The sequence below is a fragment of the Saccoglossus kowalevskii genome, chromosome 11 (genome assembly GCF_978046115.1).
Source record: "Saccoglossus kowalevskii chromosome 11, keSacKowa6.1, whole genome shotgun sequence".
NCBI lineage: Eukaryota > Metazoa > Hemichordata > Enteropneusta > Harrimaniidae > Saccoglossus > Saccoglossus kowalevskii.
In genome coordinates, this window is record NC_140651.1 from 26,379,128 (window position 1) to 26,610,809 (window position 231,682).

The 231,682-nt window shown below is 35.4% G+C and overlaps 6 protein-coding genes and 4 long non-coding RNA genes across 13 annotated transcripts; 4 read left to right on the forward strand and 6 right to left on the reverse strand.

Annotated features, from left to right (window-relative positions):
• Positions 1-27,165: 27,165 nt before the first annotated feature.
• On the reverse strand, positions 27,166-73,733 carry LOC100372845 (protein FAM228B-like). Of its 2 annotated transcripts, XM_085505075.1 has the most exons (8): positions 73,647-73,733; positions 54,303-54,461; positions 50,804-50,986; positions 36,790-36,867; positions 35,709-35,903; positions 32,524-32,689; positions 31,577-31,721; positions 27,166-30,037 (listed from the first exon to the last, which is right to left on the reverse strand). In XM_085505075.1, exons 2-8 carry the CDS (start codon positions 54,396-54,398, stop codon positions 29,887-29,889), a joined length of 1,014 nt encoding a protein of 337 aa, XP_085361201.1. In that variant the 5' UTR covers positions 54,399-54,461; positions 73,647-73,733; the 3' UTR covers positions 27,166-29,886. The 2 variants fall into 2 exon arrangements, with proteins under 2 accessions (XP_085361201.1, XP_085361202.1); XM_085505076.1 differs by lacking the exons at positions 54,303-54,461; positions 73,647-73,733 and adding an exon at positions 54,114-54,163.
• On the forward strand, positions 62,914-88,997 carry LOC100372995 (profilin-4-like). 3 transcript variants are annotated; one of them, XM_085505078.1, is made up of 5 exons: positions 62,914-63,091; positions 86,427-86,555; positions 87,175-87,309; positions 87,935-88,040; positions 88,617-88,997. In XM_085505078.1, exons 1-5 carry the CDS (start codon positions 63,041-63,043, stop codon positions 88,643-88,645), a joined length of 450 nt encoding a protein of 149 aa, XP_085361204.1. In that variant the 5' UTR covers positions 62,914-63,040; the 3' UTR covers positions 88,646-88,997. The 3 variants fall into 3 exon arrangements, with proteins under 3 accessions (XP_085361204.1, XP_077869681.1, XP_085361203.1); XM_078013555.2 differs by lacking the exon at positions 62,914-63,091 and adding an exon at positions 73,944-74,442; XM_085505077.1 differs by lacking the exon at positions 62,914-63,091 and adding an exon at positions 80,743-81,026.
• Positions 88,998-90,476: 1,479 nt separating this feature from the next.
• On the reverse strand, positions 90,477-113,589 carry LOC100373139 (chloride intracellular channel protein 5-like). Its single transcript, XM_006822894.3, has 5 exons — positions 113,396-113,589; positions 98,070-98,214; positions 95,414-95,567; positions 95,010-95,205; positions 90,477-94,466 (listed from the first exon to the last, which is right to left on the reverse strand). The coding sequence occupies exons 1-5, from the start codon at positions 113,441-113,443 to the stop codon at positions 94,329-94,331; spliced, it is 681 nt and encodes a 226-aa protein (XP_006822957.1). The 5' UTR covers positions 113,444-113,589; the 3' UTR covers positions 90,477-94,328.
• A 9,555-nt stretch (positions 113,590-123,144) lies between these two features.
• Positions 123,145-125,894, reverse strand: LOC146736580 (uncharacterized). Its single transcript, XR_014930952.1, has 2 exons — positions 125,838-125,894; positions 123,145-123,421 (listed from the first exon to the last, which is right to left on the reverse strand). It is a non-coding gene; the product is annotated as an uncharacterized LOC146736580 (long non-coding RNA).
• A 12,707-nt stretch (positions 125,895-138,601) lies between these two features.
• On the reverse strand, positions 138,602-146,068 carry LOC146736581 (uncharacterized). Its single transcript, XR_014930953.1, has 3 exons — positions 145,997-146,068; positions 143,242-143,294; positions 138,602-138,780 (listed from the first exon to the last, which is right to left on the reverse strand). It is a non-coding gene; the product is annotated as an uncharacterized LOC146736581 (long non-coding RNA).
• Positions 146,069-148,940: 2,872 nt separating this feature from the next.
• LOC146736582 (uncharacterized) lies at positions 148,941-154,655 on the forward strand. The gene has a single exon (XM_085505320.1). The coding sequence runs from the start codon at positions 148,941-148,943 to the stop codon at positions 154,653-154,655; it is 5,715 nt and encodes a 1,904-aa protein (XP_085361446.1).
• Positions 154,656-189,413: 34,758 nt separating this feature from the next.
• LOC146736583 (cyclin-dependent kinase 2-like) lies at positions 189,414-191,712 on the forward strand. Its single transcript, XM_085505321.1, has 5 exons — positions 189,414-189,591; positions 189,815-190,013; positions 190,357-190,477; positions 190,698-190,805; positions 191,284-191,712. The coding sequence occupies exons 1-5, from the start codon at positions 189,414-189,416 to the stop codon at positions 191,710-191,712; spliced, it is 1,035 nt and encodes a 344-aa protein (XP_085361447.1).
• A 4,370-nt stretch (positions 191,713-196,082) lies between these two features.
• LOC146736584 (uncharacterized) lies at positions 196,083-199,363 on the reverse strand. Its single transcript, XR_014930954.1, has 3 exons — positions 199,324-199,363; positions 198,655-198,707; positions 196,083-196,236 (listed from the first exon to the last, which is right to left on the reverse strand). It is a non-coding gene; the product is annotated as an uncharacterized LOC146736584 (long non-coding RNA).
• A 12,652-nt stretch (positions 199,364-212,015) lies between these two features.
• On the forward strand, positions 212,016-218,156 carry LOC146736585 (uncharacterized). The gene has a single exon (XM_085505322.1). It carries the CDS (start codon positions 212,016-212,018, stop codon positions 218,154-218,156), a length of 6,141 nt encoding a protein of 2,046 aa, XP_085361448.1.
• Positions 218,157-219,420: 1,264 nt separating this feature from the next.
• Positions 219,421-224,310, reverse strand: LOC146736586 (uncharacterized). Its single transcript, XR_014930855.1, has 4 exons — positions 224,115-224,310; positions 222,739-222,939; positions 222,076-222,128; positions 219,421-219,697 (listed from the first exon to the last, which is right to left on the reverse strand). It is a non-coding gene; the product is annotated as an uncharacterized LOC146736586 (long non-coding RNA).
• Positions 224,311-231,682: the final 7,372 nt, after the last annotated feature.

The window sequence follows — 231,682 nt, forward strand, 5'->3', positions numbered from 1 at the left end:
GGTCCAACATCATGTGACTTTGATTGACAGTAGTAATTATTCAAGATTAGTCGCGCATCCCTTTCCCTGGTTCATGTTTTTTACTTTTATCTGCCACAATCTCAGCTCGTACACAATTTATTGTCATAAATATTACACACAGTCACTGCTGTGATATTCATAGTCACATGCATCCACTTTGGCACGACATAATCGACCTGTAAGTTCGAGAAAACACGTTTTTACCGGAGCTTGGCTGGAGCTGTTTACTACAGCGTGACAAGCAAGGAAATAATCCCTATTGTTTAGGAGCGTATTTATAGTATACCTTGGCCTTTAAAATAGTTCCGGGACAAGGAAGCATACTTAGTGCGTAGTAATTGCCAGTAGCACAAAACATATCTTGTATCATCATTTGTCAAATTATGGCTATCATTGTCGACACTGTCCGTAATATATCGAAACAATACCAATGTCTTATTTGTGCAATAACGATAATAGTTGCTATAGCGATCGTAGCAGCCACCACCGTTGCTGCCTTAGTTGTGTCATCCTCAAAAGCGGAGCATTCCAATTCAGTTGGTAAGTCAAAAAATAATGTCAGTTGTTCATTCCACAGAACTCATGCTAGCCATTATTATCTGAATATGGCAATACATTACTGGAAACATGAGTTTCACATTGTCCTGGAGAGAGTCGCAGCACTAGAAGCACAAAATACAAAAAAGAATTCTGTAGCGTAATATTCAGCCATGGCATTGTTTCCCATTCTGGGATATCTTAACAGTACGACGACAGATGAAACTGCTTTATACAAATACGTAGTCGAGAGTTGTAGTGAGAATCATTTACCTTCACTTTATTCACTTAGTTGTGAAGGCAGTTTGAAGATAATATAAGTTGCAATGAGGACTGTTCCGTGTATGTTGTAAAGCGTTTTTTTCGCTAAAACCAAACCGAATCTTTAACAATTTTTTTTTTTAGTTTAGCGCGCAAGTTGAGCCTCTTTCCATCCTGCTATATAATATAATTCCATGAAATAATATCGATTCAAATACTATCTGCCTGTCACACTGATCAACTCATTTTTAATTTTTGCCAAAATACTGAGTATCCTTTGAATTTAGACATTTGGCAATTTAGGGGTTAGTCCTTATAAACTCTAGCCGGAGATATATTAAAACAACTTTATACCTGAAGTTATTGTCACGCTGTATTGTTGTTGTTTTGTTTTTGTTTTTTTTTTGTTTTTTTTTGTGTGTGTTTTTTTTCTCGATGATGCTGCTGTAAATTTATTTTTTGTTTTCGTACAGTACAGCTATTTGACAAGGCATCCCGGGGTACCGTAACGTGGTGAAGGTGATTCGATTCGGTTTGTTGGTACCACTAAAATGACTAAGTCTTCTGAACTAGGATTCGATCCAATTTATTTAACTTGGTTTTTGTATTGGATTCACTTAGCTCATCCTGCGGAGTCACAGTTCATATGTGACGCGTTGTGCAACACTGCACAATATTTATATAAATGCAATATTCTGCTATGCTCGACGTACTTACAAACATAACGATCATATCATTATTATAAAATGGTATTTACATAAATTGTGTGAATGTTTATTATAATTTTACTTTGTGTACTGGCCAGTATTGACTTGTGATACACTAACCTAATCATGTGTTTGTGAAACACTTTGTTTTGCTCTATAATCTGGAGAATATAACTCGTTCAAATACATGTAAATTCTACTAGGTATTCATACGTTACGAGTTGAACAATACCTACATATTGTCGTTGTTGTTGTTGCTGTTGTTGTTGTTACTAATTACTCTTCAGAACAGCGTCCCGTTCCATGGTTTTGGTACTTACACAACAGTACTGTTTTGAACACTACCGTTGTGTTACGAACACTGGCTTTTGTGTTTGGGAGAGGGAACTTCTCGCTTGTCTGATACCGCTTACACTTTGTAGATGATACCATGAAGTCGCTGCCATAATACACTGTTTGTCTTTCTAGAGTTCAGTAAATGGACGGAATGGGGCCCGTGTACTAAGAGTTGTGGTGAAGGAATTAAAACTAGGTCACGTGCCTGCCTCAGTGTGTGTGATGAGCCACATAAGTACGAGACTGTGCACTGTAATACCAACTGCTGTCCATTTGCAGGTAAGCTAAAATTGATATATGTTGTTTAAAGCGGGAGGGTCATCACCTGCGCACGCGCGGGAATTGAGTCCCAGCGACGATAACAACACACGCTAAAAACGCAAAGGCTCGTGGGTAGACGCTTGTTTGTAAACTATGACACGCTATGGCTATCTGACGCATGCGCAGGTATCGACCCTCCCGCTTTAAGCCGCTATATAATGTATTATGGACAGGGATTTGTGTGTTCGATCGTATGATATGCCTTTGTTGTTAATTTCAGATTGGACTCCCTGGGGCCAATGGTCGCGATGTAGTGCTACGTGCGGGGATCACTCCACCAGACACAGAAACCGTACATGTGGGTCTTTCTGTGGGGGTGTCTGTATTGGTGAACGCAGTGACGTCGCCAGGTGTTCAGCGGTACCACCATGTTCTCTAGGAGGTGATAATCAAACAATAGTTAGAATTCCAACGCCCCTCGTTAATTTCAAAAAGTTCCAGCAGTAAACATTTATGATTGTGTTTTAAAATATGAATAGTGTCATTCACGACACTGTATAAGTAAGGAATAGTGAACACTTTCAAATAAACTTCCTTGACGACACTTTTTAGGTTTCAACTGATTTCAATTTTCGAGGTTGTAGCTACAATAGAAACAGTTGTATGAGTATTGATTTAACGTTAAATGTTTTGTTTTTTTATTCTCTACAATTATCGAAGAACGTGTCATTTATGAATATACTGCATACTAATGTACCAAATAAAATTATACGCGTATCTTGAAATCTTTTATGTGACTTTTATGAAGGGTGTGCAGTTTGGGACACCTGGTCACCGTGCACTGTCAGCTGTGGGGGAGGCACAAGGAAAAGACATGGCATCGGATGTCCTGAGAAACAGGAAGAGAGTTGTAACAACCAGTGTTGTCCAGAAGCAGGTATTCCTAATAATTAAGTGAATTATTATAATACGCGTTTTATTTATGTAAAATCAGCATAGCACTAAAAATACGACATTATCGAAAAAGAGTATGATGATTGGTACGGTCATAATTGTCACGTGATCTGAATCGATAAAAACGTACATAATCACGTGACAGGTGACGTAATTACCATTATCAGCCATATATAATTATGAAGCAATACAAACCACCTTATCGTATTCTGAGTGGCGATCGACATTTAATGTCATACTACTTTATGCTAACATATCGCATAATAATTTGTATTAGTTAGTTATTATGTCTTGATTATATTCATGAAACATTCTTTTATTTCTGTCAATGTAATTTTCTTTGTTGGTTGCTTATCGATTGTTCTGATGTTTATCATCAAAAATTACATTATTTATCATCAAAAATTACATATGTTTATCATCAAAAATCAATAAAAAATACACATATTTATCTTCAATTACATAAAAATTATTAATTCTGTAAAAAATATTTTCCTGAAATAAGGGTGGTCCGAATGGGAATCCTGGTCTCTGTGTAGTACAACGTGTCCCGGAAATGGAGAAACACAAAGACAACGTAGCTGTGATTCAGGATGTGGTGGTGTGTGTCCAGGGAATGCAACAGAGGTCCAGGCATGTTCAGGGAGTCAAACATGCCCAGGTATAATGAATAATACTGGTTTCTTGGGCTTTAACAATTGGGATCATTTGGTTTCTGGGCTGGGTGAAGAAAAGTTTGCCCCTTATTAGTCTCATGTCTCTGAAGCCTAACTGTAAGATTGATTTGTAGGACGAACGTTCTGGACATGAACTGTTTTAGAATTGTAATGTCTCTGCCCCCCCCCCCCCCTCTGCCCCCCCCTCTGCCCCCCCCCCCCCGTGAGATATAGCTACTCTCAATGCACCATAATGCAAAGAAAGATGGTTCAGTTAAATTTACGAACCCCGTGACTTACAAGTGGCACTCTCCAACTTACTGATACGCCATCAAACCGCGTAAGTAGAGAGCTAAATCATACTGTTTTACTGCCTAATAAAAGTGCACGCATACCAGAACACGACGTAACAATGGGCCACATGTCACTTGACAATTTCATTGTACATCGTGATCACGGGATTGTTGACAAGTAGGCTAAAAAGAACACTCACAAATACTAAGACGTAGTTTAGTAGTTACTATAAATGACATATATGTCCCTAGCGCTGCGTACAGTGCTGTGTGTACGGGGACGCGTTCGGTTGATAGATGTCCCTACCACAGCCCTGCGTACCTCCATAGACAAAGTCCGAGACTTTAAAAAATATAAATTTTTTAATGAAATAACATGCCCAGGTACCAAACATGATGATCGATCACCAGATATATCCAGAACTCCCAGTTCGGAGTCCAATTGTGGATGAAATCAGCTACTTTGCCCTAAAAACAAACACATTCTCTTGTGTGAATGAAATTAAAAATGGCGGCGTTTGGTAGATAATTCCTCCGGTACCAACGCGTTTACATTTTGTCCGTCTTTACTAGTCGCTTTTTAAAGACAGTTCAGTTTCAGATAACTTTGTAATGTTTGTTACGGATAACTATCGTCATTTCAGCCGATTTCGGCTGGGAAACTACTTATTTTTAACTTGCGCACCAATTACGGTGCGCTCCCGGACTTTGTCTATGGAGGTACGCAGGGCTGTGGTAGGGACATCTATCAACCGAACGCGTCCCCGTACACACAGCACTGTACGCAGTGCTAATATGTCCCACATCCTTTGCTGTTGCCTAACACCAATGTGAAAACAAAACGATCCCAAACTATGTATTCAGATCGTACATGAAACAGTCTTGCAAAACGTTCTCTGGTTTCATAATATAAGTGTATCCACAGAGACGAACGGTATAAAGAACGAACTGGAGCTATTATACTAAAGTGGAAGGTGGCGTTACATCTTTAATTAGACGAATGATCAATTCAGAATATTATTTTCTCTTAGAAGTTTTCTAATTCGTTTTCACAAAAATATGTTGATTATCGGTAGAAAATTGTCGAGCTTTTGATTATTTTCAATGATTCGGATCAAATTAAAATATGTTAACTTAGAAGTAGCCACTCTATTGTTTAATTTGTTTTTGATGACTCACTGTTGTTTTTTAAAAAGGTGGCTGTCATCGCATTTTCGTGATGGAGAAAATGATTTGAACCCCCCCCCCCTGTTAGGCAACGTCGCTGTACTAGAATGCATTATATCAATGCTGCATCATGTTGATCTTTGTTTCTCCATTACTCGTCTGATATGCATTATGCAATAATATTACGTGTAATTTGTAACCTCTATCTGGGTTACTCCAACACGTGTCAGGAGGGGAAATTCTCGTCTGTATCTATATCTCGTCTGCTTGAGGTACCGGACCGGGAAAGTCACTTAAGCTTTACAGTCGTACGCACACAACGAAATACGTTTCAATAGCTAGTCATTAATCACATCGAGAAATCCTCGAGACAAACTGCCTTCTCTGCCCCGCACTCCCCAAGACTCTTTCGCCTCGTCGAGCTCTCTCTCTCTCTGTCTCTCTCTCTCTCTCTCTCTCTCTGTCTCTCTCTCTCTCTCTCTCTCTCTCTCTCTCTCTCTCTCTCTCTCTCTCTCTCTCTCTCTCTCTCTCTCTCTCTCTCTCTCTCTCTCTCTCTCTCTGAACAAGGACTTCGACTGTTTATTAGTATCAAAACTTAACCAATTACAGAAAAGTTAAAAAACTCTAAGGCGTGGCCTTCACACATACAACTTGCACATAGCCAATCAAACTGAGTACTGAACACGTCATATATTTTGATTAATCGTTCACTATATTACTAACTGCGAATACCAACTGTCAGAAATAGAGGTCCGGATGGCAACGGTTATATCGTAATTAGTTCCAAATCACTGAGTCAAGTTCCGTCCAGGACCTCGCATGCGCCTAAATGATGACAGCCATTCACTAGTAATCAGCTAAATAAGTCGGTCAACAGATACGTTAAAACTAATTCATGAAACCTCACCCAACTACTGATCAGCTCTTAGATTGATTTGTATTAGTTGTTCTTCAAAACTTGACTATGTTTTGTTTTGTTTTGTTTTGTTTTGTTTTTATTTAATTTAAGTTTGGTCAGCATGGGGTAGCTGGTCATCTTGTTCATTCACGTGTGGCGCTGGAAGCAAATCAAGGCAGCGTACTTGCAGCGTATGTCCTGGTGTAGAAGCGGAACGAGTATCTGCAAATTGTAACGAAAGGTGTTGTCCATCAGCAGGTAATTACTACGTAGTAAAAATAAACTATGATGCCTCATTCAAACTAATGTACAATAATCATCTTGGTTTATCTATATTCCGACATGTTCGTAATTTTCATACTTGAATATGGTAAATACTTCTTTTGATAGCAGAGCTTACAGAAATTGCCAAACACTATTTTATTTCAATATTTTGCATGGCTGGCAATACCTAGTTGTCAAGGTTATTTTTTTTTCAATAATAAAACATTCTAAAGTCTAAATGCACGGAACCCAAAATAGATGCACAGAGGTTTGTATTTTAACGAGACGGGGATATCATGGTGTAGGTGGCACATTTCAATCAATATTCCCCTCCAAAACCTGTGTCAATAACCTCAAATATCAATCACTTTAATGATAATTTATTAATATCTCCCAGTAATACTAACCTTCTTTACTTTCAGCATGGAGTTATTGGAGTTCTTGGTCACAGTGTAGTGAAACATGCGGAGGTCAGGGGTATAAGCATCGTACACGTGCTTGTCAGTCTGGTTGTGGTGGACATTGTTCAGGAAGTAACTACGATTCACGATCATGTTCCTTCTCATCAAGTTGTACAAGTAAGAAACATATACTCATCAGAACATTTAAAACATGTTTTGTTTATTATTTTTTATGTTTTTCTTTAAATAACCTGATGAGTTCAACAACAGTGATGATTTTTTGTTTTGTTTTTGGCTTGCTGCATTTTTACAGTATTTTAACTGAAAATCAGAAAAAAAGTCATTGGTGAAAATATGTTTAGCTTTAAAGAGCGATGGTCGTCCCGTCGCGCATGTTCTCCCACAATCCAGTGCGCGCTTTTACTGAAATCACGAGTACGAGTTTTAACCTGGGTGCAAAGTGCACTAATTACAGCCGGCGACTCCTTCGATACTCTCCAATCACCAAAGAAATGACCTAGTTAAAGCTTTGTAACGTCTCAGTTTGTACTCGTTGATCTGCGTAACAGTCAAAGTCGTCATCTTTGTTTATTTGAGACCCATATCTCACGTATGCGTGGCGCGACGACCACCGCCCGTTAAGGTAGATTACCAGTGAGAGATAATTTTTGTTTTATAGATGTCAGAACGTTTTTTTATTGTCACGTGTCAATTTCACATTTTCAACTATTCTCATCTGTTTGATATTTCATTATGTGAAAACTTTGAATGGTTGTCATGCGCTCCATCGTCAGACTTGCCACGGTGGCGAGCACTAACCTGACAAGGTCGCGTAAGTTGCGCTTTTCGCGAGGCGTTATCATGGCCACCAAAATGAATATGTAAGGGAATGAAATCATGACATTAGTATGAAATATTTAAAGGAGTCGTCGCGCCGCGTCCTGTTCGATATGGGACTCATAGTGACGTGCACAACGCGTGTAAAATACTTACCCATTCAATATTAACCTATTAAGGTCTAGTTGTTGGCTGACGTACAAATGTGATACAAAAGCTCCCGAAACGTTCTACTTACAAACGCAGTAAAACAGAATGGGCCCTTGCACTGGTGATTATAGATACGGCGAGCATTATCGCATCCGTATTTTAGCGATGCGGGGTATCGAGTAGTTTCGGGTAGCTGAAACGTTGATATATAAATATAAAATCGACAGTCGTCGCGCTGCGCATGTGCGACATTTGTTTTGATAAACATTGGGTTCACGAGTGAGCCGCTGCATAGAGCAAAACTAAGGTCAGATTGTTCTTCATTACGTTCCAAGCCCGTTGCGCAGAAAAGGAAAATGCGTTTTGCCCATTTCAGCAGATTCACATGCATAATTAAAACACGCTCTCGACCAATGAGAACGGCGTATTCGGGCACCTGAGATGCTGGTCTAATATAATTGTATTTTAAGTTCACAAGATCTCTTTCAGCTGGAAATGTTAGATTTTGTTTTCCCACTATGATATGGAAATAATAAATTAGATTAAATGAATGAGTAGAAATCGGATATACTAATCTATCTCCATAGTTCCTACACGTGCAGCCCAAAATAGTAAAACAATTCTTCAAAACATTCTTCCCAGTGAAATTAATGGAAAGTCCAACAATATAACTATAACATTTGAAAAAAATAACGTGTTGCTCGAGAACAGGAGTAGTTTACAGTTTTACATACAGGACTGTATGGGAAAAGATTTTTAATTTTTTATCCCACAATCCTTTGCAAAACCCAACACATTTCTTCCCTATAATAAGTTGTATTAGAGTGTTTTAAAATAAAACACGTGGTGTCTTTGACAATGTAAAATGCACTTACTATCGGTCAAATTGTTATACTATTCCTATATTTTATGTTTTATGCTTTGATTGGCTGGTAAATTGAGAATCCATAGAAGGTCACAGATGCCATAATGTGATATTATGCATGCTTATTATCATTGTTGAAGTATAATAAAAGAGACAAGGACATTAATTGTAGGGATTTAATTGTAGGTTGGCGTTCATGGGGAGCATGGTCATCTTGTTCAAAAACTTGTGGAAGCGGCACCAAGACTAGAACCCGTTCGTGTGTTTCATGTCCACGGACGGACACAGACTCAAGATCTTGCAATACCCAGAGTTGTTGTTCTGGTGGAAGTTAGTATTATTTTACTTTGCTTCGTTTTATTGTACGTGTTATGTCGTACCGCGCTTTGGGCACTGTACTGTGTTTTACGTAGTGTGTGTCAATTTCTGGTTGTAATTTACTCTGTGAGACTTGTGCGTCTTCCTATTTAAACTATTGGTTACAGGTAATCGTATCACAGAAATACAAAGACTGGTTCAGAACCCTGATTTATTTTTTCCAAAAGCAGTGTCTCATTTAATTATCATATTTAATGCAGTGCGTTAGCTGTAATCTATAGATTATCCATTTGAAAACTGGGGGCTGGGGAATAGGAAGAAATATTGTTGTGGGTGGAGAGAGAGAAACGACGACTGTTTGAATTATACGGTAGTATATTTCTCCGAAATTGTAATGCCCCCCCCCCTAAACATGCTTATAATTATAAACAAGGACCACGGGCGTTCAAAGGCGCCGTCATAGATTTTTACCTCCGCCAAAGAGACTCAATTTGGTCTTCTTTCTTTTTAAAAATAAATTAAAAGCATATGTTTGGGTATGAAAAATGTATTCATTAGAGCATTGGGTTATTAGTGAGGATATATAATTTGCATCTGTGGCGGAGTTTTTGTTTTAGTGTTTGTATGATTTTACCCATATGCGCATCTCTGATATTCAGTTGAAATTATTTTATGTCCACGTAGATCTAGTGCACAGGGAACAGGGCTCAATTCTGCTGTACATGGCATTTGAAACTCCCCCAATGAGCATGACAAAGAATAGTCCCAAATCTTTACGCTGGGATTTATCGCAGTTTACTGCCTTCTATCAAAAGGGCATGGCCTCATTTCAAAGAGACTTACATGTAAAAGTTTAATTAAATTAAATTGATCCTGCTTCATCCTTCAGGTTGGAGTTCTTGGAGCCCAGTGTGTCCGGATGATTTATGTAACCCGATGTCTATTCGTCAAAGGCGCACATGTTCTACATGTGGATGCATTGGTGATAGCACCCGAACCAAAAGATGTATGTGCAGTAAGTATAGTAAATATGCAGGTTTTATCGATGTTGTGTTGGTTTTCGGTTGGCTGATTGATTGAGTTGGTTTCTGTGGGATAGTGTGTGTGTATGGTTGATTATGAAGCCATTGCACCTGGTACACATCAACATTGCGAAGTCACCCAGAATTATGAAGCCATTTACCCTGGCTTCACAATGTTTCATAATTTATATTAATATTTAATCTATTTAAGTCAAGTTTGCGAAGCTTAGGTTTAGTATCGGGCGAAGGTATGGTACAATTATATTAATATTAATATAAATTGAACCATACCTCCCCCCTTTACTAAACCTAAGCTTCGCAAACTTGACTTAAATTAGTTTAAATCGCATGTGTAGCCACAGGATATTCAAGTTTTCTATGTTGTATTGCATTGTAACTGAGTTTAATTAAACTCCAGTTAAAACGCAATCCTATATAGAAACGCGTTTTAATCGAGTTCATATCGCAACTATTTTAAAAGTTAATTCAACCATATTAAACGTTAATTCAATGTGTGGCGTCACACCTAAAGTTACACGAGTATGGGTGTGTGGAGGGAGTGTTTTACTATATTGTTTTAATTGATTGATTTTTTTCTTTTAACAGGATGGTGTCCTCCAACACTATGTCCTTTCAAATAAGCTGTGTTTCATAGAGGTGTCAGAAGAATTGTTACCTGAAAATGGCAAACAATTTACATCATGTTCTAATGTTTCAGTTAATTCAATATATCGTACCATTAAAGCGCAGAGCTATTTCTGGTTCTTACTATGTACCTCGTATTGCCCGCCCTCGTAATGCTGTAGAAAGTGCGCCTTCACATAAAGGCAATAATTTCGCATATAACGCCCGACCCAGCGTGATGTTTGCCATACACGTTTTAGACACATACCATATGACATTTGCCATACACGTTTTAGACACATACCATATGACATTTGCCATACACGTTTTAGACACATACCGTATGACATTTGCCATACACGTTTTAGACACATACCGTATGACATTTGCCATACACGTTTTAGACACATACCGTATGACATTTGCCATACAAGTTTTAGACACATACCATATGACATTTGCCATACACGTTGTATACACATACCATATGACATTTGCCATACACGTTTTAGACACATACCGTATGACATTTGCCATACACGTTTTAGACACATACCGTATGACATTTGCCATACACGTTTTAGACACATACCGTATGACATTTGCCATACACGTTTTAGACACATACCGTATGACATTTGCCATACACGTTTTATACACATACCATATGACATTTGCCATACACGTTTTAGACACATACCGCATGACATTTGCCATACACGTTTTAGACACATACCATATGACATTTGCCATACACGTTTTAGACACATAACATATGACATTTGCCATACACGTTTTAGACACATACCGTATGACATTTGCCATACACGTTTTAGACACATACCGTATGACATTTGCCATACACGTTTTGTACACATACCATATGACATTTGCCATACACGTTTTATACACATAACATATGACATTTACCATACACGTTTTAGACACACACCGTATGACATTTGCCATACACGTTTTAGACACATACCGCATGACATTTGCCATACACGTTTTATACACATACCATATGACATTTGTCATACACGTTTTAGACACATACCGTATGACATTTGCCATACACGTTTTAGACACATACCGTATGACATTTGCCATACACGTTTTATACACATACCATATGACATTTGCCATACACGTTTTAGACACATACCGCATGACATTTGCCATACACGTTTTAGACACATACCGTATGACATTTGCCATACACGTTTTAGACACATACCGTATGACATTTGCCATACACGTTTTAACACATACCATATGACATTTGCCATACACGTTTTATACACATACCATATGACATTTGCCATACACGTTTTATACACATAACATATGACATTTGCCATACACGTTTTAGACACATACCGTATGACATTTGCCATACACGTTTTAGACACATACCGCATGACATTTGCCATACACGTTTTATACACATACCATATGACATTTGCCATACACGTTTTAGACACATACCGTATGACATTTGCCATACACGTTTTAGACACATACCGTATGACATTTGCCATACACGTTTTATACACATACCATATGACATTTGCCATACACGTTTTAGACACATACCGCATGACATTTGCCATACACGTTTTAGACACATACCATATGACATTTTCCATACACGTTTTAGACACATAACATATGACATTTGCCATACACGTTTTAGACATATACCATATGACATTTGCCATACACGTTTTAGACACATACCATATGACAATTGCCATACACGATTTAGACACATACCACATGACATTTGCCATACACGTTTTAGACACATACCATATGACATTTGCCATTCACGATTTAGACACATACCATACGACATTTGCCATACTCGTTTTAGGCACATACCGTATGATGTTTGCCATACACGTTTTAGACACATACCATATGACATTTGCCATACATGTTTTAGACATATACCATATGACATTTGTCATACACAATTTAGACACATACCTTATGACATTTGCCATACTCGTTTTAGAAACATACCGTATGATGTTTGCCATACACGATTTAGACACATACCATATGACATTTGCCATACACGTTTTAGACATATACCATATGACATTTGTCATACACAATTTAGACACATACATTATGACATTTGCCATACTCGTTTTAGAAACATACCGTATGATGTTTGCCATACACGATTTAGACACATACCATATGACATTTGCCATACACGTTTTAGACATATACCATATGACATTTGTCATACACAATTTAGACACATACCTTATGACATTTGCCATACTCGTTTTAGAAACATACCGTATGATGTTTGCCATACACGATTTAGACACATACCATATGACATTTGCCATACACGTTTTAGACACATACCATATGACATTTGTCATACACGATTTAGACACATACCATATGACATTTGTTATACACGATTTAGACACATACCATATGACATTTGCCATACACGTTTTAGACACATACCATATGACATTTGCCATACACGTTTTAGACACATACCATATGACATTTGCCATACACGTTTAGACACATACCATATGATATTTGCCATACACGATTTAGACACATACCATATGACATTTGCCATACTCGTTTTAGACACATGCCGTATGATGTCTGCCATACACGTTTTATACACATAACATATGACATTTGCCATACACGTTTTAGACACATACCATATGACATTTGTCATACACGATTTAGACACATACCATATGACATTTGCCATACACGTTTTAGACACATACCGTACGACATTTTCCATACACGTTTTAGACACATACCGTATGATGTTTGCCATACACGATTTATACACATACCATATGACATTTGCCATACACGTTTTAGACACATACCGTATGACATTTGCCATACACCTTTTACACACATACCGTATGATGTTTGCCATACACGATTTAGACACATACCCTATGACATTTGCCATACACGTTTTAGACACATACCGCACGACATTTGCCATACACGTTTTAGAAACATACCGTATGACATTTGCCATACACGTTTTAGACACATACCGTATGACATTTGCCATACACGTTTTAGACACATACCGTATGACATTTGCCATACACGTTTTAGACAGATACCATGACATTTGCCATACATGTTTTAGACACATACCATATGACATTTGCCATACACGATTTAGACATATACTGTATGACATTTGCCATACACGTTTTAGACACATACCATATGACATTTGCCATACACGTTTTACACACATACCATATGACATTTCCCATACACGTTATAGACAATACCATATGACATTTGCCATACACGTTTTACACACATACCATATGACATTTGCCATACACGTTTTAGACACATACCATATGACATTTGCCATACACGATTTAGACATATACTGTATGACATTTGCCGTACACGTTTTAGACACATACCATATGACATTTGCCATACACGTTTTAGACACATACCATATGACATTTGCCATTCACGATTTAGACACATACCATACGACATTTGCCATACTCGTTTTAGGCACATACCGTATGATGTTTGCCATACACGATTTAGACACATACCATATGACATTTGCCATACACAATTTAGACACATACCTTATGACATTTGCCATACTCGTTTTAGAAACATACCGTATGATGTTTGCCATACACGATTTAGACACATACCATATGACATTTGCCATACACGTTTTAGACATATACTATATGACATTTGTCATACACAATTTAGACACATACCTTATGATATTTGCCATACTCGTTTTAGAAACATACCGTATGATGTTTGCCATACACGATTTAGACACATACCATATGACATTTGCCATACACGTTTTAGACATATACCATATGACATTTGTCATACACAATTTAGACACATACCTTATTACATTTGCCATACTCGTTTTAGAAACATACCGTATGATGTTTGCCATACACGATTTAGACACATACCATATGACATTTGCCATACACGTTTTAGACACATACCATATGACATTTGTCATACACGATTTAGACACATACCATATGACATTTGTTATACACGATTTAGACACATACCATATGACATTTGCCATACACGTTTTAGACACATACCATATGACATTTGCCATACACGTTTTAGACACATACCATATGACATTTGCCATACACGTTTAGACACATACCATATGATATTTGCCATACACGATTTAGACACATACCATATGACATTTGCCATACTCGTTTTAGACACATGCCGTATGATGTCTGCCATACACGTTTTATACACATCACATATGACATTTGCCATACACGTTTTAGACACATACCATATGACATTTGTCATACACGATTTAGACACATATCATATGACATTTGCCATACACGTTTTAGACACATACCGTACGACATTTTCCATACACGTTTTAGACACATACCGTATGATGTTTGCCATACACGATTTATACACATACCATATGACATTTGCCATACACGTTTTAGACACATACCGTATGACATTTGCCATACACGTTTTACACACATACCGTATGATGTTTGCCATACACGATTTAGACACATACCCTATGACATTTGCCATACACGTTTTAGACACATACCGCACGACATTTGCCATACACGTTTTAGAAACATACCGTATGACATTTGCCATACACGTTTTAGACACATACCGTATGACATTTGCCATACACGTTTTGGACACATACCGTATGACATTTGCCATACACGTTTTAGACAGATACCATGACATTTGCCATACATGTTTTAGACACATACCATATGACATTTGCCATACACGATTTAGACATATACTGTATGACATTTGCCATACACGTTTTAGACACATACCATATGACATTTGCCATACTCGTTTTAGACACATGCCGTATGATGTCTGCCATACACGTTATAGACAATACCATATGACATTTGCCATACATGTTTTAGACATATACCATATGACATTTGTCATACACAATTTAGACACATACCTTATGACATTTGCCATACTCGTTTTAGAAACATACCGTATGATGTTTGCCATACACGATTTAGACACATACCATATGACATTTGCCATACACGTTTTAGACACATACCGTATGACATTTGCCATACACGTTTTACACACATACCGTATGATGTTTGCCATACACGATTTAGACACATACCCTATGACATTTGCCATACACGTTTTAGACACATACCGCACGACATTTGCCATACACGTTTTAGAAACATACCGTATGACATTTGCCATACACGTTTTAGACACATACCGTATGACATTTGCCATACACGTTTTAGACACATACCGTATGACATTTGCCATACACGTTTTAGACAGATACCATGACATTTGCCATACATGTTTTAGACACATACCATATGACATTTGCCATACACGATTTAGACATATACTGTATGACATTTGCCATACACGTTTTAGACACATACCATATGACATTTGCCATACACGTTTTACACACATACCATATGACATTTCCCATACACGTTATAGACAATACCATATGACATTTGCCATACACGTTTTACACACATACCATATGACATTTGCCATACACGTTTTAGACACATACCATATGACATTTGCCATACACGATTTAGACATATACTGTATGACATTTGCCGTACACGTTTTAGACACATACCATATGACATTTGCCATACACGTTTTACACACATACCATATGACATTTCCCATACACGTTATAGACAATACCATATGACATTTGCCATACACGTTTTACACACATACCATATGACATTTGCCATACACGTTTTAGACACATACCATATGACATTTGCCATACACGATTTAGACATATGCCATATGACATTTGCCATACACGTTTTAGACACATACCATATGACATTTGCCATACACGTTTCAGACTCACGCCATACAACATTTGCCATACGCATTTTAGACACATGCCATAAAAAATTGCCATACACGTTGTAGACACATTCCTTATAGAAACATATCATATCTATGCATGCCTTAACACGTTAGTGACATATATCGTATATAAACAATGGCGGTGGTCGTCGCGCAACGCGTGTTCCAATTTTACGTAAACAAACGATGTATTACGTTGTTTACGTCGTATGGGACCCACATCCAGCATACCGTATGACATTTGCCATACACGTTTTAGACAGATACCATGACATTTGCCATACACGTTTTAGACACATACCGTATGACATTTGCCATACACGATTTAGACACATACTGTATGACATTTGCCATAACGCGGCGCGTTGACTGCCGCTAGTTAAACATACTGTAGATACTAGATTAATTCATTATTATGGCATCTTTAACATTAACATTTTTTAAATACTTAACTTACATATGCATGCTATATCACGTTATACAAATAAGCCTCATATATAAATTCCTCAACGCTTTTTATAGACACAACATACATACAGGGATGTGTTCCTTGTGAGCACATGCGTTACCACCTTACATGTAAATATATTTACACACAACTGTCCTTTCGCCTTATAGTCACGTGCTTTGTGTACACGTTTTACAACTTTATAATCACATGATATACACACATGATATCTTGACATATATATTTCTTGTAAATATATTCCTTAAAGGCACTTACCTTAACTAATTTGTACGTACATTGTAAACGCACGCCGAAAAGCCTTACAGACACATATGGAATTCATACTTGTCTTAACACATTATGCATACATTCGTTATAGATGTATTCACATGCCTTTAACACCTTATAGATATGTATCATATAGACACATGCCATAACGCTTTATATACACAGGCTTTATATTAAGTTTTACAACCTTATAAATACACAGCTTATAGCAAGCGCGACAGAGCAGTCGGTAGTATTAATATATCTGCATTAAGAGGTTGATGGTGTACTTGATCTATGGGCCATGCCATTTTGTTTGTTGTTTCGCAAATGTTATGCGTAGTTCCGTCTAGAATCCCTTCAATGCGGCACTTCACGCTTCGAAGTTCTATACTTCAGTTAAATTGATTTCTAATTTGGGTAAATAAACTGCTCGGCCGTGCTCGCCTGCCATGCTTTGCCTGCTACATAGTATAGACATTTCCCAACACGTGGATTGACTGGTGGTTTTTAATCGGATAAATAATTTTTCTTACTCATATTCGTATCTTGACGATTACATTTTTGACTTGTTAACTGTAAATCAAAATTGATAGAAATATGTATTATATTTTATATCGAGGGTAGAATCGAGTACTGGAACTGAAACAAATCATCGTTTTTCTTCGCCATGAAGGTATATGTTTTTATATATTATATACATCTACGTGATTTGGGTCATGTAGATAGTTATACTAGTGTAAGTGAAAGGGGTACTACTTTTACAACTGATAAATAGGGTCAATGAGTTAAATTACGGACAGTTTGATAACATAATCAGAATCAATGAAGATGGAATGTCTTCTTTGATTTCATTTCATTTCAAAGCAATATTACATATATGAGAAATCTCATGTCAAATACAAATATAAATTACTATACAGATATACAGATTTGTTTTCGTTTTTCCTATCCCGAATGACTCTCGGTATAAATAAAAAAATGAAAATTACTCAATATAATACGATATGTTTATACGATGACAGCAGTCTTCTTTTTTATTTTTTATTTTATTTGTTATTATTTTATTTTTTTATTTTTTTACTTTTTTTTTTTTATTATTTTTTTTTTTATTTGTTGTTGTTGTTGTTGTTGTTCTGGGTTCTAGGCTATCTTTTTAAAATGTATTAACAGGATAAATAAATTTTTACATTATCAGTATCAGTAACACCAGATATGGCTAATAATCAAGCTAAATTTCAAGTGAGATTGATCAAGTTTAATATTTCACTATATATCCATGTAAAAAATGTTTCAAATGGTTATGAGCCATTATTTAGAAAGAATAAACTGAAGTGAATATTTAAGTTTTATATCTTAAGGAGTAATTGTTTGGGGTCACGATGGGGGCATTGCTAAGTCGGTTGGTTATTATATTAAGAACATTATGGGTTTCATTAAGTTATTATAATAACTGATGATACGTCTAGCTAGTGTTGTGTTTAGATACTATCAGAACAAGTGACAGCTAGTAAATGCAGTTAATCATAAAAGGAAAGACAATGCCGATAAATCTTAGTTTCCCGTTAGCCTTTCTTAATGTATTTACAATTTGACAATTCCATGGTGTACACTTTACACTGTTTATGATTGTTATTTTCACAATTAAACATGCTAGGGGAAATACGTCTAGTGACACACTAATGTAGCGAGAGGAGTATAACTCTCTAGTAATCTCTACTAATATTAGTATTACTAGAATATAATTATCATATTATTATACATCTGTCAGAAATTTAGAATTTCTTCTGACAACAGATTCTATGATGTCATACTTTACCCATAATCATTTGCTTGAGAATCAAAATGGCTGACTACATAATACTGATGAAAAGTTGAATATCTGGAGAATGAAAAGTGATATAAAAAAAACTGTCAATTGTATTCTCCTACATTTGTGGAGCTTTTTTGAGGGTCATTATGTTGTTTGGCTTGACTTTTCCTTTACGTTTATTGAACAAGCTTCAGTGATTCATGTAATTGAATTGATTTTTTTTTATCTTTTATAAAAGTTCCATAGATTGCTACTATATAGTATGCATCATATTGTATCTTAGTTAAGCAGAATATGGTAAAGCATGTGCCGTACTTATGTATGTTCAAGAGACTACTATTGTGGACAATTGCATCTCGCTTCTTATCTGTCTTTGACTTCTAGCTACGATGAAATAACTACATACATGCTATGACAATTTATTGGACAGTTTTAACAAGCTTTCACAAAATTATCTTGTACAATGTCCAGATACACTAATAAAAACACTTCATTATGAAATTGATGCAGAAAACATCGCAAAGCGTAGATTTCTATGATCTACGAAAATGACCGCTGTCTAGTAATCTCTTAGACAAACATTAGTACGACACTTACTGTATACATACTACTATATCTAAGCTTTCAGATGATATACAGGTTGCATAAATATGATTAATCATTTTTCTGAACCATTTTCAAAGATGTCATTTAATTAATTTATGACATTTTCTGTTGTAGTAATCATATCTGTTTTCATTTTTATTGAAATTTGATTTATAGTGTTCTTTTTATTTGTTCACTTTCAGTAAATATCATGGTATTAATTAAAAATAGTACAGATGGACGCAGTAATTTTGTAACAATGCTATTTTGTGAGCGACATCTTCCTTCAAATAAATGGAAAATAAAACTTTATTTTATGGTAACAGTGATTATCACATTCCTCCTAAGCGTTATCCTATTCTGGTGGTCAGTGTGAATTGAAAATGGGTTATTATACAAAGACTAGTTGTGATACGTAGGTGTTTCCTAAAGGTAAATCGTCCATGACGATTTCAACGTTTCCGTACTCGATAAAAAAAAACAATACAGCCCACTGGTGGATCCAGAAATTCGGTAAGGGGGCGCTCCTATTGACGTGGCTGAAGTCACTGATACCTCCAATGGGCTGGGATTGTCAATTGATTTGTCATTTTTTTTGCAGGCTGAAGTGAGGGCGCGCCTCCCCTAAATCCGCGCGTGAAGCCTGTCCAATAACCGCAGGAAGAAATGATTTCCCAGTGAATAGAAACTGACCATTTATGACGACCGGTGAAATGGACGATAGGTTGATTTAACGGCGATCGAGCTCAATAACTTTCGTATTTATAGATAGATGACGAAAAACTTGATGAAAAATGTAAGCGATGACAAATCTAAGAATAATAGTACTGATCGGTTTCCAGCTTTCAGGTGTATGGTTGGGTGGTACAGTACGTGAATGTGATTGTATTCAGGTGTATGGTTGGGTGGTACTGTACGTGAATGTGATTGTATTCAGGTGTATGGTTGGGTGGTACTGTACGTGAATGTGATTGTATTCAGGTGTATGGTTGGGTGGTACTGTACGTGAATGTGATTGTATCCAGGTGTATGGTTGGGTGGTACTGTACGTGAATGTGATTGTATTCAGGTGTATGGTTGGGTGGTACTGTACGTGGATGTGATTGTATTCAGGTGTATGGTTGGGTGGTACTGTACGTGAATGTGATTGTATTCAGGTGTATGGTTGGGTGGTACTGTACGTGAATGTGATTGTATTCAGGTGTATGGTTGGGTGGTACTGTACGTGAATGTGATTGTATTCAGGTGTATGGTTGGGTGGAACTGTACGTGAATGTGATTGTATTCAGGTGTATGGTTGGGTGGTACTGTACGTGAATGTGATTGTATTCAGGTGTATGGTTGGGTGGTACTGTACGTGAATGTGATTCTATTCAGGTGTATGGTTGGGTGGTACTGTACGTGAATGTGATTGTATTCAGGTGTATGGTTGGGTGGTACTGTACGTGAATGTGATTGTATTCAGGTGTATGATTGGGTGGTACTGTACGTGAATGTGATTGTATTAAAATACGTGAATGGAAACATTTATCTCGCCATTAACATTAATGAGACAAACATATCACGAGTACCAATTATCATTTTAATATCATTTATTAAAATTAAAATACATATAACATGTTTAGAAAGTTATTCAGCCATTTATAAATGTTCTATGAAATACGAGTATATCAGCAGGAGTTGATCGGACTACATCACCATTGCCATTCGTATCGCTCCGCCATCGTACTAGCGGTCTACATCAGTAATGTACCGCATATCGGTTGCATTAATAATATGCGCAGGAATTGTATGACGTCACAACTACGTCACTACTGGACCTGTAAATAATAAAATAAAATAAAATAAAAGATAAGTTACATTGTGATTTATGATTCGGTGAGGGTAGAGTCTACACATCCGTTTGCTTTTTCGATGGCAACAAGGATCCTAAAATACAAAATAAGGAAAACGGACAATAAAAAGAACGTTATATGTATGTATTTATTTATAACACACGATGCCTACATTCTGTGTTATGATTGGTCAATACGTGGTCACATGGGGGTTATATACGCTATCATCCGAAGACGATGAACTATTCCCAAAATGACGTCACTTTGGGAATAGTTCAGCAGACTATTTTTTGTAATTATGAATTGAACTGTGTTGATACGACATTGGAAAGATCATAGTACGCAGGACGCGGAATATAAGCGACGTGTTCGTTGTGGATATTTGTGGATACAGCGTATCAGTTACCAACTTAGAAGGGATACAAGTTATAATTTGTTTAACACTCCTCCATTACCAAGTGTGCCACCCCTGCACTATTTCGCATTTTAATTATTTCTTATCACATTTGTTATTCTCAAAACAAGGTGTATTCAACACACCATCAGTATATAAAAATGTCTCATAAGAGGTGGACTATTAAAAACTCTGGTAGCGAACAATTATGGAAAACAATCCTATAGGGATGAATAACAGGACAACAATCCTGCACGTCTATTTCTAAAGAGAAATAGATATTCGAACAATTTTAAAATTGAAAAAAAAAAATTGCATAGTTTTTCTACCATCGCCCAGAGTATCTAATGGTCCAGCTCTAAACAAGACAAAAAGAGGTAATATAATTTCAACTTACTTGTAACACAGCGCCACCACATGTTCTAACCTATTCTTATTCTCTTTGATTTCGTTTTGATCGCTACATCACTTTCATCGGCCCTGTTGAAGAAAAAAATGGAATTATTTGTTTTTAACACTTGCTGATAAGCTGTGTGCAGCAATAAGTAATACACTTTAGTTTTTGAATAACATAATCCTCATACCCAATGCATTGATTTGCAATACTACATTATACCGCAATGTGTACTTACTCTCTTGGCCTTTTAACTGGTGTCACGGGATGATTCGTTGTCAACGTCGTGTTCGTCACTTCCACTTTCTGAGGAACTGTTGAGCCCATTAATTTGGCTCGCATTTTCGCAAACGCCGTCATTGGTTTCGTCTTTTTCTCTTCCGGTGGTGTTTCTTTTTTGGATGTAGTGTTTACAGTACATGTGTTATCAAATCGCCTTGGAATAGAGATTACTTCGCGGGGTTGATTAGTTGAAATGTTCTTCTGATAACTGCCAGTTTTCAGTTTCATGTGATATGACGCTAGGCTGTCACTCTTGCTCTTAGCAGCAGCATGGCTTGAAGATAGTTTGCAAATTCTCTCAAACGCCGCCATTGCTTTCCTATTTTTTTCTTCTAATATTTCCTTTTTCGGCGCAATCTTTACGTTATTTGAAAGCCATGGAACTGAAATTGCTTCAGCGTCAATGTGTGGATTCGATGATTTGTTTTCAGGGTGTTTTTCACTCGTATGTTTCGCCGCATGGTGCGGTCCTGCAAGCGGCGTGACGTCGCGACTTCTGTCGTTAGCGGGAGTATGGCTCAGTGCCTCAGTGTTGTCTTGATGTAATCCGTGCATTTCTGGTTTACTATCCTGACTCTTAGCAACCATTCTCCGGAAACAGTCACGGGAATCCATTTTGTCAGCGTATCGCTCTCTTTCTAATAATAGCTGCTGGCGTACGCTGGCAATTTGTTGCCGACTCAAAGTATGGAAACTATCAAATAAAGGCAAGATACTTGTATTATGATTTTGTCATTTTAAAATAGGTTAAACTCGAGAGTTATATAAGAATCAAAAACAGTGGCGTGTACCAGAAGGAGTACTTTCCATCATATCGACACAATCTCGGTATAATCACACATAATCGCTGTACTTACCATAAATATCGTGGCTTACCAGACATGGTGGGAAAGGAGACTGGTTCCAGATTCCACCTATTTGGCGAACATGTCGGCGGGTTTGCCCATGGATAGACTGGAGACAAATCAAATTAAGTTATATTTCAATATTGGAAATAACGCAGTATTAATACCGTAACATTTGTACTTTCCTAACTGTGTTCTATCGACGTTGACAAAGCGTGTTTCAATTCCTGCGCATAATGAATAAGTTAGCTTCAATCTCGCAAACACGTGAAAAAACACGTTAAAAACACTTACATGTTGCAAGCACGTTGAATGATCTTTCATATGATAACATTTTGTCTTGAAGTTGTGTGCAGTACGGTTAGTTTGCAGAGGTTTTTGTAGATCTGAGCGAAGCGATGCGGTAGTACCGAAAGTGAGACAAACAATGCGTAACGTTCTGCGCGCCTAGTAACGCGCATAACTCTTGTAGCGTAAGCGCGGAACAATCGAACGAATAGCGCCGCCTGTGGTCGCATGTGGTAATATCAATTCTCCAAGAATCGTTCTCCTCTCTCCCTCTTCTCGACCGTGACTTTTCAACTTGGCTATGAAAGTTTATGAGGCTTTCACAAGCTAAGGAGAACGTGATGAAACTCACGAGAGAAATCACTAAAATTCCGTTGCTTTATAGTTGTACGACGCTCGGATGTCCAGCGGTCGAGAATTGTACTCAATCCTGGGCCCGGGGGTAGCCTTGCGTACAGTGCTGTGTGTAAGGGGACGCGTTTGGTTGATAGATGTCCCCACCACAGCCCTGCGTACCTCCATAGACAAAGTCCGGGAGCGCACCGTAATTGGTGCGCAAGTTAAAAATAAGTAGTTTCCCAGCCGAAATCGGTTGAAATGGCGATAGTTATCCGTAACAAGCATTACAAAGTTATCTGAAACTGAAATGTCTTTAAATAACAACTAGTAAAGACGGACAAATTGTAAACCGGAGGAATTATCCACCAAACGCCGCCATTTTTAATTTCATTCACGCGAGAGAATGCGTTTGTTTTTAGAGCAAAGTAGCCGATTTCATCCACAACTGGACTCCGAACTGGGAGTTCTAGATATATCTGGTAATCGATCATCATTTTTGGTACCTGGGCATGTTATTTCATTAAAAAGGTTATATTTTTCAAAGTCCCGGACTTTGTCTATGGAGGTACGCAGGGCTGTGGTGGGGACATCTATCAACCGAACGCGTCCCCGTACACACAGCACTGTACGCAGGGCTAGGCCCGGGGGCAGTTGATACCTGGGTAGGGAGGTGCCCCTGAGTGCTCAAAAGTGTGAACATTTTTATACCTCGATAGTGGCAAAGTCTATACCCATATTTATACCAAAGTACCATTTCTGTCATCACTGTTTATTCCAAATAAACCAGTTACCGTATTTGCTCTATTAGAAGAGCATCTCCAATAGAAGCACATGTAAGCCAACAGTTGCATTATATATTGATTTCTTAAAATATGTATTTTGACCATAAAAACACCTCTGTCACTTACATAAGAGCATATTATTAACACAATGTTCAAGTTATTTAGATTGTTAAATGAGAAACAACAGTTCGCTTTCTCTTTGATCTCCTTAGGGGTCCGCTATCAGAAACTCAAGGTTGAACAAGTATACCAAATCGGAAAAATATTACCGATATTTATACCTATCTTGACCAGAAATAAGACCGATACTTATACCTAAAATCCACAAAAATGAGACCCATTTCAGGGGCACGTCCCCATTAGGCAAGTTCTATGTATCCCCGGGATCCTGGGAAATATTAAATAGTTGAATTATTCGCAATGAAAGTTGTACTTTTACGGTGTGCATTCGCTGTAGATCAATAAGCAAAATAGTTCCAATGTCGGGTTTCGGCATAATGTGTGTTTGTCGGTTTCGGGTCGACGAGTGTTAGTGTGTTAGAAGTAAATAATTAGATTTGCCGGGTTATTAGATTGTTTTTATCAGATGCCAACTCTCAACTACAATTATATTTAAGCATTTTTAATTAAAATTTGCAGTTTGTACTTTTCCCAGCCTGTATACAGTTGTCTTTATTGTGTAAGATTTGTGATATCCAGACTCATGGAACACATGTAAAAATGGGTCCAAATAAGGTAATATTTTTAATGACCTCATGTACGTATTTGCATACAAATTGTATATCATTAAGGTCATTCAGCAAATGTACACATACGTTGTGTAATACCCAACATTAGTTTGTACATATGACTATTTTCAAAACATAAATTCACTAATTCGTTTGTTTTTATTGCCATTGCAACACAATGTATGTAGTGAATGACGTAACAAACATTGGTTGTAAATTAGAATCTTTATGATCTCCAGTAATTAAGAAAATTCAAGATATTATCAAAAGTCTGCATTGCATTAATCGATTTCTCTGAATTTGTGCATGCTTCTTATACAAATTCATTAATATAATGAGTCTCGGATATTGAATGTCATTTTTTTAGAAATCACGATTTTAAGTGACGTAAATACAAATCTGAAAATGATACTTTGAATTAGTGATAAATGCAGGCAAATATTCTAAGATAAGTATTTTTTTTCAATAAACATTACTCGTATTCTTTTAAGTAAAACAATCCAAATGAAAATTTTTAGGAGAAACCAACAAAACATGGTATTATTTAAAAAAAAAGATATTTCTTTCCGGAATTTTAATCATAGAAACGCTGTAGAAAACACATAGCGGGATGGTCGTCACCTGCGCACGCGCGGGAATTGAGTCCCAACCGACGATAACAACATACGCTAAGAACCCAAAGGCTCATGGGTACACGCTTGTTTGTAAACAATGACACGCTATAGCCATCTGACGCATACGCAGGTGACGACTCCCCCGCTTTAATTAACTTGCGTTACAACCCGTTTGTATATCGGTTACTAATTCTGTTTTCAATTTTATGCTCGAAAACAAAGCACATCTGCTGAATTGTTTGGTAATGACTTAATGTGATCTCGTGTGAGGATTATTTTAACGATGAACGGACAACTCATTTCGTTATTATTATTACTTCATATTATGGACACTGGTGGCGCTAACACTGTTTGCCATGCTATTGGATGTTACCGCTCTCTGCTTTTCTACAGTAAGTTACAGCGCCACCTATGTTTTCAGTGCAAAGGTAACCATTTGTGTAAACAAGCGATCAAAGGATACAGAGGCAAACCTGCAAACCGCAATATAAATGAGTATTGATAGTATATTTAAAAATTGGTATTACTATACATTTTCAGAATATTAAATGTGACTTTATTTAATAAGCAATAGTGTTGTAGTTTGAAAGTTTATAAACCTCCTGGAGACCTCCTTGAGCAGACCACTCAAGTACCCAAGGTTCAAAATTCACCTGTTTAAATAATAACAATTCCATACCCATTTTCGCATACGCTGTTGAGCTATAAAATATATAATTTCTTCAATTTGTACATTGAGATTCTTGAATTAAGTCCTCCAGACATGTTTCTTGGATGCCTTAAAAAGATACTCCAGGGGCTTTTGGATGTTTGTATTGAGTCATGATCACTGGAAAACAAATATTTTATACGCCTAAATGCATTTATGAATTTCAAATTGGGGAACATGCTTGGCCAAAATATTTACTCCTAATTACATTTTTTTTAAATATTGCGGACACGACTGTTTCCAGAATACCACCCCCGGTCCAAGTATGAGATTAAAAAAATAACACAAATATTTTACTTGAAAAAAAAAAATATTTATTTACATTTGGTGTTGGCACACCATGTATTGGCACCTCTCCCTGCACCCATAGTGAAGTTAAAAGAATAAAACTAAACATGGAAGAAAACAACATTTGGTATTTTGTCTCAATTATATACATAAGATTTAAAATAATCACAATATGTTCATTTAGCGCTCAGTCTCATCCAATCAACAAGCTAGAATAAGACAACTCAATATATCTCAGATTTAAGGTTGAGAAGTGACAGCCCAGGGTAGAAAAACGATGTACAAGTCTGTTTGTTGCTAGGTTCACAGCCAGAAAATGTTAAGAAAATCTATCAATGTTCATAAAAAGTCGTTTATTATACAGGTATTTGTGCAACTTTCATTGGTACATTAAGGTGGAGGATAACAAAGTCTCAAATTGGTTGCTGACAACAAAAAAATACAAAATATTTAGTAACATTTTTCAGCAGTGAGTTTGAGATGCATACTCTTATGAACCATATAAACCAATTATTAATATATAATATTATAAATAATTTAATAAAATTATTTTTGTGAACATCAAATGTCTTTTCAAAATTAGTCATAGTGCATATTGTACATTAAGCAAAACTGCAGATTTGTCGATAACAACATGTACAACTTGCATTTCTCACTATTAAAAGCACATGTGTTTTTAATATCGGTAGTTAAAGGTGTGATCATTGCATAATATACAGAATTCACAAATTCATGATTCTAACATGGTGTTTGATGTTTCAGTTTTAAAAAAAAAACAGTTTACAGTTTAATGACCTTATTTTCTAAATCCATAATTGGGCATTTTAACAAATTTACAGTAGTCAGTGACGCAATTTCCACTAAGTAAAGTAAATACTTACAAAAAACCAAAGCAGACTTTATAAGCAAAGATATTTGAAAAAACACAGGTATACACAAATATTAAAGATATAACACACTATATAACATATTTCTACTACATTATTCTTACACCTGTATATATTGCACACAAAGTACAGTCCCCCCCCCACCCGTTAGTGTAAAAAATAACGTGGAATGATTTGCCAGTATCATACCCCAAACCCTCAGTGAAAAAAACAAAAAAACTGTGAGTAGCCAGTAACACCAGCTGAAAATATAAAATTGCTTTTTAAACTTTTCATCTTATAATTTTTTTTTTTTTACATGATTACATCATAATTGCATTAATGCAGAAGTGGATTTATAATCAACAATAATAACATGGATCTGGAGTAGTTATCATAGATTAGCAGTTGTCATGACGACACCCATTGTGACAATGTACCAATAAATCTAAAACTTCATTTCATGATGACAACTTTTAATACACAATCATTCTTCGGCAGACCAGTTCTTCACACTATTTACAGATATTACAGATATTACTTTTAAAATACAAACTTTTGGTCTCATACAAAATATATATAAAAGCAATGTATTGAGAATTTATACATCTGTTTACAAAACACTAATAGTCATTTAAAGACAATTATGAGCAAGATATAAAAAGTATTTAAAAAATAGAAACCAATTTTAATTTTTTTTAATAATATTCAAAATTATGTACTCAGTTTAATAATTTCAATAAAGTACTATTTCTGTAAATAGAAGGAAGATCAAATTGGTGCTTTCACCCAGTGTTTTCATGAGTGGGAGGGGTGGAAGGATACATCATAAAAGGTGAGAGTAAATAACCCTCATGTCAAAAAGACATGACAGAAAAACAAATAGATCAACTGGACTGCCAGTCATTCCAAGCAATTAAACTCTCTTGTATTACAATTCAATATAACAAAACACAAACATATTTGTACTTCATTTTGAAAAAATTGTCATAACTGTAACATCTCGGAAATACTTAACACATCCTAGCTGAAAGCTTCCAGAGATAGCTGATGGTATACAAGAGTGTCAGTAGACGATGCATCAAAATGACTCAAAGTTAAACATAAAATTGTATGTTTGCGAGGGAATGATTATCATGAGAGCATTACATGGTATAGATGTGGTTTGGTGAAGCATGAATCTTTGGCAGAATGCAGACAACATGAAGAAAGGTGCAGAAAATATTTTTCAAATATTGTTTCTTCTTGACCAGTCTTGTAACTGTACTCAGTATGGTTGTTGTGGCGTCTGTGGTTGTCATGGTAATGATGCAAACGTGTCCGATGGCTCAGAATGGTTGAGAGAAATGCAATGAGAAGACGGCTCATGTGGGGATGAATTTATAACATCAGTAGTAACAACAGTATGGACAGATTTACAAAACAATATGCCTAACCATATTTTAACATGTAAAATATATTTTAATCCCTGCAATAGTTTGTAAAATAAAACTCATAACTAACCCTAACCCTCAATCTTCGCATGCCAAAATGTTGGTAACATTATTCATATTTTAATACATTTTCCAACAACTCCTTTGTTAATTTTGAACAAAATGGGAATAATTTTCTATTGCCTGCAGGCTTTGATCAAAATTATTCCAAAAAAAAAAACAGAAAAATTTGTTTATTTTGAAAAAAGTGAAAAACACTGACTGAAATGCACTTTTTTCTACAACCACATTTCTTTCTTAAACTTTCCTGTCTTGTCTTATGTATGTGATTGTCATTTGTTGCCAGAAGTAATTTCAGAGCATACAATAATGTTCTATATATTTAGTACTAAGTTTATTTTTTGAAAAATTGAAATTATTTAATACTACGTAAAAACAATCGGGTGCTGCCCACTGCTGTACATGCGCTTCTTCTGGCATTGCATTTCTTCGTCAACTATCTTGGGGTCAAAGGGCATGTTGCTCCATTCCTCAGAGTCGTACTGCGAGTCGTTGAAGTTGCTTTTCATTCTCCGCCTACGTGTTAGAAAGTAGACAAATTGTTAGTGCATTGTATGTACAAAGTCTCTAGTTGGTGATGGCACATAGCTCTTTCATGTCAGCTTCAGTTATTTAAAGGTTTACTCTGAGACGCCGATACTTATTTGCTCTATTAGTGAATCTTTAATATTGTGTGCTGGATCATTGAAATGTGACCTATTTTTGCCATAGACACACCTGTGTCATTTATGTAAGCGTTGCACTACTAATAGAGCAAATACAGTGTAAAGTTAATTGCGATAGTGACGTATTTAATGTTGAGAATATGTACTATTGCAGGAAATATACACTACGTGTGTTTTAATTTGAAGGATTTTCAGCATGTCCGAATAATCGTGGTATTTTTTTGTTTGATTTTCTTTTCCGTAATTCATGTTCGTTCCAAACTACAGCAGTCTTCAGTAATTCAGAACCAGGGTGACTTTATTTACAAATTTCCGCCACAAGACTTGTTTTGCCCCCAAATAGCGTTCCATTTTTTTCTGGCATTTTGTCCACTGTTCCGAACACCAAGGTCACATAGGTCAAGATACCAGTAGAGAATAAAACACTATTTTTGCGAGGCCAAAACAAATCTTCTCGCAACAACAAGATCTTAGCAAAATAAGGTCATTCATATTCAGGTATCAATATTCCATATTGTGAACTATTCAGTGCATGTGTATTTCCCTTAAATTCTGTGAAACAATAGTGTCATCAGTATTTTCACTAAAAGAGACAGGGGATAATTTAGCCTGCAATTCATATCCTAAATGAAATGTTTATCCATCTACATGTACATTTCTTGAATTCGTTTGGTACACCATGAAATAACTAATAACTCCATTCTTCACAGCATCAGTTTATGACATTTCAGTCATAATATTACTTAGATAAACTATTTGTTCATAGGTGACATTAACCTTTTCACCAGCAATTCTCTGTTTTCATCACAAATTCACAAAATAGTCCCATTTATAGTTGGCACTTTCCTTCAGAAAATTGGGACGAAAATAGCCACATACTTGAGTAAAAACTGAAAATGGATTCAAATTTTGTCTGTTGGCTTCAAAATTAAGGTTCATTTCCAGAAATATTGAAGAATACAAGAAAAAAGTGCAGACAAATTAGGGCGAGAATGTCTGGTGGTCAAAAGGTTAAACACAATTTTTCTTGAACTTTTGAAGCAATGAATCGGACCAAATTTGAAAATGTCAAAAGGTTCATTAATTTTTATCAAGATTGTCTGAAGAAATCAAGCATGTAAATATAGACTGCCTTTTTGCAAAGTGACAAAACTTGAGAATGTTGATGAATCGGTTAATAAAAGAAACATCACTTGGTTCCATGTTACTAGGCAACAACCGCTGATGCTGACATGTTACAACTACAGAAGCAACATACAGGTTTCTTTTTAGGTATGGTCGCAAGCTCAAAAAGATATTATCTCCAAAAATATCTCAAGATAATCACTCAATCTCAGTAATCTTAAAATAATCATTGACATTCTAATTGATTATCATCTAATTATCTCACCTGCTTTGTACTCTGCTGTCGCTATCAATATCGTGCAGCTTCATAGCTAGCCACGAACTGCATTCTGTGCCGTGCCGTCCCAGGGGAACTAACGGAAGTGGCGGTAGACGGTATTGTTCTATTTCTTTATCTGATAAAGATTTACCTGTACATAAATAACAAATACAAACATTCCATTTGTAAGCATTCCATTTGTAAGCATTCCATTTGTAAGCATTCCATTTGTAAGCATTCCATTTGTAAGCATTTCATTTGTAAGCATTCCATTTGGAAGCATTCCATTTGTAAGCATTTCATTTGTAAGCATTCCATTTGGAAGCATTCCATTTGTAAGCATTTCATTTGTAAGCATTTCATTTGTAAGCATTCCATTTGTAAGCACATGTGAAATTACAATATTAGCATTCAGGTTACTGATCTTGGCTAATGCCAATATTTGCTGCCTAAATGTGCGACACCAAAATCACGTCCTATGCAGTGAATTTAAAAGAGTATATACTGTCTGATATGACATGGCAGTGGAGCGAAGTGAAGCTAGCTTGTCTAGATAGATATGGTCAGATCACAATTTCTCTAGAGGATCTGTGGTTCTGTGGTGTTAACGTGGCTAATGACATTAGGCATTATTACAGCCCTCGATCATGGCATGGCCATACGCCCCCTTACCCTGGGGAGCAGAACCATAAAATTCTGAATGACCAGGGATCACATGTGGCCACAGTCTTCAACTGTGACCTGTCTGATAGTAATTTTGGCCTCAAGGAAGCCATAGAATACTCCATTTTAAGTTAGAATAATCAAAACCCTATCAGAACCCTATCTCCCCCACTTGGTGGCGCCGCTAAATTGCAGTGCTCCCTCTTGCAGTTTTTTTCTAGAAAAACCCCTGCACACATAGTATATATGTGATGTGTGCACACCAAGTATATACATATATTTGACCATACCTGTCATACACCTCACCACAGCTTTGTCTTCTTCATTTCGTACTTTCTCTTGTGCTATAAGTGGGTCTTCTAATTCCTCTGTTGTGGCTATTATGGGGGCTGGTCTGGGATTTTGTAATTCTAAGGGATTGTAATCATTCTTGGACATGGTATCTAAAAACACAGGCTGTAAGAAGGGAAACATTAAAGATGTTAACAACGACAAACACGACAACCACTAAACATGGTGGAGTTCAGCTATGTATCCCCTCAAAACTGTGAGATTTCTGCAAAAAGTTAGTTGTATAAATCAGTTTCTTTTAATTTTTTACCACCAGTTTTCTCTTTTCATCACAAATTTACAAAATAGTCACATTTATAGTCTGCACTTTTCTTTAGAAGATTTGGACAAAAATAGCCAAATTTTTTGAGTAAAAATAGAAAATTGACTCAAATTTTGTCTGTTTCCAGAAATTGCAAAATTTAAGAAAAAATTAGGCCGAGAAAGTGGTGTAAAGGTTAATATACAATTTTTGCAACTGATGGAATTTGGATGTAGGCAACGAATATCTGAACAACAACAAATTAAGACAAACAAATCTGATGACAGAATCTCTCAAATGTATAGCATTTTTTATTTCTTTATACTTTTCACTATAGAATTATAGATTACAGGTTGGCTATTACAATGATCATGTTTCCTGCACAAAAGCCACAATTTAATCCAGGTTCTCTAAGAACACACAAGTTTATTGACGCTTCATATTCTCTCCAGAAAAATAGAGTAGGGGGCTCTCCCTAATCTATAATGCTCTGGGAAAACCCTGATATATGTGATCACTTCAACAGTCTGACAAAGCATAAAAACTGCATGCAATAAAAAACAAATCAACTGTGATGACAATACGTGAAGGGGTGGTGATTAAAAGACGGAATAGCAACACAGTGTAGAGTGGATGTGGGTAAAGACTGCATGCAGTATGTGAAATGTCATGTACATTTAAAGCTGAATTGAAGCTGTTTTAATAAAAACAGTTTAGGTAAGATAGTGACATGTACAGAGATTGTTGTTCACCCCAATTCTGCTTTCCAGACCAACAATATTACGAAGGGACCTCCATTTGAAAATAAAGATGCACAGAATATATAGTGGTTTTCATTAGAACTCTGCACATACATTCTCTGCAGTGCAGGTACACACAAGTCACCCTCAAGGGGTGAATACAACATTTTATTTCACTCGTAAAGTAAAAATAAAAATAACCCAGAAAAAACAAGCAAAATTACACGATTCCCAAGATTTTAGATGGTTTATACAAACCCAATAATACCCTTCCATACCCGAAAAAAGTTGTAGTCTGTTCCATTTAGCTCCTGCATACAGGGATGTCTGTGTATATTTGGCGGGGGCATGTTGAATTTTGATTACATGCAACATTAAAGAAATAGCTCTTTTGTGACTGAATGGTATTACCTGTATGGTCCAACAAGATTTTAGGATAGGGGGGATTATAGGATACAATTCAGAATAATAAGCAAACTACAAGAACAGAAAACTTATACACCACTACAAATAAAAACATCAGCACTACAGTGAAATTAAAAAACAAAACACCAAACACAAAAAAAAACTGGTGAATCAGGAATGAGATGGGGGTGGGGGGTGGGTGTGGTGGTAAAATGAGAAAATGCTACATGCAAGTGTGGACATCTAACGTTACACGTAGTCATCATAAATGCGTCAGAACTTACAAGAACGTGAGTAAAGTAGCTGAAAAGTTAAGAAGTGTGCAGTCGACTATGAGAGGTACATGTGGTATGCGGTCGGTTAGAAGTCGGCTATTTAGAAAAATACAAAGAAAGTTATACAGGAAAAATAAAAATATAAAAAAGAAAATTAAAAAGAAATATGTTATTGATTGTTAAATTAAATATAATAATATATAGGTAGTACAAATATGGACATCAGATATTGTAAGGGACAGTATCTGGAACATTTTTAAATTTGATTAATACAATGTTGTACAAAATAAATAAGTTAAAACCAATAGAAATATATCTTCTACTTAATTTAAAATATGGAACAGAGTTCTAGCAATCACATTAAACAGAATTAGATTTCAAAAGGAAAGTTAAATTATGCAAATGTTACACAAATAAGTAGGTAAGCATGTGCGTTTGTAATAAGAAAAACACAGCAATACACATAATTGTCAAATATAACATGTAGCCACCGTTTAGTTATGTTGTATTTTTATTGTACTTTCGCCTTTTTGTATTTACGCCCTCTAGTGGCTATACTATTTCACACTCCAATACACGTTCTTTTTCTGGAACATTTAGACAGAAAAGTCAGTTCACCGTTTTTATCTACGTTAAGACGGATGGAAGCTGGAAAACTTGTCATTGAGGACAGTTACTCCCTAGACAGTTAGTAATAATTGTTTGATGTAGCAAAGTAGCAACTATTGTAATTCAGTTTAAAAGTATTTGCAGATTATATTTGTATTGTTGAGGTGAGATCGCCTTCGTGTGTCAATGCATTTCCTACTTCAAGATACTGGTGGTCAAGCTACGTGAGGGACGAGTAACAACGATTAATATCTAATTAGAAAGCTATACACGTACAAGGGTTCGCATATATAACATGTAGCTGTGACATAATTATTATTGAGGGTTGTTGTATTGATATAAGATTGTTAACGAGAGCACCTGCTATACATGTATGTACTATGATATGCAAGTAGCAAAGCAGCATATATGGAGTAGAATCAAACAATGTTTTCCCAGAGGTCATGTTACAGAACCATGTCGTCTTTTACTCACTGCCTAAGCTTTTTTTTTTCTATAATACTTTGCCCCTTTCTCCCTCCCTAGTCCTAACACACATTCAACTGTACCATTACAGCTAGGCCTGAATTCAGTTAGAATATGGTTATAAATGTGAATTTTGAAAAAAGAATGAAGCATAGATCACCATTTTAGTATATTTAACTAAAAACAGTAAACTGTAAAAACATAAATGTGTTAATTTTCATTGTTCCTTATATATTGCATGTCACAACACATTAAACTTCAAACAAGAATTCAGCAATAATTTGATGTATGAGCGATAAAATAACACACAAAGTAACCCAGTAGAAGACATGTCTTGATGGATTTTTGACAAGACTCTGACTATTATACACAAAAACTTGATAACTCACCCGCCTATTGCAATAATCAACATAGTTATCATGTAAATTTCGTTTTCTGCTTTCTACCCCCGGATACTGCACTTTCATCTCTCGGTATATCTGTTTTTGTAACGGCTCATAAACTCTCTCACTCCATTTTTTATGAAGCATCTCCTTTTTACGTAAATCTAAGTAATCTTTGTTTGTAACAAACTCGTCAATATCCTGAAATATAAATAAACATCATTCAAAGATCAAAGGGTAATTAATTTGTATAATTAGTGTGGACTAAATAAAGGAAAACGTCAACAAATTTTGGGGGTGAGAAAAAAATGAAAATTTACTAAAATTTTGTTCATTGGCACTAAAATAAGGTCAATTTCCAAAAATATTGAGGAATAAAAGAAAAAAGTGCATACAAATTTAGGTCAAAGTCTGGTGGTGAAAAAGTTAAATATTTAGTATCGATAGTCAACATAATTTAAACATAACACCTGTACATGTAGTAGTAATAAATTATGTACTGCAAGATTTCTTGGGATACTGTACTTGTTATTCAAATAGGGCATGAATTCATTTATATAATTTTCACAGAAGTACAATTTTTGACAAACATGGTACATATACATGTACAAGAAGAAGATTGTATTTAACCAATTAAACAATCTGCATGTTTTTCTGCAGTTTTTTCATAAATATTTGATCAAAACATGCAGATGGGAAAATTATGCACCTTGGGTCCACCTTCGATTAACAAAGAAATAAAAATAAAAATATGTAAACATGTGCAAATTGTTGATAATTAATATTATAATTAATCAGTTGAGAAACACAACGGGTCATATCAACCGATTTTTTCATTATCTTTATTTTTAGTGACCAGGATTTCTACATGTAAATGCCATAAAACTGATTCTACCTAGCAGTTAGTCGCTACAAGAGGAATAGTGATACAATGTCCCAGTTGAAGTGGAAAATAACACACTTCACAATAGCCTTTTTAAAGTCACTGTTTCATTTTTTTTTTGCTATAAAACAATACAAGTTGAACAAAACTGCTAACTGAGGGGCGCGTACGTGACTATCAATGAACCAAGAAATAAAAGCATACCTTGACAAAGCCATCTTCTTCATCGAGTAATGACATGTACAGCTTCTTGGTTTCAAGCCGTTCTGGATCAGCTTTTTCCTGACGAGACAGAAAAATCAATAAAGTTACACAGGGTAATGTTTTATAAAGAAAATATTTCATTCATCTGTAAACACTTCGGAACATAACAGAATCATCCTTGGCTCAACCTCAACTCCCTACTTGACTATCTCGATGCCCTTAAATTTTCAATACACACTTTCAATAAGACAAAGGCATTTTCAACATCTTTAGCCTCCAAAATGGGGGCCCTTAAAATTCAGAAGTTCAAGTCCCGAACCGGACACAACCAAATGACATTGTCACATAGTAACATAATCCTAACAGGTTTACGCTGACCTACCATGGTAATGATGAAATTTCATAAATCAACTATACAATCATAAACAGAAATGGCTATGAACTGTTGCAGCTATAGTTTAAGCTCCTCTCCACATAAGCGACCAGCGTTGAAATAACCTGCGGGCTGATCGCTATCAGTGTTTTATGTGACATTTCTATGGCGACAGCGTACTTAATAACTAACAAAGGCTGGGTGTATCAAACACGCATCAATCACGCTTCATGTACTTTATTAAATCAAGTGACAACACAGAACACAGAACATAGCCAGCTTGTGAAATTATCGACAGGTATTATTTCCTACGATTCTTGAAACCAAAATATGCAAACAAAGGTAAAATGATAAGTTCTCCTCGTCCCTCTGATCTGTACCCCATCTGATAAAATTCTAGGTACCAGTGCTTTATGCAAATGTTACACAACACAAATTACGACATTTTCTCATGGCGTATTGATGAACATTCTTCCTATTGCTGCAGGCGTTTTCCTTCCATTAAATATTACACAATAGTTGAAATATCCGCTGATTTTTTTTACGATAACTGTGTCATATTGGTAATAAAAACATGTGACATTTTTTTAGGCATTTACATCTAAATCAAGCATGTGAGGGAAAAAAAACTGAAATAATTGTGAAATACACACATATATATTTACTTAGCATTTGTAATATGATACAGAGTATTCATCAGTTGCCTAGCAGCAAAGAATGTAAACAACGGATACTACACAAGTTATGTATGCTATCATTTCCATAATCAATACATCCTTGCAAGTTGCAATTTTTTCATCCCTTGGAAATTTGACATAATTTAAGAAATCTATTAACTTATTTCTGTGGAGGAAATTAAATAATAATTACCATTGTGTAATAATGCTTTTTCTCAGATTTTTTTTTTCTGAATGAACCTACTACACTGTGACTACATATTATTTTTATAAGCTGAACTGCAGAATAACAGGTAAAAATGTTTTTGTAGTGTTCCATGGAGTGGAAATGTCATTTATTTTGAAGTGCAACTTATTTCTTAAGAATAATGACATTACGGATTCTTTTTACACTGGAAAACCACTTCATTTAACCGCAGAAAAACCATCATTAGCAGATGTTAGCATACATTATTTTCCCATCTAATTCTAATTATATCTTGCATTTATACATCAATTATAAACCAACAAAACACAATGCTAAAAATATTCACGATTTGATGATTTTATGGCATTCCTGAAAACAAAATTTTATAATTTTTACTGAAAGTTCAGTTTGTACCCAAGATACATTTTCCTGCCTTATGAAATTTCAAGAATTTATCTTTTTGCAAAATTTAAGTGGTTTACATTACGGTATATCTGAAAAATGTTAATAAATCAGAGTATCAGCTAATTTGCATAACAAAACAATATGTTAATTACCCACTGTATTAATTTTCACGCTAAATTAGCATGGTGCAATTCCTGAGATTGCGGAGCCGCGCTTTAACCTAAAATTGTTAAACCAAAATTATAAACTCCTACTCAATAATGCCTGGGGAGAACCCTGGAATTTTGCTTGAAATTACTTGGCATAATCATGGAGCTAGAAAGGGAAGGAGAGAGGACACTATTGTTTCTGTCTGTTCAATGATAGTTATAGTTTATTTGCTCATTAGATATTGACCACTTCATTATAACAAGATTAACAGGGTTTAATCTTTTGTTGGTTGACTTCATGAATATCCGTATACTGTAAAATGACTAATTTTCACTGATTTTCCATTTCAGACATATATTCACTGGGTTTTAATTTAGCGTGAAATAGGTAAAATTAAAACTCAGTGAATAATTAGCTCTTTACAGTAAGTTCAAGAACTTTATCAAGTACATCAAATTGTTATATGAATTAGGAATTTTTCTTTTTATGTTATACTTTAGAAACAAAGTAAAGTAGCTATCATCAAATATATAATTACTGTGAAATGAAATATTTAATTGTGAAAACTTCTCATCACATAAATGTTACGGATAAGCAACAACTTGTGTTTAAAAAATAAACGATTTACAGTAAGTTGCTAGAATATTGTCATGAATTGTATATATCTGAAAAATAGTCCATCTACACCCACCAATCATAATTAAAAACCACCTATTTTACCTCCGAATAAAAACGAAATCTTTTAGCCAAGTTTGACATCATCTAGACAAACAATGGAAACGTAAAAAAAGGTAACGCTATCGTGACTTCAAACTTGATTTTCACGAACGCACATCGGTGCACAATAAAAAGAAATATCTCACTATAACTGCCTGTTTTCAAGCAACCCGTACAAACTTTAAAATCTTTTAGAGGAATCGTCGGGAGAAAAATATTTAGCTTTGACTATTGAGTTCTTTTCCGCATACACGACAGGTACACCGCCATGACTTCGCTGAGAATGTATCCAGGACTGTGTTGTTTCTGGTGCCAAAGGTCACTGAATGACGTCTGACGTCACTTGGAAGAAAATACATACATGTATTGTTGTTATTTCTTCTGCATATTCGTTTTTATGGACAACAAATATTTCCCCATTCAGCAATATCTTGAAACGCAGCAATTAGCATAAGTAAATATGCGGCCTCAATCATGGTGTAAAAGGCTTATTTTAAATGGATTAATTATGCCTAAAACAAAGCTATGTCAACAGCTTAAAACAGGCTTAAATAGTGTCCTCTCTCCTTGGTACAACTATTGTACAGGTCAACATACTTGTACATAAATGTAAACTGGCAGATGTTGACAAATGTAAACTATTTTGATTACAAATTCAAGAGTATGATTTCTGACAACAGACACTGTGCAGTGAAAGCAGTGAAAGCACTACATTGACACATGAACCAAAAAGCACACACACAGCAATGACAAACACCTATTGTGTTTTACACACAAGCAAACCACAAATACAGACACATCCATCAAATCTAAATATTTGTTAGTACTTTCATTTGTGCATCATACACTCCAGAAAACATGTGATTCATTTCTATTCATATCGATGTCAATGTCTCTGACAATTTTATCAGCTAGCTGGTAAACAGAATTCACATTTAATTAGCATATAGGACCTTATAGGTTAAAAAAGTTAATTTTATAAATAACAAAAAGGTGAAATAGCTATTCACTTATCAGACTGATACTGTAAATGCATTAATTATTCACTGGGTTTTATTTTAACTATTTTCGCTGATAAGTGAAATCTGCTGAATTAAAATCTATGTAACATGTAAGATTACAATAGAACCCACTGTTTCCTTGAAAAAAATTTGAAATTAAAACACAATGAATATACTTAAAATAGTGAAATTAAAGGTCAGTGAAAATAAATGGTTGTACAGTACTGTACTTTATTTCCGCGTGAAATTTATTTTCGCTATAATGATGCTTCAGTGAAAATAAAATTCAGTGAATACACGTTTTTTCTTATATTTCACATTCTGCTTATCAAAAATCAGTGAAAATAAATTCCATACAAAAACACCCAATAAGGCTTCTCAACGAAAATTAATTCCAGCTTAAATAAAGTATTTCACAGTAGTTGATTGGCTGTTACAGGTAATTACAGTGAGAGAATATTATTAACCACTATCAACCATTTTATTAACCACTATCAACCCTATCATTAACCACCTGTAATAATTATTATAGCAAAGCTAGATCATAAATTCTTCAAAATTATGTACTGAGACTTTTACAGTTGCCATGTACATGCTTCTATTAAAAGGTTATAAAAGTCATTACTGCTTTTCAATAGGGTGGGTGTGGGTCTACTTGTTATTATTATTGCATCTGCCATTCCCCCTAAGAATAGATCATAGTGACAAGGCAAATTAGCATAACAACAGAATATGCTAATTATCTTTGTTGCATCTATTTTTAATTGTTCTCAATTGTAACAATGTATGGAGTAGTAGGCCCCACTTTATAACACTTCAGAGAAAACCCTGGTACCTTTGAGACAGGTGTGTTCCCATAACGACAAGACAACAATGTCTGCAAAGTTCGCAGTGCATCCCGTGGAGCTCTGTTAATAAAGAACTGAAAAGTATACGTACAATGTGGAATGACGGTCTAATTACATGGCTTTACAGTCAAACAGTAAACTTCCTTTCAATTATAGTTAATCAACCTGTCTTTGTGAGGGACCTTTTACTAGATGGAAAGCCAGCAACAAAGCAGTCTCGTCATGTGGAAAGACGTGCATATGACATTATGTGGCCTCGATGTAGCCATGAAAGCAAACATAGTACGTGAATGAGCAAGACAATTCACAGATTTGCTGCATTATGCCTCATTATCACGTAGTAATAACATCAAACACAAGTGAAATCCTAAAAGCCAGAAAGTTTCCTGTTTATAAGTCACCATGGTAACGAACAGATTGATTTTATATTAAAACGTTGCTGCTTTAATTTGTATGTAAGCCAGCGATGCATTGAGAAGCAAGAAGCAATTTACAGTTCAATTTTGAAACGCATGTAATGTTCATAGAACCACGTCACAGAAAAAGTATATATAGAAAATCAGCTAATTTGTACCATGAATACGTAGACAGCCAAATTGTAAATTTCATCATAGAATAATTGTTTTTTCCTAATACAATCGATAGCGGCAATAAAATATATAGTTTAATTTTGAGAGCAGTGGTACCGAATAAATTTATAATGTTTTCTTGATTTACAGTTTACAGATGGCTTCAGATCTGAGGAAAAAAGATGGGGGCAGCAAAAACGGACTTTACTGAGTACACAGTCTGTGGTGTGCTCCAAAAAGGTGACCACTTTAGAAAGCACTAGGTAAAGCTTACGAGTTTTAGAGAGGCTTTAGTTTTAAAGGCTGGGTGAATGGATAATTTTGTTGATAACAGCATGGGATAACAGCATATGACAGAAATGGCTTGTTCTACTTTTGTTTTCATTAGTACCCTTCATTAAGGTAGCGAGAAGGGAAATTTTCACTTTTTTCTTGATTTTTCAAAAATTGATAAAACGGTTACTTTAGACCTTGATACATCACCCCAGGTTTACAAAAGATCGAAATTGCGAAATAACGTTGCTCAAATTAGTGTTTTAAAACACTAGAAGAAAAGACTACAACTGCCGTTTCGTGGATATTTGCATAGTGTTTATCTTTGGAAGGAATTAAATGATAACATCTTATCTGTGTACTCTGTTGTTGACGATTCTGATATAACGGGTGATAAGCTTCCAGTTGCAAACAATGCGTGTTTATCTAACGTCCATTGTCAGCATTATTGTCAGTCGAGACTTCGTCAGGAGAAACATGGTCATACAGTACTCATTTCGCCCAACCTTCTGCTTTTACATCGACCGCTTATCGCTTAATTTCCGACCATGCGGTCTTGTCCGACCGGAAACCGACCGCATTTTAATCGCGTTTTTTTTTCGCTCGCTCGCTCATTGAAAACATTGACCGCTCGCCCAAACACTGAAAACTGGCACATGGGTGGTCGAAATGGTGGTTTTGATAGTAAAGTGTGAACATACAACTAGTATTAACTATTATTACATTCTGAACGATACTTCATATCTAATAGCTGTATTACACTTGTATCGTGAAAGCAACTGAACTGGGACTTCTTGTTACGTGTTTTGGGTGCTTGTTCTAGATGTAATATTTTTATTTTTATTTTAATGAGATAGTTACGTGAAAAAAGCCTAGGTAACTCCTTTTGACAGAGCAGAGAAACGAGGAAATGTTAGTGATTAATTCCAAAAATAACGATATCGAATCCACATCGGTCCACGTCTGGTAAAATTTGACATTCAATTTTTAAAATTAAGTCACGATCATTGAATGAGCTCGGTCTATACCGTATACGTACCGCAAAAGTGTTCCCACAAAAAATATTTTTGACTAAAAACGGCCACATGCCCTGAAAAAATCGAACAGAGCTTGACATGTATGAATAATTTATTGGGCTTAAAAGAAAAACGTGTCAAATTTAGTTATAGCCATAACTATTTGGTGGCCAGTCTATGAACAATTCAAAGTCCTTCAAGGCTGAAAATCATCGACGCTACTCTGGTTTACTTTATTTCACAACTTGCAGAGAAAACTGATTCGCGTGTATCTTAGCCTAGTATTTTCTTTTTGAACTAAGGTCATATTCCATCAGTTTGTCAAAATATATGTTTTTCAGCGAATAATTTTGAAGCCTGTCACAGCACAGACAACTATGTGAATCGACGCCGGTGATTGGATTGTACGACGACCCTTTAATTAGCGTCAAATATGCTTTGTTACAACATCATTGATTGGTTGAGAGTCACCTGATCGGAGCACGAACTGGGTCACAGAACCATATTTGTCCGTATTATCAACAGGACTTTGCAAAATAACCACACCCACATTTTCAATCATTTTTAGCGCGGAAGTTGCCAACAAATGTAAAAAAAATCGTGAATTTCATGGATTCGAATAAAATAAAGCAAGCGATTGATAAGGATGATCATTAATATTTTCCCCGATGCTCTTCGAATTTTTATTTTGTTTATTTCAAGGTAAGAAATGGCTAGCTGAAGTTGCATCGTCTTCAATGCGGTTGTTTCACCGCGAACAACTCTAGCTCTGTTTTGGGCATGGTTTAGTTTTGCGATGTAAAATAAAATATATATTAAAATAATAATACTTGATTAATTATTTGGGGTTTCAGCCCACAAATTACGGACATGATCTCCATGAATTACGGTAAATGTTCGTCTTCTCTCGGCTGATTGTCACGGTGTTGATCGACGCCCTTCCTAAACTCAGTATGGAGAAACCAACGGGGATCGACATTCCAAACAAACAATCGAAATTAAAAACGAAAGACGAGATTTTTCTAGATATTTACAAACATACTGTCATGACAAACATATGTAAAATTAACAAATACACAAAGAGGTGTAATATTAGGTTTTATTTTAGGCTTAGAAATATTTTCTTTCACTCAGCCCATGCATGTAACTGCCATTTAGCTTTACGGTCCTTCAGCATCGGGGGAAAACAACAATAATTATACAAAACACATTGCGAAGACTCAACAATCAGGAAAGAAACCCCAGACAACCCTGTCGTACTTGTGTTGAAATACATTTTGTATTTCACGTCAGAATATTGTTTAAAATAAAATATTCAGTCCAAGCCAAATCGAGGTCAAAGGGTCAGGTTGCGTGCATATAATTATATATAGTTAAAACAAAAAGTATTTGAACTTTTGTCAGCTGTTCAACATCTATAAAAACCAGAAAGACAATTATAAGACAATGTGAACCTCGGAAATTATTCTGTTAGTCCGAATTTTAAATGCGCGCGAGCGAGCAGGTGGGCGGTGATATTTCGGGGTTTGCGCGGTCGAAAATAAAGCGGAAATTGTCCGGTCGAATTCAACAAGCGGTCGCAAAAGCGAGAGAAAAAGGTGATTGGAAAGCGGAAGCGGGCGGGAGGTTGTGCGAAAGGAGTACTGTAACTTTGCACAACTTTCTTTTAAATCGTTTTATTTTCCAAGTCAATATTCTATTTTACTAATACATTTTTTTCTAACGCAATGGCGAAGAAAAGAAAGAAAGCGTTGACAGACGAGGCAAAGAAAAATCTGCCACTCAGTGTCGCACCTGACACAGCAATTTTTTTTCAAACATCGGCCATTTTGTTTCACCATGAAAACCGTTTTATTAGATGTCTCATCTGAGACTCTTGAAGGATTAGCTTGTTTGTAAACTGTCAGCATGTACAGTGGGACAGTAATGTTTGTCAGAGGATTATCCCTCGTTGTTCGTTTGCATAACAATGGAAAACCCGAACGTTCCTGGAGTACGGACTCAAATGCCAGCAGTTTTCTTCATTTTTCGCGCTCGAGCTTGAAATTATTCATTATCTGACACTCTTTATGAGTTCTATGATATCAGTGGTTAATATGTTTGGCCATTTTTAGTGTATATTTATAATAATGCAGCAAATCTACAGTGTTTTATTAACCAAAACTGTTTTTCGCGTTTTTCTCGAGTTGAAGTTTTGATCGAGAACGACTCATTGGGACCGCCGCCAAATCAAGTGCGTTCGGACTAGGACATTCAAACTCGCAGTTATCGTTCAAAAGATAATGATGGTGCGAAATATGTCTGGGTTTTTAAAGAAAATGCTTTGTCACAGAATAATAGTCTGTTAAAGGTGCCAAGTATGAAATAATTTGGGGACAAAAAAACAAACCTGCATAGAAATCGGAATAATAGGTCTTTTGATTATCGGAGACGCATTTCAATGGACTTGATTACGGACAATGCATAACTCAAATTTCACCAGGAAATTCCACAGTGTGCTCTCGCAATCGCGTACTTAGTCATTTTTACAAGGTTCGCCATTTTTGATGTCACGTGATAATTATGTAAACAATGTCTGTCCAGTTTGTGCGAACTTGCACCTCTATACTTAGTCTTTTGATATATATAACCTAAATTACTGTTCTGAACGAGACAACAGACAGAGAATGTTTTATATAAAAACGTCACAAAACCTTCTCGCTACCTTAATAATCAAATGTAACAATGAAGTGAACTGGCTTTGTGGTGGAGGGGACTAGCTGGCATTGTAAAACAATTGCAACAGAAAGCATTGTAACTCCCTGCCATTAGGTACATGTAAATGTAGTAAGGAGATTTTTTCATTCAAGGAGGTAACAGAAAACCTGTTGTTCTTGAAGAAATTATTCCCCTTTTAGCGGTTTCCAGATACATGTAAAAAGAATGGTCTTGAGCTCCACTGTGCTTTATACTTCACTGTCAATAAGATTATTATTAGTGTTCACAGAGAAAGAATTTTCCATATACCCTAAGAATATATTCAATTTTCTTTGTTAGAAATATATTACCGGTAGTTTTCAGTATTTTATGGCATTCAAGCTGACAAAATTTGTGAAAGTCAATGACAGAGATATGTTCAATCACTGCTACAAAATGTCATGGTTTTACTTGTGTTTTGAAATTTGTTCGATTACAGTAAAGCAACTGCAGTTTTTGAACAAAAACCGGTAGTACTTGCAAGCATTCACAAGTTATCACTGACTAATCCCCTTGCTTTTAGGCTTAACAGTAGGTAGTGACTAGAATGGTTGGTACTCAAGATATTATTGAACACCCTTTCATCAACAAATGTTTTTTTCCCACCAACATTTGAGTGACATAATTCTTTTACTAATTTTAAAGCGCAACAGTCAATGCATTGAATAAAAGGCATTTCTTGTTTAAACCAATTATTCCCTGACTGACTGTGTTGATTTAAACATGGTTCAAAAGAAGCAGATTTTGCTTCTACAATTTAATCAACAATCAAGGTACATGTAAGGCTAAAAAAATGTGTCTGGCCAATTTGTTTTCAAAAATCAATGCAGCACGGCAGTTTATGATATTAATGATTATTAATTTCATTCTGAAATTGTCTGAAATTAAAATTATGATTTTTTCATTTATTTTATTCTAATAAACATTAATATTTGATGGGCGGGGCAAAGCTTGTTGTAAAGTATACAGTAACTATAACTGCCTCATAAATTGTTACAATAACTTACATGTATTGTCTTATTTCCTCAATGCTATTATTTTTAAGATTTTTACAGAATTTTCTGAAATAATACTTAACTGACATAAATCATATTTGGAGAATTTTCACTCAACGAAAACATAAACGATTTACTACTGTAAAATACTTTATTTTCGTTTGGAATTAATTTTCGCTATTTTCGCTGCGAGAATGATTCAGTGAAAATAAAAACAAGCGAACATACCTTTTTTCCTATATTTTGCATTCAACTGGTCAGAAATCAGTGAAAATAAATTCCATACAAAACACCCAAAAATTATTTTCTATGAAAATGATTTCTAGCTAAAATAAAGTATTTCTCAGTACTGTAAAATCTGTATCAGAAGCTGCGACTTCTATTAAAATGGTACAATGCAACAGAGGGGATGCGGCTTCTATTAGAGCATCTACGCATAAGTGAAACAATGAATTTTTTGGTTCTCAATTGTTTAAAAAGAGTAGGTGCGACTTCTATTAGGGATGCGGCTTCTAATACAGATTTTACAGTAAAATCTAGAATAAGGCAGGTACTATGTGTATACATTGTATCCATAACACACAGGGAATAACACCTTAAGGACAATACAATCATTGTGACAAAGGTATACAATAAAACCACTAAGATTGTGAAAACAAATACAACATGCCAGCAATACAACAAAATGATGGATCAGTTTTCAGGGAAAAGGTCATATAGGGTTATCCCTTTTAATTTCCTGCTATTACAACATTAGAAGTTGTATTTCCAGCATAATGGTATTAAATTGGCCGTTACTTTATTTTCACAAACTTTTTACAGTTAATTAACTTTTTTAATCTCAAACTTCAAGAATGTGTCCAGGGATCTTGCCTCAATTTATGCCAGAAGAGTTAGCCTTGACACGTTTTAAAAAAATACAGATTTTCTCCGTACTACAGTACATACACATACATTCCTATATGCTAAGGGAATCAATTTTGCCTTGAAAATATATGGCCTTTCAACTGTGAATTGCATGGAACAATATAAATTAAATTTCTTTAAAGATGACAATATGGGGGCGCTATAACACTATATGGGGGGAGCAATGTGCTGATGCACATGTGATGTGCATATTTACAAATTTGCATATTTACAAATGCTACTGTAAAAGCATTAATTATTCACTGAAATTTGATTCTGATTCTCTGTATTTAACATAACAAGTTTTATTTCTATACATGCAGTACCACTGTGGGAATCCGAGCTACCGGATATTACGTGTGAATTTATATATACTGGTACTGTAAAATATTTTATTTTCGCTATTTTTGCTGATGGAATGATCCAGTGAAAATATTTTTTTTCCAATATTTTACATTCAACTTGTTGAAAATTAGTTAAAATAAATTCCATACAAAACACCCAACAAGCAGCCTATCGGCTGAGATAGCTCCGCTGTTAGCAATGCACATTTCAATTAAAGAACTGAAGACATCATTAGAAAATGAACAATATGTATAGTATCAAAGCAATCGGACTTACAGTTTACCAAAAATGACAAAAATATTCACCAAAATTAGAGAATTGAAGATATCATCACGAAATGAACAAATCTGAGAGAGGTCCACATGTAGTATCTATATATGTAATATCAAAGCAATTGAACTTTTGGTTTTTAACAAGAAGTCGAAAATATCACTTTTTACCAAAAATTACAAAAATATTCACCAAAATTAGAGAATTGAAGATATCATTACAAAATGAACAAATCTGAGAGAGGTCCACATGTAGTACCTATATATGTAATATCAAAGCAATCGGACTTACAGTTTTTAACAAGAAGTCGAAAATATCACTTTTTACCAAAAATGACAAAAATATTCACCAAAATTAAAGAATCAAAGATATCATCACGAAATGAACAAATCTGAGAAAGGTCTACATGTAGTATCTATATATGTAATATCAAAGCAATTGAACTATTGGTTTTTAACAAGAAGTCGAAAATATCACTTTTTACCAAAAATGACAAAAATATTCACCAAAATTAGAGAATTGAAGACATCATCACAAAATGAACAAATCTGAGAGAGGTCCACATGTAGTACCTATATATGTAATATCAAAGCAATTGGACTTGCGGTTTTTAACAAGAAGTCGAAAATATCACTTTTTACCAAAAATTACAAAAATATTCACCAAAATTAGAGAATTGAAGATATCATCACGAAATGAACAAATCTGAGAGAGGTCCACATGTAGTACCTATATATGTAGTATCAAAGCAATTGGACTTGCGGTTTTTAACAAGAAGTCGAAAATATCACTTTTTACCAAAAATTACAAAAATATTCACCAAAATTAGAGAATTAAAGATATCATTACAAAATGAACAAATCTGAGAGAGGTCCACATGTAGTATCTATATATGTAATATCAAAGCAATTGAACTATTGGTTTTTAACAAGAAGTCGAAAATATCACTTTTTACCAAAAATTACAAAAATATTCACCAAAATTAGAGAATTGAAGACATCATCACAAACTGAACAAATCTGAGAGAGGTCCACATGTAGTACCTATATATGTAATATCAAAGCAATTGGACTTGCGGTTTTTAACAAGAAGTCGAAAATATCACTTTTTACCAAAAATTACAAAAATTTTCACCAAAATTAGAGAATTGAAGATATCATCACGAAATGAACAAATCTGAGAGAGGTCCACATGTAGTACCTATATATGTAGTATCAAAGCAATTGGACTTGCGGTTTTTAACAAGAAGTCGAAAATATCACTTTTTACCAAAAATGACAAAAATATTCACCAAAATTAGAGAATTAAAGATATCATTACAAAATGAACAAATCTGAGAGAGGTCCACATGTAGTACCTATATATGTAATATCAAAGCAATTGGACTTGCGGTTATTAACAAGAAGTCGAAAATATCACTTTTTACCAAAAATGACAAAAATATTCACCAAAATTAAAGAATCAAAGATATCATCACGAAATGAACAAATCTGAGAAAGGTCTACATGTAGTATCTATATATGTAATATCAAAGCAATTGAACTATTGGTTTTTAACAAGAAGTCGAAAATATCACTTTTTACCAAAAATTACAAAAATATTCACCAAAATTAGAGAATTGAAGACATCATCACAAAATGAACAAATCTGAGAGAGGTCCACATGTAGTACCTATATATGTAATATCAAAGCAATTGGACTTGCGGTTTTTAACAAGAAGTCGAAAACATCACTTTTTACCAAAAATTACAAAAATATTCACCAAAATTAGAGAATTGAAGATATCATCACGAAATGAACAAATCTGAGAGAGGTCCACATGTAGTACCTATATATGTAGTATCAAAGCAATTGGACTTGCGGTTTTTAACAAGAAGTCGAAAATATCACTTTTTACCAAAAATGACAAAAATATTCACCAAAATTAGAGAATTAAAGATATCATTACAAAATGAACAAATCTGAGAGAGGTCCACATGTAGTACCTATATATGTAATATCAAAGCAATTGGACTTGCGGTTTTTAACAAGAAGTCGAAAATATCACTTTTTACCAAAAATGACAAAAATATTCACCAAAATTAGAGAATTGAAGATATCAACATGAAATGAACAAACCTAAGAGAGGTCTACCCAAGGTACATATACACCAAGTATCAAAGCATTCAGGCTTGTAGTTTTCAAGAAGAAGTCAAAAAAGTAAAACATTGACACGAACGACGACGACGACGGACAATCACTCATATGATAAGCTCCGCTCGACAAAGTCGACAGCGGAGCTAAAAAGTCTTTTCAGCGAAAATTTATTCTAGCTAAAATAAAGTATTTTACAGTATGCATGAAAAGCTACACAGTGATAATCAACACTGCTATGTTGTCAGCATTTTAAATCAATGAATCAGTTTTTCGTTCATTGACTAAAACTAGACATTTACTGACCTCCGATATCAAACGTTATACGGAGACCCTTAGAAAACGACAAGTTCCAGGCAAGAATAAATATGATATAAATTTAGTAAAATAAGATTATCTGCAGTGTTACTTACCTGTATGTGTCTGACAGACTTCTCACTAATCCAGTTTTGTATCTTAGTCATCTGATCTGTTGATCTAACTGATGATCCACTAGTCGACACCCTTGATGAAATTGACGTCAATGAGCGACTTGGAATTGGTGTGGACCATGGTCGCTTTGCAAGCAACCGTTGCTTACTTCCCTTCTTGACCATCTGTGGAAAATATGTATGAGACAGAAATAAGAACTAATGAAATATTTCACTTATTGTTGTAATGGCACCATGAAAATTATTAAGATGTTAAACATTTATAGTACAAAAATGTAGATTAAATTAAATTTATACATCTCATTTATTGATGTTTTGTGACAACTATTATGTACATGCTGTATTTGATTATATGAATTCAAGCAAGCTGATGAATAAATTCACAAAACAGTCCCGTTTATAGTCTGCACTTTGCTTTAAAAAAATTGGACAAAAATAGAAAACATTTTTGGGTAAAAATTGAAAATTTACTCAAATTCTGCTTGTTGGCTCTAAAATTAGGGTTTATTTCCAGGAATTTTGAAGAATGTAAGAAAAAAGTACAGAAAAATTTGGGCGAGAAAGTCTGGTGGTGAAAAAGTTTAGCCATATTTTAATGATTTATGCATAATGCAATTTGGGCTAAATGCACTTCTAATAGAGAAAATAATACGATATATCAAATGTAATTATGCATGTCACATAACGGACTATCAGGACTAGGATTGTCAGTCCCAAAACATGTATAAACCCAAGTACAAGTACAAAGTTACACCCTATTCTGTGTAAATTTTAACAACATACAATTTTAGCAACATACACGTACATGTAAAGTGAGTGGAGGAATTACATATACTGTAAAGGGGGTAATTATTCACTGGGTTTTAATTTAGCTTATTTCGCTGACTGGAAAAATGCGCTAAATTAAAACACAGTGAATATGTAAAATTTAGCATAGAACACATTATCTAAATGACGAAACCGTGAATTTAAAACCCACTGAATATGCCTGAAATGGTAAATCAGTGAAATTTAAACCCAGTGAAAATTAGTCATTTTACAGTACATGTAAAGACAAAGATCCGTGACAGAAGCAGTTATAAAACATTTGACATTTACAATTAAATACAATTTAATAGCATGGTATCCCTATACAAAATGATATGGTCCTGCCTCCATACATGTAGTTGTGGAGATTTTAAAACAGACTAGTACTGTATGTTGTTCAGCACTGTGAATATTTTAAGTGTCAGAATGCCAATAATTTTACTAATACCGGTACATGTTAAACCTGTATTAGAAGCTACACCCATTATTTTTGTACAATTGAGAACTAATAGAAGCTGCATCCTTTCTGTTGCATTGTATCAATTTAATAGAAGCCGCATTTTCTGATACAGATTTTACAATTACCGGTATTTACACTCCTTTCAGGACGAGGTTTACCAAATACCCATGGATGTGGTTAACATTAATTTATAAATATTTAAAGACCAATGACAACACCAGTGAATTTGATGTCAATAATGCGAATAAATATAATTTTGAAATAATCTGATCTAATTGTCTAATCAGCAACTAGTTTCACACAGAGAGAATAGTACAAAAGTCTCTCAATAGTGAATTGGAACCTCATCTTTCAAATTTAAATATTATTACAACATCCATCGTTATTCGAAGCGAGTGTAAAAGATTGCGAAGTTAATATTTAATTGTACAAGATAACACCAAATATGACACTTAATTAAAATCTAAACCTGTAGAGATTAGCTTCTATTGATTACATTTTATGACAGCAAAGTACATGTAAGTATAGTTGTTGGCCTTTGTATACCCATGATTGAAGATAAATATCTTTCAAAAAACAAATGACTTAAATTTGCATAATGAGATTTCTCGATTCTAATATGACAGTAAGTGTTTTCAGACAAATCACAGGTAAACATCAACCACTTAATCAAGACACATATTTGAACATGTCCTATACTGCATACGAACAATACACAGCTAAGGAAGAACTCAAGACAATAACCTAGCCAACCAGACACTGGCAAAAGAATTTTGGTGATATATGGGTTTTAGGTTCACCCCTCATGACCTTTGAGGAAACCCCGAAGGATTGTGGGGGCTTGTAATAATTACAGTACACTCTGAGAACAGGTCCATAAATTCGGAAACACCTCGTCTGATACTACGCATAAAATTTGGCAAACTGGTTGTATGGTCAGAAATATGGACAAGCCTGTCACCTCTCTACAGGTATGGTGTAAATGTAAAACTTTTGCGTAAACCACTTTCCATGGTTAAATGTAAAATGTTTGTGAGTTGGAGGAAATCACACATTTTTGTAACAGTGAATATTTCACTACCGGTAGGTTACGTACTTTAGGTAGGGTGTAGCCATCGTAAACAACCTTGAATGATCTGATCATACAATATTCAAAAGGCAAAACTTTTATCCACATCAAATGATGTTAGTTTAATCAATTTGTGGTTTTCAGTTTCCTTTCTAATCATTCCAACAGGATAGTCACAGTCACCATTAACAAAGTGCTGGATGTACTGTAAAAGGGTTAATTATTCACTGGGTTTTAATTTTGCTTATATCGCTGACTGGAAAATGCGCTTAATTAAAACCCAGTGAATATGTAAAATTTATCATAGAACACATTATCTAAATGATAAAACTGTGAATTTAAAACCCGCTGAATATGCCTGAAATGGTAAATCAGCGAGATTTAAACCACTGCAAATTTATCATTTTACAGTAATCAAATGTGTATACTCATGAACCATGGTTTACTGTAAACTGCTTTATTTTTGTGAGATAATTTTTTGCAAAGTGATTCAGCGAAAATTTTGTAGCACTGAATTTTGTCGTCACTAATGCAATGAAATGATCAAATAACAAACATTTATAAAATTAAGCGTTTCACAGTACATTCAGCACTTCAACTTCATTCATGTATTTATTTATTTATTCACCAGCGTCTAATAATGTGAAAGGATATTATGTTAATGGACAGGTGATACTGTAACAATTGAACCTTTTCTCAAAATACAATTGAACTTGCTTCCGGTGCTTGGCCACCGACTGTGTTCGTTCTCTGGGTAGGACTAGTTGCCTGGCTGGTTTGTCTTTAATTTTCTTGTGACGGTGCCCTGCCAATTAATCCGCCAAAGTTACCGTTTTCAATCTAAGAGCCAGGGAGTGCTTAGAATAAAGTTGTATGTGAAATGACACTACTATAGTACATACAATGATCAGCGACAATAGGGAAAAGATGGTGTTAAAAACGAGTGTCACACTTACATACAAATTTGTTGACCATCTTGATCAGTGTGCGTTCAACCACACAAAATATCTGTTTTTCACAATGCGCGGACGCAAGTAGCGGCTGTCTTAATCCTGGTTTTATAGAAAAACAGTTCTTGTCAACAGATCGTACTACCAGATCAATAATGGCGCTGAAATTCGCTAATTGGTGACCTCGCTACTTACCGTCGTGTAAATGTGATCGTCGCGATCGATTCGAAGGGTCTCCACCAAGTTCGGGGAGTGTACGGTGATCATTCCCCGTGTGTCTTGAAGAGCCATTGCTAGCGCGGGGCCATCAGATCGAATATATCGTAGTATCAACAGCGGTGGTTCCGTCAACTCCTAATTAATATAAATTCAACAGGAAGAAAAAGTAACATTAGGCGGAATCAGTTATAAACGGGCAGTTCAAAGTCCCCAAGAAGATCACGTTACAATGTCTAGACGGATTACACTGCTTTTCTCAAAAAATCATTACGCGTAAAATGGATTGTAACTATTTCCAGAAATAAAGTCTTCTGAATATAATTATCCCAATTAATGTCTTTATTCGTGTACTACAATAAAAAATATTACTGCTCAAGCTATTTGTAACATAAACTTTCAAAATTAATATAGGCACTATTTCTTTATTTGGCGTACGGCCATTTCCACATCGGAGGTACTGCGTAGTTATGGTAAACATTTTCCGCGAAGCGCGTTACTGTTATCACTGTTACGATGACAACAACGCTCAGCAATCCAATATCCGGGTAATTTTATCCGCCATCTTGTTGACCTATGACCTATTTATCGATTGCGCCGAGTTTCTAGTCTCAGGTGGGTGATTTTAAACAGTTTTGTGCTTTATTCATTCCTAAGGCGGAAAGAAGAATGTCTTTTTTTTGCTCTGATAAACGAGAACATTTTTCTTATTTTGTTAATTGCCACTTTACAGTTAAGTGCCACGACGCTTTTTACGCAATTTATCAAAACGTTCTGCAAACTTATGTTAGCAATGTTTTGATTTCCCACGTTCAATGTGTTGTCAATACACAAAGGTAAGACCCTGACCATGAGATCGCGTTTCATGATTGGCAGTTTGTCTGTGTTGGTAGCAGTATGCTCAATAGTTTGGCAATTAACCCCCGAAACGTGTGAAGTGGATTATTAGGAATACAAAAAAACAAAAACAATGAACCATGCAATTTGTTTTTCAACATGCCATTAAAATTCTACAAGATACATTGCCTACCCCTGGTTAACTTATTTAAGTAGATGGTTGCACCCTGAAAATATTATTTTTGAAAATTGAAAAATGATTGACAACTTATTGTCAGAATGATTATTCAATTTTAATTTTGATTCTGCAATGATTTCCTCATGTATGAGCTAATGCACTGGTCATTTGCACAGATACCCACACCCACCAACCAGCCCAAAATTTGTCTTTAATCATGCCAGAGTGTAATTGGAAATCTTTAAGTGTGGTGGTCTCCATACCACGCATGTACTGAATTTGTGCTATCATATTATCAATGATTTTCTCACAATCCATTGCGCTTTCCCAGTGGCAAGGCCCAAACACAATGATGTGCTCAAAATACTGACTTTGAATTGTATTACAATATTAGTATTCAACGATAATTCTAATATTCCCAGCAATATCCCAAATTTTTTTTTTGTACTTGTTGATCTGTGTAACATTAAGTCCTCATTATCTCTGGATTACCACAGATAAGTGTATCATCTCACACATATTTCACTAAATATTGTGACACTATGTGAGTTTTATTTTATTTATGGTATGGAGTATGAAAATGATCTAAAATAATATTTTATCTTGATTCCAATAATAAAAATAGGAGTCACTGAAACTCAAACATAATAGAAGCCCAAATAGACAAAGATACACAAGACTTGTCACAGGCTGCAATTTTTTAGAATTAGTTTGGCTGAACGAGAAACTTACAAAATATCCTTAACTTATGTACAATGAGTTTATCTTCAAAAGTTAAGACTTTCAAATTGTGCATTTTACATTTATTTTTTATCAGTATTTATTTTTGAAATTTTGTATATAGCTACAAGTATCAATAAAAACTAATGGCCAAATATTGCCATGACACAACCAGCTATGCAAAATGCTAGTCCAGCTAGACTTGTGTACATCTCTACAAGTACCATTAAAACCTGGTGGCATCGCTCAATATTACCATGTCACAACCAGATCTACGAAATGTACAAGCAAAAATCATGGTAAAAAATCCTGCACAGCTATTACTTAGGGAAAAAATATTACACGCAGTAAAAATAAAATTATTATAGCAAATTCAACATTGAAAAACAAATTAGCGCTAAACTAAGTGAAGGAAAAATATTTTATATAGTTCTGTCAACTATCCCTACGAGTTTCTAATAGTCCACATGTTAGTGTTTATTCATTCAAGCACCACCAAGATATCAGAGTTATAGAAGGGTATGACACAAATATACGTTGTATCTTTTTTACATTTTTCCAATTTGTTACTGTGAAATTGCCATATTTAAGTGTTTTATCAGGACCCCCAACTTTCTGGGAGGTCGGTAATGCTCTGGAGAATAAGTATGTTTTTTTGTTTTTAATTTTGGCCAGTGTCAGACCCTGACAGTTTGTCACTGAATACCCTGATTGCCCTGTACTTTATATATAGTGCATGTATATTTCCTTATTATCCCAAGACAATGATGCATACCCATCGGTATATTCATTCACAGTTTAGTGTAAAATACTCTCACGCTCCCTCCATTTATAATTCAAACTAAATTCAAACTGGAATGAGAGGTTTCTATTTGCTGATTGAGTAACATTGCAAATTTTTCAAATGATGTTGCACACTCTGCTCTTTGATTGGCTGGTTTGATTGAACTGTCACTGAAATTTATAAATAAATGCATTTATTGCACTAAGAATATCATATGGTAAGGTAACACCAAATTATCCTTTTTACATGGTTTTATGTGAAGAAAGAGAATTTGTGCAACAGTACAGTTTCCATCATGCCTATATGACATTTTCAGACTAGATAATAACAATTATCGGTACTTGCATTGGTGCAATAACACATTGAAACTGAAACTTTATTTTGAAAAGATACTACTCCAGGTACTGGGTTAATATTTCAGACAATATTAAAAAAACACTGACCCTAACTACACCATGTGCTTAGACATCATAACTAATTAGCATAGATTAGCATACAAGTCCTACCTAATTAGCATAAATTAGCATATAAGTTGTTACATGTATAGTTTTGTTTGTATCAACTGTTTATATTAGTAAATGATGTCAGGTGATAATCTCATAATATCATGTGATGTAAATCCATGTGTTGTAACTGTGTAACTTGTTATCAAGCTTACCATACCCAACTTGCTATAGGTTACAAAATAGAAAATATGTCACCAATCCACCCCACCCCATCCTACACCACCCATACTGAAGTTGGTTGTCGGGTGGGTGTAAACAGACTTTACACTCGGACCAAACCATTTTCTCGTCTTGGATGTGTTTTTTTTCATTTTCTGTTATTTTTGTCCATGACTGGATAGAGAAAAAAACGAATTACAAATACTCCAAGATTTTGTTGACTTCATTAAAAAATAAAATCGTTTTTGTAGGATAGAAACTTTTTGAGGTCAACATCCGACATCGATCTCTTGACGTCGTCCCTTATTGAACAAGGTTTCATGTTTGCTTGCTATAAAACTAGCCATCTGAATTATATTGTATTTAACATAGCAGCAATAAAATATTGGATTAACAATTAAAGTTACTAAGCATGCTACTATAGAGTAAATGCAAGTCATTTTTCTGCCTGTCACTACAAACTATAAGAATAAGAACAGTGCTGCTATCTATTTGTCAAATTGGCATGGAATTGTCAGGCTTAGCTTGCATTGATTACATAATTTAGGCTGGAAACTATGTTTAAACTCATATCAAAGAATGCTTGATGCTTGACTTCTCATACAAATGTTCTGAGTTTGAATCCAATTACGTCTGTTGCTTTTTAGCACTACTGAAGTTGATCATGGTGGTTTTGTCAAGACAAAATATTCAAAGTTTGTCTCCATATTAAACAGATCACAACATGCTGACTTTGTTTAAATCTGCGTTACAAATTGAAATGTACGTGATTTCAATGTTGTACAAAGTCATTGATTGAATATATCACTTCGGAATCCACTCACTCTGATTGAATTTTCTGAATTTTTACTGTTTTTTAACTGATCAATTACAGATTCCATCTTCAATTCAAACTTAGCATTTCTTTGAAAAGTAAATCTCAAGCACCAAGGTGTCACGCTGAGTACTGTCGTTGAATGATAAATAATTTACCACTTTTTCTGTGGTTTAAGTTATTGAAGTGCGCCCTCTGTGTCTGACACATATAATTCCTTCATTTAGCTTTCAGATCCATGTTGTATTTCCGAAGCCAAAAAAATAAATATTATATTATCTACAGCACAGACTCAAAAGTTTTGTAATAACATTGTAATTTGCTTTCATCTTGCTCAGTCACTAAAAATATATCATAGGTTATGTTAAAGTAATTTATGGGTCCAGGAAATAACTATTTATGTATTTATGCAAATAAAATTTTGTTTGCATTGACAAGATGTGCACAGCATCACATTGACATGTACCCTAATAGCATGTGTAGTTTCTAATTTATGTTGTGTAAAATCAGAATTGTGACTGACGAGAGCATGGAGGAAACTTTGAACAGCAAAATGGCTTACTGGGGGCCACACAAGATAAAAATAAAATGAACTCTAGGGGGCAACCTGCTCTATGAACAAAGCTATATTAAACAAAATTACAGATAATTTTTTTTTTTAGAATGCATTCATACACATCACGTGCACATGGGAAATATCTGCATCATATCATTGATCTGTTTCATACTAAGAGTCAACTTATGAATGGCCTTTCATGTGTCACTGCTTTTAGTTTTGGACACATGAAAAAACAATCAAAATCTGGCAAGGAACACTCCATACCGGGGTACTAACAAAATTGTTTTGTATTTAAGTATTTAAATTTAACATAAATATAAAAAAGACTAATGATATAAAAAGGCCAAGGTGTAGCTAAGGAACAAGTGGTCTTTATGTTTGAAATCCTGTATGGATATTCAACCTATTAAATTCAAACCATTGTTTGCATTTCAAATTTAGTGAATATTATTTGCGCATAAGTGATAATTTTTTATTGAATCTGAAATATTATTTTTTATAGAAAAACTGTTCCAAAATGGAAACCTTTGGAACAATTTCCTATATTGTAAATAATCAAAATTCCCTAATAACTCATGACAATCTTAAGTCTGTGCTTATCTTATGGTTGCCCATGATTTTTTACTATATGTTATAAAACAAATTATTGAAATATGATAAGACTTTTTTACTATAGAAAACATCAGTAAATGGTTCAGAAAAGTTTTGTGTAAGGCCAGGAAAAAAAAGTTCTCTGTTTCTCGTTTCATGGAAATTTTGAAATGGGCGAGGCGTTTTTTTTTTTTTTTTGAATACTGATCTAAAATGGGAAAAATTTGAGACAAGTGCGAGTACAAGTGCATTTTGGAATGCTTTAGAAAGAAAAAAAAAAACGTTTGAGGCGCATAGTTCAAAATGATGCACGCGAGAACGAGAAACAGAAATATTTTTTTTCTCAGCCTAACACTTGAATTATTTTGTACCACAGCATAAAATAAAACAACACTGGAAATCTGGGCATGCCAGGCATACTGTGATTAATATTATTTTTATCTGCAGTAGTGAATTTCAATCCTGGGCAGGATTTGTCTCAATGTTCTCAGAGAATTCAAATGAGAAATTGGTTCAATAGTTTCACAGCATTATATGAGTTCAATCAAAAGTTTAGTATGTCAAGATTTGAATAATGTTTGCCAAAGTTAATCTCACTTAAAGTCTGATAAGATTTATATATATTCACCAGATTAAGGTGAACATGTCTGTTTGGCTGTCATAAAGTATCATGATTATTCGCGGGGTAGTTCAGCTGAGCGGTTTAATCTCATTTGCACCCATTGTGTCTTGTTCACAGGTCTGTGTTAATACATAGACACATACTTACATACTGTAAACTACTTTATTTTCAATTGGTTCAGTGAAGGAATGATTCAATGAAAATAAAATACAGCCTCTATACCTTTTTTCCTATATTTTACATTCAACTTGTCAAAAATCAGTGTAAATAAATTCCCTACAAAACACCCAAAAAGTCTTTTCAGCACAAAATTAATTCAAGCGAAAATAAAGTATTTTACAGTAGTTTAGGAGTATTGGAATGACAGGGTTGGTAATGACTATTGGAAGTATTATTTGATGGCTGTTAAAAACTAGTGTGCGTAAATACATCATGGACACCATAATGTCAAAAAACAATATTAAAACCCATTACAGCAAATATTTTCATTTATTTCATTATCAGGTTAATTTTAATTTGCAGCCTTCAATCAAAATGTTGTAATACTTCATTAATTTAATAATGAATTGCCCAAAACGCCATATTTGGAGGAGTTGAAGTGCATGTAAGCACTGAGGCAGCAAAGAATCACATCCACCAATACCGGTACTGTACTGATTATGTGCATAATGTGTGGTAATCTTGTGAAAACCTTTCTGGAATTTTTCTCAAAAAGTTTTTCAAATATACTTACTTGACTTGTCTTTTTCAGAATCTTATAGATTACAGTGTTTTTCATGGAAATACATTTCTTTCCCACATAAATCATTGTTGAAAGAAATCATTGTTGAATCAGAGTGGGCACAGAATTTTATTTTACCCAGTTTATTTCTTTGTAAGAATATATTCAAGGAAAACACAAAATTAATAAAAATCTTCAGGTTTCAGGGGGTTCATGCTATCCAATTTAACCCCTCTAGATGTGCCCCAGTAAATATACAGAAATGTGTAAAATATTGTTTCAAAATTGAGGCTGGAAAAAATTTATGGCTTTCACATATGATAAAATAAAGTAGTAAGTCAATTCTCAAACTAAAATAAATACCAGTATTCTGCATTTTTTTTTGGGATCTCATTCCTATAAAGCAATACAAGTTAGTTGATGAAGGTATCCATGGTGACTGTATAGAAGTTAATTGATGGCAAAATAAAAAAGCATTCCTGCTATTACAACTATACACAATAGTACAAAGTACGTCTGTCTCGATCTAAGCATAGACAGGAAATCTGACATGACTACCATATACATGTGTAGAGTCACTGTATACATGTGTACCAGTAAAATTAACCCCCCATGGCGCTGTGTTCAAAGTTCATAACATATATACTGAGTCGTTGCCTTGGTATCCACTTACTACTATAGTGATATTGATTTTCCGTGTAAACATCTATAGCCTTATTTTCTCATTAGATTCACAGACTTGAAACTTTATTTTTTATTCCAAGTTATTGGTTTTATTTATTTTTTTATCTGCAAGCTTACAGATTTAAGCCTTCGAATCCCATTGTCAATTTTAATATACCGTAAAAACTCGAAAATTTCACTTACTCCAAAAATTCAACCACCTAATTATTTGGCGAATTTTTGTAATTTATTTTGACCTCACCAGAAATTGCTCACTTATTTTTACTCAAAAAATTTGTTTAAAGACATGACTTTCTATAACTATTCAATTTCTGCAACTGTTTATAACCCAACTTTTATATTTGTTGATATTTTACTCTAAAAATTGTTGACTGGCCGAAAATTTGATGTTATTTTGTATTCTAAAAACCCGTTCGTTTTTAAAAAACAATTATTTAAAAGTGGTTGAAATTTTATGATTTTTACGGTAATGTACATGCACCTTTTTTACTTATAATTTTAAAATTGTTGATCAAGTTCTGTAGACCAAAATTATGTTCACTTGATCCAAAATTATGAGAGAAAAAAAATTCTGAATGCTGCAGTAACAGAAAAAAATTAGTATGCAGAGTATGCAGTATGTGACGCATAGTTTTATCTTCTAGTAATCTGTGAGTTCAATCTGCCAAGAAACTTTCTGTTTCATGAATACTGTGAAATACTTTATTTTAGCTGGAATTAATTTTCGCTGAAAAAAACATTTTGGGTTATTTTTTTTGAAGTTTTTTATGACTTTTGATGAGTTGAATGTAAAATGTAGGAAAAAAAGGTGTTTTCACTAATTAATTTTTCAGCAAAAAAGCAAAAATAAATTTGAAATGAAAATAATGTAATTTATAATATGCTATAAAACGTTTATTCTAGCTTCCCAGTAAATTCAAAATGTTTTTTTTCTCATAATGGCACTGCTAATTTTATAAAATTAAATTTAAAATGAATTCAATCAATTCACTAAATGTGAATCTACATTGTAGCTATTCATACTGCTTAAACTTACTCAATTACCCAGTTCAACCTGTACTCTATTTTTATGTTTACCTGATACCTTGTCTTGTATTACTATGTATAGGAGGCAAACAAAAGTGCTGCCCATCATTTTCAATCCATCCCACCTACCCTTCAGGCAGAATATGGTAATAACTCCACAACCTTTAATAGATTTCAAATCGGGGCTCATTGATGAGAAGTTTTCAATCAAAGTATTATTGTATTTGACAACGAGTGTGTGACCGCTTTGCTAGGGGCCTTACGTGCACTGGAGTGTCTCAGGAAATTACCATATCATATTCACTGAATATTAATGAAGGCATTGTAATTTTAAGGGCGATGACTGATCTGAGTACGCTGATCTAGTTACTTTGTTTTTGTCTTAAACACGATATGCGTTAGTTGAGCCTCCTGGGGCTGTGTTGCTCAGTACCATCTTGGGTTAGGCGGTGATCACACCAACGCAGCTTGCACAGTGGTGTCTGGATATTTGTGAATGTTATCATTGTGAATTCCATGGATAAAATCAGAGGGGAGCGATATCAAATGCTGCTGGGCACATTGCCGGTAATTTCTAAAAATTTTTACTCATTCATGTTTTTGTAGCAAAGAATTTTCTGTTTTTGTGATAACTACCGATAGATCGCGTCATGATATATATGAATCGCTTGAGTTGATTTTAACTGATTTAATTATTTCTACTTGCCTCATGTTGTTAAGCATTTTATGGGTTACATTAGCTGTTGTATAAATGTCTTAATTTGGTTGTCATATACACAGACAGGTATTCAGCAGTGTTTCATGCCGTGACTTGAATTCTGAGCCCCACATTAAAATCAAATACTTATGGGTTTTTTTTCCCAATTCCTTTTTTCCTGTTGTTTGTTTTAAATGTTACATGTATAATAAGCAAATTTTAATTAATGAAGGAATGTCACATAAAATGCACACTCTGAATCAAGACTTGAACACAACTTGGGGTCGGTAAATCTGTTTTTTATTTGAGCACTTCACTGATATCTTAGAACTAATATATGATTAAGATCAAGATATGTGCATTGTTTAGACGCCATGACTACTGTATCTATGACAACCTAATCTCTCCTCCACAACTTTAATGTTCCTATCTACTCATCCACACATTTGTAAAATCTGATTCATCAATTTGACAGAATTTTTTTTTTTATTTCATATGTTGACATTTTTTTAATTACACACTTGTGACCAATAGGGGAATTGACCTATGGTTGGATTGGCTGATGACCAATAGCTAAAATGACCAATGGTTGATATGGCTGATGACAACAGCTAAAATGACTAATGGTTGAATTGGCTGATGCCCAAAAGCTAAAATGACCAATGGTTGAATTGGCTGATGACCAATGGTTGAATTGGCTGATGACCAATGGTTGAATTGGCTGATGACCAATAGCTAAAATGACCAATGGTTGAATTGACTGATGACCAATAGCTGAAATGACCAATGCTTGAATTGGCTGATGACCAATAGCTAAAATGACCAATGGTTGAATTGGCTGATGACCAGTAGCTGAAATGACCTATGGTTGAACTGGCTGATGACCAATAGCTGAAATGACCTATGGTTGAATTGGCTGATGACCAATAGCTGAAATGACCCAATGCTTGAATTGGCTGATGACCAATAGCTAAAATGACCAATGGTTGAATTGGCTGATGATCAATAGCTAACATTACCAATGGCTGAATTGACTGATGACCTATGGTTGAATTGGCTGACGACCAATGGCTAAAATGACCTATGGTTGAATTGGCTGATGACCAATAGCTAAAATGACCAATGGTTAAATTGGCTGATGATTAATAGCTGAAATGACCAATGGTTGAATTGGCTGATGACCAATAGCTAAAATGACCAATGGTTGAATTGGTTGATGACCAATAGCTGAAATGACCAATGGTTGAATTGGCTGATGACCTATGGTTGAATCGGATGATGTCCAGTAGCTGAAATGACCAATGGTTGAATTGGCTGATGACCTATGGTTGAATTGGCTGATGACCTATGGTTGAATTGGCTGATGACCTATGGTTGAATTGGCTGATGACCTATGATTGAATTGGCTGATGACCTATGGTTGAATTGGCTGATGACCTATGATTGAATTGGCTGATGACCTATGATTGAATTGGCTGATGACCTATGGTTGAATTGGCTGATGACCTATGGTTGAATTGGCTGATGACCTATGGTTGAATTGGCTGATGACCTATGGTTGAATTGGCTGATGACCTATGGTTGAATTGGCTGATGACCTATGGTTGAATTGGCTGATGATCTATGATTGAATTGGCTGATGACCTATGGTTGAATTGGCTGATGACCTATGGTTGAACTGGCTGATGACCTATGGTTCAATTGGCTGATGACCTATGATTGAATTGGCTGATGACCTATGGTTGAATTGGCTGATGACCTATGGTTGAACTGGCTGATGACCTATGGTTGAACTGGCTGATGACCTATGGTTGAATTGGCTGATGACCAAAGGCTAAAATGACCAATGGTTGAATTGGCTGATGACCAATAGCTAAAATGACCAATGGTTGAATTGACTGATGACCAATAGCTGAAATGACCAATGGTTGAATTGGCTGATGACCAATAGCTAAAATGACCAATGGTTGAATTGGCTGATGACCAATAGCTGAAATGACCAATGGTTGAATTGGCTGATGACCAGTAGCTGAAATGACCTATGGTTGAACTGGCTGATGACCAATAGCTGAAATGACCTATGGTTGAACTGGCTGATGACCTATGGTTCAATTGGCTGATGACCTATGATTGAATTGGCTGATGACCTATGGTTGAACTGGCTGATGACCTATGGTTGAACTGGCTGATGACCTATGGTTGAATTGGCTGATGACCAAAGGCTAAAATGACCAATGGTTGAATTGGCTGATGACCAATAGCTAAAATGACCAATGGTTGAATTGACTGATGACCAATAGCTGAAATGACCAATGGTTGAATTGGCTGATGACCAATAGCTAAAATGACCAATGGTTGAATTGGCTGATGACCAATAGCTGAAATGACCAATGGTTGAATTGGCTGATGACCAGTAGCTGAAATGACCTATGGTTGAATTGGCTGATGACCAATAGCTGAAATGACCAATGGTTGAATTGGCTGATGACCAATAGCTAAAATGACCAATGGTTGAACTGGCTGATGACCTATGGTTGAATTGGCTGATGACCAAAGGCTAAAATGACCAATGGTTGAATTGGCTGATGACCAATAGCTAAAATGACCAATAGTTGAATTGACTGATGACCAATAGCTGAAATGACCAATGGTTGAATTGGCTGATGACCAATAGCTAAAATGACCAATGGTTGAATTGGCTGATGACCAATAGCTGAAATGACCAATGGTTGAATTGGCTGATGACCAATAGCTAAAATGACCAATGGTTGAATTGGCTGATGACCAATAGCTGAAATGACCAATGGTTGAATTGGCTGATGACCAGTAGCTGAAATGACCCATGGTTGAATTGGCTGATGACCTATGGTTGAATTGGCTGATGACCTATGGTTGAATTGGCTGATGACCTATGATTGAATTGGCTGATCACCTATGATTGAATTGGCTGATGACCTATGATTGAATTGGCTGATGACCTATGATTGAATTGGCTGATGACCTATGGTTGAATTGGCTGATGACCTATGGTTGAATTGGCTGATGACCTATGATTGAATTGGCTGATGACCTATGGTTGAATTGGCTGATGACCTATGGTTGAATTGGCTGATGACCTGTGATTGAATTGGCTGATGACCTATGATTGAATTGGCTGATGACCTATGGTTGAATTGGCTGATGACCTATGGTTGAATTGGCTGATGACCTATGGTTGAATTGGCTGATGACCTATGATTGAATTGGCTGATGACCTATGATTGAATTGGCTGATGACCTATGGTTGAATTGGCTGATGACCTATGGTTGAACTGGCTGATGACCTATGATTGAATTGGATGATGACCTATGGTTGAATTGGCTGATGACCTATGGTTGAATTGGCTGATGACCTATGGTTGAATTGGCTGATGACCTATGGTTGAATTGGCTGATGACCTATGGTTGAATTGGCTGATGACCTATGGTTGAATTGGCTGATGACCTATGGTTGAATTGGCTGATGACCTATGGTTGAATTGGCTGATGACCTATGGTTGAATTGGCTGATGACCTATGGTTGAATTGGCTGATGACCTATGGTTGAACTGGCTGATGACCTATGATTGAATTGGCTGATGACCTATGGTTGAATTGGCTGATGACCTATGGTTGAATTGGCTGATGACCTATGGTTGAATTGGCTGATGACCTATGGTTGAATTGGCTGATGACCTATGGTTGAATTGGCTGATGACCTATGGTTGAATTGGCTGATGACCTATGGTTGAATTGGCTGATGACCTATGGTTGAATTGGCTGATGACCTATGGTTGAATTGGCTGATGACCTATGGTTGAATTGGCTGATCAGTGATGACCTATGGTTGAATTGGCTGATGACCTATGGTTGAATTGGCTGATGACCTATGGTTGAACTGGCTGATGACCTATGATTGAATTGGCTGATGACCTATGGTTGAATTGGCTGATGACCTATGGTTGAATTGGCTGATGACCTATGGTTGAATTGGCTGATGACCTATGGTTGAATTGGCTGATGACCTATGGTTTAATTGGCTGATGACCTATGGTTGAATTGGCTGATGACCTATGGTTGAATTGGCTGATGACCTATGATTGAATTGGCTGATGACCTATGGTTGAATTGGCTGATGACCTATGGTTGAATTGGCTGATGACCTATGGTTGAATTGGCTGATAACCTATGGTTGAATTGGCTGATGACCTATAGTTGAATTGGCTGATGACCTATGGTTGAATTGGCTGATGACCTATGGTTGAATTGGCTGATGACCTATGGTTGAATTGGCTGATGACCAATTGGTGAATTGTCACAAGTATATGCCATGCTTAAGAACTGGTTCATTTAAATAAAATTTTAATTAGAAGAAATTTATTGTTGCCATAAAACCAGTGACTTGATTGCGGCATTACCCACCTGTCAGGATCAGATAAATGTTACTGATATCGTTAGATGCAGAAACTGACAGTACCAATAAATGCACAGGTGAACAAAGATGTACATTCTGATCATGTTTCACATGTTTAGTGGAAAGGACGGTAACAGTGTGAAATTTGCAAAATTGTTGGCTCCCATACTCTAGTATACCAAGCTGATTGAATGAAATGAATCACAAAATAGCACTCAGTTTATGCAAACCATGCCAGCATTCCACTCTAATGGCATCTCCGTGTAGAAAAACCATGTAAACACACTGTTCATAGTGCCAAATTTGGACGTGGAAATGCAAAATGTCGGAAGTGCAAATACAGGTCTGGCAAACTCAATCACTGTGACAATCAAAACAATATTGTCAATACAGATGCAGAAAATAACAATATTTCAATTGTGTCGCATAATCAGCTGACGAGATTACGTCCACTCGAATCGGTAACATATAAACAAATAAAAGCACAATTTAAATATGCAAACAAAACACGTAACTAGGTCTGCAGTGGGTTTGTCAGAAGACTATATGACATTGAAAATGTTCAATAAACCATGGGCAATAAAGACATTGAAAAATAAGATGATTATATCTCTGTACTGTTGTCCCAGATCTGTTGAGCCGTGGTTGTTGTACGCCACGGGCTGTGCTACAGTGCTTGTCGCTGAGACTATGGGCATTCAAATCACCACATGATTTTGACAGGTAAACTCCTGAATTTGAGATGACAAAACAATTATTAACTGTAGGCTTCTGGGAATATGAAGATTTATCAGTGCTTTGATCAATAATTGTCACATCAGGAAGAAAAATCTCCATATAAAATCTCTCATTTACTGTTAATAATTGTATAATATTGGACTGGTGAGCAGTGCATTGTGGGTAATGTGTCATTGTAAACAGTATAGTGGAAGAACACACAGGAAACTGACAATTATTTGAAATATTTTAGTAAAATGTAATTGTTATTTTAAGACATCATCTGAATGTCAAGGTACATGTATATGTCAACAAGGTTTGATCTCACACCAAGAGGGTTTTTACCAGCAACTCCTCTTTCTTTTAGTTTCATCATCCCTACAATTGTAGGTAACATATTTTCATTGCATTCTGTCAGCTCAAAATGAAATATCAAGTGGTTGATTTTTCTTGTCTGGTGACATATTCCAATTTGCAAACTTGAATTTTGCCACCAGAAAAAAAAAATATTTTTCACCAGACGATCATTGTAGAATGTAACTGTTGTTTGTTTTGGCATCGGTCAATCAGGCATGGTTACTCCCAGATCTTATAGTTAAGATTTCTCCATTGATGAAGATCAAGTCAACCCATTTTTGGTGTTCAATGGCAGGTAGGATTTGAATTTAGGACCAGATTATGAGTAATGTTATCAGTGATCAGAAATAGTACCATATGTTGTAGCCTGTGTGACAGGGCTTCATGATAATCTCCCTATTGAAATGACAATTTAATGTCCTAGCCTGTTGTAAACCAGTCGCACTCTGACATCGACTTCTGCAAACTTTAAACTTGTAAATGATAATTTGTGTGTATATCACCAAAACAGTATCTTTGCTAGCCAGGGTTTGTTTGTTCATGCAGCCTTCCTGGGACAAATAAATCAAGGTCACAAAAACCATGGGACGTAGACAATGTCAAATCAGCTGATTTCATTCATCCTCGATACATATCCAAAATAGAGTACCGGTAGATGCTGTTAAATACAGTTGACAGATAAGACTTTTGCATTCAGTCATATACGTCAATTAACATTAAAATCCCTGTAACCTAAATTTCTATTAAGCCTCTCATAGTATAAATATAAACTGAATCTACCAGTAGTGTGAAAATAAAAACTAATGAGATTATAGTGGATCCCAGCTGTCACTGACTACTTCCCACAGACATAAGGTAGATACCATCTACTGTAGTCATTTCATTTATTGCACCATGAACAAATAAGATTATTTGAAATTATACATTTTGATTGGTTGAAATTTTCAATTGCCATACATATATGAATATTAAAACAGAAAATATTGTGAACAGTAGAAACAGAAACATTGTATACGGTATGTTAAATAAATGGAAGCGGCATATTAGATTGACAGTGTCTGAATATAGCTAGTTAAAAAAATAACAAGTTATTGTACTGGGGTACATTATACTATAAAACACAGATGGTCTAACTAAAAAGATAATTACTGTAAAAATTAGTAAAATTCACAGCATTTATAATGTAACTCAGTTTAAATTTCTGGTTTAAATGACCAAAAATTATATTCAAGACAAATTTCTTTTGACTGTAATCTGGAAACTAACAAAATTATTAAAATGAGTGACAATACTTAAACTAGATGCTGTCTATGATAGAATGACTTTGGAAAATCTATGAATAATAGACAAGTGAATCGATCTGAGTATGCAGGGCTTGCATATGGCTCAGCCTATGCATGTAAGTTCCCATGGTAATGTACTGAATTCATGGTGACAGCCAATCAGTGATGACACAGAAATCTATGCCGACTACATAGTTATATAGTGATTCATCAGACCATTCTTGAGTCTACTCGGAATGCCTGTATTCCAAGCTAGACAATACTAGGATTCAATACTAATTACACAACAGCTTTTTCATTACATATGATTGAACAATGAATACAGATATGACATAATAATTTTACCATGGAAACCAAAAAGGAAATGATTATTTTGCTATTTTCCTAAAAGGTTCTGACTCTTATTGTTCAATATTATTTGAATTTTGTCTCAACCATCTTCACCTGAATATTAGTAAAATCAGTAATGGTGTGTGTGTGTGTGTGTGTGTAGTGGGGAGGAGTAATGGTATAAGAGTGAGATATTGTACCCAGATAACTACAGGATATACAGGTACAGCGAGTATAAACTTTGTATTTTCTAATTTTTCTGAACAAATGTTAAGTTATTCTTGCTGATAGAAATGCTATGTGGTTTTGTCAGGTTTTCGTTTGACATAGACAAATATGCATGGTAATGTTAACTGAAGAAGGAAAGATTAAAGTGTATTCGTGATAGAGGGCAGTATATCACTAAATGAAACATGTTTTATTTTGCAGCTGATTCTGGAAAAGACCCCCTAGGCTTGAAGAAACATGAAATGTATACATTTCTGTGTTGTGATCAAAAAATTTATATATATATAAATAATAAATTTAATTCCTCTATTAACGTATTTATCCGCTCTACATATACTTTGTATTGAGCGCTTTTGTTTTGGAAGAATCAACTCTCACATCTAGACTAAATAATAAATTTATATACTGGTGTATTTTTTGAATTTAGATATAATTTGTTTAAAACTGGACCCTGTTGTAGTGTAGAAGTCTGCTACGGTCGATTTGTCATAGTTAAATGTCAGTGACTGTTTGAGTGGATTTGTCATCATCAGTCAGTTTTAAAATTACTTTGTTTATTGATCATAAAAATCTGTCAATGGAAGAAAATCAAACTTATTTTTGACAACTTCTTGATGGTTGAAATTCATTAATAACTATATTCATGACTAAATACTATTATTTTTTTAATATCCTTGTTTCAAATTTTTTGATAATTCTTCTTCTGTGTCAGTAACGTAGAGAAAATAATCAAATTTGGTGGTTACGATAGATTGTAAATTTCAAAGATATAGAAAAAACTTTTTGTCAGATATTTTTAGCATGTGTAGAGCATTATTTATTATGGTAAGATTTTTAAAAGAATGGTTACGATGAATGTGGGATTTCACTAAATCAACAATAAACAAAATGACCAAATTGATCAGCCAGGAATGCTGTTGGAAAGAGTTTTTGTGTTTCAAGGCGTGGTTTTTGGAGCTGATTATTCTTGTTTACTGGCTGTCAATAATTCAATGTATACAGGGAGTAAACATTATTAATAATATTCAGCTTACTAGTTTACAAACAAATACTGTGTATTGTTTTGATTATGATGATATTTGTTTTAATAATAAACATTCAAAAACTGTGTTGTTTGAATTTGTTACTCTCCCAGCACTTAACTGACTTCAGTGTAAAAACATGTACAGTTCTTCTTGAAAGACTATGGTAGGAACAAGTCAAAGCAGCAGAGTTAAATTTGTTATTATCAAACTTACTACCCATTTAAAGATCCCTATGTATTAATGTATTACACACATCACTAAATATATTAAATGATTTTTTGGTTTAGTAGAGTTTTTATTGAGCAGTACTGACTTAGGTGAGTGAAGTGTTAATTAACATAAGCCACTCCTCTTAGTGTAATTCCTTGTAATGTATTTATCTAAATCCCACAGTGAGACTTCAAACAAACTTCTTGAGTTTTGTTACAAATACTGTTAAATCAACAGGTGGTCTGTAAGAAAGTTGGTGAGATAGGTATTCTCAAACCAGCATGAAGTGAGTACTAGTACTTTAGCATCAGCGCAAAGTTATGTAAGATAAGAGTACTGTAAATTTAAATGGGACACATCATTAATAATGACATTTAAAGCGCCGTGGTCGCCGCGCAGCGCGTGTTCAAATTTCATGTAAATAAACAATGTATTTTACATGCGTTGTATACATCGCTACGTGTCCCATATCGAACAGGACGCAGCATGACGACTGCCGCCCTTTAACAAACATTTTCAGAAATGTCAAATATATGCAAATCAGATGGGTCTAATTTGCCATAAGGTACAGGTCTAACGTATTTTCTTGGAAAAAAATATGAAAAGAAAAATATGTAGATTAAAATTGACCTTGGCATTCAAAGAGTTGATCTTCAACAAGTTACTGTTTAGGGAGAGATATTCAGTGGGTTTAATTATAGCAGATTTGATGTTACAGAGATATTAACTAGATTTTAAATTCAAGTTGGTTTATGAAGGAAATAATACTAGATATAATATATTCTAAAATTTCAATATTCCCTGAATTTTAATGAAGTTCGGTTTATTTTAGGTATCAGTGAAATAATTGAAAATAAAACACTGCGAATAATTAAGCCCCATACAGTACAATTATACAAATACTGTAATATTCTTTGATTGCCAAATTTTGTCAGAAAATGCTGATATAGCAAATGTCTTGTTACCTGGCAACTAATGAAACACCTGACCTACCTGTGACCTCTATAGCTGATTGTCAAAACTTAAGGTTCATTTGAGGTACAAAAGTGCTTAATGTTACGAAGAAATAAAGTTGAGTCGGCTGCACCCTTTGCTTGTCATGCTTATGTCCCCAATGCCTTTACAAAAAAACTATTGTGATCGTGCCAAACTTCTGTGATAATTAACGCTACATGAAAATGGTGACAACTTGAATATTTAATGTGATGACAATTAATCCATGGTATTGCTGCAATATACTCGTATTGTCTAATGTGTCAACACTACTGTATTTACTATACAAAAACTGAACTCCCTAATATAACAGACAACAACTACAGGGGAAAAAAAACATCTATTGTGTATAATTGAATTTGTCAAGGCACTGCATTGTGCACAGTGATTTGTTCATTACAATATGAAATCCCTTTACGTGATGTTGTGTTGTAAGAGTATGTTTCGTAACTATGCACACAAACAATGCACTAGCATCTAAAGAGCTGGAACTGATTCACCTCTAGAGCCCAATTCTCCGTGTCAGTCAATTGGTGTCGACTTTTTAAAAGTTGTCCACTGATGCGTAATTGTTACCTAGGTATTGTACGCTAACTTGGCGGGATTCCTCGGTTCGGTCACTCGGTTCAACATACAATCACAACTGAATTCCATGTTGTTGCATTCCGATATTGTCATGGCAACTTTCCCTACGGGGAATGTAAATTCTTGTGAAATTAAAATTGGTGTATTTGCTATGATGCACACGTTCACATATCCATTCTTGACTCAGTAATTCAATGGTACACGTCCATGTTGACGTATGGTACATAAACCCATTCATTGAGAAAACTGTGAAATTGATCCTTACCGTGTTGGGTATCTATAGGTTCAACACATCCATGCTTGTCAGTGTAAGCAACACATATGTTTTAATCAGCAGCCTGGTGATCCACAGTTTAACAATTATTATGTTCGGTAATTATTTTGTTGTCACGGTTGCATGAACCACTGTATTTTGAGTATTCATCTTTTTGACCCCAAGAATGGTTGGTAGGTCGCACACACAAACACGTCTCAGTGTTTTGTTTATGCTCAGTTGACTGGGAACCATTCATTGTTATATCACTTTAAGAAAAGCCACTGCAATTGTCATGGAGTGTGTTTACGGGTAGGCATGTGTGTGTGTTCACGGTACATCCCTCAGGAATTAGGTTTATTTGCATAGTCCCTGCGGCAGTGACATCATTCACATAAAGTCTTGTGCATTTCATGGTGCATTGGATTTGAAGCTTGCACAACGATAACATGTACTTGAAGTTGGTCAGTCTGTAAATTCAACAGTAGCCCCTGGGTCTACATTGTAAAAAGCCAGCAGGAATTTTCCCTCTCGGACAAATCGGTGTGCTCAAATTTATTAACATTGCTACATCGCCAGTGATTGGTTGCAGACTTGGAGATTATTTTAATTGGAAATGACGGCCTAAGGGTGTAAAACACTGTAGACTGTTCTTTCTGTGTGTGTCTGTATGCGTCTGTGTTTACATGAGTTTGGAAACTAAGTCACAATGTCTGACACCTTGGAAAGAATAGATAAAATGAAAGTGATGGTCAACAGTGTGGCACATCTTGTTGACATGGACAATGAAGAGAACAAGAAATACATGGTGAGAAAATTTAATCATAAGATTTTTTTATTATTATTTTATAGCATTTTGAATTTTGGTTGTCCAGCTACGTTTTTTGGGGGCGAGGGATATTATATCGTTGTCATCGTGCAACATGCTTTCAAATTTCAAGTAAACAAACAACATCACTTGCAAGCAATGTGTAAGTTGCATGGGACCCATATGAAACATTAAATGCCATGACGATGTAGAGCTTCAAAGTTTATAGTTGTTCAAATAAGTCACACACACTTTGAAGACATCTATTTCTAACTGAAAACTTTTATGTATTATAGTCACTAGTGTAAACTCTTGATGCAGTAGACTTTCACCGTGCATGCTTTTGGCCTTAAAGGCATACCATGCCCTCACCTTTGAATTCTTGACAAATGACTGAACAAAAGATAATGACAATAGATGTATGTAAATTAGTTTCATTGTATTGTTCTATTTAACCCAGGGTCATGTACTAGTACAGTATATTGATTTCACATTGTACTCGTGTGATCTACCGATATTCTGTATAAGTATAGTCACCAGTAATTATTAAAAGTACTGAGCATTCTGTTGAACTTAAATATGGCCTTGCTGCCTGGTTTTATGGTAATTTTGAAGGGTGGTAGTCATCGCGCAGCGCGTGCTCGAATTTTATGTAAGCAAACAATGTATTCTACACGCATTGTGTACGTCGCTATGAGTCCTATATCAAACAGGAAAGGACGCAACGACCACCGCCCTTTAAGATGGTGCTGCCACTTAGTTCATTTCTTCCCTGTAGAAAATTTAATTAGTTATTTAAATATAAATTATACATAAAAAATGTTATATTTCATTTATTTATAAGTACATAACATTAATGAATATTTGTTGCATGCTAAAACTAGTTTGTTATTAAAGCTGTGTGCTAATAAATTAATTCAAGACAAAATTTCAGACTAAATACACTTTTACATTGGATTACAGTTTTTGTACAAATTTGCCATTCTCTAATGGAAACTGGCATAAGAGGGAAATCTCTGTTTAGAAATTGTTTCTGAGTAGATTGAACAGTTCAGTAGAATGTTTCATGATGTCATGTGACCAAAACAGACTTGTCTATTACAAGAGCTATGGGTTTCATTTTTATGATTGAATTGTATTACTCTGTCTCGTTTTCGAGTGTAAATTTGATACAAAAACTGAACTGACCATAAGAATATTTAAAGGGCTGTGCTAGTACCGCAGCATGTGTTCGAATTTCAGGTTAACAAACAATGTATCTTTACACACCTTGTGTACATCGCTATGAGTCCCATATCAAACAGGACGCGGCGCGACGACCACCGCCCTTTAAACCTTTTGCTGTACAGCAACTCTTATAGATTGTAAGAATGATTTCATATACACCACCATATCAGTGACGATGACGCCATATCAGTGATGATGACGCCATATCAGTGACGATGATGCAATATCAGTGACGATGATGCCATATCCGTGACGATGATGCCATATCAGTGACGATGACGCCATATCAGTGACGATGATGCCATATCCGTGACGATGATGCCATATCAGTGACGATGACGCCATATCAGTGACGATGACGCCATATCAGTGACGATGACGCCATATCAGTGACAATGACGCCATATCAGTGACGATGACGCCATATCAGTGACGATGACGTCATATCAGTGACGATGATGCCATATCAGTTACGATGATGCCATATCAGTGATGATGATGCCATATCAGTAATGATGAACAGCAATATATCACACATTTTTACCTTTTTACCACCACTTCCGCCTTTTCTTCACAAATTCACAAAATAGTCTCATTTATAGTCTGCACTTTCCTTCAGAAGATTGGGACAAAAATTAGGCTTTATTTACCAGAAATATTGAAGAATGTGAGAAAAAAATTCTGAATAATTAGGGCAAATAAGAAATCGGTTAATGCAGTGTAAATAATTTCTGAAAGTTATAATAATTATATAAAGCATAACATAGACAAATGTTTGTACTTGTTGTGGGTTGTTTATTATCCTTGATGTCATGAGATAGAATGATTTATTTTCTTTGCATCACATGCTACGCTCTTTTAAGTTTCATGCTATTTACTGTGTTCAGTCATGCATAACAGCTTGTCTGAGAGTATTGCTGTCAAATATACATGTCAGCTTAGAGGTCTTCTACATTACGTCACTCAAGGTTTTGAGACATATGTGTAATTTCTATGTGAAATCTTGAGTTTGGCTTTCACAATATGTGTAAATATATACTTTATATCTGATTTGTACTTAAAGGCCGGTGGCCTATGTACTTGAATAAACTATTTATTTATTTATTTATTTATTTATTTATTTATTTATTTATTTATTTATTTTAGAAAACTGCATCCTACATGTTTAGTTCCATACATGTATATTGCAATATGGAAATACAGCCAAAGCACAGTCAGCAAGGACCTTCTCTTGCGAGATATGAAAAAATAATTGCAGCCAGTGATACATTTTGAGGATAAAAAAAGGTACGAGTGAGGGGCAAGCAAGACTTTGTGTCACAACGTGCTATTTATTTCAGACATGTTTGTTCAGCGATTTTGATTGTGTTTATTTTATTCTCAAAATGTATAACTGGCTGAGTTTATTTTGTTGTGTCTTGCAACTGAAGGTCCACATTTACTTGGTTTTGGTTGTAATAATTTGAAAAGATTATGAGAATGCCACAAAGTATAGAGCGAGAGTATTGATGTGACTGCATTCTTGTCTCATTTTTTCATAATAACATTATTATCATTATACATCTTCCCTATTTGTCAGCTTGATGTGTGATGCCTAGAACTGCTATATGTGCTAGATGTATAATAAAATAATGTAAATAAAAGTTTAGTAAGTTGTATCCCAACATGACATGTGCAGTAGACAAGTATAATATGGCATAGAGGGTCAGCAAGGGGTATTCTTGTAAGCTGTAATCAATTGTTTTTATTTTCATAATAATGTAATGTAAATAGATAAAAAAACGTAAATTCGTAGACATGGGCAAGGTGTAAAATGTAATCAGCTATCTTCAGTAATTTGTACAAAGATCTTATTTTTTTGTGAGAGTATGAAGCATTTACCACGTTAAATGTCACAATTCGTACGTCACAATTTCCAATTTTGATTCTTAAACACAAATTATCAAATATATCTAAAGTGTAAAATGTAATTAGGAATTTGCTAAAAACCTATTTTTTAATGTAAATTTCCTGTAAAAACTTAAAATGCCTTTTTTTATTTCCTATTATCTGTACCAGCTACCCTCCTTGCCCCCCTTCGGTATACGTACACTAAAAAAGTTTAAAGTTAATTTAATTAAAAAATTAGAACTCTTTAAACTGTATTTATAAACACTTGATTTGATTTTTAACCCACTTAAATTAACCTGATCCTGGATGCACCTTTACACTTCATTACAGACCAATGTTTGATTGCCCTCTATGTTGAACTACTGAAAAACCTACCAGTGAATTACTCAACCAAATAGTGCCCTCTAACATCATTTTGAATACATCTTTTGTTTTTTTCAATATACTAGTAATTAGTTCAGTATCCTCAAACCATAGTATATACACATTGTTTTGTTGTATTGTCTCTTGCTTTGTCTTCTCTTTAGTATGACTCCTACAATTTGTTACAAAAGACAGTCACATTTTTGCAGGCAAATACTTTGATATTTAATTTGCAATTAATTTTGAAAAATGCCTTAATTCTTTCTGCTAAAATGTTGTATATTTGTAATCAACATTTTTGAAAGAATGTGTAAACAGTTATGCAGTTTTATTTCAGCTAATGGTGACCTTGGTGTTCAAGGGCAAAAATACTGATAAGTGTAGACTAGTATGTTGAGAGGTGCAGATAAGCCACCAAAGGAAGTTAGCATATATATGAAAATAGCATATATATGAATTTTAGGCCACCCAGCAAGGGAATTGACTACAAAAACTACTTTACACTAAAGATTTTGAATACCACTGATGTTCCTGTATGTGGGGTAATTTAACAGCACCCACTAGCTTTAAATTACATGCCACCACTACTAGGAGGTATTTGACAAACATTCACATACCATTGGGGTGGATAATTTGTAACAACAAAAATGTCAACCAGCCCCCCACACCCCCCCCCCACACACACACACACACACCCACCACCACCACCACCATGTTAATAGCATTGATAAGAGCATTGTTTTACTTTTTTTTAACTACATGAGTGTGGTCAATCTGATTATAAAATAAGATCCTAGTTTTGGCTTTTTTTTATAGTTTTGTTAATTGTAAAAGCCAACAAGAAAATAGTTTTAAAAAAATAGTAAAAGTAAAATAAATATATAAAATAAAATAAAATAAAATACACTAAAACATGTGCACTATTTATTGCTCGTGTTTGAAATCATTCTACAACATATATGAGATGTTTTAATATTCATAATCCTGAAAGAGGCACTTGAATTTGAAATCACAAAAATGCAGTGTGTATTATGCATGGTTTTCAAACAGATAGTCATATCTATGCACATATGATGTTCAGTGTTATCAAAAATAAAATAATAAAAAAATATTGGTTTATTGTTTCTAAAATATTAAAAGATTAATGCAAAAATGGTGATTTTATGATTTCTATGTCTTAATTTATTTTGTGAATCTTCCTGGTTTACCCACCGCACAATGAACGGGGTGAATCGTCTTTCAATACTATTCTGTTCTCAGGGGGATATTATGTGTATGATTTTATCCTTATCAGTGCAATACCCAGATATTGCAGCCTGACGAGTCATCTAGCTACAAAATCATGAATTTTTTAAATGACAGCAGGGCCACTGATTGGGTTTGAACTTGCAACTCAATGCTCAAAAACAAACACTTTGTTCTTTGGTCTAGCAGGAACTCAATGTCATTTGCACATGTATGTTCACATTTAGAGGTTTTTTAAAAAGCCATGTTTGAGCATCGCTACCCATGCTCCGAATTCAATTTGATTACCCTCACTGTGACAGGCTATCATCTATGAACAGGTGGTTATAAAGCGCCCTCACTCAATGTATAAACAAATCTTTTGTTTTTAATACATGTACCAGTGTCTCACAGCTTCATTTATGTTCCATCATTTTTGAAATTACAGTTATTAATATTTTCTTGTAATACAGGATGTATATAACAAACATGGGAATTGAGAAGTAGGATTGTTCTGTTAATATTGAATAGTTTTGTTTGTCATTGTATTCTTCATTAGTACTTGAAGGGCTGTTATGCTTGGTATTTGGAATGTCTCCTAGTTGCTTCAATGGCATACAGTTCTTAAGTGGACACAAGATGTGATGGGTTGTCTTGAGGCAGATTAAGTTTCAAAATTACATTGTGAACTAATTGCATCATGAAAGCACACACAATTTTTTAGAGATGCCATCGACCCTCAAATAAAAGAACTAATAATTATCACACCCATTCATTGCACAGAAGGATTTACGGCCGCCCCTTTATCTTGTTCTGAACAAAAGAAATTTCACCTTGTTCAATTGAATACACCAAACCATTGTCACTACTTGTCAGTTTGTTCACTGTTTACAAGGACAACCTAGGGCAATTTTTTTTTAAATCAGGATATTTAAATGATCATCATGACTTGGGAGATCAGCATGGCATTTCTATTTAACTGTATCCTACCTACCTTTTTATAATGGTTGTAGCCCACCTGTGCCTATTGTCACCCACAATGGTTGTGAAGAACAAACCATTTTTTTTTCGGAGGGTAGTCATCTTGTAAATAATACAAAGACTTGTCGATTGCCATAACATTTACTAAGACTCTTCAAATATTTTTCATCCAACTCATTCACTTGGTGATGAGAGTGCCGTTTTTTAATCTCAAACTTCCTTTCTCGTAAAACCAATTTAATAAAAGAAATTTGACTAGGCAATAAAACAGAACCAACTGCACAATAACGGCACATACAAGTTTATCCTATGTACAGTCTACTCATTGAAACGTTGACGCTGGTAATATTGTCTACTAGAGACTATTAAGGTCAATAGGTCAGGTTTTAGGTGCCTCATTACTCACTAGCCTGATACTGGAAATCTATGTGCATGATCTTTATTGATGTCGTCTTTTTGAATTGTCTTACCCTATTGTGTACATGATAGGTATCCTACAAAATGATTGGTTCTAATCTGCATAGTTAATGTAGCTGAATTGTTCTCTATACAACCTATTACGCACACCTGTTATTGTTCCCATCAGAGTCAAGCAAACAAACAGAAAGATATATAATTGAGTTGTGGCTATGCTAAGCCGTGATAGTAACCCAATAGAAAGCTATCTTGTTTATTGAGCTGGATGCGTAGTAACCTCCGATACGGCTGACTGGAAAGTCAGGGTGTCAGTTTGTACTCTGTAGCACGTCAGTTACGAGTCTCCACATTCGTTTTTGAGGGTTTCTTGAACACGTGTGGATTTTGTATTCTAATTCGCAATGATGATGATGATGAATATGATGGAGGAAGATGACGAACCAGTGATTGATCGCAAGCGATACGTGAAAGGTTCTTACACGGTAACACCACTTTCAATGTATAGATGAGCTATTCCACTATACTTGTAATCTAAAAGGAATTGGATTCAATGTATTATTTCTTCATTGAAATGTACATTAAAAATATAACATATCTATCATGTGTTCCGTAGAAATGTACATCCTATAATACATATATATATAACATAGTTAGTTTTGTTCAGTATTTTTTTTTTAAATTAATTTATGTTGTAAGAGCTTTTTCTCATTTTTTATGATTGAACTTTTTATTTTAAAATCATTTTTTCAGCTTATTGGCAAGTATGTGTCACTGTGACTTCTTTGTCACAGTGAAAGCTACGTGTTGATGCCCTATAGAACTCCACTCTATAGAAAAAAAAACGTGATTCATCTTTATATTTCATATTTAGGTCATGTTGCAATGAATGATGGGTATTTAGCTATAAACAGCAAAAGCTGAATGGATAATAGAATACAGCTTCAAATTCATCGCTATGGATACTGATTACATTGCTATGCAATTATCAGATTACCTTCTACGCTAGTAACGAGTTATTACATTTATTGTCATATTTTACGTCTGTTTTTCTGCATGTCAACAAAACACTCAAACTATTATTGTTAGCATGTCTGATAATGAATTACTGTAAAATACTTTATTTTAGCTGGAATTAATTTTTACTGGTTGTTTTGTATGGAGTGTATTTTCACTGATTTTTGGTGAGTTGAATGTAAAATAGGAAAACAGAATAGCGAAAATTAATTCCAAGCAAAAAATAAAGTATTCTACAGTAACATAAAATATGCTCTTTATTTTATGTTCATTCAATGCTATATACAAAGCATTACTGCTGCTTAGATTGTCACAAGCAAGCATTATAAAGATAGTCAAATTACACTACACCATAATGTGTTTATTGAAACCAAATTCATATTCTACTGAGTAGATCTGCAATGGAGTCTGTTAGAGACCTCTATGTTATAGTAAAATTGCAGGGTTTTCACTAAGATTTGAAATAGAAGGAGAATTTTGAAAAATAACAGGGGAACAAATGTAGGCCACAGGCCTATCACAGGGAGAAAGCCCGCAGAGGGAGAATACTCGCCGGTAATTGTTTTTGGGTTTTCGAGTGCTTTGAGGGGCATTCTGATGCACTTTCTCAAGCAAAATGTGATTCTCAAATATTTCCAGGAAAGTAAACATTTTAATCAGACTTTTTTAAATAAAAACAATGTCTTCCTTTTACTATGTCAATTAAAACTGTTTTGGATGTCAAGTATATCATTTAATGGTTCATTTAGTCAAGTTTATTTTATTAAAACAGCCGGAGAAATGACAGCGACAGACGGAGATTTCGCTGGTTGCCGGCTTCTAATGAAAACTCTGAATTGAATGATATACTCTATGATATTTATAGAATGTCACATTATTTGTTATTTAATGAAAATTATTAGAATTGAGATTAATAACAATATATGACTTTTTCACCAAGCAAAATTTCAAGAAAATATTTTCGTCAAAGTAACTTAGGCCAAAGCAAAGAAAAATGCTAATTTTTTGCCATTTTCTATGTATTATCAAAAGATTGTGGTGACCTCATTTTGTTTGTTGGTTTGTTCTCTATTTTACAGCGAGTGCAAACAAGATTCATACAGGAAATTAGCAAACTCCCTATGAACATTGCAATATAGAGAGGGACTCTCTTATTGGTGCTATTAAATGATCTAATATTATGAAAATGATTTACTGCATTTTGTAACAATCTCACTTCCCCTGATGGAATGAAATAGGTCAACCCTCAGACAGCCGGCTGTCAATTTTGTTTTGATTATTAGGGATATTGCAACATACAAAGGAAGTTGTAAATTATCCATACGAATCTTATTAGCGGTCACTTCAACCGTGTGGGAAAGTTGGTGTGGTTATTGGAACATTGATAGGGACTTTCCAAGGGAAGTTGATGATTATGCATATGAATCTCATTTATGGCTGCTGTAATTGTAAACAGATTAATTAATCACTGGTTTTTAATTTCACTATTTTTGTTGATAATTAAAATTGGCTAAATTAAATTCACATATAGAATAACAATAGAACTCATTGTTTTTCCTGCAAAGTTTGTGAACTTAAAAACCAGTGTCCTTAACAATCCAATTATTCTGTCTCTTCTCAAAAATGTTATATAGTTATATTTCTCACACTTACTACATTATATTTCTCACATTTACTACATTATATTTCTCACATTTACTACATTATATTTCTCACACATATTACATTATATATCTCACACATACTACATTATATATCTCACATTTACTACACTATATTTCTCACACTTACTACCTGCATTATATTTCTCACACATACTACATTATATATCTCACATTTACTACACTATATTTCTCACACATACTACCTACATTATATTTCTCACACATACTACCCACATTATATTTCTCACACTTACTACATTTCTCACACATACTACATTATATATCTCACATTTACTACACTATATTTCTCACACTTACTACACTATATTTCTCACACTTACTACATTATATTTCTCACACTTACTACATTATATTTCTCACACTTACTACACTATATTTCTCACACTTACTACATTATATTTCTCACACTTACTACCTACATTATATTTCTCACACTTACTACATTATATTTCTCACACATACTACATTATATATCTCACATTTACTACACTATATTTCTCACACTTACTACACTATATTTCTCACACTTACTACCTACATTATATTTCTCATACTTACTACCTACATTATATTTTTCACACATACATTATTTTTTTTCCACATTTACTACATTATATTTCTCACACATACTACATTATATTTCTCACACATACTACATTATATATCTCACATTTACTACACTATATTTCTCACACTTACTACACTATATTTCTCACACTTACTACCTACATTATATTTCTCACACTTACTACCTACATTATTTTTTTTCACATTTACTACATTATATTTCTCACACATACTACATTATATTTCTCACACATACTACATTATATATCTCACACATACTACATTATATATCTCACACATACTACCTACATTATATATCTCACACTTACTACATTATATATCTCACATTTACTACATTATATTTCTCACACATACTACATTATATTTCTCACACTTACATTACATTTTTGCTCCAATCTCGCACTTTGTACCAATAGTACATGTATAATTTTCCAGCTTACTGCCTCAACCGTGCAATCAGACGATGCTAATTATTTAAACAAACATTCTCATCCAAAACCTGTTATCACACAACAATATACAATGCAGTCTTTTATTTCTATTATGAAAAAGTGGAATACATGTGAACTGATAATTGCTTGATAAGCAAGAAATCAAAATGTTTTGTTAGTGCATTTCAAAGACACTTGTATTTTCATTATGAATGTTCACATACAAAAACATATTTATTGATTTGATTTGATTTGATTTGAATATAATCCATACACATAAAAAAACATAAATATATTTTTAATTCATTAACCTCATGATAACTGGGTTCAGGCCATGTGGTATTAATCAACCAATGAGAATACACCATTTGAATAATTAACTAGTGTGTGTAATATTTATTAATCAGTTTTGACCAAAGACACTATGGTTTGACATAGTAAATTTATTTTTGTTATTTATTTCAAAAGCGTTTTCAGCAACATGTCTATTCTCCCACTGAGATTCATAACTCGTCGGTTATGTTTGTAGATTTTTCGAACTCGAGCGAAGAGTTAAATTTGGTAGGAAAATGCCATGCAGCTATTTAAAAGTGTTTCCATGGCTTCCACTGAAATCACCGCTAATGTGTTCAGTGACTTGACTCATAGAGATAAATAAATAGAACTTTGCATTGACCCTTAATGAACTCTCCACCCTTTTTATATAGTACCTCTTTACAAAGGACTGGTGTTGTTTATTAGATGGTGAGAGGAAATGAAAAGACCTGTCTCCATATAGGTATCTGACTTGGATTCAGTAGACCAGAAGTAATACGTCTTTTTTTCATACCCAGTACCCGTTGTATGCTAAGACTAATTGCTACTGTCGTAACCATGGCAATACTGTGTTCGAAGCAGGCAATGTTTTGGGGTCGCAATCATGTGCTTGTAATACAAATGTTATTCTTAATTGCATTTTTTGGCACATCGCGAATGAAAAGATTCTTTGCATTGAAGAATTACTTTATTTCTTATAACAAACTTTCATTATCATGAGAGATGAATTCTGGGACTCACAAGAGGTCTCAAGATTTGCTAGGATTGAATGTTTCTGTGGGAGTCAGTGTAAACCCACAAAATGTCATCCTCATGACTACTCTTTAATAATCACATAGGTTTCTACTATACAAACTCAAACTTTCTCTTAGTAGAAAGCTACTGCTAATTCTAATTCGTAACAATTTGTAACAAAACATTTTGATGTCATCAAAGATGCTATTGTATTAAACTAACAACATGTACCCATTTGCCTTACAACTTTCTCTCATAGGAGATTCGGTTGGCAAGACCTGGTCGTTCACATTCTCAGATAAAATAATTGCATTGTTAACCGATTTCATTAAATACATGTTGAATGTTTTCTTGTTTTATTTATTAAGTCATCTGTAACAGTGTTTTATCTTCTTTTCTTTTTTAGCCATAAATTTATCAATTTCTTACCGTTATTTTGAGTGAAATGAAATATTCTATTCTATCTGTATGTGTTTCTGTTAAAAAAAAAAAAATATTAATAAAATAAAAGGATGTCACATGAACCAGTGCTAATCAATGAGCAGCTGTTTGTTAATAAATATTAACTACAAGCTGGTTGACATAAATATAACCAAATGACTTCACTAAACTTAAATTTTAATAGGTCATTTAGGTATATTTATTGTAGATACAAACAGCATGCAAGTTTCATAAACGTCCAATAAAAATTGTGAATTCCAAATATAATAAATACCTTCAGGTTTTTAGATCATGTGAAAAAACAACATTGTGGGCCATATCTCATTAATTTTGCATGCAAAACACTCCAGAAACAAATTTTCAGGTAACCATCGGTATTAATATATGCGAGTTTGCTATATATCCAATTACAAGGTGTTTTACAGTAAATTATTTATATGATTAGCTATGCCTAAAAATATGGAAAAAAAATTCTATGAAGAATTTAATAAGATTGGAAAACAAATAAACAACTGGGGAATTGAATGATGGGTAGTATCACAGTATACACTTACAACTAAGGTTAATCTAAGGACAGTGCCCAGTGATAAAACCCCTATTCAAAGGCTAGGACATGGTGCTTTATGTGAATTGAATGTTGTATTTATATTCACATATTTTCTATTGTTTTCAGGATCGTGTAAAAATGAACCAATTACAGAACTTGTTGCATGATGCATTGATATCAACTGAACACGTTAAGCAGTGTGCTATTATACGGAGGAAAGACTCAAGTCTGAGAGCTAGTTCTGTTGGGTTCAATGTAAGTCTATAGATTCTTTGATCATTTATTAAGCAAAGTACAGTGCTTGAATGCAGGTGAATCTACTAATAGAAATGTTTACAAACAATTTAGAAACAATGTATAATTACATTCCATGTCAATTTCAAATGATAAGTAACGATTAGCTAAAAAGCAAAAAAAAATATTTCTAGCCAATGATACGTTGAGCAGAATTAAAAAAAAAATGTTTTCCTTTTATTTTGTTAAACTTTTTGTATGACTTAATATGCAAAACAAGTGACCAAACAGTCCATTGTCGCACAAGATTGTTGTGTCAGCCAAGTCAAGCAACACACACCCATAGGACAAAATGTGGTTAACCCACACAAAAAACAGTTTGGGACAGGCTGTTGAGATCATGCGTGATGTCAGAGTGATGTTAGAGTGATGTCAGAGTGATGTCAGAGTGATGTCAGAGTGATGTCAGAGTGATGTCAGTGTGACTTCATCAAACAAAATGTTCAAAAAAATTATGCTAACCTCAAGTATCAAAGCAATTTTCAAGAAGAAATTGAAAATATCATTTTTCACTAAAATGAACACATTAAAGCGCTTGAGTAGATTCCAAGACTAAGTCGAAATATTTTTTTTTTTTCAGTTGAATTCTGAGCAGATTCAAAAGTTTATTGATGCTTTCAAAGATCCACCAAGGACCAGAGAAGAAGGAATCTATTTTGATAACAATAATTATAAATGTGTCAGAGCTGATAAAAATTCCATATATGCCAAATGTGTAAGTAATTATCAGTTTATAACATTTCTCAACCAGTGATCCTTCCAAGTTTTCATATTTCTCATTGATTTTTTTTTACTTTCAAATTGATACAATCTTCAAATATGAATTTCTTTTGTTATCGTTGGACCAATTACACATAATTTTCGAAAGGAAAAATATTTTGAGGGTTTTTTGAAATATATATATATAAAATACTTTATTTTTGCTGAAGGATTGATTCAGTGAAATTAAAATACATGTACAGCGAACAACCTTTTTTGCTATGTTTTACATTTGACTCATCAAAATCAGTGAAAATAAACTTCATACAAAACACCAAAAATTAATTCCAGCAAAAATAAGTATTTAACAGTACAGTAAAATCTGTATTAGAAGCCGCAACCATTCTTTTTAAATAATTGAGAACCAAAAATTCACCATTTCTCATATGTTTAGATCCCCTCCGCAGCTTTTAATACAGATTATTTATCAAATTACAGTCACAGTTTTGCAAGTCATACAGTATTTCCACTTCCGTCAACACAAAGTCGAAATACAAACCAAGTTTTCCAAAATCACTGCATATATCAGTCTGAATGCTCTTCTTAATTGTACTGCATTTTCATGTTTTTATTTTTCTCAGGATAAAATTGGTGTTGTCATGGTGAAAACAATAACATTACTCATAATGGGAACTTATAATGAGAACATGTATCCTAGTGTTTGTGTGGAAGCAGTAGAAAAGTTAGGTAAGGAATGATTAATTATGATAATAATATGCACCAATAGAAAAAAATAATTACGGTGATAGTACGCGAAATTGGGCAAGAAATAATTGTAATAATATGCAGAAATTAGTAATAATGATTAATTATGGACAATTATGCAAAATTGGGTATTGTAAAATACTTTATTTTCGCTTGGAATTAATTTTCACTGAAGGAATGATTCAGCGAAAATAAAATCCAGCGAATATACCTTTTTTCCTATATTTTACATTCAACTGGTCAGAAATCAGTGAAAATAAATTCCCTACAAAACATCCAAAAAGGTTTTTCAGTGAAAATTAAATCCAGCTAAAATAAAGTATTTTACAGTAAGTGGTAATAGTGATATGCAAAATATGGTAAAAACAATAAATTATGGTATTATGCAAAATTGGGTTAGCAATGAGGTAATATATCTTTACATACTTTTCATTCTGAGTCTATAGTATGCGACCTGCCGTGAGGCTATTTTGGAAAGTGTGTATTGATACACATTTATACATCAATTCTCATGTATGACATTATTCATGTTATAATACTATATATACTTCATTTCAGCTGATTATTTCAAGGAGAAAGGCAAGTAACCTGGGTATAACGCTAAGGACTGTAATCTTACTACAAGTGTGCTCTTTTTGGATATATACGAGTGATGGACAGCCCTACCCCCCCTGAATGCAAATACAGTAGCCTCTGTTTTATGGATTGTTAATTTCATTCAGTGAAAGTAACTACTGCAGTGTGCCATCTTCAGCTGCAATTCTGTATCTTATTACCAAGAAGACATTAATGTGAGGTACTTTTATTGGATTCACCGAGTGATCAGTGGTTTAAATAGTGAAGCAAAGTTCATTGACCTTGAGTGATTGATGGAGTAGTTCTTCTACAAAATTCTTTGTATAATTTGTAAATTTGACTAAGAATATCACATTAAGACTATCCCACTCTGTATCGATTGTTACAGATACCTTTTGATCACATCCTTCTTCGAGATACAGGTACTAGTATCCTTCGGGCGATGCTACGTCACAAGACGTTCCGCGTTGCTAAGACGTGCACCACTGTACTTATTTTTATGGGCTCTGCATGCGTTGCTGAGGAACGCAGAACGCCGAGCCGGTGAAAATTTTAAAAAACAACAGGAACTCAACTTTGAAGTAATCCTGAACAATCAAATTTTATATGCGTTACACATGCAGGGGTAATCTTGTTACACTGTTGAAGGGAGTCTCAACAACCATCCCAAAGTACAGTTTTCTGCCTTTGTTTTCACCGTGATGGTTGCCATGTGGTGAAAATACCCGGATGTCCGCCCCCGAGAATACTCAGCAAAATGAATCAACACTAGAGGGCGCTTTTGCCATGGAAGTAGAAAATTGTTAATACTCATTACAGATTTAAATTTGCCGTTCATATTTTCACCAGATTTAGGATTTACATTTTTCGTAATGTAATTTATTTGTATATATTATTTTTGTATATCACCTTATAAATCAGAAATATCAAAAAATGTTATTAGTGTTGACGCTTCTATAGAGAAAGTGTTCTTGCATACATAGTGTCATTGGTTACATAATGGTATTTATATACATCCTATATTCATTGCTCAAGAACTCGCTTAGACAACAAACAAGGGAGTTGCTTTTCAGCAAAAAGTCTTTATAGTTCTAGAATGATACAACATATTTCACACAAAGTATTATTTCATAATTTTTGACCAAATTAACAGTCTTCACATTTGCGTAAAAACTATGTAGAACAAGTATGGTTTTCCAGTTTTTGGCTATTTCTTATCACCCGTTTAATGTTAGCTGTTTTGTACAATGGCGACCTCGAACTTCAATGTATGTAAATGAATATGAGTGGAATGCAACAGACAATTTTTCTTTCAGTGCAAGATTCCGCCCGAAATTAAATCAAAATATTATGCAAGATTTGAGTCATTCAATGGTAGATTGATCAGGGCCTTTCAGTATCTCCCAGTGAACAAAAAAAACACCTATTCGTATGCTATGTTGGCCATCCATTTCCATCTAGTTTTACTTGCTAAATAATACATAAAATTTGAGCCATTATTATAATGAAGTTTCAATTTGCATGCAATCCCAGTATATTAGTAAATTGAAGCTACCGGTAATACCAGCTAATTGACTTCGACATTTAAAAGGAGAACAAGGACTAGATGCTGTCGATGATAGTAATATTTTGAATACGGTGAGAGTTGTGGTTGACCTTGCGCTCGAGACAGCCAATCAGTGATGGCACAAAATTCTGTGCCAATTCACCAGACCATTCTCGAGTGTACTCTGAATGTCTAGATTATAGGCCAAGAAAAAACAGGTCACCAGTATCTTTGGTAATCTGGACATAATAAATGCAGTCTTGTTTAGGGAGAGGTGGCAAGTAATTACACACGCATGAAATTATGAACTCTTTATTGAACTATCTACATTAACAAATATCTAAAACTCAATACATTATTCTTCGATTTTCTTACAGGAAAATTTGTTTTTCCCTAACTATCTAAATTGAGTATTTTTAAAATAATTTGTGACGGATATGATATATATTAATTAAAATATCAACATAAATACAGGATTTTTTTTTTTTGGCAGATTATGAAAAACAAACACCAGGTTTCAATACAAAAAATCCAATTCTGGGTACCGGTACTTCAAGACATTGGCGAGTAATGCATCAATATTCCATAGATCAAAGTATATACGCAATACATTGGCTATGTGGTTCCCAGCTATAACTATTTGTCCATATCAAGTGTTGACCATTAAAAACTCTTTTTAGGCCAATCTCAGGATAATTAATACTGTTCCTTTGGTAAGAATCTTGTGTTGAAGCATTAGAAAAACAAACATTAAACTCAACAAAAGTTATTTTCTAACGTTAGATAGTGTGAAAGAAATAGACACACGCAGTTGTATAGTCTACAATATTTGTCATGTATGAAGACTGTTACGTAAAGATGTTTTATAACACATGTGCATTAGAAATCTACAACAAAGGAATCATAAGAAACTGCAGCGGGCATTGCATTTTGTATGTGCAGTAGTATACATATCCGATTAGTCAGACTTCGAGACTGGTCACAGGCTTATCACATTGCCCGCTGAAAGCCTCCTCGAATAGTTAAAAAAAACGAGAAGGAAACTGCCCCAAGAGGTGATGTTTTTGTTTCGCTGAAAAATGGATGTAGCGATAACCAACAAAGATGCTTGCCCAATCAACGCTGCAAAACAAGGTAGAATCAAAACAGTATTTACTGACAATATTGCACATGGTAGAAAAGTAACTGGCACAAAACGAATATTTCTTTCACACACTAAAAAGTAAATTTATAATACAAACATAAACTGGCATGCTAATCTAAACTAAAAACAAAGGAACATTTACCAGTATACAGATAAAAACAGCATTACACGTTGGTGGCGCTCTTCACTTTAATTTTGTGAAAGCACTCAAGTAGTTACATTTCAGCAGATTTGTAAATCAACGAAGCCCTATGATTTGACATAAAAACATATGAATTATAAGGTTACTACTATGGTGGCACGCACGCACTAAATACAATCAATTGACTATTGCTCTGAAATTCTTATTCAAGTAATGACATATATCAAGCAATGACAAGTGCAGCAAAGCTTGGAGTACACGGTAGTAAATACACATATACTGATAGAAATATCAATTGAAAGCGCAAGACCAGTCCTTTGGGTCATGACATCTGTTCAGCTGATATATTAGGTTATATAACATTTCTTTACACGAATTGCAAATCAACAAAATGCATGTATACAGGTACTATAGAATTCTATTTCAGTTGAATATATACTATTTAAATAAAACTCAATTTTATGGGAATAAAAAGCATTAAATCCATGGTCCTCAATGAACTTGTGGGCTGTGGATAGATGGGCACGCACGCGACATATTTTCCTTGATTATTAAAGCTATGCTTTATCAATATTCAAAAGTAGATACAATTGATAAGATATATGATTGCCATTTCAAGGTGATTTTCTACTCACTGCAATTAATGCGTAATGCATAAAAAGTTTAGGCCGAATGTCTGCCACAAAATTCGAACGATATGATTTTGAATAGCTCAATGTCAAAGCTAGTTTTGACATTGAATGGTATATGATATCAGGATAGCATTACTTCATCAAAACTGATCTTCAAATGTGTATAGCACATAATTAAGCATGGAAATACCCTATAAATATTTTTGCATTTGTCAAATCCCACAACACCGTTGTTTGTTCTGTCTTTACATTCCATTTCATGCATGTGGCATCTTGCAGTGGGCAGTAAATAGTCAATACATATTTGCTAAATTGGCAATGGGTTGATTTCATAGATTCTCAGTGTTGCCATATGATACATTCTGAAGTTGGAAACTGCCAAAACAAATATATAAGAAGAGTGTATAAACTGTGCAATTTGAACAAACTAATTTTTAAACATGTTAGTAGCAGAAAGATGATATAAAATAGGTTTGCTGGGAGTATGCTTTGATTACCAAGGTAACCATTGTCACCATTACTGCATCTTCAGAGTGATGATTATTATGGGTTATTATAAAATATTTTCAAAGGACAAACAAAATATCATCACATGGGGTTACTGGCCCAAAAAACTTACTTTAGTTGTAGATTTTCCTACAAGTACATTAAATTTTGAAGAATTATGAATATTATAAACTATTTTTAGAATGATAAATTAATTAAGAGACTATTTTGCTTTGTCAATAACAAAGCATATACATTGATTATATATTGGGTTCATTACAAAGTCAAGGACAAAGGTGGGTAGTCAATGTATTGCTGGCAGTCTTTGAATAAAACAAGAACATTTTCAGAATGATAAGGGGTGATTTACTCTTTCTGGTAGGTGTGATGTCCACATTCAACATACATTTGTACATTATAACTACATAAGGCTGCCAAATATGTTTTAATTGGTTATTACAAAATCTGTAAATCTAATGGATGGTACCAACTAATTCTCTTGCTGTGAATCCAAGTAACATTCAAGGGCAAATAAATATAAGGGCAGACAAACCACACAGTTGGTAATCAGATCCTATCAGGTGAACTGAAAACTTGAAATGCACTTAGCATCCATGTTTTGACATCAAACTTAACTCTGCGATAGTAAACACACGAGATACGCTATCGAGTGAACCACAGTGCTTAGTCGTGAAATCATTACCAGGATCATTACACATCACTTCGTTCTTGAATATTTATCAGCATTATACACACCATACAGGTTACATGTACACTTGATTATGCCTCCACTACGAACAAATTTGAAACTAAACTCATTTGCATAATAAAAATTTCAATCATATGACAACATAAACTAATGACCACTAAACCAACACATTTAAACTCTATGTTAACAGTTACATACAGCTAACCTAGTATGACATGAAATTTAACTTGTAACATACAAAGAATCAATACATTATCAGTCTTTAAATATACATGTAATTTACATAAAGCACACAGATTGTCATATTTTTGATTAAATACTCAAAATTAAATGTAAAATAGTTGATAGTTCCTTGGAAAGTACCGGTCATACATAAAGACTGCTGTTACACTATACTTGATATCAGCAAGAAGTACTGTCCTAAAAACATGTTAAATGTTTTATTTCTGCTTCGAATTTATTTTCACTGAAGGGATGATTGTTAAAATAAAATTCAGCACATATCTTTTTTTTGCTATAAATTACATTCAACTCATCAAAAAATCAGTGAAAATAAACTCCATATATAACACCCAAAAAGTCTTTTCCGCAAAAATTAAATCCAGCTAAAAAAAATAAAGTATTTTACAGTAAACAATGCTATGAATCAGTGGATGGCTTCTATAAGTATATCTGAGAAAAAAAAACTGAATAGAATCAGTAGATGGTTGGATGCAGGCTGGGAGGAAGATATTGACAAGGCATTTCAATTAATCAAGATATCCCATTCTGTACATCACTAACATGGAGGTGGATTCAAAGTTCACAGGTAAAAATGATGTGATGCAACTTTTTTGTTTATCACGCTATATAGGGGCGATTCACAACACATCCTGGCCTGGATCAACCCTCAGCACTGATTCCAATTTCATTAACATAAAGCTGTCAACAATACTGTCAATCAAAGGTAATAATCAAAATAATGTATATTGCGATACATATTTACAAGGAATATCTCAAACACTGTCGATGCTCACTCGTATTTTTTAAGATGTCTTACACTCTGCCAAGATGTTTGTTCCACCCGTGGACGACCTCGTCATCAGGGTAGAGTGTGTCTTTGAATTCCTCTGTTGCGTATGCCGCATTAAGATATGTCCTCAAACCTTCAAAGTCTTCTGGGATATCAAACTCCTACAGATGCAATAATGGGATGGAATTTGAATGCAATGGGTAAATTTCCAATATAACTTAGATGCAGTATGTATACTAGGATTAAAAGAAACAACATTGGTTGAGATAATATGCTGACTGACCACGATTGACAAAAAATGAATAATTAAGAAAATCCCCCGGCACCGTTTTTACAAGCATTGTAGAGTTCAAGGGATGTATATATAAACACAGAGGTTGCGCAAGTGAGACGCTTTCTTAGCCAACATCTTAGTACAACAACAGATTATACCATAAAGATCATGCTAAACGTAACAAACAAAAGAGCATCGGCATCAGGGGGTTTTCTAGGAAAGAGGGAGCACACACAGGCGATAGTTTTGCTGGGAAGTTTTCACAGAGAAAAATATATTTGAGAAAGGTTTTATGTTTTACAGCAGCACGGAAGTGCCCGGCGCAAGAAATATATTTATGACTTGAAAGGGCACCAGCAGTGCACTTATAAGTATTGTGCATTTTACAAAGACCTACACACATAGCTATCCCTAAATGTACACCACATACCTTGAAACGTTTTGATGCAACTCTAATGTGATGTAACTTTGGTAACATGTTACAATCTAACTGTGTCATCGTGTCACCGTCCAGGAAACAACCTGGCGAATTATCACTCTTCAAAAAAGAATCTAGAGACAGCAATTCTTTTATCAGTCCTTTTCGAAGTATTTCGTCTTTTTGTGGATCTTCATTTTTAATAAACCTGAATTTGAAAAAAAATGTAATGCATTTTTGAATTGATAAATTTCAAAACGAAAAACTGCCCACCAATGTTAAACATAAAAATAGGTTTTGAATCGATTTGATACACCATGTTTTTGAAATCACAAACCGGTTGGAATGCACAATCCATGCATTTGAAAGTCAGTCTGCAATTATTTGAAGGTAATTAACGATTAGTAAGTGCTCACCTTGAAAATTTCTGAAATACGTCAATGCCTGCTAACATAGCTTTCTTATTGGTTGACCTAAGACTGGGTTCAGGAATCGTCTGTTCTAGATAATCTGCCATTTCTGAGACATCAGTTAACACTCTGTCACCATCAACTAAAACTGGTATCTTACCTAAAGTGTAAGTGATTGTACAAAAAGAATAGCAAGGCAGATTTTATTGAATAGCACCTTCTAGAGGTATTATTGAGTTATACCGGTAATAAGAAAGAAACAATGCCAGAGATTTAAATAAGGGAACAGAGGCGCAGCGCCCTCATGCCACGGCTATGCGCCCTTTTACCCAGCAGAGCAGATTCTCTGGCAACCATAAAAGTCTGACCTGTTTGATAGTAATTTTGGCCCCAAGGAAGCCATAGAATGCTCCACTTTAACTTAGAATTATCAAAACCCCCACACCCTGGTAGGGTGAACCCTATCTCCCCCACTTGGTGGCGTCGCTGAATTGCAGTGCTCCCTCTCGCAGTTTTTTTTCTAGAAGAACCCCTGAGCGCCCTGCCCTGTATTAGGATTGGAAAAGATTAACAATTTTGTGAGTTTTTCATGGCTTGAACTGTTATTCTAAAGGCACCAAATTTCCAAGTGTAAAAAAAAAATTAGAAAACGCTTTGGACTGAAGGGTATAAAGTCATTCAGGTTGGATATTTATACAATCACCTTTGTAAATTTCACACCCTGTTTATTTATTGTCAATACATTACAATGCTTTGAACTCAGTAATGGTTTATGTATAATTACATATACAGTTACCACATTGTCTGAATAATTCAATGCTGCCAAAAACTGAACTGATTCACACTGCGCAGGATAGTTTGTGAATATTCTCTGTTATTACTACTTGTGAGACCCACAATATTTTATCCTAAAGTTCTCAAAAATCCTCCAATGTAGACACAGCCTACAATGCTGACTGTTTCTTGTCAATTATCAATTATCCATTGATGTCAGATCACTAAAAATCTTTATTTTTGTTTTAACAGTCAGCTCCATAGCCAAAGCGTAGTTTAATAGAGGTGGCTATGGTTGCTTTTTGGCTGCATACAGTCAACTACTCACAAAGAAAATCCTTTCAAATGAATGTTTACTGATAACAGAGCAGAAGGAAATCTTTTATAGGATCTATGCTAACAAACACAAAGCATTATAAGGGGTGAAATTTAAAATTAATGTTGCCTGTCCATTGGACAGATTGGCAAATAAAAGTGTGTGTCCTAATTGATGATGTATCTATTCCTAGCAAGATAAAATCTCAGAAAATCTGAAAAAGCAATTTTTTTGGACATTAGCAACTTGGGACTACACTGTTTGGTCAGTTAGTAAAAATTTGATATCTATTCGCCAGTTTACAGGGATAGGCAATTCATTCATTTACCTGACCCAGCCTGTTATGGACAGGTGGACAGGCCTAAATTTGGACCCCTGATCATAGTACACAGTCATCATATCTTGTCCGATTGTACTACAATGCACTGTAGTATCACAGACTTCCATCACATGTTTCATAACATGACACACGACTACACACAGGAAGAATTTTACTTCTTCACTGAAACATTAAGCTTATATCTCTGAGGGATTTGAGGTGTCTAACAAGTTAGTGGAGCATGCTAAAGGTTTTGAAACTTGTATTATCATATTCCATGTTAACACATTATGCCATACAAAAATGCTTATTTATAATGTACACTGTATATACATATAATTAGTTTATAAGCTTTGTGGGTAGGGTTCTCTTCAGGGCATTATAGCATAGAAACTGCCCTAAATTACAATTTCAGGCATATTCAGTGGGTTTTGAATTCACGATTTTATCATTTAATAGATAATGTGTTCTATGCTCAATTTTACATATTCACTGTGTTTTAATTAATTTAGCGCATTTTCCAGTCAGCGAAATAAGCAAAATTAAAACCCACTGAATAATTAACCCCTTAAATAAAGGGTGGTGGTCGTCTTGCCGTGTTCTGTTTGATATAGGACTCATAGCGAGGTACACAACGCGTGTAGAATACATTGTTTATTTACATGAAATTTGAACATGCACTGCGCGATGACCACCGCTTTTTAACATACTACATTGATTAGCCATACATGTAACACCACTGAGATGAACGTTGCCTGACGGGAAATGTGCTATTCACATACATTTTCACATGAACCACTTTAGTTTAGTCTTTTCATAAATGCCAAATAATTCTGAAATCGTGAAATTCCCAGTAGTGAAAATTAAATGGTATACCAGGGTTTTTTTTAAAAAAAAAACTGCAAGTGGAAGCACTCCAATTCAGCAGCGCCACCAAGTGGGAGATGTGGGGTTCTCCCTGACAGGGTGTGGAGTTTTTGATACCGCTAATTCTAAGTTAAAATGGAGCATTCTATGGCTTCCTTGGGGCCAAGATTACTATCAGACAGGTCACAGTTGAAGACTGTGGCCACATGTGATCCCTGGTCATTCAGAATTTTATGGTTGCCAGAGGATCTGCTCCCCAGGGTAAGGGGGCGCATGACCATGGCATGAGGGCGCTGCGCCTGTGTTCCCTTGTTTAAAAAAATCCCTGGTATACAACATGTTATAGGTAGCATTTGCCATGCAATTGTATTTATATAGTTACTCACCTCCTGGTGATATGTCCATGAATCTTTTAGGCTTTTTATTCATATCAACAGTAGTGATATTAAAACTGACTTTCTTTAAGCACAATATTAAGAAGATCCTTTGTGAAAATGGACAATCACCGAGTGACTTGCCATCTCTGCCAGCCTGCAATACATGAACACAGATATTACAACAAGGTTAATACAAGAAATAAACAGATATACACAGTAAAGAGCAGTATCAAGTGACGAGTGCATCTATAACTATGTATACAATATTAGAATGATCAAAACCACTAGAGAAATGCAAGTGATAACTCATCGAGTGGAAACCCATGTTAGCCACTGGGTAAAAACCCATGTTAGCCACTGGGTAAAAACCCATGTTAGCCACTGGGTAAAAACCCATGTTAGCCATTGGGTAAAAACCCATGTTAGCCATTGGGTGAAAACCCATGTTAGCCATTGGGTGAAAACCCATGTTAGCCATTGGGTGAAAACCCCATGTTAGCCATTGGGTGAAAACCCATGTTAGCCATTGGTGAAAACCCATGTTAGCCATTGGGTAAAAACCCACGTTAGCTATTGGGTGAAACCCCACGTTAGCCATTGGGTGAAACCCCATGTTAGCCATTGGGTAAAAACCCATGTTAGCAATTGGGTAAAAACCCATGTTAGCCATTGGGTAAAAACCCACGTTAGCCATTGGATAAAAACCCATGTTAGCCATTGGGTAAAAACCCCACGTTAGCCATTGGGTGAAACCCCACGTTAGCCATTGGGTAAAAACCCATGTTAGCCATTGGGTAAAAACCCATGTTAGCCATTGGGTAAAAACCCATGTTAGCCATTGGGTAAAAACCCATGTTAGCCATTGGGTAAAAACCCATGTTAGCCATTGGGTAAAAACCCATGTTAGCCATTGGGTAAAAACCCATGTTAGCCATTGGGTAAAAACCCATGTTAGCCATTGGGTGAAAACCCATGTTAGCTATTGGGTGAAAACCCATGTTAGCTATTGGGTGAAAACCCATGTTAGCCATTGGGTAAAAACCCATGTTAGCTATTGGGTGAAACCCCACGTTAGCCATTGGGTAAAAACCCATGTTAGCTATTGGGTGAAACCCCACGTTAGCCATTGGGTAAAAACCCATGTTAGCCATTGGGTAAAAACCCACATTAGCCATTGGGTAAAAACCCATGTTAGCCATTGGGTGAAAACCCACGTTAGCCATTGGGTGAAAACCCATGTTAGCCATTGGATAAAAACCCATGTTAGCTATTGGGTAAAAACCCATGTTAGCTATTGGGTGAAACCCCACGTTAGCCATTGGGTAAAAACCCATGTTAGCCATTGGGTAAAAACCCATGTTAGCCATTGGGTGAAAACCCATGTTAGCTATTGGGTGAAAACCCCATGTTAGCCATTGGGTAAAAACCCATGTTAGCCATTGGGTAAAAACCCATGTTAGCCATTGGGTAAAAACCCATGTTAGCCATTGGGTAAAAACCCATGTTAGCCATTGGGTAAAAACCCATGTTAGCCATGGGTGAAACCCCATGTTAGCCATCGGGTAAAAACCCATGTTAGCCATTGGGTAAAAACCCATGTTAGCCATTGGGTAAAAACCCATGTTAGCCATGGGTGAAACCCCATGTTAGCCATCGGGTAAAAACCCATGTTAGCCATTGGGTAAAAACCCATGTTAGCCATTGGGTAAAAACCCATGTTAGCCATTGGGTGAAACCCCATGTTAGCCATTGGGTGAAAACCCATGTTAGCTATTGGGTGAAAACCCCATGTTAGCCATTGGGTAAAAACCCATGTTAGCCATTGGGTAAAAACCCATGTTAGCCATTGGGTGAAACCCCATGTTAGCCATTGGGTAAAAACCCATGTTAGCCATTGGGTGAAACCCCATGTTAGCCATCGGGTAAAAACCCATGTTAGCCATTGGGTAAAAACCCATGTTAGCCATTGGGTAAAAACCCATGTTAGCCATTGGGTGAAACCCCATGTTAGCCATTGGGTGAAAACCCATGTTAGCTATTGGGTGAAAACCCCATGTTAGCCATTGGGTAAAAACCCATGTTAGCCATTGGGTAAAAACCCATGTTAGCCATTGGGTGAAACCCCATGTTAGCCATTGGGTAAAAACCCATGTTAGCCATTGGGTGAAACCGCATGTTAGCCATCGGGTAAAAACCCATGTTAGCCATTGGGTGAAACCCCATGTTAGCCATCGGGTAAAAACCCATGTTAGCCATCGGGTAAAAACCCATGTTAGCCATTGGGTGAAAACCCATGTTAGCCATTGGGTGAAAACCGATGTTAGCCATTGGGTGAAAACCCACGTTAGCTATTGATAACAGGAAAAAAAATCTGCATAGGGACCGGAACACAGTGAATACAAAACAAACACATTGCACAGCAACACTACACAAATATCTACTTTGCAGGTGTGTAAAAGTTGTCATTAAAACGAGCACTTGTAAGTAACTGGGGCTCAGCAACCTGAGGAAACCAGAAATTCAAAAAATAGTCAGTTTTATAGTTTCCTTCAGCAGATTGGTAAAAAAAGACCAAATTTTTTGAGTAAGAAACTGCAAGTTGACCAAAATTTTGTCTGTTGGCTCCAAAATTAGAGTTAAATTTTAAGAAATAGTGAAGAATATAAGAAAAAAGTGCAGAAAAATTTGGACGAGAAAGTCTGATGTTGAAACAGTTAAAATGCAACATATTTTGACGATAGACATTCTGCTATTTACTGTAAGCAGGTACAAGTGCTACTAATAAAGCACATACTGTAAACCACAGTCATCATGTGAGAGTCAAATTCTAATTGATTTTGTAAAGACCGCAGAATTTTGTAGCATTGAACATTTTTGGGGGGGACAACTGACACGACTCGTCAGTGACTTCCGTGAAATTTTATCTTCCCAAATGCCATGAAATCATGAAATTGCCTAAAATTTCTAGCAGTGGAAATTTAACAGTTACCAGTAAATTGATGATAATAAATACAGTAAGTATATGTACTTCTAATATACTATACAATATAAACGTCACACCCAGCAAATACATACATGTACCAACACAAGTATTTTGCCTACCATGTTTAACGTTTTATTACGACGAAAAATTTAACCTTAATAAAGGACTTTTAGTAGTTTACAGAAACTCATTAAATATTTTCCTGATAAGGCATGTAGCTAAACATTCTGCGTGTTATCACACGATGAAACATGTTTTTAAATCATGACAATTTTTACAAACAAATCTATGGTTGAAAAGTTATATTTTTTGGCCCCCAAATACTTATTTTCCCATGAAGCCCTGTTTTCACACCTACACGTATAGTAAACCTTACACAGACTACCATAACACAGTGTGATAACATTCAGACAATTTAAAACATTGGGGATGTTTATAAATTATCCTGCCAATTTATTTTCACAAAAGGAATAAAATTTCGCTAGTCATAAAAAATGAAAACGTTTCGTAGCAGCAGACAGCGACTTCATGGAGTAGTCAGGGTATACCGTTTACTGAGGTAACTTGTGAAATGCCGAAACAAAATTTCAAAACTTTGTCAAATTATCAGACTATTAACAAAATATGTATTCAAATTAATTTCACTATTATGAACATCAAACCCAGTACCATATGTCAGTATAATAAAATATTTAGTAGAGATGGTTTGATGACAGCCTTTCACTGTATGCTTCAGTAAGTGTTGCCAGTCACATGACTAATAAATATTTCAATATAAACAGGTCAGTTACATCGACTGACTTTTCTAAATAGCATTAGCAAACACACACACATTGTTCACTCCCTGGCTGGTCAGGTGGAAACAAGTCAGAATGTGATCAACATGAAAGTTGACTTCAAGAGAAAATCAATGGATCTATCTGTCTGTCTGTCTGTCTGTCTTTCTTTCTTTTTTTTTTTTTTTTCTTTTCTTTATTCTTTCTTTCTCTTCAGGGATTTGGAATTGAATCTCACAATGTTCTTGCAATTCTTTGTACATATTTTTAAATATTTAACTCTTGACTAATCACAAAACGTGTTTCAAAAAACAGGCAATTTGTAACACATGCTGTGATTGGTTAATGACAAAAAAGATCAAGCATGGTAGTGGCTAAAATACTCTAGAACAGAAATTTTCTGAAACTTATAAATTATTTTTTGGGAGTAGATATTTTGAATTAGGGTCCTACTACTTAACACGCGGACACGCGTGGGAGTGTCCGGGCACGCGCAGAAGCGAACAGGGGGGAATACCTAACGTCGATCATAAAAAGTGTGGATAGCTGCTCAAATTTGCCACTCTGTTTCAAATTTTGAGCATAAACTAATATTATACAGTACAAGGATTGCTGCCCGGACACTCCCACGAGTAGTAGGACCGTTGAATTCCAAAGAAAAAACTTAGGGTACATAAATGTAGAACCTCAATTATATGCATTTTGCTGATATTCCAGGAAAGCCACCAAAGTAGGATTCAATTGTAAAGGAAAATTACAAGGTCATTGTTTCCAAGAGAACATGTTCAGATACCTCTCATTTGTATTTGTCATTTCTTTGATGGGACATTCCATTTTGTAAAATATTAAAAAACGTGGAGTAATTTTTTTAAAATGTTCAATTATTTTCTAGTTAGTTTCGAGACATCCATACAATTGCATTCATTCATCAGTCAGCCAGATTAAAAATGCTAAACATAAACAATTAGAACAAGCCAGGGGATTACCACTGAGCAACAAAATACAAATCAACTGTTTATAATAGGATCAGTTATGCCTCGATTAAATTTTTCCAGTTCATCAAACACTTCAAACAGAGTTAGTTGCCATAGAGACATCGATGTGCATCCTAATTTTACAGAGAATAGATCTAAACTAGTCGTTAATATCGGTAATTATTGCTGGTCAATGAATCTACTCATAATCCATCAATAGGGAATTGGACATTCAACAATGTGAACCTGTTCCTCAATTTACAAATTTGTCAACTGTTAATAGATGACAAATGTTTGAAAATTGTCTGCAGATTCACATAAAACAATTAAATTTCAAGAAAGGTTACTCATTTGCATATCACTGCCAAAAAAAATTTTCAAAAAGTAAAAAAATTTATATGTTTTAAAACCAACCTCAAATGCACTGTATTAATATATTTTATTGATGTTCTTGGATTAACTTTATGAATAAATTATTTTAAACCAGTTTGTGTAAAAATAAACTTTATTGATTATTTTGTAGGAAGAAAAATAACATGAAATTAACACGAAGATGTTTTTTTTGTATTGAAGTGTAAAGAGGAGAGGTTGAAGCAGGGGAGTCGTCACCTGCGCATGCGTCTACCCATGAGCCTTTGCATTTTTAGCGATATAATATTCTATATAATCTGGGCCTCAATACGGGTCTTTTTACTGGCGCGGATTTATACGAGGGACTCTAAACGACACAGACGCATCAACAAGGCTCACAATACACAAACGAATGTCGGCAAATATATCCACAAATTACGTTTTAATGAAACAGCAAATGAACGTAAATTTATTACAATATTTTAACTGTAATAAATATGAACCCATTATAAAATTTCTTTCTTAAGAATGAACACTACAGTCCAGCTAAGTTAGTCATTTACTGACTGTCCGAAAAATACATAACAAATGGACGTTTTCATGGAGCTGATGTTGCAGCGGCAGGTAGAGGCACGTTAGTTTCACAGTTGTTAAAAACTGTAGTCGGTGAACGAGAAACAATTGTTTGACAAAAATCGGTTTGGTTCACAGTTTAAGATTTGGGCGTAGCGCCGCGGAGACGGTATTGTAGTACTGTAAACTTGACACGTTTTTGTGACCAGTTATCTTTATGGTTGGTTGTGGTGGAATGCCGGCTTTTGTCAGGGTAATAATGAGTCCAACTGGTCTTTCGGTATATTTCCCCTGTATATTTCCTATCCACTGAATAATATCATCAGCGATTATCGAAGCGCAGGCGATAATCTCAAATTACGCGCGTTGTTTGTAAACAGAAAGTAGTTCCAGGAAATAGACACGTTTACTAAAAATGGTAAACGAGGCCCGGGCGTGATATGGAAAATTATTGCACGGCTCGCGCATCGGGATTCCCACTAGCGTTACGAGGTCGGGCAATACAAGGTATGTAATAATGTCTATTATTAACTAACAATAATAAACTAAATATAAATTAAAATAAATATAAAACACATGCAGGATATTGAACAGAAACTACTAACTACTTGGTACAAATGTATGTAGATACCTTGAGTAGACCTGTCTTTAATAGATTTGTTCATTTAGTGTTGAATATTTGTCATTTTAGGTAAAAAATAATATTCCTGACTTCTTGTCAAAAACCGCAAGTCTGTTTGCTTTGATATTACATATATAGGTACTACAGGTGGACCTTTCAGATTTGTTCATTTTGTGATGATATGTTCAATTCTTTAATTGAAATGTGCACTGCTAACGGCGGAGCTATCTCAGCCTAGAAGACGTTTGTTTGAATTATCGATCTTTTTTACACAAATGCTCTGTTCAGTATGAATATTCTGTTTAAAGGGTGGTGGTCGTCGCGCCGCGTCCTGTTCGATATGAGACTCATAGCGACGTACACAACGCGGTAAAATACATTGTTTACATGAAATAGGAACATGCGCTGCGCAACGACCAACGACCACCGCCCTTTAAGTATGTTGGACATTTTATAAAATCTCATAAGGGCATCTACTAGAGATACGCATCGATGGAGCAAATAGAGTACTTGTAACTAAACTCTATTAACATATATAAACTATTAACAGTAAAACACTGTAGAGTATAATTACACAAGGCAAGCATTGTTCTCCACATGATATTTTAGAGACTCTATTATAATCATTTCCCACCTATGAACATTTGGTCTGCCCCTTTATTTATACTTAAACCATTTAAGTGCCAGATATTTTTCCCGCCTAAAATTCTGCACAAATATTTCAACATTTTATAAAATTATGAAAGTTTTAGATATAGCTTTTATTTTTTGATCTAAAGATATGTCAATTCTTATGAACTTGCCTGTTCATAAAAACTTTCAAAAGAATCAATAATTTCAACCCATCTTTGTAGCACTTACTTACCATACATGTACATTACTAATACGAGACATATACATGTATAGGCAGAATACTCTGCACAACTTAGATATGTAGCACTTTTTTCTTATATTCTTCAATATTTCTGGAAATGAACCTTAATTTTGGAGCCAACAGACAAAATTTCAGTCAGTTTTTACTCAAAATATTTGGCCATTTTTGTCTAAATTTTCTGAAGGAAAAGTACAGACAATAAACAGGACTATTTTGTGAATTTGAGATGAAAAGTGGGAACTGGTGGTGAAAAGGTTAATTAAAGCTAGCTAAAAGTTATGCTTAGGCTATAATGTATGTACACACACAGCTTGGTATAAATTAGCACTTCACAGACATATCAGTGCACTTTGTACTCATTACTAAAGCCTTGTACATGTACCAATTAATACAGCCTGTATCTGTAAAGTACACACCCATTGTGTCAATATAAGGTGCAGAATAAAACGATTGTATAAAATACAGCATATTTGAAACGTCCTAGTGACTAGAGCTGATATATTATGGGATAGGACTGGATGTGGTTCAGGTTTGACCTATGACCTCTTGAACCAGAGCCTAAAGCACAAGATGTACAAGTTTATACTGAGAACAATTTGGTGGTAATACATGTGTATGCTAGCCTTATTTTGTTCTGTGATGTATCAAATAAAAAATACTGTGAAATTTTAACATTGTGATTTTGACATGTAATTTTATGAAATGCAATGAAACTCTTGTGATGTGCATGTGAAGCGTATAAAGAAATTAAAGAAATTAAAGAACTTTAGTGTAAGTTCATCTCAGCTTATGGTAGAAAGCTCATATTTGATTTTACTTATTACTGTATAAAACTTTATTTTAGCTAGAATTAATTTTCGCTGGAAAGATTTTCCAGGTGTTTTGTATGGAATTTATTTTCACTGATTTTTGATGAGTTGAATGTAAAATACAGAATGAAAAAAATAAAGTATCCGAGCAAAAAGGTTTAAATTTAGCTTTGCTAAGTTTACAACATGTTAACTGTGTTAAGTGTAGGCACAGTATGGTGTTCAAGTTGTATTACAGTAGAATGAGTTATAGTACTTATCAACAGTCAACAACTATTGGACAATTCAACTTTATATATACTGGTACTGGTAATTACTTTGTTGAATTTCAATCTGTTCCATACTTGACACAATTTCCCTTGTTAGTATGTCTGGGTCATATGAAGCTTTAATCCAGTAATTCACATTAAAAGATGGCAATGAGAGCTAGGCAAAGATTTCATGCATGTGTACTTGGTGTTAGTAACAGTTTTCTTTACAAGTCTTATAGTTGACAAAAATCCATACTCGTTAACACTTGGGAGGAGGGATACAAATTAAAATAGCACATTGTCATTGCGGGTACCATTTTCATAACTGTCATCATAAATATTTGCTTTGAACGAGGTCAAGGTCACCAAGGTCACATGATGAAAACTGGTTTATTACCCACAGTAATGTGAATGTATTGTAGTAAGCATTTTACAAATTTTACTTTCTGGCAAAAACTTTTTAATATTTGATTAAGAAAAACATTATACTTTTAGTCACAGTGGCTCAAACCATTTTATCAGACCTCATCAAATGTGAAAATGTAAGGCTCTTTGAATGAAAATAATGTGAAATTACAGACATACAAAACCCTTCTACAAATACATCATTTAAATATAGCAAGAACAGGACAAATTAGATTTAATCAACCATGTGGAGAAATTTGACTTTTAACAATAAACCCAGTATAATTGATAACATAATTGCGTCCAGTTACCAACTAGCTAATCAAATCTTAATTCAGTCTGACTACTGACCTCACCATCACAATTAAAATAGTTTGGGTTGTCTGTATTTTATAATTTCAGTACTACATATATGTATTGAACCTACTGGAATACTACTAGCAAAGAAATATTAATATGTCCCACTTTAGTTATAAAACTAGACTACCGGTACTCATACAGGAAGTGAAAACTCTTAAGAGTATGCACTGGATGCAAGCGTGGTACATGTATACAGGAAATTAGCTGAGAGCAATCAACATGTGGTCATACAGTCACAGGATGGATATGAGTATCAGTTTTTTTTATGTTCAAATGTTAATTAAAATTAGGATAATGTATTTTAATACAGTCTCAGTAGTCTGCCCTCCATACTGTGCATTCAATTTTTATTAGGTGTCAACAAGCTGACTCAACTTCATTTTTGAGGATTTCATTTATCAAATTTCATTTTTAGAGGGCAAGTGTCTAAGCCATAATTTGTTGTGGCCAAATATGAAAGAAGTTAACCTTTGATGATTGGTCAAAGGTTGGCAGAAGCCCTATCAGAACGACACCATTTTGAATTCTCTTCAAAACAGAAACTCAAGAGATACACAAAACTTTTGCGACAGTCCACCAATTAATGAAAAAGAGGGTAAACAAATTCATTCAATAACTTGAATATGATGCCAGTCTCTCAGTGAGAGAAAGTAACAGACACAGAAACTCCTATGATAATGTGATAAAACAAATTTGCCGTAGGAGGTAGTAAATGTTTATGTTTTAACAGAAAAAAAAGATCCATTTGATGATCTCTTAAAAAGTTATGTTGATAGCAATGTGCATTGTCAGCCATGACATTTAATGACAGGTTTGTGATGTACACAAATTTATTACTTAGACCCTGACATTGCCTCAACAGAAAATAATACATTGAAAAAAAGTTAAATATATATAAATATCTTACAAGAGTTGAGGAATTTTCAATTTCTTGAAGACCTTTCTCGTCAACAGTCAACCCAACTTGATTTGGGGGGATTCCATTTTGACTCTAAGATTCCTACAGAATCAGTACACAATGCCAATGGGACATATTCTACAATTTAATTAAAGATATAAATGTACACAAATGGATGAATGCTAGGACATGCATTATCAATAATTTACAATACATACTATGTGCATTAACCACTTTATATCAACTATAACAGCCAGACGAGAATAGATAACTACACAATGGGTTTTTTCAGACATTCAATTTAGGTAAAACGGGTGTTGAAATGAAAATTATAGGAAAATGCAACAAACAACTCAAGATGGGGAGGGGGACTCAAAATAGAACACATTATTTTATAAACTGGTATTAAAGCTTGAATGAACAATTATTTTATTTATTTAATGCAATATGCTGTATATTTCTAAGCAGACATTGAATACATATATTATATATATATATACATATATATTAATAATTAATGGCTAAACATAATATCAATATGCTCATATCTATTATGTACATTATTTTTGCACATGTTATAATAAATTCATTATTTAATTATTTTTTTTCATTATACATGTATAAGATTTTAATACAAGCTTGGAATCTCAATAATTCAAAAACAATTTTAATTTTGTTCATGATCTATATAAAAATAACAATAGATAGCAATATTTTTTTATTACACTATCACTTTCAATTGAATGGCATACTAAATTTTCATCTTAATTACTGTAAAAGCGTTAATTATTCACTGGGTTTTAATTTTGCGTATTTTTCTGACTGGAAAATGTGCTAAATTAAAACCCAGTGAATATGTAAAATTTAGCATAGAACACATTATCTAAATGATAAAGCGGTGAATTTAAAACCGACTGTATATGCCTGAAATGGTAAATCAGTGTAATTTAAACCCAGTGAAAATTAGTCATTTACAGTATTAGAAGTGCACATGAACCAAAACTATGACTTATAACAGAAATAGACACAGCTATGGTCATTTACGTGAATACATTCATTACTAACAGAGCGGATACAATACAGAGTTTTGGATAGGAACACACAAGTATTTGAGGTCCAGTGAAACTGGATTTCTGATGACTGTATACAACATACAAAAATGACATCCTATCAACCAGTCTTATTAGAATGTTAAATCAATTTCGAGCAGAAACTTTATTTTAATATATAATCTAGTATGGATATTCTATTACATGTACATGTAATGCTAAAAAATACATAATCGCGAAATTTTGACTTTATAGTTTCAAAAAAACAATTTTGTCTTACAACTTCAACTTACCAATTCAAAATTACTTATAACTATATACATATTTGTAGCATGGCTTTAATAAGACCTGAAAGCCGTAGTGGTTAATCAGGCGACCTTAAAATCAACACATTCATATACTCTGAGGTAAGGCTTTAATGCCAGGAGTGCCTCATTAGCATATGAACACATGATGGAGTGGATAATCTCAGATACTTTATCGGAAACAATGGTTCAAAGGTCGTTACCCTCAAGACATGAGAAAATGAATACATAGATGGAATGCATAGAGGCTAAGCTAACCTGAACACTGACCTGAGCTTTCGAATCAATATCCATTTATGGTCCTTTCAATGAATGAACTGCTTACTGATAGACGTAATGGACGCCATTATACAATAAGCGCGTGTCACTCGTGGGGTAGTGGGTAAACAAAGAGTTGGTTAACTTTCAAGTGTCTTAAAATACTGACAAACTAAGTAATCAAAAGGTCACCAGTTCAATGAAACTTCAATACCATATGTAGACATTGAGTACAACAGACTGACAGTTATTTACGGGACAACCGATTTATAATGATAGTTATAAAGCTGCAGGCTAAAATGTCATTTTGAAATGAACATTCTACAAAGAAAAGCAACACAGAAATACAGATTCTAAATAGGGCACGCCTATATCGACGACAACCCATAAATAATACATTTAGTTCTGTGTAAGTGACCTTCTCTATTGAAAGACCACCTGCCTATAGTGATAACTTTCAGGCAGTCCGAAGGCTTAATGTATTAACAACCTATGTGTAAAGACTACCCTTTCAGCAATATTTTTCATGCAATTTGAATTTATTAATAAAGCATAATTGGATATATATTTATAGTGTTCATACTACATGAAGTAGGGCTAAGATTTAGGCTAATCTCATATGTTTGCATATTGGATATACCCAATTGCGTTCACGCACAGGGGGAAACAGTGGTAACACGGGAAGGTCTAAACTTTTTAAGAACATACAAAAATATTTGGTAATTTCAAATATGATTACTCAGTACAGTAACTAGGAAGGTATACATGTTAGTTCTAGGGTTATAAAACAATACTAAAGCAAATTCAGAAAGCGTAGATTGCAGAATAAAAGGAATACCTTCAGTTCAATGATTTTTAGCCCGAGTTAAGCATACACTTTGTTAGCGCGTGCTATGTATCTGTATTGGGTCTCAAAAATAGGCCAATGATTCTTAGCCTGTGCTAAGCGTTCACACATGTTTTCTTAGCACGGGCTAAGGAATTTGACTACTTGGCCCGTGCTAAAGAGCTATGTGTGAACACAAGTAATAATGTTTGTTTTTGTGTTTTTTTACAATGTATAACCAAATATTAGAATTTAATACTATAGTAATATCAAGTAACATCCTAAGCTGAAGACAACTCATTACAAATCAGGACTAACATTCAGACTTAATTACATACACTGGTAAATTCGCCTCATTGAAAAAGTTACATAAAATGGCTCTAATGTAACACTAGACACTCTACAACAAAGAATCTGGCAGAAATCTTACAAGTTTCAGTTTACAAAGAAACTAGTCATGGAGGGAGCAGGCATTATCCAGCGACTTAAGTACGCATTCTTGACATACACAGACATGCTACAAGTGGTTTGCATTTTTTAAAACTCTAAACACTGATTCACAACTATTTTTAGATGTTTAGTATGGTAGCATGAAATGATGTAACTAAAATATGGAACAATGTGTTGTATGTGTCAAAACAGGACAATGACTTTGTGCATCCAGCCATGACCTGCCTGCCAAATCAGTTACATTAAAGGTTTACTCCATGAATAATTATTCATATTACATTTCATGTTATCATTTCACAATTTACAATGAACAGGCTGACATATCAATGTTTCAAGTACCGGAGTACCATCATTGTCTCATTCAAGATTTTGATGCAATATTTTGTTTGTTTGTTTGTATGTATTTTTCTATTTATTTATTTAATATTTTTGTTTGTACCAATATGTACACTTCTGAATCCCATATGAACAAAAAAAAGTAATTGAATGTGACACCAATAACCTGAAAGTCATTAAATGCTGGCGATAGGGTTTACCCCATATCTGGGAAAATTCAGACAATGCAATGAATACCGATAAGTTACATATTATTTAGTTCACAAGGACAAGTAATTAAGGTTTGAGCTGGGGGAAAGGTGAAGGGGTCCACATAGTACCAAATTTTAATCAAGTTTCTGCTTCATAGTATGAATCATTGTCAGAAAACAGTAGCTAAGAAACAATGAATGCATTGATCAAAAACTAGACAGCCTTATTCAACACCAATGTCATAGTCTACATTCATGTATAGTAGGAATACAAAGTGAATCCTGATTATCTGTGATAATGTTTTATCTAGCAAAGATCTCTTGGTACTGGTACACTCTGTACATACAATGTAAATATAATAATTTTTTCAATTCAACTGTTACTATGTTTCAAACTTTAATTTCATCTTCATTTTATGAATTATTAATTATAGAAAATTGAATAAAAAGATTTTGGAGGCACAAACTGATAATAAAAATTGAAAAAAAAAGTGTATTATTCAATTGGATGACAAAGCAGCATAAAAATGTACTAGCAAAGTTGTTAATTAACTACATGTGAATTAAACTTCGAATTTTGTGATTAATTATTGAAAACTAAGAGACAAAGTCAAAAGATTGACATCAGATAAAAAAACTTTATCACTTAGTTAAGGGATGGGGGTGACCCTAAACATTTTCTATTAGACAAAATTAACTTTTTTTTGGTGGTCCTCGTTCAAAATGAACTTTTTTTTGATGTTTTTAGTTGTTTATATTCTAAAATATTGTTTATGTTATACAACCATACTGATTAAAACGACAAATAATTAAATCTCTTAATTATAATAAAAAACATTGTCTTGCTACATTCATCTATATTATTAATAAGTTTTGTTTTTCTATTATTGATTAGTGTTTTGATATTGTCCTTAAGAGTAGGTCAAGTCAATAAAAAAAAGACATTACAAAACTAGAACAGTACTCGACAACTCCCAACTCAAGCTAACTATAGAACATGAACATGCAGCCTAAGGGCAAAACAAATTCAGTTTCATAAGGCTTGACACCCCCCCCCCCACACCTCCCAACTATCAATTGTAGCACAGTGCACAAGTGTTAAGACAATTCTATCACAAAGTAATAGATGTGTTAAAACATTACTGTTCAACATTAACTCTAACCCACACGTTAAACATTCATTGGACTGGTAGCATGCAATGGGCATTGTTACCGGACCAAACCCCTTTGACCCAGTCACATTTAGAACTAATCACCTGATTACAGCACTGTATCAAGTATGGGAACAGAACCATACTTTCCTGTACTAGAAAATAATTGTTATCTACTTGGCAGGATATTACAGCAGAGCTGTCCGTGACTATATGATTTCCTATTGTACACACCAACTGTGTATTTACTACATTATGACACAGTTTATTTAGATGATTGACGTACGGTTATGGCCTATCATTCATCGACTAACGACAAGAAATCACTGCCATTATACGACTAGAAAGTGATGTGACATCCCCTAAATAAATTTTTCTGTCGTCGACAGGAGATAAATACGTGATGGTTGGAATATTTTGAGCTATCAGTAAAGTCATGCGAAAACAAAAATACATTCCGTCATTTGTATTTCGACGATTCAAAAAGTTGGAAACATTAAAATAAAAAGGCGGCCTTTACATCAACATCTACGAAAACAGCACAATACGAAGTCAAATTAACGTTTGAACTAATAATGATGAGATAAAAATAAACCTAAACATGATTGCCACCGTAAATTAGAGCAAAGATTTCGGTCGGAAAGAAAATAGCGGCCATTTTGAAATTTGACACCACCCCGAAAAAGGTCCCCGTCGTACGACACTCGCGACACTAAAATATGAACGCCATAAATCATACTACGCGGGTAGATTTTTATAACCACATCCATGGACTACCTGTAATAACTGCTGCATAGTATAGTATTGGCACGTCAATAACATCGTACAGTTTGGAGGGGATCTCAAGACATTCCAGGCATACTTCGGACTGTGAGGTTTCTATTTTTACTTACCCTCACGAACAGCTCGATCGATTCATTGGAATTATTCATATCACCCATTTTCGCTGGTTATAGTCCTCAATATTGTCAGTGAACGTCGAAATATCCAGAAGCAAATCAGCAAAATGTTACAAATACCCAAACCATGTGTAGATATATCGCGCATGCGTATGCTCGGGTGTAAAGTACGCCACCTGAAGACCAACTTCGGAAATATTTTCTTTTTACAACACTCAACCGCTCCGAGATACGAGGGCAGGTGGCTTTCACCTTTTTCTAAGATATCAGAATCGTTATCGGGATCAAGCAGCCCAAAAGCGAATTTTATGAACGTCGACACTTATTTACTTTTTAGTATCAAGATATTGCCACGATGTAAAACAATTTAGCCTATGCATTTATGTTATTCGCATTTAATTGTTGTAATGTAATTCTACGCACAAGTCAGTGGCGGCGGCTCGGAGGGGGGAGGCAGGGGGGGCGGTCGCCCCTCGAAAAAAATGTTGGGGTGGATTCGCCCCTCCAAAATCAAAGTGAAACCCTTTATATCAACAAAATGTGCCTCCCCCAAATGCAGGAAATAGCGTTTCAGAGGGTCCATATTTCAAAATGTTTAAGGGAGAGCATACCCCGGACCCCATAGTAAGGGTTCGCCTTCGGCGCAAGGTTGGTCAACAGCCCCCTCCCCCCACTCAACATTTCGTACCGCCGCCTCTGCAAGCATTGAAAACCTAGTGAACATCGAGGGCAGCTCGTAACTTGCACTCAAGTATCGGAGAGCGCTTTAGATTCTGGGGAAAATCATTGTATCAACACAAATGTCCAAAATGTGTGACGCTACGAAGACCTGGTCTAACATGTCATTGAATTGGGCAACTTTAATTTCTTCTATTATCACGATTGTAAATGTTACCACAGGGGGTACCAACAGGTGTACTTGTTACATAACTATGCCAAGTGACTCAAAACTTGCTATATTTTATTGTACACAACCATAGGCAGCAAGCAAGCCAGGCAGACTGTTAGATCACGCGCGCGTCTTTGGAACTCACGTGAGGACGCGCGATATTTTGCGAGACTACGTTATGTTTATTACGTCACGGTTGCTATGATTGACGTTTCATTTGTATCACAAACCTTACTGTTACTCTGTCGCCGAACACTTCATTTGAACTTTCTCCGTCACGATTTAACGTTTAAAATGGGCAGATTGAAAAAAGCGTTTAGAAAACTTCTGTGTTGTAGTACTTTTCAGGATGAAGGTAAGTCAGCAAACATATATTGTTGTACAGTTGTTTCCAAATGTGACTTTTTGGAGACGGTTCTTAGCAGATGAAGTTGAAACAGACCGTGTAATCAATGTAATGTATTTATTATGTTTTCTAACGTAAGAGTTTATTCGTATATACTGTAACAATGGTAGGCTTTAGTGGAATACATCAACGATACAACTTTCCGTTATCAACATTTGATTTGTTTTTGACAAATGAATTCGGAATTATATAACAATATTCATATGTAGAGAAATATATTCCATACGGACACAATAATAATTACCGATTACACTTAAATATTGAAAGCAAAACACAATTTCTCATATTTTTTAAATTTTATAGTGTCTTTATCGTAGTAATTTTTCGTGTCATTGTGTGTATTATTCTGTATTTTTTATTTTCTACGTATAAATACGCTAGCAGATTAAATCGTAAATAACACGTCTACATTTACCGCGGAATGCTAAAAGTTTCAATACCAAATACGTCAAGGTTGGGGATAGGATAATATGTTTTGCGTTTCATTGTCTTTACAGATCCCGGCATTACGACTGGTACAGTCGAAGCATGTACATTGAAGAGATTAGTACCCGCTATTGTGGTAACGCCCCCACCCCAACCCACAACATCACTCTTGGACACTGGCAATGTCTCAGTCAACATCATACCATCAATAATGGTAACGCCCGCATCAAAACCCACAACATCAAAGTCAGATATTGACTTTGTCACTGGAAGGATCATACCATTAATTGTGGTAACGCCTCCACCAAAACCCACAACATCAAAGTCAGATATTGACTTTGTCTCTAGAAAGAACATACGATCAATTGTGGTAACGCCTCCACCAAAACCAACAACATCAAAGTCAGATATTGACTTTGTCTCCAAAAGGACCATACCATCAATTGTGGTAACGCCACCACCAAAACCAACAACATCAAAGTCAGATATTGACTTTGTCTCTGGAAGGACCATACCATCAATAGTGGTAACGCCTCCACCAAAACCCACAACATCAAAGTCAGATATTGACTTTGTCTCTGGAAGGATCATACCATCGATTGTGGTAACGCCTCCACCAAAACCCACAACATCAAAGTCAGACATTGACTTTGTCTCTGGAAGCACCATACCATCAATTGTGGTAACGCCTCCACCAAAACCCACATCAAAGTCAGATATTGACTTTGTTACTCGAAGGATCATACCATCAATTGTGGTAACGCCTCCATCTCACAACACAATATCAATGTCACCAATGCTCGTAACTCTTCCTCTTGCTGTTCAGCGACGTGTTACAAGTAAGTTATACATTTATGTGAAACCTTTTTTGTTTGTCGCACTCGTGAATATATGTCCCTTGTTACCAAAAATACACCTAAACATTCTCATATTGCTTTGCAGAACCGTCTCACAGAGATATTTTAGATCAAAAGAAGAAGAGGTTGCAGGAATTGCGCATAAAGAGAGGTGCGTAATTATAATAGTCATTATTTGGAAGTTTGGGAAATATGTGTTCATGCGACACTAATATATAGGCATGTCATTGTTGTAAACATTTAATTATATATGTGTATTATATTTTACAAAATACTACTTTGTCTCATCATGTTATTTGTTCTCCGTCTTATATAGAGCCAGTCAAGACCAGCACTTCAAGTGTTGCCGTTAGTACAAACACTTGTAATTCAAGTTTCACAATGGAACCTCTTCCTCCGGCAAGCAAGGCCCCTGCTGGAAGTATGTAAAAATTGAGTCTATTGTTTTATGGTGTTTCATATTCTCAGTCAAGATGTCCATTCTTACTGAGTTACGCTTGATATTTGGATTAATTTTTATGCCACGTGACTTTAGATAAGACATCATAGATATATATCGCCGTTCGATTTTCGATAGTCATACACTAGTCATACACATTCAGTACATACTTGCCTGACGTACTTCTAGACATATTAGACTGATTCTGGTCGTTTGTATCTTGCAGTATTATCCGCCAGGGATGCCTTGAAGGAAAAGAGGAAGAGGCTGGAAGAGCTGAAGAAAAAAAGAAGTGAGTATTGTCCATCTCCTGGTTAACACAACATATGTATCTAATGAATAAGTGAAAGCTCTGACTAATAATTAAAATGACTAATGTAGATTCGTTGTAGTGTTACACAGTTTAAAGTATTTACGTATAGGATGGTTTTCTGTTATCAGTTGATATTTAAAGTAATAATTTCTGTTCGACATTTTGCAGATTTATCGTTGACTGGACCTCCATCTAAAGGTGACTCTGTAAAAACAAAGAAGACGCCCACAAAAACTGCTATGATAATAGTAGAATCACCAAACATAATTGAGCATCTTCCTGTGCCAGGTAAATTCATTATATTTTATTTTATAGCAACAAAATAAAGTCGCCATTAATATCCAGACAATAATCATATCTTGTGGTGGCCTTTTCACAGCTTATGCACACGTAAAGTGCGCCACCACACGACATGGCAATCCACATATCAAACTTAGCGATTACGTCATTATTAACAACAAGATAAACTACAATAACTGACAAAGTACTGTCATTTTCTTTTTCTTTTCAGCTGCCATTCGGCCAGTGGTTAATTTTGACCTTGACCGAATCCAGATGGATAAGAAGATTGGCGAAGGTAATTTCGCCAATATCCATCTGGCCAAGGTCAAAGGTGAATTGGTGGCAATAAAACACCATAAGCCACCAACCACTGAGTCGGAGAAAGTAAGCGCAAGGAAGATGTTCAAAAATGAAATCAATATAATGACGTAAGTCTAATTATATGTTAATTCCCAATAATATGTAAATAATATAGTTTATGCAAGTGTCGAACCACGTCACGAAGTGTCGGCAAAGCGATTGCAGCTGGGAATAGTAACCCACATGTATTATATGGCTTAACAAACATATATTAGAAAAATATACACACGTTTGTGACAAGTATTCTATTTTGCTTGGCCAACAATAATCGTGCTAAAGTTCCCGTATAAAACAATTAACTCTCAGTGATTTTATTTATCAGAATCGTGAATGTAAATATAATGATATCATGTTTAGCTCCATGCACGAATTATCGACACATTACTCAAACATGTACCCATAATTGTTTTTTTTTCTTACAGTCTACTTCGTACTTCAAGAAGTTCCTGTATACAACTAATAGGTGTTGATGACGTACACAATGCATACGCAATGGACTACTTTCCAGGTCATGATCTCGAAAAACTGGTGTATGCTAATATGGTATGTACTATTTGACTTGAAACTTGTCATCCATATCTAACCATGGTAACAACTTGATTATCGTCAAGCCTCTTTATCATCTTAGTCGTATTTTATATCCATATTAACGGCGGATTTATTGGTTTTGATATTTATAATTTCATAGACGATAATTAATTGCGATCTTTCATCAAACAACGGTAAAGTTAATATTTCACATTTTTTGTTTTCATTTCACTAGCTAACTAGCCACCAGTTAAAGTTGGCATTATTGGCGACCCTCTCTGGTTTACAAAGATTGCATGATCTGGGAGTAGTCCACAACGACTTCAAGCCATCCAATGTTCTTGTAAGTATATATGTAGTAGTAGATGGACAAATAGTAAATAGACAATTATAGAGTATGCACAATGTTGGGTAGAGGCTGTCAGAAATATACTAATAAATTTTCAATATTTATTACGTTTTTGTACCAAATAACGACCAGTGAATTGAATATAATTTTGATGAGTTCGGGTGGAGTGTTTATTCAAACAATGGCCTCGTTGGATTAGTAGATTTGTTCTGCTTGATGTTTGTAAATAGTATCTCGCACATACAATATGGTTTACATTTGAAACATTATAAATAATATATGCAGACTGGTAGTGGGTAATCGTAGCCCTTGGAAATTATTCCATACAATTAGATGTTTCAGGTAATGGCCCTTTCTCGGAGTAATATCTTATTATAATCTGTGGTTCAAATTTGGTTCCTTTGTTTGATTCACTATATAATGTTCATAACACTCAGTGGGGTAACACTGATTTTTGATTATTTTTTTGTAGGTGAAAATCGAAAATGACGGGAAACCAAGCTGCCGCATAGCTGACTTTGGCGTCAGTGTCACCATCGGAAGCAGTGACTTCTCAGGTGCGGGCACGGTGGTGTACATGGCACCAGAGGTTATTTGCAAAAAACCTCCACCGTGTCCTGCCAAAGACATTTGGGCACTTGGGTGTTCCATGGCTGAGGTGGTGACACTGCAGCTTCCACATCTATGCGGTACGTTAGTTGGTTTCATTAAACGTATAAGAACAGATGTCGCGGCCGGTAAGGTCATCACGCCCATCAACATTAGGCATCTAGGAAGAGGAGTATATAAGGACTTGTGTATGGCTTGTTGTGCTATGGAGCCATCGTCGCGACCAACAGCTGGGGACCTTATTGATGTCATCAGGAACATCTCTCCTGATGACATCATTCAAAAACTGTAATAAATTATGTTAAAACTATAACATTGGTGCAGTGTCTTATATTTTAGTTAATGGTATCCCAGAATACATTGTGATATTTCTCCAAGTAATAAGACTATATAACGAATTATTTATGATATATACACACGACTTTTACGTAATAATGATTTTAATAATGATATAATCGTTATTCGTTTCTAATGGTGAAAACCATAAATTCCTTTTTGTTTTCTATATTTCGTAATCTTCTTAGTTACTCAGGAATAGGTCTCGCATGTGTTCGAGGGATTATCCGGGTATTTTCACCGCCTGGCAACAAACACCTGTGAACTGGAAAACAACCGTCGAAAACCTTCATAACATTTTACTTAGGGCTAGTTGTTGAGAGTCTTTGACTCTTTACATGTGAAACATATATCAATTTGATTATTAGGGATTGTTTAAAAGTTGGAGTGGTGATATTTTCACTGGCTCTTCGGCGGTCGAATAATAAATAAGTTCTTAGACTATATATAATTTTAAATCGTTAAGGGACGAATGTACCATGATATACACAAAAACCAACGAACATTGTCGTGCGATGTATTTACAACTTTATGAAAAAAAAACACATATAGGTAGGGTTCTCCCTTAAGAAGAAATGGGAGTCAAAAGCTGCATGAAAAACCGCACCGCAAGCCATACACAAATGCTGTATGATTACGTAGTGATAGTCGTGATCTGCATTGGAAAATATTTAAGTTATAACAATACATCACCAAATAATAACTTTACCATGTAAAAAATATGACAAGCATGCCAAATCAATTTCTCAAAGATATGTATGTCTTCTAGCTCAGTGATTTTTGACCGTGACCGTAATTTTCATTTTTCTCATCATGATGTTTCTTTTATTCGCCCTCCTGGCTCGTTCTGTCTTTATCTAGGTTTTCAGCAGGGCTGTAAGCAGCATCACAAAATATCGGGAATATAAATTTGCTGCAGTTGACGAAATAACTGACATAATATACATATACGAAGATACACTTTATGATGACGGCCATACACTGTATTAGCAAATCATTCTGATAATTCCCGACGTTGAGGGCGGTGATACAATTGTGGCGAAGTACTGAGACTGGGATGTGGGATTTTTATCAGGCTGTCTTAGGTGATGCCACCTCGTTCTCGCGAAATTCGCTACACAAGCGGGACGGGATTAAATTTGAAATGAAGTAAGATTGACTATGGAAGCAGCACTCGAATTTTGTATTAAAATAATGAATAAGAACAGTTTTGTTCATCTATATATCTTCATTTTTATTCGTAGCAAAATCAACTTTCTCCAAAGTAATTTGAAAAATTAGATACTTTAGAACACACAGTATGTGGTTGTTGTCACATCACAAACAGGGAATCACAGACTGAGGAGTCTGAAATCAGACCGTGAAATTTACTCCCCCAAATTAAATCCAAATCATTCGTTGCGTAAATCTATTATAAAGAACGCCATCACAGGCGAATTATTTACGTTATTTCAAGAAGGGCGTCATCTCAGTTGGACTACATATTAATGTGTCTCTAGAAAATATAGTTATTAATCGCCATAAACCTCACTAAAAATATCAGTATTAAATCTTATAGTTAAAAACTAGTGAATTTAGTGACAAACTATGTCTAACCTGTCACTAATTGCAATGAAAATCGGATCACAGTAACATGTCACAAAATAGGCAAGTCGGAGGGAGGTCATCAAATAAAATCCCGTAATTTTCTAATATTTGCTCCAATGAATGAGAAAAAGTGAGTTGTCGGCCCGTGGTAATAATATCTGTCCAACCAATGGTGAGAAAGTGCACTTGTTTGGTTATAAATGTTACCATGGCAGCCATGCATAACAAATGTATCAGGTCCCTCCTTATTCAAGTCATGCTGGTGTAGAGCAGATTTTCCAAGTTTTTATTTTCACTGTATTTCTCATCGCATGTTACTTTATTTGGTACTTTATATCTTTAAAAAATAAGCATGGCTATTTACGCTAAAAATTTACTATTTTTTTGATTTATTTATTTAATATTTATCACATAGCTTCTACATAAAAAGAAGACTAGATAACCATAACTAGTCAACAGAGATTATCAAAATGAGAGCAACATGCAAGCCAGACAGAGGAATCATTTCCCTAGACCACCCTCCCTTAAGATAACTACAAGAAGTTATAAGGATTGATCACACCACATATTTGAAGTATTCTAATTTACAAAGCATTGCTGACTGGTGGGAATAATGGTCTACATACAAGTATAATCACAAGAGTCTCTCACCAGTCACAATTCAGAATTAAACATATACGAATAATTAAAACATTAACTACACTTCAATCCTTTTCATGCCATGGTATATTTATTTACAATAAAACCTTCCTATTAATCATAAATAAATATTTTATAAATCATACTGTAATTGTACAATTTTACCCCCCCCCTTTTTAAAAACAAGACAAAAACCTTCGAATCACCAAAATATCAACTAGAAATGTTACAATATATTGTTTTGATTGGGCAGATGTTTCTCTGTCAATCAGGTACTGTGTTAAAGAACAAAGTGGGAATAACATGCATGTTGATTGGTTAATGTAATGAAATTCTAATACTTTGTGTGAATATTGACAAGTAACAGAAAACCTGATACGAATAAATACTGACATTCTGAGACCACATAACCCCCTAAAGAATTGTTGACCATATAAAAGCTTATCACAGTTGTTTAGCTGTGCTTTTGTCTGTCTGAAAACCATCATTAATCCTTCCTTCATACATTCAGCATAACACTACATCTTCTACATGGAGGTGTGTATATTTGCAATATTTGTGACCATGTTGGAAGCTTGTCAAAAGTTTACTATTGAAACAATATGTAGAATATGATACCCTCAATACGCAACAAGTAAAAGGTCTATTTCACATTAATGTTGATTTAAGCATCAAGCCTCATGCAAGAACTCTTCTCTCCCGCCTCCCCTAATCATCAAATATCCTGGTATTTTGGCTCCCTAAAGGTCAAACATCCTGGTATTTTGGCTCCTTAAAGGTCAAACAACCTGGTATTTTGGCTCCCTAAAGGTCAAACATCCTGGTATTTTGGCTCCCTAAAGGTCAAACAACCTGGTATTTTGGCTCCCTAAAGGTCAAACATCCTGGTATTTTGGCTCCCTAAAGGTCAAACAACCTGGTATTTTGGCTCCCTAAAGGTCAAACATCCTGGTATTTTGGCTCCCTAAAGGTCAAACAAACATTCTGGTATTTTGGCTCCCTAAAGGTCAAACATTCTGGCATTTCCAAGTTGTCATTCAAGTTCAATAATAGTTTAACATGGCAACAACTGAGGTATAATATTATCACTGTTATAAAACAATACCCCAACGAAACACCAGGATGTGTGACCTTTGTAGATCAAACATAAAATTAATATTTCAGATGCATATAAATTATGCACAAGCAAAGATAAACTATAATTCCCAAAGATTATAATTATTGTAAATAAAATGAATTGAATGACACCTTGTTTGAAAATATATGGTCAATGTCACCATGAACAATCTTGAGAAATGATGGAATACTATCACCATAGAAACCAATGAAACAAATCCTACCATTTCCATTGAAATTTGAAAATTTTTTTTTGTCTGATAACCCCATAATTTGTTTTCATTTCATATTCTGTATCTCAATAACATTAAATTTGGTCCTAAAACTTTTACACGACAGTATTTTATCAGCTCTAGGCAGCAATAATGACCATGTGAACATGTTTAGCTTGAGCTGGCTTTAGTCAATTGTGGTAACAATAAACCTGCAGGGTTGTACTATGACAGGACTGATGAGCCCTGACATGATCCCAGTCATGTAAACAGGAACTCAATGTCAAGGGCACAAGCACTACCCATATACCATATGACAACATGGTAATAAACCCTTCTTTTAACTACTCTCAAATACAACAGAAAACCAGACAATGAAACACCTCATCAATGGATGTAATAGGTTCACTTATACAAATATATCTCTTAGTATTAAATGTCTTTCCATCCAATAAAATAAAATGAAATAAAAATGTGGTACATGACCAATGCTCTGTTTCTATAGTACACTGGTGATAATGATATTTTTATTTTTTATACAACTCTAAATATCTACTAAAGTTGTAACTTAATGTAAATGTTTTACTGCGTCTCATCTTCTAACATTTGGTTTATTTCATCCTCCCATTATTCATTATCACCAGTGTCTTCTCCTTCAACAACTTCATATTCCTAGAGATGTGAATGAAGAACAGAGTTGAATTAATAACAAAACTCACATGTCTAGGTTCTACAAGTAACTGAGACTTGTCATTAGTGTAAAGTTGTATTACAGAAATTATCACAAACACAATTAGGTTTTGTCTGATTGACATAATTTTAGTTTATTTATTGCAAATATTAAAATCTGTGAATGTCACATAAACTTCGATTACTATTCACAAAGACGAGCCATGCATGGCACAGTCCCTGTTAGTTAACAAATTTAAGGTATACAGTTTTGTTTATAGTAATTTAGTTGGAACATAAATTTGGATCCAGAAGCTAATGCTTGATTTCGATGATTTTTTTAACATTAAAATGATTGACATTCAGTCATCTTGTATCTGATCATCAAACGGGTACTTGTCCATATTGACAGATATTGCTCTGGAACATGATTAAAACAAAATGGCCACCGATCGGTCATTTTGAATACATCTGTATATCTATGACATGATGTACAATGAATATATAAAATATATAATCAGTCAAAGCACGTCAGAGAAATGGCACTAGAACCGCATTCATTAAAACAAAATGGCCACCTGTCGGCCATTTTGAATACATTTGTTCATCTATGACATGATGTATAATGAATATATAAAATATATAATCAGTCAAAGCACGTCAGAGAAATGGCACTAGAACCGCATTCATTAAAACAAAATGGCCACCTGTCGGCCATTTTGAATACATTTGTTCATCTATGACATGATGTATAATGAATATATAAAATATATAATCAGTCAAAGCATGTCAGAGAAATGGCACTAGAACCACATTCATTAAAACAAAATGGCCACCAGTCGGCCATTTTGAATACATCTGTTCATCTATGACATGATGTATCTAGAAGATATAAAATATATAATCAGTCAAAGCAGAGAAATGGCACTAGAACCACATTCATTAAAACAAAATGGCCACCAGTTGGCCATTTTTAATCCGATCTGAAAAACAAAATGACATACATCAAGGACCCATGAAGTACAATGTATGTACCATATTTGAACAAAATCCATCTGTAAACAGCCGAGAATGCCAGAAATGCTTTATTTCGGTGATTTTTCAGTACCATGGACGTACTAGAGATGGACGCCGCACAGTATTTACTTGTTTTGATGTAAGTGCGTTGCCGCTCAGTTCATCTTCGTTTTGTTCCAAGCGCCCAAACGACGATCTGTTTGCAATCATCAAGAGAAAAGAAAATGGCGACGAACAGGCAACAGAGAAAGGTTGGTTTCGGTTGTGATTTTGTTGATCCCGACATTTTAGAACTAGACTATAATGATTTTGATATTGAAGACATTGAAACTGTCGACTCAGCCGTCCCCGAAGAGGACGAACAACAGTATTGTTTCTCGCGAGAGCCCACCATGAACGTGAAAGCTAATGTTAAAGAAGTCCTTGTTTAACATCGAATTATGGCGGCCGAACTTTCCGAAAATTTCAAGCTTTGTACCATCTGTAAATTTCACTCGAATTGAACATCGCAAAAAAAAATCGTCATCCGTGCACACCGGGTTTACTGGCAATATTAAATTAAAATTGCTAACAAGTGCAGAAGATCGGTACAAACATGCTCGTAAACTTGCCTAGAATATACTTTGTTTCACAACTTAACATTGCACCAGCTCTCGGGCAAGGTCTGTATTTTTTTTTTAGACCCAATATAATATAAAATTTAAGATTCAAATCTTGTCGTGAAAAACCAAAACTAAGATTGGGCAGTAACACAGCCAAGATGAAAGTATGTCTGTCTATTCATAAATTTAAGATGAGTACAATAGAAAGACAATGCGTCCTATCAGGTGTGAATCACCATGCAGCGTCCATCTCTAGTACGTCCATGGTATGACATATGTGTGAAGTTTGAATGTAATCGGTCCTGGCATGTCTAAGATATAGGTCTGGATGGAGACACAGATCAACACATGGACAAATAGACACACACACAAAGACTAATCCATAAATCTCTGTTTTTGGACTGCGTCCCAACAGGGACTACAATTATGCCTGATGACATGAACATAACTTTTTGTTTTCATAGTTTTTTGAATTTTCATTTTGATACGCAACTCGTAGGAAATTATGTTCATTTGATTCAGCAGTAAAAAAGAATTTAGAAACAAAACTTGAAATATTATTTAATTATTATTTAAATTATTTGGAATGGAATGACTGAACTCACTTTGCATTATACATAATTGGGTATTATCAAATAGAGGACAGCGCCCTCAGAAGGCAAACGAGGAGATGTGTTTTCACCTCCAGTAATTTAAACGTTTCACAGATTATTTAAATCAGTCATTGTATGACATAAACATAGTAAACTATTAGGAGTTCTTCGCACTGAATGATTTATGACGATATTAATTCATCTAACCTGCAATTCTTGTTGTAATTCTTTTTCCCATTTCGGCACTTCATCTTCCGCATCTGTGGAAAAATATATTGTATACTGTTACCATATACATTACCCTGGGTAAGCTAGAAACATGTCTAAATCAAACATTTATCGATGTCAGTCCATGTCACCTCCAGGAATTTATTAATCTAGAAACTCTAGCTGTTGGAAAAAATTAGATAACTAGGGACACATCAATTTCCATGTAGAATCCCTAGGTAAGTGTAGAAAGATTCACAGCTAAGTTCACTGGTTTAATCGGTATCACAGTTATTTACAAAAACGGTCAATTTGGAAAAATAAAATGTAAAAAAAATGATAAAATAGTTTTTGGTGACTGAATCTTTATAGTCAGCATATAATGGCCAATTTCCTACATTTCTATTATTAGTAAACCAATGATATCTTGACAAACGACCAAATCAAGAATAAAGACAGTTAAATTGTATTCTTCTACAAACAGTATTAAGAAAAGCAGACGGCTATTAAGTCATTATGGACAGTAGTAGATGGCTAATTAGACTACAACCACCTTCTAATGAAAAACTAGTTGAGACACTCCTGAACAGAGTATCTAGATTACTCTATACATGCAACATAATATAGAAATTCAAATTTGTGCTGAGAGGTGTAAGCTAGTTAACTCACCATTCTGTCCTTCTGTTTTCTTCATTCTGATTTGTATTATTCATTTCTGTATATCACCATTGTCTAGATCAGAGTTGAATACAACACTTAATAAATTCATTTGTAAGGCTGTCTGCTGGTAACATGTGTCTTCTTCCTTATCTGTCTTGCTTTGCTTGTTATCATCACCAACGATGTTAACTGCTTGTGATTGGCTGGAATCTGAACAAATTGAATAACAAAATTAAGCTTCTACAAAGTTTAGCATAGAAAATTCAACAGAACCCTGTAAACCAGAAACTTGTCTAAACAAAACACTTTTACTTGTTTCTTCATTCTTTGATAAGCTTATATAAACAAACTTTATGGACTGAATATCTGTAGACAGAAGTCATATTGGTTTTCAGTTTAGACAGGTTTCACTAAATGTAAATATATTTAAATATGAATCTAATACAAACATCTTTAGTATATCGGTGAACAGGAAAACATTATTTGATATCAAAACTTTATTGTAGTTACACTGTAATGTCCTTATTTATATGCAGGGTTATCAGTGTATTTAGACTATTCAATGTCATCAAAATGTCACACTCACAAGTTCAAGTGCTGAATTTGACGAGAGCTCATGGCCAATAATCCAATAGCTGCACACATTGCATTGTGTGCAATGGAATTGTTTGTTAATTATTTCCACCAATCAGTGCGATGTTGACCAATATAAAAGATTTGAATTTATATTGGGCATTGAGTCGGATCTATGTTTGCCATTCACAATTACCAAAACTTTAAAAAACTATCAACAAACAAAAAATAGATTAAAATAAAATAAAATATAATATAATATAATATAATATAATATAATATAATATAATATAATATAATATAATATAATATAAAATAAAATAAAATAAAATAAAATAAAATAAAATAAAATAAAATAAAATAAAATAAAATAAAATAAAATAAAATAAAATAAAATAAAATATAATATAATATAATATAATATAATATAATATAATATAATATAATATAATATAATATAATAAAATAAAATAATTAAATTAAATGAAAAAAAGACAAAACTAGGAACTTATTTTAATTAGACTTGTTATTAACGAGACATAAATTTTGGAATATTTTGAGATATCAGTAAAGTGAGTAATGCGAAAACAAAAATACATTGGAATTTCGACGATTCAAAAGTTAAAAAAATTAAAATGAAGAGACGCATTTATAAGTCAAATTAGCATTTGAACTAATACTGATGAGATGAGAACACGATTTTGCTCTATTCCGAACCACCATTCAATTCAGTGCAAAGATTTCGTTCGGGGCGAAATGTCCGCCATTGAAATTTGACATGTCCCCGAAAAAGGTCCCCGTCGTACGACACTTGCGACACTGAAATGTGAACGCCATAAATCATACTACGCGGGTAGATTCATATAACCACATCCATGGACTACCTGTAATAACTGCTGCATAGTATAGTATTGGCACGTCAATAACATCGTACAGTTTGGAGGGACCTCAAGACATTCCAGGCATACTTCGGACTGTGAGGTTTTCATTGTTACTTACCCTCACAAACAGCTCGATCGATTTATTGGAATTATTCATATCACCCATTTTCACTGGTTATAGTCCTAAATATTGTCAGTGAACGTCGAAATATCCAGAAGCAAATCAGCAAAATGTTCCAGATAATTAACCATGTGCAGATATATCGCGCATGCGTCTGCTACGCATCGGGTGTAAAGCCCGCCACCTGAAGCCCAAATTCGGAAGTATTTTCTTTTTTCAACAGCAACCGGCAACCGCTCCGATATACAACCGCGGGTCGCTTTCACTTTTTTTTTTAAGTTATCGGAATGGGTATCGGGATCAAGCAGCCCAATACCGAATTTTATGGACGTCGACACTTATTTACTTTACAAGACAGAATGTTTTTTAGTATTAAGATATTGCCATGATGTAAAATAATTTAGCCTATGCATTTACGGTAATTTTTGTAGTATAATTCTACGCACAATCACAATGTTATCCTAGTGAACATCGAGGGCAGATCGTAACTTGTACTCAAGTATCGGAGAGCGCTTTCGATTCTGGAAAAAATCATTGTATCAACACAAATGTCCAAAATGTGTGACGCTACGAAGACCTGGTCTAACATTGTCATTGAATTGGGCAACTTTAATTTCTTCTATTATCACGATTGTAAATGTTACCACAGGGGGTACCAACAGGTGTACTTGTTACGTAACTATGCCAAGTGCCTCAAAACTTGCTATATTTTATTGTACACAACCATACGCAGCAAGCCAGGCAGACTGTTAGATCACGCGCGCGTCTTTGGAACTCACGTGAGGACGCGCGATATTTTGCGAGACTACGTTATGTTTATTACGTCACGGTTGCTATGATTGACGTTTCATTTGTATCACAAACCTTACTGTTACTCTGATATATTGAAGATAATATTTGGTAATCGTAGTCCTAAATAACTATTAAAAATAGCTAGACGTTTCGAGCAATGGCTCTTTATCGATAGCATAGAAGCAAGTGTGATAACGTACAGGTAGAACATAGGAACGTAAGAACGCGCATGAACTATAAGTTAGAATCACAAAAAATTCCACAATAGAACAAATAACGCGCCCTAGGTAGTGAGCTCAACAAATGAGTTGACTGATGACCACGGACATCAGTCTTTTATCTATTACCTAAGATTCACAAGGTAAACAACCCTGGTAGACCCATTGTCTCAGCATGTAATTGTCCGACTGAGCACATAGCTCGATACTTGGATTCAATGTTGAGACCTATTGTTGCGTCACAGCCTACGTATGTTCAGGATACAAATGATGCACTTAGGAAACTAGAGTTATTTCGTTTCACACCGGATATACCCAGATTTTTGTTTTCTATGGATGTAAAATCCCTTTATACATCTATCCCGCACACTGATGGACTGTTGGCTTTACAGCATTTTCTGAATAAAAGGACAGTTAAGGATCCTCCTACGTTTGTGTTGGTGCGCTTAGCGGAATTAGTTTTGAACGGGAATTGCTTTTCTTTTAATGGTAAACATTATATACAGAAACGAGGTGTGGCTATGGGCAGTTGTTTTGGTCCTAGCTATGCATGTTTATTCATGTCATATCAAGAGGAGTTAATTTTTTCGTCCTTTCAAGGCACTAAACCTGAATTTTATGTCAGGTACATTGATGATGGATTTGGTGCCATGTCTGGCAGTCGGGATGAGTTATTACAGTTCATTGACTTTGTGAAGAACTTTAATCCCGCCATACAATACACACATGAGATATCAGAAATAACACTACCATTTCTCGATATTTCTACTAAGGTAGATGGTGATCGCATTTCTACATCTATCTACACAAAACCTACTGATTCACATTGTTATTTACAGTATGAATCTTCACATCCTACTAGAATGAAGGACTCCATACCTTACTCGCAGTTACTCCGGGTACGTCGTATTTGCAGCGATGATACTGATTTCCGTAACCAGGCGAGTATTTTATGTGATTATTTCAGAAAACGGGGTTATCCTCGTAATGTCACTGGGAAAGCATTGGCCAAGGTTGTGTCAATGTCAAGAACTGATTGTATTGGTTCTACGGTTTCCCGTGACAATCAGGATCGTGTAATTTTGGCACTTACGCCTCCACCAAAACCCACAACATCAAAGTCAGACATTGACTTTGTCTCTGGAAGGACCATACCATCAATTGTGGTAACGCCTCCACCAAAACCCACAACATCAAAGTCAGCTATTGACTTTGTCTCTGGAAGGACCATACCATCAATTGTGGTAACGCCTCCACCAAAACCCACAACATCAAAGTCAGATATTGACTTTGTCTCTGGAAGGATCGTACCATCAATTGTGGTAACGCCTCCACCAAAACCCACAACATCAAAGTCAGCTATTGACTTTGTCTCTGGAAGGACCATACCATCAATTGTGGTAACGCCTCCACCAAAACCCACAACATCAAAGTCAGCTATTGACTTTGTCTCAGAAAGGACCATACCATCAATTGTGGTAACGCCTCCACCAAAACCCACAACATCAAAGTCAGATATTGACTTTGTCTCTGGAAGGACCATACCATCAATTGTGGTAACGCCTCCACCAAAACCCACAACATCAAAGTCAGATATTGACTTTGTCTTTGGAAGAATTATACCATCAATTGTGGTAACACCTCCATCTCACCACAAAATATCAGTGTCACCAATGCTCGTAACTCTTCCTCTTGCTGTTCAGCGACGTGTTACAAGTAAGTTATACATTTATGCGAAACTTTTTTGTTTGTCGCACTCGTGAATATATGTCCCTTGTTACCAAAAATACACCTAAACATTCTCATATTGCTTTGCAGAACCGTCTCACAGAGATATTTTAGATCAAAAAAGGAAGAGGTTGCAGGAATTGCGCATAAAGAGAGGTGCGTAATTATAATAGTCATTATTTGGAAGTTTGGGAAATATGTGTTCATGCGACACTAATATATAGGCATGTCATTGTTGTAAACATTTAATTATATATGTGTATTATATTTTAATAAATACTACTTTGTCTCATCATGTTAATTGTTCTCCATCTTATATAGAGCCAGTCAAGACCAGCACTTCAAGTGTTGCCGTTAGTACAAACACTTGTAATTCAAGTTTCACAATGGAACCTCTTCCTCCGGCAAGCAAGGCCCCTGCTGGAAGTATGTAAAAATTGAGTCTATTGTTTTATGGTGTTTTATATTCTCAGTCAAGATGTCCATTCTTACTGAGTTACGCTTGATATTTGGATTAATTTTTATGCCACGTGACTTTAGATATGACATCATAGATATATATCGCCGTTCGATTTTCGATAGTCATACACTAGTCATACACATTCAGTACATACTTGCCCGACGTACTTCTAGACATATTAGACTGATTCTGGTCGTTTGTATCTTGCAGTATTATCCGCCAGGGATGCCTTGAAGGAAAAGAGGAAGAGGTTGGAAGAGCTGAAGAAAAAAAGAAGTGAGTATTGTCCATCTCCTGGTTAACACAACATATGTATCTAATGAATAAGTGAAAGCTCTGACTAATAATTAAAATGACTAATGTAGGTTCGTTGTAGTGTTACACAGTTTAAAGTATTTATGTATAGGATGGTTTTCTGTTATCAGTTGATATTTAAAGTAATAATTTCTCTTCGACATTTTGCAGATTTATCGCTGACTGGACCTCCATCTAAAGGTGACTCTGTAAAAACAAAGAAGACGCCCACAAAAACTGCTATGATAATAGTAGAATCACCAAACATAATTGAGCATCTTCCTGTGCCAGGTAAATTCATTATATTTTATTTTATAGCAACAAAATAAAGTCGCCATTAATATCCAGACAATAATCATATCTTGTGGTGGCCTTTTCACAGCTTATGCACACGTAAAGTGCGCCACCACACGACATGGCAATCCACATATCAAACTTAGCGATTACGTCATTATTAACAACAAGATAAACTACAATTACTGACAAAGTACTGTCATTTTCTTTTTCTTTTCAGCTGCCATTCGGCCAGTGGTTAATTTTGACCTTGACCGAATCCAGATGGATAAGAAGATTGGCGAAGGTAATTTCGCCAATATCCATCTGGCCAAGGTCAAAGGTGAATTGGTGGCAATAAAACACCATAAGCCACCAACCACTGAGTCGGAGAAAGTAAGCGCAAGGAAGATGTTCAAAAATGAAATCAATATAATGACGTAAGTCTAATTATATGTTAATTCCCAATAATATGTAAATAATATAGTTTATGCAAGTGTCGAACCACGTCACGAAGTGTCGGCAAAGCGATTGCAGCTGGGAATAGTAACCCACATGTATTATATGGCTTAACAAACATATATTAGAAAAATATACACACGTTTGTGACAAGTATTCTATTTTGCTTGGCCAACAATAATCGTGCTAAAGTTCCCGTATAAAACAATTAACTCTCAGTGATTTTATTTATCAGAATCGTGAATGTAAATATAATGATATCAGGTTTAGCTCCATGCACGAATTATCGACACATTACTCAAACATGTACCAATAATTGTTTTTTTTCTTACAGTCTACTTCGTACTTCAAGAAGTTCCTGTATACAACTAATAGGTGTTGATGACGTACACAATGCATACGCTATGGACTTCTTTCCAGGTCATGATCTCGAAAAACTGGTGTATGCTAATATGGTATGTACTATTTGACTTGAAACTTGTCATCCATATTTAACCATGGTAACAACTTGATTATCGTCAAGCCTCTTTATCATCTTAGTCGTATTTTATATCCATATTAACGGCGGATTTATTGGTTTTGATATTTATAATTTCATAGACGATAATTAATTGCGATCTTTCATCAAACAACGGTAAAGTTAATATTTCACATTTTTGTTTTCATTTCACTAGCTAACTAGCCACCAGTTAAAGTTGGCATTATTGGCGACCCTCTCTGGTTTACAAAGATTGCATGATCTGGGAGTAGTCCACAACGACTTCAAGCCATCCAATGTTCTTGTAAGTATATATGTAGTAGTAGATGGACAAATAGTAAATAGACAATTATAGAGTATGCACAATGTTGGGTAGAGGCTGTCAGAAATATACTAATAAATTTTCAATATTTATTACGTTTTTGTACCAAATAACGACCAGTGAATTGAACATAATTTTGATGAGTTCGGGTGGAGTGTTTATTCAAACAATGGCCTCGTTGGATTAGTAGATTTGTTCTGCTTGATGTTTGTAAATAGTATCTCGCATATACAATATGGTTTACATTTGAAACACTATAAATAATATATGCAGAATGGTAGTGGGTAATCGTAGCCCTTGGAAATTATTCCATACAATTAGATGTTTCAGGTAATGGCCCTTTCTCGGAGTAATATCTTATTATAATCTGTGGTTCAAATTTGATTCCTTTGTTTGATTCACTATATAATGTTCATAACACTGATTTTTGATTATTTTTTTGTAGGTGAAAATCGAAAATGACGGGAAACCAAGCTGCCGCATAGCTGACTTTGGCGTCAGTGTCACCATCGGAAGCAGTGACTTCTCAGGTGCGGGCACGGTGGTGTACATGGCACCAGAGGTTATTTGCAAAAAACCTCCACCGTGTCCTGCCAAAGACATTTGGGCACTGGGGTGTTCCATGGCTGAGGTGGTGACACTGCAGCTTCCACATCTATGCGGTACGTTAGTTGGTTTCATTAAACGTATAAGAACAGATGTCGCGGTTGGCAAGGTCATCACGCCCATCAACATTAGGCACCTAGGAAGAGGAGTATATAAGGACTTGTGTATGGCTTGTTGTGCTATGGAGCCATCGTCGCGACCAACAGCTGGGGACCTCATTGATGTCATCAGGAACATCTCTCCTGATGACATCATTCAAAAACTGTAATAAATTATGTTAAAACTATAACATTGGTGTAGTGTCTTATATTTTAGTTAATGGTATCCCAGAATACATTGTGATATTTCTCTAAGTAATAAGACTATATAACGAATTATTTATGATATATACACACGACTTTTACGTAATAATGATTTTAATAATGATATAATCGTTATTCGTTTCTAATGGTGAAAACCATAAATTCCTTTTTGTTTTCTATATTTCGTAATCTTCTTAGTTAGTCAGGAATAGGTCTCGCATGTGTTCGAGGGATTATCCGGGTATTTTCACCGCCTGGCAACAAACACCTGTGAACTAGAAAACAACCGTCGAAAACCTTCATAACATTTTACTTAGGGCTAGTTGTTGAGAGTCTTTGACTCTTTACATGTGAAACATATATCAATTTGATTATTAGGGATTGTTTAAAAGTTGGAGTGGTGATATTTTCACTGGCTCTTCGGCGGTCGAATAATAAATAAGTTCTTAGACTATATATAATTTTAAATCGTTAAGGGACGAATGTACCATGATATACACAAAAACCAACGAACATTGTCGTGCGATGTATTTACAACTTCATAAAAACACACATATAGGTAGGGTTCTCCCTTAAGAAGAAATGGGAGTCAAAAGCTGCATGAAAAACCGCACCGCAAGCCATACACAAATGCTGTATGATTACGTAATGATAGTCGTGATCTGCATTGGAAAATATTTAAGTTATAACAATACATCACCAAATAATAACTTTACCATGTAAAAAATATGACAAGCATGCCAAATCAATTTCTCAAAGATATGTATGTCTTCTAGCTCAGTGATTTTTGACCGTGACCGTAATTTTCATTTTTCTCATCATGATGTTTCTTTTATTCGCCCTCCTGGCTCGTTCTGTCTTTATCTAGGTTTTCAGCAGGGCTGTAAGCAGCATCACAAAATATCGGGAATATAAATTTGCTGCAGTTGACGAAATAACTGACATAATATACATATACGAAGATACACTTTATGATGACGGCCATACACTGTATTAGCAAATCATTCTGATAATTCCCGACGTTGAGGGCGGTGATACAATTGTGGCGAAGTACTGAGACTGGGATGTGGGATTTTTATCAGGCTGTCTTAGGTGATGCCACCTCGTTCTCGCGAAATTCGCTACACAAGCGGGACGGGATTAAATTTGAAATGAAGTAAGATCGACTATGGGAGCAGCACTCGAATTTTGTATTAAAATAATGAATAAGAACAGTTTTGTTCATCTATATATCTTCATTTTTATTCGTAGCAAAATCAACTTTCTCCAAAGTAATTTGAAAAATTAGATACTTTAGAACACACAGTATGTGGTTGTTGTCACATCACAAACAGGGAATCACAGACTGAGGAGTCTGAAATCAGACCGTGAAATTTACTCCCCCAAATTAAATCCAAATCATTCGTTGCGTAAATCTATTATAAAGAACGCCATCACAGGCGAATTATTTACGTTATTTCAAGAAGGGCGTCATCTCAGTTGGACTACATATTAATGTGTCTCTAGAAAATATAGTTATTAATCGCCATAAACCTCACTAAAAATATCAGTATTAAATCTTATAGTTAAAAACTAGTGAATTTAGTGACAAACTATGCCTAACCTGTCACTAATTGCAATGAAAATCGGATCACAGTAACATGTCACAAAATAGGCAAGTAGGAGGGAGGTCATTAAATGAAATCCCGTAATTTTCTAATATTTGCTCCAATGAATGAGAAAAAGTGAGTTGTCGGCCCGTGGTAATAATATCTGTCCAACCAATGGTGAGAAAGTGCACTTGTTTGGTAATAAATGTTACCATGGCAGCCATGCATAACAAATGTATCAGGTCCCTCCTTATTCAAGTCATGCTGGTATAGAGCAGATTTTCCAAGTTTTTATTTTCACTGTATTTCTCATCGCATGTTACTTTATTTGGTACTTTATATCTTTAAAAAATAAGCATGGCTATTTTACGCTAAAAATTTACTATTTTTTTGATTTATTTATTTAATATTTATCACATAGCTTCTACATAAAAAGAAGACTAGATAACCATAACTATTCAACAGAGATTATCAAAATGAGAGCAACATGCAAGCCAGACAGAGGAATCATTTCCCTAGACCACCCTCCCTTAAGATAACTACAAGAAGGAACAAGGATTGATCACACCACATATTTGAAGTATTCTAATTTACAAAGCATTGCTGACTGGTGGGAATAATGGTCTACATACAACTATAATCACAAGAGTCTCTCACCAGTCACAATTCAGAATTAAACATATACGAATAATTAAAACATTAACTACACTTCAATCCTTTTCATGCCATGGTATATTTATTTACAATAAAACCTTCCTATTAATCATAAATAAATATTTTATAAATTTTACCCCCCCCCCCTTTTAAAAACAAGACAAAACCTTTGAATCACCAAAATATCAACTAGAAATATTACAATATATTGTTTTGATTGGGCAGATATTTCTCTGCCAATCAGGTTACAGAACAACATGGGAATAACATGTATGTCGATTGGTTAACGTAATGAAATTCTAATACTTTGAGTAAAAATTGAGAAGTAACAGAAAACCTGATACAAATAAATACTGACATTCTGAGACCACATAACCCCCTAATAAATTGTAGACCATATAAAAGCTTATCACAGTTGTATAAACATCCTGGTATATTGGCTCCCTAAAGGTCAAACATCCTGGTATTTTGGCTCCCTAAAGGTCAAACATCTTGGTATTTCAGGTCTCTAAAGGTCAAACATCTTGGTATTTTGGCTCCCCAAAGGTCAAACATCCTGGTATATTGCTCCCTAAAGGTCAAACATCCTGGTATATTGCTCCCTAAAGGTCAAACATCTTGGTATTTTGGCTCCCCAAAGGTCAAACATCCTGGTATATTGCTCCCTAAAGGTCAAATATCTTGGTATTTCAGGTCTCTAAAGGTCAAACATCTTGGTATTTTGGCTACCTAAAGGTCAAACATCCTGGTATTTTGGCGACCTAAAGGTCAAACATCCTGGTATTTTGGCTACCTCATGGTTAAACATCCTGGTATTTTGGCTCCCTAAAGGTTAAACATCCTGGTATTTTGGCTCCCTAAAGGTCAAACATCCTAGTATATTGGCTCCCTAAAGGTCAAACATCTTGGTATTTTGGCTACCTAAAGGTTAAACATCCTGGTATTTTGGCTCTCTAAAGGTCAAACATCCTGGTATTTCAAGTCTCTAAATGTCAAACATCCTGGTACTTCTGGGAATACAAATTCACAATAAATATGATTTTCATAACCATTTTACTAGTTGTAAGTCAAGTTCAATAATAGTTACACATGGCAACAACTGAGGTATAATTTTCACTGTTATAGAACAATACTCCAACGAAACACCAGGATGCGTGACCTTTGTAGATCAAGCATAAATTTAATATTTCGGATGCACATAAATTATGCACAAGCAAAGATAAACTATAATTCCCAAAGATTATCACAATAGAAACCAATGTAAAAATAAGTATGCAAGAACAAATCCTACTATTTCCATTTCCACTCTTTTACACGACAGCATGTTATCAGCTCTAGGCAGCAATAATGACCATGTGAACATGTTTAGCTTGAGCTGGCTTCAGTCAATTGTGATAACAATAAACCTGCAGGGTTGTACTATGACAGGACTGATGAGCCCTGACAATTTCAGGTTAAAACAGACTGAACTTAAAACTACATTCTGCTACAAAGTGTATAAATGCACAAGAAATAATCTCCTGTTAATCGGGAAAGCGCAGCAATATTTCAGCTCAGATAAAATGCTGTCGTGTAAAAGTAGCAATTATGTCTATACAGTGCAGCATTTAATGCATCAATAAAATAGTCCTTTTATCATATCCAAGATCTGTCTTATTAAACATCCCTTTAATGACAACCACGTTCATAATCATACAAAGTTAAAAACGCAACTCCAACACCTGATTGCTAACATAAACTGAAGATTTTCCAGTCTCTTCTTGTCATTGCTAGTCAGTTACAAGGTGCCAGGCAATAATATGTGTATTATGGATTGAAGTAAAATAGCAAACTTTACATTGTATAGTTTAACTATATACAATGGATGCTAATGCAATCGATAAACATGTGTTGTGTGTTAAATAATATCATCAATATTCTATATTTAGATGCTCTGTTTATTTTATTGGATTTTACAAATCATGATACTATTGATCAGAAATCTTGATAATGACTGTAATAACCTGCATTCAGTTAAAACAGCAGACGTTGCCTTTCTGTAATGTTAACAGTACCTCCTGTTTATACAGAAAGTGTTTGTTGTAGAAATGAATGCTTGTGTGCATGCATGCATGACTGATATATCAAGGCATACAAAGATTTCTACTAATCAAACCACCCATATACCATATTAAAACATGGTAACACACCCTTCTTTTAACTATATTCAAATGCCACAGAAAACCAGGCAATGAAACACCTCATCAATGGATGTAATAGGTTCGCTTATACATGTACAAATATATCTTTTTGTATTACTTTCCATCCAATAAAATAAGATGAAATAAAAATGTGGTACATGACCAATGCTCTGTTCCTGTAGTACACTGGTGTGATAATGATATTTTTTCTTTTTTTACACAACCCAAAATATCTACTAAAGTTGTAACTTAATGTAAATGTTTTACTGCGTCTCATCTTCTAACATTTGGTTTATTTCATCCTCACATTGTTCATTATCACCAGTGTCTTCTCCTTCAACAACTTCATATTCCTAGAGATGTGAATGAAGAACAGAGTTGAATTAATAACAAAACTCACATGTCTAGGTTCTACAAGTAACTGAGACTTGTCATTAGTGTAAAGTTGTATTACAGAAATTATCACAAACACAATTAGGTTTTGTCTGATTGACATAATTTTAGTTTATTTATTGCAAATATTAAAATCTGTGAATGTCACATAAACTTTGATTACAATTCACAAAGACGAGCCATGCATGGCACAGTCCCTGTTAGTTAACAAATTTAAGGTATACAGTTTTGTTTATAGTAATTTAGTTGGAACATAAATTTGGATCCAGAAGCTAATGCTTGATTTCGATGATTTTTTTAACATTAAAATGATTGACATTCAGTCATCTTGTATCTGATCATCAAACGAGTACTTGTCCATATTGACAGATATTGCTCTGGAACATGATTAAAACAAAATGGCCACCGATCGGTCATTTTGAATACATCTGTATATCTATGACATGATGTACAATGAATATATAAAATATATAATTAGTCAAAGCATGTCAGGGAAATGGCACTAGAACCGCATTCATTAAAACAAAATGGCCACCTGTCAGCCATTTTGAATACATTTGTTCATCTATGACATGATGTATAATAAATATATAAAATATATAATCAGTCAAAGCATGTCAGAGAAATGGCACTAGAACCACATTCATTAAAACAAAATGGCCACCAGTCGGCCATTTTGAATACATCTGTTCATCTATGACATGATGTATCTAGAATATATAAAATATATAATCAGTCAAAGCAGAGAAATGGCACTAGAACTGCATTCATTAAAACAAAATGGCCTCCAGTTGGCCATTTTTAATCCGATCTGAAAAACAAAATGACATACATCAAGGACCTATGAAGTACAATACCATATTTGAACAAAATCCATCTGTAAACAGCCGAGAATGCCAGATGATATTTCAATGATTTTTCAGTACCATGGACGTACTAGAGATGGATGCTGCACAGTATTTACTTGTTTTGATGTAAGTGCGTTGCCGCCACCAGATTACTGTTAATCCAGATCGTGTCTGCATAATTTCCTGTCCACGGGAAACGATCATGAACACGCCCGATAATAGCTCGGTTCATCTTCGTTTTGTCCCAAGCGCCCCAACGATCTGTTTGCGATCGTCGAGAGAAAACAAAATGGCGACGAACAGGCAACAGAGAAAGTTTGGTTTCGGTTGTGATTTTGTTGATCCCGACATTTTAGAACTAGACTATAATGATTTTGATATTGAAGACATTGAAACTGTCGACTCAGCTGTCCCCGAAAAGGACGAACAGCAGTATTGTTTCTCACGAGGGCCCACCATGAACGTGAAAGCTAATGTTAAAGAAGTCCTTGTTTAACATCGAATTATGGCGGCCGAACTTTCCGAAAATTTCAAGCTTTGTGCCATCTGTAAATTTCACTCGAATTGAACATAAGAAAAAAAAATCGTCATCCGCTCACACCGGGTTTACTGGCAATATTAAATTAAAATTGTTAACAAGTGCAGAAGATCGGTACAAACATGCTCGTAAACTTGCCTAGAATATACTTCGTTTCACAACTTAACATTGCACCAGCTCACGGGCAAGGTCTGTATTTTTTTGTTTTTTGACCCAATATAATATAAAATTTAAGATTTAAATCTTGTCGTGAAAAATCAAAACTAAGATCGGGCGAAATCAGCCAAGATGAAAGTACGTCTGCCTATTCATAAATTTAAGACAAGTGCAATAGAAAGACAATGCGTCTTATCAGGTGTGAATCACCGTGCAGCGTCCATCTCTAGTACGTCCATGGTATGACATATGTGTGAAGTTTGAATGTAATCGTTCCTGGTATGTCTAAGATATAGGTCTGGATGGAGACACAGATCAACACACGGACAAACAGACACACACACACACAAAGACTAATCTATAAATCTCTGTTTTCGGACTGCTTCCCAACAGGGACTACAATTATGCCTGATGACATGAACATAACTTTTTGTTTTCATAGTTTTTTGATTTTTCATTTTGATCTGCAACTAATAGGAAATTATGTTCATTTGATTCAGCAGTAAAAAAGAATTTAGAAACAAAACTTGAAATATTATTTAACAAGTCATTGAAAACGACACAGTCCCCGTTAAGTTCTCTTTGTGCTCGTCATAGTAAAGCGGAGGGGTTGTCGCGAGCGTGTCCTTGAAATTTGAGTTCCAAGTGGCATATACAACAGATTGTTTATTTACATCAAAACACGTGTTTTGTGTCATAGTAATATGGCTAAAATAAAAACAGCCGTTATTCAGCCATCTTTGATCTGATATGTATGATGTATGTGCCAAATACGAATGAAAATGGTACATAAATTGTGGAAATATAGTAGTAAGGCCAAAAAGTCAGATGGCTGTCAATCGGCCATCCTTGACCAGATTTTGAAACAAATTGTCATGGACATGCATTCTAACATGTATAAAGTACATGTATGTGCCAAATTTGAATGAAAACTGACAGAGCACGTCCAAGATACCGCATAAAAAAACAAAAACAAGATGCCTGCCAGTCGACCATCTTTGATCCAATTGCGAAATAAATCGTCATAGACATGTATCCTAACATGTATAATCTATGTACCAAATTTGAATGACAACTGACAAAGCATGTCCAAAATACAACATTTTCAAAAAACAAGATGGCTGCCAGTCGGCCATTTTGAATCGAATCGCTAAACCACTGCATGTGCATATGTCCCACATAAGGTACTAGGCACATGCAAAGAATGAACAGAATCGGTCCACAGGATTCTGAAATATGACGTTGGATAGACTGATGCACGGACAGACGGACACACGGACAGTCGGACGGACAGACTCAGGAACTCATGGACAGTCAGGGACATGTATCCTAATATGTATGATCTATGTACTAAATTTGAATGAAAACTGACAAAGCATGTCCAAAATACGACATTTTCAACAAACAAGATGGCTGCCAGTCGGCCATCTTTGATCCAATTGTGAAATAAATCATCATGGACATGTATCCTAACATTTATAATCTATGTACCAAGTTTGAATGAAAACTGACAAAGCATGTCCAAAATACAACATTTTCAAAAAACAAGATGGCTGCCAGTCGGCCATTTTGAATTGAATCGCTAAACCACTGCATGTGCATATGTCCCACATAAAGTACTAGGCACATGCAAAGAATGAACAGAATCGGTCCAAGGGATTCTGAAATATGACGTTGGATAGACTGACGCACGGACAGACGGACACACGGACGGTCGGACGGACAGACTCAGGAACTCACGGATAGTCGGGGACATGTATCCTAACATGTATGATCTATGTACTAAATTTGAATGAAAACTGACAAAGCATGTCCAAAATACGACATTTTCAAAAAACAAGATGGCTGCCAGTCGGCCATCTTTGATCCAATTGTGAAATAAATCATCATGGACATGTATCCTAACATTTATAATCTATGTACCAAGTTTGAATGAAAACTGACAAAGCATGTCCAAAATACAACATTTTCAAAAAACAAGATGGCTGCCAGTCGGCCATTTTGAATCGAATCGCTAAACCACTGCATGTGCATATGTCCCACATAAAGTACTAGGCACATGCAAAGAATGAACAGAATCGGTCCAAGGGATTCTGAAATATGACGTTGGATAGACTGACACACGGACAGACGGACACACGGACGGTCGGACGGACAGACTCAGGAACTCACGGATAGTCGGGGACATGTATCCTAACATGTATGATCTATGTACTAAATTTGAATCAAAACTGACAAAGCATGTCCAAAATACGACATTTTCAAAAAACAAGATGGCTGCCAGTCGGCCATCTTTGATCCAATTGTGAAATAAATCATCATGGACATGTATCCTAACATGTATAATCTATGTACCAAGTTTGAATGAAAACTGACAAAGCATGTCCAAAATACAACATTTTCAAAAAACAAGATGGCTGCCAGTCGGCCATTTTGAATCGAATCGCTAAACCACTGCATGTGCACATGTCCCACATAAAGTACTAGGCACATGCAAATAATGAACGGAATCAGTCCAAGGGAGTCTGAGATATGACTCCGGACGGACGCACGGACACACGGACGCACAGACGCACAGACGGACGGACGGAGACCAAATTATAAGTCCCCGTTTTCGGACTTCGTCCGAACGGGGACTAATAATTATTTAAATTATTTGGAATGGAATGACTGAACTCACTTTGAATTACACATTAAAAATTGGGTATTATCAAATAGAGGACAGCGCCCTCAGAAGACAAATGAGGAGATGTGTTTTCACCTCCAGTAATTTAAACGTTTCACAGATTATTTAAATCAGTCATTGTATGACATAAACATAGAAAACTATTAGGAGTTCTTCCCACTGAATGAATTATGACGATATTAAATCAACTAACCTGTAATTCTTGTTGTAATTCTTTTTCCCATTCCAGCACTTCATCTTCCGCATCTGTGGGAAAATATATTGTATACTGTTAGGGGTGATCTCATATTCAAACATGCCGGTCAAACCTACGAAAACCCTAACCGCCCTAAACCGCCCGAACAAAACCCAGTTTTGCGGTTTGGAAGTTTAAACAATAGACAGTGTGGTTCAGGACGACCGCACGAATTTGCATAAAAACTGTGGTTCGAATTGATCTCATTCACACCTCATTCAAGCTGTTGTTTATTTTTAGGATTGAGTTTACATTGCTTTTTGAAGACTAGATAGTTGTCTCTAAAATGTGTCGATTTATTAGTGTACAGTAGTCATTTTACCATGTGAACAGAGTGCTGAATAAATTGTTTTGTTTTGATAAACTGTTATGCTCGAGTCGCAAATTGAGCAGAGGACGTGAATCAGACTTTTCATTGGGCTGGACATTTGATATGTGTCTCTGACAGCTAATAAGTATCAAAAGACGAACATTTGTTGATACAAAGTTGCACTTGAGACTTGCGCTACTGTGTTCAAGCCTTTACTACTGTTGCGCGTTCAATTTTCTAACAGTTCTTTCAGGAGTGCGGCATCGCAAAATCTGGAAAAAACAAATGCAGCGTACGCCATGAAAATTTATTTCGATTTGCTGCACATCGGTTATTTGCAGTTTTTCTTATTCAATTTTCAGTGACAGAAAATTAAATTAAATGGACTCGCGCTGATTATTTACGACTATTCATCTGCAGACAAGACTGCTTATAAAAAACGAACCCTGACCTCTGAAAATACCTTATTCATAGAGTGCCGTGTACCAAAAGACCGTCGCCCAAGGCGACACAGTGCACGTTGCGATATAGCAATCGATGCATGCTGGGTGACAAGGGGAAATTCTGATTGAGGTAACCAAGATGGCTGCGTTGTGTGCATGATTTTCTGCGGTGTTTAAAACAACACCTCGCTGCCTACTTCTCCCACAGTCCCTCAAGGCACTGTGCTTCGATGTATTTTCTAAAATAATAGTTTATTTTTAATTAACCGGGGGTTCGAAATGTGTGCATTTTGTCACAGAAAAGTAAGATATCGGCAGCGGTAAATACCCGTAATTTCCCCGCAATGCCGTCAGCTGACAATGTTACGGTGGTCGTAGCGCCGGAGTCGTAGCATTAGCCCCAACTTTAGTTTTGACACAGTGACTGTGGTTTTCAGATGCCTTCGTAGAAAACAATGTTGCCATTATCGATTTAATACTTTCATCATATTTTGATAACTCGCAGTCTCACAGACTTTACAAACTTAACCAAAAAATGTGTTCTATGAATTTATGAACTGACATGGACACAAAACTGACCTTACTTGTTGCGGACAAAATGTACCAGTTCGCTCCATAGATAAACATATTTTACTGACTATGCCAAATATATATATAACGTAAGTAATTTATCCTAAGAAGCTGCTCATTAAAATTCTAGTGCATTTTTTCCCTGTTCTGTTTCAAACATTAATTTACCATATATATCACAATAGAGAGGGTTTATGGTATCACTTGATTCACATTTAATGACAAAATATAGCAAACCATCACGTCTGTAATTAATTAATTAATTACAGATAAATTGAATAACAACAACAATTGTATTGACTTGTATCAAAATGTAAGTTGTGGGAAACTGATTATTATTACCAATCACAGAAATAAATGAATATAATTTTCATCACACTTATAAATGACATGATGTAAATAGATTTGTGAAACAAATGCAAGTTTTTTTTTATTAGCATTTACATGTACAAGTATTGCAAAGAAAAAAAAAATCGCTGCTGTAATTCTTAAAACTTCAAAATATAACACTCAGTATGAACATGGAGCTCCATAGTATACATCTTATTTTTTTCTACTGAAACCAGGCTGAAACAGTATTGTAAGAAAAACCTAGGTTGCCCTAGGTCTGTCTTCTTTGTTCTCTGCTGTTTGTTTTCAGTGGGGGCGTTAATGGGCAGTTAATCCAGAGGTTAGGTTCAAACCAACTACTAATTTGCATATTGTAGGTCTGAATAGGGCAGGCTGGGTTTACCCAGGTTAACCCAGGTTTGACCCAGGTGTTTGAATATGAGATCACCCCTTACCATATACATTACCCTGGGTAACCTAGAAACATGTCTAAACCAAACATTTATCAATGTCAGTCCATACATTTGCCTACATGCCTAAACTAAACACCTCCAGGAATTTATTAATCTGGAAACCCTAGCTGTTGGAAAAAATTAGATAACTAGGGACACACCAATTTCCATGTAGAATCCCTAGGTAAGTGTAGAAAGATTCACAGCTAAGTTCACTAGTTTAATCGGTATTACAGTTATTTACAAAGACGGTCAATTTGGAAAAATAAAATGTAAAAAAAATGATAAAATAGTTTTTGGTGACTGAATCTTTAAAGTCAGCATATAATGGCCAATTTCCTACATTTCTATTAGTAAACCAATGATATCTTGACAAACGACCAAATCAAGAATAAAGACAGTTAAATTGTATTCTTTTACAAACAGTATTAAGAAAAACAGGCGACTATTAAGTCATTATGGACAATAGTAGATGGCTAATTAGACTACAATCACCTTCTATTGAAAAACTAGTTGAGACACTCCTGAACAGAGTATCGAGATTACTCTATACATGCAACATATAGAAATTCAAACTTGTGCTGAGAGGTGTAAGCTAGTTAACTCACCATTCTGTCCTTCTGTTTTCTCCATTCTGATTTGTATTATTCATTTCTGTATATCACCATTGTCTAGATCAGAGTTGAACACAACACTTAATAAATTTATTTGTAAGGCTGTCTGCTGGTAACATGTGTCTTCTTCCTTATCTGTCTTGCTTTGTTTGTTATCATCACCAACGATGTTAACTGCTTGTGATTGGCTGGAATCTGAACAAATTGAATAACAAAATTAAGCTTCTACAAAGTTTAGCATAGAAAATTCAACAGAACCCTGTAAACCAGAAACTTGTCTAAACAAAACACTTTTACTTGTTTCTTCATTCTTTGACAAGCTTATATAAACAAACTTTATGGACTGAATATCTGTAGACAGAAGTCATATTGGTTTTCAGTTTAGACAGGTTTCACTAAATGTAATAAATATATTTGAATATGAATCTAATACAAACATCTTTAGTATATCAGTGAACAGGAAAACATTATTTGATATCAAAACTTTATTGTAGTTACACTGTAATGTCCTTATTTATATGCAGGGTTATCAGTGTATTTAGACTATTCAATGTCATCAAAATGTCACACTCACAAGTTCAAGTGCTGAATTTGACGAGAGCTCATGGCCAATAATCCAACAGCCGCACACATTGCATTGTGTGCAATGGAATTGTTTGTTAATTATTTCCACCAATCAGTGCGCTGTTGACCAATATAAAAGATTTGAATGGGATTTATATTGGGCATTGAGTCGGACCTATGTTTGCCATTCACAATTACCAACACTTTAAAAAACTATCAACAAACAAAAAATAAAATAAAATAAAATAAAATAAAATCAAAGAAAGCTTAGAAAGAACTCCCGTGTGCTGAGATACTGAGTATTGGAGACAGGTTAAAAATTAATTCAAAATTACTTGAACTTGAGATGTTGATGGAAACGCAGAAAATTAATTATGCAAATAAGGTAACGAACAGATTTAAGTGTAAAACTAATAAGGTCTGCACAATGTACCAAGTTTCATTGAAATGTGATTAGAACCAAAAAAATATTCATTATTATGCTAATTAGAGAATTAATATGAACAGATTTTAACCCAAAATTAATCAGGCTGTCTATTGTCCTAGACCATTTATGTACCAAGTTTTATTCAAATGTGATAATCAATACTTGAGATATACAGTATTAATTAATTATGTTAATTAGGTGATTAAGGTAGCGGGACTATTATTTGCATGCTTGTTTTCATCTTCTAATTGTGACCAAATGACTACAAATAGACCCAGGAAAGTATATATTTTTAGAATCGCCAGACTTCAAGCTTTACAAAGGCATGTTTGTCATGTCCGTATCTGCATTCTACGCTGCGTTACTTAATCAAAAGTGAAAAATTACTTTTTTTGTAAAAAAAATAATTACGCATTTATGCTGGTGATAAGAAGTTTTTTTTTTTCACTTTTCCTAGTTGTTCAATAGTCTGGTAAATTGAATGTGTCTGGTCAGTTTTATTCAAGCAACGCGTTTTGAAAAGTAGTGTCCTGAATTTTAATTTCTGTTTTAGTCGCATTGCCCCCAACTCAAACCACAACACATTGGTAAATAATCCATGAAATAGTTTGTCTGGACACATTCAAGTTCCTCTCATTGTAACCTTAGAGCTGTGAAAATTTGGTGTTAATCCGACGACAATAAGTATACGTTATTTTTTGTTAAAGACCTAGTATTTTGAAAAACATAAACTCCTAGAAATCGTTGATGAAGTCACATCACAGATTTTTAAGCTTGTTTATTGGCACAAGCGATTTGTTTTCACATCAAGATCTGTTTTAACATGTTGTAGGGGCATTCAAATGTATAAGGCTATTGGAAACCAAAAAATAAAGGAATGGAGTAGGTGTAATTCGATAAAATCGGCAGATGAAAACACCAAAATCAATGATTTTTTTCAGTGGCTGTGTGACCTTGTGTTTGACACATTCATATGCAAATGCTAATCTGTGAAATAAACAGGGGCGGAGACAAACCACTCAAATGTTTGGAAACACTCATTGTGTGTCAGATAGCTACTGATAACACATCCTAACATTGCTTTGTCTTGAGTTTATCTTTGAAACTTATAGGCACACAGATTAAACCTGTGTTGTTGATTTGGGAAAACACTACTGAAGCTGCCTTGCTTCCCTTCAGAAAATCTATATTTTAACCAACTTACATGACATTCTAGGTTACGTTGACTTTATCAGATGAAAGTTTATAGTGCATTTCATCAATTAATAAATAAATGTGAAAATCGTAATTTTCAATGCAAATAATAGTCTCGCTACCTTAAGAAGCATAAATATTTACCAAAAACTAATATGGTGTATAGTCCTAGGTTCATTGAAATGTGACAGGTACTCTTGAAAAGTTTCGTTGAAATCCAATGAGTGGTTTTAGACATCAGTGCAACAGCCATAGAACAGCAAAAAATTAACTAATTATGCAAATTAATTGTCGGGGATGGGTTCGAATGATCATTTATTTCCATTCAATATTGCTTTAGTTACATTTATTGCGTGTTACGCGACTCTTCGCTTACAAGTACATTAATATTTCGTGCGTCCGTGTTGGCGCCTGAGCGTTGTTACATTGTTTAAAATTTCTAGTTGGTCGCGTGCTGGTCGCGTGCGGCACTCTCTCTTTTTTTCTGTCTCATCTTAGCAGCAGTGTATTTTGACGTGTACGTTTCACCGCTGAATAAAGATCCATTGATAATAGATCTGCTTCCTATCTATTTCGGGAAACCATCAAGTGTTTTGTGGGACACACTCAAGCTTATATATTTTCTCAATCACAAAATTGGTGCCGAGACCAGGATTCAACCTGAATTCAACGGTTTCCGCGAAATAGACCAGAATTTCTCAAGTCAGCGTTTTCAACCAGTTTGCACCACCTCGTCATTTCGACTCAGCAACTATGGTTAAATTACAAAGTTTACGGAACAAACGGAACAAGGCAAAGATAATTCTACTCAAGGCGATAGAACCCACGGAAGCGATGATTCACGAACATGGACAACAACGAGATCCACAACTCGATTACGGGGAAATCGCCGATTCTCAAGCTCACATCAAACGACTCCTAGACCTCCTCATAGCAGCCGATGAAAACGTCATCGACGTAATCGATCCTTCCGATGATGCTTTCAACGAAATCACAGATTTTCAAACGGATATTGCCAAAAGATATGCACGAATCGCGAGGTTCATCGAAGACTTCAAGATGAAACAACGGCACTCGGCAGTCGCGACATGGACGAAAACTAGCCAACCCGACGCTACTTCGCAACCCCGTCTAAAAACGGTACAACTTCCGCGCCTGGAAATGAAAGAGTTCAACGGCGATCCTCTCAAGTGGAGTGAGTTTAACGACGGATTTAAGGCAACAATTGACTCTAACCCACAGATCAGTGAAATACAAAAATTCACTTATCTACGGTCTCTCGTCACTGATGAAGCCAAACGACTAATCGATGGTTATCAGACTACTGAAGCAAACTACAAGTCAGCCTACGCTCTATTAGAGAAACGCTACGGTGATACACAATTAATTGTACAAGCACATATGGAATCATTGTGGTCTCATCCAGCACCGAGTTATAATGCGACATCGCTTAAAGACTTCCACGATAGCCTTGAAACCACTGTGCGATCGCTCAGAGCTCTGGGAAAGCCTGAATCTGGATACGAAGAGCTACTAATTCCCCTTCTACTCAAAAAGTTACCTGCCCAATTTCGACGTGACCTTGCTCGATCAAACGGTGATCAAACATGGACATTGGCAACTTTCAGCATAGCGATGATACGCGAGATACGCGTACTCGAAGTCGGGCTGGACGAGGACGATGTTGACGATACATCATACCCTTCATCTATCTCTGCATTTACTACCAGCAGTCAAACTACTGGAGGTAACCAAATAGCAACAGTGCAAGGTAATGATCAATACAAATCGAAAAACAAATCGAAATATAACCGACACAATGCTGCTACACGATACAATGACCGACGACAGACATCACAGCGTGCGTCCAAACCGCCACACTGCATATACTGTAGAGGTAAACACTACACAACTGACTGCCATGTTTTAAGCTCTCGACCCGACAGACTCAACTTTATACACGAAAATAAACTATGTTATAACTGTCTTGGCTCACATCTAGCGCGTGAATGTCGCTCTCAGTGGACATGTCGCACCTGCAAGAAAAAACACCATTCCTCTATACATTCGGACTCCTCGACCAGCGCAGCGCAAAAAACTTCTGAAACTCACGTAAACTTTGCGCATGCCAATTCATATCGGCGACCGTTTCTCGACGGGCCGTCAAAAACGGACCCAGCGCCACCTCCGCGCGTGCTTCTCAAAACAGCTCGAATTACTACTATTGGTAATGGTAATTCTCAGGTCGCCACAGTCCTATTTGACGAAGGGGCTGACAGGAGTTTTATAACCACTAAGTTCGCTGCCTCGATTAAAGCGGACACTAACTATTTGGAGACCCTAAATCTCAAGGCATTTTCGAATAGCAAAACTGGGTATAAAACCATACCACGAACTACAGTCGCTCTCCTACAACGAGACGGCTACAAAAGTCCCATTGACTTGCTCATCGTTGATGAGATTTCTGATAATCTTGACAATAACGTTACTGGTGACCTACGTAACATACCACACTTACGAAACTTACCTCTAGCGCATCCAATCACAAGTGACACCACACTGACTATAGATGTACTTATTGGTGCGGATCGGTATTGGGACTACGTAGGAAACCACATTATAAGGGGAACCAGTCCTGTAGCAGTTTCCTCTGCCTTTGGTTATTTACTTTCGGGACCAGTCTATTCAACTAAGAGAAGAGGCCATAATACGAATACATTTCATATTTCCTCGATCAAAACACCAGACCCCGAACTCGATAAACTTGTCGCCAACTACTGGGACCTCGAAACGGTAGGCATCCATGACACCATCAAAGTAAGCGAAACCAAAGCCACCCATGATGAACAACATCGCCAATTTGTTGATAATTGCTTGTCCAGCAAGGACGGAAGGTATATCGCTAAGTTACCATGGCGACCAGATCATGATATTTTGCCGACAAACTTACAGTCAGCCACTTCACGCACCAGAAATATGATCAACAAATTGCCAAGCGAACTTGTGAAAGTTTACGACACCATCATACAAGATCAACTTAAGCAGGGCTTCATCGAGGAAGTCACCGACGACGATCGAGAAATCGGACACTACCTGCCTCATCAATCGGTCTCGAAGGACAGCGAGTCCACTCCGATCAGAATCGTATATGATTGTTCAGCAACTTCAAAACGGGATCAACCCAGTTTAAATCAATGTTTAGTCACCGGACCGCCACTGCACAACTCGCTGACGTCGATACTAATTCGATTTCGCTCAAACCCAATAGCTATGACGGCAGACATTGAGAAGGCATTTCTGCAGATACAGCTGGATGAATCCGACAGAAAATTCACTAAATTTCTGTGGTTAAGCGACCCGACTGACATTGCTAGTCCCTTCAAGACGTACCAATTTAAGGCAATATTGTTCGGCGCAACCAGTTCACCTTTTATTTTAAACGCGGCACTGCGACATCTGACCGATTCATATTCCGATAATCCTACTGCAATTAATTTGCAAAAGAATTTATATGTGGACGACGTGGTTACTGGCTGTGAAACACCAATGCAAGCTTTGCAGTTTTACGAACAATCCACTGAAATGCTCGCTACACGTAAGTTTAACTTACGATCATGGAGTACAAATGACACCCTCTTAAAGAAAACTACGAAAATCGACGGCCGTTCAAGTGACAAAGAAACAGTCTCAATTCTCGGTATTCTATGGAATTCCAGTTCCGATTATCTTCAGGTAAAGAAAATGAAATCTCCCGATTTTGGAAAGTTTACTACCAAACGAGACGTCACCTCTTACAGCGCGAGTTTATACGATCCACTGGGATTGTATTCTCTGGTTCACGTCCGAGCAAAACTACTTATTCAAGCCCTATGGTTAAACAACAGTGATTGGGACCAAGCCATCGATTCTAAATTTCTCCTACAATGGCAAGACATCGCAGCGGATCTCTATCAAGTAACAAAGAACAGCGAAATTCCACGTAAGTACTTTACAATACAACCTCAGAATGTCGAAATTCATGTTTTCGCAGACGCCTCAGAACGTGCTTACGGTGCTTCAGTATACTTGGTCTCTGAACACGAATCTACACTTGTTATCGCGAAGACACGTGTCACTCCCATTGGTAAACAAGCGTTGACATTACCACGACTCGAGTTGATGGGAGCATTGATCGGAACACGGCTTGGCCAGTTTGTATCTGAATCCCTTGAAGACAATTTCAATATTACCAAACGCCTTCTGTGGTCGGACAATCAGATAACACTACACTGGTTGAACGGGCGAGGGAGACAAGATGTCTTTACTAAAAACCGCGTTTTGGAAATCACATCCCACCATCAAGAGTACCGCTACGTACCCACTTCACAGAACCCAGCTGATCTCTTAACCAGGGGAATTTCTCCGCGTCAACTGAGTGAGTCTCGTATTTGGTGGTTTGGCCCCGATTGGCTAACTAATAGCGCCTTATGGCCGAAATGTGAATTGTTTCCTATCGAAATAACCGAAAGTGTCAACGAGCAATTGGATCCTGCGACTGCGCCAAAATGTCTCACAGAAACTGCGATACATCATATGTCAACTGTCACTAAGCCAACTTTGCTGCAAACAGAATTCGGTGACATACTACCCGCTACAAATATGCGTGATACTCCAGTGAATACTGACAATTTTCCGCGCCAAGTTGGATTCAGTATTGACAGTATATTTCAAGTCAATAATTATCGCGATCTCTCTCATTTATTACGAATTACGGCTCTTGTACTACGTTTCGTACATAATATTAAAGCAAAGCTAACTCGACGGCCATTGAACATTTCTAGTCTCCATGGAAACGCACCAACTGCGTCCGAGATCAATGACGCTGAGCACAGGTGGTTGAAAGCTGTTCAACACATTCACTACTCGGACGAAATACTCTATTTACAGCGCCAGGCGAAACAAGTTGGACCACTTTGTAATCAACTCAAGTTATTTCTCGATGATGACGGGATTCTACGAGCAGGAGGCCGACTCCAGAACATATCCCTTCCCTATGATAGTATCCATCCAATTTTACTACCAGGGAAACACGCTTTCACGTCAGCGGTCATACGTGATACCCACCGTCGTTTACAACATGCAGGACCAAATGCAACCGCAACCAGTATACGCGAACGCTATTGGATTATATCCATTCGCCGATATGTGAACATAGAACTCAATAAATGTGTGGTGTGTAAGCGAGTAGATGGGCCAGCCTATTCCAAACCGATCCCCGCTCCACTTCCTACTTTCCGAGTTCAAGAAGCAGACCCCTTTTCCGTGTGCGGTATCGACTATACAGGACATTTATTCGTCAAAGATCCTATCTCAAAATCAGTTGTGAAAACCTATATTTGTCTGTTTACGTGTGCGATAACACGAGCAGTTCACTTGGAGCTTGTGCCAGACTTAACAACAACATCATTTATTCAAGCCCTCCGACGTTTTTCAGCTAGACGTAGTACTCCTAAATTAATTGTTTCGAACAACGCCACTACGTTTGTATCGGCCGCCAATGAACTCAAAACCCTGATGTCCGATCCTGCAGTTCAGCGATACCTGACAAATCACCGAATCAACTGGAAATTTACTCCCAAGCGATCTCCTTGGAATGGGGGATTTTTCGAGCGTATGATAGCCATCACTAAGACTAGTCTAAAGAAAATTCTCGGTCGCGCCTGTGTAACTTATATCGAAATGGAAACGATTGTGACGGAGATCGAGTCAGCAATCAACGATCGTCCCCTTACACATCTTTCTACTGACGACAACGATTTAAATCCACTTACGCCCTCCCACCTGGTCAACGGAAGAAATATTTGCTGTTTACCAAGGCAAACAGTCATCAATCCTAACTCCAATTTCGCCACGGATCACCAGTCAGCCAACCGGCGCTATGCGTATTTAACTACCTTGCTAACCGCATTTTGGAAAAGATGGTCTAACGAATATATCGTTTCACTGCGAGAACGACACCTTAATCAACACAGAGGAGTTAAAATCAACACTGTACGGGTCGGCGACATAGTACTTATTCACAACGATGTGCGTAAGCGGGTACATTGGCGTATGGGCCGTGTGACAAAGTTGTTACCGGGAGCCGACGGTATAGTTCGTGCTGTGGAACTAGCAACCAAAAACGGTTCCACAAATCGATCTATAACTCGACTGATTCCATTAGAATTGTCTACTGAATCTGAGACCGAATCACATCTAACCCGAGATTTGATGATTTCGAAACCCAATATGAATATTGATCAACGAGATGAACAAGCCGGAAGAAGGTCACACACAAGCAGTCCCGCCGGGGACGGTGACCAAAGACCACACGCAAGTAGCTCCAATGGGAGCGGTGGTGAATCCATCCAGCCACGACGATCGAAAAGGGCGACGGCTCGCATAGCTGAACGAAGAATTGAAAATCTGATCCAGCGTGATCTTGTGTGACATTAATAATAATAACTTTTATTTCATAATCGACTTTATGATGTACTTTCGTTCAAACTGCTTTGTATGTAAACTATATATTTGCGTTATTCATGCACATTGTTATTATCTTTATCGCTTTATTATCACGGAAATGAAACGTGTCTCATTCGAAAATTATGCTAGACGCATCTTTCGCGGCGGGAGTATGTCGGGGATGGGTTCGAATGATCATTTATTTCCATTCAATATTGCTTTAGTTACATTTATTGCGTGTTACGCGACTCTTCGCTTACGAGTACATTAATATTTCGTGCGTCCGTGTTGGCGCCTGAGCGTTGTTACATTGTTTAAAATTTCTAGTTGGTCGCGTGCCGGTCGCGTGCGGCACTCTCTCTTTTTTTTCTGTCTCATCTTAGCAGCAGTGTATTTTGACGTGTACGTTTCACCGCTGAATAAAGATCCATTGATAATAGATCTGCTTCCTATCTATTTCGGGAAACCATCAAGTGTTTTGTGGGACACACTCAAGCTTATATATTTTCTCAACCACATTAATCAGGTCTCTGCGTAGTCCTAGAATATCTATGTCGCAAGTCTCATTGAAATGAGATGATTAGTACTTGACATATCAGGTGAAAAGCTGAAAATTAACTAATTATGCTAATAAGGTGATTAATATGCACAAATATTTACCCAAAACTAATTAGGTCTCTGCACAGTCCTCAAGTAACTATGTACCAAGTTTCATTGAAACGTGATCATTATTACTCGAAATATCAAAACCTGAAAATTAATTAATTATGCAAAGTAGGTAATTAATATGTACTGATATTACCCTAAAAACTATCAGGTCTGTGCAGTGTCATATGACATCTATGTACCAAGTTTTATTGAAATGTTATGATTAGTACTTGAGATATCAGTGGAAAAGCCGAAAATTGATTAATCATTATGTAAATTAGGTAATTAATAATATTAACAGATTTTTACCCAAAACTAATCAAATCTGCGCATTAGTTCAGAGCATCCATGTGCCAAGTTTCATTGAAATCCAATGACTGGTTCTTCAAAAATCAGTGGAACAGTCATAGAACAGCTTAAAATCAGTTAATTATCATGCAAATTAGGTAATTAATATTCATAGATTTTTACCCAAAACTAATCAAACCTGCATATTGGTTCAGAACATCCATGTGCCAAGTTTCGTCAAAATACAATGAGTCGTTCTTCAAATATCAGTGGACCAGTCATGGAACAGCTTGAAATCAGTTAATTATCATTCAAATTAGGTAATTAATATTCATAGATTTTTAACCAAAACTAATCAAATCTGCGCACTAGTTCAGAGCATCCATGTGCCAAGTTTCATCAAAATCCAATGAGTGGTTCTTCAGATATCAGTGGAACAGTCTTGGAACAGATAAAAATCAGCTAATTATCATGCAAATTAGGTAATTAATATTCATAGATTTTTACCAAAACCTAATCAGCTCTGCGCATTATCCCAGAGCATCTATGTACCAAATTTCACCAAAATTTGATTAGTGGTTCTTGAGATAACGGTGGAACAAAAAAAGTGACATACATACATACAGACATACAGACAGGGTAACTGCAAAGACTCCCTTTTGTGCTTCGCACACGGGAGTCAATAAAATAAAATAAAATAAAATAAAATAAAATAAAATAAAATAAAATAAAATAAAATAAAATAATTAAATTAAATTAAATGAAAAAAAGACAAAACTAGGATCTTATTTTAATTAGACTTGTTATTAACGAGACATAAATTTTGGAATATTTTGAGATATCAGTAAAGTGAGTAATGCGAAAACAAAAATACATTGGAATTCCGACGATTCAAAAGTTAAAAAAATTAAAATGAAGAGACGCATTTATAAGTCAAATTAGCATTTGAACTAATACTCATGAGATGAGAACACGATTTTGCTCTATTCCGAACCACCATTCAATTCAGTGCAAAGATTTCGTTCGGGGCGAAATGTCCGCCATTGAAATGGCACAGATCTAGAAGCAGTACCTACACACGAATTGGTGACGTCATAAAATACATGACCTTCAATCGGGGTCGTTTCCTCGGTATATACGAATTGGTATATACAAATTACAATAAAGATACTTAAGACATTACACATAAGGTAAAACAAATCACGTGACAATATAATGATAATAACGGTAATAAATCCTAGCTTAACAGTTGAACAGAACGCTCATACAGTCAGTCGGGTGACGCCGAGGGTCACGAACTGTGTTGCAAAATGGCCGTGTGGTTGAAACTGGGTCATGGCGTTACGGGTGAGGAAGACATCATTAAACACTCAAAATCACAATAAAACGGGGAACTGGTTGCATATTACGGCGTAGCCAACATGGGAAATAAAAAAACGCCCAATACAAACGACATGGGTTCGAATCACACTAGATACACACTCACCAGAACCGAAGCAATCAGAAACCAGCAATCGTTTTGGCTTTTCCGTTCAACTCATCGGAACACTGGAGTAGTTAGAAAAATGAACACCACTTAACGACCAACGTCGTGGCGTGGTACACAAGCGTGCCATCAAAATAAAACAAAATTAGCTTGAAAAGTCAGTGGGTTCGAGTCCCGCTCAGAGCTACCGTAAAAACGTAAATCAAATAAACTGAAATCTCTCAAACCGTAAACAAGTAAACAAAGAACGTCGCAAAAAAATAATAAACCTCACAAAACTCCACCATACAAAACTGAATGAATAAATAATAAAATAACTAACGTCTTAAACTGGACGACGCGCAATTTGTTCAACAGTTTCCAGATTGTGACAAGAGATAAACAAGACCCAAGTCAAGGTAAGTTTTGTTAAAGTGTCGATGGCGTTCCCTATATTACGAAAACAATTCAGGCAACAGACGAATATCTTCTGTGGTGTTGTGGAATTTATACCGTGTCTGCGGAATTGTTGATTGAGGGTTCGAAGCCAGCAGTTAACATTTTGTTAGAAAGTTTCACAATTAAATCAAATATCCAATGATACCAGTATATTTATTTCATTATTTTAACAACTTGCAATGGTGGAAGTTGGTCAAACACGAGTTCTTACACCTAAATAAGTATCAAATATTTGTCGACACATTTATTCTCTCAACCTTGTAGAGGTGGAAATTAATTAAACAACAGGTATTTACTCACAAATATAATGGTCAATATTTGTCCATACATTCATTCTGTCAATTTAAGAACTTGTAATTGTTGGAATTAATCAAATGAGAGTTGTCTACACCAAAATAAGTTTCAAATACTTGTCCACACATTTATTCTCTCAATTTAACAACTTGTAATGGTGTAAAATAATTAAACGAGAGTTGTCTACACCAAAATAAGTCTAAAATATTTGTCCGCACATTTATTCTCTCAATTTAACAACTTGTAATGGTGTAAAATAATTAAACGAGAGTTGTCTACACCAAAATAAGTCTAAAATATTTGTCCGCACATTTATTCTCTCAATTTAACAACTTGTAATGGTGTAAAATAATTAAACGAGAGCTGTCTACACCAAAATAAGTCTAAAATATTTGTCCGCACATTTATTCTCTCAATTTAACAACTTGTAATGGTGTAAAATAATTAAACGAGAGCTGTAGACACCAAAATAAGTCTAAAATATTTGTCCATACATTTATTCTCTCACGTTAACAACTTGTAATGGTGTAAAATAATTAAACGAGAGTTGTCTACACCAAAATAAGTCTAAAATATTTGTCCGCACATTTATTCTCTCAATTTAACAACTTGTAATGGTGTAAAATAATTAAACGATAGTTGTCTACACCAAAATAAGTCTAAAATATTTGTCCGTACATTTATTCTCTCAATTTAACAACTTGTAATTGTGGGAATTAATCAAACGAGAGCTGTCTACACCAAAATAAGTCTAAAATATTTGTCCGCACACTTATTCTCTCAATTTAACAACTTGTAATGGTGTAAAATAATTAAACGAGAGCTGTCTACACCAAAATAAGTCTAAAATATTTGTCCATACATTTATTCTCTCAATTTAACAACTTGGAATTGTGTAAAATAATTAAACGAGAGCTGTCTACACCAAAATAAGTCTAAAATATTTGTCCGCACATTTATTCTTTCAATTTAACAACCTGTAATTGTGGGAATTAATCAAACGTGAGTTGTTTACATCAAACTAAGTATTTAATATTTGTTGAGACATTTATTCTCTCAATTTAACAACTTGTAATGGTGTAAAATAATTAAACGAGAGTTGTCTACACCAAAATTAATCTCAAATATTTGTCCACACATTTATTGTCACAATTTAACCACTTGTTAATAGTGGAAATTACTTAAATGCGACTTGTTTAATCAGTTGACATCAATGCAACTTACTGTAAATGGGGTAATTATTCACTGGGTTTTAATTTAGCTTATTTCGCTGACTGGAAAATGCGCTAAATTAAAACACAGTGAATATGTACAATTTAGCATAGAACACATTATCTAAATGACGAAACCGTGAATTTAAAACCCACTTAATATGCCTGAAATGGTAAATCAGTGAAAATTAAACCCAATGAAAATTAGTCATTTTACAGTACCCGCAGACAGTGCACAACAGAGTATCATTATTGAGCAATTATAAACAGGAACGTGTCTTGGCATTAGGGTTAGGGTCGGGTCAGGTATGGGCAACAGAATTATTAACAGGAACGTGTCTTGACATTAGGGTTAGGGTCGGGTCAGGTATGGGCAACGCAAATGGCAAACACCCAATTGGCAAGATGTACACTAACGGGTTATGGCATGCATATAGTTTACACAAGTAAAAACACAAAATTGGCAATTTTTTTGGACAATTGTAACTCAATAATAGAAATATGTTGTATTTCTATATATATACACACTATATAGTCTTATCAAATGCAAACACATCCAGTTAATCCATTGTGGTCTTGTGGGTCAGTTCTTTACATAGTGATCAGGAGGACCTGGGTTCAATTCCCTTGCCCGCCCATCTTTTTCTCGCAAACACCATTTGGCAATAAAGCTAAATATGACAACAAATTATTTAATTTGCATGACTACCCACATAGCTCAGTTGATTTGTACTATGTCAGCAATGTGAGCGATCGCTGGTTCGAATCCAGTATGTTTAGTTAGATTTTTGAATGCTAGTGAAGACAGTGCTCCTATGAGTAGGACTTAAATCCAAACTCCTGTGTGAAGACACTCGTGGTACAGTGGACAAGACAGTGCGCTGGGAACTCAAAGATCGCAAGTTCGAATCACGGATTGGACACTCCTACGAAAGACATGAAAGACGTTAAAAACATAAACAGCGGTTTCAAAAACTCAAGTCAGGAAAACAGAACACAAGAATACTACCCCACATGGAAGTCAGTCGAAGTCGTCGAAGAACGAACACAGTCGAAGAACGAACACTGTTGACAGCTGTAGGTCACGTGCAACAACAGACACGAGGAGCATGGCTGCTCTCCAAATGGGTCCCTTCTTTTGTATTGACCCCCTAAGGATTGCTAATCCCCCTTTCTAACTCTTCCCCCAAAAATAATATATCGCCCCTTTTAAAATGTATTGAGCCACAAATTAATGAATATTCATGAGCACAGAAACTGCTACGTCATGAATAAATTAGCATAATTTTAAAAAATTTGCATAAAGTGTAGGTACTCCTTCTGGAGCTCTGCCCATACAACGCGGGTAGATTCATATAACCACATCCATGGACTACCTGTAATAACTGCTGCATAGTATAGTATTGGCACGTCAATAACATCGTACAGTTTGGAGGGGATCTCAAGACATTCCAGGCATACTTCGGACTGTGAGGTTTTCATTTCTACTTACCCTCACAAACAGCACGATCGATTTATTGGAATTATTCATATCACCCATTTTCACTGGTTATAGTCCTAAATATTGTCAGTGAACGTCGAAATATCCAGAAGCAAATCAGCAAAATGTTCCAGATAATTAACCATGTGCAGATATATCGCGCATGCGTCTGCTACGCCTCGGGTGTAAAGCCCGCCACCTGAAGCCCAAATTCGGAAGTATTTTCTTTTTTCAACAGCAACCGGCAACCGCTCCGATATACAACCGCGGGTCGCTTTCACTTTTTTTTTTAAGTTATCGGAATGGGTATCGGGATCAAGCAGCCCAATACCGAATTTTATGGACGTCGACACTTATTTACTTTACAAGACAGAATGTTTTTTAGTATTAAGATATTGCCATGATGTAAAATAATTTAGCCTATGCATTTACGGTAATTTTTGTAGTATAATTCTACGCACAATCACAATGTTATCCTAGTGAACATCGAGGGCAGATCGTAACTTGTACTCAAGTATCGGAGAGCGCTTTCGATTCTGGAAAAAATCATTGTATCAACACAAATGTCCAAAATGTGTGACGCTACGAAGACCTGGTCTAACATTGTCATTGAATTGGGCAACTTTAATTTCTTCTATTATCACGATTGTAAATGTTACCACAGGGGGTACCAACAGGTGTACTTGTTACGTAACTATGCCAAGTGCCTCAAAACTTGCTATATTTTATTGTACACAACCATACGCAGCAAGCCAGGCAGACTGTTAGATCACGCGCGCGTCTTTGGAACTCACGTGAGGACGCGCGATATTTTGCGAGACTACGTTATGTTTATTACGTCACGGTTGCTATGATTGACGTTTCATTTGTATCACAAACCTTACTGTTACTCTGTCGCCGAACACTTCATTTGAACTTTCGCCGTCACGATTAAACGTTTAAAATGGGCAGATTGAAAAAAGCGTTTAGAAAACTGCTGTGTTGTAGTACTTTTCAGGATGAAGGTAAGATAGCAAACATATATTGTTGTACAGTTGTTTCCAAATGTGACTTTTTGGAGACGGTTCTTAGCAGATGAAGTTGAAACAGACCGTGTAATCAATGTAATGTATTTATTATGTTTGCTAACGTAAGAGTTTATTCGTATATACTGTAACAATGGTAGGCTTCAGTGGAATACATCAACTATACATTCACTTTCCGTTATCAACATTTGATTTGTTTTTGACAAATGAATTCGGAATTATATAACAATATTCATATGTAGAGAAATATATTCCATACGGACACAATAATAATTACCGATTACACTTAAATATTGAAAGAAAAACATGTCATATTTTTGAATTTTATAGTGTCAGAAACGAAAAGTCTTTATCATAGTAATTTTTTTTTTGCCATTGTGTGTATTATTCTGTATATTTTTATTTGCTGAGTATGAATACGCTAGCCGATTGAATCGTAAAGAACACATCGTCATTTACCACGGAATGCTAAAAGTTTCAAAACCAAATACGTCAAGGTTGGGGTTAGGATAATATATTTTGCTTTTCGTTGTCTTTACAGATCCCATCACTACGACTGGTACAGTCGAAGCATGTACATCAAAGAGATTAGTACCCGCTATTGTGGTTACGCCTCCACCAAAACCCACAACATCAAAGTCAGCTATTGACTTTGTCTCTGGAAGCACCATACCATCAATTGTGGTAACGCCTCCACCAAAACCCACAACATCAAAGTCAGACATTGACTTTGTCTCTGGAAGGACCATACCATCAATTGTTGTAACGCCTCCACCAAAACCCACAACATCAAAGTCAGACATTGACTTTGTCTCTGGAAGGACCATACCATCAATTGTGGTAACGCCTCCACCAAAACCCACAACATCAAAGTCAGCTATTGACTTTGTCTCTGGAAGGACCATACCATCAATTGTGGTAACGCCTCCACCAAAACCCACAACATCAAAGTCAGATATTGACTTTGTCTCTGGAAGGATCGTACCATCAATTGTGGTAACGCCTCCACCAAAACCCACAACATCAAAGTCAGCTATTGACTTTGTCTCTGGAAGGACCATACCATCAATTGTGGTAACGCCTCCACCAAAACCCACAACATCAAAGTCAGCTATTGACTTTGTCTCAGAAAGGACCATACCATCAATTGTGGTAACGCCTCCACCAAAACCCACAACATCAAAGTCAGATATTGACTTTGTCTCTGGAAGGACCATACCATCAATTGTGGTAACGCCTCCACCAAAACCCACAACATCAAAGTCAGATATTGACTTTGTCTTTGGAAGAATTATACCATCAATTGTGGTAACACCTCCATCTCACCACAAAATATCAGTGTCACCAATGCTCGTAACTCTTCCTCTTGCTGTTCAGCGACGTGTTACAAGTAAGTTATGCATTTATGCGAAACTTTTTTGTTTGTCGCACTCGTGAATATATGTCCCTTGTTACCAAAAATACACCTAAACATTCTCATATTGCTTTGCAGAACCGTCTCACAGAGATATTTTAGATCAAAAAAGGAAGAGGTTGCAGGAATTGCGCATAAAGAGAGGTGCGTAATTATAATAGTCATTATTTGGAAGTTTGGGAAATATGTGTTCATGCGACACTAATATATAGGCATGTCATTGTTGTAAACATTTAATTATATATGTGTATTATATTTTAATAAATACTACTTTGTCTCATCATGTTAATTGTTCTCCATCTTATATAGAGCCAGTCAAGACCAGCACTTCAAGTGTTGCCGTTAGTACAAACACTTGTAATTCAAGTTTCACAATGGAACCTCTTCCTCCGGCAAGCAAGGCCCCTGCTGGAAGTATGTAAAAATTGAGTCTATTGTTTTATGGTGTTTTATATTCTCAGTCAAGATGTCCATTCTTACTGAGTTACGCTTGATATTTGGATTAATTTTTATGCCACGTGACTTTAGATATGACATCATAGATATATATCGCCGTTCGATTTTCGATAGTCATACACTAGTCATACACATTCAGTACATACTTGCCCGACGTACTTCTAGACATATTAGACTGATTCTGGTCGTTTGTATCTTGCAGTATTATCCGCCAGGGATGCCTTGAAGGAAAAGAGGAAGAGGTTGGAAGAGCTGAAGAAAAAAAGAAGTGAGTATTGTCCATCTCCTGGTTAACACAACATATGTATCTAATGAATAAGTGAAAGCTCTGACTAATAATTAAAATGACTAATGTAGGTTCGTTGTAGTGTTACACAGTTTAAAGTATTTATGTATAGGATGGTTTTCTGTTATCAGTTGATATTTAAAGTAATAATTTCTCTTCGACATTTTGCAGATTTATCGCTGACTGGACCTCCATCTAAAGGTGACTCTGTAAAAACAAAGAAGACGCCCACAAAAACTGCTATGATAATAGTAGAATCACCAAACATAATTGAGCATCTTCCTGTGCCAGGTAAATTCATTATATTTTATTTTATAGCAACAAAATAAAGTCGCCATTAATATCCAGACAATAATCATATCTTGTGGTGGCCTTTTCACAGCTTATGCACACGTAAAGTGCGCCACCACACGACATGGCAATCCACATATCAAACTTAGCGATTACGTCATTATTAACAACAAGATAAACTACAATTACTGACAAAGTACTGTCATTTTCTTTTTCTTTTCAGCTGCCATTCGGCCAGTGGTTAATTTTGACCTTGACCGAATCCAGATGGATAAGAAGATTGGCGAAGGTAATTTCGCCAATATCCATCTGGCCAAGGTCAAAGGTGAATTGGTGGCAATAAAACACCATAAGCCACCAACCACTGAGTCGGAGAAAGTAAGCGCAAGGAAGATGTTCAAAAATGAAATCAATATAATGACGTAAGTCTAATTATATGTTAATTCCCAATAATATGTAAATAATATAGTTTATGCAAGTGTCGAACCACGTCACGAAGTGTCGGCAAAGCGATTGCAGCTGGGAATAGTAACCCACATGTATTATATGGCTTAACAAACATATATTAGAAAAATATACACACGTTTGTGACAAGTATTCTATTTTGCTTGGCCAACAATAATCGTGCTAAAGTTCCCGTATAAAACAATTAACTCTCAGTGATTTTATTTATCAGAATCGTGAATGTAAATATAATGATATCAGGTTTAGCTCCATGCACGAATTATCGACACATTACTCAAACATGTACCAATAATTGTTTTTTTTCTTACAGTCTACTTCGTACTTCAAGAAGTTCCTGTATACAACTAATAGGTGTTGATGACGTACACAATGCATACGCTATGGACTTCTTTCCAGGTCATGATCTCGAAAAACTGGTGTATGCTAATATGGTATGTACTATTTGACTTGAAACTTGTCATCCATATTTAACCATGGTAACAACTTGATTATCGTCAAGCCTCTTTATCATCTTAGTCGTATTTTATATCCATATTAACGGCGGATTTATTGGTTTTGATATTTATAATTTCATAGACGATAATTAATTGCGATCTTTCATCAAACAACGGTAAAGTTAATATTTCACATTTTTGTTTTCATTTCACTAGCTAACTAGCCACCAGTTAAAGTTGGCATTATTGGCGACCCTCTCTGGTTTACAAAGATTGCATGATCTGGGAGTAGTCCACAACGACTTCAAGCCATCCAATGTTCTTGTAAGTATATATGTAGTAGTAGATGGACAAATAGTAAATAGACAATTATAGAGTATGCACAATGTTGGGTAGAGGCTGTCAGAAATATACTAATAAATTTTCAATATTTATTACGTTTTTGTACCAAATAACGACCAGTGAATTGAACATAATTTTGATGAGTTCGGGTGGAGTGTTTATTCAAACAATGGCCTCGTTGGATTAGTAGATTTGTTCTGCTTGATGTTTGTAAATAGTATCTCGCATATACAATATGGTTTACATTTGAAACACTATAAATAATATATGCAGAATGGTAGTGGGTAATCGTAGCCCTTGGAAATTATTCCATACAATTAGATGTTTCAGGTAATGGCCCTTTCTCGGAGTAATATCTTATTATAATCTGTGGTTCAAATTTGATTCCTTTGTTTGATTCACTATATAATGTTCATAACACTGATTTTTGATTATTTTTTTGTAGGTGAAAATCGAAAATGACGGGAAACCAAGCTGCCGCATAGCTGACTTTGGCGTCAGTGTCACCATCGGAAGCAGTGACTTCTCAGGTGCGGGCACGGTGGTGTACATGGCACCAGAGGTTATTTGCAAAAAACCTCCACCGTGTCCTGCCAAAGACATTTGGGCACTGGGGTGTTCCATGGCTGAGGTGGTGACACTGCAGCTTCCACATCTATGCGGTACGTTAGTTGGTTTCATTAAACGTATAAGAACAGATGTCGCGGTTGGCAAGGTCATCACGCCCATCAACATTAGGCACCTAGGAAGAGGAGTATATAAGGACTTGTGTATGGCTTGTTGTGCTATGGAGCCATCGTCGCGACCAACAGCTGGGGACCTCATTGATGTCATCAGGAACATCTCTCCTGATGACATCATTCAAAAACTGTAATAAATTATGTTAAAACTATAACATTGGTGTAGTGTCTTATATTTTAGTTAATGGTATCCCAGAATACATTGTGATATTTCTCTAAGTAATAAGACTATATAACGAATTATTTATGATATATACACACGACTTTTACGTAATAATGATTTTAATAATGATATAATCGTTATTCGTTTCTAATGGTGAAAACCATAAATTCCTTTTTGTTTTCTATATTTCGTAATCTTCTTAGTTAGTCAGGAATAGGTCTCGCATGTGTTCGAGGGATTATCCGGGTATTTTCACCGCCTGGCAACAAACACCTGTGAACTAGAAAACAACCGTCGAAAACCTTCATAACATTTTACTTAGGGCTAGTTGTTGAGAGTCTTTGACTCTTTACATGTGAAACATATATCAATTTGATTATTAGGGATTGTTTAAAAGTTGGAGTGGTGATATTTTCACTGGCTCTTCGGCGGTCGAATAATAAATAAGTTCTTAGACTATATATAATTTTAAATCGTTAAGGGACGAATGTACCATGATATACACAAAAACCAACGAACATTGTCGTGCGATGTATTTACAACTTCATAAAAACACACATATAGGTAGGGTTCTCCCTTAAGAAGAAATGGGAGTCAAAAGCTGCATGAAAAACCGCACCGCAAGCCATACACAAATGCTGTATGATTACGTAATGATAGTCGTGATCTGCATTGGAAAATATTTAAGTTATAACAATACATCACCAAATAATAACTTTACCATGTAAAAAATATGACAAGCATGCCAAATCAATTTCTCAAAGATATGTATGTCTTCTAGCTCAGTGATTTTTGACCGTGACCGTAATTTTCATTTTTCTCATCATGATGTTTCTTTTATTCGCCCTCCTGGCTCGTTCTGTCTTTATCTAGGTTTTCAGCAGGGCTGTAAGCAGCATCACAAAATATCGGGAATATAAATTTGCTGCAGTTGACGAAATAACTGACATAATATACATATACGAAGATACACTTTATGATGACGGCCATACACTGTATTAGCAAATCATTCTGATAATTCCCGACGTTGAGGGCGGTGATACAATTGTGGCGAAGTACTGAGACTGGGATGTGGGATTTTTATCAGGCTGTCTTAGGTGATGCCACCTCGTTCTCGCGAAATTCGCTACACAAGCGGGACGGGATTAAATTTGAAATGAAGTAAGATCGACTATGGGAGCAGCACTCGAATTTTGTATTAAAATAATGAATAAGAACAGTTTTGTTCATCTATATATCTTCATTTTTATTCGTAGCAAAATCAACTTTCTCCAAAGTAATTTGAAAAATTAGATACTTTAGAACACACAGTATGTGGTTGTTGTCACATCACAAACAGGGAATCACAGACTGAGGAGTCTGAAATCAGACCGTGAAATTTACTCCCCCAAATTAAATCCAAATCATTCGTTGCGTAAATCTATTATAAAGAACGCCATCACAGGCGAATTATTTACGTTATTTCAAGAAGGGCGTCATCTCAGTTGGACTACATATTAATGTGTCTCTAGAAAATATAGTTATTAATCGCCATAAACCTCACTAAAAATATCAGTATTAAATCTTATAGTTAAAAACTAGTGAATTTAGTGACAAACTATGCCTAACCTGTCACTAATTGCAATGAAAATCGGATCACAGTAACATGTCACAAAATAGGCAAGTAGGAGGGAGGTCATTAAATGAAATCCCGTAATTTTCTAATATTTGCTCCAATGAATGAGAAAAAGTGAGTTGTCGGCCCGTGGTAATAATATCTGTCCAACCAATGGTGAGAAAGTGCACTTGTTTGGTAATAAATGTTACCATGGCAGCCATGCATAACAAATGTATCAGGTCCCTCCTTATTCAAGTCATGCTGGTATAGAGCAGATTTTCCAAGTTTTTATTTTCACTGTATTTCTCATCGCATGTTACTTTATTTGGTACTTTATATCTTTAAAAAATAAGCATGGCTATTTTACGCTAAAAATTTACTATTTTTTTGATTTATTTATTTAATATTTATCACATAGCTTCTACATAAAAAGAAGACTAGATAACCATAACTATTCAACAGAGATTATCAAAATGAGAGCAACATGCAAGCCAGACAGAGGAATCATTTCCCTAGACCACCCTCCCTTAAGATAACTACAAGAAGGAACAAGGATTGATCACACCACATATTTGAAGTATTCTAATTTACAAAGCATTGCTGACTGGTGGGAATAATGGTCTACATACAACTATAATCACAAGAGTCTCTCACCAGTCACAATTCAGAATTAAACATATACGAATAATTAAAACATTAACTACACTTCAATCCTTTTCATGCCATGGTATATTTATTTACAATAAAACCTTCCTATTAATCATAAATAAATATTTTATAAATTTTACCCCCCCCCCCTTTTAAAAACAAGACAAAACCTTTGAATCACCAAAATATCAACTAGAAATATTACAATATATTGTTTTGATTGGGCAGATATTTCTCTGCCAATCAGGTTACAGAACAACATGGGAATAACATGTATGTCGATTGGTTAACGTAATGAAATTCTAATACTTTGAGTAAAAATTGAGAAGTAACAGAAAACCTGATACAAATAAATACTGACATTCTGAGACCACATAACCCCCTAATAAATTGTAGACCATATAAAAGCTTATCACAGTTGTATAAACATCCTGGTATATTGGCTCCCTAAAGGTCAAACATCCTGGTATTTTGGCTCCCTAAAGGTCAAACATCTTGGTATTTCAGGTCTCTAAAGGTCAAACATCTTGGTATTTTGGCTCCCCAAAGGTCAAACATCCTGGTATATTGCTCCCTAAAGGTCAAACATCCTGGTATATTGCTCCCTAAAGGTCAAACATCTTGGTATTTTGGCTCCCCAAAGGTCAAACATCCTGGTATATTGCTCCCTAAAGGTCAAATATCTTGGTATTTCAGGTCTCTAAAGGTCAAACATCTTGGTATTTTGGCTACCTAAAGGTCAAACATCCTGGTATTTTGGCGACCTAAAGGTCAAACATCCTGGTATTTTGGCTACCTCATGGTTAAACATCCTGGTATTTTGGCTCCCTAAAGGTTAAACATCCTGGTATTTTGGCTCCCTAAAGGTCAAACATCCTAGTATATTGGCTCCCTAAAGGTCAAACATCTTGGTATTTTGGCTACCTAAAGGTTAAACATCCTGGTATTTTGGCTCTCTAAAGGTCAAACATCCTGGTATTTCAAGTCTCTAAATGTCAAACATCCTGGTACTTCTGGGAATACAAATTCACAATAAATATGATTTTCATAACCATTTTACTAGTTGTAAGTCAAGTTCAATAATAGTTACACATGGCAACAACTGAGGTATAATTTTCACTGTTATAGAACAATACTCCAACGAAACACCAGGATGCGTGACCTTTGTAGATCAAGCATAAATTTAATATTTCGGATGCACATAAATTATGCACAAGCAAAGATAAACTATAATTCCCAAAGATTATCACAATAGAAACCAATGTAAAAATAAGTATGCAAGAACAAATCCTACTATTTCCATTTCCACTCTTTTACACGACAGCATGTTATCAGCTCTAGGCAGCAATAATGACCATGTGAACATGTTTAGCTTGAGCTGGCTTCAGTCAATTGTGATAACAATAAACCTGCAGGGTTGTACTATGACAGGACTGATGAGCCCTGACAATTTCAGGTTAAAACAGACTGAACTTAAAACTACATTCTGCTACAAAGTGTATAAATGCACAAGAAATAATCTCCTGTTAATCGGGAAAGCGCAGCAATATTTCAGCTCAGATAAAATGCTGTCGTGTAAAAGTAGCAATTATGTCTATACAGTGCAGCATTTAATGCATCAATAAAATAGTCCTTTTATCATATCCAAGATCTGTCTTATTAAACATCCCTTTAATGACAACCACGTTCATAATCATACAAAGTTAAAAACGCAACTCCAACACCTGATTGCTAACATAAACTGAAGATTTTCCAGTCTCTTCTTGTCATTGCTAGTCAGTTACAAGGTGCCAGGCAATAATATGTGTATTATGGATTGAAGTAAAATAGCAAACTTTACATTGTATAGTTTAACTATATACAATGGATGCTAATGCAATCGATAAACATGTGTTGTGTGTTAAATAATATCATCAATATTCTATATTTAGATGCTCTGTTTATTTTATTGGATTTTACAAATCATGATACTATTGATCAGAAATCTTGATAATGACTGTAATAACCTGCATTCAGTTAAAACAGCAGACGTTGCCTTTCTGTAATGTTAACAGTACCTCCTGTTTATACAGAAAGTGTTTGTTGTAGAAATGAATGCTTGTGTGCATGCATGCATGACTGATATATCAAGGCATACAAAGATTTCTACTAATCAAACCACCCATATACCATATTAAAACATGGTAACACACCCTTCTTTTAACTACTCTCAAATACCACAGAAAACCAGGCAATGAAACACCTCATCAATGGATGTAATAGGTTCGCTTATACATGTACAAACATATCTTTTTGTATTACTTTCCATCCAATAAAATAAGATGAAATAAAAATGTGGTACATGACCAATGCTCTGTTCCTGTAGTACACTGGTGTGATAATGATATTTTTTCTTTTTTTACACAACCCAAAATATCTATTAAAGTTGTAACTTAATGTAAATGTTTTACTGCGTCTCATCTTCTAACATTTGGTTTATTTCATCCTCCCATTGTTCATTATCACCAGTGTCTTCTCCTTCAACAACTTCATATTCCTAGAGATGTGAATGAAGAACAGAGTTGAATTAATAACAAAACTCACATGTCTGGTTTTACAAGTAACTGAGACTTGTCATTAGTGTAAAGTTGTATTACAGAAATTATCACAAACACAATTAGGTTTGGTCTGATTGACATAATTTTAGTTTATTTATTGCAAATATTAAAATCTGTGAATGTCACATAAACTTTGATTACTATTCACAAAGACGAGCCATGCATGGCACAGTCCCTGTTAGTTAACAAATTTAAGGTATACAGTTTTGTTTATAGTAATTTAGTTGAAACTTAAATTTGGATCCAGAAGCTAATGCTTGATTTCGATGATTTTTTTAACATTAAAATGATTGACATTCAGTTATCTTGTATCTGATCATCAAACGAGTACTTGTCCATATTGACAGATATTGCTCTGGAACATGATTAAAACAAAATGGCCACCGATCGATCATTTTGAATACATCTGTATATCTATGACATGATGTACAATGAATATATAAAATATATAATCAGTCAAAGCACGTCAGAGAAATGGCACTAGAACCGCATTCATTAAAACAAAATGGCCACCTGTCAGCCATTTTGAATACATTTGTTCATCTATGACATGATGTATAATGAATATATAAAATATATAATCAGTCAAAGCATGTCAGAGAAATGGCACTAGAACCACATTCATTAAAACAAAATGGCCACCAGTCGGCCATTTTGAATACATCTGTTCATCTATGACATGATGTATCTAGAATATATAAAAAATATAATCAGTCAAAGCAGAGAAATGGCACTAGAACTGCATTCATTAAAACAAAATGGCCTCCAGTTGGCCATTTTTAATCCGATCTGAAAAACAAAATGACATACATCAAGGACCTATGAAGTACAATACCATATTTGAACAAAATCCATCTGTAAACAGCCGAGAATGCCAGATGATATTTCAATGATTTTTCAGTACCATGGACGTACTAGAGATGGATGCTGCACAGTATTTACTTGTTTTGATGTAAGTGCGTTGCCGCCACCAGATTACTGTTAATCCAGATCGTGTCTGCATAATTTCCTGTCCACGGGAAACGATCATGAACACGCCCGATAATAGCTCGGTTCATCTTCGTTTTGTCCCAAGCGCCCCAACGATCTGTTTGCGATCGTCGAGAGAAAACAAAATGGCGACGAACAGGCAACAGAGAAAGTTTGGTTTCGGTTGTGATTTTGTTGATCCCGACATTTTAGAACTAGACTATAATGATTTTGATATTGAAGACATTGAAACTGTCTACTCAGCTGTCCCCGAAAAGGACGAACAGCAGTATTGTTTCTCACGAGGGCCCACCATGAACGTGAAAGCTAATGTTAAAGAAGTCCTTGTTTAACATCGAATTATGGCGGCCGAACTTTCCGAAAATTTCAAGCTTTGTGCCATCTGTAAATTTCACTCGAATTGAACATAAGAAAAAAAAATCGTCATCCGCTCACACCGGGTTTACTGGCAATATTAAATTAAAATTGTTAACAAGTGCAGAAGATCGGTACAAACATGCTCGTAAACTTGCCTAGAATATACTTCGTTTCACAACTTAACATTGCACCAGCTCACGGGCAAGGTCTGTATTTTTTTGTTTTTTGACCCAATATAATATAAAATTTAAGATTTAAATCTTGTCGTGAAAAATCAAAACTAAGATCGGGCGAAATCAGCCAAGATGAAAGTACGTCTGCCTATTCATAAATTTAAGACGAGTGCAATAGAAAGACAATGCGTCTTATCAGGTGTGAATCACCGTGCAGTGTCCATCTCTAGTACGTCCATGGTATGACATATGTGTGAAGTTTGAATGTAATCGGTCCTGGTATGTCTAAGATATAGGTCTGGATGGAGACACAGATCAACACACGGACAAACAGACACACACACACACAAAGACTAATCTATAAATCTCTGTTTTCGGACTGCTTCCCAACAGGGACTACAATTATGCCTGATGACATGAACATAACTTTTTGTTTTCATAGTTTTTTGATTTTTCATTTTGATCTGCAACTAATAGGAAATTATGTTCATTTGATTCAGCAGTAAAAAAGAATTTAGAAACAAAACTTGAAATATTATTTAACAAGTCATTGAAAATGACACAGTCCCCGTTAAGTTCTCTTTGTGCTCGTCATAGTAAAGCGAAGGGGTTGTCGCGAGCGTGTCCTTGAAATTTGAGTTCCAAGTGGCGTATACAACAGATTGTTTATTTACATCAAAACACGTGTTTTGTGTCATAGTAATATGGCTAAAATAAAAACAGCTGTTATTCAGCCATCTTTGATCTGATATGTATGATGTATGTGCCAAATACGAATGAAAATGGTACATAAATTGTGGAAATATAGTAGTAAGGCCAAAAAGTCAGATGGCTGTCAATCGGCCATCCTTGACCAGATTTTGAAACAAATTGTCATGGACATGCATTCTAACATGTATAAAGTACATGTATGTGCCAAATTTGAATGAAAACTGACAGAGCACGTCCAAGATACCGCATAAAAAAACAAAAACAAGATGCCTGCCAGTCGACCATCTTTGATCCAATTGCGAAATAAATCGTCATAGACATGTATCCTAACATGTATAATCTATGTACCAAATTTGAATGACAACTGACAAAGCATGTCCAAAATACAACATTTTCAAAAAACAAGATGGCTGCCAGTCGGCCATTTTGAATCGAATCGCTAAACCACTGCATGTGCATATGTCCCACATAAGGTACTAGGCACATGCAAAGAATGAACGGAATCGGTCCACAGGATTCTGAAATATGACGTTGGATAGACTGATGCACGGACAGACGGACACACGGACAGTCGGACGGACAGACTCAGGAACTCATGGACAGTCAGGGACATGTATCCTAATATGTATGATCTATGTACTAAATTTGAATGAAAACTGACAAAGCATGTCCAAATTACGACATTTTCAAAAAACAAGATGGCTGCCAGTCGGCCATCTTTGATCCAATTGTGAAATAAATCATCATGGACATGTATCCTAACATTTATAATCTATGTACCAAGTTTGAATGAAAACTGACAAAGCATGTCCAAAATACAACATTTTCAAAAAACAAGATGGCTGCCAGTCGGCCATTTTGAATCGAATCGCTAAACCACTGCATGTGCATATGTCCCACATAAAGTACTAGGCACATGCAAAGAATGAACAGAATCGGTCCAAGGGATTCTGAAATATGACGTTGGATAGACTGACGCACGGACAGACGGACACACGGACGGACAGACTCAGGAACTCACGGATAGTCGGGGACATGTATCCTAACATGTATGATCTATGTACTAAATTTGAATCAAAACTGACAAAGCATGTCGAAAATACGACATTTTCAAAAAACAAGATGGCTGCCAGTCGGCCATCTTTGATCCAATTGTGAAATAAATCATCATGGACATGTATCCTAACATTTATAATCTATGTACCAAGTTTGAATGAAAACTGACAAAGCATGTCCAAAATACAACATTTTCAAAAAACAAGATGGCTGCCAGTTGGCCATTTTGAATCGAATCGCTAAACCACTGCATGTGCATATGTCCCACATAAAGTACTAGGCACATACAAATAATGAACGGAATCAGTCCAAGGGAGTCTGAGATATGACTCCGGACGGACGCACAGACACACGGACGCACAGACGGACGGACGGACGGACGGAGACCAAATTATAAGTCCCCGTTTTCGGACTTCGTCCGAACGGGGACTAATAATTATTTAAATTATTTGGAATGGAATGACTGAACTCACTTTGAATTACACATTAAAAATTGGGTATTATCAAATAGAGGACAGCGCCCTCAGAAGGCAAACGAGGAGATGTGTTTTCACCTCCAGTAATTTAAACGTTTCACAGATTATTTAAATCAGTCATTGTATGACATAAACATAGAAAACTATTAGGAGTTCTTCCCACTGAATGAATTATGACGATATTAATTCAACTAACCTGTAATTCTTGTTGTAATTCTTTTTCCCATTCCAGCACTTCATCTTCCGCATCTGTGGGAAAATATATTGTATACTGTTAGGGGTGATCTCATATTCAAACATGCCGGTCAAACCTACGAAAACCCTAACCGCCCTAAACCGCCCGAACAAAACCCAGTTTTGCGGTTTGGAAGTTTAAACAATAGACAGTGCGGTTCAGGACGACCGCACGAATTTGCATAAAAACTGTGGTTCGAATTGATCTCATTCACACCTCATTCAAGCTGTTGTTTATTTTTAGGATTGAGTTTACATTGCTTTTTGAAGACTAGATAGTTGTCTCTAAAATGTGTCGATTTATTAGTGTACAGTAGTCATTTTACCATGTGAACAGAGTGCTGAATAAATTGTTTTGTTTTGATAAACTGTTATGCTCGAGTCGCAAATTGAGCAGAGGACGTGAATCAGACTTTTCATTGGGCTGGACAATTGATATGTGTCTCTGACAGCTAATAAGCATCAAAAGACGAACATTTGTTGATACAAAGTTGCACTTGAGACTTACGCTACTGTGTTCAAGCCTTTACTACTGTTGCGCGTTCAATTTTCTAACAGTTCTTTCAGGAGTGCGGCATCGCAAAATCTGGAAAAAACAAATGCAGCGTACGCCATGAAAATTTATTTCGATTTGCTGCACATCGGTTATTTGCAGTTTTTCTTATTCAATTTTCAGTGACAGAAAATTAAATTAAATGGACTCGCGCTGATTATTTACGGCTATTCATCTGCAGACAAGACTGCTTATAAAAAACGAACCCTGACCTCTGAAAATACCTTATTCATAGAGTGCCGTGTACCAAAAGACCGTCGCCCAAGGCGACACAGTGCACGTTGCGATATAGCAATCGATGCATGCTGGGTGACAAGGGTAAATTCTGATTGAGGTAACCAAGATGGCTGCGTTGTGTGCATGATTTTCTGCGGTGTTTAAAACAACACCTCGCTGCCTACTTCTCCCACAGTCCCTCAAGGCACTGTGCTTCGATGTATTTTCTAAAATAATAGTTTATTTTTAATTAACCGGGGGTTCGAAATGTGTGCATTTTGTCACAGAAAAGTAAGATATCGGCAGCGGTAAATACCCGTAATTTCCCCGCAATGCCGTCAGCTGACAATGTTACGGTGGTCGTAGCGCCGGAGTCGTAGCATTAGCCCCGACTTTAGTTTTGACACAGTGAATGTGGTTTTCAGATGCCTTCGTAGAAAACAATGTTGCCATTATCGATTTAATACTTTCATCATATTTTGATAACTCGCAGTCTCACAGACTTTACAAACTTAACCAAAAAATGTGTTCTATGAATTTATGAACTGACATGGACACAAAACTGACCTTACTTGTTGCGGACAAAATGTACCAGTTCGCTCCATAGATAAACATATTTTACTGACTATGCCAAATATATATATAACGTAAGTAATTTATCCTAAAGAAGCTGCTCATTAAAATTCTAGTGCATTTTTTCCCTGTTCTGTTTCAAACATTAATTTACCATATACAGTAAAACCTGTCAAAACCGACCATGACTGGGACTGGGATCTATGGTCGGTTTTCAGAGGGAGTCGGTTTATTCAGGGTGGGCGTGACTTTGATTGAAACAACAATTACATGTGCTGTAAACACGGGACAAATGAAAGACATCGGAGTTTGCCTCCGGTGATTCTACATGTATTTACAATGTGCATTTATTGTATTGTTTCAATAAAATAATTTACCAAACAAGACAAAAATATTATGGTATGTACATGACATCAATTAACATTAAAATAACTATTCGAACAGACCGGGTAAGTATTGCGTATCGTAACTGAAGGCGTCCATTTTGGATGACATCACTACGTAAGTTCACGTGAGCTACATGTAATTATCATAATTTATGCAGACAGTCGATTTTGCTGTTAAGTCAATCACAGTCCCTCAACTGTGAGTCAATGAATCAAATTATGATGTAAAAAATCAAAAAAGTTTTGACTACTTTAAAGAACATCTTTTTTTTTCAACGATTTTGTTTTCCGTTCGAATTATGAAATTTTGGATATCTGTCAAGTAACTGGAGTCTTTGTTCTGTAATCTTGTCAACATGTCTAGCACATCGCCATGCGTCAAGTCACTGTCGTTGTGGGGGTCAATAATTTGACTGTCGTTGCAATTTATGTCATTGTTGTCTATAGATTCATGGTTTTCTTTGTCTGCAATAAAATTCTCAACAATCTGTTGCTCCCACTCGCCATCATACATTGCTTCAGTCAGTATACGTTCATCAAAGTGGAGGTATTCTACAACGCTACACTGTGTTTGCGGGTCTGCAACTTGCTAAATAAGGTTTCCGAATTCTTTGTTGTCGTCTGCTTCTTCGTCATCATAAATTTCAATCTTGAAGCCCCCTTTATGGAAACATTCGAAAGCACAAAATTGTCGATCAGAATCGTTATGGAAAGAAGAAAACTCAATGTCTTTTGAGCGTTGAAGAAGTGATAATGCAGTGTGCTTCACCGCAATTGAAGGTGATGACCCCGATCATTTGTTTATATCCGGGGTCATTATACTGTCCAGACACCACGCGATGCGTGGGCGTGTGGTGTGAAAAATGTAATCAGTTGCCATTGTTTTACACGGGACGTTACTTGTAGTGTGAGATTTGGTATTGTTTCTGTGACGTTTGCGGAATTTGGACACAATGCACACTTTTTAGGTCGGGCAGACCGAATTACTAGACAGCGGATGTGGTGCAACTGGTCGGATGGTCGATGTATTCAGTGTGAATATTGGACTTGGGACCGATCAATGCGGTCGGTGTTCGGAGTAAACAGTGGTCGGATTTCACAGGTTGTTTTAACATAGGCGTCTATGGAGAAATTTCGGGGCTACATAAATCGGTCGGTTCTGACAGTAGGTCGGTTTATCCAGGGGTCGGTTTTGACAGGTTTTACTGTATATCACAATAGAGAGGGTTTATGGTATCACTTGATTCACATTTAATGACAAAATATAGCAAACCATCACGTCTGTAATTAATTAATTAATTACAGATAAATTGAATAACAACAACAATTGTATTGACTTGTATCAAAATGTAAGTTGTGGGAAACTGATTATTATTACCAATCACAGAAATAAATGAATATAATTTTCATCACACTTATAAATGACATGATGTAAATAGATTTGTGAAACAAATGCAAGTTTTTTTTTATTAGCATTTACATGTACAAGTATTGCAAAGAAAAAAAAAATCGCTGCTGTAATTCTTAAAACTTCAAAATATAACACTCAGTATGAACATGGAGCTCCATAGTATACATCTTATTTTTTTCTACTGAAACCAGGCTGAAACAGTATTGTAAGAAAAACCTAGGTTGCCCTAGGTCTGTCTTCTTTGTTCTCTGCTGTTTGTTTTCAGTGGGGGCGTTAATGGGCAGTTAATCCAGAGGTTAGGTTCAAACCAACTACTAATTTGCATATTGTAGGTCTGAATAGGGCAGGCTGGGTTTACCCAGGTTAACCCAGGTTTGACCCAGGTGTTTGAATATGAGATCACCCCTTACCATATACATTACCCTGGGTAACCTAGAAACATGTCTAAACCAAACATTTATCAATGTCAGTCCATACATTTGCCTACATGCCTAAACTAAACACCTCCAGGAATTTATTAATCTGGAAACCCTAGCTGTTGGAAAAAATTAGATAACTAGGGACACACCAATTTCCATGTAGAATCCCTAGGTAAGTGTAGAAAGATTCACAGCTAAGTTCACTAGTTTAATCGGTATTACAGTTATTTACAAAGACGGTCAATTTGGAAAAATAAAATGTAAAAAAAATGATAAAATAGTTTTTGGTGACTGAATCTTTAAAGTCAGCATATAATGGCCAATTTCCTACATTTCTATTAGTAAACCAATGATATCTTGACAAACGACCAAATCAAGAATAAAGACAGTTAAATTGTATTCTTTTACAAACAGTATTAAGAAAAACAGGCGACTATTAAGTCATTATGGACAATAGTAGATGGCTAATTAGACTACAATCACCTTCTATTGAAAAACTAGTTGAGACACTCCTGAACAGAGTATCGAGATTACTCTATACATGCAACATATAGAAATTCAAACTTGTGCTGAGAGGTGTAAGCTAGTTAACTCACCATTCTGTCCTTCTGTTTTCTCCATTCTGATTTGTATTATTCATTTCTGTATATCACCATTGTCTAGATCAGAGTTGAACACAACACTTAATAAATTCATTTGTAAGGCTGTCTGCTGGTAACATGTGTCTTCTTCCTTATCTGTCTTGCTTTGTTTGTTATCATCACCAACGATGTTAACTGCTTGTGATTGGCTGGAATCTGAACAAATTGAATAAGAAAATTAAGCTTCTACAAAGTTTAGCATAGAAAATTCAACAGAACCCTGTAAACCAGAAACTTGTCTAAACAAAACACTTTTACTTGTTTCTTCATTCTTTGACAAGCTTATATAAACAAACTTTATGGACTGAATATCTGTAGACAGAAGTCATATTGGTTTTCAGTTTAGACAGGTTTCACTAAATGTAATAAATATATTTGAATATGAATCTAATACAAACATCTTTAGTATATCAGTGAACAGGAAAACATTATTTGATATCAAAACTTTATTGTAGTTACACTGTAATGTCCTTATTTATATGCAGGGTTATCAGTGTATTTAGACTATTCAATGTCATCAAAATGTCACACTCACAAGTTCAAGTGCTGAATTTGACGAGAGCTCATGGCCAATAATCCAACAGCCGCACACATTGCATTGTGTGCAATGGAATTGTTTGTTAATTATTTCCACCAATCAGTGCGCTGTTGACCAATATAAAAGATTTGAATGGGATTTAAATTGGGCATTGAGTCGGACCTATGTTTGCCATTCACAATTACCAACACTTTAAAAAACTATCAACAAACAAAAAATAAAATAAAATAAAATAAAATCAAAGAAAGCTTAGAAAGAACTCCCGTGTGCTGAGATACTGAGTATTGGAGACACGTTAAAAATTAATTCAAAATTACTTGAACTTGAGATGTTGATGGAAACGCAGAAAATTAATTATGCAAATAAGGTAACGAACAGATTTAAGTGTAAAACTAATAAGGTCTGCACAATGTACCAAGTTTCATTGAAATGTGATTAGAACCAAAAAAATATTCATTATTATGCTAATTAGAGAATTAATATGAACAGATTTTAACCCAAAATTAATCAGGCTGTCTATTGTCCTAGACCATTTATGTACCAAGTTTTATTCAAATGTGATGATCAATACTTGAGATATACAGTATTAATTAATTATGTTAATTAGGTGATTAAGGTAGCGGGACTATTATTTGCATGCTTGTTTTCATCTTCTAATTGTGACCAAATGACTACAAATAGACCCAGGAAAGTATATATTTTTAGAATCGCCAGATTTCAAGCTTTACAAAGGCATGTTTGTCATGTCCGTATCTGCATTCTACGCTGCGTTACTTAATCAAAAGTGAAAAATTACTTTTTTTGTAAAAAAAATAATTACGCATTTATGCTGGTGATAAGAAGTTTTTTTTTCACTTTTCCTAGTTGTTCAATAGTCTGGTAAATTGAATGTGTCTGGTCAGTTTTATTCAAGCAACGCGTTTTGAAAAGTAGTGTCCTGAATTTTAATTTCTGTTTTAGTCGCATTGCCCCCAACTCAAACCACAACACATTGGTAAATAATCCATGAAATAGTTTGTCTGGACACATTCAAGTTCCTCTCATTGTAACCTTAGAGCTGTGAAAATTTGGTGTTAATCCGACGACAATAAGTATACGTTATTTTTTGTTAAAGACCTTGTATTTTGAAAAACATAAACTCCTAGAAATCGTTGAAGTCACAGCAAAGATTTTTAAGCTTGTTTATCGGCACAAGCGATTTGTTTTCACATCAAGATCTGTTTTAACATGTTGTAGGGGCATTCAAATGTATAAGGCTATTGGAAACCAAAAAATAAAGGAATGGAGAAGGTGTAATTCGATAAAATCGGCAGATGAAAACACCAAAATCAATGATTTTTTTCAGTGGCTGTGTGACCTTGTGTTTGACACATTCATATGCAAATGACTAATCTGTGAAACAAATAGGGGCGGAGACAAACCACTCAAATGTTTGGAAACACTCATTGTGTGTCAGATAGCTACTGATAACACATCCTAACATTGCTTTGTCTTGAGTTTATCTTTGAAACTTATAGGCACACAGATTAAACCTGTGTTGTTGATTTGGGAAAACACTACTGAAGCTGCCTTGCTTCCCTTCAGAAAATCTATATTTTAACCAACTTACATGACATTCTAGGTTACGTTGACTTTATCAGATGAAAGTTTATAGTGCATTTCATCAATTAATAAATAAATGTGAAAATCGTAATTTTCAACGCAAATAATAGTCTCACTACCTTAAGAAGCATAAATATTTACCAAAAACTAATATGGTGTATAGTCCTAGGTTCATTGAAATGTGACAGGTACTCTTGAAAAGTTTCGTTGAAATCCAATGAGTGGTTTTAGACATCAGTGCAACAGCCATAGAACAGCAAAAAATTAACTAATTATGCAAATTAATCAGGTCTCTGCATAGTCCTAGAATATCTATGTCGCAAGTCTCATTGAAATGTGATGATTAGTACTTGACATATCAGGTGAAAAGCTGAAAATTAACTAATTATGCTAATAAGGTGATTAATATGCACAAATATTTACCCAAAACTAATTAGGTCTCTGCACAGTCCTCAAGCAACTATGTACCAAGTTTCATTGAAACGTGATCATTATTACTCGAAATATCAAAACCTGAAAATTAATTAATTATGCAAAGTAGGTAATTAATATGTACTGATATTACCCTAAAAACTATCAGGTCTGTGCAGTGTCATATGACATCTATGTACCAAGTTTTATTGAAATGTTATGATTAGTACTTGAGATATCAGTGGAAAAGCCGAAAATTGATTAATCATTATGTAAATTAGGTAATTAATAATATTAACAGATTTTTACCCAAAACTAATCAAATCTGCGCATTAGTTCAGAGCATCCATGTGCCAAGTTTCATTGAAATCCAATGACTGGTTCTTCAAAAATCAGTGGAACAGTCATAGAACAGCTTAAAATCAGTTAATTATCATGCAAATTAGGTAATTAATATTCATAGATTTTTACCCAAAACTAATCAAACCTGCATATTGGTTCAGAACATCCATGTGCCAAGTTTTGTCAAAATACAATGAGTCGTTCTTCAAATATCAGTGGACCAGTCATGGAACAGCTTGAAATCAGTTAATTATCATTCAAATTAGGTAATTAATATTCATAGATTTTTAACCAAAACTAATCAAATCTGCGCACTAGTTCAGAGCATCCATGTGCCAAGTTTCATCAAAATCCAATGAGTGGTTCTTCAGATATCAGTGGAACAGTCTTGGAACAGCTAAAAATCAGCTAATTATCATGCAAATTAGGTAATTAATATTCATAGATTTTTACCAAAACCTAATCAGCTCTGCGCATTATCCCAGAGCATCTATGTACCAAATTTCACCAAAATTTGATTAGTGGTTCTTGAGATAACGGTGGAACAAAAAAAGTGACATACATACATACAGACATACAGACAGGGTAACTGCAAAGACTCCCTTTTGTGCTTCGCACACGGGAGTCAATAAAATAAAATAAAATAAAATAAAATAAAATAAAATAAAATAAAATAAAATAATTAAATTAAATTAAATGAAAATCAAAGAAAGCTTAGAAAGAACTCCCATGTGCTGAGAGTATTGGAGACACATTAAATATAATTCGAAATTACTTAGCTGAAAACTAATTATGCAAATCAGAAAATTAATATGACCAGATTTGAGTGTAAAACTAATGAGGTCTGCACAATGTAACAGAAAATCTATGTCTCCAAGTTTAATTGAAATGTGATTAGAACCAAAAAATTATGAATTATTATGCTTATTAGGGAATTAATATGAACAGATTTTTACCCCAAACTAATTAGGTTTGTACATTGTCCTAGAGCAAAGTTTCATTGAAATGGAATAATTAGTACCGTGAAAACTCCAAAATTTCGACCCCTCTAAAAATTCGATCGCCTATTTATTTGCCGGGTTTCGGTGTTTTATTTACCTCCAAATTTTCGACTCCACTAAAAATTGCCGACTCATTCTTATTCGAAAATTGCGACCAGTTTTAGTTTTCCCCCAAACGAAAAAAAAAACGATGTGAGCGTTCAAACGGGACCTTCCTCAAAGGCATGAATCCGGGTTTCTGATTGACTGAGAGATTTTTATTTTATTGGTAACGAAAATATATTCTAAATAAACGAAGTTTCAAATAAAAACGAACACAAAAATCTCGGCATGCTGCGTTTCTGAATTGTTGATTATTACTGTACTCAGTAGTGATTATAATAATGTACACAAAATAAATTTGTTGAATGGTTATGAAATACAAATAAAAGTCAACTTAGTTTCATCGTAAGCGAATGATTCCGGTCTCGCATAAACGTTTGATGCTGTAGGATATCCGCCATGTTCTCTTAGGTCAAATAGGTCAAATAGCTAATTAACCAATCAAAAAGCTGGATGATGCCAACGTGTTCAAATTACCATAGCTTATTTAAATATGTTAATGTTATTGAACGCAATGCGGAAGAAATTGATGTTGTAGTACGATATTTTGGCTTGGATTTTGATGCGAAAACGGCATGATTTTTTTTAAATAAAAAAATTAGTTGTTTTTAAAAAATAAACTGGTCATCTGAAGAATAATTTAACATTGTTCACAGTGATAACAGCTCATTCTCGAAAGGAAGCTTACCCGCTCACACTAGTCACGATAAAAATCATACACGTGTACTCTTGAATAGACAGACGTCAATGACTACGGTAAAACTTAGACTATTTTAGCCGGCAGGATTGATTGAAATGTCCGAAAAATGACGCCAAAATACACCTTAAAAGTCCCATTTTATTTTCTTAAATCCCATTTTATTTTTTAATCCAAGGGCGAATTTACGGCAGAATTTGGTCCCTCAAATAAGGGACACGTGAGCTTTGATTCTAACCGGATACATTGCACTGGGTCGGGGAGATCGTTTGCTAAACTTCCATGTATCTTTTGTCCAATGGGTACCTGTACTTCGAACATTCGCAAGTTTTCCTAGGTAGTGCGAGACAGCTTTGTCTTTTGACCTATTAGTTTTGTGCTGACCTCTTCTCCGCGTCTTGATGTTTTGTTTTGCTTGTCATAATACTCACTGATTGATGACTTTGTTTAGATTTTGAGTTACAACTCGGCCACGACCTTTGCTTTTACCGTGAAACATGAGGAAGTTTACGTCAATTGACGGACATTGCATTTTTTAAAAACTAATGAAGCACACTGTCTATCATCCCCATTTTTTTTTGCTGATTTCTATTCTGAAAAATTCGACCGTCCGAAAATGCACCTTAATTTTGACTCTAAAAACGCGTCACATTTCTAACACCAATTATTTAAAACCGGTCGAAATTTTTGGAGTTTTTACGGTACTTTAGATATCAGTGTGAAAGCTTAAAATTGGTTAATTATGCAAATTAGGTAATTAATATGTACAGATTTTAACCCACAATTATTCAGGTCTGTCTATTGTCCTACAGCATCCATGTACATTCATTGATATGTGATGTATAGTACCTGAGATATCAGTGTGAAAGTTGGTTAATTATGCAAATTAGGTGATTAATATGCACAGATATTTACCGGAAACTAATTGGGTCTGCATAATTCTAGATTCATTGAAATGTGATGATTAGTACTTTAGATATCAGTAGAAAAGCTGAAAATTAATTATGCAAATTAGGTAATTAATATGCACAATTATTTACCCTAAAACTAATCAGGACTCTGCATAGTCCTAAAGGATCTATGTACCAAGTTTCATTGAAATGCGATGATTAGTACTTGAGATACCCGTGGAAAAGCTGAAAATTAACTAATTATGCAAATTAGGTGATTAATATGCACAAATATTTATCGAAAACAATCAATCTCTGCATAGTCCTTGAATATGTAAGTACCAAGTTTCATTGAAATGTAATGCTAACTACTTATATCAAATGCTGAAAATTAATTAATTATGCAAATTAGGTAATTAATATGTACTGATATTACCATAAAAACTATCAGGTCTGTGCAGTGTCGTATGACATCTATGTACCAAGTTTCATTTGAAATGTGATGATTAGTACTTGAGATATCAGTGGAAAAACCGAAAATTGACTAATCATTATGCAAATTAGGTAATTAGTATCCACGGATTATTACCAAAAACTAATCAAAACCTAGCATTAGTTCAGAGCATCTATGTACCAAGTTTCATCAAAATCCAATGAGTGGTTGTTTAGATATCAGTGGAACAGTCATGGAACCACTAAAAAATAGATAATTATCATGCAAATTAGGTAATTAATATGCACAGATTTTTACCAAAAATTAATCAAATCTTCGCATATGTTCAGAGCATCTATGTACCAAGTTTCATCAAAATCCAATGAGTGGTTCTTTAGATATCAGTGGAACAGTCATAGAACAGCTAAAAATTAGCTAATTATCATGCAAATTAGGTAATTAACGAGCATGGATTTTTACCAAAACCTAATCAAATCTGCGCATTGGCCCAGAGCATCTATGCACCAAGTTTCATCAAAAACCGATGTATGGTTCTTGAGATAGCAGTGGAACAGTCGGACACACATACACACACACACACACACACACATACACACATACACACACACATACAGACACACTAACTGCAAAGACTCCCATTTTGTGCTTCGCACATGGGAGTCAAAAAGACAAAACTAGGATCTTATTTTAATTAGACTTGTTATTAACGAGACATAAATTTTGGAATATTTTGAGATATCAGTAAAGTGAGTAATGCGAAAACAAAAATACATTGGAATTTCGACGATTCAAAAGTTAAAAAAATTAAAATGAAGAGACGCATTTATAAGTCAAATTAGCATTTGAACTAATACTGATGAGATGAGAACACGATTTTGCTCTATTCCGAACCACCATTCAATTCAGTGCAAAGATTTCGTTCGGGGCGAAATGTCCGCCATTGAAATTTGACATGTCCCCGAAAAAGGTCCCTGTCGTACGACACTTGCAACACTGAAATGTGAACGCCATAAATCATACTACGCGGGTAGATTATATATAACCACATCCATGGACTACCTGTAATAACTGCTGCATAGTATAGTATTGGCACGTCAATAACATCGTACAGTTTGGAGGGACCTCAAGACATTCCAGGCATACTTCGGACTGTGAGGTTTTCATTGTTACTTACCCTCACAAACAGCTCGATCGATTTATTGGAATTATTCATATCACCCATTTTCACTGGTTATAGTCCTAAATATTGTCAGTGAACGTCGAAATATCCAGAAGCAAATCAGCAAAATGTTCCAGATAATTAACCATGTGCAGATATATCGCGCATGCGTCTGCTACGCATCGGGTGTAAAGCTCGCCACCTGAAGACCAAATTCGGAAGTATTTTCTTTTTTCAACAGCAACCGCTCCGATATACAACCGCGGGTCGCTTTCACTTTTTTTTTTAAGTTATCGGAATGGGTATCGGGATCAAGCAGCCCAATACCGAATTTTATGGACGTCGACACTTATTTACTTTACAAGACAGAATTTTTTTTAGTATTAAGATATTGCCATGATGTAAAATAATTTAGCCTATGCATTTACGGTAATTTTTGTAGTATAATTCTACGCACAATCACAATGTTATCCTAGTGAACATCGAGGGCAGATCGTAACTTGTACTCAAGTATCGGAGAGCGCTTTCGATTCTGGAGAAAATCATTGTATCAACACAAATGTCCAAAATGTGTGACGCTACGAAGACCTGGTCTAACATTGTCATTGAATTGGGCAACTTTAATTTCTTCTATTATCACGATTGTAAATGTTACCACAGGGGGTACCAACAGGTGTACTTGTTACGTAACTATGCCAAATGACTCAAAACTTGCTATATTTTATTGTACACAACCATACGCAGCAAGCCAGGCAGACTGTTAGATCACGCGCGCGTCTTTGGAACTCACGTGAGGACGCGCGATATTTTGCGAGACTACGTTATGTTTATTACGTCACGGTTGCTATGATTGACGTTTCATTTGTATTACAAACCTTACTGTTACTCTGTCGCCGAACACTTCATTTGAACTTTCTCCGTCACGATTAAACGTTTAAAATGGGCAGATTGAAAAAAGCGTTTAGAAAACTTCTGTGTTGTAGTACTTTTCAGGATGAAGGTAAGATAGCAAACATATATTGTTGTACAGTTGTTTCCAAATGTGACTTTTTGGAGACGGTTCTTAGCAGATGAAGTTGAAACAGACCGTGTAATCAATGTAATGTATTTATTATGTTTGCTAACGTAAGAGTTTATTCGTATATACTGTAACAATGGTAGGCTTCAGTGGAATACATCAACTATACATTCACTTTCCGTTATCAACATTTGATTTGTTTTTGACAAATGAATTCGGAATTATATAACAATATTCATATGTAGAGAAATATATTCCATACGGACACATTAATAATTACCGATTACACTTAAATATTGAAAGAAAAACATGTCATATTTTTGAATTTTATAGTGTCAGAAACGAAAAGTCTTTATCATAGTAATTTTTTTTGCCATTGTGTGTATTATTCTGTATATTTTTATTTGCTGAGTATGAATACGCTAGCCGATTGAATCGTAAAGAACACATCGTCATTTACCACGGAATGCTAAAAGTTTCATAACCAAATATGTCAAGGTTGGGGTTAGGATAATATATTTTGCTTTTCGTTGTCTTTACAGATCCCATCACTACGACTGGTACAGTCGAAGCATGTACATCAAAGAGATTAGTACCCGCTATTGTGGTTACGCCTCCACCAAAACCCACAACATCAAAGTCAGCTATTGACTTTGTCTCTGGAAGCACCATACCATCAATTGTGGTAACGCCTCCACCAAAACCCACAACATCAAAGTCAGCTATTGACTTTGTCTCTGGAAGGACCATACCATCAATTGTGGTAACGCCTCCAACAAAACCCACAACATCAAAGTCAGCTATTGACTTTGTCTCTGGAAGGACCATACCATCAATTGTGGTAACGCCTCCACCAAAACCCACAACATCAAAGTCAGCTATTGACTTTGTCTCTGGAAGGATCGTACCATCAATTGTGGTAACGCCTCCACCAAAACCCACAACATCAAAGTCAGATATTGACTTTGTCTCTGGAAGGACCATACCATCAATTGTGGTAACGCCCCCACCAAAACCCACAACATCAAAGTCAGATATTGACTTTGTCTTTGGAAGAATTATACCATCAATTGTGGTAACACCTCCATCTCACCACAAAATATCAGTGTCACCAATGCTCGTAACTCTTCCTCTTGCTGTTCAGCGACGTGTTACAAGTAAGTTATACATTTATGCGAAACTTTTTTGTTTGTCGCACTCGTGAATATATGTCCCTTGTTACCAAAAATACACCTAAACATTCTCATATTGCTTTGCAGAACCGTCTCACAGAGATATTTTAGATCAAAAGAAGAAGAGGTTGCAGGAATTGCGCATAAAGAGAGGTGCGTAATTATAATAGTCATTATTTGGAAGTTTGGGGAATATGTGTTCATGCGACACTAATATATAGGCATGTCATTGTTGTAAACATTTAATTATATATGTGTATTATATTTTACAAAATACTACTTTGTCTCATCATGTTATTTGTTCTCCGTCTTATATAGAGCCAGTCAAGACCAGCACTTCAAGTGTTGTTACAAACACTTGTAATTCAAGTTTCACAATGGAACCTCTTCCTCCGGCAAGCAAGGCCCCTGCTGGAAGTATGTAAAAATTGAGTCTATTGTTTTATGGTGTTTCATATTCTCAGTGAAGATGTCCATTCTTACTGAGTTACGCTTGATATTTGGATTAATTTTTATGCCACGTGACTTTAGATATGACATCATAGATATATATCGCCGTTCGATTTTCGATAGTCATACACTAGTCATACACATTCAGTACATACTTGCCCGACGTACTTCTAGACATATTAGACTGATTCTGGTCGTTTGTATCTTGCAGTATTATCCGCCAGGGATGCCTTGAAGGAAAAGAGGAAGAGGTTGGAAGAGCTGAAGAAAAAAAGAAGTGAGTATTGTCCATCTCCTGGTTAACACAACATATGTATCTAATGAATAAGTGAAAGCTCTGACTAATAATTATAATGACTAATGTAGATTCGTTGTAGTGTTACACAGTTTAAAGTATTTACGTATAGGATGGTTTTCTGTTATCGGTTGATATTTAAAGTAATAATTTCTGTTCGACATTTTGCAGATTTATCGTTGACTGGACCTCCATCTAAAGGTGACTCTGTAAAAACAAAGAAGACGCCCACAAAAACTGCTATGATAATAGTAGAATCACCAAACATAATTGAGCATCTTCCTGTGCCAGGTAAATTCATTATATTTTATTTTATAGCAACAAAATAAAGTCGCCATTAATATCCAGACAATAATCATATCTTGTGGTGGCCTTTTCACAGCTTATGCACACGTAAAGTGCGCCACCACACGACATGGCAATCCACATATCAAACTTAGCGATTACGTCATTATTAAAAACAAGATAAACTACAATTACTGACAAAGTACTGTCATTTTCTTTTTCTTTTCAGCTGCCATTCGGCCAGTGGTTAATTTTGACCTTGACCGAATCCAGATGGATAAGAAGATTGGCGAAGGTAATTTCGCCAATATCTATCTGGCCAAGGTCAAAGGTCAATTGGTGGCAATAAAACACCATAAGCCACCAACCACTGAGTCGGAGAAAGTAAGCGCAAGGAAGATGTTCAAAAATGAAATCAATATAATGACGTAAGTCTAATTATATGTTAATTCCCAATAATATGTAAATAATATAGTTTATGCAAGTGTCGAACCACGTCACGAAGTGTCGGCAAAGCGATTGCAGCTGGGAATAGTAACCCACATGTATTATATGGCTTAACAAACATATATTAGAAAAATATACACACGTTTGTGATAAGTATTCTATTTTGCTTGGCCAACAAACATTATGCTAAAGTTCCCGTATAAAACAGTTAACTCTCAGTGATTTTATTTATCAGAATCGTGAATGTAAATATAATGATATCATGTTTAGCTCCATGCACGAATTATCGACACATTACTCAAACATGTACCAATAATCTTACAGTCTACTTCGTACTTCAAGAAGTTCCTGTATACAACTAATAGGTGTTGATGACGTTCACAATGCATACGCAATGGACTACTTTCCAGGTCATGATCTCGAAAAACTGGTGTATGCTAATATGGTAAGTGCTATTTGACTTGAAACTTGTCATCCATATGTAACCATGGTAACAACTTGATTATCGTCAAGCCTCTTTATCATCTTAGTCGTATTTTATATCCATATTAACGGCGGATTTATTGGTTTTGATATTTATAATTTCATAGACGATAATTAATTGCGATCTTTCATCAAACAACGGTAAAGTTAATATTTCGCATTTTTTGTTTTCATTTCACTAGCTAACTAGCCACCAGTTAAAGTTGGCATTATTGGCGACCCTCTCTGGTTTACAAAGATTGCATGATCTGGGAGTAGTCCACAACGACTTCAAGCCATCCAATGTTCTTGTAAGTATATATGTAGTAGTAGATGGACAAATAGTAAATAGACAATTATAGAGTATGCACAATGTTGGGTAGAATCTGTCAGAAATGTACTAATAAATTTTCAATATTTATTACGTTTTTGTACCAAATAACGACCAGTGAATTGAACATAATTTTGATGAGTTCAGGTGGAGTGTTTATTCAAACAATGGCCTCGTTGGATTAGTAGATTTGTTCTGCTTGATGTTTGTAAATAGTATCTCGCATATACAATATGGTTTACATTTGAAACATTATAAATAATATATGCAGAATGGTAGTGGGTAATCGTAGCCCTTGGAAATTATTCCATACAATTAGATGTTTCAGGTAATGGCCCTTTCTCGGAGTAATATCTTATTATAATCTGTGGTTCAAATTTGGTTCCTTTGTTTGATTCACTATATAATGTTCATGACACTCAGTGGGGTAACACTGATTTTTGATTATTTTTTTGTAGGTGAAAATCGAAAATGACGGGAAACCAAGCTGCCGCATAGCTGACTTTGGCGTCAGTGTCACCATCGGAAGCAGTGACTTCTCAGGTGCGGGCACGGTGGTGTACATGGCACCAGAGGTTATTTGCAAAAAACCTCCACCGTGTCCTGCCAAAGACATTTGGGCACTGGGGTGTTCCATGGCTGAGGTGGTGACACTGCAGCTTCCACATCTATGCGGTACGTTAGTTGGTTTCATTAAACGTATAAGAACAGATGTCGCGGTTGGCAAGGTCATCACGCCCATCAACATTAGGCATCTAGGAAGAGGAGTATATAAGGACTTGTGTATGGCTTGTTGTGCTATGGAGCCATCGTCGCGACCAACAGCTGGGGACCTCATTGATGTCATCAGGAACATCTCTCCTGATGACATCATTCAAAAACTGTAATAAATTATGTTAAAACTATAACATTGGTGCAGTGTCTTATATTTTAGTTAATGGTATCCCAGAATACATTGTGATATTTCTCTAAGTAATAAGACTATATAACGAATTATTTGTGATATATACACACGACTTTTACGTAATAATGATTTTAATAATGATATAATCGTTATTCGTTTCTAATGGTGAAAACCATAAATTCCTTTTTGTTTTCTATATTTCGTAATCTTCTTAGTTAGTCAGGAATAGGTCTCGCATGTGTTCGAGGGATTATCCGGGTATTTTCACCGCCTGGCAACAAACACCTGTGAACTAGAAAACAACCGTCGAAAACCTTCATAACATTTTACTTAGGGCTAGTTGTTGAGAGTCTTTGACTCTTTACATGTGAAACATATATCAATTTGATTATCAGGGATTGTTTAAAAGTTGGAGTGGTGATATTTTCACTGGCTCTTCGGCGGTCGAATAATAAATAAGTTCTATATATAATTTTAAATCGTTAAGGGACGAATGTACCATGATATACACAAAAACCAACGAACATTGTCGTGCGATGTATTTACAACTTCATTAAAAAACACATATAGGTAGGGTTCTCCCTTAAGAAGAAATGGGAGTCAAAAGCAGCATGAAAAACCGCACTGCAAGCCATACAAAAATGCTGTATGATTACGTAATGATGGTCGTGATCTGCATTGGAAAATATTTACGTTATAACAATACATCACCAAATAATAACTTTACCATGTAAAGAATATGACAAGCATGCCAAATCAATTTCTCAAAGTGATGTATGTCTTCTAGCTCAGTGATTTTTGACTGTTTGACATTTTTCTCATCATGATGTTTCTTTTATTCGCTCTCCTGGCTCGTTCTGTCTTTATCTAGGTTTTCAGCAGAGCTGTAAGCAGCATCACAAAATATCGGGAATATAAATTTGCTGCAGTTGACGAAATAACTGACACAATATACATATACGAAGATACACTTTATGATGATGGCACTGTATTAGCAAATCATTCTGATAATTCCCGACGTTGAGGGCGGTAATACAATTGTGGCGAAGTACTGAGACTGGGATGTGGGATTTTTATTAGGCTGTCTCAGGTGATGCCACCTCGTTCTCGCGAAATTCGCTACACAAGCGGGACGGGATTAAATTTGAAATGAAGTAAGATCGACTATGGGAGCAGCACTCGAATTTTGTATTAAAATAAAGAATAAGAACAGTTTTGTTCATCTATATATCTTCATTTTTATTCGTAGCAAAATCAACTTTCTCCAAAGTAATTTGAAAAATTAGATACTTCAGAACACACAGTATGTGGTTGTTGTCACATCACAAACAGGGAATCACAGACTGAGGAGTCTGTGAAATCAGACCGTGAAATTTACTCCCCCAAATTAAATCCAAATCATTCGTTGTGTAAATCTATTATAAAGAACGCCATCACAGGCGAATTATTTACGTTATTTCAAGAAGGGCGTCATCTCAGTTGGACTACGTATTAATGTGTCTCTAGAAAATATAGTTATTAATCGCCATGAACCTCACTAAAAATATCAGTAGTAAATCTTATAGTTAAAAACTAGTGAATTTAGTGACAAACTATGCCTAACCTGTCACTAATTGCAATGAAAATCGGATCACAGTAACATATCACAAAATAGGCAAGTAGGAGGGAGGTCATCAAATAAAATTCCATAATTTTATAATATTTGCTCCAATGAATGAGAAAAAGTGAGTTGTCGGCCTGTGGTAATAATATCTGTCCAACCAATTGTGAGAAAGTGCACTTGTTTGGTTATAAATATGTTACCATGGCAACCATGCATAACAAATGTATCAGGTCCCTCCTTATTCAAGTCATGCTGGTATAGAGCAGATTTTCCAAGTTTTTATTTTCACTGTATTTCTCATCGCATGTTACTTTATTTGGAACTTTATATCTTTAAAAAATAAGCATGGCTATTTACGCTAAAAATTTACTATTTTTTTGATTTATTTATAATATTTATCACATAGTTTCTACATAAAAAGAAGACTAGATAACCATAACTATTCAACAGAGATTATCAAAATGAGAGCAACATGCAAGCCAGACAGAGGAATCATTTCCCTAGACCACCCTCCCTTAAGATAACTACAAGAAGTTATAAGGATTGATCACACCACATATTTGAAGTATTCTAATTTACAAAGCATTGCTGACTGGTGTGAATAATGGTCTACATACAACTATAATCACAAGAGTCTCTCACCAGTCACAATTCAGAATTAAACATATACGAATAATTAAAACATTAACTACACTTCAATCCTTTTCATGCCATGGTATATTTATTTACAATAAAACCTTCCCATTAATCATAAATAAATATTTTATAAATCATACTGTAATTGTACAATTTTACCCCCCCCCTTTAAAAACAAGACAAAAACCTTCGAATCACCAAAATATCAACTAGAAATATTACAATATATTGTTTTGATTGGGCAGATGTTTCTCTGCCAATCAGGTTACAGAACAACATGGGAATAACATGCATGTCGATTGGTTAATGTAATGAAATTCTAATACTTTGAGTGAAAATTGAGAAGTAACAGAAAACCTGATACAAATAAATACTGACATTCTGAGACCACATAACCCCTTAATAAATTGTAGACCATATAAAAGCTTATCACAGTTGTTTAAACATCCTGGTATTTTGGCTCTCTAAAGGTCAAACATCCTGGTATTTTGGCTCCCTAAAGGTCCAACATCTTGGTATTTTGGCTACCTAAAGGTTAAACATCCTGGTATTTTGGCTCCCTAAAGGTCAAACATCCTGGTATTTTGGCTCCCTAAAGGTCAAACATCCTAGTATATTGGCTCCCTAAAGGTCCAACATCTTGGTATTTTGGCTACCTAAAGGTTAAACATCCTGGTATTTTGGCTCTCTAAAGGTCAAACATCCTGGTATTTCAAGTCTCTAAATGTCAAACATCCTGGTACTTCTGGGAATACAAATTCACAATAAATATGCTTTTCATAACCATTTTACTAGTTGTAAGTCAAGTTCAATAATAGTTACACATGGCAACAACTGAGGTATAATTTTCACTGTTATAGAACAATACTCCAACGAAACACCAGGATGTGTGACCTTTGTAGATCAAGCATAAATTTAATATTTCGGATGCACATAAATTATGCACAAGCAAAGATAAACTATAATTCCCAAAGATTATCACAATAGAAACCAAAGTAAAAATAAGTATGCAAGAACAAATCCTACTATTTCCATTTCCACTCTTTTACACGACAGCATGTTATCAGCTCTAGGCAGCAATAATGACCATGTGAACATGTTTAGCTTGAGCTGGCTTTAGTCAATTGTGATAACAATAAACCTGCAGGGTTGTACTATGACAGGACTGATGAGCCCTGACAATTTCAGGTTAAAACAGACTGAACTTAAAACTACATTCTGCTACAAAGTGTATAAATGCACAAGAAATAATCTCCTGTTAATCGGGAAAGCGCAGCAATATTTCAGCTCAGATAAAATGCTGTCGTGTAAAAGTAGCAATTATGTCTATACAGTGCAGCATTTAATGCATCAATAAAATAGTCCTTTTATCATATCCAAGATCTGTCTTATTAAACATCCCTTTAATGACAACCACGTTCATAATCATACAAAGTTAAAAACGCAACTCCAACACCTGATTGCTAACATAAACTGAAGATTTTCCAGTCTCTTCTTGTCATTGCTAGTCAGTTACAAGGTGCCAGGCAATAATATGTGTATTATGGATTGAAGTAAAATAGCAAACTTTACATTGTATAGTTTAACTATATACAATGGATGCTAATGCAATCGATAAACATGTGTTGTGTGTTAAATAATATCATCAATATTCTATATTTAGATGCTCTGTTTATTTTATTGGATTTTACAAATCATGATACTATTGATCAGAAATCTTGATAATGACTGTAATAACCTGCATTCAGTTAAAACAGCAGACGTTGCCTTTCTGTAATGTTAACAGTACCTCCTGTTTATACAGAAAGTGTTTGTTGTAGAAATGAATGCTTGTGTGCATGCATGCATGACTGATATATCAAGGCATACAAAGATTTCTACTAATCAAACCACCCATATACCATATTAAAACATGGTAACACACCCTTCTTTTAACTATATTCAAATGCCACAGAAAACCAGGCAATGAAACACCTCATCAATGGATGTAATAGGTTTGCTTATACATGTACAAATATATCTTTTTGTATTACTTTCCATCCAATAAAATAAGATGAAATAAAAATGTGGTACATGACCAATGCTCTGTTCCTGTAGTACACTGGTGTGATAATGATATTTTTTCTTTTTTTACACAACCCAAAATATCTACTAAAGTTGTAACTTAATGTAAATGTTTTACTGCGTCTCATCTTCTAACATTTGGTTTATTTCATCCTCCCATTGTTCATTATCACCAGTGTCTTCTCCTTCAACAACTTCATATTCCTAGAGATGTGAATGAAGAACAGAGTTGAATTAATAACAAAACTCACATGTCTAGGTTCTACAAGTAACTGAGACTTGTCATTAGTGTAAAGTTGTATTACAGAAATTATCACAAACACAATTAGGTTTGGTCTGATTGACATAATTTTAGTTTATTTATTGCAAATATTAAAATCTGTGAATGTCACATAAACTTTGATTACAATTCACAAAGACGAGCCATGCATGGCACAGTCCCTGTTAGTTAACAAATTTAAGGTATACAGTTTTGTTTATAGTAATTTAGTTGAAACATAAATTTGGATCCAGAAGCTAATGCTTGATTTCGATGATTTTTTTAACATTAAAATGATTGACATTTAGTCATCTTGTATCTGATCATCAAACGAGTACTTGTCCATATTGACAGATATTGCTCTGGAACATGATTAAAACAAAATGGCCATCGATCGGTCATTTTGAATACATCTGTATATCTATGACATGATGTATAATGAATATATAAAATATATAATTAGTCAAAGCATGTCAGGGAAATGGCACTAGAACCGCATTCATTAAAACAAAATGGCCACCTGTCGGCCATTTTGAATACATCTGTATATCTATGACATGATGTACAATGAATATACAAAATATATAATTAGTCAAAGCATGTCAGGGAAATGGCACTAGAACCGCATTCATTAAAACAAAATGGCCACCTGTCGGCCATTTTGAATACATCTGTTCATCTATGACATGATGTATAATGAATATATAAAATATATAATCAGTCAAAGCATGTCAGAGAAATGGCACTAGAACCACATTCATTAAAACAAAATGGCCACCAGTCGGCCATTTTGAATACATCTGTTCATCTATGACATGATGTATCTAGAAGATATAAAATATATAATCAGTCAAAGCAGAGAAATGGCACTAGAACCACATTCATTAAAACAAAATGGCCACCAGTTGGCCATTTTTAATCCGATCTGAAAAACAAAATGACATACATCAAGGACCCATGAAGTACAATGTATGTACCATATTTGAACAAAATCCATCTGTAAACAGCCGAGAATGCCAGAAATGCTTTATTTCGGTGATTTTTCAGTACCATGGACGTACTAGAGATGGACGCCGCACAGTATTTACTTGTTTTGATGTAAGTGCGTTGCCGCTCAGTTCATCTTCGTTTTGTTCCAAGCGCCCCAACGACGATCTGTTTGCAATCATCAAGAGAAAAGAAAATGGCGACGAACAGGCAACAGAGAAAGTTTGGTTTCGGTTGTGATTTTGTTGATCCCGACATTTTAGAACTAGACTATAATGATTTTGATATTGAAGACATTGAAACTGTCGACTCAGCCGTCCCCGAAGAGGACGAACAACAGTATTGTTTCTCGCGAGAGCCCACCATGAACGTGAAAGCTAATGTTAAAGAAGTCCTTGTTTAACATCGAATTATGGCGGCCGAACTTTCCGAAAATTTCAAGCTTTGTGCCATCTGTAAATTTCACTCGAATTGAACATCGCAAAAAAAAATCGTCATCCGTGCACACCGGGTTTACTGGCAATATTAAATTAAAATTGCTAACAAGTGCAGAAGATCGGTACAAACATGCTCGTAAACTTGCCTAGAATATACTTTGTTTCACAACTTAACATTGCACCAGCTCTCGGGCAAGGTCTGTATTTTTTTTTTAGACCCAATATAATATAAAATTTAAGATTCAAATCTTGTCGTGAAAAACCAAAACTAAGATTGGGCAGTAACACAGCCAAGATGAAAGTATGTCTGTCTATTCATAAATTTATGATGAGTACAATAGAAAGACAATGCGTCCTATCAGGTGTGAATCACCATGCAGCGTCCATCTCTAGTACGTCCATGGTATGACATATGTGTGAAGTTTGAATGTAATCGGTCCTGGCATGTCTAAGATATAGGTCTGGATGGAGACACAGATCAACACATGGACAAATAGACACACACACAAAGACTAATCCATAAATCTCTGTTTTTGGACTGCGTCCCAAAACAGGGACTACAATTATGCCTGATGACATGAACATAACTTTTTGTTTTCATAGTTTTTTGAATTTTCATTTTGATACGCAACTAGTAGGAAATTATGTTCATTTGATTCAGCAGTAAAAAAGAATTTAGAAACAAAACTTGAAATATTATTTAATTATTATTTAAATTATTTGGAATGGAATGACTGAACTCACTTTGCATTATACATAATTGGGTATTATCAAATAGAGGACAGCGCCCTCAGAAGGCAAACGAGGAGATGTGTTTTCACCTCCAGTAATTTAAACGTTTCACAGATTATTTAAATCAGTCATTGTATGACATAAACATAGTAAACTATTAGGAGTTCTTCGCACTGAATGATTTATGACGATATTAATTCATCTAACCTGCAATTCTTGTTGTAATTCTTTTTCCCATTTCGGCACTTCATCTTCCGCATCTGTGGAAAAATATATTGTATACTGTTACCATATACATTACCCTGGGTAAGCTAGAAACATGTCTAAATCAAACATTTATCGATGTCAGTCCATGTCACCTCCAGGAATTTATTAATCTAGAAACTCTAGCTGTTGGAAAAAATTAGATAACTAGGGACACATCAATTTCCATGTAGAATCCCTAGGTAAGTGTAGAAAGATTCACAGCTAAGTTCACTGGTTTAATCGGTATCACAGTTATTTACAAAAACGGTCAATTTGGAAAAATAAAATGTAAAAAAAATGATAAAATAGTTTTTGGTGACTGAATCTTTATAGTCAGCATATAATGGCCAATTTCCTACATTTCTATTATTAGTAAACCAATGATATCTTGACAAACGACCAAATCAAGAATAAAGACAGTTAAATTGTATTCTTCTACAAACAGTATTAAGAAAAGCAGACGGCTATTAAGTCATTATGGACAGTAGTAGATGGCTAATTAGACTACAACCACCTTCTAATGAAAAACTAGTTGAGACACTCCTGAACAGAGTATCGAGATTACTCTATACATGCAACATAATATAGAAATTCAAATTTGTGCTGAGAGGTGTAAGCTAGTTAACTCACCATTCTGTCCTTCTGTTTTCTTCATTCTGATTTGTATTATTCATTTCTGTATATCACCATTGTCTAGATCAGAGTTGAATACAACACTTAATAAATTCATTTGTAAGGCTGTCTGCTGGTAACATGTGTCTTCTTCCTTATCTGTCTTGCTTTGTTTGTTATCATCACCAACGATGTTAACTGCTTGTGATTGGCTGGAATCTGAACAAATTGAATAACAAAATTAAGCTTCTACAAAGTTTAGCATAGAAAATTCAACAGAACCCTGTAAACCAGAAACTTGTCTAAACAAAACACTTTTACTTGTTTCTTCATTCTTTGATAAGCTTATATAAACAAACTTTATGGACTGAATATCTGTAGACAGAAGTCATATTGGTTTTCAGTTTAGACAGGTTTCACTAAATGTAAATATATTTAAAAATGAATCTAATACAAACATCTTTAGTATATCGGTGAACAGGAAAACATTATTTGATATCAAAACTTTATTGTAGTTACACTGTAATGTCCTTATTTATATGCAGGGTTATCAGTGTATTTAGACTATTCAATGTCATCAAAATGTCACACTCACAAGTTCAAGTGCTGAATTTGACGAGAGCTCATGGCCAATAATCGAACAGCTGCACACATTGCATTGTGTGCAATGGAATTGTTTGTTAATTATTTCCACCAATCAGTGCGCCGTTGACCAATATAAAAGATTTGAATTTATATTGGGCATTGAGTCGGATCTATGTTTGCCATTCACAATTACCAAAACTTTAAAAAACTATCAACAAACAAAAAATAGATTAAAATAAAATAAAATAAAATAAAATAAAATATAATATAATATAATATAATATAATATAATATAATATAAAATAAAATAAAATAAAATAAAATAAAATAAAATAAAATAAAATAAAATAAAATAAAATAAAATAAAATAAAATAAAATATAATATAATATAATATAATATAATATAATATAATATAATATAATATAATATAATATAATAAAATAAAATAAAATAAAATAAAATAATTAAATTAAATGAAAAAAAGACAAAACTAGGAACTTATTTTAATTAGACTTGTTATTAACGAGACATAAATTTTGGAATATTTTGAGATATCAGTAAAGTGAGTAATGCGAAAACAAAAATACATTGGAATTTCGACGATTCAAAAGTTAAAAAAATTAAAATGAAGAGACGCATTTATAAGTCAAATTAGCATTTGAACTAATACTGATGAGATGAGAACACGATTTTGCTCTATTCCGAACCACCATTCAATTCAGTGCAAAGATTTCGTTCGGGGCGAAATGTCCGCCATTGAAATTTGACATGTCCCCGAAAAAGGTCCCCGTCGTACGACACTTGCGAAACTGAAATGTGAACGCCATAAATCATACTACGCGGGTAGATTATATATAACCACATCCATGGACTACCTGTAATAACTGCTGCATAGTATAGTATTGGCACGTCAATAACATCGTACAGTTTGGAGGGACCTCAAGACATTCCAGGCATACTTCGGACTGTGAGGTTTTCATTTCTACTTACCCTCACAAACAGCACGATCGATTTATTGGAATTATTCATATCACCCATTTTCACTGGTTATAGTCCTAAATATTGTCAGTGAACGTCGAAATATCCAGAAGCAAATCAGCAAAATGTTCCAGATAATTAACCATGTGCAGATATATCGCGCATGCGTCTGCAACGCCTCGGGTGTAAAGCCCGCCACCTGAAGCCCAAATTCGGAAGTATTTTCTTTTTTCAACAGCAACCGGCAATCGCTCCGATATACAACCGCGGGTCGCTTTCACTTTTTTTTTTAAGTTATCGGAATGGGTATCGGGATCAAGCAGCCCAATACCGAATTTTATGGACGTCGACACTTATTTACTTTACAAGACAGAATTTTTTTTAGTATTAAGATATTGCCATGATGTAAAATAATTTAGCCTATGCATTTACGGTAATTTTTGTAGTATAATTCTACGCACAATCACAATGTTATCCTAGTGAACATCGAGGGCAGATCGTAACTTGTACTCAAGTACCGGAGAGCGCTTTCGATTCTGGAGAAAATCATTGTATCAACACAAATGTCCAAAATGTGTGACGCTACGAAGACCTGGTCTAACATTGTCATTGAATTGGGCAACTTTAATTTCTTCTATTATCACGATTGTAAATGTTACCACAGGGGGTACCAACAGGTGTACTTGTTACGTAACTATGCCAAGTGCCTCAAAACTTGCTATATTTTATTGTACACAACCATACGCAGCAAGCCAGGCAGACTGTTAGATCACGCGCGCGTCTTTGGAACTCACGTGAGGACGCGCAATATTTTGCGAGACTATGTTATGTTTATTACGTCACGGTTGCTATGATTGACGTTTCATTTGTATCACAAACCTTACTGTTACTCTGTCGCCGAACACTTCATTTGAACTTTCTCCGTCACGATTTAACGTTGATAATGGGCAGATTGAAAAAAGCGTTTAGAAAACTTCTGTGTTGTAGTACTTTTCAGGATGAAGGTAAGTCAGCAAACATATATTGTTGTACAGTTGTTTCCAAATGTGACTTTTTGGGTCCGGTTCTTAGCAGATGAAGTTGAAACAGACCGTGTAATCAATGTAATGTATTTATTATGTTTGCTAACGTAAGAGTTTATTCGTATATACTGTAACAATGGTAGGCTTCAGTGGAATACATCAACTATACATTCACTTTCCGTTATCAACATTTGATTTGTTTTTGACAAATGAATTCGGAATTATATAACAATATTCATATGTAGAGAAATATATTCCATACGGACACAATAATAATTACCGATTACACTTAAATATTGAAAGAAAAACATGTCATATTTTTGAATTTTATAGTGTCAGAAACGAAAAGTCTTTATCATAGTAATTTTTTTTGCCATTGTGTGTATTATTCTGTATATTTTTATTTGCTGAGTATGAATACGCTAGCCGATTGAATCGTAAAGAACACATCGTCATTTACCAAGGAATGCTAAAAGTTTCAAAACCAAATACGTCAAGGTTGGGGTTAGGATAATATATTTTGCTTTTCGTTGTCTTTACAGATCCCATCACTACGACTGGTACAGTCGAAGCATGTACATCAAAGAAATTAGTACCCGTTATTGTGGTTACGCCTCCACCAAAACCCACAACATCAAAGACAGCTATTGACTTTGTCTCTGGAAGGACCATACCATCAATTGTGGTAACGCCTCCACCAAAACCCACAACATCAAAGTCAGACATTGACTTTGTCTCTGGAAGGACCATACCATCAATTGTGGTAACGCCTCCACCAAAATCCGCAACATCAAAGTCAGACATTGACTTTGTCTCTGGAAGGACCATCCCATCAATTGTGGTAACGCCTCCACCAAAACCCACAACATCAAAGTCAGACATTGACTTTGTCTCTGGAAGGACCATACCATCAATTGTGGTAACGCCTCCACCAAAACCCACAACATCAAAGTCAGACATTGACTTTGTCTCTGGAAGGACCATACCATCAATTGTGGTAACGCCTCCACCAAAACCCACAACATCAAAGTCAGCTATTGACTTTGTCTCTGGAAGGACCATACCATCAATTGTGGTAACGCCTCCACCAAAACCCACAACATCAAAGTCAGCTATTGACTTTGTCTCTGGAAGGATCGTACCATCAATTGTGGTAACGCCTCCACCAAAACCCACAACATCAAAGTCAGCTATTGACTTTGTCTCTGGAAGGATCGTACCATCAATTGTGGTATCGCCCCCACCAAAACCCACAACATCAAAGTCAGATATTGACTTTGTCTCTGGAAGGATCATACCATCAATTGTGGTAACGCCTCCACCAAAACCCACAACATCAAAGTCAGCTATTGACTTTGTCTCTGGAAGGACCATACCATCAATTGTGGTAACACCTCCACCAAAACCCACAACATCAAAGTCAGATATTGACTTTGTCTTTGGAAGAATTATACCATCAATTGTGGTAACACCTCCATCTCACCACAAAATATCAATGTCACCAATGCTCGTAACTCTTCCTCTTGCTGTTCAGCGACGTGTTACAAGTAAGTTATACATTGATGCGAAACTTTTTTGTTTGTCGCACTCGTGAATATATGTCCCTTGTTACCAAAAATACACCTAAACATTCTCATATTGCTTTGCAGAACCGTCTCACAGAGATAGTTTAGATCAAAAAAGGAAGAGGTTGCAGGAATTGCGCATAAAGAGAGGTGCGTAATTATAATAGTCATTTTTTGGAAGTTTGGGAAATATGTGTTCATGCGACACTAATATATAGGCATGTCATTGTTGTAAACATTTAATTATATATGTGTATTATATTTCACTAAATACTACTTTGCCTCATCATGTTATTTGTTCTCCGTCTTATATAGAGCCAGTCAAGACCAGCACTTCAAGTGTTGTTACAAACACTTGTAATTCAAGTTTCACAATGGAACCTCTTCCTCCGGCAAGCAAGGCCCCTGCTGGAAGTATGTAAAAATTGAGTCTATTGTTTTATGGTGTTTTATATTCTCAGTCAAGATGTCCATTCTTACTGAGTTACGCTTGATATTTGGATTAATTTTTATGCCACGTGACTTTAGATAAGACATCATAGATATATATCGCCGTTCGATTTTCGATAGTCATACACTAGTCATACACATTCAGTACATACTTGCCCGACGTACTTCTAGACATATTAGACTGATGCTGGTCGTTTGTATCTTGCAGTATTATCCGCCAGGGATGCCTTGAAGGAAAAGAGGAAGAGGTTGGAAGAGCTGAAGAAAAAAAGAAGTGAGTATTGTCCATCTCCTGGTTAACACAACATATGTATCTAATGAATAAGTGAAAGCTCTGACTAATAATTAAAATGACTAATGTTAGGATGGTTTTCTGTTATCAGTTGATATTTAAAGTGATGATTTCTCTTCGACATTTTGCAGATTTATCGCTGACTGGACCTCCATCTAAAGGTGACTCTGTAAAAACAAAGAAGACGCCCACAAAAACTGCTATGATAATAGTAGAATCACCAAACATAATTGAGCATCTTCCTGTGCCAGGTAAATTCATTATATTTTATTTTATAGCAACAAAATAAAGTCGCCATTAATATCCAGACAATAATCATATCTTGTGGTGGCCTTTTCACAGCTTATGCACACGTAAAGTGCGCCACCACACGACACGACATATCAAACTTAGCGATTACGTCATTATTAACAACAAGATAAACTACAATTACTGACAAAGTACTGTCATTTTCTTTTTCTTTTCAGCTGCCATTCGGCCAGTGGTTAATTTTGACCTTGACCGAATCCAGATGGATAAGAAGATTGGCGAAGGTAATTTCGCCAATATCCATCTGGCCAAGATCAAAGGTCAATTGGTGGCAATAAAACACCATAAGCCACCAACCACTGCGTCGGAGAAAGTAAGCGCAAGGAAGATGTTCAAAAATGAAATCAATATAATGACGTAAGTCTAATTATATGTTAATTCCCAATAATATGTAAATAATATAGTTTATGCAAGTGTCGAACCACGTCACGAAGTGTCGGCAAAGCGATTGCAGCTGGGAATAGTAACCCACATGTATTATATGGCTTAACAAACATATATTAGAAAAATATACACACGTTTGTGACAAGTATTCTATTTTGCTTGGTCAACAAACATTATGCTAAAGTTCCCGTATAAAACAATTAACTCTCAGTGATTTTATTTATCAGAATCGTGAATGTAAATATAATGATATCATGTTTAGCTCCATGCACGAATTATCGACACATTACTCAAACATGTACCAATAATCGTTTTTTTTTTTCTTACAGTCTACTTCGTACTTCAAGAAGTTCCTGTATACAACTAATAGGTGTTGATGACGTACACAATGCATACGCAATGGACTACTTTCCAGGTCATGATCTCGAAAAACTGGTGTATGCTAATATGGTAAGTACTATTTGACTTGAAACTTGTCATCCATATGTAACCATGGTAACAACTTGATTATCGTCAAGCCTCTCTATCATCTTAGTCGTATTTTATATCCATATTAACGACGGATTTATTGGTTTTGATATTTATAATTTCATAGACGATAATTAATTGCGATCTTTCATCAAACAACGGCAAAGTTAATATTTCACATTTTTTGTTTTCATTTCACTAGCTAACTAGCCACCAGTTTAAGTTGGCATTATTGGCGACCCTCTCTGGTTTACAAAGATTGCATGATCTGGGAGTAGTCCATAACGACTTCAAGTCTAATTATATGTTAATTCCCAATAATATGTAAATAATATAGTTTATGCAAGTGTCGAACCACGTCACGAAGTGTCGGCAAAGCGATTGCAGCTGGGAATAGTAACCCACATGTATTATATGGCTTAACAAACATATATTAGAAAAATATACACACGTTTGTGACAAGTATTCTATTTTGCTTGGTCAACAAACATTATGCTAAAGTTCCCGTATAAAACAATTAACTCTCAGTGATTTTATTTATCAGAATCGTGAATGTAAATATAATGATATCATGTTTAGCTCCATGCACGAATTATCGACACATTACTCAAACATGTACCAATAATCGTTTTTTTTTTTCTTACAGTCTACTTCGTACTTCAAGAAGTTCCTGTATACAACTAATAGGTGTTGATGACGTACACAATGCATACGCAATGGACTACTTTCCAGGTCATGATCTCGAAAAACTGGTGTATGCTAATATGGTAAGTACTATTTGACTTGAAACTTGTCATCCATATGTAACCATGGTAACAACTTGATTATCGTCAAGCCTCTCTATCATCTTAGTCGTATTTTATATCCATATTAACGACGGATTTATTGGTTTTGATATTTATAATTTCATAGACGATAATTAATTGCGATCTTTCATCAAACAACGGCAAAGTTAATATTTCACATTTTTTGTTTTCATTTCACTAGCTAACTAGCCACCAGTTTAAGTTGGCATTATTGGCGACCCTCTCTGGTTTACAAAGATTGCATGATCTGGGAGTAGTCCATAACGACTTCAAGCCATCCAATGTTCTTGTAAGTATATATGTAGTAGTAGATGGACAAATAGTATATAGACAATTATAGAATATGCACAATGTTGGGTAGAGGCTGTCAGAAATATACTAATAAATTTTCAATATTTATTACGTTTTTGTACCAAATAACGACCAGTGAATTGAATATAATTTTGATGAGTTCGGGTGGAGTGTTTATTCAAACAATGGCCTCGTTGGATTAGTAGATTTGTTCTGCTTGATGTTTGTAAATAGTATCTCGCATATACAATATGGTTTACATTTGAAACATTATAAATAATATATGCAGAATAGTAGTGGGTAATCGTAGCCCTTGGAAATTATTCCATACAATTAGATGTTTCAGGTAATGGTCTTTTCTCGGAGTAATATCTTATTATAATCTGTGGTTCAAATTTGGTTCCTTTGTTTGATTCACAATATAATGTTCATAACACTCAGTGGGGTAACACTGATTTTTGATTATTTTTTTGTAGGTGAAAATCGAAAATGACGGGAAACCAAGCTGCCGCATAGCTGACTTTGGCGTCAGTGTCACCATCGGAAGCAGTGACTTCTCAGGTGCGGGCACGGTGGTGTACATGGCACCAGAGGTTATTTGCAAAAAACCTCCACCGTGTCCTACCAAAGACATTTGGGCACTTGGGTGTTCCATGGCTGAGGTGGTGACACTGCAGCTTCCACATCTATGCGGTACGTTAGTTGGTTTCATTAAACGTATAAGAACAGATGTCGCGGTTGGCAAGGTCATCACGCCCATCAACATTAGGCACCTAGGAAGAGGAGTATATAAGGACTTGTGTATGGCTTGTTGTGCTATGGAGCCATCGTCGCGACCAACAGCTGGGGACCTTATTAATGTCATCAGGAACATCTCTCCTGATGACATCATTCAAAAACTGTAATAAATTATGTTAAAATTATAACATTGGTGCAGTGTCTTATATTTTAGTTAATGGTATCCCAGAATACATTGTGATATTTCTCCAAGTAATAAGAATATATAACGAATTATTTATGATATATACACACGACCTTTACGTAATAATGATTTTAATAATGATATAATCGTTATTCGTTTCTAATGGTGAAAACGACAAATTCCTTTTTGTTTTCTATATTTCGTGATCTTCTTTGTTAGTCAGGAATAGGTGCTCGGACGAATATCCGGGTATTTTCACCGCCTGGCAACAAACTCCCGGTGAACTTGAAACTTGAACTTGAAAGGGTTAGTTGTTGAGACTCTTTGACTCTTTACATGTGAAACATATATCAATTTGGTTTTTAGGGATTGTTTCAATGTTGGATTTGTGATTTGCTCTTCAACCGTCGGTCGAATAATAAATAAATAAATACTATATTTTAAATCGTTAAGGGACGAATGTACCGTGATAAACACAAGAAACCAACGAGCATTGTTGTGCGATGTATTCCCAAGTTTATAACAAAAAAATAGGTAAGCTTCTCCCTTGAGAAGAAAGGAGAGTCAAAGCTGCATGAAAAACCGCACCGTAAGCTGTACAAAAATGCTGTATGATTACGTGATGATAGTCGTGATCTGCGTTAGAAAATAAATGTAAAACTTTTTCTAGTTATAACAATACATCACCAAATAATAACTGTACCATGTAAAGAGTGGGACAAGCATGCCAAATCAATTTCCAAATCAAATCAATTTGTCTTCCTCAGTGATTTTTTGACCGTTCCATAATTTTCATTTTTCCCATCACGATGTTTCTTTTATTCGCCCTCCTGGCTCGGTGTGTCTTTATCTAGGTTTTCAGCAGGGCTGGAAGCAGCATCACAAAATATCGGGAATATAAAGTAAGTACTGACTCTGGGAGGTGGGATTTTTATCATGTTGTCTCTGGCGATGCCATCTCGTTCTCCCGAAAGTCGCTACACAAGCGCGACGGGATGAAATTGAACATAAAATAATGAATAAGAACGGTTTTGTACATCTATATATCTTCATATTTATTCGTAGCAAAAATTAGAGAACAGTGTGTGGTTGCTGTCACATCACGAACAGGGAATCACAGTCTGTGAAATCAGACCGTGAAATTTACCACCCCAATTTACCACCAAATCATTCGTTGCGTAAATCTATTATATAGAACGCCATCACAGGCGAATTATTTACGTTATTTCAAGAAGGGCGCCATCTCAGTTGGGCTACATATTAAAATATTTGTGACCAGAAAATATAGTTATTAATCGCCATAAACCTAACTAAAAATATCAGTAGTAAATCTTATAGTTAAAAACTAGTGAATTTAGTGACAAACTATGCCTAACCTGTCACTAATTGCAATGAAAATCGGATCACAGTAACATATCACAAAATAGGCAAGTAGGAGAGAGGTCATCAAATAAAATCCTGTAATTTCATAGTATTTGCTCCAATGAATGAGAAAAAGTGAGTTGTTGGCCTGTGTTTAATAATATCTGTCCAATCAATTGTGAGAAAGAGCACTTGTTTGGTTATGAATATGTTACCATGGCAGCCATGCATAACAAATATACTAGTATATCAGGTCCCTCCTTATTCAAGTCATGCTGGTATGGAGCAGATTTTCCAACTTTTGATGTTACTTTATTTGGTACTTTATACCTTTAAAAAATGAACCTGACTATTTCAGTTGAATTTTTACTATTTTTTTGGTTTATTTATTTAATATTAATCAAATAAAAAGAAGACTAGATAACCATAACTATTCAACTAAGATTAGCAAAAAGAGAGCAACATGCAAGCCAGACAGAGGATTTTTTTCCCTTGACCACCCTCCCTTAAGATAACTACAAGAAGTTATAAGGATTGATCACACCACATATTTGAAGTATTCTAATTTACAAAGCATTGCTGACTGGTGTGAATAATGGTCTACATACAACTATAATCACAAGAGTCTCTCACCAGTCACAATTCAGAATTAAACATATACGAATAATTAAAACATTAACTACACTTCAATCCTTTTCATGCCATGGTATATTTATTTACAATAAAACCTTCCTATTAATCATAAATAAATATTTTCTAAATCATACTGTAATTGTACAATTTTACCCCCCCCTTTTTAAAAACAAGACAAAAACCTTCGAATCACCAAAATATCAACTAGAAATGTTACAATATATTGTTTTGATTGGGCAGATGTTTCTCTGTCAATCAGGTACTGTGTTAAAGAACAAAGTGGGAATAACATGCATGTTGATTGGTTAATGTAATGAAATTCTAATACTTTGTGTGAATATTGACAAGTAACAGAAAACCTGATACGAATAAATACTGACATTCTGAGACCACATAACCCCCTAAAGAATTGTTGACCATATAAAAGCTTATCACAGTTGTTTAGCTGTGCTTTTGTCTGTCTGAAAACCATCATTAATCCTTCCTTCATACATTCAGCATAACACTACATCTTCTACATGGAGGTGTGTATATTTGCAATATTTGTGACCATGTTGGAAGCTTGTCAAAAGTTTACTATTGAAACAATATGTAGAATATGATACCCTCAATACGCAACAAGTAAAAGGTCTATTTCACATTAATGTTGATTTATTCATCAAGCCTCATGCAAGAACTCTTCTCTCCCGCCTCCCCTAATCATCAAATATCCTGGTATTTTGGCTCCCTAAAGGTCAAACATCCTGGTATTTTGGCTCCTTAAAGGTCAAACAACCTGGTATTTTGGCTCCCTAAAGGTCAAACATCCTGGTATTTTGGCTCCCTAAAAGTCAAACATCCTGGTATTTTGGCTCCCTAAAGGTCAAACAAACATCCTGGTATTTTGGCACCCTAAAGGTCAAACATTCTGGCATTTCCAAGTTGTCATTCAAGTTCAATAATAGTTTAACATGGCAACAACTGAGGTATAATATTTTCACTGTTATAGAACAATACCCCAACGAAACACCAGGATGTGTGACCTTTGGAGATCAAACATAAATTTAATATTTCAGATGCATATAAATTATGTGCAAGCAAAGATAAACTATAATTCCCAAAGATTATAATTATTGTAATGAGTTGAATGACATCTTGTTTGAAAATATATGGTCAATGTCACCATGAACAATCTTGAGAAATGATGGAATACTATCACCATAGAAACCAATGAAATAAATCCTACCTGTGGCTGCCGCCCTCTATTGGCAGATTTGAAATGTTCTTTCTTAGAATGTTGGAAGAGCCTCGCGAAACAAACAGATCGAATAGCTTCACCTTCGCGGTGGTGTGCCATTACGCATAGAAAATAGTTCCTTTTTGTTTCATGAATTTTATGCATTTGTAGACTCCTTGTTGTGTTTGGGGTCTTTTATTGATAGTAATAATTATTTTGTGTTGTATTTTGAATACTTTTACTCATTACTTATTTGATCTTTCTTAGTGACTTGCCCTATTGTATCCATTCGCCTTTTTTGCCGTTTGTTGATACATACTAGACATGAAAGCTGTTTTCTGTTATGTCACTGTGAATTTCGGATACTTTCGATTATCCCAAGGCTTTACAGGTCGCCAATGAGGTAAATATGTGCCCATAATGTATCCGTTGCATTTACACTATTTTTGCCTTCTTTTTGTTCAAGATTTATCTTGTTATCAAGTTTTTTAGATGTTTTGAGTAGATCGGAAAAACGATCATTTGTTACTATTATTCGACATACCTAGCATATCGTTACTATAAATTTAATTGTGTTGCTACGTTATTGTTATTTGTATTTATCTGTATTTTTCAGTTTTTACGGAGCTTAAGATTGTGAATACGATGTTCATGAATGTGCTTGGTCTTACATTACGGATCGTTCGCTGTATAGTGTTAAGCAGACCTGCACTGTTGCTTGAAATAAATCACATCTCCAGTATACGAAACTCTTGTAGACTTGTCACTTTAAAGTAAAGCTCTTGGTGATACAGTAAAAACTCAGATCTTTGTGGCGTGTCTCCAAGCTGTGTTGAAGACGTTTGATGCCTTTCCAGGAAACCCCACTGTAGTTATTCACTGGTGCTGTGCATTACTGCTGTTCAAGTCAACATTAAGCTGAAGTTGTCAAGAGCAGATGAATTCAAGACCGATGTTGGAAAGCTGGTAACTGCCTGAACATTCCATAAAGAACATACATACAATAGCTGACAGTGTTGTGCGAAAAACTGAACATTTAATTCGAACACTATATAATCTATTCTGATTGAATTTATATTTGATATTTTATTTATTTGTTTGCATGCTTTTTAATGGTTGCTGTATGTACGGTTACATTTGTGCACATATTGAACCTCGCCAATAATTTATCCTAATTTTGTCACAGTGGCATAATTTTTCACACATGTATTTACTGCTGTCATACTCCCTGCTGCACAACTATGAGTCTGCATTGTTTAATCTTGTAGTTTTCACATTGTTTAGATTTACCTGTTTGTGGTTGTGAGACTTTCTCTGAGCTTATTGACACGGACATTTTTTTTATAAGAGTGTAGGTAGTTTTACACACTCCTTCCATTTTCATTTGTGACAATCACAAAAACGTTGACGTGTGTTATCGTGACAATGGATTGTGATACAGCGCCCTCAACGTCGGATATTGAAGATAAGCGAGAAGAGGCAGTGTTGGTTGGTACAGATCAGGCTAATAGTAAAGGTAAGACTGAATCTGAGTCTTTAATAAGTTTACGTAGATCAGAGAGAGTACCTAAGCTCACTGAGAAGGCGAGAGAAGGTAAGTTACAAGATCTTGAAAATTTATTTTGGCAAACCCATGATCGGCTGTTGTCGCGTGTTCCGCATCGTGAGCGATTGATGGATGAATCAATTGAATCGCTCAAAACACTGATTGACGTGATAGAGGAAGAGCGCAATAAAATTATTAAAATACATAATCAAATTAGAGATCTGTCAAGCACTCCACGAAAAGATATTTTGATGGCCATTGATCGAGTAAATGCCTATGTGGATCAGACAGTTCTTCGTGCACAACGTGTAATAAAACGGGCTGAAATTTCGAGTATGGTGTCCATTGGTTCTCTGTGGTCATCTAGTTCTAAATCAGTCATTTCACATTGCTCACGGTCTTCTAAGCACTCAAAAGAAACAAATTCATCATCATTACGCAGGGCTTCCGCTGTTAAAGCAGCTGCCCTTCAAGCTGAGTTGGAAGCCAGAGAAGAAGAGGCTATTCAAGAGGAGGAGTTAAAGGTACTAGAGCTTGAGGAGAGTAAGCGAAGGGTTGCAGCTGAAGCAGAAATGCAGCGCAGGTTAAGAGAGCTTGATAGACAAAAGGTAGTAAGAGAGCTTCGTATTGAAAAGGCTAAGTTAGCTGTATATGAAAGGGAAGATTTATTTGAAAATTTTCCAGTTAAAAGAGAACCCAAGTTAGTGCCACCTGCAATGGTAGATACACATAGTACAGGAAAACCAATGGTGATAATGGAGCCACATAGCCCTCCTGTAGTTGAACAATCAAATAATGATAGACACAAATGCCAACCAGTATTATCTCAGGAGTATTGCCCAACTACAGCGCAGAATGACCTTAGAGCACTGACTGAGAGCTTGAAAGCGTCAGTGTCACTGAGTCGACTACCAGCACCAGAACCGTTGGTATTCACAGGAGACCCATTAGCATATCCAGATTGGATTACTTCATTTTCTACTTTAATCGAATCACGTGGTATCCCGCCTGTTGAAAGGATTCATTACCTGAAAAGGTACTTAGGTGGCTCTGCCAGAGAAGCGGTAGAGGGATGCTTTCTACTCAGAAGTGAAAGTGCATATGATGAAGCCAGAGCCACTCTTGAAGAAAGATATGGAAATTCTTTCACATTGACCGAGGCCTTCAGAGATAAGATTGACTCATGGCCAAAGATTTCTGGCAAAGATTCCAAAGCCTTGCGACGGTTTGCTGACTTTCTAAAGCAGTGTCTCATAGCCATGAGAGTCACAACAGGTATGGAAGTGTTAAATGATGTTCGAGAAAATAGAAAAATGCTTCAGAAACTACCAGATTGGCTTATAAATAGATGGAGTCGTATTGTTGCAAAGACAAAGAAATGCACAGGTATATACCCCTCATTTAAATCATTTGTTTCTTTCCTGCAGGAGGAAGCAGAAATTGCATGTGACCCGTGCACTTCTGTGGAATCTCTGAAATCTACCCTGCAGAAAGACAGAGATACATCTCAACGCTACACACCCAGAAATGGCAGGCCTGGAGGTCGCACTCTATCAACCATAGCGAAGCCAGAAAAAGATGACCAGTCCTGTATTTTTTGTAAGAAGGGTGGACATAGTATTCAAGAATGCTATACTTTTACAGCTAAGACCATGTCAGAGAAACAAGATTTCATCAAAAAGGGTGGTTATTGTTTTAGTTGTCTGCATTCTGGTCATGTGTCTAGGAAATGTCCAAATCGAAGTATATGCAAGAAGTGCAGTAAGAGACATCCCACTAGCTTGCATAGTGAAGAAAGAATAAACATAACCAAAGTACCAAGATCATCTCACAATGAAACTACGGAACCCAACAGAACAATAGATCAAGATCTCAAAGAAAGGACCAATATACATGTGAAAGATGCTGGTTGTCATGGCATAGTTCGCAAGCGTGACAAATCACTTTCATCCATGATTGTGCCTGTATGGATCTCCAGCAAAGAAGATCCTAGTGAAGAGATGTTAGTATATGCACTACTTGATACACAGTCTGATACTACATTTGTATTGAATCATGCGGCAGAACAGCTCAAAACAAAGTCAGATCCAGTTAGTCTTCGTTTAACAACCATGACTTCAAGTGATCGTGTTATTCCCTGCAGAAAGTATCCCAATCTCAGTGTTCGTGGATTTGATTCTGATGTAATGGTTACACTACCAACTGCATACTCGTTAGAGTACATTCCAGTCAACAAATCGCATATACCAACTCCTGAGATTACAGAAAAATGGCCTCATCTCCACCAAATCGCTCATAGGATACATCCCATACAGAAGTGTGAAGTAGGTCTATTAATCGGTTATGATTGTCCCCAAGCCATTGCACCTCGTAACTGCATCACAGGAGTGGGAAATCAACCATTCGCCATAGAAACAGACCTGGGATGGAGCATAGTTGGGCAGATGACACAGGCAGAAGAGAGTGAAAATATTTTCGGTGTTTCCCATAGAATACTTACCAAGGTAATACCAGACAACTTGGTACTCAGCATTAATAGTACTGGGGATGCACATAACTCTTATGAAAAGCAGTATACACCATCAGAGATTTGCTATGCTTTCAAGACTTCAACAAAAGAACAGATTGTCAGTCCTTTGGATGTAGTGAAGTTACTTGAATCTGACTTTAATGAAACCAGAACTGATGAAGTGTTTATGTCTCAGGAAGATTTCCGGTTCATGAAGATTATTGAGAATGGTATTCACAAGGGAGATGATGGGCTTTATACAATGCCACTCCCGTTTAAACATGATAAACCTAAATTGCCAGACAATAAGATTATGGCAGAGAATCGCTTGCAGTACCTTCGGCGTCGATTTAAGAGTGATCCTAAGTACTTAAATGACTATAAAGTGTTCATGCAGAGCATCATTTCAGCGGGCGATGCAGAATTAGTTGAGAAACAAGAAGAAGAATTCGGACATGTCTGGTACATACCTCACCATGGAGTCTACCACCCCAAAAAACCTGGTAAAATACGTGTTGTATTTGACTGTAGTGCCAGATACAAAGGCACAAGCCTAAATGACCATTTATTGCAAGGTCCAGACCAAATAAATTCTCTTGTTGGTGTTCTTTGTCGCTTCCGGAAAGAGAAGATTGCTATCATGTGTGATATCGAGAGAATGTTCCATAGATTCAGAGTAGCAGAGCAGGATAGAGATTTTCTTCGATTTCTTTGGTGGAAGAATGACGATATAGATTCTGACCCAGTTGTATACAAGATGAAAGTACATCTCTTTGGTGCAGTGTCTTCACCGGGGTGTGCGAATTATGGTCTTAAACGTATAGCTAAAGATAATCAACAGTATGGTAGTGATGTAGTCTACTTCGTTAACAGGAATTTTTATGTAGATGATGGCCTGCAAAGTGTTGAATCAGTGTCTAAAGCTGTTAAACTCATTCAAGATGTTCGTGATCTTTGTGCAGAAGGGAATCTTCGTCTGCACAAATTTGTTTCCAATAGCAGGGATACTATGGAATCGATACCTATCTCAGAGCAAGCACAAGGCATCAAGGACTTGGATCTTTCTTCCAGTGACCTACCAGTAGAAAGAGCCCTCGGTGTTGAATGGTGTGGAGAATCAGATTCCTTTCAGTTTAGACCAGCCATTAGAAATCATTCCCCTACACGTCGTGGTATCCTGTCAACTGTGGCTTCGATATTTGACCCACTTGGATTTCTTGCACCACTTGTCTTGTGTGGTAAACGTATTTTACAGGAGATGTGCAAGAAGGGTATGGAATGGGATGAACCCCTACCAGATAATCTTAGTACAAAATGGGAATCATGGCTTTCTGAAATTCCTAAGTTGGCTGATCTCAAAATCAGGAGATGCTACAAACCAGAAGGTTTTGAAGACTTGAAGAAAGTTGAGCTGCACCATTTTTCAGATGCTAGTCTTACAGGATATGGACAATGTTCCTATCTGAGATTAGTTGATGTTCATAGTAACATACATTGCTCCCTTGTCTTAGGAAAAGCAAGAGTCACTCCTCTGAAACCAGTGACTGTTCCCAGGTTGGAACTTCAAGCTGCAGTTACTTCCATTAAAGTCAGCAACTTCCTAAACAAAGAATTAGACTATGAAAACATAGACAATTTCTACTGGACAGACTCAAAGGTAGTACTTGGTTATATTGGAAATGAAGCACGTCGCTTCCATATATATGTGGCGAATCGCATACAGAGAATTAAAGATGCTTCTGTAGCTGAGCAATGGCACTACATTCCCAGTGCAGAAAACCCTGCAGATCATGCATCCCGTGGCCTAGATGTGGCAGGCTTGCAGAAGTCAAACTGGTTCACCGGTCCAGCCTTTTTATGGAATGAAGAACTACCATCTTTTGGCAATATGAACATAGATCTACAAGAAGATGATCCGGAACTGAAAACTGCAAAGGTGTTGGCTACTACCGTAGTTACTTCATCAATGCTGCATCATTTGGAGTGCTTCTCAGACTGGTCCAAGGCAGTGACTGCAATTGCTGTATTACATCAATACATTTCCAGGAAGCTTAGGCAGACTACTATTTCACCACAAGAAGCTAGACAGAAAGCAGTGATGACCATCATAAAGTGGGCACAACAAGATGCATTCGCTGAAGAAATAGAAGACTTAAATCGTCATGCCAATTCAAACGATGTATTATCTGTGAAAAGAAACAGCTGTCTAATTTCATTAAGTCCTTATTTAGACGATCAACAAGTACTGAGAGTAGGTGGACGATTGAAGAGATCAACCATGCCTGACCATGTTAAACATCCCATTATTCTTCCTAAGAAGAATCATGTGTCGTCTATGATTATTGGATGGTGTCATAGAAAGGTGGCTCACCAAGGCAGAGGAATGACCGTGAATAGTCTAAGATCAAGTGGATTTTGGATTCTGAACTGTAGTTCAGCAGTTGCATCGTACATATTCAGATGTGTCCTGTGTCGAAAACTTAGAGGAAAGGCCAACACACAAAGAATGGCAGATCTTCCCAAGGATCGTTTAGAGCCAGCTCCACCATTCACATACTGTGGAATGGATTGTTTCGGCCCATTCATCATTAAGGAACGTCGATGTAAAGTGAAACGATATGGTGTAATTTTTACTTGTTTGGCCCTTCGTGCTGTTCACATAGAAACTATAGAAGAAATGTCTACTGATGCATTCATTAATAGCTTACGTTCATTCATTGCTATCAGAGGTCCTGTAAGACATATACGATGTGACAGGGGATCTAACTTCATTGGTGCCAAAAATGAGCTTTATCATGAAATGCAGGCACTAGATAAAGACACAATCCAAGACACATTGCAGAGTGTTCAATGTGAGTTCATATTCAATTCTCCAGCCTCTAGCCACATGGGAGGTGTCTGGGAACGCCAGATTAGGTCAGTAAGGAACGTGCTTGCAGGAATCCTTGAGCAAGCTAAAGCCAGGCTGAATACTTCGTCTCTCAGAACATTCTTATATGAATCTATGGCCATTGTCAATAGCCGGCCTTTGACAACAGAGCACTTGAATGATCCTATGGGACCAACTCCACTTTCTCCTAATCAGCTCCTGACAATGAAATCTGATGTTGTTGCACCACCTCCAGGTAATTTTGTGAAAGAGGATCTATATGCTCGTAAACGATGGCGCACAGTTCAGTATCTAAGCAATTTATTCTGGACAAGATGGCGAAAGGAGTATTTGATAAATCTCCAGTCCAGGCAGAAATGGCAAAAGACGAAAAGAAACATACAGGTAGGTGACATTGTACTTCTTCAAGAAGAAGACACCATTAGATCTCATTGGAGATTAGCAAAGGTAATAGAAACCATTAATGACAAAGATGGACTTGTACGACGGGTCAAGATTCTTATGGGTGACCCAAACTTAACCAAACGAGGTAAGAGAACAACTAATTGCTCTATTCTAGAGAGACCTATCCATAAACTTGTTCTACTTGTAGAAAACAATTCTGAAGACCACCACCCCTGATGTAGCCCTGATGGGTGGGAGCAGTATAGAGTACACTCGTTATCGTAAGTTTTTTGGTACATGTTATAGAAAATCATAAATGATTTTGGGTGGGAGTGTGGCTGCCGCCCTCTATTGGCAGATTTGAAATGTTCTTTCTTAGAATGTTGGAAGAGCCTCGCGAAACAAACAGATCGAATAGCTTCACCTTCGCGGTGGTGTGCCATTACGCATAGAAAATAGTTCCTTTTTGTTTCATGAATTTTATGCATTTGTAGACTCCTTGTTGTGTTTGGGGTCTTTTATTGATAGTAATAATTATTTTGTGTTGTATTTTGAATACTTTTACTCATTACTTATTTGATCTTTCTTAGTGACTTGCCCTATTGTATCCATTCGCCTTTTTTGCCGTTTGTTGATACATACTAGACATGAAAGCTGTTTTCTGTTATGTCACTGTGAATTTCGGATACTTTCGATTATCCCAAGGCTTTACAGGTCGCCAATGAGGTAAATATGTGCCCATAATGTATCCGTTGCATTTACACTATTTTTGCCTTCTTTTTGTTCAAGATTTATCTTGTTATCAAGTTTTTTAGATGTTTTGAGTAGATCGGAAAAACGATCATTTGTTACTATTATTCGACATACCTAGCATATCGTTACTATAAATTTAATTGTGTTGCTACGTTATTGTTATTTGTATTTATCTGTATTTTTCAGTTTTTACGGAGCTTAAGATTGTGAATACGATGTTCATGAATGTGCTTGGTCTTACATTACGGATCGTTCGCTGTATAGTGTTAAGCAGACCTGCACTGTTGCTTGAAATAAATCACATCTCCAGTATACGAAACTCTTGTAGACTTGTCACTTTAAAGTAAAGCTCTTGGTGATACACTACCATTTCCATTGAAATTTGAAAATTTTTTTGTCTGATAACCCCATAATTTGTTTTCATTTCATATTCTGTATCTCAATAACATTAAATTTGGTCCTAAAACTTTTACACGACAGTATTTTATCAGCTCTAGGCAGCAATAATGACCATGTGAACATGTTTAGCTTGAGCTGGCTTTAGTCAATTGTGGTAACAATAAACCTGCAGGGTTGTACTATGACAGGACTGATGAGCCCTGACATGATCCCAGTCATGTAAACAGGAACTCAATGTCAAGGGCACAAGCACTACCCATATACCATATGACAACATGGTAATAAACCCTTCTTTTAACTACTCTCAAATACAACAGAAAACCAGACAATGAAACACCTCATCAATGGATGTAATAGGTTCACTTATACAAATATATCTCTTAGTATTAAATGTCTTTCCATCCAATAAAATAAAATGAAATAAAAATGTGGTACATGACCAATGCTCTGTTTCTATAGTACACTGGTGATAATGATATTTTTATTTTTTATACAACTCTAAATATCTACTAAAGTTGTAACTTAATGTAAATGTTTTACTGCGTCTCATCTTCTAACATTTGGTTTATTTCATCCTCCCATTATTCATTATCACCATTGTCTTCTCCTTCAACAACTTCATATTCCTAGAGATGTGAATGAAGAACAGAGTTGAATTAATAACAAAACTCACATGTCTGGTTTTACAAGTAACTGAGACTTGTTATTAGTGTAAAGTTGTATTACAGAAATTATCACAAACACAATTAGGTTTGGTCTGATTGACATAATTTTAGTTTATTTATTGCAAATATTTAAATCTGTGAATGTCACATAAACTTTGATTACTATTCACAAAGACGAGCCATGCATGGCACAGTCCCTGTTAGTTAACAAATTTAAGGTATACAGTTTTGTTTATAGTAATTTAGTTGAAACATTAATTTGGATCCAGAAGCTAATGCTCGTTTTCGATGATTTTTTTAACATTAAAATGATTGACATTCAGTCATCTTGTATCTGATCATCAAACGAGTACTTGTCCATATTGACAGATATTGCTCTGGAACATGATTAAAACAAAATGGCCACCGATCGGTCATTTTGAATACATCTGTATATCTATGACATGATGTACAATGAATATATAAAATATATAATCAGTCAAAGCATGTCAGAGAAATGGCACTAGAACCGCATTCATTAAAACAAAATGGCCACCTGTCGGCCATTTTGAATACATCTGTTCATCTATGACATGATGTATAATGAATATATAAAATATATAATCAGTCAAAGCATGTCAGAGAAATGGCACTAGAACCACATTCATTAAAACAAAATGGCCACCAGTCGGCCATTTTGAATACATCTGTTCATCTATGACATGATGTATCTAGAATACTGTAAAATGATTAATTTTCACTGGGTTTAAATTTCACTGATTTACCATTTCAGGCATATTCAGTGGGTTTTAAATTCACGGTTTCATCATTTAGACAATGTGTTCTATGCTAAATTTTACATATTCACTGGGTTTTAATTTAGCGCATTTTCCAGTCAGTGAAATAAGCTAAATTAAAACCCAGTGAATAATTACCCCTTTTACAGTATATAAAATATATAATCAGTCAAAGCAGAGAAATGGCACTAGAACCACATTCATTAAAACAAAATGGCCACCAGTTGGCCATTTTTAATCCGATCTGAAAAACAAAATGACATACATCAAGGACCCATAAAGTACAATGTATGTACCATATGTGAACAAAATCCATCTGTAAACAGCCGAGAATGCCAGAAATGCTTTATTTCGATGATTTTTCAGTACCATGGACGTACTAGAGATGGACGCTGCACAGTATTTACTTGTTTTAATGTAAGTGCGTTGCCGCCACCAGATTACTGTTAATCCAGATCGCGTCTGCATAATTTCCTGTCCACTGGAAACGATCATGAAAACGCCCGATAATAGCTCGGTTCATCTTCGTTTTGTCCCAAGCGCCCCAACGATCTGTTTGCGATCGTCAAGAGAAAACAAAATGGCGACGAACAGGCAACAGAGAAAGTTAGGTTTCGATTGTGATTTTGTTGATCCCGACATTTTAGAACTAGACTATAATGATTTTGATATTGAAGACATTGAAACTGTCGACTCAGCCGTCCCCGAAGAGGACGAACAACAGTATTGTTTCTCGCGAGAGCCCACCATGAACGTGAAAGCTAATGTTAAAGAAGTCCTTGTTTAACATCGAATTATGGCGGCCGAATTTTCCGAAAATTTCAAGCTTTGTGCCATCTGTAAATTTCACTCGAATTGAACATCGCAAAAAAAAATCGTCATCCGTTCACACCGGGTTTACTGGCAATATTAAATTAAAATTGTTAACAAGTGCAGAAGATCGGTACAAACATGCTCGTAAACTTGCCTAGAATATACTTCGTTTCACAACTTAACATTGCACCAGCTCTCGGGCATGGTCTGTATTTTTTTTTTTTGGACCCAATATAATATAAAATTTAAGATTCAAATCTTGTCGTGAAAAATCAAAACTAAGATCGGGCGGCAACACATGGACAAACAGACACACACACAAAGACTAATCCATAAATCACTGTTTTTGGACTGCGTCCCAACAGGGACTACAATTATGCCTGATGACATGAACATAACTTTTTGTTTTCATAGTTTTTTGAATTTTCATTTTGATACGCAACTAGTAGGAAATTATGTTCATTTGATTCAGCAGTAAAAAAGAATTTAGAAACAAAACTTGAAATATTATTTAATTATTATTTAAATTATTTGGAATGGAATGACTGAACTCACTTTGCATTATACATAATTGGGTATTATCAAATAGAGGACAGCGCCCTCAGAAGGCAAACGAGGAGATGCGGTTTCACCTCCAGTAATTTAAACGTTTCACAGATTATTTAAATCAGTCATTGTATGACATAAACATAGTAAACTATTAGGAGTTCTTCGCACTGAATGATTTATGACGATATTAATTCATCTAACCTGCAATTCTTGTTGTAATTCTTTTTCCCATTTCGGCACTTCATCTTCCGCATCTGTGGAAAAATATATTGTATACTGTTACCATATACATTACCCTGGTTAAGCTAGAAACATGTCTAAACCAAACATTTATCGATGTCAGTCCATGTCACCTCCAGGAATTTATTAATCTGGAAACTCTAGCTGTTGGAAAAAATTAGATAACTAGGGACACATCAATTTCCATGTAGAATCCCTAGGTAAGTGTAGAAAGATTCACAGCTAAGTTCACTGGTTTAATCGGTATCACAGTTATTTACAAAAACAGTCAATTTGGAAAAATAAAATGTAAAAAAAATGATAAAATAGTTTTTGGTGACTGAATCTTTAAAGTCAGCATATAATGGCCAATTTCCTACATTTCTATTAGTAAACCAATGATATCTTGACAAACGACCAAATCAAGAATAAAGACAGTTAAATTGTATTCTTCTACAAACAGTATTAAGAAAAGCAGACGGCTATTAAGTCATTATGGACAGTAGTAGATGGCTAATTTGACTACAACCACCTTCTAATGAAAAACTAGTTGAGATATTCCTGAACAGAGTATCGAGATTACCCTATACATACAAGATATAGAAATTCAAATTTGTGCTGAGAGGTGTAAGCTAGTTAACTCACCATTCTATCCTTCTGTTTTCTCCATTCTGATTTGTATTATTCATTTCTGTATATCACCATTGTCTAGATCAGAGTTGAATACAACACTTAATAAATTCATTTGTAAGGCTGTCTGCTGGTAACATGTGTCTTCTTCCTTATCTGTCTTGCTTTGTTTGTTATCATCACCAACGATGTTAACTGCTTGTGATTGGCTGGAATCTGAACAAATTGAATAACAAAATTAAGCTTCTACAAAGTTTAGCATAGAAAATTCAACAGAACCCTGTAAACCAGAAACTTGTCTAAACAAAACACTTTTACTTGTTTCTTCATTCTTTGATAAGCTTATATAAACAAACTTTATGGACTGAATATCTGTAGACAGAAGTCATATTGGTTTTCAGTTTAGACAGGTTTCACTAAATGTAAATATATTTGAATATGAATCTAATACAAACATCTTTAGTATATCAGTGAACAGGAAAACATTATTTGATATCAAAACTTTATTGTAGTTACACTGTAATGTCCTTATTTATATGCAGGGTTATCAGTGTATTTAGACTATTCAATGTCATCAAAATGTCACACTCACAAGTTCAAGTGCTGAATTTGACGAGAGCTCATGGCCAATAATCCAACAGCCGCACACATTGCATTGTGTGCAATGGAATTGTTTGTTAATTATTTCCACCAATCAGTGCGCCGTTGACCAATATAAAAGATTTGAATTTATATTGGGCATTGAGTCGGATCTATGTTTGCCATTCACAATTACCAAAACTTTAAAAAACTATCAACAAACAAAAAATAGATCAAAATAAAATAAAATAAAATAAAATAAAATAAAATAAAATAAAATAATTAAATTAAATTAAATTAAAAAAAGACAAAACTAGGAACTTATTTTAATTAGACTTGTTATTAACGAGACATAAATTTTGGAATATTTTGAGATATCAGTAAAGTGAGTAATGCGAAAACAAAAATACATTGGAATTTCGACGATTCAAAAGTTAAAAAAATTAAAATGAAGAGACGCATTTATAAGTCAAATTAGCATTTGAACTAATACTGATGAGATGAGAACACGATTTTGCTCTATTCCGAACCACCATTCAATTCAGTGCAAAGATTTCGTTCGGGGCGAAATGTCCGCCATTGAAATTTGACATGTCTCCGAAAAAGGTCCCTGTCGTACGACACTTGCAACACTGAAATGTGAACGCCATAAATCATACTACGCGGGTAGATTTATATAACCACATCCATGGACTACCTGTAATAACTGCTGCATAGTATAGTATTGGCACGTCAATAACATCGTACAGTTTGGAGGGACCTCAAGACATTCCAGGCATACTTCGGACTGTGAGGTTTTCATTGTTACTTACCCTCACAAACAGCTCGATCGATTTATTGGAATTATTCATGTCACCCATTTTCACTGGTTATAGTCCTAAATATTGTCAGTGAACGTCGAAATATCCAGAAGCAAATCAGCAAAATGTTCCAGATAATTAACCATGTGCAGATATATCGCGCATGCGTCTGCTACGCATCGGGTGTAAAGCTCGCCACCTGAAGACCAAATTCGGAAGTATTTTCTTTTTTCAACAGCAACCGCTCCGATATACAACCGCGGGTCGCTTTCACTTTTTTTTTTTAAGTTATCGGAATCGGTATCGGGATCAAGCAGCCCAATACCGAATTTTATGGACGTCGACACTTATTTACTTTACGAGACAGAATTCTTTTTAGTATCAAGATATTGCCATGATGTAAAATAATTTAGCCTATGCATTTACGGTAATTTTTGTAGTATAATTCTACGCACAATCACAATGTTATCCTAGTGAACATCGAGGGCAGATCGTAACTTGTACTCAAGTATCGGAGAGCGCTTTCGATTCTGGGGAAAATCATTGTATCAACACAAATGTCCAAAATGTGTGACGCTACGAAGACCTGGTCTAACATTGTCATTGAATTGGGCAACTTTAATTTCTTCTATTATCACGATTGTAAATGTTACCACAGGGGGTACCAACAGGTGTACTTGTTACGTAACTATGCCAAGTGACTCAAAACTTGCTATATTTTATTGTACACAACCATACGCAGCAAGCCAGGCAGACTGTTAGATCACGCGCGCGTCTTTGGAACTCACGTGAGGACGCGCGATATTTTGCGAGACTACGTTATGTTTATTACGTCACGGTTGCTATGGTTGACGTTTCATTTGTATCACAAACCTTACTGTTACTCTGTCGCCGAACACTTCATTTGAACTTTCTCCGTCACGATTTAACGTTTAAAATGGGCAGATTGAAAAAAGCGTTTAGAAAACTTCTGTGTTGTAGTACTTTTCAGGATGAAGGTAAGTCAGCAAACATATATTGTTGTACAGTTGTTTCCAAATGTGACTTTTTGGAGACGGTTCTTAGCAGATGAAGTTGAAACAGACCGTGTAATCAATGTAATGTATTTATTATGTTTGCTAACGTAAGAGTTTATTCGTATATACTGTAACAATGGTAGGCTTCAGTGGAATACATCAACTATACATTCACTTTCCGTTATCAACATTTGATTTGTTTTTGACAAATGAATTCGGAATTATATAACAATATTCATATGTAGAGAAATATTTTCCATACGGACACAATAATAATTACCGATTACACTTAAATATTGAAAGAAAAACATGTCATATTTTTGAATTTTATAGTGCCAGAAACGAAAAGTCTTTATCATAGTAATTTTTTTTTGCCATTGTGTGTATTATTCTGTATATTTTTATTTGCTGAGTATGAATACGCTAGCCGATTGAATCGTAAAGAACACATCGTCATTTACCACGGAATGCTAAAAGTTTCAAAACCAAATACGTCAAGGTTGGGGTTAGGATAATATATTTTGCTTTTCATTGTCTTTACAGATCCCATCACTATGACTGGTACAGTCGAAGCATGTACATCAAAGAGATTAGTACCCGCTATTGTGGTTACGCCTCCACCAAAACCCGCAACATCAAAGTCAGATATTGACTTTGTCTCTGGAAGCACCATACCATCAATTGTGGTAACGCCTCCACCAAAACCCACAACATCAAAGTCAGACATTGACTTTGTCTCTGGAAGGACCATCCCATCAATTGTGGTAACGCCTCCACCAAAACCCACAACATCAAAGTCAGACATTGACTTTGTCTCTGGAAGGACCATACCATTAATTGTGGTAACGCCTCCACCAAAACCCACAACATCAAAGTCAGCTATTGACTTTGTCTCTGGAAGGACCATGCCATCAATTGTGGTAACGCCTCCACCAAAACCCACAACATCAAAGTCAGCTATTGACTTTGTCTCTGGAAGGATCGTACCATCAGTTGTGGTAACGCCTCCACCAAAACCCACAACATCAAAGTCAGCTATTGACTTTGTCTCTGGAAGGATCGTACCATCAATTGTGGTATCGCCCTCACCAAAACCCACAACATCAAATTCAGATATTGACTTTGTCTCTGGAAGGATCATACCATCAATTGTGGTAACGCCTCCACCAAAACCCACAACATCAAAGTCAGCTATTGACTTTGTCTCTGGAAGGACCATACCATCAATTGTGGTAACGCCTCCACCAAAACCCACAACATCAAAGTCAGATATTGACTTTGTCTCTGGAAGGATCATACCATCAATTGTGGTAACGCCTCCACCAAAACCCACAACATCAAAGTCAGATATTGACTTTGTCTTTGGAAGAATTATACCATCAATTGTGGTAACACCTCCATCTCACCACAAAATATCAATGTCACCAATGCTCGTAACTCTTCCTCTTGCTGTTCAGCGACGTGTCACAAGTAAGTTATACATTTATGCGAAACTTTTTTGTTTGTCGCACTCGTGAATATATGTCCCTTGTTACCAAAAATACACCTAAACATTCTCATATTGCTTTGCAGAACCGTCTCACAGAGATATTTTAGATCAAAAAAGGAAGAGGTTGCAGGAATTGCGCATAAAGAGAGGTGCGTAATTATAATAGTCATTTTTTGGAAGTTTGGGAAATATGTGTTCATGCAACACTAATATATAGGCATGTCATTGTTGTAAACATTTAATTATATATGTGTATTATATTTCACTAAATACTACTTTGTCTCATCATGTTATTTGTTCTCCGTCTTATATAGAGCCAGTCAAGACCAGCACTTCAAGTGTTGCCGTTAGTACAAACACTTGTAATTCAAGTTTCACAATGGAACCTCTTCCTCCGGCAAGCAAGGCCCCTGCTGGAAGTATGTAAAAATTGAGTCTATTGTTTTATGGTGTTTTATATTCTCAGTGAAGATGTCCATTCTTACTGAGTTACGCTTGATATTTGGATTAATTTTTATGCCACGTGACTTTAGATATGACATCATAGATATATATCGCCGTTCGATTTTCGATAGTCATACACTAGTCATAAACAGTCAGTACATGCTTGCCCGACGTACTTCTAGACATATTAGACTGATTCTGGTCGTTTGTATCTTGCAGTATTATCCGCCAGGGATGCCTTGAAGGAAAAGAGGAAGAGGTTGGAAGAGCTGAAGAAAAAAAGAAGTGAGTATTGTCCATCTCCTGGTTAACACAACATATGTATCTAATGAATAAGTGAAAGCTCTGACTAATAATTAAAATGACTAATGTAGATTCGTTGTAGTGTTACACAGTTTAAAGTATTTATGTATAGGATGGTTTTCTGTTATCAGTTGATATTTAAAGTAATAATTTCTGTTCGACATTTTGCAGATTTATCGTTGACTGGACCTCCATCTAAAGGTGACTCTGTAAAAACAAAGAAGACGCCCACAAAAACTGCTATAATAGTAGAATCACCAAACATAATTGAGCATCTTCCTGTGCCAGGTAAATTCATTATATTTTATTTTATAGCAACAAAATAAAGTCGCCATTAATATCCAGACAATAATCATATCTTGTGGTGGCCTTTTCACAGCTTATGCACACGTAAAGTGCGCCACCACACGACATGGCAATCCACATATCAAACTTAGCGATTACGTCATTATTAAAAACAAGATAAACTACAATTACTGACAAAGTACTGTCATTTTCTTTTTCTTTTCAGCTGCCATTCGGCCAGTGGTTAATTTTGACCTTGACCGAATCCAGATGGATAAGAAGATTGGCGAAGGTAATTTCGCCAATATCCATCTGGCCAAGGTCAAAGGTCAATTGGTGGCAATAAAACACCATAAGCCACCAACCACTGAGTCGGAGAAAGTAAGCGCAAGGAAGATGTTCAAAAATGAAATCAATATAATGACGTAAGTCTAATTATATGTTAATTCCCAATAATATGTAAATAATATAGTTTATGCAAGTGTCGAACCACGTCACGAAGTGTCGGCAAAGCGATTGCAGCTGGGAATAGTAACCCACATGTATTATATGGCTTAACAAACATATATTAGAAAAATATACACACGTTTGTGATAAGTATTCTATTTTGCTTGGCCAACAAACATTATGCTAAAGTTCCCGTATAAAACAGTTAACTCTCAGTGATTTTATTTATCAGAATCGTGAATGTAAATATAATGATATCATGTTTAGCTCCATGCACGAATTATCTACACATTACTCAAACATGTACCAATAATCTTACAGTCTACTTCGTACTTCAAGAAGTTCCTGTATACAACTAATAGGTGTTGATGACGTTCACAATGCATACGCAATGGACTACTTTCCAGGTCATGATCTCGAAAAACTGGTGTATGCTAATATGGTAAGTGCTATTTGACTTGAAACTTGTCATCCATATGTAACCATGGTAACAACTTGATTATCGTCAAGCCTCTTTATCATCTTAGTCGTATTTTATATCCATATTAACGGGCGGATTTATTGGTTTTGATATTTATAATTTCATAGACGATAATTAATTGCGATCTTTCATCAAACAACGGTAAAGTTAATATTTCGCATTTTTTGTTTTCATTTCACTAGCTAACTAGCCACCAGTTAAAGTTGGCATTATTGGCGACCCTCTCTGGTTTACAAAGATTGCATGATCTGGGAGTAGTCCACAACGACTTCAAGCCATCCAATGTTCTTGTAAGTATATATGTAGTAGTAGATGGACAAATAGTAAATAGACAATTGTAGAGTATGCACAATGTTGGGTAGAGGCTGTCAGAAATATACTAATAAATTTTCAATATTTATTACGTTTTTGTACCAAATAACGACCAGTGAATTGAACATAATTTTGATGAGTTCGGGTGGAGTGTTTATTCAAACAATGGCCTCGTTGGATTAGTGGATTTGTTCTGCTTGATCTTTGTAAATAGTATCTCGCACATACAATATGGTTTACATTTGAAACATTATAAATAATATATGCAGAATGGTAGTGGGTAATCGTAGCCCTTGGAAATTATTTCATACAATTAGATGTTTCAGGTAATGGCCCTTTCTCGGAGTAATATCTTATTATAATCTGTGGTTCAAATTTGGTTCCTTTGTTTGATTCACTATATAATGTTCATAACACTCAGTGGGGTAACACTGATTTTTGATTATTTTTTTGTAGGTGAAAATCGAAAATGACGGGAAACCAAGCTGCCGCATAGCTGACTTTGGCGTCAGTGTCACCATCGGAAGCAGTGACTTCTCAGGTGCGGGCACGGTGGTGTACATGGCACCAGAGGTTATTTGCAAAAAACCTCCACCGTGTCCTACCAAAGACATTTGGGCACTGGGGTGTTCCATGGCTGAGGTGGTGACACTGCAGCTTCCACATCTATGCGGTACGTTAGTTGGTTTCATTAAACGTATAAGAACAGATGTCGCGGTTGGCAAGGTCATCACGCCCATCAACATTAGGCACATAGGAAGAGGAGTATATAAGGACTTGTGTATGGCTTGTTGTGCTATGGAGCCATCGTCGCGACCAACAGCTGGGGACCTCATTGATGTCATCAGGAACATCTCTCCTGATGACATCATTCAAAAACTGTAATAAATTATGTTAAAACTATAACATTGGTGTAGTGTCTTATATTTTAGTTAATGGTATCCCAGAATACATTGTGATATTTCTCTAAGTAATAAGACTATATAACGAATTATTTATGATATATACACACGACTTTTACGTAATAATGATTTTAATAATGATATAATCGTTATTCGTTTCTAATGGTGAAAACCATAAATTCCTTTTTGTTTTCTATATTTCGTAATCTTCTTAGTTACTCAGGAATAGGTCTCACATGTGTTCGAGGGATTATCCGGGTATTTTCACCGCCTGGCAACAAACACCTACCTGTGAACTAGAAAACAACCGTCGAAAACCTTCATAACATTTTACTTAGGGTTAGTTGTTGAGAGTCTTTGACTCTTTACATGTGAAACATATATCAATTTGGTTATTAGGGATTGTTTAAAAGTTGGAGTGGTGATATTTTCACTGGCTCTTCGGCGGTCGAATAATAATTAAATTCTATATATAATTTTAAATCGTTAAGGGACGAATGTACCATGATATACACAAAAACCAACGAACATTGCCGTGCGATGTATTTACAACTTCATAAAAAAAACACATATAGGTAGGGTTCTCCCTTAAGAAGAAATGGGAGTCCAAAGCTGCATGAAAAACCGTACCGCAAGCCATACAAAAATGCTGTATGATTACGTAATGATCTGCATTGGAAAATATTTAAGTTATAACAATACATCACCAAATAATAACTTTACCATGCAAAGAATATGACAAGCATGCCAAATCAATTTCTCAAAGTGATGTATGTCTTCTAGCTCAGTGATTTTTGACCGTGACCGTAATTTTCATTTTTCTCATCATGATGTTTCTTTTATTCGCCCTCCTGGCTCGTTCTGTGTTTATCTAGGTTTTCAGCAGGGCTGTAAGCAGCATCACAAAATATCGGGAATATAAATTTGCTGCAGTTGACGAAATAACTGACATAATATACATATACGAAGATACACTTTATGATGACGGCTATACACTGTATTAGCAAATCATTCTGATAATTCCCGACGTTGAGGGCGGTGATACAATTGTGGCGAAGTACTGAGACTGGGATGTGTGATTTTTATCAGGCTGTCTCAGGTGATGCCACCTCGTTCTCGCGAAATTCGCTACACAAGCGGGACGGGATTAAATTTGAAATGAAGTAAGATCAACTATGGGAGCAGCACTCGAATTTTGTATTAAAATAATGAATAAGAACAGTTTTGTTCATCTATATATCTTCATTTTTATTCGTAGCAAAATCAACTTTCTCCAAAGTAATTTGAAAAATTAGATACTTCAGAACACACAGTATGTGGTTGTTGTCACATCACAAACAGGGAATCACAGACTGAGGAGTCTGTGAAATCAGACCGTGAAATTTACTCCCCCAAATTAAATCCAAATCATTCGTTGCGTAAATCTATTATAAAGAACGCCATCACAGGCGAATTATTTACGTTATTTCAAGAAGGGCGTCATCTCATATTAATGTGTCTCTAGAAAATATAGTTATTAATCGCCATAAACCTAACTAAAAATATCAGTATTAAATCTTATAGTTAAAAACTAGTGAATTTAGTGACAAACTATGCCTAACCTGTCACTAATTGCAATGAAAATCGGATCACAGTAACATGTCACAAAATAGGCAAGTAAGAGGGAGGTCATCAAATAAAATCCCGTAATTTTCTAATATTTGCTCCAATGAATGAGAAAAAGTGAGTTGTCGGCCCGTGGTAATAATATCTGTCCAACCAATGGTGAGAAAGTGCACTTGTTTGGTTATAAATATGTTACCATGGCAGCCATGCATAACAAATGTATCAGGTCCCTCCTTATTCAAATCATGCTGGTATAGAGCAGATTTTCCAAGTTTTTATTTTCACTGTATTTCTCA

Coding starts and splice junctions, on each gene's coding strand:
- LOC100373139 (XM_006822894.3), bottom strand. CDS start 113,443: ATGGGTGATATGAATAATTCCAATGAATCGATCGAGCTGTTCGTGAGG. Junction 95,568..98,069: donor CATGGACATATCACCAGGAG/GTGAGTAACTAT, acceptor CTTACACTTTAG/GTAAGATACCAGTTTTAGTT. Junction 95,206..95,413: donor GTATTTCAGAAATTTTCAAG/GTGAGCACTTAC, acceptor TTTCAAATTCAG/GTTTATTAAAAATGAAGATC.
- LOC146736583 (XM_085505321.1), top strand. CDS start 189,414: ATGGTTTTCTGTTATCGGTTGATATTTAAAGTAATAATTTCTGTTCGA. Junction 190,478..190,697: donor AACTGGTGTATGCTAATATG/GTAAGTGCTATT, acceptor TCATTTCACTAG/CTAACTAGCCACCAGTTAAA. Junction 190,806..191,283: donor TCAAGCCATCCAATGTTCTT/GTAAGTATATAT, acceptor ATTTTTTTGTAG/GTGAAAATCGAAAATGACGG.
- LOC100372995 (XM_078013555.2), top strand. CDS start 74,344: ATGTCTGACACCTTGGAAAGAATAGATAAAATGAAAGTGATGGTCAAC. Junction 87,310..87,934: donor ATTCCATATATGCCAAATGT/GTAAGTAATTAT, acceptor TATTTTTCTCAG/GATAAAATTGGTGTTGTCAT. Junction 88,041..88,616: donor GGAAGCAGTAGAAAAGTTAG/GTAAGGAATGAT, acceptor ACTTCATTTCAG/CTGATTATTTCAAGGAGAAA.
- LOC146736585 (XM_085505322.1), top strand. CDS start 212,016: ATGGATTGTGATACAGCGCCCTCAACGTCGGATATTGAAGATAAGCGA.
- LOC146736582 (XM_085505320.1), top strand. CDS start 148,941: ATGGTTAAATTACAAAGTTTACGGAACAAACGGAACAAGGCAAAGATA.
- LOC100372845 (XM_085505075.1), bottom strand. CDS start 54,398: ATGGCTCTTCAAGACACACGGGGAATGATCACCGTACACTCCCCGAAC. Junction 36,868..50,803: donor AGTCTGTCAGACACATACAG/GTAAGTAACACT, acceptor CTGTCTCGTCAG/GAAAAAGCTGATCCAGAACG. Junction 31,722..32,523: donor TGTGGTGAGGTGTATGACAG/GTATGGTCAAAT, acceptor ATTTATGTACAG/GTAAATCTTTATCAGATAAA.